At 40.6% G+C, this 288,358-nt stretch overlaps 6 protein-coding genes across 7 annotated transcripts; 4 read left to right on the forward strand and 2 right to left on the reverse strand.

The window, feature by feature from the left end:
• The first annotated feature begins 2,850 nt into the window (after window positions 1-2,850).
• RIOK3 (RIO kinase 3) lies at window positions 2,851-13,107 on the forward strand. The gene is made up of 13 exons (XM_069004616.1): window positions 2,851-3,048; window positions 3,790-3,911; window positions 4,735-4,880; window positions 5,011-5,115; window positions 5,661-5,770; window positions 6,485-6,628; window positions 7,513-7,640; window positions 8,041-8,226; window positions 8,703-8,862; window positions 9,887-9,967; window positions 10,054-10,143; window positions 10,395-10,502; window positions 11,600-13,107. The coding sequence occupies exons 1-13, from the start codon at window positions 2,983-2,985 to the stop codon at window positions 11,699-11,701; spliced, it is 1,548 nt and encodes a 515-aa protein (XP_068860717.1). The 5' UTR covers window positions 2,851-2,982; the 3' UTR covers window positions 11,702-13,107.
• Window positions 13,108-15,863: 2,756 nt separating this feature from the next.
• RMC1 (regulator of MON1-CCZ1) lies at window positions 15,864-33,196 on the forward strand. Its single transcript, XM_069004615.1, has 20 exons — window positions 15,864-16,127; window positions 18,697-18,773; window positions 20,093-20,177; window positions 20,563-20,619; window positions 21,716-21,802; window positions 23,423-23,563; window positions 25,132-25,235; window positions 25,706-25,795; window positions 26,442-26,547; window positions 27,813-27,924; window positions 28,929-28,973; window positions 29,391-29,444; window positions 29,748-29,876; window positions 30,228-30,334; window positions 31,055-31,174; window positions 31,373-31,450; window positions 31,610-31,714; window positions 31,801-31,869; window positions 32,017-32,242; window positions 33,009-33,196. The coding sequence occupies exons 1-20, from the start codon at window positions 15,915-15,917 to the stop codon at window positions 33,086-33,088; spliced, it is 2,085 nt and encodes a 694-aa protein (XP_068860716.1). The 5' UTR covers window positions 15,864-15,914; the 3' UTR covers window positions 33,089-33,196.
• On the reverse strand, window positions 33,102-60,177 carry NPC1 (NPC intracellular cholesterol transporter 1). Its single transcript, XM_069004614.1, has 25 exons — window positions 59,920-60,177; window positions 53,029-53,151; window positions 51,690-51,796; window positions 50,930-51,105; window positions 49,886-50,053; window positions 49,020-49,269; window positions 47,685-47,761; window positions 46,679-47,049; window positions 46,105-46,331; window positions 45,625-45,725; window positions 44,600-44,702; window positions 43,470-43,659; window positions 42,885-43,067; window positions 42,122-42,236; window positions 41,189-41,316; window positions 40,959-41,099; window positions 40,292-40,381; window positions 39,988-40,178; window positions 39,082-39,197; window positions 38,378-38,507; window positions 37,484-37,684; window positions 36,469-36,700; window positions 35,307-35,420; window positions 34,381-34,543; window positions 33,102-33,721 (listed from the first exon to the last, which is right to left on the reverse strand). Exons 1-25 carry the CDS (start codon window positions 59,995-59,997, stop codon window positions 33,639-33,641), a joined length of 3,858 nt encoding a protein of 1,285 aa, XP_068860715.1. The 5' UTR covers window positions 59,998-60,177; the 3' UTR covers window positions 33,102-33,638.
• Window positions 60,178-71,478: 11,301 nt separating this feature from the next.
• On the reverse strand, window positions 71,479-99,140 carry ANKRD29 (ankyrin repeat domain 29). 2 transcript variants are annotated; one of them, XM_069005940.1, is made up of 10 exons: window positions 99,118-99,140; window positions 93,379-93,489; window positions 91,578-91,676; window positions 89,657-89,755; window positions 83,365-83,463; window positions 80,406-80,504; window positions 74,531-74,629; window positions 73,982-74,077; window positions 72,822-72,920; window positions 71,479-71,562 (listed from the first exon to the last, which is right to left on the reverse strand). In XM_069005940.1, exons 1-10 carry the CDS (start codon window positions 99,136-99,138, stop codon window positions 71,479-71,481), a joined length of 906 nt encoding a protein of 301 aa, XP_068862041.1. In that variant the 5' UTR covers window positions 99,139-99,140. The 2 variants fall into 2 exon arrangements, with proteins under 2 accessions (XP_068862041.1, XP_068862042.1); XM_069005941.1 differs by lacking the exon at window positions 72,822-72,920.
• Window positions 99,141-113,496: 14,356 nt separating this feature from the next.
• Window positions 113,497-223,740, forward strand: LAMA3 (laminin subunit alpha 3). Its single transcript, XM_069004624.1, has 75 exons — window positions 113,497-113,777; window positions 120,213-120,365; window positions 133,142-133,259; window positions 133,865-133,983; window positions 135,515-135,685; window positions 136,727-136,824; window positions 138,310-138,425; window positions 141,376-141,494; window positions 145,234-145,324; window positions 146,326-146,457; window positions 147,878-147,940; window positions 149,163-149,300; window positions 150,141-150,275; window positions 153,308-153,354; window positions 154,254-154,353; window positions 155,556-155,608; window positions 155,989-156,094; window positions 157,001-157,100; window positions 157,951-158,107; window positions 160,257-160,389; window positions 161,810-161,952; window positions 163,269-163,369; window positions 163,482-163,635; window positions 164,987-165,147; window positions 167,048-167,156; window positions 169,164-169,261; window positions 171,604-171,769; window positions 172,199-172,325; window positions 173,354-173,493; window positions 173,872-173,987; window positions 174,508-174,719; window positions 175,524-175,728; window positions 176,352-176,496; window positions 177,279-177,419; window positions 178,747-178,911; window positions 181,832-181,933; window positions 182,877-182,960; window positions 183,909-184,139; window positions 187,828-187,941; window positions 191,585-191,694; window positions 193,496-193,576; window positions 194,976-195,082; window positions 197,752-197,802; window positions 198,187-198,338; window positions 198,881-198,991; window positions 199,091-199,202; window positions 199,787-199,954; window positions 201,076-201,272; window positions 202,427-202,543; window positions 203,054-203,205; window positions 204,547-204,688; window positions 205,279-205,378; window positions 205,761-205,877; window positions 205,961-206,140; window positions 207,972-208,114; window positions 209,176-209,349; window positions 210,488-210,639; window positions 210,738-210,900; window positions 211,398-211,531; window positions 212,026-212,173; window positions 213,030-213,149; window positions 214,069-214,193; window positions 214,514-214,634; window positions 215,767-215,907; window positions 216,644-216,774; window positions 217,633-217,767; window positions 219,373-219,517; window positions 219,820-219,971; window positions 220,364-220,553; window positions 220,846-220,986; window positions 221,779-221,938; window positions 222,067-222,194; window positions 222,313-222,406; window positions 222,751-222,870; window positions 223,046-223,740. The coding sequence occupies exons 1-75, from the start codon at window positions 113,514-113,516 to the stop codon at window positions 223,189-223,191; spliced, it is 9,987 nt and encodes a 3,328-aa protein (XP_068860725.1). The 5' UTR covers window positions 113,497-113,513; the 3' UTR covers window positions 223,192-223,740.
• Window positions 223,741-242,590: 18,850 nt separating this feature from the next.
• On the forward strand, window positions 242,591-282,662 carry TTC39C (tetratricopeptide repeat domain 39C). Its single transcript, XM_069004623.1, has 14 exons — window positions 242,591-242,946; window positions 254,017-254,065; window positions 255,582-255,710; window positions 256,670-256,784; window positions 260,193-260,547; window positions 261,967-262,135; window positions 269,203-269,296; window positions 270,111-270,218; window positions 270,703-270,812; window positions 271,484-271,607; window positions 274,550-274,647; window positions 275,552-275,656; window positions 277,998-278,036; window positions 278,670-282,662. Exons 1-14 carry the CDS (start codon window positions 242,813-242,815, stop codon window positions 278,757-278,759), a joined length of 1,719 nt encoding a protein of 572 aa, XP_068860724.1. The 5' UTR covers window positions 242,591-242,812; the 3' UTR covers window positions 278,760-282,662.
• The last annotated feature ends 5,696 nt before the right edge of the window (window positions 282,663-288,358 follow it).

Genomic DNA, 288,358 nt, shown 5'->3' on the forward strand with positions numbered 1-288,358 from the left:
AAAACCAACAGAGTGCAACAGCTGAAGAGTTGACCTGCACTGAGATAAATTCAAGTATTTTAGTACATCAGATGTGATCCTATCTGGTTTGTAAGGTGGTGGCCCAACAGAGACATCGATTTCCAGTGCTGAAAGGTTTGGTCCATCCAGGCTTACAGAGATCACTGATGAGCCACTGTAATGGATATGTCAGAGACAGCAGGGCAGGTGATAGAGCATTTCCACTTTGCAGAGCACCTGTGTATGCAGGGATGTCAAATCTATATCTGGCAAACAAAGGCACACTTTGCATTGTGCCAAAAATTCAGCCTGTAAAGCTTCAAAATACATAAAGTAAAGTTTACGGATATCTACAAAGACTAGTGTAAGCATGCAAGTAAGAGTACTTTTGACTTTTTATTAGAGTTTATAATTTATTACAGTTTATTACTATTTATCATTTTCATGCAAAATATTACAGTGATATCTCTGAGCTTTTTGCAGTATTTCTTAGTACAAGTGGGAGACCTGGGCAAGGATGATGTTATCTTCTTACAGCCAAATACAGAGGCAGGTTTGAATTCTTGTAGGCCACTTATAGTGAGGGATTAAGAATGGAGATGTAAATTTCTACTAATGTTGTTTATCAGGACTGACTTGAATTACATATGAAGTAATCACTATGCAGCTTTGGAATAATTTTGATTAATATGAAGGGAAGTTTCTGCTCTATCTAGATTTTTAACTACTTTTATTGACAAGTATGAACGTGTTGCAAATGATTTTGCTTACACATCATTTTACAGAACATTTCTTCTTAACACAATTCAGTTCAAAGCTTGATCCATTCATACAAGAGGAAATGGGATCAAGGCCTAATCAGGAAATATTTAAGAGACTAAAACAGAAGACTTATTTTTGAAAATTAAAAATTTAGTAACAAGACATAGGAATATTAAGTCACTGTTCATATCTTTCTGAATCAAAACCTACCAAAACCCATTTTCTTAATCAGTGCTTGTACAGCTGTGCAAGAATAATGATTTCTCCCAGGGCAGCAGGACACTGCTTTGATATTCTGCTCATATATAAAATTGTTAAATTTAGACAAAGAAGATTGAAGGGGCATTAATCTTCACACCCCAAAAGGCAGCTGCAAACAGAAAGAAATAATCTCTTTCCACCAGGGCTACGTGCAGAGAGGGTAAGAAACATGCTGGTACTGCATCATCAGACAAAGCCACTCTTGCCAGCACTTAGCAGTGCCACAGTAACCATTGAACCTGATGATCTTAAAGGTCTTTTACAACCTAAATGATTCTATGATCCTATAATGCCTCCGTGGCACAAGCCTGCGTCATGCCTGCAGGTTGTGCGTTACAACTTCGGTCCCTACCCTCTTCCAAATTGTTTCTCTTTTAGCTGGGGACTTTCTGGGGTAATGAGCGCTGGAACAGTGTCTTAGGAGATTGTAAGGTGTTACGTCATTGCAGGTTGCTAAGGACAAATAAGATGAACTTTGGCCAACGAAGCTGATTCTTGCATGGCTGAGAAGTGATGTGAATGGCCTTTGCTGGGTCTGCCTGGCAGCATGGGCTTTGCTAGATGTGTAACAGGGAACTTACTCTGAGCAGGCTGGGGGATGCCACAGGGGCTATACAATCCCTTACCACTTCTGCCCTTGCAGCCACCCAGCTTTCCTAGGCTGGTTTTCAGAATATTAACAGTGAATGTGATGGTACAGCTGGCTATGACTACAGACAGATACCTTCAATAGCTGGTGATGAGCCAGGACAGAGGAGATTTCTAGGCACTGCTTCCTTCCTTTTAGGAAACTTGCCCAAGTAGACCTAACAGTGATTGTGTCAAAGCAAAGCACTATCCTGTTGCTGCTGTCCTGGAAATAGGGCATTTTAGTCACAATACTATTTTCCAGATAAACATTACATATAAAATTGAGATGTAAAAGGCAGCAGGTCACATACAAAGTTCGTAAATTTGTATCTACAGTGACTTACAGGACTGGGTTAATTTTAATTTGTTCGCTTATGGTTTGGTTAATTTGTTGTATTTTTTTCCTGTTTCCTCAGTTAGTTCCTGAGATAAAAACAAATGCCACCTATTTAATTTCACAGAACCACAGAATCAATTAGGTTGGAAAAGACCTCTGAGATCGAGTCCAATCTATAACCAAATACCATGTCAACTAGACCATGGCACTGAGTGCCACGTCCAGTCTTTTCTTAAACACCTCCAGGAATGGTGACTCCATCACCTCCCTGGGCAGTCCATTCCAATCTATTCACCCTTTCTGGGAAGAAATTCTTCTCAATGTCCAATCTAAACTTCCCCCAGCACAGCTTAAGGCAATGCCCTCTTGTCCTGTCACTTGTTGCCTGGGAGAAGAGGCCGACCCCCAGCTGGCTACACCCTCCTTTCAGGGAGTTGTAGAGAGTGATAAGGTCACCCCTGAGCCTCCTTTTCTCCAGGCTAAACACCCCCAGCACCCTCAGCCGCTCCTCACGGGACATGCGCTCCAGAACCTTCACCAGCTTCGTTGCCCTTCTCTAGACTCTATTTCATCCATTTGTTTTGCCGCTGGCTTACTGTTTGGTTTGGGTTTTTTTTTCTCCCACCGATCCCTCGGTTACTTCCCGAGATAAAAACAAACGTCAGCTATTCAGCTTCTCCCATTCCGCATTACCGGCAGCCCAGCGCAGCCCTGCGCCCGGCGCTGTCCCTCAGCCCCCGGGAAGGGGAGGCCGGGCGGGAGCTCCGCTGCCTCGCCTCGCCTCGCCCCGCAGGCGGCCCCGGCAGGCTCCGCACGCCGCCGGCGAGGCCCCTCCGCCCCGGTGATCTCACCGGAAAGGCGGGTCACCCGCGGCCAATGGGCCGCCTGACGGCCGCGGAGAACCGGGGAGGACCCGGAAGGTTTCGCAGTCGGAGCGTCGCTGCCCCGCGGAGAGACCCGGCTCCTGCCGCCCGCCCGTCCCTGCGTGCCCGATGGACTCGGTGGGAGTCGCCGCCGCCGCGCCCGACGCCGGGCCGGGCCCCGCCTGGCAGAGCAAGGTGAGCGCTGTGCCGGCGCCGCGGGGCCGCTGTCCGGGCTCCGGGGAGGAGCAGGAGGACCGAGGCCGTGGAGAGGGCGCTGCGAGGTGGTGCCAGCACCACCAGAGTCACGGTCACTCGGCAGAGCGACCCGAGCGTGGTTTGGTACCGGCAGTTATCTCCGTGGTGGGGAGAGCTGCTGTGGCAGCCTGATAACCGAATTGCTTCCGTCCGAGGGAACTGGGGCTAAGTGAGCTTGGTTATCCCGGCGGTAGGCAGCGAGTCCCAGCTTGCTGGGATTCGTCATTCCCCAGCCCCCGCCTCCCCGAGCGAGGTGTGTGCGTCCCTCTGTTGTTTTGAGGGCAAGTTTTACGCTAGCTGACCTTTCAGGGCTGTAGAAGCGGGGGAGGAAGCTGTGCGTAAGCCCCTGCTGTTGGGTTATTCCAAGAGAAGTTTTATATAGGTTGTGTGTCTGCTTGTGGGCAAACTTCCTGGGAAGGCTTTACCCCTGTCTCCAGAGGGTACTGAGACTGACAAACTGACTTTTTTTCCTTCGTTAGTGAGTGACCATCAACAGTTTTTCAACCCCAGTTCTCCCTATTGAGTTTATGAAACTACTCTTTGAGTAGTTCCCATAGTTCCTCTGTAGAAGAGCCCGTCCATTACATGAGCTTATTTTGGAGCCAGTGATAGCTAGTTATCCTGATTATTGTGTTGCCACTGCACAAGGCTTGCTGAATTGAAAAAAATGTTTATTTCCAGTGTCCGTGGGGAGCCCCTAGCACAACATCAATATCATGTTCTCTTGCTGATGTAATGAGTGAACAGCTGGCAAAAGAACTGCAGCTGGAAGAAGAAAGAACTGCTTTTCCTGAAGTGGTTGCGTAAGTTTAAGTCCTGGATTAGTGATTTCCATAGTTGTGACGCTGTCTTCTCTCTCACACGCAATTTCTTACAATGTGCTCAGTGCATAGCAATATAGTAAATGATTTGCCTGTTGCCTCCTAACTCTGCTTCTTCAAATCTTCTTCAGTGAAGATGGCTTCCCCAGCTAAAAGTCTTCCTTAGATTCTCTTCTCTGTTGCTCTTCCTTCTTTCGTGAGGTTTTCTTTGCATTTTCTGGGGGTGTTAGCAGTCTGTAAGCTATAAATATTTAGAGAATGTCAGAAATGTTTTTTTTCTACCCCTTTAGGGACTCTTCTTAACAGTGTGCAATGTTATTTTGAGAACTATTAGATATATCACCTGTAGCCTTCTATCACTTGAAAGCTCTAAACAAAGGCCAAGAACTTACTAGTTCTAAAATTGTACAAATTTTGACTATCTTTCCTGTGAAGCAGAACAAAGCAAGACTATTTGGGATTTTTTAAACATATAAATAAGTATACACATGCATACACCTGTATGCCTTCTTTCTTTTCTCTGAAGGACATCTTAAAAATAGAGCTTAATGCTTCTTGCAGAATGGTAAACAAGCAAAAGTTTAAGTAAAATTTGCATTGTAAATGAGTGGCAAAGAGAAATGAAGTAATGATCTATTAATATTTAGTGTTGGCTTGGAGTGGAGGCAGGCAGCTGAGATCCATTCCTTTCTGTTCAGCTCTGCATGAAGTCTGTTGTATAGACTGGGGAAGTGGTAGAAAGCAGTGTTTCCACTTAGATTGCTGTGTTTAATTTTTTTAAAATTTCTGTTTTCATCTTATATAGTGCTGCTGAAGGACCATTTATTACAGGAGAAAATATTGACACTTCCAGTGATCTAATGCTAGCTCAGATGCTGCAGATGGAATTTGACAGGGAATATGATGCGCAGCTTCGGCGTGAAGAGAAGAAGATCAATGGAGATAGCAAAGGTACCTTCATCAGAAGGAATATTTTTGCTTTGGAGCTATTCTTGGCCCTTAGCTTAAATTGCCAGAGCTGTGAGGAAGTAGCAAAGCCCTGATAATCACAGAGACATGCTTATTTGTTTTGTTTCTCAAGTCTCCATATCCTTTGAAAATTATCGGAAGGTGCATCCCTATGACAGTGACAGCTCAGAGGATGAGGTTGATTGGCAGGATACCCGTCATGATCCCTACAGAGCAGGTATGTGACAGCTTTAAACAATGCAATTTCTCCAGTCAATAGACCTGAGAATATGACATAGTTAAATTAGGTCTTGTTTTAGTGTAAGGAGACACACCAGCTGCATTTAAAATCAGGTCACCTCAATGGGAGGTGTCAGCAGGAGGTTGGGCAGGTAACTTCTGTCTGCCAGTATATTGGATTCAGTGGCTGAATCTGGCAAAATACAGTGTACATGGGAAGTATTGTCGGATGTGCTTATCTGTCATCTACGTTTGGATGATATGGTTACATATCATCTGCACATGATATTGAATACTCCTGTCTTAGCATGCCAGAAATGTGTCTGACACCCCAGAGAAGACAGAGAAGTAAGTTGTAACATAGCCAAAGAAGCTGCCATGCTTAGGATAAGAGAAGACTGTTTTAAGATTGTACAATTGAAGTAATTTATTCTGTTTTATAAATAAAATTATGTTACTTTTGTGGACATTGTGGGATTTGTGTGAGCATTGGTTATGTTTGTTTAGATGTAAAATTTGGTTTCTTTTTCTCACTGCTGGCAGATAAACCTACTACTACACCAAGAAGGGGTTTCATAGGAAAAGGAAAAGACATTACTACGAAACATGATGAAGTGGTATGTGGAAGAAAAAACACTGCTCGCATGGAAAATGTAAGTGAAAACTTAAGGAAACTTACTTTGTGTATAAAACTGGAATGCTGCAATTCAGCCAAAGAACTAATGCTTGTCCACCAGTGCTACTGGGTAGGGTGCTGCCTTTTATTTTTTCCTGTTGGATGAAAGCAATTCAGTCTTTGGTTTATTGGTTTTTCACTTTGGCAGTTTGAGTTTTGCGTGGTTTCTGTTTAATAATAGTTTGTTATTGAGCAATTCAAGGATTTGCCCAAGAACTGGTTTGGCAAAACAAAACTGTCAGCAAGTTTGGCACACAAGCAAATAAAACACAAAAGCTATTTTTGAAAAGCATAGATATTGTGTAACTTTCCTTCTAATTAATTTTGTCTGATAAGCCAAGTAACTTACTTTCAGTCAATTGTTTGACTTACAGCTTTTCAGTCTGTTTATCTGTAGTACATACCTTTCATTTTCTTTAAGGTAACTGGTGCAACTTCTCTAAATAAGGAAATGCTGCAAGTGCTATTTTTACAGGATGTTAGGTTATCTCATATCAATTTGGGCAGAACTTTGAGTTCTGAGTTTAAAAGAGTGTGTTTTTTAACATAGTGACAACACTGCACAAGTGGGTTTCACATAGGTCCAAATCTGTCCTGGGTTTTTCCAAATTAGGATGAGAAATTTCTGTTTGTGCCAACTTTTGGTGTCTGCTAGTAACAATGCTTAAATTCCTATTATTTCTACTTGTAGTTTGCACCTGAATTCCAAGTTGGGGATGGAATTGGGATGGACTTAAAGCTGTCAAATCAAGTCTTCAACGCCTTAAAACAGCATGCATACTCTGAGGAACGTCGAAGTGCAAGGCTCCATGAGAAGAAGGAGCACTCCACTGCTGTATGTTTTCTCTCTATCTACTTCTTATCTTGTGTAATAGCTAAACACTGCTTTGGTAACTTCTTGCAACATTCCATTTTTAGTAAAGCAGCTAAGCAATATTATGTTAAGGTTGCTGAAGGAAATCATATCAGCCAGCTCCTACAAAAAAAAGCTCGCTATTTGAGCTGCATTACTGTGAGAGCCATGTTGAAGTACAAGCAAGCAGCTACTGGTTTTTTCTCTTTGTCTTTCTAAACTTTTCTCTTAATCAGCTACAATGAATAAACTGCCTGGAAGTTATTTATAGAAATATCCAGAGGACTAATCCTCTGCAGTTGAACCATGTTGCTCCAAATATCTGTCTTCATAACAAGTTTCAGGAAGATGAGGTGACCGACTGACCTAATAATTTAGGAATTTACTTGATAGACTGTATGGGTGAGTTTGGAGTAGGGCCTCTGGAAGTTCCTGATGTGGACCTCTTCAAATGTGTATGTTTTGCTTTGGTTTATTCTTACTTATATCAAAGGAATATAATACTTGGGATATTGTGATTCATGATTCGTAGACTCCTTGAAAACACTGTAGAAATTGCTGTTGAGCCTCAGTCTATAGGTGCAATTAGTAAAATACTCTATGTGCTGCACAGCTGATGGGAAACTAAGAGTATTAAATCATTAAATCAGTCCTGGAGCAGATTAGCTTTGCTTCATATGTTTATTTTGGTCAGGCTTTTTTTTTCCCCCCTCTGTCAGTTGAGAGAATTTTATTAATACATTACTCTTTCCACTTAGTTGAATTCTTATGGTATATAAATATTCTAAACTCCTGGTAAAGCAAAGAATTGCTTTATTGAATTGAGTATTCATATCTTGCCTATTCATTCTGTTCATCCCTTGTAGGAGAAAGCAGTGGATCCTAAAACACGTTTACTTCTGTACAAGATGGTCAATTCTGGGATGCTGGAGACCATCACAGGCTGCATCAGCACAGGAAAAGAATCTGTTGTTTTTCATGCCTATGGAGGAAAGTGAGTATGTTGTTTGTTACTGATGATAGCTTTAAGTACCAGAGATGACTTAAAAAGCAGAAAACACAGAAGTATTTAAACATTTGCACCTTTTTATTCCCAAGATTAAAAGGTTGTATTCATGTATATGCAGATAATAATAAAATCTGAAAAGATGTGCCTTAACAAATTGGGAGAGGTAATCTATTTGATAAACAACTTATAATCAAAATGCCAAAACCCAAACATTCATAAGTTTAATCATCGGATTGTTATAAACTTAAGTTGGCTTCTAAATTTGATAGAAAATTTAATAATAAAAATAAAAATTGCTGTATGTTGCAATGTATAAAAAACCAAACCCATGCATTTGCTTGTAAATAGTTAACTTTTTTATATATTTGTCTTTTTCCATGAGAAGTGCAACTGAAGATAAAGTTATTCCTCCAGAATGTGCCATCAAAGTGTTTAAAACAACTCTTAATGAATTCAAGAACCGTGACAAATACATTAAGGATGACTACAGATTTAAAGACCGCTTCAGTAAATTGAATCCACGAAAGATTATTCGTATGTGGGCTGAGAAAGAAATGCATAACTTAACAAGGTAAAGAAAGAAAAAGGAAGTGTAGTTGCCAAATGCCTGCCAGTTTCCTATTCTCTCTTTAAGGAAGATACTCTGTGTCTGGGTGTTTGACTTTAAGGCCAAAGTAATACACAACCTGGCACAGATTGAATAAGCCTCTGATTTCTTACAGTTTAATAAATTGTCAGCATCTTCAGTGATTTTGCAGCAGAATTTACAGGCCCATGAAGTTAACAGGCTCTAGTTGTAAAAGTGATTAGTATTCCATGAGCATTTTAGACTCACTTATGACTTTAGAATCTGAATTTTCCTGTGTAAAATACTGTGAAATACATATAATTATTCAGTTTTCATTTGTCTCAAAGACTTTTTTTACTCTGGATTAAGTTTCTCACACAGCTCTCAGATTGCAAATGAGCAAAGGGGAACTAGAACTTTGGGGCCTTTTAAGCTTTTTTTCTGTTTTCCCTAATCAGTATCTATTTTCTGATCCACAGAATGCAAAATGCAGGAATTCCTTGTCCTCAAGTGGTTATCCTTAAGAAACACGTCTTGGTTATGTCTTTCATTGGCCAGGATCAAGTCCCAGCTCCTAAACTAAAGGATGTAACTCTTAGTAATGAAGATATGAAAAAGGCCTACTATCAGATTCTTAATGTAAGATGATGCTGATTTCTCCTCCAATTCTGTGTTGTGTTTTCTTTTAGGGGAATAACTGTAAGGACAAATCAGCACTTATTTACTTTACAGGATGCTTACATAATTTTCAAGATACAAAGTCCAAAGTCTTATTTTGCTGCTGTTTAATGTATGACTTAGAATCAATAAGAAATTATGCACCCAGAAAAAGATATAATTAAATTTAACCTTAATCTGAGTGCAAAACATGCTGGAATTTGATGACAAACAGATGTTTAGCAGCAGAGGAATTGTAAGCAAGTAGTCCTCCTTTTATAGAAGCAGTATATGGTTTAGAAAATTCTCTGAAGTCTTTCTGGGTTTACCGAACACTTAATTTGCTTAAGCACCCTCCAGTGGATTGTCTGCCCCCTTTTTAGCAAACCTAGAAACTGGAGAATGAATTAGAATACTGCATGGTGGATACTTTAATTTCCTATTATCTGCTTGGTTCAAACACACACCTGCTAACTGTCCACTCACTATTACATTCTAGATATTAAAAAAAACCCAACCAGGCAACCAACCCCTTGGCTGGCAACAGCTTGGTAACAGGAGTGGTCTAGGTCTCAACTGAATCAGACCAGTGAGCAGCACAACTGTGTTTCAAGTGAATTTGTGTACTGGTTAGGATTCAGTCTCTGCAACCTGTGAAGCTTCCTTCCTATGTGATAGGAGTGAAAATGACATGTATATTTAGAGAACATGTTTATCTGTCTCCTGCACCTGGACTGTTGGGCAGAGCTGACATGAGTTTACCAGAGTAACTCTTCTTATTTTGCCAACGCTAAGCTCAGTGATAAAAATGTAGTTTGCTGGCAGTTTGTCAAAACTGCAATTCCCTGGATGGAAGTGTACTGAAGACTTGGGTAAAAATTATGTACATTATTTGAGTGGGAAGGGAAAGGTGGGGTTGTTTTGTTGTTCTTTCTTTTCAACAGTCATGCTAGCAAAATTTTTTTGGAGTATAGCACACTTCCTTCATTAATTTGGTTCCTTGCAGATGATGCAGCAGTTGTATAGGGAGTGCAACCTGGTCCATGCAGATCTGAGTGAATACAACATGCTTTGGCATGATGGGAAGGTGAGTTTGTTCTTAATTTGGGGGGAAAAGGTTTCATCTACCGTGAAATATTAATACAAAGTGAATTGCTATTTCTGTCACTACAGGTCTGGCTCATTGATGTCAGTCAGTCTGTGGAGCCAACCCATCCTCATGGACTTGAGTTTTTGTTCAGAGACTGTAGGAATGTTTCACAGGTAGGACCTGTGATATCTTAGATACACAGAAGATTACTCTTGCGCATTTTCCATGCTGACAGTGTCCTCTGAAAGTGAAAAAAATGTGGAAAAGTAAAATTATACCACTAGAACTTCTTTCAGTTATGTTTATCTGTGGGTCAACCGAAACAAAAATGTAACTTTGACTAAGTATTGTAACTGGGGAAAGTTGAAGGAATATTTTGTTCTGTGTAGTAAAGTGTTTAATGTGTGCTCTTTATATTGACTAGTTCTTCCAGAAAGGAGGTGTGGCAGAAGCACTTAATGAGCGTGAACTCTTCAATGCTGTCTCAGGTTTAAATATTACAGCTGACAATGAAGTAGACTTCCAAGCAGAGGTATAGCTTTCTTTGTCTAACAATTTTAATTTGGTTAGCTATAGTAGCTATTATAATACCTTAACTTTCCACATTTAGTTTGTGTGATTGGTGTGAGTAAAGTTTCAGCAGTCACTCTGCATCTCTTTTTAAAACCTTGAGTATTTTAACCTGCTACAAATGTTTACAGAAACTCAGATTGACAGACTTCTCCACCCCCTTTCCTGATCCCCCTGCTCCCAAGTAGAAAAGACTTCATGTTGAATATAGTTGCTTCATTTCAGCATTAAGGCAAATATAGTGATCTGTTTTAGTTTAAAATCTGTTGTCTTTGCCTTACATACATTAAAGGTCGTACAGCAAAAGGAAAGTTGGGTTAAAAATAATACTCATTCTACTGCTTATTTTTCATGGTTTGGATGTTAACAGATTTGAATTTAAAGTTTAGGCTAGCATTTTTAATTTTGAAGCTTAAAATCATGCTAATGTAAATATGGACTTAGGAATCTTGGTCACTGTTGACTTTTAATTTTCAACCTTTTGCTGTAACTCCTCAAGGCCTGCATCCTGATACCGGATTTAAAACAAAACAAGTTGTCAAACATTCCATATTTACTAATCAAAGTAAGGGCAATGTGGTGATTCTACTTTCCCAATTTACTAATGAAAATTGCAGGTTCATGCTAGTCCAGCATGGAGTAGGTGGGAGCTGGAAATTAGGTGACTCCTGGAGCAGGAGGTCAAAGTAAGAAAGAGATAAAGGGAACACAGTGTCACAGTTCCACGATCTCTCTATCACTGGAGAAAGGCACACTTCTGTACTCCGAGAAATACAGCTGAAGTCTCAAGAATCATCCAGTCCCCCCTCCAACTGGTGCATTTTAGTTACATAGCTTGGAAGTGTAAAGGAGTGCTGCTCATTTTAGTAACTTGTTGAGCACAGATGTTTCAAGGCATACCTGGCTGTATTTGAGCTATTACATGTGACTGAATCTTTGAAATAGCAACGTTATACATACCTGCTCTGGCCTCTAAAGCTACTTTTAATGCTATTTAGAAACATTCTGCTGCCAGCATGGTTTTGTGATTTCAGCATGGTTTTATTTTTGGCTCTCTAGATTGAAGCTTTGGAGAAGATGAATGAAGATCACGTACAGAATCATGGAAAGAAACTGTCAATGTTTTCAAGTGACGGAGACCCACCTATATATGATGAATAGCACTGAGTTTATAGCTGCTCACAAAACAGAACACAAATTTACTGCTTCTAACTATGTTGGTGCAGTGGTAAATGTCAACTGCCAATGTCGAGAGAGTGGTTGGCTGGGAATACCAAAATGGAAAACACAGCGAGCATACGGTGATGCCTCAGTGGTTTGCTTTTTTTTTAACCTGTCCCACACATCAGGCTGGCACTGTGAGAATGGACTATCACTACCACTTTGAACAGACTGACAGTTTCACCAATTGCCCAGTTACATTAGACTAATGTAGCTCAGGTGGTCATGTTTTGCATGATTCAGAGCTTACATATCTTCTAGTCTAAGAAAAAGAAAATTTCAATCATCTATATTGTCCAAAGTATTTAGTGGGAAAGCACACGAGAAGAGTCCCTCTTTTTTTTCCTAATGCAACTTGAACAACTACTTAAACATTGTGTATGGACACAATGTCTTTCATCTATCTACACCAAGGGCAAAATGAAAAGGCAAACTTGTGCACTGCAATTGCATGAAAATGTTTATTTAGCAAAGTAATATATTTATAAATGCAAAAGTCTGGACCTTGTCATTTGACGTACAGGGAAGGTGGCTCTACTATCTCTGTAAATACTGTTGGGTATTATATGAGAAAGAGATTTGAATTCAACCAGCAGAGGACTTGGTGCCATGCCAGGAAATCCTGAGTCAACAATGTATAATAAAAGAGTCAGCTCAGGTAGCTTCACTCTTAATATACAAAGGGTTCCAAGAACTTGGTGCAAGCCAAAAATAAAACTGTATAATAATCCTGTCTCTACCTAGAATGTCAGTTTGGAGCATCAAATATTCTTGCCCTAAAGATAATCATAGACAAATCTGACTATTCTTTTTTTCACCTGTAAGCAAAAAAGCTTCATTTAGAAATAATGATGACTGATATTGGTTTCCACAGTCTATTTTATGCTTTTATTCTTAATGTCAGTCTTTTTTTTTTCAGCAACTTCTAAAAATCTAGCAATGTTTCTCTCCAAAACAACACATTTAAAGGTGAACTGATGTGGTGGGATAGTTTGGAATTAAGAAATTCTAATCAACTTCTTTTTAACTGATTTTTAGTTTCTGATGCTGCTCTTTATCAAGCAGAATATAGTGATGCTACATGTGACCTTCTCACAGTGTGCTGTGAAAGTGACTTTTTTATCTCTTTTTGTTGGAAAACTGGTGGTAAAGTAAAATATTAAGATCTTGTGGTGGTATTCTCGCATGGTTCTTTGCATCACAGAGGCCTTCACTGATCTTTGGTGCTTCACTAGAGCAATATTAGGGTAGGACTACACTAATTCCTTACAACAATAGAGAAATGACTGTTTGGGTGGGTACTACATGAACAGTAAACAACCTTGGTTTTGCCAGTTTCATCTCAACACTTGGATCCTCTTTCTTTTTCCAAATCGGAAAAGTATCTTGCATTACCCCTTACTTTTGAAATAAAGGAACTCGTATCTTTCAGATACTTAAGTCTGTTCCAAATTTCTCAGTGAAACAGTTTCCCAGAATAATGGTATCAGGGAAAGAACAGACTAGGTACTGTAAGGGAAGTGCTGCAGTTAGCTAACCACTTCAAGAAGACTACAAGCTTCTGTTGTCAAAGATAACTAGATCTCCTTCAGAGAAGGCTTTTTATTAAAAAAATGATAGTCCTATTCTAGGCTTATAACTAGTTTTAGTACTCTTAACATTTCTTAGAGGGGGAAAAAATCTTAGAACAGTTGCTAATACCTTAAAATGTTCTTGTAAAAGGAAGATTATGATTGCTATAGCTATTTGCATCAAGTGAGAGGAAGAGAGAGCAGAAGTAACAGGAAGCAAGGGGAGGGACTTTTTAGGCCTGAATCCTTGTATCCCTGTGCTTGGACTGAAGCTTCAGTTGTTACTGTCATTTTTAATTTCTTGCTAAAATCTGTCTAGCACAGGCTTGAAAAAATGAAACACACCCCAAATAAATTAAGCAATTTTCCTTGAGTCTAATTTAAATCACTTGGGCCCAATTATATTATGTATTATATATATATATATTTTTTCACTTCCAGCAGTAAAATTGGCTCAGGAATTTGCATGGAGATTTTAAGACACCTGGGCATGTTTTCAAGTAGTTGAAAACAAGAGTTTGCTAAAAGAAGCATTTTCCTGGACTCCTTTGAAATAAAAGGTTTCAGGATTATTATTGAGCAAATAGAATCTTAGTTTTGGAATTGGCCATTAAGGTTTATTTCTATCACAAGAGTTTCAAGTTGTGTATATATTTACTTGTTTGCTGATTTCTCCTCAAGGATACCTCAGTTTCTATTGCAATTGCAGGAAGTGCATGCTGTTCTTTAGAGAAGTAGGAGAAGGGTAAATGTCAGTAGAATTTCTTAAATTTTCACCCTGGATTAACTAAACTTCTGACTAACAAGCAATGAATTTTGTTACTTTGTAAAAAATTATAAACTTTAAGGTATTTTAAATGCTTTGGAAATACTTGTCATCTCCAGTTAACAATTGTTTGATGATGCAGGAGGGTTCTGCAGAACAAACAGCTTGTTGTAATTCTTAGTTGTGACTTTAGTATCTCTAGCCTGATGTGAAATTGCAGCTGGACTAACTGGGTCACAAGTCATCCAACAGCTGTCTGCATGATACTGTGTTAATATCTGGTACTTAAATTTCTATTTCTCCCATACTAAGATGTGCTACCGTTTTAATCTGAAATTTTTGAATTGTTATGATCTTAGTCTTTTCTTTTCCCCTCTTTTTAAATTTTCCTTTCTAAACCAGTAAGAAAATGCATAATTGATATTCTCACACCAATATCTAGATCATAATGTGGGGCTTACATCTAGTGAACTAAGGTATTTGCCAGTGCATCAACAAAAAAAATCCCATTGCTGTTTTGTTCTCCAAACTAAAATATATGCTCAGCATCAATGCTGAGGACCAAGCCAGACTTTAACTTCAATAATGCTTTATTAATATTGTTCCTGAAATAAGGGCTATTTTCAGAGTTGAATTACAACAAGCCACTACACAAGCAGTTTCCTGCCAAGGAGCAGGATCAATAGTGACAGTGCAGTAATTATGGACAAATAAAGACAGAACTTGGAAGCAGTTGTTTCCTGTTTTTCTCCACATAGAAGTTTTGAGTTTGTTTCTGGTTGGTTGGTTTTAAAATCACTACAAAAGGTTGGGCCAAAAGCCCCATCCTGCCCCTGCGGCCTCCACACAATGCTGCCTTGGTTTAGAAAGACAGTGTTTTTGCTTGCCTAACTATTTTAAAGTCCACTAGCTTTGCTTTTAAAAGCAGAATAAATCCTCCCAGCTAGAGGGGTGCCCTGATGAGTGACACTTGTTACAGTCAGATCTTACTCTGGGCACCCTGATTTCTTAATTTTCCTTCTCTGATAGGTTCGCTCCTAAATATTTGCATTGCAGTCCCGTAATGTACCTCTATGCTATTCCACGTGTTTCTTATTTACCACCTTGCCAGCATTCACACCTTTCCTGAAGCAGTTTTTGCAGCTTGTCAGGCTTCCGTTTTCATTTAAGCTCACTGATATCTCTCGGCTATTGGCGTTCAGAATCGCTTGACACGTTTCCATTCCCCGTCTCTCCCAGCGTTCGGGATCCCGGCTGCTGTCAGCGCAGGCTCTCTCGCCCACCGCTACATTGTCTTTGAAATGCGATACAGCGAGCACAAGAGGGAGAAGACGCTGGCTTAGAAAAGGAAATTTAAAAGAAAGATAGGGAAAAAAAAACCAAAACAAAACCTGAGATCGGACCAATTTAAACCTTTCAGATTAAAGTGGAGAGGCACAACTTAGTAGAGGAGAAGTAGAAATTTAAGCACCAGGCAGACGCACTTCGCCGTCTCTCCGGCCAAGGTCTGTGTCCTGGCACCCGCCGGCAGCCCCTTCCGGCGGGGATCCGCGTCCCGGCACCCGTCGGCGGCCCTTTCCAGGGGCGATCCGCGTCCCGGCACCCGCCGGCGGCCCTTTCCGGCGGGGATCCGCGTCCCGGCACCCGCCGGCGGCCCTTTCCAGGGGGGATCCGCGTCCCGGCACCCGCCGGCGGCCCTTTCCGGCGGGGATCCGCGTCCCTCCCCCGGGCCGCTGCGCCTTTAAGGCGGAAGCAGCGCGTCACGCGCGAAGGGAGTGTAAACAGGAAGCGGCCGCCCGGGAGCGGGGGGTCGGCAATGGCCGCCGCCGTGAGCCGTGAGGCGCCGGGGCCGGGCGAGGATGAGGCGCCGGGAGCGCCGGCGGCAGTGGCGGCGGGAGGAGCAGCAGCAGGAGAAGGCGAGGGCCGAGCGAGGGGCGGCGGCTGCTACCTGGCGCTGTGCGCGCGGCCCGTGCACTTCGAGAAGGCGAACCCCGTGAACTGCGTGTTCTTCGACGAGGCCAACAAGCAGGTGGGGGCCGCGGATCCGGGCCTGTGGGCTCAGCCCAGCCCGCTGCTGCTCGCCCGCTTGGCTTTCGTTCCCTGCCCGGCTCTGGTTTCCTCCCGTCCCCTCCCTCGACTGCCGGGCACGAGCCCGGTTGTTCCCTTTCCCGCCGGGTGCTGGCTCAGGACCTGTCACCGTGCTAGAGGCGGTAGTTTGCTTTTTTCCCCTTCACCAGTTTATTAGGTTGGATTTCACCTGCCTTACTCTCACTGCCGTAAGGTCTTTCTGGAATTCATTGGAGTCAGCACTTTTCCTTTCTGTTCCAAGTGTCCCCACATGACTGGCAAACTTTGTCACTTTGCTCTTAGCTTAATTACCCTGATTTTTTTCACACCCCTTTCAATTCTTGAAATTCAATATATTCATTAAAAAGTGAATAATTACAGCTTTCCTTGTGGCATAGACCTAGGCGGTCATTTCTTGGCTTTAGTGCTTTTAAGCATATTCTCCTTAATACCTGTGTGGGCTCCTGAGAGTTCAGCTCGGTATAGCTAAAAGATCTACAGCCTGTCATGAGGCTTTACCAATGTGGATACATTTCACTGTCTAATTCCTGTAACCGTTCTTTGACCTCAGCATTCATGGAATTGGAACCTTCAAGCTTTCTTCCCCATATAGCTGTCGTGGATTGCCCTGTGTGTGGACATGATCAGTGGCATGTTTGGAGAGGGAGCAGTATTTCTGGGGTGTGTTTCTTGCTGTTGCACTCTGTTCAGAATGATGACAGAATCATTTGGTTTGGAAAAGGTCTCTGACATCATGGAGTCCATCCTTTGACTGAACACTACCTTGTCAACTAGACCATGCCACTGAGTGCCACAGCTTCCCTTAAACACCACCTCCAGGCATGGTGACTCCACCACCCCCCTGGGCAGTCCATTGCACTGTCTAATCACCTTTTCAGGGAAGAAATTCTTCCTAATGTCCAACATAAACCTCCCCTGGTGCAGCTTAAGGCCATGGTCTCTGGTTCTGTCTCTGGGGAGAAGAGGGGAACCCCCAGCTTGCTACACCCTCCTTTCAGGGAGTTGTAGAGAGTGATAAGGTCACCCCTGAGCCTCCTTTTCTCCAGGCTAAACATCCCCAGCCCCCTCAGCCACTCCTTATAGGACTTGTGCTCCAGACCCTTCCCCAGCTCCACTGCCTTTCCCTGGACATGCTCCAGCACCTCAGTGTCCTTCCTGAATTGAGGAGCCCTGAACTGGACACAGCATTCAAGGTGTGGCCTCACCAGTGCCGAGTACAAGGGGACAATCACTGCCCTGGTCCTGCTGGCCACAATATTTCTGATCCAGGCCAGGGTGCCGTTGGTTTCTTGGCCACCTGGGCACACGCTGGCTCACGTTCAGCTGCTGTCAACCAGCACCTCCAAGTCCACTGGGCCACTTTCCATTTATTTCTTTTTATAATCCATTGTCTTACATTTTGAGGGCCAGTTGAAATACCCTGTTGGGAGATACTGTATCATAGTGTGGGTGTGATATAACTACATAGAAACTGAGAGCTCACTTGAAGGTTTCATATTTTCTGGTGTAGATTTATTTGTCTGTGTTTTCTTGTTAAGCTTAAATAGTTTGATTTCCATTGTGTCTCTGAATCATTTGTAACCAGCGTTTCAATGACAGTTTCCCATGTGAGAGACCTGCCCATGGAATCTTCTCGTCTTGCAGAGATTAAGTGTTGCCTTCATTTTCTATCTACTTAAAACCAAAAATAGTTAAATTAAGTATTTGTCATTCTAATAAGGCTGTGGATTTGCTTGCAATTTATAGTCTTGACTCCTGTATTTCCTGCCTGAGCATAGCAGACTGGCAGCATGGCTGATAGTACAGAACAATGTCCCTGTTACCCTGAGACCTGATCTGTGTGCCTAGTGCTGCTGCACATACAACAAGTACCAATAAGGCATTTTTCTGCCTTTCTTTTTCTAAGCTAGGTAAAGTTTGTAACAGCATGACTTTTTTTTTTTTTTAATATTATCTTATTCCAGCTCAATACATGTCATATCTGTAGCAGGTTTTCTACACATATATTTGAAGTTGTGCTGAAGGAATTCTCAGTTGCTAGGGCATGTTGGCTGAAACTCCTTAGGTACCTGCAAGTCGGCAGGTTACTGTTAAACTATTCCTATTTAATAACGTGTTCTGACACAATTAAGCTTCTGGGTCATTGAGTTACATCTCTTCCCAATCCCCAAGATGAGCTTCTTTTTGCTTTAAACAACGCCCTGATGTCTCAGATACTTTTACTAGTACCTGACTTAGAAAAATATAAATATAAAGGCTTATATCAGATTTTTACTAATTTAACTTGCTCAGTAGTTCAGAATATGCCTACAAGACTCTTGCAGTACCATGCAATCTGACAACTCTAAGTAAACTTGGAATTCCAGATTATCTCTGTGAACTGGCAGATCTGCAGAAGAACAAAAATTGTGTCTTGTAGAAAAAATTAAAGATGTGGCTAATAGAAGAGGCAGCACATGAAGGTTATGACTTTGAAAGAGTTAAAAATATGTTCAAAACTTTTTTTGTAGGTTTTTGCTGTTCGATCTGGTGGAGCTACAGGAGTTGTTGTTAAAGGTTTGGAAGATAGAAATCCTATTTCCTTCAGGTAAGGCACCTTTATCTTGGGATAGAATCATGTAATCTTAGAATTATGTGGTACTTTGTCCTGATCTACTGTAATTCAGGTATAAAACTTAAAAGTAGTTGTTTCTGATCATATTTTGATTTGCTCTTAGATATAATCTTGCAATTATGGGGGTGTGCTTTCCCCTCCCTATAGTCTTCTGAGGGGAAGAAGTAATTAGGCTGTAGCTTCTTTTGTTTTCAACAACAGTCTTTTATTAAAACACGCTATACATATGAGAGAGTGATTCCTACGGCAGCAATGACTTATCCAAGGATACAGTTCAGCAGGTTATGCCTGTGATTCAAGCACAATGTCCAAACCTAGATGTACATTTCTCACCTTCTGTTCCTTGTTTAATCTAAATTGGCTTCTTCTATGTCTTCCATTTCTTGTGGAAACATTTTTTGTAGAATTTGACTACAGTAAACTATTTTACATATGTCTCTGCTAAGAGTGATGGCTCTTTGCACTCTGCTGTGTAAGGAAGTATTCTTTTATTCCACATCAATCCAGATATGGATGAAGCAATTTATAATCAAGATGTGTTTACTGTGATCTCCTGGGTATTGCATAGGGCCTGTCTTGCTGGGTTTATTTTACTTTTTTCTTTGATTACACTTGTCAATCCTGAAGGAGCTGAAAATACTTACTAAACTTCATGATGTTCCACTATTTTCATACTTTGCTGTCTCACTCTCTTTGGCTTGACTTAATAACATATGCTGGAGGAGCTATATACCTTATTTGTGCCAATTGTGCTGATGCTTGTTTGGTAAGAATACATTTTTATTGATTTTAATGGTGTGAAAACAGCCTCACTCTCTCTTTAACATCCAGAGTTCTTCCAGAGGCTGTGTCCTAATGGGAGAGCAAGGAGGCTTGTGTCAGCTAGCAGTAGTTCTGGAAGTAACAGAGCAGGTTGCAGGATGTTGGTGAGTGTCACAGAACTCCAGACTTACTGGGACAGAACTGAAAATGCAGGTTTGGATAGTCTCACAAGTTTTCCAGTTCCACATCACAGGCCAACAGAACTGAGCATTTGCAGTGATTTCAGGTGCTAATTTGTGTGACCTTAGCCATGATTCTGTAATTGATGTGTTCAGGACTTCTGAAGAGTGAGCTACCATATTCTTTCAGTCTGGGTTTTGAATACATTACTGGCAGGCAAGAGTAATAATCTGCATTCAGAAGCATTTGCATTGCACTTTTTTTCCTCTTTCATTGTCTTTTTTGAGGGTGTATTCTTTAAGAAACTATTTTAGATAATATTTCCATAACTTGTGTTTCTTTCTGTACAGGATGGAGGACAAAGGAGAAGTGAAGTGTATCAAATTTTCCTTGGGGAACAAGATCCTGGCTGTGCAGAGAACTTTGAAGAGTGTGGTAAGAAACCTACACCCTGCAGCTAGGGAATTGGAGCTGGAAATCATCTACTTCCAGAGTAGAAGTCTCTGAGACAAATGTTCAAGAAGTCTGTTGGCTAAAAACACTCTAGTGAAAATTTCTCCATCATCCTGAGAGGCTGGACAGGCAGCATTGTTTTCTTGCTAGTGTCATCATTTAAGGAAAAGTGTAAGGGGGAGCCAACTTCTATAAAGAATTCTCTGGCAAGGGTGGAGGGGAATATAAGCCAAGTTTTTCATATATCTGTATCTATATCTATCTCATCCAAAACAATTTGATAAACTAATATCTATTCTTTTGTATCTATGTGAGTATTTTGTCTGTTCTTCATAATTGCTAATACACTTAATGGGTGTTTTTGCAGGATTTTTTGAATTTTATTCCAGATAGTCCTCAGCTAGAATATACACAGGAGTGTAAGGTGAGTTAAATGTCCCAAGCTTATATGCTTAAGTGAAACTCTAAAGTTAGTTAGGCTGGTGACCTCTACTCTACAAGAGAACTAATTGAGGTACCTTTCAAAACACTAATATCAAGGAAATGAGATATGTAGTCACTACTGTCTCCCTAAACTGAGGTGAACATACAAGTATTAACAACACCATGAAAAACTTCCCTGTCTTGTGAATGTAATTGTTTCCTAGAGGAAGCAGAAATGCTGTGAAGGCAACAAATGTCAAGGTTTGGTAAGGAGAAGAGACAAAGTGCTGATGATACAGAAGCAGTGGACAGTGATTATATTAGTGCCAGATATGTTAATGTGGATGTTTTATCCTAATGTCACTAAGCAGTAATAGTAAGCTTTCACTAGTTTTTGTACTATGTTTGGTATTTTTAAACAATCTTTCTAATGTTTTGATTATTATTTTACCAGAAACAAGTACCATTGTCATTGTTTGGTATTTTCCAACTTTTAACTAAAACAAATTACATTTGGGGGTAATAGAATGCTAAAGTAAATTTTTATACGTCTGATTTGCACAGATCCCTTTATCCCTGTAGTCTTTAAAGCTGAAGCACTGTCTGCTTCATTATTTAGGACTATGAGTTTAAGTAAACCATTCTGGCAAAACCTTTATGGTAATGAAACTTCTGAGTGTAATAGTAGTAGATTCTGAGTGAAGTCATGGCAAAGTTTTCCACTTTGTTTTTGGTTTCTCTAAACATCTCTCCCTGCTTTTCATATCAGGAACTGGTTGAATTGGCAGTAGAGTTTGAAGCAGAGGAACTTAGTTTCCTCTAGGGTGAAAACAAAACTTGATCGTGTAATAAACTTGTAAATCTTACATGCTGCCAAAAATCCAGGTTATGCAGTAGTTGTGTTCATATGTAGTTTTGGAATGCTTTATAAAAGCAACTGATGCATGCTGGGTGTCTGGTTGGCCAAAAGTTATTAACTCCAGAGATTGGATACCTAAATTGCCTTTGGTCTCGTGTTCTTCATTTAGTAGTATTAGCTTATCTGAATAGTTAATTTTTCCAAGTAAAAGAGTGTTTGTTTGCTTGTTTGTTAAAAGACAAAGAATGCCAATATTCTAGGATTCTGCTGGACGAGTTCTACAGAAATTGTCTTCATCACAGATCAAGGAATTGAATTCTACCAGGTAATACAAATAACTCCTGTAGGACATGCTTAGAGACTTGAAAATGTAAATTTGTGACAGCATATTTGAATTTTTTTCTTGTCTCAGTAATTGAGAAAGTGTACTGGTTAAAAAAAAACCTCTGCCATTTTGTTTTCAGACTACAATTTTAAATTTTTTTTGAGAAGAATACATTTTTAGGGCAGAGCAAATTTATCATTTACAGGTTTTAAAACCTTGTATAAAGGAGTACTCAACTAGGCCTTGAGAGCTCTTAGATTAAGAGATGCTCTTGGCTTGTATGGAAATGAATATTTAAATCTAATGTGAAATACCACTTCATGCAAAACAAATCAGCATTGGGGAAGATGTGTAAATGCTTAAAAGGTGGCAAAGAACAAATAATTGACTAGCTAGAATAGCTGCAATTTGCAGAAGAGTTTCTTCTGTGTTGATCTCATTGAGTTCCTCTGTGTAATTACCTTTGGATATGTTTTTAAAGATGTCTTACGAATAAATAACCAATTCTGACATTCATGATGAGGGATATTTAAACACTTCCAAAAAAAAAAAGTTGTGCACTTCCCAATAATTTCAATCCTGGAGCTAAGACACAATGTTTCTAAGAATTACACTTACTAATAACTAATACTAAAGAAAGTAACTGAAAAAGCAGCATTATTTCCTGCTGATCAAAGGGGAAGATATATACTTAGCACCTGAAAGGATTATGAATGTCAACCATGCAGGTAAAAGGACCAAATCAAGTGTCTTTTTAAAGGGAGGATATTTATGCCCTTAAAATGAAGAGAATTGGTTTATATACTTAGTTCTTAAACTATAAAAGATTAAGGAAGCTGTGAAGGCAGTAAGAATATTGTAAGAAGAACTTTTTGATAAAACTTCACTAGTTGTTTTGATGCCTAGGTTTTAACTTTTATATTTTCCTGATTCTGTACTGTTTAGAGTGTAGCTCTGAGGTTTCTTGTAGCTTGCTAATTTCTGTTCACTTGTGCTAGGTAGACATAACAAAGCCTCTCCAGGCCTGCTCTCCAAGGTCACCCAGACCATCCTAGGCCCAAAAAGTATAATCCAAAGAGCCTCTAAGGGGGGCCAGCAGAGGGGAAATTACATCATTGAACTGAAGCTTTAATTGGAGAATTAACCCTGATATGCAAATGAACCAAACCTATAAAGGTGTGAAGAACTCGTGACCTGCCGTCCATCTTGGGGTCCATCTTGGCAATAGCCTCTGGCCCCAGGGGGTACCTTTGGAGGCCTTTCAAATAAATACCTATTTTATTCTTTTACTCCTGTCCAGTCTTTGTGTCTAGGAGACCTCTTAAGTCATCAGTTTCAAGCTAGGTGTTTTCTCCATTGTGCACAGAATGTATACCCAGATCTGGATGAGTGGGAAAACACAGCACCTTTGAGCTCATTAGGATTTGATGTGTTTTATTTCCTTAGCTACAGTAAGGTGGGGCCTAAGCCATAATTGCCAGGTTTCTGATGTTTAATTCTAGCATGGTAAATTTCTTTACACTTAACTGTTTCTCACTTAACATTCCTTGCTCCCGTGCATTATCATTTATGCTGTTGGAATACTGGTGGTAACATAATGCTAATATTCTGTGCTTCCAGGTATTGCCAGAGAAACGAAGTTTAAAGCTTCTGAAGAATCAGAGTATTAATGTCAATTGGTACATGTATTGTCCAGAGAGCTCTGTTATCCTCCTTTCAACCACTGTCCTTGGCAATGTCCTGCAGCCATTCTATTTTAAGGTAAAGGGATGTGTTCCAAACTTTTCATTTTAATTTTTTCTTAAACTGCTTCTTCATCCAAATATTCTATTGCTTGAATTTCTTCCAAGAGGTGCATGTGTTCACATCCTTGTATAACAATAAGCAAATCTGTAAGGTATTTCCTAGGTGATGGCTTAAAATTAGGTAATTCACCCTTTCTTACATGCTCTTTGAAAAGCAGTGTGTCCAGACAAGGCTGGACAGTTGACCTTGAGAAAGGAAAGAAAAAATTGGTGACTAAAATATTTTACAACTTCGATGTCTTTAAAGAGAATTTTTTTCACTTAAATAGGTATTTATGATTTACTTTTAATATGAACATTTGCTCTCTGTAGTATGATAAAGAACAAATAGGGGCCTTTCACTTGTGATTATAATTATAACCTTCCAAACATGACTGGATGATAAAGAGATAAAGAAAAAAGATAGCACAACTGTTGTCCCAAGCCAAGAGAGGGCTTTGTCTACAGTAGTTATTTCTTTTGGTCTTCTTCCCTGTGGGCAACACTTACTGGGAAAATATTTTTCATTTTACCTTGGAAAAAGTGTGTTGTGAGAACTAGAATCTGTTTTAAGTTAATGATGCAGTCAGGTGATTTTAAAAATGAAGAAAGGAACTACAGCATTTGTCTTGCTCCTATGAATGGATTAGGAAGATTTCTGTGGCAGTTTAAGGGTAAAGAGATTAAAAGGCAGCTTATTCACATGGGTTTTCTGGTTTGTATTAATCTTGTGTAGGGTCTGTACGGCATCCTGAATTGATGTTCCCTTAGGTGGCTGGGAGGAACCTACTAGCCTCTCCCAGTTTTCTTTTGAACGTCTTAGGTTATGGTTCCCCCTCCTTCACAATTTGTGTCAAGTTGTAGCTTGAAGCTAAATAATTTTTATCTTGTGTTCAGAATGTAATATTTAAAGATCTCCTGAGAAAGGTCCTGTACTGAAATAATATTTGCAAATAGAGATCTAGCAAAGGAAATAGTTCTGTAGTATTCACACTTCACACTCAAGAATGAACCAGTAAGAATGGGAAGTGAATTTCAGTAGAAACTTGGGAAACTCTGAAAACTTGCTTAAATATAAATTCCGTAGAAAAGAGGAAGAGGAGAGAGGAAGCCTTGGGTAGGAGAAGGGGTATGCTGTAAGGAGACTATGAATGGTAGGAGGTAGTGATATTTTCTGCTTCCAGCAGTTTTATTTAAGTAGGAGCATATACTTTTCTGGAAGAGGGAATGTAAGTTAAGAGAACTGCTCTTTTGAGTTCTCCAGACCAGTTGTACATGGGATTTGCATACAAATTTGTCTTGACTTAATTAAAATAGAAATATTTTTGTAGCTGGAGTTATACAATCAAGACGGTAAAGCTCCTGAAGTTACGGAAGTGTGTTAAAAATCGCTTGGGGTTTTTTTGGTGAAGAACGCGCAAACCCTTTCTTTCGGACTATGGCCGCCCTTCGCCTCGTGGGGGCGCTGGTGATACAGCGTTCGGGAAACGCGGCTCGGCCCCGTCTGGTTCCGGTCGTGACAGTTCTTGTTTTGCTGTTTAACAGAGTGGGACCATGTCAAAGCTATCAAAATTTGAAATTGAGTTACCTGCAGCACCCAAGTCATCCAAGCTCAGCCTTTCTGAAAGAGATATTGCTATGGCTACAATGTATGTATCTTACTCATCAGGTCTTTCTTGGGAAGGTGGGACAGTTTGGGAATTCTGGGAGAAGACAAAAACAATACGATGCTTGCACTTGTTTCTTGTTTTAGCAGTACTATTGCACTTCAGTTACTGCCTTGAACAAAGCATCTAAACAACCCTCTTGGGGCAAGGTGGGGAGGGGAAGGAAATGGAGAAGTCTTACATGAAATTGTTCCTGATTACCACAGAAGTTTAGAGAATGTTTCATTTTTTAGTTGATATTTTGATAGAGGAATCGTTCACAGATGCTTAACTTGCATGGGTATAGGTCGTGCATTGTGATTTATCAAGTACTGTTTTAGTCTTTCACTTTTAATTAAATTATCACCTGACTTAGGTAATCTCATCTCTTCTTTTAGGATAAAATGCATGGCTCTAAGAGATTGGTAGAGCTTTTAATTGAAAATAATGCTTTAATCCTGTTGTCTTGTTAGATACGGGCAGCTTTATGTTCTCTATTTGAGGCATCACTCAAGGACTTCCAACAGTACAGGAGCAGAAGTAGTGCTCTATCACCTACCCAGGTAAGAGCAGAATGAAGAACATTAGTGGCAGTTCCCATCTGTGTCAGGGTGTTGTGGTTTAATCCCAGCTGGCAACTAAGTACCACCAGCTGCTCCCCCAAACCCCTGGTGGCAGGGGCACCAAAAGGTAAAACTCATGGGTTGAGATAAGAACAGTTTAATAAGTGAAATAAAGTAAAAACTAGTAGTAGTAATGAAAAGGGGGTGGAGGAGGGAATAAAACCCATAAAAAGCAAGTGGCACAATAACAGTTGCTCACCGCCCAGCCTGTCCCAAGCACTGATCTGTGCCTCCTGGCCCACTTCCCCCAGTTTATTTACTCAGCATGATGTCCTAAGGTATGGAATATCCCTTTGGCCAGTTCAGGTCTGCTGTCCTGGCCCTGCTCCCTCCCAGCTCCTTGCACAGCTGCTTGCTGGCAGAACATGGGAAACAAAGAAGTCCTTGACGTAGAGTAAGCTCTGTTCACAACAGCTAAAACATCAGTGTCTTATCAATATTTTTCTCATACTAAATCCAAAATACAGCACTGTACCAGCTCCTAGGAAGAAAATAAACTGGGTCCCAGCAAAACCAGGACAAAACCACATCTTTTATAGTCTAAACAGGCTTGTTGACCAGTTCTCATTTCTCTTTGTTTCCATAGAGAGGGCTCCTGTAAGAAGACACATATTTTAAAGCTGAACAGAACTGGGAAGTTTGCACTGAATGTAGTGGATAACTTGGTGGTAGTACATCATCAGGATACTGAGGTCTGATTTATTTATATTATATATAAAATATATAATATATATAATATTGTGCCGTAACTTTGAGAAGTTACAGGCAGGTTTTAGTAACACTCTAGAAATTATATTTCTATATTCTTAGCTTTGCCAAAAGCCAGAGTATTTGCAGGAACAAAACCATAACACTGTAAGAGATTCAATCAGGGTTGTTGGTAATGCCTGCTTTCTTTTTACACTGTTCTTGCTTCTTGTCAGTTTCTTCTGATGCTTTGCTGCTGCACTGTGTAGGCTTTTAAGGCATTATACAAAGAGGTAGAATTAAATTGGATACTAAATTATTAATCCTGGGAAACTTCTCATATTTGAATGATAATGTTTCTATGACACAGACTTAGGCTCCTTTAGTTTGAATGCCTGGATCTGTAAAAACTTGTATGAACACAAACCTTCTTGTCTTACCACAGGTAAACCTTCCTTGTCTGTAGCCCCAGTAGCAAGGCTTGGTCAGTGGTTAAGCTAAAGTGATACTTTGCTCTTAACTTGGGTAAAGGCTTGGACTTCTTGTATTGTGTTCTCTTGGACAACTTCAAGAACTGGGGCGTGTTACCTCCTTAGGAGGATTAATTGATGTTTCATTTATATTTCATGTTAATTCTACTCATTAGCATTTAACCCAGAGCACTTTCTCCCCAGCATTTTGGTCAAGGTATAAACATGACTATAGAAACCCAGAAAACATTACTCCCTTTGGCTTTGGGAGACACCAGTAACTGAAGTTTCACTGGCACTGAAAGCAAGTTGCTTTCCATGGTGGTCCATACTGGGTAGAAGTGTTAGTGACGTGAGTTGAACAAGACTGAATGGTAGAAGTATGAGAATATCATAGGAAGATACTAGAAACTGGGAGGAAAATGTTGTATCCATGACTAAGCAGTGTCAAAGTCAGGTGTCTTTTTACCAGGGCCTGTAATGACAGTTCCAGGGGCAGTGGTTTTAGACCAAAGGGGGATAGATTTAGATGGGATGCAGGGAAGCAATTTTTACCCTGTGGGTGGTGAGACCCTTTAACAGGATACCCCATCACCAAAAGTGTTCAAGGCCGGGCTGGGTGGGGCCTTGAGGAGCCTGATCAGTGAAAGATGTCATCACCCAAGTCCATCCCTTCCAACCCCAACTATTCTGTAATTCTAACAGAGAATACAAGATGGAAATGTGAAAAGCAGACTGAATGCATGTAAATGGGTGGTGATTCACATTCGTGAATACTAATTTCCTCTTTTTAATTGCAGACTTCAGTTATATTTGACATCAAGCTAAAAGGAGAATTTGATGGCTCCACAACCATCCATCAGTTTGTACTTCCACCTCGATCAATACAACCCTATCAAATACCTGTAGCAGGTAGAACCACTATATAATGAATAACCTAACACTTAGCAAGAGTACTTAAATGTAACAGCTCCCATACAGGAGTGCTTCAGGTTTTAGGAAGCTGCTTACTAACACTTGAGTTATGTGTATTTGAGAGGGTGAGGAAGGAAGAAGGTAAGAAGCAATTGAGCATAAGTTGGTGTTCCAACTGTGTGCCAACTACAGAAGAGTTGCTGTTTAAGGTGCATGCTTCTTATAATACTTTGCTTTTACTTTGCTTGTAAATTGTTGGGTTTGGGGAGTTTCTTGGCCATGACTCTCAAAACTTGTGGGTGCTCAAAAGCACTTCATGCTTTTCTGGCTTAAGTCAGGATGGCATGACCTAGGAAGTTTGAGGCTGAAAGACAATACAAGCTCAGAATCAACTTTGGGACCTGTTTAGAAGTAATGCTACAATCAGTATTAGGACTTAAATGCTTAGATTCTTCTTGGATTACCTTTCTGTTCTCCAGCCCTAGAAGTGTGACCCTCAAGCTGGGAGTAACTAGAAATCGTCTGAGCAGAGTTTCAGTAGCAGATGATAAAGCGGAAAGGTTCTCTTTGTAGAAGAGAAAGGTGCTTCTATACAAAAAGATTGCATATTAAAACATCTTTAACATCTGATAGCAAGTATGATAAATCTGCAGGTGGAGACCTGTATTAAACAAAGGTTAGGATCAGACTGTGCAAACCACTGCTCCTTTTAAAGAGTATACATTTAAATACAGCAAATGGAGTCTGTGTATTTAGAATTACAGTACTAGAGCTGGAATATTTATGCATGCATTATTTCAACTTGGCTGAAAAACAAGAGAGTCATGTTTTGAAGGATTTGTTTGCCTTCTCAGTGTCAGATTTTCTTTGTAGATCTGGCTACACAAATGGGTCTCTCTTTGTGACTGCATGCTACAGTGTTAAAATCCATAGTTGCCTTTTCAATATAGGAGAGTTGCCAGAGTACTACTGCTCTTCACCAGATGTTATTTTTTCTGCAGGCCCAGCTTCTGTGACAAGTCAGGCTCCTGTTCCATGTAAACTCTGTATCCTTTAAATCCTCTCAAAAAGTAAAAACTTCATTCTAAGTATCAAGCAGGGAAGAAGGGAGCATTTGCTACCTTGGTTCCTTAACAGAGCAGTTTTAGCCAATTATGCACATGTACTTCAAGACAAAATAATATACTTCATAATAGCCTCATAATGCTTTCACAGAGTTGTAAACACTGAAGTCTAGTATAATACCACATTTCCTGATTATTTGAGATAAGTGTATGAAATTATTGAATAAGTACATTGTAAGATTGCAGGTATCATTCCAAGAACATGGTTCAAAACTTCAGAAGCAAAAGTGACAGTAAATGAAAGTATGTTAATGGGATCTGCTTCTCTACAGTAATGTGAGTTCAGGAGAAACAGTTTAGAATCAATGTTAATATGGATGTTAAAACTTTAACATTTAGATTCTTCTTCTTGGATTGTCTTTCAACCTGATATTATCATCAGTGCAAGTGAAGGTAAGTGGTGAGCTCTTGGACTCTACAGTATTCATTATCAGGGGGCCTAGGGTGTGCACTTTCAGTGCACAAAGCAGCTTAAAACTTAAGTGGCTTATTAGGTACAGCTGCTGAGTTGATTACTCTTGGTAGTGATAACTGAGGATGATGCTATCTCTACAACTTTTCAAGGGTAATGCTGCTCTAAAATACAGGCTTAGAAAGGCAAATAATCTAGATTTGTGTTCATTTAAGGGTGGAAAAATTGTATGTCTAGGCTATACTGTACAAGGCAATTCACTTTGTTTACTCCTTCAAATCAAGGTTACCTCTGGAGTCTTCAGGTGAAACTTGAACCTGTAGTTAACCTCTTGCTAGATAAAGGAAAACTAATGGATTTCCTTCTCCAGAGAAAAGAATGCAAAATGGTTATCCTGTCTGTATGCTCTCAAAGTAAGTTTCAAGTGTGTTGTCTGTATCTTGAAAGTACAAAACTGCTTATTCATACTCACCCAAGTTAGCTAAGCTAGTTTTAGGTTTGAGATCACCCCTGAAGCAACCTTGGTCCTGTGGGATGTCATTTGCCCCAACTACCCTCAGTCACTATTCTAAAGGAATTTAGCAGCATGAAAAAATTAACTTTCCCCCCTTGCCCCCCACCAATTCAATTCAAATATACCTGACATGATTGAAAGTGTTTCATAAAAGTTTAAAATTAAGTACAGAATAGAGATCACCTTTTGAAAAAGGCACATTCAAGCCCCTGGTTACTTCTTCTCACAGCTCTTCTTTTTATCTTTTCAGTGCTCAGTGAGCCAGAAAGAGGATCACTATCTGTGATTGCAACTGTTTTTGACAAACTGAATCATGAATACAAGAAGTACTTGGAAGCTGAGCAAAGCTATACTATGGTAAACCATGTTAGCTATAGTGGCTTACAGAGACAGGACAATGCTGTTTGCTTCTCAGGTGGCATGAAGGTGCAGGCATGCTCCTTTCTACTTAGGAGATTTAGGCTCACCTCAAAAGGTCCTGACTGCCTCAGGCTCCCAGTAAAAGTCTACTGTGCAAAATGATCCTCACTTGACACTTGTGTGGCAGGTGCTGCATAGCTCATCTCCAGAGTGATGAGTTAATATACCCCAGTGCTTGAAAGCAGAGAGAAGGGAGAAGCTGAAAAAGCAACTGTGAATCAGTAACTACTACCTTGGTTTCCAAAGCACTGATTTCACTGCACACTGTATCGTGGCATAACACAGGCAGTCCTGATACCTCGCAGTTAGTTCTGTTAAAATACCCAATTCGAGCACTAGCTCAGAGTAGTCACATACTCAAAACTCTTCGAAGCCTGAGGGCCTGGGGCAGTGTAGTTAGTTTGATTCATCTCCTGGCTCTGAGGTATATAAGAGCAGCTGTATTTATATAACTTTAAAGAGCAGTTTTAAATTTAATATGAAAGCCCTACTGAACAAAATGCATCTAATATAATGTGACCACAGATATGAATTTCCTTGTTAACAAAACATTTATAGTTATGTTTGAAACAGAAAACAGTCTGTACAAGTGTGACTGACTTTGAACTGTACTACAACACTACAGTTTTCTTTTTAAAAGACTTTGTTTTCTCCTAGGTGGTAGAAACAGGCCTGAGTAGAAGTAATCCACTCCTGAAACGTCCTGTCCGCACTCAAGCAGTTATTGACCAGTCTGATATGTACACACATGTTTTATCTGTTTTTACAGAAAAGAAGGTAAGTTAAGTTTAAGGGCTAATTAAATAATTTAAAGGGCTAATTTGGTAGCAGTATCAGAGCAGCCAACTTAAGTTGACTGCTTGAAATTGGCTGCAGGAAGCTTTGTTAGGATTAGGGTATTTTAATGCCCATTCTTATGGGGTTATTAACAGAGAAGCTATGCAAGTTCCCACTAACACTTTCTTCCTTGTCCAGGAAGCACCCCATAAGTTCACTATAGCTGTCTTGATGGAATACATTCGCTCTCTCAACCAGTTCCAGATTGCAGTTCAGGTAAATCACGTATGTGCTAAGTACATTGCCCCATTCCATGAATGGGGGAAGTCCAGTCTTGGTCACATGTGTAAGTCCTATACAATACTGACTTTTAGATTATAAAAACATATATATGTTAGAGACATACCTTTCATTGTCTTCTTCCTACATTCACAGCACTACTTGTATGAGCTGGTTATCAAAACCCTTGTTCAACACAACTTGTTCTACATGCTCCATCAGTTTCTGCAGTACCATGTGCTCAGTGACTCAAAGCCTTTGGTATGTAAGACAAGTAGCTCCAACAAGCTAGTGAGGGAGGTGAGAAGTCTTCAGAATTTTAAGGTTATTTCCTACTTTTGCCCTAGGCTTGTCTCTTACTGTCCCTGGAAAGCATTTACCCTCCTGCACATCAGCTCTCACTGGACATGTTAAAAGTAAGCACTTCTCACTCTAGTAACTCCACGTCAGATGGGGGTTAGACTGGTCAAACAGCATCCCTGACCAGGTTTGAGGTGACTAACTAACATCAGTCATTTGCATGCATTGGAAGCATTGTCTTACAGCTGTGATTGACTTCACAGAGGCTTTCCACAGCAAATGATGAAATAGTGGAAGTTCTGTTGTCCAAACACCAAGTTTTGGCTGCCTTGAGATTCATCAGGGGTATTGGAGGACACGACAGCATTTCAGCCCGCAAATTCCTCGATGCAGCGAAACAAGCAGAGGATGAGATGCTTTTCTACACCATATTCCGATTCTTTGAGCAAAGAAACCAGCGGTTACGGGGAAACCCCAGCTTCACACCAGGTAAGCAATAAGCAGGTTGACCAAGATACTCAGTTGTACAAACACAACTAAGACTTGTTTCATTTCCAATCCAGTTGAGCCTGTATTAGAAGATAAAACTCATGGTACTTTTTAGCCTATGTTTTGTACCCACCTTTAAGCACAGTTCCACATTAACTTGTCTTACTCCTTTGTCTGCTGCACCCAGGAGTAAAGAGGCTGAGCTAAATATAAACTCGCAGATGAACCTGTTTGACTTGCAGCTGCTCTCACTGCTTAGCTTAGCAGAACCATTATCTCCAATTAGTGCTTTCTCCTGAAGTCAGCAACCAGGTTGGGAAACCTTTGAGTTCAGTTGTCTATTTCCACTAATTACAAAAAATTCAAGCCCTGTTTTATGCTACAGTTCTTCTTCCTTTAAAAGCCAAGCCAAACTTTTGCACCAGCAACATGTTTGCAATCACCAGACATTCTGTTGGCACAGAATCCCACCCCAAGCTCTTGTATCTTGACAGTAAAGGGCTCTCATGGCTGTGAAGCTGCTGGTTAGATACATGAACTAGATACAGAAACTAGATCAAATATCTGCTTCACTTCAAGAATGACAGTCACAGAACTGGAAATACCTCAGTATTCCAGTGCTTTCTATTTGTTCAACTCCTGTACTCAAACACGTTAAAGATAAGAGTTAGTACCAATAAATTAAGGTAAGTGAAACTACACAATCTTGGCTCTTGGCTTCTGAGTTGTAAAGTGAACATTAACTTTTATTTTGCCCCTGCCTTAGGTGAGCACTGTGAAGAACATGTCACCTTCTTCAAACAAGTTTTTGGAGAACAAGCTCTCATGAAACCCACAACATTCTGAAAGACTCTTCCACTGAAATGTATAAACTTAATTTATTGCATTTAAGTAGATTTTTGGACTACAAAATTGCTATTTTATAATAAAGTATATACAAGACATTTTGGCAAATAGTACTAAAAATATTACAACTTGTGATGGCTTCCCCCTAAAAATAGAGACAAAAATTGCATTGACCTGCATTTAAAATTAGTGTCAGTAGTTTAGCAGTCCATTCTCATACACATCACCTCAATTTCATTGACAAAATGCTATTCAACTCTCACTACAGCTGGTTTAGGTTTCTGGAGGAAAAAGATGCAACCTCTTGAAAACAGAAGTGTTTTAGTAATATTATTAACACATCTAGTAATACTGCTACTTGAGCCACACTTAGCATTTCCTGAGTTTAAAGCTATGTCCAAAGCTGCAGCTGGTATCTTCTAGTTGAATCTGTGCAGGAGTCAAGTCTGTGGTGGTTACAGTGTGATAGTCATAGAACATTGCTGCGCTTCAGTTCTTAAGAGCTGGGCCTAAGCCACAGTTCAAGGAGTCCACTGAACACTGTTAAAAACTAGAAGTAGAGGAGTCTCTCCCGTTCTGTGCCTCTGGTCCTCTCTTGTGCAGCACGAGTTTTAGCTTTATTTACTGATGGGCCTGAGTGAGAGAGAACAGAGTTATCCAAAAGCTCCACATTGCAGCTGATCAGTCATCAGGAAGCATGCATGATCTTCCTGTCTAGGTCCATCTTAACATTCAGAAATGTGCTTCTGCTCAGCTGTTAATAACTCTCAGCAGCAACAAGGGCAGTGGTAGATGAATCCCCACCAGTCTTAAACTGAGCCTTACTTAATGGGGTTAAGTCTACCTTTAAGGACTACACTATACATGTGCATTTCCAAATTCAAGAGGACAGTGCTTGGACCATCCTCCCTGCAAGGCAAGATTGTTTCTGCAAATGCAGGAACAGTGTCCACGGGAGGTTTGTTACTTCCACCCTCCATCCCATCCCCAGGTTGAAACACGCTGATCATGCTGCTCTCTGGGGGCCACAGGGACCCAGCAGCCACTTTCACAAAGCGCAGCAAAGTGCAGCCACATGGGGCAGGCTATCCTTGCTGCAGTTCAGCAAGCCCACCACAGTGAGCTTACAGTGCCACCAGTCAGCCTTTGCTTTCCAAAACACAGGCACCTTGGATGAGAGGGGCACATTTAAGTGCTGCTTTTCATCTCTGCAGTCCTTTCCATGGCATGGAAAGTCCACAGACAGCTATTTTTGTTTGAAGCGTGGTATAGAGCAGACTGTCACATCTTACCTATGTAACTAAGGAGAACTGGAAGAAATATCAGTCCATGTGTTGCTCCCAGCACAACCATAGCTAGATACATCCTGAAGTAGAATATCTTGAAGATTTGAGATTTGGAAAAAGCCAATACTACAATTCCTCCAAATTTGGTCAGTGTGATACCACTGAAAACCTGGCAATAAAAAAAGTGTTTTAAGTGGTAAGTAGAGCTTTAAGTAATCCATTCCCTTCAAGTATGTAGCATTTGGTAAGATTTCTGTGTAATCTAAAGCTCCTATACGTAGTATTCCTCCTGCCCTGCCAGTCTAGAACCAAATCAAGATGTACTCAGGAGAAGAGTTCATCTTTTTGATCCCACAGGACAGACTCAGTATGATTAAAAGCCCACTTTGATCTGTGCAGTCACCTAATTAATTTTTGCTTGAGCCAGATACAGATGAAAACCATTACTTAAATTACCTTGTGTTCCAGTGAAATTCTGTATGTGGCTGCAGTACACACATCACAAGAACTGTCCATTCCAACCCCATATTTAGTCTACGATCAGTACTGCCTAAACACTGAGCCCTGCTTGTTTTCTACAAGCTCCAACTCCATCCCATATTCACAACAACCTTTCCTAGTCACCTCTAACTATCTGGAAGAGAAACACTTGAACTTTAATGGGACAATTTGAGGTTTATCCAAACTACTAGGTCAGCTAAAGCATTTAGCTCTTCTCTACTATTAGGTAGCAATAACATGAGATTAAAAATGAGTCTTCATCACCCCTATTACTAGTAGAAGCCTAGGTTGACCTTAAGAGCTTTAAGCATTCCAAAAACAAAAGGCAAGGCCATCTTTATGTCTTAAGACTATCATCTATAATATTTCTTAAAATAGTAAGGCTGTTACTTGGCTACTCATTTTCCCCTCCCCACCCAGCAGATACTCACTGAGCTGCCCATGTGAGACAGAGCTTCTTCTGCACGCTCTACTCTACTGCCCTTGGTACTAACAGTGAATGCTCTTGTCACATGACTGCAGAATTCCACAGCAATACCACAGCTCTGGAGAGTGAAAGGAAACACGCATGAAAACACCAGTTAAATGAGCACTTTGATGGCAAGGTCTCTCTTCAGAATTCGGGATGGGCTAGAAAGATTCCTATCAGCTCTGATCAGCCCTTAGGGTTAAGTACCATGGGAAGTTACAAGCTTAGTGTTAGTTGCTTCCCAGAGGCTGTTGCAGGCACTGTGTGGTGTTTTACCACCAGTCATTGCTAACAGACAAACAGGAAGCAGAACATGACATTGTTTCAGAGGTCAAAAGTTTCCTGATGTTGAAGCAAGCTGGCTTTGATGCAGTGCATTGCAGTGAACATTGAACAGCAGGATCAATTTACAACTATCAGCTGCAGTAACACTGCTTTAGAATAACACTGAATGTACGTCCTGATTTGATACCATAACAATTTAGCTGATCAGTCATTTACAACACTAACTGAACACTTAGCCTTATCTAGTAGATGCATGCTTGAACATACATCTAACTAACATGGGCCAGCAGTTTACACTAACCCTCACAGCTGCCACAAACCTCTAGAGAACACCGTAAGCCAGAGCAACCAATAGCTGCTTGCTGGAGCTAATACTGGAGTGCTTTACCAAGGCTCTCTCCACCCAAATGATTCCATCCACTTATGCAAGAACAATACTGGTGCTAGCATATCCCAGATGTACTCTGTAGAACATAAATACAGCAGAAGCCTTAACACAGACCTATACATCCTCCCCTTCAGCATGAACCACCTGTGTTGACGTGGAGCAGCACCAAGCCCAGATAGCAGCAGTAAAGCTGTTGCTGCAAAACAGGAGTGACCTCCACCAGATGCAGTATAGCTTCAGTTCAATTGCTGTATTTTATCAGTACCAGGACTAGTTGGCAGAATAAACTTGTTTTTGCTTCTTCTAGATGTGTTAAGGTAGTTCCAATTACTGTTCAAATGCCTGTCGAAGTTTAGTAGCAGAATACTGCTCAGTATCTTGAGTATATGTGTAGGACACAGAACTGTTCAAAACTTGGAAACAGAAGCAAAGGGATGTCTTGTTGACTTACCATGACAAGATTTACTAATGAAACTGCATTCAAGCTGATGCCCCAGAGCCACATCACTCCAAACATGTTGACGATGATCATAGCAATAGTTATTGAAACCACAACAGCAGCCCATACTTCAAAACCAAGAAGCACAGTTGTCACCAAAAATATTGATCCCAAGGAGATGCAGAGGTTGAAGATAGCATCGTGCACAATTGTCAAGTATTGTTCATAGAAGACATAAAACACACTGTGGAAAAAAGAAAGGCTGGCATTAGCCATCTTCCCTTTTGTATGCTAATATTAGATCAGCTTCTGTGCTAAGGATAAAGTAGCTCCCCCCTGACAGAAGTCACCAACAGAACCTGGCTTCTTTGTATCAGTGGAATGTCATGTAACAGCCAGCATTCTGTAGGAGTCAACTCCTCACTAATACCTCAAATAAAGATGTGTCTCAAAGTCAGGGTAATACCCATATTTCAATATAAGCAGCTACAGTAGATACCAGGAGGTAGGTCCTCAGATCCACTGTGATATCTGCAGGAGCTACTGCAGATGGACCATAAGTACAGGTAGGATTCTTTGATGCAAAGAGATGAGTATTTCAGATGTACAGATACCAACTCCAACACAATTTTAGTGTAGTAGTGTTATACTTGACATTGCTGCTGCATTTGCTTTACATTTAAATAACTTATTTGAAGTCAATACATGCACATCACAGCTTGCAACTACCCATGTCAATATATCTGCTTATGTTCCAACTATTAAACCCTACTGTAAAAGCTAGGAAATGCCCAAAAATGGAGCCAGAGCTACCTATGTAGTGAAGGATGTAAGTTAGTTATTGATTACAGTAAAAAGAGGCCAGTGCTATGAATGTAAATTTTATCTTTCTGGTTTTACTAGAAATTCCCAAATCTCTGCATTACCTTCTGCTAGGCAAAACCCACATTTCTAAGATGTTATTAGCCAGCTCCTTTTCTGCATTGCTCAAGTATTTGTCACCAAGGCAAGAAACATCTAATCATACCTGTAAGGAAACACCCGGTAGTTCTTCTCTTTGATGCCCATGGTTTCAGTAATGTTGTCTGCTATAATCTGAGCTTTCCTCATAGCATCAATAAAATCAGATGATGTTTTCAGTACAGTATGGTAAGTCATAAAATAAGTGGCTCCAATGTCAGTTTTGTTATTTATAAAGTTGACAGCAGAATTATAGGCAGCATGTCCTCTATAAAAACAGGGACATATTGGATATCAGTGTCAGCACCATTGAAATTTATTAGCTTTTATAATCTTATGGAATTATAGAATGGTTTGAGTTGCAAGGGAATATAAAGACAGTCTAGTTCCACCCCTGCCATGAGCAGGGACACCTTCCACTAGACTAAGGTTGCTCATATCCCATTGCACCTGGCCTTCAACACTCCCAGGGATAGGGCACAAGTACTCTGGGCAATCTGTTCCAGTACCTCACCACCCTCATAGTAAAGAATTTCTTCCTAACATCTAATCTAAACCTACCCTCTTTCATCTTAAAGCCATTCCTCCTTGTTTATCACTACACCCCCTTGTAAAAAGTCCCTCTTCAGCTCAGTAGGTGCCCTTTAGAGGGCTAACAGCTCGTAGTTGTTTCCAGCAGTTTCCAAAACTATACAAGCTTCAGAGCACAATACATTTCAAGATGGCACAGGATATTCTAGACCAGACTGACCACAGACATTGTCTCTCTGTACAGGGAAAAGCTGCTATTCCATTTAGTTGATGATGCATTTGTTCTTTTCAGAAAACACTCCAGAACTGGTGACATGTCCATGTTTCTGGCTTTTAGGAGGACATTAGATATCTAACCTTACAGACAAAATCCAGAGCAAGTATCTTTGATGCACTGGTCTGAGCAAAGTCTATAGAATAAGGCTCTTACCCTTTGCCACATTTAGGATTAGGGTTGTCCGACAGGAACATTGGCAAAAAGGTCATGAAGTCTTTGCCCTGGGGTCTCTGCTTGCCTTCTTGAGTCAGTGGTCGACAACTAGTGCAGGATGGATCGCTGACTGAAGAAATATAGGATAAAGGTCAGCTACAGGATCAAGTATTCTTTTTCCTAACAGTAGTAACTTCTGACTTGTATTACTACAGGATGCAATTCCATAAAAAGCATTTTTACTGATGAACTAACGGATCCATCCTGAAAGTCCATATAAGATTCATAGTCCTTAATTTTATTTATTGCTACTACTTTATTTATTGTTACTTTTATTTATTGCTGTCAGAGACCTCTTACTTGTGTATTTATCTTCATTAGATCTGATGAGAATTACACCAAATTGAAGGACCTGAATAAAACCAAAGCACCAAGTTTGTGTGCTCTAAGAAAACCAACAGAAGGATCAAAATTTTTACAGCAAGTTACATTGGCTGTCTAGGTAGGCTGTTTCCAACTTGCAGCATTCCAGCAGAATATTTAAGCTCACTCGAACAGCAGTTCAAATAAATTAAGAGAGCAATTCAAGAGGTGCCTCCTTACAATAAGGAAAGGTATTCACTTGGCTCATACCATGAGCAAAATTTTGGCTGTGAAATGTATAAACCAAGCTAATCCACTAGCAACTGGATGGATGCCAATACCTGAAGCATTGCAAAACTGCCCAGTGGTATTGTAGACTCTGCAACAGGACGACTGTGGCTTCACCCAGTCAAAGTAGTCATCAATCCAGGATGATGGGGCATAGCCTATCCTCGTGCTAATAAGAGTAACATGACATATCCATCATCAGTAATTTTATATTTCATTCCAGAACACATCACTTGATCTCTCCAGTGCCAACCTATGCCATGTCAACTCATTCTTGTCAAATCTTCTCAGTTCTCCATATAGTCTCGTGCTCTAGTACCCCATCCAAGAGCCATAATGCTCAGGTAGCTCATAACACTGCAGCTAGCAAACAGCAGGAGCGTTTTCACTGCATCCAGTTCTACTGCCAAGCTCAGCTTTCCATTTCCCTGCCCGCTCTGTTCCCCGCCCTATTCCACACCCTGTTGGCTCAGTTTTCAAGCAAAGCTCCTCCTTCAAGTTAGGCTGAAATGAACTACAGTGGAAGGAATTGGGAAAAGACTTCCTTGAGTTGTTAGCTGCAGAAAAAATTCCTGCTTAGGCTCCCTAGGCTAGCCTCGTTTATTCACCAGGTTTAGAAGCTGAGCATGCAGTCATTTTCCAGAATATCATAACCCTACTGAGAAGTTTTCACAAGTTTCTCTTACTACCATTCCAAGATTCCTTGAAGGATCAAGCCCCTTCTCCAAACCCAAGTACACCAATGTATCCCCCACCAGTCCAGACAGGTTTTATCCTCACTCTAGAAGACTGTCACACAGCTGCTTCCAACCCCTTCCCTCCCAAGCCCACAACATAAAGCAAATACAACAGAATGCCAATTTACAGCCAACAGCTGAGCCTGAGCTAAATCAGGAGGACACACCAGTCAGCTACATCTCTTCCATGCAGCTATGCAGAGACAAGCATAAAAGACTTACTAGCTACCAATTTCCGCAGCATTGAAGACTTGCTGGACAAGTGAATCATTATTACATCCCATTCCACCACACACCATGTTCTGCCCTTCCAAAGAGGTGTAGTTGTGTCCTTCTTCTAGGATGAAGTAGACAGGGGGACCCGCATGCAGATATTTGCTGATGTGGCTGAAGTAATCTATTACATAGGAGTCCTTCAAGGGAAATTTTTCCGTTACTATTACGGAATGTTCAGGTAGCACAACAAGGTATCCAGGTTTCAATTCAGCCACAAACTGCTGAACAGTGACACGATCATAAGACTTACATCTGGCATTGAGAGAGACTGATCCAGTCCAATCTCTACATTGTGCATAACTGCAGCACTGAATGACAGGATACCCACAAACACTGCTATCTGCAAAAAAGCAAATCCATGGACGTGAGAACTGTACAGAAACAACAAGCAACAGGAGTCATTTGCTAAGCTAATAGGAACCATGCAAAGAGGCTCTAGTTTGAATACACTAGCCAGGCTTAGTACAACAGTGCTAGTAAAATGTACTTAACTCCAAGGTCCCTTTGGAACTGTAAGAAAATTTATTCTTAGAAATCCACAGTGAAAGATACAAATACCCTCTGTAAATAAGCACAGTAACCTTAAAACTGAATCGCAGACTTGGCAACAACACTCTGGATTAATGCACTGTAGAAGCCAACACATGCTGATTTTTTTTACATAGGCTAAAGTAATTTGATTGTCAGTAATGCAACCCTTAAATCTGGGCTTTGGACAATCCATGATCAAGCCTCTATTCACTGAAATACTTTTGAAGTTACAAAAGCTTATTTCTATACTAATGCTGAAAATTAAATACTAGAAGCTTCATTTGTTTCACTGTACTGAAGATTTTTCTTCCCTGTTTAGGCCTTCAGGCTCACAGCTCTTTTGCTCAAGTTTAGATGACTGCTTACTTGAAATAGACTATACATACTACTATTGGTCTCATCCAATCCTTAAGCAGATACGGAGAAAATTGATTTTTGAAGAACAGAAATAACATGCTCTCAGAATGCTGGACTCCACCCGTTTCTTCACTGCTTTTGATGCAACACAGAATATCCAGTCTATTCCTCTGAAAAGGGATTAAATGCCAGAGTTAGTGCAGTTCTGCAGATGTCATCATCCCCATTACACTGCAGTTACAGGTGCACTTATACTCACCTCTTGACGCTTAATATCCAAGCCCAGGAGACTCACGAAGCAAGTGACTTGAAGAATAAAGTCTATGAGCACAGCCATTCCAGCAAACAGGGAGAACGTGTGAACCGCTGGCATCGTAGACAGTGTCCCTGGAGGAAGCGACCCAGTTTGTTAGGAGAGCTCCCTTCTCCTAGAAATGCACGAGTATTTTCTAGACAAACACCCAGTTTAAGTGGTAGCCTTACAGCAGGACAAAGGGCCTATATTTTTGGAGCAAAAGAAACAGCCCATACAAGGCTGGCTACAGCTGCTGTCTTTGACCTGTTTATCAGCACTGAGGCTGTGCAAAGGAGTGACTAGTTCTAAGATATTTCTCAATTCCAAAGTTAGGTGCAGACTGTAACAGCAGTTAAGGAGTGCCATCATGCAACATCTTGCTTCCATATTAAGCCATTCCAATGCAAGCTGATCCAACAACAAATTCCACTGCAGGTAAACAAAGCCATTTTGAAAGAAGGCCAAATTATACTTGTAGGGTAACAACATAAGATTTACCTCTAAAACATATTGTAAAGTGAACCTCAAATGCACATCTGTCATAGGGGCATTTTTCCAAGCAGTGGAAGATGACTAAATGCAATGTAGGAGTTCATACACCCTGATATTTGATCTATTCATAAGGTCAAATTTACTTGACAGTTATTGCAAGTCAGTAAAAACCTCTGCCTTTGCTGGAAAGTTTGACAGATTCAGAACTGGATCTTTTTAACTGTGCCAAATTCTTCAAGTACTCCAATGCCTATCCTCAGCAGAAGTCAAGTTTAACTTGATTATAACAACAAACAACTAAGTTAAACTGCCTCTACAAATTCTTTTATATTTTAGTTTTGCATTTATTCTTGCAACATGCAGTTATGATAAGGCCCTTATCTTCAAATATTAAAGGAGTCTTACCAAGAAAGAATGCCACAGTCTCCGAAAGGGATGAGAGAAACATACCAGGTGCCACATCTCCCAAAACTCTGCCAATCTGTTGATCCAGAGTTTCACCCTGAAGGCGTTCATCTCTCTGTTTTAAGGCAAAACTGTGTTATTAAGAATCATGCAATCGATAAAGCTATTTCATATGGCTTTAAAAAATCCAAAACTTTAAAATATCCTAAACTCTCCTGGTGTTTTCACTGCATTAACAAGAGTTAGATAACAAACAGCTGAGACTCTCTAAAACAAGAGCAGCCTGAACATTACTTGTTGTCTTGCTTCAAATTTAAAATATAGTACTATAAGTTTAGTACTTCAGATAAAACCACACACTTGACAGAGGCAGTGCCATTTTCAGTGAGTTACTGAAGCTGTCAAATTAAAAAGCTGATTACCCACTAAGACTTAGTGTCAGAAGTCCCTAGTCTTAAGCATGTAGTTTAGTTAATGACTACTGCTTACAATATGCTAAAATTACAAGTGATAAAAATACCAGTTGAGTTCTACAATTATTTTGATATCAAGCAGCAGTAAGAAAAATGCAGAGACATAAACTGGGTTTTTTTTGTGAAGGTAGAACGTACACAGCTTCTTGGCTCTCTTCCACTAGATATCCAGAGTCCAGAGCTGCTCAGATTGAGCTGAGCACCAGAGTGCAGGAGACTTCCTGCTCCAAGTTTACAGACTTCAAAAATGACAGGCACTTTTAGAAGAGTCTGTATGAAAGAATAAATACCTGAAGTGTCTGAACCATAATGAAGATGTTGTCCACTCCAATAGCCAGCACCAAGAAAGGAATTACTTCTATCACAATCAGTGTCAGGGGGATTCCAAAGTAGCTGAAAATGCCTATAGAACATGCTACTGAGCTCAGTACAATCAGGATGCCTGCAATGCCCAGAGAGATCTTCGAATCCACCTAAAAAAGTTGTACTGAACATCAGCCAAACAAGCATCATCCCACAAAACAGATTATAGCAAAGGCAAAAGCCATATTCTTACATTTAGTCTACGCAGAGGAAAACTTTTCTGGGTTTTTTTGAAGATCCAAATATTAAAAAAAATAATCAACCTTGAAGCTACAAGTCTTAAAGCTGATGTTAACTGAACATCTCAAGTTAAAGAACTTAGTTGAGACTATGAAGCACATATGAATTGTCTAATACAACAAGAACAATGCTCCTCCTAACTCCTGCCCAAGGAGGACTCAGTGCTCTAATACAAAACTGAACACCAGCATTCTGCAAAAATAGTTAAATCACCTAAAGCTATCAGCAAGCTCCAGCTTCAGTCTTTATAGCAATGAAAACTCTACACATACCAGCAGTCTTCTACAGCTCTGGATATGTCCCAAAGCTATGGAGATGTACACAAACATCACAAGATAGCTTATCAACACAACGCTAATATCACTGTTGCTTTCACGGTTGATCTCATCTTCAATACTCCGTTCAGCAGAAAATGATATAGTTAAGTTTGAATTATTATAGCTCTTCAGAAAGTTAATAAATCTAAAAAACAAAATCAAGAGGTCAATCACACTCTAAAGGATAAAGCATCTTCCACTAGAAATACTTGGAAAAATCAGTTGATGGCAAATTTACATCATCTGTGTGGCACTGTGGCCAGTACCACTGTGGTACTTTGAGGGACCACTCTCATTTTTAGAAGAGAGGTGCTGGCTACACATACCTGCTCTATTTTAAGCACTAGAAACACACTACACTGAAATACTTCCCATGTTCTCTCCAGAGTCTGAGGACAAATACGTATCTTGCATGAGTTATTTCAAACTCTAAGTACAATTTTCCTCAAAGATAGACCTAGGAATACACACATGAAAGATGACTACAGCTTGCTTGCAGTACTTGCAGAACAATTTATTAGCCCTTGTTTCAGTTCCCCAGTTTGAGAGGTGTTTGTGACACAGGCAGATACTTGTCATACTTTTATTTTATCACAATTTTCTAGTACAGTAGTTTTTATCTGAACTGATAGCCAGAGCAACTGGCCTGTGCAAGCTAGCTCTTCAAGGGGGAAAGGGGATGAAAGCCTTAGATGCTCACCTGGATGACATTTTAAAAATTAAAGGTGAAGAACTACAGCATCAGGCTTGACCTTTCCACTCATGGTTAATGGTCCAGTCAATTAAGAATCTACCTGTGTAATTAAATCTAGGATATAAAATATATCCTTTCTGAAGTTACTTATTGGCAAGTACTACTGGGCTAGATGATCACTAAGAGGACTAGAACCTATGTCTCAAAGCAAACGAAGTGTGCAGACAAAGTGAAGGTCTTATGACCAGCACAGTCTGTTTTTAACCAGTTTTTCTGCCTCTCAAAAGATCCCTGTAGTTATACTGAAAAAATGTCAATACAGCACAGGTGTTTCTTGTTTATCTACATTTTAAGTCTTGTATGTATTTCAGAACACAGAGAGACTACTCACTCTTTTTCCCATGCCAAGGCTTTCATCAGCTTTTTTGAGTCATTGTAGTAGTTGTTTACAGGAAGAGTAATAACAAGAGCTGTAGCATTATTATAGTTATCATCTACAGAAGAAAAAAAAAGCTTGGCATTAAAAAATGGAACTTACATTCTGTACATCTGTATAGCAGATACAAATAAGTTCAAAATTAGCATTGCCCAAAGCAATCCCATCCCTACAAATCCACTGAACCCCACTGAGTTCTCAAACACACCACTGAAATAAGAACAGAAGCTGATAAGCATTCCAGATTGTATTCAAGAGTAATTATTCATTATTTAACATGCTCATGACACCCCAACATTAAATTGTTGCATGGTTAGACAAAGAGCTACTATATAACCACTACTTATGACTTTCCATCAAATGAGAAATGTGGCTTCCTAAACACTGTACCTCTTGCATACTCAGATTTTACTCAAAGCAAATAAAAATCCTCTACAATTTAATAAAGAAGTGTTTGCTTTTAAACACTATTTTAAATATATCAAACACAAATATACTACCAAGTTATGTTTAATTAGATAAATTGCTTGAACAAAATCTTGGCTTCAGAGTAATTATGAAAGAATTTCCTTTGTGAACATGTTAATCTATTCTTAACTGCTTTGTCAGACCAGTGACAGAACTTTATTCTAACTCAAAGCAAAATACACATATATCCCAACACACCAACCTGAGTTACTTCAGGTCTTTATCTTTCACCAAGCCCAAAGTAGACTGAACATCTGTCCTGATGACAACTATGTTCCAATTACACATTTGCTTGCATTTTGCACTTCCACAGTAGTCTGCCTCCAATCCCAGCACTGGTCTACTGAAAACTTACTTAAAACACCCTTGCTTACTGAAAGTTTAGCAAAACTCCAGTTTCTCTGGAGTGCATTTAAACACCTGTTTAAATGAGAATGCACCTTTAGCACCAAGGACAGCACACAAGTATGTCCTCTCAGACTTAAACTGCAATACTGAGTTTTGCCACTCACCATCATATCCTCCCAACACCAGCCATGGAAATACAGGTCCACCAAACGTTCCTAAGCAGGGATCGTGAAGCAAGCTCGTGTCATTCAGTGATGCTGGAGCCCTAAAGAGATCACCAGCAATAATTATTAGCTTCTGCTTGACAGCTGAGGCACAGCACAAAACAGAAGAAAGCTGTTGTGTTACCACTGAAAATGAAGACAGAAACAAGACAAGACTGCTAGAGGTACGCTGCCCTCGTGCTACATTTGCTTTGATCTTTGAACCATTTTAAAGGTATCTGCCTTATAGCTTTTAAGACAAGGAGTACCTTCTAACCAACTGAACTATAAACTAAAGTGAAAGCTTAGAAACTGATCTGTCCAGAACTCCTCAAAGGCATTGAAAACATGTTTGTTTGTTTGAGGTAAACCAGTCAGCATCCATACCAAACCAAGTTTAACTGGCAACTTGATTAAAAACCATGTAATTGTACTGCTTACCGAACACAGTATAAGAAGTGAGTGTGGTAATCAGCATAGACAAAGAACTCATCCCCAACAGTGTGATCCAGAACAGAATGGCTGTTCTGAAAGTAGTTGAGTACGCTCAGGATAGTGCAGTTGTTGTTGTAGGGAGCAAGAGGAGCCAGGCAAACGTCCTTCAGCATTACAGTCTCATTGTCATAAGTAGCAGTTATGTTGACAATAGCATCCTGCAAATCCAGTACCTTTAGAAAAAACAAACCATAGCTTAAGAGCAGCACAAGAAAGCACTTCCCTTGCAAGACAGAACCTAAGTGCAGCTATATTCCTGCAAGTTTCAAGAGACAGAGGCACGTATCAATAGAAGCACGTTACAAAACGTTATTTCTGTGTTCATACTAAGAACTGGGATTTAGCTTGCAAGTGTCTCACTAACAGGTTTTCAGCAAAAAGCTTCCGTAGTAAGACTAGGATTTTTAATATGAACATCAAGTGACTGTTTTGATGGGTAACATTGCAGATGGAAGCCAGCTCCATGTGGTTATACCTGTTAAGTATGCTTAGGTCTTTGCTCTTGGAAAGTCCCAATTACCTGATGGAGAATATCTTTGGTAAGGGGAGGCCCAAAAGGTACATCTTCTCCTGATGGGTAAGGTGAGTATGTCTCTGGGTGGCTCTTTGGTGCTTGAATAATAACTTGTTCAGTACGGTAGAAAGGCCCAAAGTGCATGTCAAAGTATTCCTTCTCCTTGCGGGCTTGGCTGCTTGGGGCTGACCAGAGATCTACAGGATTTGTAGTTGCTTTAATATATACAAAGCCTGAGCAGCACATTGCAATGAAGACCACGGAAAAGAGGATAACAGGACGTGGATTTCTGACACAGAAAGCCCCCCATGACGTGAATGTCATCCTCAGACCATTCTCAAACCTTTCACCAAGCCTTTCACCACAGGTAATTTTTCCTGCAAGAGCAAGAAGTAAACAGTAAATGTTTGAGAAGTCAGTTAAGCAGCAATTTCTTGGAGCCCACTGAGAAAGATGAAATTTTATTCTAGCTGTTTGTAGGAAGCACCAGAAGCTATGCCTCCAGTGACAGTCAGACCGTGGGACTAATCCCTGACTGAGGCCAAGGGGGCAGAAAACAGCTTGTACCTACACTACCCCTTGTAATGTAAGATTGACAGCAGTGGGTGCAGCAAATAAAGGAGGAAGCAGTTAAAAGATACATAAGCAATAAAACAAGCTACCTCAGCTGGTACACAAGTTAAACTACAGTTCTTTCATAGGATGCTTGGATGAGTTAAAACATGATCAAACTGACTTTATCATGCTGCCCTCCCCAAACCCCTGCAACAAAGCCCTCCAGAATTTCCTTGGAGCTTAGCTAGATCCATGAAGTCTGTACCCAGGGCTTTCAGCATCCAGTACAATAGGGGTAAGTACTACTCTAAAAGAAGAGATGCTGGTCAAAAGGCTGAAGGCTATCTAGGAACAGACTTTTAGCCTAACAAAGGTAGAACTCCAGAGCCCATCCATACAAAAGGGATGCACTTAAGCTGAATTTCTAACAAACTTATTACTCTTATCCAAGCCATACCATTGTCGCCGTGGGAATTCACAGAAAAGGCTACATTGCTGTCAATCGGGGTGTACTCCGAGACAAAGTGCCGCCTCCTGCAAGGCGAAAAGCTGTGTTATCCTGCTTGTCCTGAAAGGCATCTGTACTGTTTGTACAACAATCTCCAGCTTTATGATCCTCTGGAACAACATACAGCCATGTCAGCTGTCTTAATAAACTCTTCCAGCTTACATCAAGCACAGTTTCTTTATGCACATTTAGAATATCGCTAGCATTAACAACAGAGAGAATATCTTCAAAGTGATTATTATTTGAAATTTGCAGGAGATTTTTACTTTAGAAATATGAACCAGGCATCTCAAACACACCTATCATTTCATAGTGCCCAGTAAGGTAAGGCTGCTGAACATGTTTCAAACTGTCACACCCACTATCCTTTTCCCTACAGATTTAATTCTTATTATAGAGCAATTTTAGTTTCCTGGTTATAACTCATCAATCATAGAATCACAGAGTGGTTTGCGTTGGAAACAAACGTTAAAGATCATCTAGTTCCAACTCCTCTGCCATGAGCAGGGCCACCTTTCAATGATCAGTTTACTCAGAGCCCCATTGAGCCTGGCCTTGAACATGTCCAAGAACAGGAAGTCCACAACCTCTCTGGGCAACCTCTTCCACTGCCTCACCACACTTATAGCACAGAATTTGTTTTTAACATCTAATCCACACCTACTCTCCTTCAGTTCAAGACCATTGCCCCTTGTCCTGTCACTACATACCCCTGTAAAAAAATCCTGCTCCATCTGTCTTGTAGGCCCCCTTTGGGTACTGGAAGGTGCCGTGTAAGTAATCCCTAGAGCCTTTTCTTCTCCAGGCTGAACAGCTCCAACTCTCTCAGCCTGTCTTCACAGGAGAGGTGCTCCAGCCACATGATCAAGGGTGATATGCTATAATTACTGGAAGCTCAGCTTTCATTTAGGTTTTTTTTTCAAAATAGGAGACTAGGAAAAAGTATTCACGACTTAATTTGCAATAGGGCAGTAATTGTTTTGTTATGAATGTGTGTTTTCCCAGACTTCTGCATACTTGCTTATGAAAGTTGAAGAACAGTGTATGTGATTCTGTAGCTAGGAATGCTAAGACAGTTCTGCATCAACTAAACCAACTTCTGCAATCACTTTCTACCAGGTGGTTTTCGCTGTTACAACACTCTCTGTCAGCATATGTGGCATCTGCTACAGAACATGACTTTTGGCTGGCTGAATTAGTAAGGACATAAGAATCTGACCAGGGCAAAGAAGTTCTCAGGGATAAAAAAGTGACTTGAAGAGCTCAGCATTTTGAATGCTTTACCTGTAACACCAGACTCCAAAAACCAGTGCAAAAAATATGAGAAGAAAGCCCATGTAGGAGATCCACATGATGACATACACAGCATCCAAGCCAAACAATAGCCAAGGAGGAGGCAATGGAGGGGGCTGAGGTTTCGGACCACAGACAATTGAACAGTCCTGACAGCTGCATGGTCCTGTTGAATCATCCATGGACTCATTACAGCCTTTGGTAGCATTATTCATAGGATTCATTCCATAGACAGGAACATCTGTGACAAATCACAAGTTGCAGAGCCAGTTTACTACCAGGAAAAACTCAGACCTTCACAGTTAAGTGAGTTAACCCTTTATATGAAAGCCCCCAGCCCCTATATAGCATAGCATTTCTTGGTCTTACAGATGAAAACTCCACTGCCTTTTCCACAGCAGGTCCCAACTATTTACAGTTGGCTAATAAATAAACAACTGGTCATGTCTATAACACTTCAGTCTGTAAAAGTAATAAGCACATACTTCTATCATCCCAGCAATGATTTGTCACCCCCCTTATGTGTTCACATTGTGAAATGTGCAACAATAATTTCCTTATAAAGAAATCCTCAAGGATGAGGGTACTGCCCATTTCCCAAGGAATACAAGTAGCCAGTTTCCTAAGCTCAATCCATCATTAATGAGTTTTAGAGATTTATACAGTAAAAAGCCACATAGAAAAAAAAGTATGGTTTCCAAGCAGAAATCAAGAAAACAGGTAAGTTAATCTCACATTGCTTTGAAAGCCTCTGACTGCAGATTTTCATTTGCTGGGCAGCTGTTTAAAAATCAGTGTTCTATCTACACAGCCTTTGACAGGAGCTTCAAAGGCAAGAACTCTTCTAAGTTTCTTACCTGAAAAGATTGGAATTATGCTGAAAGGAGTTTGTCCATTGTCTTTACTGAACATGTACTCAATCCAGTTGGTTGCATTGCAGTCCTTGACATCCTTCCCACACAGCAACCCCAGTGCTTTAACATTGCTTGATGGAGCCTCCACATCTTTGCAGGCATTGTACATTGCTAGGAAGAGTCATTAAACCAATGTTATAATCTGAGTAAGCATTCCAAGTATTTCCAACATTACAGACTCCCCAAGTTCCAGGAACATACTTACAGCTTTCAAACAGAAACATCTTAGGATAGTGAACTAATGCTTTCAGTTGTATTTACAGTATTCAAGGTTGCAATGCTTTGTTACAGCTACCTTGCTCTGAGAAAGCCACTCAAATCTGCATTATGCTAGGACCTACTTTTCTGCTTGACAGGAAACATTACCTAATACTGTTTTCAGGGAAAGCTATGAAAAGCATTTAAGTACCTTCAACTTGTAGGCCATATATGACTTTCAATTGTCTCAATTTTATTGAAGGTTACAGCAAAAAGCATAAAAAGACTGAAAGCTTGCTACAAAATCAAAATACAACCCAAATATTCTGTTCTCTAAAAACATCTGATTTTGACAATGGACTAGAATAATCCATTTCAAGACTGAGTGCCTTCTACAGAACCACTGTAGTACACCATGTACAAACTTTATTATCATACTTGCCAGATTGTTTTAGTATCAGGTAGGCTTTGGACATTCAATGCTTGGCAACAACTTTATTTTTGTGAAGTTAAAGTCATCAGGGTTATCAGCTATTAGCCATTTGTATAGATGTTCAGCCCCAGCTGAACCTTTAAAAACACTGTTAATTTAACAGTGTCAGTGTAATGTCCCCTGCCCAGGCAGAAGTTAAGTATTGCATGGGTTTTAAGGGGGACCTGCTGTTACCTATGTGAAGACTCAAACTTCAAAAAGGCAGTCAGAGGGATGTTTCTACCTCCCAGTTCTTTCTGAAAAAGCACTGGTCTTGTTACCAAAAGCCAAGGTAAATTAACACACTGTTTACTCACCATTTGCAAATCGATCTCCAATAAAGTACTGCAGCTCTGTAATGCTACTTTTGTTCTTTTTTAAAATGGGATCATAATAAGGTATGGTGCTTGTAACATTCAAAAAGTCAGACTGATCTGGACTACAAGTCAGTTCACAGAAGAGGTTTATCAAGTTGTAAAAACACGATGGACATCTGGGTAGAAAAGCCAATGAACAGCAATCAGATTAAGAGGTAAAGGTGCTATGTAGGTCAAGTCAGATGTAGCTTGCAAACAAACATTCTGCTCAGTGTGACAGGACAAAATATTTAAGTTCTGTAAGCTTTTAATCAGCACTACAACAATTGTTGTTGATGCTACAGATGAACAACTTTAAGCACCATAATTCACTAATTAAATTGTCTGCCTCAAAGAGCAGATTTAAGTAATTTTACTAGAATCTGAAGAAAAACTTAACTGTTGGTAGCAGGAAGACTTCTTAACATCTTAGTTAGAACAAGACCAAATGGTACTTTATGTTACCCTCCTCTCAAGGTTTCATTAGATAAAGTAGTTTGAGACAAACTAAGGGAATGTTTATTCTACCAGCTAAGTCAATCCAGAGTGCAAGTAGGTGTTTCATGACAATACAGCCTGCTGCTCTAGATGAGCAAGTCATTCCAACAGCTTGCTCCAATAATCCTTTAAATGAAACCAACACTTTTTCTACAGTCTACTTAAAGACAAGTGCTTTGTTACTCTGTTACAAAACTAGGTGTTTTGCCATTCATTAGCATACCTGGAGAGAAACTGCAGAGGCAGCTGCAAGTTATTTTTCAAAGTCTGAAGCTGATTAACATCACAGCAAGTGCTAACATTGCCAAAGAATAAACCTGGACAGAGTTCCTTAAAAAACCAAAAAAACAAACAACATTAAGATCAAGAGGAAAAGAAGAATAAGCATGTTTAAGACTTCAGAATCCATTACAATAATGGGCTCTGCTTCAGCATATTTCACAACACAGTAGCTGTTGCTGTGGGAGATGCACAGGAGAAAAACAGTCCAGCAAACAAGATTTTTGTTTAGAGACTGGAGAGAAGAATCACTTTTTTCACTTCTTTTATTCAATGCAGCACTTCCTTTCGAAAAGCTCCTTCAGATATCTTTAGTCACCAGGGTCTATATATAGTGATAATGGCATTTGAGAGCCTATTGGTAAGAGGACAACAACACGTATTTATCCAAGTTGAAAGTATTCCTGCAGTTTATCCTCCTCCTGGATAGTACCAGATTTCAAAGTCTCAGAAGGCAAGCTACTAATCACAAAATCACCAATTACCTGGAAGAGCTACTTCATGTTCAGTTTACAGAGACAAATGTATTTAATACAAGTATAACTGATAGTAGCATCCAATAAATGTACATTAAGTCTTCAGAAACAATACACAACAGTAGTCAGCTCAACTAAATATTTAATGAAGTCATTCCTGTCACCAGCCAAACCATTGTTTAACTCTGTAGTTATTTCACTCTTTAAAACTTTGAACTATCAGATACCAGAAGGCAAGCCTGGCAATATCATCCTGTGTTGTGCATGAAATACATAAACTTTATTCTGACTGTGATTTTGTTCACTTTGGTAGCTGGAGCCCAAGTTAGGAAATACAGTCTCACACTAGGCACAGCTACTTTGTCCAAATTTGCTCCATTTGAACAAGTGTCAGTTATCACCTTCCTTTATCAGGAACGATCATCTGAAGGAAAATAGTTTAGCCCTGTCCTTTAGAGATCAGAAGGGCATAACTGTGGAACATATATTTTGGGAGAGCCTTAAAAAAAGCAATCTGATTAAAGAGTAGTCAAACCAGTGAGGAAAATTCGCAGGAAAGTGAACAAGTCCTATATTTAAGGTTTTGTCTGTGATAGCCTCTAATCACATTTTGGAGACTTCAGGTATCTCTGAAAAGGAACTGAGGTAAATCACCTTCACCCAGTTGGACCTGGGAAATCAGAGATAATCTGTCTACTTTCTCATCAGGTTAGGATGAGAAGTCATAGCACAGGTCCAACAGAACTCAAAGCAGAATTCTAAAGTGTTGGAGATTTTTTTAGCAGCAGGCCTCCAAGAGAAGCTCACCTGCATTAAGTCATAGCCATCTTCTGGTAGTGCTTTTGGTGGTCCATCATAAGCACAGTTGTACCTCTTGTCTCCAGAAGCAACTCCACATTCTCCATACCAGACACACATTTGTGGAAGTACCTAATCAACAAGATAAATGATTAACTGTGAGGAATAGTTGCCAAACATCTCAGCTATTGTGGAATTTATGTGCTACTACTCCAAAAGCCTCTTACAGTCTAGATTAAATAATTTCCTGCTAATTAAGTTATCAGTGTGTACTACATAAAATGCCCATTAAGAAAAGCAGGTGTTTTTGACATGGTGCACATCACCACTGATCTTCAGCTCAGCTCCCCACCCTCCCCTGACCATTACAGAAACAAGAAGTGCACTGCCTATAGTTAAGATCAAGCATAAGAGTTACTTAAGAAAAACCTAAATCAGTACCTGAAAAGCACCTTCAAGTACAAGGTGGTTTAGAAAAGAATTTGTTCATGCAAGACAACAAAATAATTGGGGGGTTAAACTGTCACATTAGAGCACATGACTCAGTGCACATGGAGAGAAACTCATTGTTTATGTGCAATTTCACTTCCTCCTGCCACCTTTTGATCCTTCCTGAAAACTCATTACAGTGACAGATTGAGGAAACGGCATAGAGAGGATTCTGAAACAGAACTTCATAGATCTGCACTTGCCATACATATATTGTCACAGTCTCAAAGGATGCCCTCCATCACCACTTTCAAACCTAAGCATGGAACATTTAAATGGGATTACAGCACTGTGAAAAAAGAGCTTAAAGATGTTTTAATTTAAGGGACTATTGATAATTCAGAAATTTGTTCTTTATTATGTACATAAAAGAAATTGAAAAAGGGCAGTGGCACCTTGAAACCCTTTTATCTTTGTTCAGTGATACTGACACTGAGATATCCAAGATACTAGCCAAAATATTTATTCTGAAAATTAAAACAGTTAATGCAATAACAAGTTATTTACAGCAAAAGCTTTAAGACCGCTCCAAGGTTTTCCTTCCACCTGGGCTGCAAGCAGAAAGCAGACTGCACAAACATTTACTACACTTCTGCCAGCTCTGATCAGGGGTTTGCTTACTACAGTTTGAGAGATAACTGACCTATTTTGATCTCCTTAACAACCTTGACCCAGCATTTTTAGAGATACCATATGTGTATGCTGCAAGGACAGACTGCTGTGCTTTGTGCTTGACCATGAATAGTATTGTTTACTGACCAGAGAGGCCCCTGAAAGGCTGTATTCATAATACCCAAGAGCTACCCAGAATCACAGTGCCTCCATAACATCCATTTTTGTGCTGAACAACACTGACAGTTCTTCAAAAAGTACATCAGTAGTTAGTTGTTTATCAGGGACAATAACCATCAACAATTTACTCAACCCAGAACTTGTTTCCTCTTTAACCTAACCAGGGCAACATAGGCTGACTCAAAGTTACTCATTGCAAGCCAGCTCTAAAAGTCAGTTTAAGTACCACTTATCTAGATCACCATTTCATTTGTGTGTTTTAGCAGTTCTTCTATCCAAAGTATTGCTGTATTCTACAATGCAAGTTGGAAAACACTCCTTAAGATTGCACTTTTAAACACTGAATGCTTAACACCAGCATAAGACAAAAAGTCAAACTTCCATAACTTGTAGACAATTTCTCAAAACTACATTGTAAATCCGTGCATGCATCAAGTTAATCTAAGAAGTTAACACTATGATGCAAATGTAGAAGTCATCATCTTCAGCTCTGCTTCCTCACATCTGCCCCAGTTTTAATAGCAAACAATCTGCTAGCAGTGAAAATGGTTTTACTGTTTGTACCAGCATCAGAAGCAAATTGTCTCTTCACAAGGAAGCACAGATTCACTACTATTCTTGCAAAAGGGCAAAGAATTTGGAGCTGCTTCACACTGCCCATGAGAAAAGGATTAGTTATTTCTTCAGTATCAGGCTGGCTTCCACATTTAGTCTAGAACAGTTTGTAATCATCCTTTCTAAAAAACACTTTCTGTCCTTCATTAAGTCTTGTTATCTAACACTTCTTATTTTTTAAAACACACAAATTCATCAACCTACTCTTTAGAGAAAGACTTCGCTTCTTCCAGAGTCAAAAGTATGGGAAAACTGGTAATGCAGTTAAACTTATCAGGGCACCGCTTGCATAGAAAAACTTGAGTAAATTTCAGCTACCACATCAGCCAGACTGATAGTTCAGTTGTTTTAAAAACATTCTCTGTATTTCAAGGCAGCAATTCCTTGGTTATAGCTACATGGATACAAAACAAAATACAATCTGTATTATGTCTATAAATTTACCTACAAGGCTTTCTGTCATCATTTTCAGCACAGAATATAAAACAACTTAATTGCACATGACACTTGGTGATGTACCAAAATGTATTCAGCTAAACAAAAGAGAAATAAAGCAAGACAAGCTTTGGCCTAGTAATAGTTTACATTTGAATTTGGATAAAGAATTTCAAATCATGTTCCTGAAGTCCCACAACAGTAAAACATACAATGGAAAAAACAACATTTGCCACTCAAACTTTCAGCCTGTTTAAGAAAAGCTGAACAGATCAGCTGTTTTAAACTACTAGAAGAGCACTTAGGCCTAGAACTGCAAGTCTGAATACTCTGTTTCAGTATTAACACCAAGAACGCAGTTTCAGAAACATCTTAAGATTTTACATTTATGCCATGACCTAGCAGGATTTCACTAATAAAAGTGTGAGTTTGTTCCCTGAACCAGTGAGCTTTGGGGATGCTTGATTTACAGTGAATTACTTATTGAACCAAGTCAATAAGCCTAAAAACCACCAAATCATTAGACATCAACAGCCTAAAGTCAACACAACAGCTCTCGAGGGCTAACAAGTTAATAGCCTGCTTACCATTGAGTCAGCCACAAAATGCGGGAGAGGGCTCATCTCCCATGGTTGAGGCAGTATTCAGGGACACAAGTAACTACTCCAGTACCACAGAAAAGATACAGCTGATAGTTCTTCCCCTTGAAAACCCTCTAGCAAAAGCTAGATTAAGTTACAGACTAAGACAAGCACTTTGCTCTTTCCATTCTTTCAGAAGAACGCTCCTATGAGGGTAGGGTGAGATAGGGATGAGTAAGTGTGGTTGTAAATAAGCCATAGTTAACAAAGCTGCTGCTTGCAGAGTCAGACTTTTAGGTCACATAATTGCTCACCTGGGCATTAAGTTTCTTAAGTGGGTAAAAGCCTAGCCCCCAAAGTAACAGAGAAATGCTATGTTGAACCCAGCTGCCTTCTAAACAAGGCAAAATACTTATAATACTCCATAAGTAACACAGGACTCAGTTCATGGTTTTGGATTCTTTCTGTGTGTTTTTCTTTTAAGATCACATGACTAAGTACTTCATATATTAAAACGGGACTTTCCTAAGTATTTCATAAAGCAACACAACATAACCTTAGATTAAGGCTGTTCCTTCCTGCCTCTAGCACATCTTAGAAACCATCTGTCAGTGCACTGACACTAACCCTCAGTACACTCTCAGAGTTGAGAAAACTATATTCCTATTTCTGGCAGACTTATTCTTCATAGACTCTAGAAGAGAAATTTCACCTCAGGCCAAGGCTCCAGAAGCCCTTATAAAGAACTTGCACATGAGCAAGTATGGACATTCCACAAAAGTTCTGTTAGAGCTTTCTGGTTCCCAGGCATTATCATTCATTTGTAATAGAACTAGCGTTCCAACAGATCATAAACACCTTTACTTCAGCCCAAGTTTCTTCAACTGCAGGTTGAAACAAACCAATAATTTTCGATGCTTCCAGCAACATTCACTGCCACTACCACCAATGAATACATAGCTGTTAAGCAGACAAAGAACAATGATGATGCTGTACACAGAAACAGCAACTGTTTGTGGTCTTGCAAATACCAGATGACAAGTGAACACTGTTTGGCTCTTCAAACTAAGATTACTAATGTATGGAAAAGGCAAGAGCATCAGATACAGCTGTTTCCCCTTCCTTCATCTAGGATGATGCATCTGGGATCTTGCAGGGCAAAAAGATCAATCCAGGAAAGAGCACACCCTTCCCCCACACTCCCTTTAATATCTGCTATTGCCAGTTGAGAGTTCTAAGGAATCACTCCACCACCCTTAATAAATGGGAAGACTGGTTTATGGAAACAGGTGACCAGTCAAGTTCACAGATGTGCCCCAGAAGTTGCATATTACCTCACAACCCTTCTTGCAGAGAAGGAGGTCCACGGACTAAAGGAAACTTTACAGGTTTAGTTCTTACTCTTTGCCTCTTTCAGTAACTTGTTCAGAGGCAGCCAATTCAGAGCCATGCTTTATCTGCCAAGCTCCTCCTGTTCCTTTCTTCATAGGCAGGAGACTGTTCCCCTTCAGATGGAAAAATCATTACTACTCCTGGTCAGGCAAAGCAAGCCACAGTCCTGGAGTTATCCAAGTACATTTCCAATGTCACAGTAAAGTCAAAGGCAAGTAGGAAGAGAAAGTTGCAATAATAGTAATAGAACAGTATCTGTGGAAACAAGCTGATGTTAGCTGACAAGGATGCATGCATGATCAGAAAGTGCAGGGTCCCTAACTAGCACCTGTCTGCAACTTAGTCCATCTGCATCAAAACAGCTCTGATGTCCTGCAGGTTAATAAAAATAATGCACAACACCTGGATTGTTTTGGTTACTACCCAGCTAAGTACTGTTCAGTTCTACCAGTCCTTCCCTTCAGTCATCTCTCCCCTTCTAAGGCAGCTTCCTCACTTTCCATCCAGAAAGGCTGAACAAGTCATTCCTGATTTTCCAGGAAGTAATTTAGGTGAAGTGGTTACTGTCTTGTTCTGGAGCTACACTGCCATCCCTAACAAGGAAACTGCTCCACACAGGCATTTCAGAACTTTGTGTCCAAGGTCAGGTAACACCACACTGCAGGCCAGTTGGCAAGAGCAGCACTTGTCGTTAACATTTTCCCATGGGATTTCAGAAAATCAAATATATCCTGCAGCTTGGGATCCCAGCTGCTGATAGGAAACCCGTATCCAACCTTGATTAGCCAGTGGTTTAACAGCTTGTGATTTAGTATAATTATATAAAGATCAATTGCAATAGTGGCCATTAAGCACACAAATACCATCCAGTGCATTAGGACAGCCATAAGAAAACAAAATAGTAATGGATAGCTGGCACATATCTTGTACCATGCATTGTTCAGAGTGAAAGATACAGGCTGAACACTTCAGGTTCACTGTGAACACATATGTAATGGAAGGATTGTGAACTGAAGTGCCACTCCAGTCCACCGACTGCTTTGAAGCAGAAAAAACATGACATACGGCACTTTGGATTACAAACATCACAACTGAAAGCACAAAAACATTACACCACCAGTACACTTGAGGGAGAGAACAGGTTCACCTTCACAATGCTTCTCTTCTGCAAGCATCTAACACTATATAGGCTCAGCCTAACTGAAGGACTAGCTTGTCTTTGAAAGATATCAAGGTCCTCTTTGTGAAGTGTCAGGCTGTAAATAAGAGTTAATGGCAAAATTCCCCAACAGAACCAGATTCTGCCTTCTTACAGTACACAACTGAGATCTGCATGGTTAAAGTAATTCTGTAAAGTTTACTTCGAGGGACCACAAAGCCTCTAAAAGGATGCCCCCTAAATATTTGGGGAACTTATTTCAAGTTCCTCTTAGCCAGTATCCTCCTGATAAGAAAAGCATCTTGTAATTTCTTTACCAGCCTAGGACACACCTCATTGCTCCAAGATGGTATCTCCCTCCAAAAAACATTACATAAAGGTGCATTGGTTAGGTGTGAAGTACCATTACTTACTCACCTGAAGATCATGAGTCACTACTAACAATCACCTTCTCCAGTGGTAATAGAAGAATGAACTCCTAGTTTCATGTTCAAGCTCTTTAAAAGTTTTTTTGAGGAGGATATTAGAACAGAAGAACCTCAGCAAACACACAAGATAACAAACTCCTATATTTAAAAAGGGCTAATCATAAGACTTGACCTAGAAAGTATGTTTTCAATGTAGGTAGAGAGGGGAAGAAAGCCAACCACTAAGGCTTACAAGACACTCCTTGTTTCTCCAGAGGAATGTGGAGTATCCCGCTCCTATCTTGCACTACAGCATAACAAAACATAACTGAGAGGAGTGAATGTTTTACCATATTTTTTCCCTTAAGCAGCAAGAAGTCCAGCATACTCTAGTCCTCAATTTTAAGGAAACGCGTAGTGTAACTACTACACACGAATAAACAGCAGCTCTCACTCCGCACAGACCATTACTTGCAAGGAGCTGTCACCTAGCGCAAGTTACACCCCAAGCAAAGCGAACCAGACACCGAGGACATCTGCAAGCCTCTGCCGAGCATGTGACTGCGTGGCCACTCACATGCACTGGGCATTGCATAACCAGGGCACGCCACGGGAACGCGGCATCCCGGGGGCGACCGCAGGGGACGGGGACTGGCCAGAGGCTGAAGTTCGGGGGTGCTCCCCGGCGGGCCCGCTGTGCCACTGGCTGTCAACCCCGTCCCGACGGAGACCAGGGGCACGGGAGAAGGGGGGCCGAGTCCCATCGGGGACGAGGAGGGAACACCCCGGTACCTCGCTTCAGCTTCGCGCCGCCCCGAGCCCAGGGGCCTAACCCGGGACACCGCCGCCCTTATCCAGCCCCACCACCGGGGACATCCCGGCTGCGGGATGCGCGGGGAACACCGCGGGTCCCCCCGCCCCAGGCAATACCCGCGGGATCCCGGTGCCCACCCCCCGCTCCCTCTCCTCCCCACAGTGCCAAGAGGCCCGGCATTCCTCACCCCACGGCGACCTGCCGGGAGGGACCTACCCGCACGGGCAACAGAAGCAGGAGGAGGAAGAGGAAGCCAAGGCCGCCTCGCCCGGGGCTGCCTTGAGGAGTCCCCATGGCGGCGCGGACCGAAGTGCGGAAGACCGGCAGACGCTGTGGGCAGCAGCACCGGGCGGCGGCGAATAGAAGCAGGAGGAGGCGGCGGCAAGGCAGCCGCGCCAGCGCAGTCCGGAATAGCCGCTCTCGCCTGCCGAGGCGGAGGCGCCGGGCCCTTCGAGGAGACGCCGAGGGCCGCCCCAGTGCCGCCGCCAACCGCGACCGCCTGCCCGCCCCCGGCACCGCCTCCCTACTCGCTGCCTGCCCGGAAACACCGCCCCCGGCACCGCCTCCCCAGCACGGCTGCCCAGAAACACCGCCCCCGGCACCGCCTCCCCAGCACGGCCTGTCCCGGCGGTGGGTGGGGCCGCCCGTCACGCCACGGCCGCTGCGAGCCGCGGAGGGCAGGGGCGGGGGCGGGGGGATGCTCTGTGGGGCTTCGGCGGGAGGTTCGTCCCAGTGTGGGAGCGCAGCCGTGCCCCTCCGGGAGGGACCATCCCGCCCAGTCTGCACCGGCAGCTGGGCAGGGGCGTTGTCCGGGCGCTGGAGTGTTAATCGCCTAGTTTGTAAATATCAAAAGTCGCTTTAAAAACCTCTGGATTGGACAAAAGCGCCTTCGTTTGGCTTCAAATTCACTGATTCGTGATTTCCAGGGTCTGGTCTCGCAGCCCTGCGTGCCGTGCCGCTGCAGTGAACGGGGCCGCGGGCTGCCCGGCCAAGAGCCGCTGTTCGGGGCTGTGCCCGCTGTTCGGGGCTGTGCCCGCTGCCTGGGGCTGTGCCCGCTGCCCGGGGCTGTGCCCGCTGCCCGGGGCTGTGCCCGCCGTTCGGGGCTGTGCCCGCCGTTCGGGGCTGTGCCCGCTGCCCGGGGCTGTGCCCGCTGCCTGGGGCTGTGCCCGCTGCCCGGGGCTGTGCCCGCTGTTCGGGGCTGTGCCCGCTGCCCGGGGCTGTGCCCGCTGCCTGGGGCTGTGCCCGCTGTTCGGGGCTGTGCCCGCTGTTCGGGGCTGTGCCCGCTGCCCGGGGCTGTGCCCGCTGCCCGGTCCGCTCCCGACGCGCTGACACCGGGTGGCCTGGCCGCTGTCGCAATCAGCCGCTCTGGGAGTGCTGCGTGCGCTCTGCCGAAGCTATCTGCGTTTGGGCTCTGTCACCCTGAGCTCTGCCTGTTTGGACTCTGGGATCAGTTCGGGACCTGGCTGGGAGGAGGCACAGTAAAAGCAGGGCGTGAGGCATTCCCGTGCGTGCTGTCTCTGATTTTCCCACCTCTTTATTGCCTTCCCCTACACTTTATTGCCTTCCCAGACAGGTAACGCGCACTGCTCGGCTGGAATAAAACATCTAATTTAGCTGATATTGCCATCTGCTGACAGAAACATAGACTAGTCTGGGTGGCAGAGCCGCAAGGGCTGGCGTGCTGGCCGGCGACCTCCTGGGAATCACGTAATCCGACTTTCCGCTGAGAGCAGAGCCCGGTTAGAGCAGGTGGCTCAGGGAATTGTCCGGCTATGAATAGCTTCAGAGATGGAGATTTCACAGCCTCTTCGGACAAACTGTTCCACTGAGTGCCCACTTAGAGTAAAATGGTTTTTGTGTATCTAAAGAGATTTTCCCATATTCCATCTTGAGGCTGTTGCCTCTTATGCTGCCATGGTGCCTGACTGAGAAGAGTGTGACTCCCCCTTCTCCACATCCTCCCGTTTAGTAGCTGCCGTGATTACTAAGATGTCCCTAGAGCCAGCTTTCTGCTTAGGGCTGAGCAAACACAGCTCACAGCTCCAGCAGCCCAGGCTGTCGGGGTGGCAGTAAAATGGATTTTGCTACAGCATGTCAGTATCTTTATTTTGTTTGGGTTTTTTTGTATGTTTGGTTGGTTTTTGTTTGGTTTGGGTTTTATTTGTTGGGGGTTTGGTTTGGTTTATTGTTTTTTTCTTGTTTGTTCTGGGGAGCCTAAACCTGGACACAGCACTCCAGCTGTGGTCTGACATGTCCTAAAGGGAGGAAGAATTCTAACCCTTGACCTACTGGCCACCCTCTTGCTGATGATGCAGCTTGCTGACTCATGTTTCAGCATTTCACCCAACCACCCTGCTCTTTTCTTCCAAACTGTTTTCCAAGCCACTGCCCAGCTTGTATTTTTCTGCGGGATTACTCCACCCTAAATGTAGGACTTGGCATTTGGCAAGTACAAAACAAAGCTAGTGTAGCTAAAGTTATATTGTGGTTTAACTTTCACGTCATAAAAAAAAAAAAAAATATTCAGGACTGTGCAGTGTGATCCTAGAAGCAGGGGAACTAGTTGCCACATTTTCCAGGTACTCCACATAAGCAGAGAAGGCAGTGGGTATAGCTTGCATAGCTACAAGTTAAAAAAATGCAAGAACCTTGTTTCAGTGCTTGTGAAAAAAAGTGATGGATAGCAAAACTGACTGAACAGAAATGGTATTTTCTTTCTGTATAAATTACATAGTGAATAAGTGATTTAAGAATGAGAGTAGAGAGAACCAATGTACAATGTTGTGAAACAAGCAAGAGGGAAGCTACTGCAAGGAAAACATTCACCACAAAATACTTAAGTCCATAACATCACACTTGCCTACCACCTACAGCACAAATAGAGAGCAAGGGTAGTATTTTAATATTTATCTAACTCTCTTAGGGGTATTTCTAGGTGGCTGACTAAATTCACACTATTACTCCAGTGCAATACCTCAGAGTGCTGCCTTTTTGCTCTCACAAGCTGAAGTGGTGTGGGTATGAAGACCAATTAACAAACACTGAAATCTTGCATAATGGCAGATGCTGAAACTCAAACAAGTATCTGTTTTTATGTGGCCTATGAACCCTGGCAGCCAGGTGAGCAGACAGGTAATGCCTTCAGTCCTGCTGCAGCCATCAGTCTGGGTTGTGGCTCTGTGCCAGTTTCAGGGGATGAAGATGGCAGCTCATGGGTGTTTAAGTACAATTGCATGAGTGTTATCAATGACAAAGCTGGCATCGTTTTCTGTTTCACTTTAAGGTTATCTCATTCCTTATGGACAGGGAAAAAGTAACCCTGAATAGTTAACCCAGGTCAAAATGCTGACAACAGCTCATTGCCTTGTCTGTGATACACACGGCCCAAAAGAGAACATTCCCATTCCTGCCTGCTCCTTTAGAAGGACATTTATCAAGTTATGTTTTATAAGGTTCCCTTTTAGACCCAGGATTATGCATAACTGTTAGGGACTTGGAAGGTTTATGGGAAACACTTATTCTGCTTCTCAGGAGCGTATACGAAACTAAATTTTCCTGCCTGGAAGAAGAACCTGCTACTAATTCATTGAACAAGTCCTTTAATTGTCCATTAGGTTCAAATCAGCCCTTTCCCTCAGTGGATACCCTGAATGGTGTAAAGTTGCTTGCCAGAAAGCTCATGCGAAATAACTTTGTTGTGTTCTGTGTGTTTGATGGAAAGCCAGGAGTGTTGCCTGCAGAGGTGTAGGCCTTACTGTGTATCCATCCCTTTATTCAATGCAGAAATGAAACCTGTGTTACCACTTCCAGTAGCAACTGAACACCCAGTGGTACTGACCTTGCAATTTCTAGATGGCAATCTGTCTGAATAGTTACTTGTGCCTACCAAAAGAAACACAGTACGTGACTGTTTTGCAGCAAAATCAATTAAATGTCTATTGCTGTTTATTCTCCATAATTTGTTATGAACATTTATTATTTCTATTGAAATAGCACCCAGTGGCACTTGCAAGGACTGGGAGCTATGGTAAGCAACACCCTGCACAAGCACATGGGAAAGTGGGATGTTCCCCTTGGGGATGTCTTGCAATCTGTGTGCGGACAAGCTGCAACAGGTGAGTGAGAAGTTTCACCCAGTTTCTCATACCTCTGGTTTTTTGTAGACTCAGACAAAACCACTATAGCTTGTTCCAAGACTGTTTTTCCAGCTAAACCAGAATAATGCTAGTACTAAGCAAACCTGGTGTATCCTATTTGGTGTTATAAATGAATCATATTCTTTTGATCAGTTCTCATTTGACTGCCTCCCTCACCTGTGGAGGCCTGCTTGGCATTTAATTATACACAACTCAATGTACCTGTTACTTTGGTAAGATGCTCTTGGCTTCAGATTAACCATATGGAATCAAATCAGAGTGAGGGGGCTGACAGCAATGTGGCTGATGCTGCCAGTACTTCTTAAATATGCAAGTCATACGTCAGGTGATGCTTAGTCAAGTCTGTTTATCATCCTTTCATCTTTTTATCTGCCCTAGTGTATTTTGCTCCACCAACCTGTGCCAGTGTGTCCCTATCTAACCGTAGACAGTTCTATAGTCACTCTTTAAATCACAACCTTTGTGTATCTATCATTGAAATCACTGAAACTTGTTCATTTTTATCACACTCAGGTAAAGTTATTTATTGTCTTCTAGCAAAAGCTTGGGACTTGAATTCAATCGACTCAATGTTTGTTCCAGCTTTGCTACAGACTTGCTGGATGACGTGGATAGGTCCCAACCTAGCCAGTGCAATTTCCTCTTCTATAAAGCAGTGCCAATTGTGTGGCAATATGTGGCCCAAGAGCTCCAAAACCAGGTGTCAACCACTGAGCTGTTGAAGGCAAACACTGTAGAAATGCAGCTGATTATTGCAGCAGAGTCTGCAGACACTCTGTGCTTGTTGCTGTAACCAAATACATGCCGTGTGTCCTCATGCCAGACACTGCATAAGCACTGATATGCTGAAAAATTCGAAGTCTGACCTACTAACAGCTGTGTATGGTTTGCATTACCATGGATTTACTGAGCCCTTGTAGCACCATGCTGCCACGTGGCAAGAATTTGCTGTCCAAGTGGAGAATATGGGCAGAACTGTCACAGAGGAGTCCCTAAGGGCACTACCAAAATCTGATTTTTTAGGAGCAACAGGAGATGGGTTTCTGAACTACAATTCACCTGAGGAACAGACTGATTTTGACTCGAAGACATTTTGTCAGTTTTATAACAGTTTGTCCCAGTGAGTAGGGTCCAATGCAGTAGCATGGCAAAGGCAGGGCCTGCTGTTCTTTGAGTCTTCAGAAAGTGGAATAACTCTTCTGCCTCTTATGCAATATATTTCAGGCAAGCAGATCATGAGGTTGTGATATCACTTTTCCAAGAGGAATATGAGACCTTATATCCATATGCTGGATGTGTGCATACATGTGCATGTATATATCACATGAGAACATATCTGTACAATCCATATAAAATTGCAGACTGTTTCAGGTCTGCACTGTAGGTTAGTGTCATGCTCCATTTGGGGATCCAAGCCATAGCAAAAAGTTGTGTCTCTGTTCCTTCAGGAAGCAGTTCCTTCCTGATTTCCCCAACAGCACATCCCAGATCTCTCTGCTGATCCTTGTTCCCTGGCAAGGTACAGCACTACACAGCTCTTGTGCCAGTTATGAACCAACAGATTTGACATTAAAAGCAAGACATTAAAGCATTAGTCCAGCTAAAGTGCCTTGTCAACATTGTGAGAGCAAAATGGATTATCTAGGGGCAACTTAGGTATGTGTCTCAGATTTCATCTTGCCACAGTTGCTAGGCATAGGGTCGTGTTATTGATCCCATGAGAGTTAGTGTCTCCCTAAGTCACAGAGGAGGTGAAGCAAAAAGTGTATTGATTCATATATTTTAAGATCAAAGGGACTATTATGGTCACATAATGTTAGTTCCTGCATATCATATAATTTAATCCAGTAATTCCTGCATCAAACACAAAATGTTTCAGGTGATACATATCTTTCAGAATGAAAAGAAATTGTTTGTTGTGCTGTTTTCTTTTTTTTTTTTTTTAACTCAAATGATGAAGGAACCATCTCAACAATTTGTTTCTGAAATAATTATCCTCAGTCTTGAAAATCCACAGCTTGAAGTTTGAATTTGTCTAGTTTCAGCCTCTTGATACTGTTTTGATATGCTTTCATGTGCAAAATTAAGGAGCTTTTCACTCCCAGAAATCATTCTTTGTAGTGACTTAGGCCATGAACAGTCATAGCACTTTCCCTTTATATTCTCTGAATAGAGTGAGATGCTTTATTGAGTTATGGCCATAGGAATTTTTGATGATGAGCTACTCAAAATGTAGCTCATCACAATAGAAAACTGTAGGAATAAGGCAAAAAAGGGATGTCAAAACAGTGTCAAAAATATGGGCTTCAGTGTAGACTTTTTCCTTTTTATAATGCACATAATCCACTGCACACCATAATAAGCATATCAATAGGGTGCTGACTTTTTTTTTTTTAGCTGAAATACATCAGATCAGTATAAAGGCCAGTTTTACATCCAGGAATAATAAGAGAACCACCAAGACGTGTTTGACCAACTAATTAAAAGTACAGTCTTATTCTTTTGGTTCCTATGTTGCTTTTTATAATCTTCCGTTTGGAGAGATCTGACCTAATGGATATTAATGTAATGGGGAGTTTGTCAGCCATGTCTGGATCTTTGAAATAAACCTTGTTATGTTATGCTAAATTAAGTTTTCCTGTTCCCAAGCCAGGCCATTCACTTTATTATTTTTTTTTTTTTTTCTGTGAATGCTATCTCATCTGTGAAGAGCTGGAAAATAATAACAGTCTAATCAATCAAGTGGAATAGAACAAAGTGGTCTTCATGTAAATAGGAAACTAATTCTGGTATTGTATAAAGAGTAGAATACAGAAGAAAGCAAAGACATTGAAGTATGCAGAACAAGATAATCTGAGTAGTATATTTTTGTTGAAATGATATGGAAAAATATTTTTTAGGAAAGCAACCTTCCTGTTGCAGAACATTAGTCTCACATGGACTTACATAAATTTATATATGCTTTATCAAATGCATAAAAGGTCAGGTAAAAAAAAATGGTAAAATTCAGAACAGCATGAAACTCTCATTCCCAGGGGCCAAAAAGAGAGCTGCTGTGAGAAGGCACAACTCCATTTAGTCCCAGGTGTGCAGTACAATATTCTGTTGCTGGGAAAAAGAGCCTTGTGTATTACCTTTGATTAGGCTCGTAGCAAACTTTAACATTCTAACACCAATGACTCAAGGTTTCCAGACAAGGGCTGTATTTTATGTCTGTTCAGTGCTCATATCAAATGAAGTACAAATGGGCTGGGGTTTGTGCTACCTGATTTTCTGTACAACAATTCTGAAATTTCTGAGACACCAGATTTGGTTAACTTGTGGATTTTCCAATAGTCACTAAGACTAGCTGAATAAAGAAGTGTGAATTATTCTTGCAATTAACTCTGATTCTGAGGCAGATAATCATCATTTTAAAGTGCATTAAATATGACCTGCAGCTATTTGATCTCATGCTCTAATCCTCTCAGGTCTTCTAAGCTAAACAAAGGTGGGTGAATCAATAGTGAGATGGTTTTGTTCCAGGAGAAGAGTATATGCAAGTCAAGTGGAACAATATTGCCTTTTGTATCGTTACGGAATAGATGTCCCTGCACACTGCACTGCAGTGATAATCTAAATGAAGCACTCCATGTATTTGGGACCTCTGAGGCTACACCACTGCTGTCTGTGCTGGGATGTCACTTCTCTCCATGCCCTGCAGGCTTTTCATTGTGCTCACCCCCATCACACAATGGCTTGATACTAGCAAAATAAAAGAAAAATGCCCTATATTTTTCCTTGACTCACTGGTGTAGCCTTTTGCTTGGTTGCACATCCTTTGTACTCACTTGCAGCTGATGGGAAGTTACCAGGCTAATAGCACCTGCATAAATGTACAAGGGACAGCAGGCTGAGCCTCTGGCTCTGAACGTGCAGAGAAGCAAACCTGAAATCAGTGTGCTAGTGGAGCTTATTCTTTTTGGGTGTAATATGGAGACATACATGACACTTTAAAGGGAAAAGAAACCCCAAACCCCAACTCAGAAAAAGCCTGCTGTGTTATTCTGCCCCAGTTCTATTTCACATCTTTATATTATATCTATCTTCATCCTGTCATCTATGAAATTAATTTAGTGCCCCATAATTCCTAAATCTAAATGTCTGAATTCACTCTTGTCTGTTGACATGAACTGATGAAGAGCTGTTGTGCTTCACTGGCGTGTGAATGGAATAATTTACTTCCTCGCTTCCCTCAGCGATGCATTTTGGAACTTACAAAGGTTATAGTGTCTGCAGAGCACTTAGAAAGCCTCCTACAAAAGGCACCACTACTATGCAAAGAACTACTGTCAATGTTAGTGAATCACTTCAGCCACCAAGGGAAAATGGGCTTCCGTTTTAATACAACAAACAAACCACAACAGTATTTACTGAACACTTTAAAGATAACAACAGCTACATAAATGCTAAGAATTATTAAGGTTTCTTTGTGAAAACATTAATTGCATGGTGATAAACAGTATTGCAATGTTTGAGTCCATATACAGGCAGATAAAGCACCTTTGGGTTACAGGGAGCCCAAAACTGAAACCATCCCTCTTCCAATGGCTCCAAGATGAAACAAATGCTCCCAACAGGAAGGCTTCCATGCCAGAAGTCTCATTTTGGTTGAATTGTGTCTTTGCTGAAGCTAGATTCAACTTCAGCCTGAATGGGGCAGAGAAAGACTTTACTGCCAGTTCTCCACCACGGAGCCCCCCAGACAGCCTGTGTGTTGTATCAGCCAGCACTATCAAAAGCAAGAAGAGAGAAACAAATCTCTTCCTTTAACCTCTGCTAGCCCCACATTTCAAAGGCTGTTTAGAAAAAAGAAAAGCCCATTATAGCATATGATCAATCAAAAAAAAAAAGCCCTGACCTGGTAACTGCATCTTCTCAGAAGGTCAGCAGATGCTCTGTATGGGACACAGGGACCCAGGTGTTCTTCACATGTTTCACAAGATCCCCAGCTGCAGTGACCATTCATAGAGACAGCTGGACAAAGGACTTGAAAGTCCTACTCTAAGTAGTGGGGAGCAGACATCTTCCCATGGACAGGCATAGTTGCAGAAGCTCTTTGCTGAGTAACTGCTCCCTCTGGGATGAGACAACTCCCAAGAAATACACCTGGGAGAAAGGAAGGGCCACCTGTAGATATGGACACCTGCATTTGTTGTCTCAGCTTCTTACTTCAGCTGTTGCAGGATCATTGTTGGATTGCCTTGTCCTCTCTCCTACACTCTGCTATCAGGAAAAAATAGGAGACCCTCACCAACAATGGATGCTTTCGCAATTTTTAGGAGGACTGTGTGATTACTACAGCCTGTCTGATATTAAGAGTACTTATTGCATAGCTGCTGAAGACCTTCTAATGATTATTCACCTCCTTTACAAATATGGAAGGGCTTTTCACCTTGAGAGTGTGGTTGTTGTCAGTTGTTGATCTGTAGAAAATGTAGGGTGAAAGTTCAATGCTGAGGCCAGGCTGCCCAGAGTCCCTCTGCTGTTCTCCAAAATAGTATGTTCATCTTCAGCCCACTGGAGGCTCCAAATAAACCTGTCTTCTCTAGTGTTGTTTGTCAAAGAAGTTAGGGTGCAGTCCCTTGTAATGCTGTGCAATTTAAGATCCCAGTAAGGCTCTTGAGATTTCTGCATGCTCAGTATTTTTTAGTCTTTTGCAGATCTTAACCCTGGACACAGTCATCCTCTAAGTATCTTGCATAATTCTTTGGTTTTGTACCAGTTCATCTGCAAGTTTGTGTTAGGCACAACATTATTTTAATTCAAAAATACAGCAGCATAAATTACCTAAACAAATAATTTTTTCTTGTTACGTGGTTGGAAAATGTAAAGCTTTCCTGTTTAATGTGGAATAGAAATTGAATAGCAATTCCAGCATGCAAGAAAAGGTACACCCGGTTCTGTTCTCTTAACCAGAACACTGACTTCTTACCTAACTTACTCACAAAAAGAATAACTTTATCATTTGATAATACATATGGCTAATTTGCAATACGTAAACTACATTCATTTGTGCTAGCTCACCTAAAGATTTCCTTTTAACTCACCAAAGCAAAAGTGCAGCAGTTCAGCTGAATCCTAGGCAGACATTTCTTAAGCAAGAATTATTTTGTGTCCTTACAATCTTCCTTGTCTTCAACTTTTAAAGCAATTTTTCAGTAATTTGCCAAGGTTTGAAAGCAGGTGAAATGCCTGGATTTATATACTGAACTAACTTTTTATCTCAGTTCACTGTAAATTAATCTCTAATGTTTTTGTGGCTAACAGGACATGGTATATACTGTTTATACTGCAGAAATGACTGGGTTTTAATGGGGTGTCTTAGAGCAACATGGTTAAAACACAGCTCTTCACAAACCACCTGCAATTTGCACTGCCTTCCCCACACAGGCACTAGCAGCATGTCTAAGTGTCTCAACCACAACAGAGGCCAAAACTGCTGTTCAGACTTCATTTTCCATGTCTGCATTAATTAGTGGGCCTGTTCAGGTATGGCTATGTGCAATTCTCTCACCAACTGTTGAAACACCTGTACTCTGTGCACTTCTCCCTTAGCTCCTGCCACAGACCTGGGGAACGAGTGCTTTGCATAGTAGCTGTGGGTACTAAACCGTAGTGTCACATATCTGGGTGCAGAACATACAAATACCACTTGTGTAGCATCTGTGCTGTTTGTTGTGCCTGATAGCTGAATTTCTGATGTACTTGCACCTGTGGAAACCCTGGCTGGTTTGCTCAGCAACCGGTCCTCCTCTACCAACAAAAATGCACATGAGGTCCCAACACATAAGATCTAACTAAGGATCCTCATATGCTGCATGGGCATTGCAAAATCAACTGCTCCACTGTGTTTCTGTTGCTGGACAGATTGGCAGATCAAGATGCTGCAACTGAAAGAAGTCCCCTTGCTTTTTGTTTGGTTGGTAGCTTTTGGCATCATCTGTAATACTCTTGATCATTTTTATGGAGCTTCATGTAGTAGCAAAAATGTTACCTCAGCTCTGGGCTGGCAGGAGAACTTTTGCTGCTGTGATGGCTCAGGAGGGATCTCACCTCTAGTCTCACGTGGCACTTGGAGGTAGAGAGGAATGGTCACTGTCAGCAAAGGGAGGGCAGGGGCATCATGGGGCCATTCCATGACCAACTGAATGCAAACAGCTGCAAGGTCGGGGTATCCTTTTGGCACAAGGGCCCAGTGCTCCTGACCGCACTGTTGCAGGTGTGTGGCCATGACAGCGTGGGGCTGCATGTCTGAAGCAGCAGGAGTGCTTGCCTGTGCCAGGATGTGTGGGGAGCAAACGTCGCTGCTGGGATCGCTGGGATCCTGGGGGACAGGCAGGGCTGCTGTGCAAACACAGCTCCTGGGCCACTCCCTGCTCTCGTCATGGTGCCGTGGTCAGCAATGCCGGGCGAAGGCCCCAGCCTGTGGTGACCCTGTGGCAAGGGCCTGGTGCGTTCAGGGAGCGTGTACTGGACAGGCTAATCAGTTCTGCAAACTGTTCCAACCTAGGATTACTGTCATGCTACTTGTGGTCAGGGCACATCTCTGTCAAACTGCATCTGCTACAGGGCTGCATTAGCTTTTCCTTTGCTTTTCCTTTGCACGGAGGAGTCGGAGGATGCGTTCGTTTTTCGTTAGTTCTGCTGGCAGTTCATTTGCCTGGAACAAAAAACCCTTGAGGTTAGCAGAAATTAACAAGTATTTCCCAATCACAGTTGAAAAGCATTACACTCTACAGAAGATGGCACTGGGCATTATAATGACATGGGTTTTTTCTAGTGTTGTCTCCACCACTGCTGAAGGTATCTTAGGAAACCATTTTTCAGTGTTCAAGTCTCACTTAAGTCTTCAAAACAATCCAAGAGTGGAATTTGAGTGACAGCTTATTTTTGTGCTGACTGTCCAGGCTAAATGCCCTTGGGCTCCCCATGCTTCTGCCACAGAAATAAAACAGAGCATAGCTGCTGATTTTTGGGGGGCAATGACGCAGGTCCTTATGTACTAAAGTTCATAAAAATCCAAAGGAAGATTTAAATTGCTATAAAATAGTGCTATCCTGTAAGGTTGGTAATAGAACATGACTTTGATTTTGTTTTTTTTTTTTTAATTGAATACAATTTTGGTAACATAAAGTATTTTTGATGAAGCTGCTTCTGAAAATCAGTAATTCTGTCCTGCAAATATACTGTGTCATGCCAAATGGCATGTTCTTTACAAAAATTAAAAAAAAAAAAAATCAGTAGGAGAGGTTTCAGCCACACACTTTCTTCTACTGCACACTCTACTGCTGCAGATCACTGTCAGTAGCAGAAAAATCTTGTACATTTTTCAGGTTATAGTATCAAACCAAAACGTCTGTTAACACAAACTAGTGTGAGAGAGGCGTTTACTGTGCTGCCATCAAGTGGAATGATGTAGATATTAACAGCCACAGATTTTATATTAAATGACCAAAATATTTACAAGATATGGGCTGGATTACTTGTTTTACAAACTTTCACTCACCCAGTCATAAAACAGAAGTCAGTGCCAGACCATTCACTGACAGCTTAACAAACCCAGCTAGATATCAAACTCTAGCAGCAAATAGTTCAGAAATATGTCAGAGGAAGACACATTCACAGAAATTATCAAACATTCAATGTTAAAACACTTCACAGGATAAAACCATGGTAAGTTTTCTACAGAAAATTTGCTGTTATCAAAAGAATGCAAAACTAATTCAATAAACTTACAGATCTACAGTAAGATATGGGAAAGATGCATGTAATTTGGGGTTTTGGTTTTTTTTTTGTTATTAGCAATGCCCTGAATTCTCCACAGAAACATGGGCTGCCCCCACCTTGATGGCACACACGGCTCCACCGCTTGGTGCTCCCCGTGCTCCTCGCCTGGGAGGATGGTGGGCCAGGACCTACCTTGTTCCTCAGGCAGGGATCCGCTCCTGCCTCCAGGAGCAGCGCCACTGTCCTCACGTTGCCACTCAGGACGGCTGCATGGAGAGCAGAGGTCCCATTCTAGGAAATGCCAGTGGAGGTGTTTGTACCATGCATGGAAAGAGAAGCAAAAGGCAATGAAACACAAATGTTTGCAGAGAACAGACCTACGAGTGAGAAAGAAGTAACATGGAAGAGATTAGGTCACCAAAGGCATAGGGTCTGATTCAGGGTGCTGGCAACCTAGTGGGATGTGAAGGAGGTGATTTTAAATGCTTTAATAAAAATGAGAGTCAAGTTCACTTTACCACAGCAGTATTTCCTTTTAATAATCACCCTTGTCAATAGATCAGAGGTGACATGAACACAGCACTTGTTTCTGCCTGGCAAAATCAGTCATTAGCAAGTGAAACAGAAGCACAAGCAGTAATGGAAGCCATCTGTGCATTTTATCTTCTCTCTCTGATGATTAATGGCCTCAGTGTCAGACAGTTGACTGGTGGGGTTTTTAATGGTTGGCCTTTTGTTTGTGGTTGCAAACTGACAGTTCAAATATGTGTGGAAGCTATCTCATACTTGAAATTAATAACTAAGTTGATGCCACCAGCATTTTCAAGTACATTAAGTTTGCCAGTCATTTGCATGCACAGAGGCTATCAAAGTATCTCTTTTATGGACACATAAAGTTAGGTCAGCCATTAAAAAGCAGCTTCAAAATATCTGTTATTTTTCAAGTCACTTTATGAATTCAGAGGAAAACAAAACCTAGTAGGAAATCTGCTCACAACAGATCTTTTAGGACACTATTTTTCTGACTAAATGCATTAGAGGGTTGGGTATAATGTTAAAACTGTACAGTCAAGAGCAATCTACTCACAGTAGAAATAAAATCAAGTGACAAAAAGCAGAATTTCTTCTATGACACAATGTGCTTCCTCATTCCAAGAATTAAATTCACGGTTTTGTTTAAAAAGATTTGTGAATGGCATTAAGGCTAAAAAAGATAATTTCATTTTTGTCTTGACTTTTTTGGGCTCAAATTCCTATCATCTTCCACTAGAGTAGTCAGAAATGCCAGGTCTTTCATCAGACCCTTTGCCTTCTTGTGTTCTGCCGAAAAATCTCAGTGTTTCACTACTAACCTTCAGCAGGCCAAGTGTGGGAGAGAATTTCAGCAACTCTTCTATCACATTGTTGTACCCTTTAATGGCAGCCTTCAGTAAAGCCGTTGTACCATCCTTTAAAAAAAGAGGAATGTCATAAATGCCTTGCCTGCATTCCCCTTGCAGGGGAAGCTGGAGGGGAAGAAGAAGCTGGAGGGAAATGCCAGCTCTCCCCACGCCTCTGAGAGAAGGGTCTTCTCTGCTCATCATCTTTGAGAAGGCACCTCCACAGCATGTGCTGCTGGTTTTAGGGTACCTGGAGGATTGTTCCTCTGGCAGGGGAAAACTTCAGGGTAAAATGAACCATATTCCATCTTTGTCTCTCAACTATGTGCACATTTCCATTCCCTTATTCCAGAAGGTACTGCCAGGGAGCTGTCCCAGACACAATGGGAAAAAGGAAACCGTGGTGGGACTTTGCAACCTGACAAACAAGACGGACTTTGGAGGCACCAATCCAGGCAGACTTACAGCCCCCCAAAGGAGGCATTAAGCTGCAGACCCAGTGCAGGAGGAAGTGCTACTCACATCCCGCGCGGCGTCTCGCTCGGCTCCCCGGAGCAGCATCACTCGCACCACTTCACTGTGACCCATCTGCGAGGCAATCCACAAGGGAGCTGTCCCGTCCTGCAAACAAAATAAGACTGCTGATGGCTGCACTTCAGTGTTCTCTGTGCTCTGGTATTTTACTGCCCAAGCCTACTGGAATGGACATACTTCAATTATTTGATCAAATCCTGCATCACAAGGAAACAGATGCAGAGCTCTGTCCAAAAAACATGTGGGAGATTGTTAGTTAGAACTGCTTCAGTTTGTGGAGTAGAGCCACCCTTAGTGCCTTCTCTTGCATAATTTGCCAGAAATGTGCATTGCTCTGTGAAATTAAAGCCCAGTTAGGCACCAGCCGTGACTAAAACACACAGGGAGGTTTGAAAAATAAGGGCTAAAGGTATCCTGTGTACTTTGAACTCTAGGTGGTTAGCTGTGACAGAGGATACAGACAAACCTCAGCATGCACAGGCAGAATCTGCAGCTGGGTGCCTGTACATGGGGAGTGAAAGCTGTTTACAGAAGCTAGGGAGCAATGCAAGGTAATCACCAACTTTCTGTATTAAATTACGTTATCCACCCTCAGGGAATCTGGTAAAAACGTCCTACCTTACAGTGAAGCTGAGTATTTCACAAATTTTATCTTCAAAACTCCACTAGAAAACAAGGCAATTATCAAGGAATCCAGCAAGAAACAATCTGCTTTGGAAAAGTTGTCCTATGCAATCATTATTTGAGCACAAAACCTCAGAAAATAAAATGCACATTTGGAGTAAGCTAAACTTTGTGATGGATTTCCCTCCCAAAGGCAAAGGTGAGTTGAAGCACTAGAAGTATTTCTCATTGCAAGTAGAATTTAGTTTTCTGTTTTTTCCTCTTTTTTATTCTAAATTGCCTGATTCTCCAGACTGAAGGAGGACTCCAGCAGTTATGTGGTGCCAAACTGATTCTCATGACCCTTTAAAAAAGGTTTTGCCTGTAAGGATTTTAACATAGAGGTGAGGCCCCAGAAAGCAGGGTGCCTGATCCTGCCTTTAGGTCTTGCCAGTTCCCCTCACCACCCTCCGCAGCCTGAAGGCTTGGCTCGAAAGAGGAAGACAAACTACACTGAGACTTCAGGAACAGTCTTAATGAGACATTTCAGGAGAAATCAACTTTTTACACTAAATAAGATACTGCCACCTTGATCAAAGAAATAGTCTCACTCCCCAGTGCCAGCTGAAGATTCCTATTACTTGCTTATGCAATCCAGAAAACCATTGCTGAACCAGTTCTCTGCTTTCCATGGACTAGTGAATTAATCCTTTCAAAGAAACAGAAAAATTATTTCTTCCTTTGATATAATAATCTGGGCTACCCTTTTTCTGATTCTGAGAAGGAAAAAAAGCACATCCTGAGATCTTCAGTATTCTCAAATGGTGATCAAACATGATCTTTGCCCACCCTTGTATAATTTCTCTACAAGTTAACTCATTGTAATTAGTGACTGACCTCACTCTGGTATATATCCTGTTAATACAACAAGTGTTCTTTGTGATTCAAAAATAACAAAGGCTGTCATGTATACAGAGTATGTGATGTTAGTGTGATGGCAAAAAACATCCCTCTCCGATTTACAGCGTTTTCCCTCCCAGTAAGCTGATGCTTCATATTTTTCTAATCTCCCCCACCAGAGGGCTCCAGAAAACAGCAATAGGTGCACTGAAAAAGCCTGTAAAACTTGGGAAATGTCTGAGAGCAGCCTACACAATTTAATTTGCATGAAGAACCAATGCTGTGCAAATTCACACTTGTATTTACACAAGCAATGAAAACACAAGCTCAGCATAGGAAACATAGCAACTTTTTTTTACTCACAGTGAAGTTCATAGGAACAACCCCCTGTTTTCAGGAATAAATGAAAAGGAGTAAAAGGAGATACAAATGTCGGGTAACATCACTGCTACCATTAATTGTCATTAATAGTATTGTTGTCAGACATCATCCTCAGCACCTCAGTTACAGGATAGAGGCAAAAGTACATTATGAGGAAGAGTGGCTATCTTGGAGGACTTAGCCTGAAGAGAAGAAAGATAGCAAAGATGATAATGGGCTCACATTGACTATGGTCAGCTTCTTTCTCTTAAGCAAACAGCATCTAGCATTCAGGTTTATGCAAATATTTATATGGAGTAGATGAGCTTTCTGTCCATTTTCATGTTGGTGAATGATGCAAAGCAGATAGTACATTTTACTAAGAGGTCACATGAGAATTCATGTGTAAACAGATTAGGGCTTTGAGATGAGTCAGGAAGAAAGTGAGAATGGGGAAAGATACAGTTCAAAAACTATGCTTCCTCATCCCTCCACCCACCCAGCGGACTGCGGATCACTACATTCCCAGAATAACTTTAAACACCCCGTAAGTTTTTAAGGTGTTCTTTTTTCCACATTTGGCTACATGCTAGTACATATGGACAACACCTTACTATAACCAGCAGCCAGAAGTTCCAAATATACTCTGACTGAAATTATTAATGCTCTTTCTCTTTCCCATTAACTAATGACATCATCTTGCAGCTTTGAATCTCAACTTCTGCTTGTGGCTTGAAGTTTTAGAAAAGGCCAGATTAGGGTGGGAGGTGTAAGACCCCCTCGAATTCCCAGTATGAACTTCTAGGGGCAAAAACCTCCAACTCTCAGGCTGCTCAGTGTCATCTCCTCCTCTGCTCTGCCCATTAGTCCACTTGCACCACTACACCTAATTTGCCAATAGAAAATTGCTTGCTTGTCTGAAGTGCACCCTACGTGGGTTTACTGGTTTACACATATGTGTAATTGCATACCATGTGCTAAGAAAAAAGCCATTAATTTTCAGATTATTTTGAATCTGCTTAGCCAGTCGGAATAAAGCCCGTTGGGACACAGGCTGCCAAAACAGCATTGGCAAAGAATCTTACAGCTTTGTTATGTGAGTTGAGAAGCATAGAAACATCTCCTGTAGCAGGCTTCAGACACTGCTCCCAGCTCTGTCTAGACAAAAAGATGACAAAAGAATTCCTGCCCAGCTCCTCAATACTGGCAACTGCAGAAGGCAATTACAACCCAAGAGAAATGACATTGCCAGGGACGAAATTTTCCAGGAAGCTTCACTATTTGGTCTTGTGAAAGCTGAGCTGAAGGGCTTGCACATGGACAGCCAGGACCTTCCAAAATGCTCTGTGGTGTCAGAAATACCCCCATGGGACAGGAGGTGGGACACCAGACTGAGGGGGAACTGTTACCCACCACAGCAGCAGAAGGAGACATAGAAGGCAGATGCATGGGTGTAGGTCCATGGATTAAGCCAACAAGGTAGAGAGGAAAACCTGGACACCATGAGGAAGGAGAAGCATGAACTCACACCTGGCACTCTGCAGCCTTGTATTCGAGGTAGTGTTGCCTGGAAAAGTGTTCTACCACAGTGAGAGCAATGTAGCTTATAAATGAGAATGAGAGATGTCTGGCATCAAAACTGCCCCTTCTAAAGCTACCTTCCTCATGACCAGCACACCACCTTGTAACAAAGTACAAATCCATTTGTTAGTAAAAAAGAGACTGAAGTCCATCCAACCATTACTTGACTAATTAAACAGTAAAAATGTTCCATTTGTTAAGGAAATGTTTTAGATTACAGTGCGACCAAATACGAATGCCACGCACTTATCCAGGCATAATCTTAGCAGGGATCGGAGGTACCCTCAAGCAAAGAAGGCCTGTCCTGCTGGAGATGAAACAGGGGAGCCAGGAGGAACATTCACACAGAGACAAGTCTTTGCTCAACTAAGATTAAAAAATGCCTCGTGAAACATTGTGTTGTAGAAATTGGATTAGAGAGCTAAAAAAATGGTGTCAGAAAGAATTAGCTGCATTATAATTACAGATAGCAGAATGCAGTTTTAATAGCAACAGGGTTCAGCTAAACCTAAGGCTCCCCAACCCTGTTTTGACTTATTCAAAAGGTATTAATGCATACCTTGGTCTCTCCTTCTACACTGGAATTTTAGACAGCTTTTAACATTTCTTAAGCTTTTTTCTTGGGAGACAATGTGGAGGCAACCTAGGAGCAGCTAATGCATCAGTCCAGGGGGTAGCTGCCAGCACAGCTCTGGTGCTCGGAGGTGGGGCTAGGGGCAGCAGGAAAACTGTTTTAGTTAAGGCTCTTAAAATACTAATCCTCTTTCCTTACACCACAGCTAGGAGTGCACACAGACCTACACACGCAGCAGAAGCATATAGATAAATGTCTGTTGCCAGGCTATGATTTGTCATGCTTTTGGTGCAGATGAAAGGAAATACTGAAAATACCTGGCAGAGCTTGTCTCATGCCACGTTGTCCACTGTTATTAGAGTTTTCGCGCTCATTTGCTCTTGCCTGCTGCGTTTTCACTTGCTGCAGTCAGTGATCACAGCCACCTGGCAGATGTGCATGACTGATTACAAGGACAAGACCTTATCCCATCAATTTCAAATGTGCAGTGAAGACCCAGCACAGCTACCTTGCCTGCAGGGTTTCAGCAGACCACAGGCGAGGCTCTCTCAAAGCAGGCAGAGATTCCTGAGAAGCCCCATCTCTAACCAGACACTTCTACATGCTGGGTGTAAAGCCAGATGTGCAACTCCCACCTCTGGCTGTTCAGGCACTGATTTTAGAGTCATGACACAAACAATTAAGAAACCCTTTTATTTGGAAAGCAAGAGAGCTTTCATACGTGTCTCTGTATACCATGTATGCTTACCTATCCCATAGTTAGTTTAAAACCTAGAAAGCCTCTTGCACCCTTAGCTAACTCCAGCATCCAGTGATGTACAGTGGATCCAGCCCCTAACCCCCTAGCAGGGATCTCTGAACCAGCCACAAATCTAGCTCACACCTCCCATTCAATGATCAAACAGCAGCCCCACAGCTTGCAGAGGAGCTAATTTCATGGCTACCACTGGTTGAATGTGTTTGCAACATCAGGGCCACTAGAGTGACTAGCTGGAAATGGGGAGAAATCTTTCCATATGCATCAAGAACTTGCAGAGATGAAGGCAACACTCATGCTTGAATTTCAGAATGCCCAGGAATGATACAGAGTAAAACAAACAAATAAACAAAAGTAAAACTAAAAATAAAAGCTTTTGTCAAAGATAAATTTCGACACCAAAGCCACGTCCGAAGGTCTGGAGATTTCAAAGAACAGAATTTAGTACTGCCTCCTCCTAGAGCTCCCAGATTTTCAAAAGCTTTTTAAACAATTTTCAAAAGAACTCAGGGATGTTGTAGGCTGTGTAGACCTTCAAAAGTAACGTGGTACAACACAAACAGATCAGTAGTTGCAAGAGGTAGTGCTAGGCCTTTACATCAACATTCCATCCAGCTGGAAGGTTTTATTTTGATTTACTTTGGTGCCTGACCCAAACATGCATGTGGTTCAAACCTATTCAGAGGAGCAGTCAGTGGTTTGATCTGCTCTAGAATCATAGAATCATTTAGGCTGGAAAAGATCTCTGAGTCCAACCGATAACCCAGCACTGCCAAGCCCACCACTAAACCATGTGCCCAATGCCACATCTACGCTGTCTTTTAAAAACCTCCAGGGATGCTGACTCATAGGGTGTAAGGTGTAGATCTAGAGCAGAGCTTTCAGTTTCACTTCTTCCAGAAATGACTGAGGTACTGACTTCAAAATCATGTTACCAGTCTGAACTAAAACACAGAATGTGGGCACAGCCACAAATTGCCTTCCAAGGAAACACCTCCACAGGAACCCAATGCCTGGAGAAATTCCAGTGTTCATTTTCATAACTATAAAATTAGAACTTCAGCTCTGTCCTGAAGTGTTGATCATACCTGTCGTGGCTGGTTAACCTTTGCTCCTGAAGAAAGCAGCAATCGGATGACATCCAGATAGCCTCCTTGTGCTGCCAGGAAAATTGCAGAAGCCCCATCCTAAAAACAAACACATCCATCTTACGCTGTGTTGAAGTGGTGCCATTTTTCCACACAAAAATGAATCAAACAGAATCAAGTTCTCATTCTTTAGTCATTATGCTTTGTAACAGTAGATATACACCCATGCTCAAGAAATAACTATCAAAATGCAAAGTCTAGTTCATAATAAACTATGGCAACATTTTCTTTCAGTATGCACAAATATTGGCTCCCATCATGTATCAAATCCAGCATTAAATCTTGGGTCTGGAATACAAGAGTCTAGTTCCTTAAGGAATTGAGCTACATAACTAGAAATTAGTTCCTGTACAGCAATTATTTAGCTTTTATATGTTCATGCAGATGTGTTCTGCTACATGGATACATGGTGGAAACAGATCAGGTACTTTGCAAGACTGCAAAGCCCAGCACTGAAGTCTGCCCTTGAGGCTGAAGGAGTCAGACATATGCCATACCACTATGCCACCCCAGAAACCAGAGCTACTGCTCTGGCACGTCTTGTAGAAGAGACTTCACTGTGATATAGTAATCTAAAAGTATTTAGTAGCTGTATCAGAAACCAGAATTTTCCCGCAAAAAGCTTGTGAAAGAATAAATTATGAACAAATACAGGGTTTTCTTTTTCTTTGACATGTCTTTCATATGCAGATGTTCTCAGAATTTTACTTCAGAGGAACTTCTTCCACAGGAAAAAAAAATTAGAAGTCATATTTCATTAAGCGTTTTTGATGAAACATTTTCAAACAGCATTATAATCCATCTAACCAACTAGAAGCAGAAATCTATATTGAGGGTGGGACAGGTGTTTATCCATCCTACATCCACAGCACTCAGCTCAGGATGTGCTAGGACAAGTTTTCCCAGGAGGCGAGAATCTTTTAGATTAAATAGAGACATGAATTAACCCCTTCACTGCATCTCAGATGTGCAAGTACACATCTCATGCCTACCCAGGCAGGTACTTATCTCAAAATACAGGGCACTTTAGTGAAAGCCTGTTGTTGACCTTGTTGGCATATCACTATGTTGGGACTAAATGCTGTTGTCTGCAGAGAGAGTGCTTAGCTACTCCTCTAGCTGAAAAACCCAGCACAGATTTGGTGAAGCATGAGCTGAATATATTGCCCCAGGGACTGAATTTAGGATGTTTGACATTGATTTCAAGACAAATGTCCTGGTAAACAAAAGAGGTGTCTGCTGGAACTATAAATGCCCGCCCCTGGGCCCTCTGATGGGCTGTTTTCTCTGGTTGCTGTGTGAGTATATGAAAAAAACCTGTTGGTACCAGAGCCTTTGCAGGCTTCCTCCAGAGACAGAGAACGTGGAAATTTAGAAGGTAAACAAGGTTTTGTAACATTAAAAAGGCTCTTTATTGTAGGATCAATCAAGATGGAGAACCTGGTACCTATTTGATTTGAACTGATGCTGTAATGAGAATGCTGTTTTGAGGCTATAACACATTTCTGCAAGAAATACTATTTACTTAGGGTATTCTTTTGTCTCCTGCTCTCCCGACCCCTCACATGAGTCAATTTAATATTAAAACATTGATCTGGATGGTTTTTTGGAGGAGTATCCAAATGTGTGCTCCAAATCTCTCTCATTTGTCTGCCTGCCAGTGAAACTGCCATCCAGGTACCACTTAACAAATGCAGCTTGGCCCACAAAAAGAGCTAGACAACCCCTATTTTCAAGAGATTGTATTCTTATTTTATTACACAACTGTTTCTGACTGGCTTTGCCCAACGTCTGTGAGCAATAAAAGTACATTTCTTAATCCAATTGCAAATATTGCTCATTTCCAGGAGAGACAAGGAAGTTATTTTACTGCCTTGACCTCTGGGTAAGAGTCTGCAGGTGTGGCAGCATAGCTATTTTTAAACTGAGTGGCAGCCCCTGGGATTACCCTGCAGAGGGATGAATCACTGCCCTCGGATCAGAAAGACAATTCCTACTTGCACAGCAGCAAGGGTGGAACAGCCTGCTTTATAAATGAGGGGTGAGGCAGCATGGTGGGGACCCCGCTATGACCACTTCTGCAGTCACCAGCTTTTGACTCCCATGCCAAGCCAGTAGGAACTGGGAGTGCAACAGCATCCTGCAGATCCAAAGCCAATGGAAACAGCTGAAAAAACTCATATATCTCAGGGAAACAACTTCCTCTTTGTCAGTCTTGAGTGCCCTGGGGTAGGAAAGAGTGGTGGGAAGCAGGGGCAAAATCTGCTACTCATTTTCGTTGAATGCCGAAAAGCTCCACTTATCTGTGTCTCTGTTGGAGTAAATTAAATCCAGAGCTTCATTGGTTCAATCCAACTTTCTGAAAAGTCAACTAAACAACATCAGTTCAGCCATTTTAACTGTACTTTGCCCAAAACACTGGCAAACTGGAGATTCAAAAATATCAAATAACATAATTTTAACTGATACTAAAAAAAACCCCAATTTGAAGTAATTTAAATATTTTAACTTTTACTATTCTTTCTGGCAGAAAACTAATGTACATCAGAGGCTCTAGAGCTGTTCACTCTTCTGCAAATCCTGGTATAACACGACATGCTCTTTCATCCAAGGCTAATGGGTAGCACAAGTCTGTTCCAGATTTGGTACATATCCTTCATACAGATAATGAACCAAAAGGCAGCCAAAGAATCTTTTCTGATTTTGTGCTACTTCTCTCAGCATCGTGAAAAGCAGACAGTTAACAAAATTCATATCTTAGAGGAACAGAGTACTATAAAACTGCAGCATTTGGCAAATTCCTGTCTGTGCTGGAGCCAGGGTGTCTGCTGTTGTCCAAGCAACAGCACATTTGTTCCACCACCACCATTGTCAATATTGTGTGTGTCAAATAACTCACATAGAGCTGGTCGTGGATGTTGGCGCCGTGCTTCAGCAGAGTTTCCACTACTTTTGCGTGCCCGTACTGACAGGCAGCCAGGAGAGCTGTGCCTCCGTCCTGTGAAAAAGCAAAGAATGGCTACAGTCAGGTGAGAGGGCAGGGGCTGGACTGAACATTACCATAAAAAAAGAGCCAAACTTTAAGACTTTTCAGAATCTGGCTCACAGCAGTTCTGTAATGAGTAGCTACTGAATCTTTCATAACTTTAATGCCAAGTGTTGCCACGTAAATCTTTCAACTTGGCTCAGTCACTATATACATTTTTCTCCTGAGGGTTTTTTTAGAGAGGGACAAGAACTAAAAAAATTCTGCTTTTTGTTCCTCATCTTCTGCCTTGCCATTAGAAGCTTTGTTCCTTCCACAATTCCAAGCTCCTCCATGTCTCTTCATTTTACAGACAAATTCCTCATGCCTGCCAAACTCTTCCAGCGATGGAAGGACAGCACACCTTTCCACTGCTCCAGAGCCTATTGGTCTTCTGCTCTTTTTCGGCCACAACCTTGTGCCCTGTTTTGTCCTGCCTCTCATCTGTGGATTGCTGGCCTGAAACTGAGCAGGGAGAAAGTATTTTAAAGTATGCTAGCTAACTGTGGAAGTGTGAGTCCAACCAAAAGCATCAGTGAAAGCACCATTACTTCTGCTTGAGAAGTGATGCCTGCAGGTGGGATCAATCCCAGGCAGTTAGAGTTGCTGCACATCACCACTAAAGGGAGACCTAGGCACATGCATCAATCCCTGCTTGTAGGAACACTCCCATGGGAGCCATCTGAGAAGGGAAACACCTCCGTGTTGCCGGCGATTGAGTCCAAACCAGCTGAAACAATTGAGACAGCAAATGTGGGTCTTGCCATCTTAAGGGTGCCCCACTCAAAAATTCCCAGTATTTCTGACACAGATATAGAGAGGAAGTTCTTATCTTCTGCCTGGGATGGCACCATGCCATCGTGCAAAGATGATGCACACAACAAAATATCCCAACCACAGGTCTTCTCTCTCCTTCCCTCCCTTCTCCTAGTCTCAAGCCTCTCCTCCACAAGATAAGCTATCTGAAGTATTTCAGGTAAATGGTTTCTAGAGCTGCTATTAACATGGACACAAGACTGTGCTTTCCCCTAGACTTGTTCTCTGAAATAACTCCAAAGTTGTCTGAAATTTTCCACACAGACAGATACCCACAAAAGAAGTTACAGCTTGAATGACCAAATGGATCTTTTATAATGGGAAGTGACAATCAAATTTATTGATCAATGGTGCAATTTCATGGCGATAATAGCCTTGTGAAAACTCAAGCTCTGACATGACAGAACTAACCCACAGGCACTGTTTACAGCTACCCCCAAAACCTCATCTGCCTATGACATCGAAAAAAAAAAGAAGGCTTGGGTGTCAGCAAAGCCAGAGATATGAGGCTGCTGTGTGACAGTCTAAGAATTGCCTATTAATTCTGGATTATTTGAGCAAATACAGTGTGTTATCAGGTCAGTGGAGTTAAGTTTCTCTTATGAGAAATTAGAATTTCCTGCCAAATTAAACTACTGTAATTTGATGGGAACTGCTGGAACAAAACACAAAAGCAATCACAATTGTGCCTGGATTAAGAAACACCTTATACACCTTAAAAGACAATGAAAAAGCTAATAGCTTCCTGAAACCTATTTCCTCTTTCCAACCAGCTGAAAGCCACTTTGCTCAAGTGGTGACTCACCAGATCAAAGGGCTACAAACACAAAAAAACAGAGAAATTTTTAAAGACCCTTTCTCCAAAGGAAGTGGAGAGAGAAAGGTTAGTGAATTAAGAAGAGAAATTATGCTATCCAGACTGAAGGTCTTCTGTGGAGAGGCAGGGAAGTAAAAAGTTTTAGGAAGCTTAAAAATATTAAAGTTCCCTGTATGGAGGGTAAATAGACACGCTCAGTTGGTTGCATATGGGATAAGTTTGTTTATTGCTTTACGGTCTGGCTTTTGTTTTCTAAAATTCTTGTGTTTTCCACAAACTCCTGTTAGTTTTAGAAGATTGTTTGGTTATTAACATAATTTCTGTAGGGAACCAAATGACAGGTCTCAAATAAAAGGCAGGCCTGCAAAGCTGATCGCAGTTGGCACAGCAGAATCCCAATGTATGATCCCACCTTGGGAGATGTGACAGCTTGGGGTTTAAGAAGGGCAACAGTCTCCCAAGATATGTCTAATTAACTCAAAAAGGGGACCCTGACCAAGTGTTTGGTTCAACCCAGTGAACAGTTTTAGACAGATTTTTTTTTTTTTGGAAGAATAACACAATTCCAAAATACACCATTTGGATCTTTCAGACTAAAGTGATTGAGTTTTCCTAAATCAGTCTGATCAGAGTCCAGGGGTTAGAAGAAGAGCATTGGATGGTCCCCAATTCTGTCTGTCCACTCTGAATAAAATATTTACTGGGTCAGAGACAACTGGGTAATAACTCCTGGGCTCATAGATCTGGTCCCTGATCAGGAAGACAACTGAGCTCTAAGAACTGCTCTACTGTCTGCCTGATATATGAAGCTGAATACATTCAACAGAAGGGACTGGGATTTCTCTGCATGCTCTGAGTTGGGGGTACCACTGTGAAAAATCAGATATACATCTTTTTGTAAGAAAGGGAAGTTGGGGGCAGGAATCTTTTCCACTGACCATGTGGTAAAACAGGACTTAGTTAAATCAAGGAATTGTCAAACAGTGCAGAAGCCCACTGTTTATTAGTAGGAGAAAACTCAGTCCCGCTCTTGCCTCTATTGAGCTTCTATCTGGTTTTCTCTTACACTTTACTCCAGCAGGCTCTAGCTGAAAACACCAATGTTTTACAGACCATAAGGAAAGCAAAAAAGTTGTGGGGGATAAAAAAAAAAAAGTAAATGACAGAGTTTTAACAACCCTTTCAGCCACGTGATTACCTCTTTCCTTTTGGGCTTCAGCTGAGATAAGTAAAAAGCTGAAGCAGCGTCTTTGGTATTGGCAAGCCTCTTGGAAACTCTGAACAGGGCAGCAAGTGGGAGCTGGACACATGAGCAGGCACTGAGGCACTCCTGGGGCTATCACCCCTTCTGCAGTGGGCAGGAGGCCGTCCATGCAGCCTCTGAGAGAAGGCACCTCGCCTTGGGTTCCCTTCCTGCTCATATCCTGTTTTCCTACCACAATGAAGCACCTATTAATCCTGCTCTGCAAATACTTCCAGCTCAGATAGGAGACCCTTTTCTCAGCTACCTCTGCAATTCTTCCCCTGAAACCATTTTTTCTGCCCTCCCCAGAGTCTGTGCTCCTCACTGCCAGCACATAACAGCAGCTGCCAACCTCCAGTGAAAACACTTGGAATAGCAGCACCACGCTAAGTGGTGTAGACTTCCCTGTCTGTTTGCCGACTCCTTTCCTCTGTTATCATCACCTGAAAGTAGCTTAGAATTATACCTTTTTTTACCATCACTGAAATATGCTGCAGAGGAGGGGAACTGACCTGCAATTGCTGCCTGCTGAAAAATAGCCTCTGACATACTGTTCAACATGCAGTACTGCTCAGAAAACATGCCACCATGCTTTTTAAGAACTCACATGGTTATCACATCTATCAGAATAAAAAGAAAAAAGTTTCAACCTTTGTTAAATATTTCTATGGATGTCAGACTGGGACAATGGAGAATAATATTAATGATTAATATTATATGTATAAATTATAATTATATAATAATTAACCTTCAATAGTACTATTCATTCTCTTTAGAACATCAGCATTTATTGCTAATTACTTTATTACACAATTTTAGAATAGGTTTACTTTGCCTGCCATAGCACATATCAATTCTAATGATACAAGGCTTAAGAAGAATTGCATACCTGTATTAAGATAGTTCTCCAGAATTCTCATATATGAGTGACAAATGCAGTAATCACAATTTACAGATAAGTGCATGGAAAAGATGATGGGCTTTGCATTTCCTTGCTTTAAAGTCTCTGTTTTCTAGGATACATTCAATTTGTGTGCTTATTCCAATTCCATGTCTTAATTTATAATAGAAATATATATTCTTTGCAAATGGATTCATTTTGTACTGCCTTTTAAAAACAGACAGGATCAGCTGTATATTTTCCAGTGCTGCTCCCAACGGAGTGTCTTAGTGAGAAAATGCCTTGTCCCTAACCTAAAAAGGCATATTTTATCAACTATATTGTTGCTGGGGTTTGGGAAGGATGGAGGAGCCTGTCACCTTGGTCACTTGTTAACGAAACGATGGAATTATTCCAAGCTATGAAAACCACATTATTAAATCAGAAGATTGAACTGATACAAAGCCACTCTAGCAGGCCAGTGGAAGATGTGGACTGTCCATGTGCTACACCTCACTGGTGCCTCCTGCTCAGGCACCCACAGGGTGATGCTGCTGGAAGATCATCTCACATGCACAACACACGCCAGTTTCCCATGCTACGTCCATTGGGAGCTAGTGTTATCTTTCAACCAGCTTGTCTGGACATAGCAGAAAGCTGTAGCCTGGGGAGGAAGAGCAACCTGCAGCTTAAAAGATACTTGGGACTGGCATATGGGCCAAGTCAGGTCTGGGTTCAGAAGAGGAAGGCAGGAAAAGAGGGGCTGGAATTAAAGTTTCAGGGTGAGCAACACTAGACCCCAAACTTGCATTTGTCCAAAGAGGGAAGCCATTTGGAGCACCTGAACACAGGAATATTCTTTTATAATTTAGATCTTTGCTCTCTTTTATCTGTCCTAGTGTTTCACATCAATATATTTTGCACGCTTCATAAAAGATTGTATATTTTCATGAAGGGTCAGGCAATTTCAAGCCTACTGTTCACCTCCTGGATCAAATCTTGGCCTCTTCACAAACTCCTAGTTCACAGACTGTGGAAAGATTAAGTGAAGATGTAACTGTTCCTCTAGACAGAATAAGGTACTGAGCCTCTAACTTGCCAACGGAATGCAAGGAAGATGACCCCTCTGAATCTTGCTAACCCCCACCCATACCCTGAAATAAAAGTCAGAGAAGCAACATTTATTTTAACATGCAATGTTACCCAATAAATCTGTCCCACATGAGATAATCCAGCACTTTAGGATCCAGCTGCTGTATTTAACACTGCAACCTCCTGCATTGCCAACTTTCACAGCTGCACTCCATGTTGTGTTAAACAGCCACAATTTCATTCATGCTTTTATTACTGATTGCTGCAGTGGTCAGAGAGTTGCTCACCACAAGTACAGTTCCCTGGGGTATCAGAATCCTACTGTATGGGCATATGTACACTCTGGCCACAAAGTACCAGGATTTTTAACCCCTAGAGCATAAGGAGCTGAGTTTCTGATGTTTCATCAATTCCCTTAGTATTTAGAGCCTGTATTTCCAGGGACTCCAGAAAGCAGGTATGGATTGAGGGAATCATTTGAATCACAGACTAAAATATCTTGACAAATTGATTACTGTGGGGTAAAGAACTATTCTTTCTTCAAAGACATCACTAGGAATCCCAGGGTAAGTGACTGACAAGTGTCCTCCTCCCCAGATTATGGGAATGCTTCAAAATGTAACCAGCATGTCAAGGACAAGTATACTTAATGAAAATATGCTCCTTTTCACCCCATTTGCTGAAAGCAGAGGTGCTAATACTGCCTTGGGCAAAGAAACTGGGTTGATGTACTGCTGTCAGTGATGAGCTGCTGTTGACCCCATGAGGGGTAAGGAACCCAGGCTCCACCACCTGTGCTTTTGGCTATTCTAAGAAGATTTTGGAAAAGGATCTGCCTGAACAAAGAAATAAAAGCTCTGAGGTGCATTTCACTTTCTTGTCCCTGATGGGTAAGTGGAAATTTAGAGAGGACTGAAGCCATTATACTCTTACGTATCCTATGGTGTCATGCAGAGGCATCCCCATGTTGATGAAATGTAAGTTCTATGCAACTGGAGTTCATAAACACCCAAGTCAGGATCCCACCTAGGAGGTACAAAAAGACCTTTTGATCTTGTATTGGAGGATGGCTTATGAGGAAAGACTGATATCACTATCAAAGGACCTTGATGAACTTATGCCACTAAGTCTAGGTAGGAAAAGCCAGTCCCAAGTTAATATTTCACAGTGTGTTGCATTACTCATATTACTCAAAAAATGTTCATGCAAGGAAATTTCATCATCTTAACACTGCCCTGTCATAGTTCATGTGAATACAAAAAACCCAGCCTTGACCTTCAGAATGTATCAGCATGCAAAAATAGACTCATCATCTTACTTTATTCTTAAATTCAGTGGAGGCTCCAAATGAAAAGAGAAACTTCACTACATCATTGTGGCCTTGCTGTGCAGCAAAGAACAGAGAAGTTGCACCTGACTGTAAAGGAAAAATGGATTAAAAGAATAACAAATGCATAACACACTTGACTAAAGTACAGACATTTCAAATTAAAAAGTATTGAGCTCAATCACTTGAATATCAGCTGAAAAGACATGATGAATTTGAAGACTCCAGAGGACACCAGGTATCTTAACTCAGTCTTCTTCCCATTGCACTGAAAAATCTGTCCAGCATCATACATTTGAGTAAAACCCAAGAAGAACTGAAACTCCGTATTTTAAACAAGTTGTAGAAGATATTGTCATTAACATGTGAGCAAATTAGGCCCCAAAAAATTACCATGTAAGATTTTAATGGCTGGACAGAAAAAAGAAGGAGGGGAAGGAAGGAAGAAACAGAAAGAAAAGAAATGCAGGCTGTTCTGACTTTGGGCTCGCTCACCCCATGTAGAAAGTACAGGAAATTGGAGCTACACAAGAAATTAATTCCAATGCCCAAAGCCTTTACAATAGTACATGGCCCCACTTAGACCATTTCAGAGCCCCCTCTCCTGACACAATAATGGGACTCTCACTTCCCCAAGCTTCACAACAACTTCAGAGCACAAGAGCACAGGTTGGAGTATGTGCATTTAGTTGCAGAACCATGCCATTGGGCTGTAGAGCTTAAACTTCATCTGTTTTGCTTCCTTTCTGCAACAGAGAAATTTTGGAGGCTTTCAGAAGTGTTTTTTTTTTTTTTTTTGTTGGCTTGTTGAATCAGTATTTCCTGAGTGATGATCAAGAGCAGCTCCATAAAACTGTTCTTAAATTTTTCTTTTGTTGCTGCTTTCCAAGCAATGTTTACCTAAGGGAAGGGACATGTTTAAGTACATGTTTTGTTAGAACAGGACCCCACTGAAAGACACTGACAATCATAGTTGGAGCAAGTTTAGGCCAGTAAGTGCAGGGACACCTACATCATCAAACACGGCATTCACTGACTCAGTAATTTGCAGATGTCAGCATGAGATTAATACTCTGGTTCCAGGTAACCAGGGAAAGTAAGAAACACTGGCTTGTATTGTTGGAGCAATGAGCACACTGCTGTCCTGCACTACCTGCCACCCTCCCATGTAACTGCATGCCCTCTTTCAGCTGCTCTTCTCTTAAAACCAGTGGTTGTCCCAGAGCAATTCTGCTCTCTGCACCGCCAACACGCAGACCAGAGAAACTGCAATTATTCCTTACAGCCATCTGCATGGAGTATGAGTGAAAGGCAGTTTCCCACAAACATCAGTTGCTGATGTCCCTTCCATGCTGATGTCATGGTGCAAGACATGCCTTGAATGCCAAGCAGAGATGCAGGGAAGGGTATGGGTGATAAAGCTGTGTGATTGTTAGAGATGAGTTAGCTCACACTAAAAGGCAGAAACTCCAAAGCATACAGGGTCAAAAATAATCCCTGTGCTACCAATGGCATCCACTCTGTCTTAATGACCAGGCTGCAAATCAAAAGGTAAAGGTCTTCTCCTGATTATTTATCCCATCCAAAGGGCTGTAAACTGTTGTGCCAATAAGTAAAACTGCAAATACATAAATGGCATAACCCTGGGGGGTTACATCTCAGATTTAACTGACCCTCACCAACCAGAAGTGCTGAAAATGTTTGGTAAGTTATAATAAATATACCTCTGGCATCTGATTTTCTATTGTAAACTCCAGATATCTGATTCCCTGATGTCCTCAGAACAGAGCCTGTTATATAAACACACTGTACAGCAAGTGACAAAGAAACAATTGGCAACAAGCAGCAGACAACACTCTTATTATTTGTAACAAACCAACAGTCACTTAATGAAGCCCTGTTTGAATCCTACCTCTCTCTGCAGATTGATATCTGCTCCTTGCAACACCAATTCCCGTACACAATCTATGTGGCCATAGTAAGATGCTACCATCAGAGCTGTTGTGCCAAGCTGGGAGTAAGGAAAAACAAGTCAGTACCTTCAACAGACACCTACAGCAATGAATCAGGCTGTCTGGAAGAGACAGCATTTCTGCCAAAAAACTGGAGGGAGCTTATGATACCTTATTGTCCCAAAATAAATGCAACAAGTAAAAAAATAATGGGTTTTGTTCCTAAACAGTATTTTTTGGTTTTTTTTTTTTTTTTTTTTTTAAATCAGAGAATCCCAAAGTTCTTTGCATCATTTCCAGAAGAATAACCTCAGACACAGGAGCTGAGTGACTTAGCTGAGTCACTTAATTCTGAGTCATAGTCAGGAGTAGGGGCTGGGTGATTTGAACAATAATTCCCTATCCAAATAAAGAGAGCAAACTCACTCAGTGACTCTTCGCATTATAAGAAAGAACTTTCTGTACAGAAACGTGTTGAGCTCCCTCAGTACACTATAAGGTCACTTCCAGTGAACAAAGTAGGACTTATTTGTATGCAGTGTATGGACAATATGCAGAAACCACATGCATAAGGATGAAGCACATCCTTCAAAAGCATTCACACACAACAGCTCAATTTAAAGAAGGAATGGGTGACATTATAAAAAAGAAACATGCAGTCTTAATTGCACAAAAATTATTTAGTCCAGAAAATGTGTATGTCTGATACAATTATTAATGCAGTGCAGTGTGAAAGTTCTTGTCCAAAGTTAGCCATCTTTTGAGAAAAAAATGAACAGTAGTGACTTGATTTTTTCACACTGATCTCTTTTCATCCTTCCCTCCCTGTCATGACAGTCCTAGCATCAGCTCCAGAAGTACTGTAGGACAAATACTTGCCTGCAGGGCAAAAATGAAATGAAAATTAAAAGATAGGTTAAAGTCAGTGGGATTAGAAAAACTCTTACACTTTAAAGGTATTCAAAGTGACAAAAGCTGCGGCAAGTTCATGTTTCGGGCTGGAAGTGGCATTAATCCTTGCCAATACCAGCATGACTCCTTGTCAGTCAGTCCCAATGCCAAACAAAAGAAACCCAGGACTTCTCAACCTCGTTTTTCCCCTGCTCTTTGACACAGCTTAGAACAATCAAGTATCTCACCGTGCGTTGTAGGCAGACTAGAAAGACCTACTCATTATCTGTGTTATCAGCCCATTTCTAATTTCAAAACTAATTTCAACCCATGTCAATTACAGTAAGGAAATTCACATGAAATCCACCATGTGTCTGGGCTCCTCTTACTTGGCAATCTTGTGCCTTCATGTTGGTGCCCAGTCCAGAGATTGGGTGGAGGAGAAAGAATTTCGGAGGCCAGCAGTTGTTCTAATTATGAAGAGGTCTGCTAGCTGACAGGATCATTGCTACCTGGGCTCAACTGAGCCAACTCTTCACTGTGATCTATTACTACAATGACATTTCTTTCCAAAGAGAAGCCCGAGGTGCTAGGATCTGTGTTTTTAATGTCAGCACCACAAATAACTGTGTAAGACACATTTTTGAGTGCTGGCAAATTCTTAACCCCCTGCCACTGATGTAAATCATCATGCTATTTTTATCTTACATTTCAAGCTTGATTACTGACAAGAGAAGGTTTTAAATCATCCTGAAATGCCATAAGACTTTCCTATGTTTCATATTAGATCCCTACTACAGCCTCTGCATGGTGGGCTATGGAAAGTGATGCAAAATGAGTGCTGTGGTTGTAGGTGCATTGTGTGCATACGCTGTCTTTGCAGTCCACATCTACTCGCCCACTGTTCAGCAGCAGCTGGAGGAGAGCCAGGTTTCCTTTCCTTGCAGCCCAAAATGCAGCGTTGGCGAGTGGTGTTTCTTTCTGACAGAAAAAAGGGGAAAAAAAAAAGCAAGCAGAAATAAATCACTTTGGCAAATACATTGGAGAAGCATACACATTGCATACATTCTGCACTCAAGCCAGGCAAGTTTCAGCTTAGTGTGCTGTTTCTTGAAACCCAGAGCATGGAAAGGAAGCTAATTTAATTTCTTTGTGCAGTTAAAGAAATCAGTCTTCCTGTGCTACCTCATGTTATTTCAAGTCTTCCTTGTGTCCATGGCAGCCTATGTCTCTTAGATTGCTCTGTAATGAGAAATGATGATGCTAGGCCAGATCCACAGGGAAACATCACAGAAAACAACATGCTCAGTGATGCCTGTATTGTCTGCTTCTGTGGTGGGGCTGGCCACAGTTAGGCTGAAGTGTCCTCCTGATGTCCTGCTGCAGGACAACCTCTTAGGTTTCAGATTAGCTCTCTGTCATCTCCTTCTTTCCTGCACATAACGTTCCAATACAGGAATAGTATTGCTCATGCATCTCCCAGACTGCTTGTTCTACCTCCTGCCTGGAATTAACACCCTGTGACTGTGGGCATGTGAAAGATCTCCTGGGTAGGAGTGAATGATGACTGCTGCAGCATAGGAAAAGGACAGGAAAAAAAAGACATGGACTTTGCTCCTGCTCTCTTTATCTAATCGATGCAAACAGCTGCCAACATGCTGCTTTGACAGGTAAACACTGTCACTGGTGAAGTGTTGAGGGGAAACACCGTGATGGCAGCGATATGTATCCCAGAGCAGGCTCATGCTGATGATTTTTTAATAAGGCCCAAAACCACCAACAGAAGAGTAAAGCATCGCTGACAGTCACACCAAAACAGAGTCAAAAATACCCAGGGGCATTGCTTTCCAATGAACCCTTCCTTCAGGATACAAAGAGAGTGCAGATTGGATATAAAGTCAATCATTCAGCTTCAGAAATGAAATAGGTACTTCTCCTTGTCTAAATGTCAATGTGCACATGTAATGTGGTAAGGAATCAGGATTCAATGGTTTTATGGTTTACAATTAAAATGCACATATACAGCACAGTTTAAATTGCTTCCTTCACTGACATGAAGATAATAAACTTTGCAGAAACCAGCAGACACAAGAATCATGAATCTGAATCTATCTCAGGCCCGTCACACTGAGCACTTTCCATGGGTTGCATTTTCAATATTAATAGGTTGGAAAATCGGCAGCCCTTTGAGACGAGAGAAGTTCCAACCATTCAGTAAATTATAAGTCACTTCCTATAAACTGATAGTGATATTTCTTGTACCAGCACACACAAGGGCAGGAATCTGAAAATTTTAGCAATAAGCGAAATTCTGATCTTCTTTTCACAGCTATTGCATTTCCCTGGAGAACCTGTAGATAATGTTGATTACAGTAGAGACAGCAGTTTATACCCTCCTTGCTGGCAACACTGTAGTGTCTTCCTATCTTTACCCTTAGAACCACTAAAATTTTATGTAAAAGCAAACAATTGACCTAAACACACAGAGGTTCATGTTGCCCTTTCTGCTCTGATTTATTAGATAGATATTTATTTACAGAGCTGGCAGTTAGGAATATTGTCTCATTGGCTTTGTTATTATGATATTCACTGGAAAGCTATTGTAAAAGAATTATGTTCAGACCTTACAGAATGGAAAATCAAATTCCTTACCTTTTATTGTCCCAATCTATCCCTTAAAGTTTTAGAAAGTTTAGAGATATGACAATACATCCATAAAGGTAAAGCTTTATTTAATCCACCCCAGTTTTCACTATGAGGGCACAGTAGCAGACTGAATTTTATTATGGCACACCATACACCACCACCTTCACTGGTCAGGTAGGCAGGAACTGGAATCCATATTCAGGAACTCCTTACCTGCTTTCACCAGTTCACATGAGAAGAGAAAAGAACTAAATGTCCAGTGTCACCCTGGACTGGAAGTAGAAGTTCAAAGTCTTTGGTCTTATGAGTCATAAATTCCTACCTCTTTTTTCTCCCCTGTAAGTTCTACAGTAGCTCTCCAGAAAAGGTGTCCTCACACTTTGGATCAGACCCAAGGAATGGAAGAATTCTTCAGTGCATCAAGGACACAGAACGAAGTTTTTCGCAGTGGTGCTTTTGGCCCCATTTGCAATGACTGCTACCAGCACTTGTGCTTCCCCTTGTGCCCCTGCATTGCTTGGGATTCCTTGTATAAAAGTAGAGTGTACAGCATGCTCAGCCCATCAACCATCCAGTGATAAGATTAAAAAATCAGATGCAAATCTGAGCTATTTTACCCACTAAGGTGAATGAAAGTGCAAACTCATTCAGATGGTCTGGGCACCTTGCAAGAGCAGCCACATTGTGTACCATGTGGCAGTCTATATCTCCGGATTTGTATCTCTGTGCTCTTCATTTTCATCAGCAATACTGACATCATTGGTAGGCAAAATGTAAGACAGGACTTCGGGGTTAATAATCCAATTAATTGAATTATTTTTGAGAAATAAATGGGTTTATAACTGCAGGATGTGACTGCTGTCGTTCTAGTATGAACTCAGTCTTGTCTCATCAAATACTGCTTAGGGAGAGGTAATGTTGAATTTCAAGAGATTAATTGGACAAAATTTTCATGTCGTTCTTAGCATAAAGCTAGTCTGCTCCCAAAGCATCCTCAAAGTAAACAAGTGATCCTCAGCACTGACAGTCTGGGAGCAGAATGTAATAAACATTTGAAAATTATTAGCTAATAGCTTTCATGAAAATTGCTTGTTTCATTATGTCACTTGTTCCAGCATCAGCAACTTTCAGGATAAAATTTCCTTCACTTCATCAAGTTCTCCAAAGTTTTATTTTAAAATCTGGCTGTGATATTAATTTTGATTGTATGCTTTTATGAGAGCCCAAAGATGAAACGCTGGCATTATATTCATGCTGTATTGACATTAGAAAAAAACACTTTTTCAAAAATGGCCTAGAGGAAAATATATATTGTAAATCTGACAAAACCATTTCTCTGCAGGGATACACAAAACATGAATTGTGCTAATGTATCTGTGTCATTTTAGGAATATTGAGGGGAAAGTGTAATTTAAATGCTATGACCACCAGCTCCTGCTCCCTGCCCCACCTTTGACTTGCTGTTTGCAGAGAAAGAGCAGGTGACAGTGGGATGACCGCTGACGAGGAAGAGTGCAGTTCTTAAACAGGGACCTTGCAGATGAAAGAAAAGAGGCAACAGACAAAGAAAAGAGAAGAAAGAGAACACTAGCACACTGGCTTGTTCCTTGTACTGTCAAAATACAAGAAATTCCTTTTCTTTCTTAGTTTTCAGACCAGTCCTAATGGGAAGGAGGATAAAAAGTTTTCAGAAGAGGAACTGGAAATCAGGATCAAGCATGATGGAAAAGGCTAGTACAACTTAGGAGCAATATATCCTACATGAAGGATCCTGATAAAAAAGAAAGGTCGTTCAATATATAAATGTTGTTTAGTCAGGCAAAATGTGGTAGAAGAGAGGATATTTGTGTGAGAAAGAAAGATAAATGCTATGCCATGGGTAAGTAGGATAATAAGATGGAAAACATGAATAGCCAGTGGCAAACACAGATAGTAAGGATCCAAGTTAAGTTCATGACCTTCAGAGAGAAAATGCCAAACAAAAAGTCACAGAAAAGGGAGAGAAAAAAGAAAGAGGAAGGTATGGGCTGCAATTCTTCAGAGGGAGGAGAAAGCAGTGAGCTACTTTGAACAGGAATACTTGGGGGAATACAGTGTGAGAAATAGGGCACAGAAAAGGAGCTGATAGGGACAGAACAGAAAGTAAGAACGGAAGAACAAGTTAAATAAACAAGGAGGCCAAAAAAGGATAAGAAAGCAAGAAGAAGCTGGCATCACCAGGAACATGGGGCTGTCAGGGTGGATGCTTGTGAGTAATGAAGGTAGGAAAAATCTCACAGAGACAGAATGGAGGAACAGAAAGACAGGAAAAAAAAGAAATGAGGTGTGAGACCAATGCAGGACCAAAAAGGGGATGACCACAGAGGCTGCAGTCCAGAAAGCCAAGTGTATCATGGGCTACATCAAAAGAATCATGACCAGCAGGTTGAGAAAAGTGATTCTCTCCCTCAATTCTGCTCTGGTAAGACCACACCTGGAGTACTATGTTCAGCTCTGGGGCTCTCAACATAAGGTTGTGGACCTGCTGGAGCAAATCCAGAAGAGGGCCATGAAGATGATCAGAGGGCTGGAGCACCTTCTCCTATGAACACAGGCTGAGAGAGTTGGGGTTGTTCAGCCTGGAGAAGAGAAGGCTCCGAGGAGACCTTAGAGCAGCCTTCTAGCACCAGAAGGGGACCCACAGGAGAGATGGAGAGGGACTTTTTACAAGGGTATGTAGTGATAGAACAAGGACAAATGGCTTCAAACTGAAAAGGGGTAGGTTTAGAGTGGATATTAGGAAGACATTCTTTACTGTGAGGGTGGTGAGGCACTGAAACAGGTTGCCCAGAGAAGTTGTGGATGCCCCATCCCTAGAAGTATCCACAGCCAGGCTGGACGGGGCTTTGAGCAACCTGGTCTAGTAGAAGCTGTCCCTGCTTATGGCATGGGACACCTTCTACTATGATGTTTTTTAATGTCCCTTCCAACCCAAGGCATTCTATGATTTCACCACCAAGTGTAAGGCTGAGCTGCCCTTGGAGCAAAGGTTCTCTGCTGCCTGCCACAGGAGGGCTTCAACTGCAGGTGCAAACCACCTGCTGCTGACCACTGAACCGATGAACGGTGCCACTGAAGCACCAGCACTCCAGGAGGGAGATACCCTGACAGGAGCGAGGCAAGTACAGGGAATAATCCATCAAATCAAGTAATGCAACACAAGCAATATGGCAAAGGACTGGCACTGAGCTACTGATCAATAAGAGAAGGGCAAGCACAGCATCCAGAAAGTGCATAACAGAGAAGATGTACCTCCATCAGAAATATTACTTGTTAACGTCATTAGTAAATTGCTGCTTGCTTCCCTCTTTGCCAAATAATCTTATTAGTCCTGTCCTTAGATTAAAAAACTTCTTTTAGGCAATCTTTTGAAATTACTGCTCTTGTGTGGGTTTGGATGGAAGTACAAAAAGTGACAGAAATTACAGCTGGCAAAGGGAACGAACCAGTCTGGCTTCAGTGGCCACCACAGCCTGAAAGGAAGAGCACGGACAAAGACTGCCTCCTAACTATTACACAACCAGCACCAGCAGAGATGGTCGGAAAAGTGAGGAGGAGGCTCCTGACTGCACCAAAACCCACAGCACTGAACCCGGCCACCCCAGAGCCAGCGTAAAGCTCCACGGAGGCTCGCGGTTTATGTAACACAAGCCACGCATCCTTTTGGGGTTGTCAGCTGGGAAAAGCGCCCGCTCCATCAGCTGCCACCGCAGCACTCCCGGGGGACCCCAAAGCTCGGGAAGGACGCTGCTGTTTTCTTTCCTTCCGCCCTACACCACCCTCGTTTTTCCTAAAAAAAATAAAATAAATCAGTCCCCAAGTCCATGGATACGACAGCGCACTCCACGGGCTGCCAGCATGACAAGCGCAAAGCGGGAACCCAAACGCGCATCCCCCCGCCCCTCTCCCCGGCGCCCGGCTCACCTTGAACGACATCCTGCACATCGCAGCGCTCCGCCTCCGCCCCGCTCCGCGCCCGCCCGCGCAGCTCGGTCCGCACCGCTCCGCGCCCGGGGCTGCGCGGGGCCGGGGCGGGGCGCGGCGCGGGGCCGGCGCCTCCCTCCCGCATCACCTTGTGCTCAGGGGGTTCTGGCTACTATTGCTCTTTACAGGTTCTTTTTGGGGCGGGAAGGGAGTATTTGGGAATATTATTATTATTAATTATTATTATTTAGCCGAATAGAATGAATTATATTCGAACATATACTAATTATATCAGCACACAATTTTATATAATTACAGAAAATTATATTTTATTGTTACTTTTGCTGCCTATAATTATTATTTTTCAATTGTTGTTGTTGTTGTTAGTAGTAGTAATATTAGTATATTTAAAATGGCTCCCTGCTCCAGCAGCATCCGGAGAAGCCAGCCCCCATGGTGGGGGACCCACACCACTCAGCCTCCGTTTCAGACCTACAGATCAGGCCTCTGCAGCCCAGCAATGGCACTGAGATGGTCCAAAGCTCAAGCACCCTCACCCCAGCCCTAGCCCCATCACAGTGTTAATGCCACCTGCATGGTGGCACCTCCTTTGTATTTCCCAGCTTCTTCCCTTCATACCTAGGAAAAACCTGTTAAGAGGTACTGTTGTGAGTACACCCATGATGCTGCCACACAAACCTGTGGTGGGGGTGAGCGTTCCTTCGCTTTGCAAGCATCCAGCTATCACCAACACTATCTCCCATGGCTGATGTGCTCTCATTAGGAAGCCAGCAAGTTCTTAAGGGCTTAATTTTAAGCCTTTAAAAATGAACAACCATAAAGCCAAGTCATGTCCTGTTTTGCCTGGCTGCCAGAGATTTCATTCAAAGTCTGCGTGATATAAAGTAGGCAAAGCAGGGCATGCTCTGGTGAGAGATTCCTGAATTTCTTTGCTATTGTTGGTTTAAACTGAGCCCTTAGGGATTTTCCTCTTTTGATGTGCACACATAAATCCCATTCATGAGAAAATTATGCGCGTGCATTGGGAGAAAATACTTGTGCTGAGATCCAAACAGCTTATTCTACAAATCTGCAAGTGAAGGGGTTTCTGCAGATCTTTCTCCTGAGGCAATGTTCATCTGTGCATCTGTGCATACAGTAAAACAAACGGTAGACAAGCAGATGAAAGCTGCTAATAGCACCAGCTCATCTCAGAATGCATGGCCTGGTGTGAACCTTAATTACTGAGATCATACAATCCTGGATGATCACTCAGATTCCTCCTTTAACTTAAAAATACTGAATAAACTCAGTAGATTGCAGAATTGAGAGTCATTCTTGCTCTGATCCAGTTGCACAGTGATGATTGTCCACTGAAAGAGGAAAATATTACTGATCTGTACACACTCCTTACTTCACCCTTGGAAAATCCCCGTGTTTATTCAGTCTATTGTGAATAACATGCCAAACTTTCCCCATTCATCAGCCCAAATATTAAATTTTATTACCAAGAAGAAACAAAGAATTCTGTGGATGAACAACAAAAAAGGAAACGAAAGCAGTACAGTTTTTCAGGGGTCTGTATTTACTTTGGGTTTCAGGGGAAAAATTTTGAAGTGCCTTTCTTAATTTCCCCACACAATCTGAAATTGCACCTATTTTCGGTTGCACATGGTCTCCTGTGATTTTTCTGTTGTCATATGGAGGTGCAATAATTTGTCAGAACTGTTGAATACAGACATACATACATAAGGTATGTTCTTTCTTGGTGATCCTTTTAAAGTTTATCCCAGAAAGCATGTAGAAACTATGTTTTTTAATGTAGACCTCTTCCTATAGTTACACTTAAAATCTTGTTTATGGGCAAACAGAAAACACACCTCATATACATATAAAACCAAGAATTTATAATTAGTATAACTAAAACTTAATAGTCTAATGTAAGAATCATTACTAGAGCAGATGTATTTATTGCAGAAAAAGAAAAAAGTCCATACAGAGAAAAGATCTGTATTAATAACATTACAGTTAAAACTTACATACAATTCCTAGTTGTTACTTCTTTTCTGGATATTATCCTCACCTTTCCCATGCTATGCTAGGTCCCAGAGTTGGTGGTTTCATTCTGATGGTGGTGGTTTGGGATGTTATGGTGAGCTGTCAGCATCTGGAATTGGTCGTTGCAGGGAATATCAGGTTCATATTAATGGTTTCTTCTTCCCTCTAGGATTGGCATAATTCTGTTTTATACATTTGCTAACGTGCTTTTCTCTCTGACTCTTTCTTCACTGGTCTGCAGCTTCACATTGCAACCAAACTAATTCTCATTTCAATTATGAAAGCTGCTGTTAGAGATAAGCCATGTAAAACAAAATTGAGGGAGGTCAAGAAAAGTTTAAAGAGAGCAAACCTGACAAGCCTCAGTCCCGAGGCCCTGCACACTCAATGCCTGTTACTATTGTGGGAATACTGTATTTTAGGGCTACACTTCTCCCCTGTTCTTCAGTCTTGGCAGAATATTTAAGATTGCAAGATACTCGGACTGGTTGGGATTTGTTAGCTGCTTGGCAGAATTCATCTGCAGGGCAGCAGGCTGCATTCCTCTCACCTAGTATTTCATCGTAGTGATTATTTCAAATATCCTGAGTCATGTTGTTTTGCACAAATCTGAAGGTCTGAAGGCTACCTAAGATGAATTGCAGGAACAGATTAAATTATTGTGTTTAAAAGCTGATCCAACCATTCTGTGTAAGTCACAGAAAAACCTTATCTGAGCCAGAACAGTTCAGGCACATCTATATATGGATGATTAAGAGAAGTAGCACAAATTTTGGGTTAGACAAAACATTCCTTTGGAGATAGTGATCTACACATCTACAATTCTTTATGCAAAGATGACATTAATTTCTATCTGCTTTAAAAACCAGCAATCAATAAACAAATACCCATTTAGAAATGTGACTGAAGAGCAATGTAAGTTTGCCTGCTATAAGTGGAAATGGATAAATACATTTCAGCAGACGAGATGATAAATGTGTCTTGTAACTTTGGTGAACTCTGGCATGGGATTCTGCCCCCATCTCAAGAACCTGTTGTTAAATTTGACTGCCATCTTCCAGACTCCAGAGCTCTTTACTGCAGGGCGGGCCACAGAACTGCATCTGTGTAACTCAGAAGATATGGCATTGACAAATACATTTCTGCAGTAGCTTTTGTCATTTCCCATATGGCTGTATGTCAATAATGTCAATGCTTTTGCTTTCAATATCACCTGTATAAAGATCATTGATGAAGGCTCGTGACAATTATTCTCTGATTGTAACTTACTTTTTTTTCTGAAGCTTTGCAAATGGTGGAGATCTTAGTATAATGTTATTGATTTCAGCTGTGTCTGCATTGTCTTCTTTCCTTGGACATTTGCTTCCAATAACATTCCAATAACATAAAATATTGAAATATTTTTTAAAATGTATATAGGTTTCTATGTTTTTCTAGAAATAAATAACTTTCTCCAAAGTATATTTGAAAAAAAAAGGAAGTTTAAAATGTAAAATGGAGCAATGTTCAGCAGTTTCAGTTACAAATTTTGAAGCCTGATTTTACCCAGACAACAACAGTAATAAGCTTGGCTACCTTGAACAGCAAATTCTATTTCTATTTTACTAAAGGTATGAATCCTCTTTACTACTCTAGTTCTCTCCACATGATTTCAAAATCCTGGATTCATAGCCTCTTAGACAACTGTGTATGTTTCTGCCTGTGACCTCCTGGGTGGGCCTGGGCAAGCCTTTTGTGCCAAAATTTAAAAAAATAACTTCTCACTTTAGCTTCCTTACATTCTTTTGCATTGTAACTCAAAATGCTGACACCAGGAAAAGGACTACTTTTGAAACCATCAGCCTAAGGATTTTGCTCATCAGTTTTTGTCAGAAAGATTCAATACCAGCCCACAGTAAGAGAGCAGCTCTAAAACTTTTTTCTCTTTCCCAATCTTTTGACTCTTTATGCTGCTGAAATCACTCTTGATCTTGGCTAAATCCTGCACTGTGCTGTGGAGTGAACTGAGCTGGCAAGCTCAGACACCAGCAGCTGTTCTGCTGTGCCAGCATGGACATCTGCACAGACCAGCAAATCCAACTGCTTGGCTGGCTAAATCAGTTCATGCTGACTTCTCTGGGACATCTACTTTAGTGCTCTAGTCTGGATGAGGAGTACACAGCTGAAGTGAATCTCCCAGTTGTCTCCCTTTACTGTGCTGTTTTCTTATTGTGGAGGGATCTTGTACTGTGCAAACTGGATCCATTTTAGACTAACCTCAAAGAACTTCTCAGGAGCAGACTCAGTGGACTGCAGCTGCAAACTGGGATTGAAAGAGAGCTAATCTGAATTAAAACAAACACAAATGCAACATGACATGGCTACAATGTAGACTTTTGATCCTCAGCACCGTTTGCTCTACAGATTCACTCCAGTCAGGCTGCACTACTTGCAAATGTAGACAGCCAGTGTTGTGCTACTACTACCTCAGCTAGTTAGGTATCTCTACACTGCAGTGCAGTCTTTGATATAGAAAAAATACTGTATAATTAACATGTCTGGTACAGCCATGTTGGCTCCCCTCTCCTGCCTGAAAAGTAGCCAAAGTCTTGTGCCATGGCTCCTTCCCTTTGCCCTGTGCGTGATCCCAGTGAGAACATGGGGAGTCTCACTATTTGCCCAGGACTTACAGATGTTCTGCAGCACCTACAAATGGGCCACCAACCATCAGGAAATCCTAGGCCTGTCCACTGCAGTTTACTGTAGGCTTCATGTATGTGTGCTTCATCAACCCTCTTCAAGGACGTGGTGAACCTGACCTCTTTCAGGGTGCACAAATCAAATTCATGGTACATAACATACACAATAAATGTGATACTTTCTAAGCATGCTGTGTCTACTGACAACAGCTTGTGTCATCAGCTTGTACATGTCCAACAAGAGTGATACACCCCGGAGTGCCTGGGCTTGCCCATCCCCTGCCTGGGAGTATGAATCATTCCTAACCCAGCATGCTATACCACCTAGGAATATTCTTCAGTCCAAAAGGAATCCTTGTCTGCTTCTTGGTTTGATGCCCTTTGGCTCCTTCACAGCATTTAGGGTTGAATAACTGGGCTTGCTTCTTTTCATGAGAGTAGCACTGCTCATCTCCTGTGGAAACACTTGAACAGCCACAGAGAAAACCAGCTGCATGTTTCAGATTGATTACTGCTTATATACTTAGCTAAAGTTTGCATGCAAAATGCTACGACATCATGAGGTGGATATTAATTTGAGTGCAGTATACTGCTATTCCAACTGTCTTTTGATTAAAAAGTGACAGATCAGAGAGGCATTTCTAAATTAATTCAGCAAACTGGTATTTTACTTCCAGCCTTCCCTTGCATGCACAAGGAGTTTTAAATCAGGAAAGCGCCAGAGCAGATCCATGAATGTGTCAGTATGAAAGTGCACAGAAACACATACAGGCTTGCTGCTGAGGTGGTATCTAATCTCCTAAATTTATCTATTTATGAACAAAAAAGACACTGCTCATTTCGAGCCAAAAATTGTATTCTTGCTAAAATTCCATAGACAAAGATTTCAGTAACATAACTTTGGGGAGATCTGCTTCTTGAGACACTGAAATCAGTAAATCCTACCACACAGGGACAACTCCAAGGATTAATTCATAGCATTGCATCAGGTTAATTCATGCTGTCATGCCTTTCCAGTACATTTTCAGCCTGTGTTATGATCCTGATTTCAGGATTTGGGAAGCACTCTTGTGGGATTCTTTAAGGAATATGGCCCGGTTTTGTTGATTTCTTTGTCGTAGGACCTACTTTAATTTGAAGATGGAATATTGCAAAATTTAGGGAAAACTAAGTTAATAGATTGACTTCAATTTTGCAATTATCAGGAACATTAGTCTTCAGGTTGCATATTGTACTTTTCATGTAAATATCATATTTTTTTGACTGTTAATTTAAATTCTTCATGTTGAAGAAAATGCATTTAAGTCATCAGCAATAACTTTAATAAAGCAGTCTATAAACAAAAAGATTTGCCATCTGGTCTACCATTTCCATTAATCTTTCCCTTGCTAAACTGCAGAATAAATATCTACACAGGCTGTTCCTTATTTCCATAATATTAAAAAAGTACAGGTCTATTTTACAAAAAGTGTATGAAGAAAGCACTTTGAGTAACTCTTTATTTTGGAAGTTATTCCTGGAAATGAATAGGGATAATATTAGAAACAGTAAAAGTTACTTTGAAAATAAATCTTGCAGACTTATCAGGAAAACTATACCAAGTATTTATGTATCCCATAAAACTTTTAAAAATAGAATGGGGAATTTACGAAACTGGACCTGAAAATGGAAAAGTTTATCTATTAATAGAAATAGTTTACCCAACATGTTGGTAATTGTATTCTCATCCTTCTAGGGAGCTCTTACCTTGAATCTCTCTTTTCACTCCATGGCCTTTTTGCTGAGGCCTCTTATGACATCCAACTTCCTATCAGATTTGCTGTTATAAGCTGGTGTAAGGACATGTAGCTGCTGGGGACCACAAGAGTGTTATTAACTTCCTTCATCTGAACCTTTGAACTGATGCCTGAGCTAATGACCAGGGAATCAGAGAGAAGTTAGTGTTGCACTTGAAAAAGCAGTAGAGAGCAAACTCCACAAATTGCCACTTGAGTTTTTCAGTGAGTTTGCTCTTTTCCTTCCTCTTTTCCATTTGTTCACAGCAAATTAATGATTTTTGCCACAGATATGAAGTGACAGGTCAAGGGAATCAATGAAAGGACTACAATTACCACATAAGACCAATTTCTAGTCCAGTATAAGCACCAGCATGCCATCTTCACTTAAGTGCAAATGCCTTCCAACCTTCAAACAGCTCAACTTAAAACATCTCTGTGTTCCATCTGTACAGGCACATGACACTCAAAATTTTTTTATCCTTCTCCTCCCAGTCTTGGAATTTTGCTCTCTTCAAGTTATATTGCTTTAAGACAGCGTGTACAGGTTGTGACTGTATGTTCTCTTCATCTGTCACTTCCTTTTGCTTTCCCTGCTTATCCTCTGTATATGCTGATTTTATGACTCAGTCTGAAGTGAATTGTTTACCTATTTTCCATCTGCTCAGCCAGAGAGAAGCCCATGAGCCTGTGTTCAAGTCTGCAATCTTTCTAACCCTATGCCTGGCACTTAAGTGCTGATGGATAGTGGTGTAGATAAATGAAACTGGCTGTCTGAGTCCATGAACAATCTAAACCTGATTAGATTGCGAAGTTCTCTAAACAGAAAGGCATATTCAAATGAAATAATATCATATCCATTTTCCCCAGCTGTTGTTTGAATATTATTGTATATAACTTTATTGTGAGAAATGTTGTGGATCTGAAAACATATGTGTCACATGAGTGTAAGAACAATGATGATATATCCCATATGCTGCTACAGGTAGGAAAAACAGCAGATAATCCAGGGCTTGCTATTTTTTTTCCCCACAGAATATAACTGACTTCTTGTAAGGGGAAGATTTGTGTACATTTACTAAGATAAAAAACCTCAGTGTAAGAAGTCAGGCCAATTCTAGTTATCCTCCTAAGCCAAAGTAAATAGATTTGTTAAAGGGGGACACACATCATTAGCACTGCACAGGAACCACAAAACTGCTCTGTATTTAGCATGGAAGTGTAAGACTCCTGCCATCTCATTCACATGAGCCATTCTGAGCAGCTGAACAGAGTGTGTTTGGCTATTTCTTCTCTGTCCCAAAGGCTTTGTCCGAGGACAGCAGAAACCATTGTGGAGCGTAACTTTCAAGGGTCCAGATTCTCTGAGATGGCTCCCTGGCACCTTAGAGCTCACCCCACCCAGTAAAACGGACCTGGTAGATTAATTTCATCCTCACTTGGAGAGAGTGGAGGTCCTCAAAGGAAGGGAGTGAGACCTTGGGCTGAGGGTATGTATGACAGGGCACAAGCAAGTTCAACAGGAGTCAACTCTATGCATGTGAGAGAGAAACTACTTGCCTTGCCAGTTACAAAGTTTATTTGAGTTACTGGCTATAGCTTAGTCAGTTCAATTTCTCTGTCTTATGCTCTGCTGGTCAGAAAATCAGTCCACTAATTGAAAAGAAAGGATCTGGCTAAAGAACATAGGTATACAACTGTATGATAAAATACCCAAATGACAAAATAATACCACAGTAGGGCTAACAAGCCATATCACATCTCCTAATGAAGCTCCTGGTTATTAACATCACTGAAAACAATTATTACTAACAAAAAAAAGAAGAAAATAGTGATTTGTAAGAGCTGTGACTCTTATAAATTCTCTTCCATGGAGATTTTTTGTAGTGTATTATGTCTGTGTTACACAAATCTGCAATTGTGCTTAAAAAAACATAGCAAAAGTATTCTCCACTAAATCTTCTGCACTTTCACAAGGGATTTGTTTCAAATTTACTATATTTTCTAAGTTACAAAAATTAAAGTAAATAAATCAATATTCTTAAACTACATCTGTTTGAATTTTCAGTTGCATTTTTTGCCTGATCCTCAGCTGGAATAAACTGATATAGCACCAGAGTCTCCTCAGTATATATTGCTGAAAGTCTGGCTTCCTATCACATTTAAACATAAGGTTCTATTTAAAAATTAAGAACTTGATGAGACTATGGTCAGGCTAGAGCTGAGATTGAAGTAAACCTGTGGTAGTTTGTAACACCAACACTACCTGAAAGTATAAAAGCCTTTCTGGAAACAGATCCTAGAAAAAACACTGCCTTATTAATAGAGATCAGATCAAAGACAATTCTGGCAGAGAAAAAGATGAAATTCAAATGCCAATCTAATTTAACCAATGGCTAAAAAAGCCTGTTAGGAAAAGCAGACTACAAAGAAGTGGCTTCCATGAATAGCTGCTGGCGTACTATGGCAGGGAGTCTGTGGAGAGCTGTTTTGCCATATTATGATGGCCAAAGCAGCAATAATAGCACCAATGTCAGCAAATAGAAAAACAGGATGTGAAAAATACAAGAGCTGACATTTTAGTTTTCCCCAGATGTTTGACTGACAAGTCATTGGGTACTGACCAAAGCAAGCATGTGCTTCTTCACAGAAAATGAGCCATTTTATGACCAAGACTTGTTTTCTTCTCTTTGAACTTTTAAGTCCATGAGCAACTCTATAAAAAAGTACAGGAAGCTGAGAATAAAAAGGAAATCCATTAAGAAGCACAACAATAAAGGGGATAGATTTTAATGCTGTCCATTAGAAAGCTTATTCAAGGAAAAAAAAAGATACATTAGCCTCTGTAGTTAACAAGAGTTATGGTCAAGTGTAGTTTGCTTAGGGAGTCTTAGCCACACCTTTAGCTACCCCAGAGTGTTCCTCTGGACTTACTCTTTGGAACTGGATGGCAGAGAAGTTGTGTCTTACTTACTGGGTTGCCCTAGACTCAGGATACTCAGTGAGCAAACATAAAAAAAACCTGGGAGGGACTGTCATGAGTTCTACACACTGGCAAGGGATGAGAGCTCATGGTTTTGCCTTGAAAGTGTAATTTCCCTTCTCATGAAAATGCAATTTGCCTTCCCATTAATGGGGAAAGTGTTGTAAAGCAGCAAACATTCACCTTCCCTCCTCTTTTGGCTTTGCACTTCTCTGCAGTGAAAGAGCATGAAACCCCAATCTGCCACAAAGCCATTTTAAGGTTTTTTGGTCCACAATCCCATCAAGCCATGAGTGCTTACTAGTAAGTTTTTTGTAGCCAGGACATTGCAAGAAAGACCAAAAGATAGGAAAAAATACAAGAGCTACAATGAGAATGCTCTTCATATGTTGCAACTTAACTACAGAGCCCTTAGAAACTGAGTGTGTTCACAGTGGTTTTCTGTTATAAGACTATGTCAAGTAAACATAGGAAGCAGAATGTAAAGGAAAAATATTAGTACATGAGATTTCTGACTAGGAAAGACAGAGCTCATATTAGGCTCTAGAATGATGCTAAGGAAATGGTAGCTACTAAACTACCATGCAACCATCATAGTTGCATGGTACAGCAACATTATGCAGACATCTAATTATGAAAAAGTTCAAAAAGCATCAGCTGAAATACCTGAATCATGTGAGATGATAGGACAGACCATAAGAGAGGCTCCAATTGGATGGCTAACAAGATCTAGCAGGTATAGTACAAGGACATTCAGAAAAAGATGGTCTCTGAAAAAGGATGGTGTCATCCTAGTGTGTAAATCCAGAAAGAAACTGGTGAAAGAAACAAGAAAAAATGAAATCAAACCAAAGGCAAGACAAAAGTGCAGTTCTGAAGAACTGAGTTTGGGATTACGCTAAGTAATTTAGTCATCCAAACTGCTTCTGCTGACAGAACTGCATTTTAGACCTTGGTCCCAGCTTCTGTATGCCTCTATTCCAGTTACAAAGAGGATAATTTATCTTTTTCAAAGTGACATGGTAGGGTCCTCAAATACTATGGTGCAAGGAGTATGAATCTATTAAACCAGAGTGCCTTCAAGTAACCTTATTTTAGTCCAGGTTTACTGCAATAAGCTGTTATTAAAACTACTGGAAGTTTACATATAGACACAAACTGACTATTAGTCATGCATAAGCATTTATGGCAGGATGTGATAAATGCATTATTTCCGTGATAGAAGTAGGGATCGTTATCTGAGCTTGAAAGCTTCTGGTTGGGTATTTACACTCTAGGCTATGGATGTGCTTACCTGATAAAGATTTAGTCTGTGGAAGAGTCTTCCTGCAAAGCATGGAGTCTCTCCTCAAAATTATTAAGACTGGCTTAAACATAAATGCCAGATAGGAAACTTCAATGGGGGAACAAGATGCACAATTTAATCTTTAATGATCACCGAGTAGAGAATCAGGACTATCTAATCTGAGAGACTTTCTAGTTACCTGGTAGCATATTGATTCGTTATTATCTCAAAAAAAAAGAGCAAATTCCCATAACACCTGGTGTGGCAATGTGGGACTGTAAAATAGGAGCTCAATATTACCACTAATTACTCAGTGAGCAATAAAAAATGTAACTCACTGGGACTATCTATTGATGGTTTGATTTTCACTGAGGTTTATAACATAACATATATGAAACAGCATATGTTTATGTATGAGACAAGACATGCTATAATGCACATATCACTAAGAGAGTGAAACAGAGTTACGTCAGCAAGGCTAATTTTCAACAAGCATTCTTGACTTGAAATTTTAAATGAACGTATTTTAAAATAGAAAGAATGATCTATATTCATAATAGTGTAAATGCAAAATAATGTGATGTAATCTGCTTATGTCATAATAATACAGACCCAGTAACATTTTCAACTGCCTACATTTATTCAATAAACTGCTCAACATCAGTCAACTAACAAAGTTTACTCCTTGCAGACAGGAAGAAATAAGGAAAGCAGACCTTATAGAGGCTGAAGGAAAAAGGAGGAGAGGCTTCACAGGGAGGAAAAAAGGGCACGTAGCTGGAGAAGAGTGTTTTCTGCAGAGTGGCACTGTCTTATAAATGCTGATTGCAGACAGCTGCCAGCTAATAAATTCTTACCTGTGTTTCTGGAACCTGTAACTACAAAAAAAGATGACAGGAGGGGAAGATGAAGTATTATTCCATGAATTATTGATAGTGACCTTTTTACAGGATGAATTTCTATATTAGATAAGGTGAGCCAAAATTCAGTGAAGTTACAGAAAAATTTCAGTTTTCCATCTGATAGTGACAGGCCATGCTGTTATCATCACCTCCATATACACACCCACACTATTGTTCTGTCTGCTTCCTCACACAAATTATTCTCTCTGGCTGTGCATAGCTCCAGGGTCTCTGCATAAAATTTTTAGTCACTTTTTAGAGGAATCAAGTTATTGAGTACCTGTGCTGGGAATGCCACTATAAACATTTTTTCCAACCACTTTGAGTCAAAGGCAAAAATCGTCATTGCACTTTTCGTAATACCTGCCCAGGTATTTAGAGAGACCTCTAGAGATTTTTCAAGAAAATCTAAAAGGTGGCACTTTGATCTCTATTTCTAGAAAACACATTGAATTAAAAAAAAAACCTTGACTGGCATAAGTGATTAACAAAAGGACAGAAAAATTACCTAGATGGCCAAAAACATTTTTATATCTAGGTATACATTAAGAAAAATGCACACAATTTTATGAGGGAAAGAACAGGAAGATTTCTCCCTCTCTTTTTCTATGTGATAGGCTAATTTTGTGAATATTTCAAAAGTTTCATCCCTGTTTTTAACTTTTAGGAAACTAGATCCAAGAACATGTCATTATTTTACTAAACTATTTGGTTCTTGCTCGTGTAAGTTGTGTTTTCTCGTGTGATGCTTACCAATAAATTCACCAACACTCTCTGTTTGAGAATGGACATCTCTTGTGAGCAAGGACTGCCTTTTGTGCTGTGCAACCCACCAAACAGCTCGCAAGAATCTCCTCTTCAAAGTGAGATTGCAAAGGATCTTCTGAAGCTGGGCTCCTTACCTGAACCACCCCAAAAAGTGGGCAGGCCTTTCTAAGAGCTTGCTTTGCTCTGGACTTACATCAGATACTTCCAGATCTCTGTTTGTAAAAACTGATATACTCCAGGGTATACTTGGGATTTAACTGGTTTTCAAGAAATAGTTTGAAATAGTTTGAATAGTGGCTATCCTATCTGATAGCATGACATTTTGGTTAATGGAACATGTTTGTATTCAAACCTCTCACATTTCTTATGAAGTGCAATCTATTGTATGAAGTGAAATGATGTACATATTTAATAAGATAATTTCCTTTCCGCAATCTCACGGTTGGAAAGGGGAATATTTTTAAGGTGCTCTAGAAATTGAAAGCATTTATGAAATCTGATGTATGTGAATCGACAGCATGCTACATTTATGAAAGCCAACTTTTATTATGGAGGACACAAAAATTGTCTCCCACAGATATGTCTCTATGGTGTGCTAAAGCCACAGCCAAACAAACAAGGGTAGTGAGATTTTCTTGTAGGCAAAATCAATAGCTTGCGGCTGGTGCTTCCTGAAACAGTACACCAGGGATCTCTCTTCCCACTGCTGAGTGGCATGTAGCAAAGCTTTCATAAAGTTATGAAATGCTCTGCAACTCACATGAATCACTCTTAAAATATTGTAAGCATGTGTCTCTACCCTTATCTTTTGCCTGAACCCCTCAAATTTTGTCAAGAAAACCAAACACGGGATGTGTGAGCACGTGTAGGATTGAAAATGTGAATAGGTGTATGACATTTAGGATAGCAATGCTATTAATCAGTGCAAATCCTGATACAGATGACATGGTTCTTAGGCCTCCTTCTCCCTCTCCAACCTTCCTTCTCACCCCCTCAGCTTCTGTGTTACCCAAAGCCTGTGCCAAATAGCTTCAAAAAGACAGGAGACTCATTGTCTGCCCTGGATGAGCAGGAACACCCATTCGGTAAGGAGCTGCGAGCACTGGCTGTGCATTGCAGGAGGGTGGTCCAGGCTGCACCGGTTCCAGCAGCCACAGAGCACTGAAAATGGCAAGAAGAGCTGCGATTTTTGCAGCACAGTCACACAGGGTCTTCCTGAGGACCTGCAGAGAGCAGCTGGGTACACCTTGTGTGGGGATGTCCCTGCTCGTGGAGAAAGCTTGGACACCCTAACTTTACTCCCTGTATGTGACATGACAGGTCAGGGGTTATCAGAGAATCATAGAATGGTTTGGGCTGGAAGGAACCTTAATGATCATCTAGTTTTCCAATCCCCATGTCCGTAGCAGGGCCAGCTCCCACTACACCAGGTCGCTCAGAGCCCCATCCAGCCTGGCCTTCAACACTACCAGGAATGGGGTAGCCACAATGCAATGTGTTGTGGACAGATTATGCGCGTGGAATTCTCTGAGACTTCTTCACGGTCTGTCAGAAATACTGACCCGCGCACTTACCGAGGACGAGGGAGCTCAGAGCGCTCCACCTGAGCCGCGGGGTGGCACCTCTCGGCCTGGCCGCAGAGCTGGGCGCTTGGGCACACACCTGCGGCAACCCCGCCAGCCCGGAGACCCTTCCCCCGTCCCGTCCCGTCCCGTCCCGCCCCGTCCAGCGCACCCGCACGCCCCGGGGGACGGGGCTGTGCCTCGTCCCGCCCCAGCCCGCACCGCGCAGCGCAGCTCAGCGTAGGCAGGCTGTGAGAGAGGTGCAGGCAGCCCCCAGCCTGCTCCTTCTCCTTCTTAGCTCCCGTTCCTTCTCCTGCTCCGCTCCCGCCCGCCCACCGCCGGGGCAGTGCCGCCCCGAGGTGGCGAGGGCCGAGCCCGGCGCAGGATGGCCGCGCCGCCGGGCTCCCCGCGGCTCTGGGCGCTGCTGCTGCCGCCGCTCCTCGCCCTCAGCGCCGCGCAGCCGGGGCCCGACGCCTCCCGCGGGACGGGGCTCAGCCTCCACCCGCCCTACTTCAACCTGGCGACGGCCGCCCGCATCTGGGCCACGGCCACCTGCGGGGAGGCGGCGGGCGGCGGCGGCGGGCGGCCGCAGCTCTTCTGCAAGCTGGTGGGGGGCCCGGCCGCCGCCCCGCTGGGACGCGCCATCCAGGTAACCGGGCGGCCGCGACCCCTGCCCCGCGCTGCGCGTCCCCATCGCGCGCCGCATCCCCGGGGTGTGTGTGGGGATGTGTGTGTGGGTGTGCGTGTCTTTTTGGGGGGTCTGACGGGACCCTGCTGCGCGCGGTCTCGTTTCCTCCTGGCTGTGCGTGTGCCACGGGCACAGAAGGGGAGCGTGGACCGGCGGGAGCCCGCGCAGGGAAGCGCCGGGCGGGATGGATGGGAGCGAGCAGCGGCGCCTCTGCCCGCGCACCTGCCCTCAGGTGTGCCGGCACCTCCTGGAGCCACACACCCACACACCGCCCCGGCCGCAGGGAGTGGCAGCCGCCCCTCCGGCCGCGGTGCCACGGGGCTGCGGCTCCTCCCGGGCGTGTGTGAGCTGCTCGTCCCGTCGGGCACCTGGAAGTGCCTTAGGGAGTGCCCAGGGTGGTGTTTTGTGGCCTCAGCGCGTGGCCCGTGGTCTGCGGTGAGCAGCGAGCTTGGGGGGGATGGATGGGACGGGACTGCACTGGTAGCCGCTGGCTGGACAGCGGGGATTTCTCTGCGGGCGGCGGGAAAAGAGTACTGGCTTTAATCAAGTATTTTGTGGTATTTTAGAAGCACTAAATGTGAGGGTTATCGTTTGTGCCTTGCATTGCTTGTGGGAGGAAACCAGAGACTCCCTAGGACTCTGACAGGGAGTATAGGCACAGAGGGCAGCAAGGATTGCGCTGTTCTTTCCTAGCATAGCACAAGATTACTACACACGTTTTGTGCCAGTCAGAAGAAAGATAACAATAAACTGCAAAACTTCTGAGAAAGGATTATTGGAAATATATTTTTCCCTTAGAAGAAACATGTATTTACACATTTGTTGGAGGATAAAGAAGGAGTAACAAATGCACCAAACTGTTGTACTGCGATAGATGCTTGGTATCTGATCAGGGCTTTGTTAAAAGAGGGGACTTTCCTGAAGCCTCAGACCTTCCAAAGTTATTTTAATTGCATTCTCTCTTGGTGGGAGGAGAGCCAGAATGAAATTGCAGTTTGAAAGGGATTTTGAAAGCTTAAAGGTCCACTGTCTGACTTCAGGCAATACAGAAAGCATACAAGTAAATTTTTAGTATCTTGGAAGTAGGGCTAGTGTTTCAAAGTCTTATGAGGTGTTTGTACATTTAGTAGTGAAATAACCCTTAATATATGGTTTCAGAAGGAGTTGCAATGGATAACAGAGTTGTTCTTCTCATTTTTTAATGAGAATAGGTGCTCAAGAGAGGGTAGAGGACTAAGAACATGCAGCATATGTATTCCTTGCCATGTGCCAGAAGGGAGCGTGCACTATCATGCAACCTGACGTCACAGTTCATTGGGCAGCCATAGCCAGCAGTGTGCTTTGCTCTGGACTTCTCTCTGCTGTACCACCCTGCCTCACAATGAAATCTTCTTATATCTCTCTCTCCTTATATTACCGTATATCTCTGTAGCACTTTCAGTCATAAAAAAAGCTCAAAGTGCTTTGGAGATGCTTACAGGCTCAGTAGTATACAGTTCTAGTAAAAGGGAAACTGGGACACAGGTATTACATGCTTAAACTGAGGTTACAAAAAAAGGTTGTGATGATCAGGAAACTGCCTGGTTCTCTGCTTCTGACACACCTCTGAAGTTTAGGCACCCATCCTTCCATACTGAATGTGACACCCATGTTTAAAGTTGCCTGAAACAACACCACCACCAGCTGAACAGCAAACCCAGCAATCTCAGCAACTCGCTATAGTCCACTGCTGCAGATAGCAGCAAATCTCAAACTGACATGCCTTGAAATATCAGAAATCACAGGGTAATAAAAATCAGCCAAAGCAAACATCAAATAAACTTGGCAAGCAAGCGGAACGAAGCTTGCATGTTGCCATTGATGGTTTTTGTAGTTGTTCTCTTTATATGCTAACACTCAACTGGAAATGAGGGTTTGCTGTGTAAAGGAAGAGGGAGGCTAGAAAGGGGGGATTTCTTCTTAAATGTTTGATTTGCAGGTCCTAGGTTAGAGGGCTGTTATGGTTCATGCCCGATTAAAGTTCCCAAAGGACTGCTGATAGCTCAGCCCTGGCACGAGGAAGTGTGTTGTGACTCTCATTGCGTTTGTGTAAGCACAGATACAGCAGCGTCTCTTTCCAGTTATAACAAGGCCCCATTGAGATACATAACATGAATGCTTCTGTGGTTTACCAGTAGTTGTTATGGTTCAAGAAGGGTTGGAAAGTCTTTCAAAAGGCCAGGGAAATCCAGACATGGAAAATGCACAATGTGTGTATTCTCAAGCCACTTCACCTCAAAGACGCTGTAAATAAGAGAATTTCTTCTATCATGGAAAATTGGAGAGAATTGCATTAAACTTTTACAGAACATGAACTTACATAGAAGGATTTAAAATCAGCAGAAGTATTCAAGTGTTGTTTCTTAAGAGTCTGAGGGAAGGTCATGTGGCTTTTACAAAGTGATAGGTGTAATAGCCACTGTGTTGTGCTGGTTCAAGTTCAAGTGATACCACACACTTGAGTCACTCTCTTTTGGACTCTCTACAATGCTGGATTGCAGGAGTTGCTCTATGAATAGGGAAATTGGAGGTGCAGAATGTGATCCTGATTCTGGCAAAGGGAGCAGACAGCTCTGTTGCCAGTGCTATCTGAAAATAAGGCAGAGACGAAGAGCAGCCCCAGCATCATTTCTATTGCTCTGCCATTGGTTGTTCTCGTTCAGCTTGTCATTTAGTGATGTGTCTTTCAATGAAGCCTGTAATATTCAGCAAGTCCAGAAAGAGCATTTGGAGGTTGTTTAAAGGTGATCGGCGGGGTGGCCAGTCCCTTCATGGGCAGCTCAAGCAAGGCTCATAAGGCAGTGCTGGACATACACTGTGGAACGAGGTGGGTTTCCCCTATGTAGCACATTGGCATGTGGGACAATGACTTAATAAGAGCAGTGTTGAGTGAAGAAATGCACAACAGTGTAAAATATTTCAGCAGCTGATAGATAAGTGGCATGCCTGGTTTTGCCTGCCAGTCTGTCCACAGTGGTGTGCGGGCGTGAGTTATAACTGCATACCTGTCCTGCCCTGCCAGTGGGCACAGAGCTGCTAGGTATGAAATAGTGAACAAATCCTTCATTGTTGTCACTTTCTATAACTTACAGGTGAGACATTTTCATCCCTGTGTGTCCCTGGTCCACACTGGTGTATTTCAGCAAACTCTTTCATGCAGTTCCAGGTCTCTCCTTTGCTCAGGAGAAGCAGGGGAAAGGAGGGTAACAAGGTCACCAGCAAATGCACACCTGCCTGTCTGATGAACTGCAGCCAAAATCAAACTTAAGTTTCAAGACCCAGTCTAGTGGAATGGAGACGTGTCCTGTAGCAGACAGGCTGAGCGTGATGTGCCTGAGATACTGCCAGTGAGAAGGAAGGAAGGCTGCTCTGTCCAATAAGTTTTTTTCTTTCATTTTTGTTTTGCTGCCTAGTTGGCAGGGTGGCTGGAATGTAGTTTAAAGAACTGAAACTTCAGCTGTTGCAATGAAATTCTTTGAATTATGTGCCCAAAAAGAAAAAGATGATATCTTGAGTTCAGATCAAGTGCTCTGGTATACTGAAATCACATAACTGCATGTAAATTAAACTCTTCTGTTTAATACTCCCTATTGTTTTCTTCTCATTCAACCTTTCTTTGAGGTTGTTTCCAGATCAGAGCTGAAACTGCTGTAACAGCAACTGCTTCCTGTGTACTTCCAGCCTGATGATTGTGAATGTAATTTAAATCTAAAGACTGTGTCTCAAGCCCATTATAAAGCTATTTAGGGAAGCTTGCCCTGTTGTAACATACATGTCAGAACTCAGGTATGCATTTGTCAGGGAAGATGCTCTGATGTGGTAGTAACTGCAGTTGCCAGTGCATAGATTGATTTCTCAGGGTATGGATTTTTGCAGATAGTGGCATGATGTTCTTTGTCGTCACTGCAGAAGCTGGCAGCATTGCCTGTAGCTAGCACAGGCTGATGTGTATCTGCTGCAGCAAATCATCTGAATCAGACAGTGTCCTGGCATACTGTAGTTTGTATTAAAGTCAGCCAAACCATCTTCTCTAACAGAGCTGGAGGAGAATCGTGTTATGACATGACCCTAGATGTAGTTAACCAACTTGTGTATGTGAGTATTTAGTCTTGTTGAATTGTCAAGAGTTAACGTATTTTTTCTTCTGTTTTTGTATTTCAACTTCTTCTACTCAGAGTTCGAATTAAGACGCAGGAAATTGAGAATTCTTGTTTGGACTTAGTTGTTTATTATATCTTATCAGTACTACAGCTGCACGGTATGTGCTTCTTAGTTGGCTGGCTGGAAAATGGCCGTGAATTTTAATTTTCAAGGTTTTTAAAAGTCTAAACGAACCAATTATGAAATGCTAAGTAATATGTTTTTACTTACAACCCAATCACTAACTTTTCGTGTTCTGCAGTGCGGAACTTTTGACCCAATGACAGAGCATTCAGATTTGTGAAGGAGAAAGAAGACATAAATCCACACCCAAATCCTCCATATTGTAACCTATTATTACCTATATCCCCTAAACCTAATTTTCTACATTTCTACATGTTTCACCCTGTGATACAACTTTTAATTACACAGCAATAACCTCAGTGTTATCACACAATTTAGGAAGCTTTTCCCAGGGTTTTGCATTGAATACAGTGTACTTCTGAGGATCACTGCCTCTCCGCACTGACAGGCTGAAATTCTCAGAACCCAGGGTTCCAGCATTAACCCTCAGTCAGACTGGCACTGGCAGTGCTGAATCAGAACAGCTAATGGTAGCCATGTCTTCTGGAAACTGCATCATATGCTGGGCTTTCTGGAAGAGGAGGATGAGGATGGAACTATTGCTACATGCAGATGCTGAAACTATTGCTATTGCTGCAGAAATATTCAATTCAGTGAACATCTCTGTTTCATACTTGAAAGACACAGGATGGTATATTCGTATCGCATGAGACCTATTGAAGTATTTTCCAATCTCTTTGTAACTATGGTAGATGTGAAATAAATTCTGTTGAACATCTTGGACTCACCAAGCTTGCAAGACTGCACCCAACAAGAATGTGAGAGCCCTTCTGTTATTTCTCTATAAAAAGTGGACAAGTATGATTGCTCCAGTTACTTTACACTGGTTAGTCTTACAGCAGCGACAAACCAAACAATGGCAGTTATATAGCAGTCTGTTAATTCTTAAAAGGTAGGAGTGTCCTTCATGCCAGGTGGAAACAACAAAAGATTTGTCACATGCTTTTGATGGAAATCTGCTAAGTTGATAAGGTAACATTTGCCCCATTCTCTTTATTTTAGTCAGGAGTCCAACATAGTGTTAGCGCCTCACATGCTGATGGATTAAGCAACTGTCCTACTGAAGTAGCCATGGCCATGGTGGGTGTACTGCCATTCAATGAAAATGTTATTTTTCTACAAAGATCTGTGCCTGGCACAGTTTAGCATTTTCACTGATTATCTCCACCTAATGATTGGAATAAGAAGTGAATGGTACACTAAAAAGATCCCTTAATAACTAATTTCAGCAGTTCAGCACTAATCTTAGTAGACTGTAAAATGCATTTTCTTGGAGATAAAAATAGTTTGTGGGGCAAGCCAAGATATGAAATCAAAAGACAATTAAATTTCCTGAAGTGTATTCATCATTATTGTACAAAGAGCTTAAGAGACTCTCAAAGGGCATCTCTGGATTGTGGCTTTAGTTGTGGACTGGAAATTGGGCAGTAGCTTCTGGAAATGAAGATACAATGGGATTCTTTAAAGGGGAGCTTGAAGGGAGTGGTCTGTAGGATCTGTTGCATTTTCCACAAGTACATATTGTTTAGAAAACTCTGATTCAGAATGTATTATAATGGCATGAAACAAAATGAAAACAGTGTTATAAAATTCTAATACCAAGCTGATAGCCAAGTAGCAGAGCTTTTTTAAAAATGGTTTTATTTATACCAGGCTATGTGGATATGTGGCTATTTCATGACGTTTTAGAAGAATTGAGGATAATTTGTTTGTTGTTCCTAATCCAGTTCTAAGAATCGTTGCTTCACTAATTTTCTGCAGATTTCCTGGAGACACCACTGTAGATGTAATATAGGTAATTTCACCAAAGTGACAATAAATTCATAAAGATTTACTGTAGTTCCTTTATTGAGATTTCTGAAGTTTTAGTTTGTTACGTAAAAGTTAGTGTCTAAAAGTGTGTAATTTAATTGCATGAGGAATAATTCATACATTAAAATTGTTCTATGTAAAGGAACAAAATTAACGCCGATTTTTAGTCAACACTAGTTCAGAATCTCAATTAACAACCACATGTGTCATCAGTGCATAAGATTTTGTGTGATACCATGTTTTTAATTTATTGTGTTTCAGGGCCAGTTCTGTGATTACTGCAATGCTGCTGATCCCAGCAAAGCTCACCCAATAACCAATGCCATTGATGGCACGGAGCGCTGGTGGCAAAGTCCCCCTCTTTCCATGGGATTGAAGTACAATGAAGTCAATGTCACCTTAGATCTGGGGCAGGTAAGTGCCTGAGCTGTGGGGTGAGGTGTGGACATTTGCATTTATACATATGCTTTGCATTTGGGAGGGGCTTTTGAGCTGATGATTTTAACTTCTAACATCACTGCTTTTTTGTCTGGTTTATGTCCTGTATTTTTATACCAAGTTGGCTATATTAAAGTGATTACTTTCCTTTAGGAATTTTGATTATGGGGTTCTTGGCATCAGACAGACGTAGTGATGGTGTACTTTCTTGCATAGGTGCTGTAACTTATTAACCTGAGGTTATAAGGGGGGACCCCTTAGTTTAAACTCGGGCTCTAGTTTCCATTTCATGTTCTCTTTTTCCATGAAGGCAGAGAGAGAGGCTTCATGATCGCCGTGCTTGCAGACATTTTGAGAATAATGTTTGGAGTCTGTTTTTGCCTCAGGGGTCCTTCTGGTTTCTCTGTCATCCAGCAAGATCTTCAAGATAGACAGAAAAATACTGATAAAGTGATCTGAAAGGGAAAGAGACAGCAAAACCAGTGTAATGTGAATTAGTAATGAGACAGTAACACAAACACCCGTATTTCCCCTGCAAGTGATAGGCTAGTAGCTAAGAGTTAAGCCTCTGTATCTGTTTCTTAAGTCACAGGGATGGATTCTCAGCTGCCATAATTGGGTGCTGATCCAGTGAAGTTAGTTACACTGTGCAAGTTCACACCTCATGAAAACATGTGTTTATAAAAATATGTGTGGGCCTGCAAAATATATGTATACATGTGCATATATATATTTTGGACCGCAGTAACTGTTTATTGATTGATTATTTTTGAGCAGACCTTCAATTTAGTTGACAGCAAGGTAGGGGATAACTAAGAAAGTATTTCTCTGTGAGACTTAGCTGCCATTTTGTCGGGGATTCTGGTGCAACTTATTTTACATCTTGTCTTACATGGGGTTTTAGTAGTCTTGCTCCTCTCATGGCTGGAGTGGCTCTCATTTTGAGGATATCCTCAGTCAGTGTTTCTGTATCCAGTAGAGCTGCAGTGCAGAAAGGCCATGCTAAACTTCTTTTCTGACTGTGCGCCTGTTAGCTTCTTTGGAGGACCTACTGACAGACCCTTTTTGTGTGCTGAGTAAGCTTCTGAGAAACCTCCTTCCTTGAGAGGAGGCATGTGAACTGAGTGCCCTCTTCTCATGGGACTCCTTGGAGATCAGCTGCTATGTACTAAGATTTCTGTAGTTACTAAAGAATTTCTTAGAGGGAGGTTGCGTGTTTCTCATTACTCTGGTACTACCTGGAAAGGTGACTCTGAATCCCTTTTCTTGGAAATGAAGGAAATCCAAGACAAAGGTGAAAAAGACTCCATATCCTGTGGTCGGGAATGAATCATTTTAGCTGGTGGATGGGTGAGGGTTTGGTGGGATTCATGTGATTTTTTTTTTTCCAACTTCACAGGCATTATTTTGTCTGTGCATTCATCCAGTTAAACCTTAACCTCAGGATTTGTTCGAACTTGAGATTCACTTTTGACATTTTGCTTGGTATTTTTACCCCCAAATTCATACAGTAGCACAGAATACTACTAATGAAGAAGAATATTAAGTACTGTGAGAGAGTAGGTCTACTCAGGTGAACAGGTAAGCACTGAGACCCCAGTTCACCTTTACCTTATTTTAAAGTCCTAAATATTAAGAGCTTGGTGTGTATTAGTCATGCAGACTTTCTTAGTAATTGTCAGAGACAATTTTTCAGAGTGCAATTCCTGTGAAGTCCCATCGGTCAAGTTGAGCTGAGATAAAGGTTTTGGGTTTTAAGGCAAAATAAATCTTAAAGTTAGATTCGTGTCTAAATACTTTACAGAACCACATACCATAATGTTGAAAAAATAACAGGGATGTAGTTTTCCTCACTAATTATTTGTTCTTTTTTGTTGTTTTGGGTTTTTTTTAATACAAGACACTTTTTCTGCCAACAAAATATGGAAAAGCAGAACGTGACAAAGAGTAAGGTACATATGTGTGCAGGGAAGCAATGACCGAGTGTAAGCTGATCATCAGGTATTCACAATTAGAGGAAGCAGGACATAGTGCAAAGTCAAAAGCTTTTAATTTTCTGCATTCCTGCCATTATATCTTTATGATTGAGAGCAGAGTCCCAGTGGAGCCTCTTACCGTGGTCTCGACAGTATTTAATTGAATAGTTGCACCACAATGGAAATTTTAGTGCTCACTACAACAGAGTTGGAACAGAACACCCACCTGGTGCTGCTTCTGTTTCACAAGGGCTAGGGTGATTTTGAAAGTCAAGATGCCTTTAGGCTGTTAAATCTGTTTGCAAGAAGAATGCTCATTTTGCTGTATTTAGTAATATGAGAAAAAGCAAAAACCTTAAAGCAAAAGCCCTGCTTTACTTCCCTTTCTGACTTTCTGTACTACAGTTACATTTCTAATCAATCACAGTCGTTCTGAATAACAATTATAATGTTGATCCCTGAGGCAGTCTCTCCATTCTGTTAACATACCTGCTTACACTGTGGCTGTTCCTGACTTGTTTGAAATATTTGGATCAAGTGAAATCTCGATTATTTCTCTTAATTGGTTATGTTTTTTTCCCAATGTAGTTTTCAACATATTTTAAACTTCTGAATCCAGAATGTCTGACTGAATTTCACTGCCCTTCCCCTGACTCTTTGGATTGCCTAATTTCAGCAGGTGTGTCCTCATCTTTGGCTTGCATTGCTCAGCAGATATTACAGTAATACTCCCCCGGGTATTTTTCTGAACTCTCTCTTCAGAAGAAATGAAAGTTCAGGATAGCATGATAGCGTATGATGAAAAAGAAATGTCCAGCTACAAAAAGTAGTTCAAAGAAGTATAGCCCATATATTTTATTGTGGCCTTCAGTTATGTATAATTTTTTTTTCACTGTGCTTTTTGGCAATAATATAGTGCTGAAAGACTCAGACTCAGTGAAGTCTTGTGCACTAATATGTTGGATAGTTTTATTGTAGCAATATTATTAGTCCCTGTTGTAAATTAAAGTTACACAGTGGAATGCCATGTCCAAATTAGTACTTTTATTATGGAGGGAGGGCAACTCAACCATAAATTTAAGCGTATAAACATTTTATAAATAGCCTCACAGTTCGGCAAATCTTCTGAGTTGCTTTGATGTGGTAGAGGTCTAATTTTTATATTTGGTAGCAATCCTTTGATTTACAAACAATATTTGTTGTTCAGAATATTATTCAGCTTTGGCTAATTGTTGGGAACTAAAAACAATTGTTCTTAACTTACAAAAGACTGACATGGTAACTTCAAATGTTTCTGAAGTTACAGTTAATTTAAGTGTCATTCTGTAAAATATAAAGTGTCCTGTGCTCACTTCTTCTGTAGGGAGAAACTGTCAAGGTGGTGGGAGATTTGTCACAAGCTGCATTGAAATGGACTCCCAAAAATAGTCATTGCACTCATGGTGCTTGGCTTTTGAAGACTTTGTATTATCACTGACCCTGAAATGAGACCCAGCTCTAGCCTGAAGTTGCATAACCTCTATAATAACACTGGGAAGTCCTACAGATTAGGGCATGAGAACCACTGCACAAGGCTTCTGCAGTGCTACAGAGCTGTACCTGCAGTGAGACAAAGCCTTTTCTCTGGAACCCCGGCACAGCTCTGAATCCACAGCAGCACTGAGCCTGTCTCTGCTGTTTTGGTTCACACTGGGGAGAAAAGGGCCTTCTAAGTTTGGGGAAGGTGCAATATTGTCCCTACAGTAAACAAAAATGGGGATGCTAACAGCACAGAAGTGTTCTTATTAGAGAACTCTGGTTCTGAGTATTTCGGTTTGTGCAGGAAGCTGCTTTGGGATCATGCCACAGAGCAGTATGCTTTGAAGTTAGTTGTGAGTTTTGGCTCATACCACAAGAAGGTGCATCTAGTTGTGAACTCTAGAGTTACACAACTTCAGCTGGTGAAGTAGCACCTGTCTGATGTAATCTTCTAAAAGTTGTATCAGGTAATACATGTTCCATTTATTCCTCAGTCACACTACAAGCAACTCATTCAGAGTTGAGCTACCAGTCTTAATAAAGGAAATACCTTAAAATATATTCTTTCTTGCTCATGTTTTCTTTTAAGTTGTAGTCAATGTGTTGTGTTTTCTTAAAGATTTAATTAAAGTCCTTTTCAATGGCTCAGCATTTTTTCCTCGTGTTTGCACTAGTAGATGCATGCCATTGGTTTTAAAATGCATTTTTGATACTAATTTGATATTTTTCTAAAAACATACAGAAACAAAACCTCACATCTTTTCTCCTTTGCTTTCCTGACTCCATTTTCCTCTGGCTCTTCCTCTGCATCCCTTTGGGAAGGTCTTGGTTCCCGCTCATTGATCTCACTTCCCTCCCTCCATGTCTGTACTTCTGCTTTCCCCATTTTCCTTTCCATACTCATTCCTACATGTTACTTTAATTTTGTGATATGTTGTTCTAAATACCTCACTTTCAACCCAATGTGGTAAAAGCAGAACCTCTGATGGTTGCCTCCAATCCTTTGCACTTCCCTGCGGTTCCTTCCAGTGCTGACAGTCTACTGTGATCCTTTTACTTTGGACTGCAGCCCTCATAAGGGGACATTTATCTTCTGGACAACTGAGGACTGAATCATACAAATCCTTTCCCATATGAATACCTTCAGTGTTCTGTGAAGAAATAGCCCATATGTAAGAAATAGTTATGAGCATTGAGTTGGTTTTTGTCCAAATCCTAATGGAAAAGTGGCTGCACAAGAAATTTCAGGAAAATAACTGAGAGTCATTTGCCTGCAGCCTTGGCAAGACCAAGGACTGGTTGAATGTGGAGAATGGACTACCTTTTCATTTCTGGAACTAGTTCTCCCTTCTAGAGTATTTCCTGTGAAATGTATGGAGAGAGCTTCTCCATTCTGGTCCTGCCATCAGCTGGGATAGAGAAAAGATCTCCAGATGTGTCTGTGAAGCCTATTCACAGGCACTGACTTACCTAACTGAATACACTCTTCAGCATCAGTGGCTGGTTAAAGGAAAGTGTGATGTGAATAGAACATGGACAGTGATAACTGAACAATGTTGAAAATCCTGTGCTTATTCCTGGCTGCTGCGCCCCAGACTGGAAGCTGGCACACAAGGAATGACTTCAGCATGCTGTGCAGTGAGAGCCTCTGCAGTCACTGTCACTGTTTATGCAGTGTAGGCCTTGCTGTGTATATGTGTACTCAGTTAAGCTGGATGGAAGACACTCAGGAGGTCTGAGGCCTCTCAGGTACTCCCCACACACGATTTTCTCTTCACCTCCACTACACCTATTTTTCTACAAACCCAGTAGAGTAGCTGGCAACTCCAGAAATGCTGGGTTGGCTCTCTCTGGTTGGCATTTTTTTGTATTACAATTTATGTTACAAAATACATTGCTGGGAATTGATGAATACTGACTGGCAGGATTTTTTTATACAGTACTTGGATCTGCAAGGGTGCCTCAAGTCCTACTGAGATGTTTGAGTAAAAGGACCGCTTTCCTCTTTGCAAAATCAAGAAATCAAAGCCTTTATTTTGACCAGAGTACATGGGATTTTTATTTCATTTGAATAGTGATGTTTTTGTGGCTCTCTGAGAGGAGACAATGTTCAAGATCTTAAGGCTTCATTACACCAAAAAACCAATGGGCATGCACACGCCAATCCTATGCAGTCAGTGGCACTAAGGTGTGTTCTGGAGCCGGTGCTATGCACAGTTCACACTTCCTGGAATCCCTCTCCTGCATCAGTTCCCCCTCTGAGAAGTTTAGTTTGTGTACTGAATCATATCAGATTTCTGTCTCTTCTGAGCAATCTGCAACACCAACCACATTATTCAAGATAATGAAAGAAACCTACAAGAACAACCATACCATGTTGAGGGAAGTTTTGGTGGTGCAGCTGTATCTGTTAGTAACAGTCTGAGGAAATTTCATCCTGCTGAAACAGATTCAGATTACATGAAGAAAGATTGCTGTGGTATCTTTTTGAGCGCATCTGGAGATCTGTAGAATGCCTCAGATAGATGGTCTACCTGGATTTAGCTGGGTTCTTGTTACTGCCACATTCCAGGACTTTTTATTCTTCATGAGCCAAAAAGGAAGAACAATCTTTTCCTACGGAGGCAGCACACAACATAATGATTGTTTGGAACATAGTGTGTTTTTCTTCTGTGCTAGTTTATGTCCAGCACTCATCTAACAAGTCATTTCAGTGTTTTAGTATTCTGGTTTTAGTTTATGGTTTCAGGAACAGAGGAAAATGTGCTATGCCTTTATATATGCATATCTAACTTTCATCCATTTTTTAATGCTTTCTAGGATTCAACCAAATATTGGAAATTTCTCTCTAAAGAGTTGTTTAAACTTTCAGGGAGAAAATAGAGAAAACATTTTAAACTAAAATTACTGCAATTTTTAGTGTTCTTGTGAGAATGGGATGGGTTATGGTGTTTTCTTTCTGTTGGTTTAAAATAAATGTGTGCGTGTTGTTAGAGATCATGAATATTGTATCATTAACAATAATGGTACAGTGTAACTCTCAATCTAAATGACCTCTTTTAACATCATCTTAAGTTCGTCTGAAAGAGCTTTTATAGAAATGTCTCTCTTTATAATGTAATACTGTTAATTTATAACACTGAATTTTAATTGTCATTCTCAGATGAGGAGGGCATTTTTCTCATTCTAGTGAATGATTTTTAAAAACCTTTTCTGGGTGTTTGTGAATCTGTTAGGCCATTGGCTGCAAAAACATTTCAAATCTGAACAAACCTGAGTGAAGAGGAAATAGTCCGATCAATGTGGAACTGGTTAAATTCCAGCTGTTGACAATCCATCAGGTTTGACCTACAGTGCTGGATTACAGCAGAATATTGTTGGCAATTGAATGACAGACATAGACTGGCAGGGAATCTGAATCGTTTATTCAAAGGAGTGAGCTGGTTTTACACACTTTTCTGAGGCACAGCATTTCCTTACATGGTGTGACCTATCCCATGTTGCCACATCAGCAACACACTTTCTAAATGTCCTTCTATGGGTGATCACTTGCTGTTCACCCATCAATCAGCTCCCGGCAGGCTCCTCTCTGTAGGGGTCTGCCCTGTGTCACCTCCTCCCCCCAGGGTCTGGTGGAGACAAACCTCTTTGTGCTGCCATGTGCTCCTTTGTGCTGCCATGTCCTTCTGCAGACAGGTTTTGCAGCTCACAACCCAATTCTCTCCTATAATTCCCTGTAATTCTCCCTTTTCTGTTTTATACAAATAAGAATTATGGCAGTGATTGAACAGATAGAACTTTGAGAAACAATCTAAAGTTGTCTAAAACTTTTACCATCACTCAGAGTCTGCAACTGCTGGAAGGTCCTGTTTCATAGTGAAGACTTAGAAAGTCTTTCCCAGGCAAGACTTCCAAGTTTACTTCGAAAGAGGGTCCAGCTTTTGTAAAATCAAATTAGCAAGTCAAAATGACTTGATTACACTTTTAGGGCAGAAACACTTGGGTTTGATGGTATAATTGCCTAGTCAGCCAGGGCTAGGGCTTGGCCAGAGCCTCAAGCTGTGACTAAGGTTTTCCTAAAATACATATAAAATTGCTTAAAAACTTTATTAATATCTTGTGATCATTTTGAATGCAATTGAAAAATTAAGAACATAAAAACTTCTTTGCAGTCTTACGCCAGGGGCACACCCCATCTGTGCATTCCCTGTTTTCTGTTCTAACAATATGTAACATGAACATTTTTTAACTTACCAGATCTAAGAAAATGTGGAACATAACATGCAGTTTTCTTACCATGAACAGTGAAATAATACATCAAATACTACAAGTGCACACCAAATAAAAATAAGCAAGTTAATATCATTAACTGCTTAAATACTTCATTGTTTCTCAGAATGTATATAAATCTAGGTCTTGGAAAATTACAATTATACTAACATGAACTCTCTAAGAGGTTTTAAAAGGTAACAAACTTAAGTCTTGCTTAAAGAAATAGTTTACAAATTATAATTATTATCTATCACAAAAAGCACTCGGAACAATGCAGGGTATTACAAGGTGGTGTGGTAAAAAAGCAGACTCGGAGATAGAGTCTAGGATTGCGGCAACATTTTGAATAACAAAAACAGAGTTCTAGGGACCAGCTGCAGGAATGACATGCGTAGCCTGCAGCCATTCCTGCACAAGCTGGTGCAAATGCTGCATGCTGCAGCTCCCATAGCCCGAAGAAGGGGCAGGAGGTGGGAGCCCAGCTGTAGCGGCTCGAGTCCAGTGGGTCCCCCCGGCCATGCGTGTCCAGCGGCCACATGGGTCAGGTGGCTGGCAGAGGTCTGCTGGCCTGTCTCTTCACCTCTCACATGCAGAGGGCTGCCCGTGGGCCCCACCATGCGCCGAGCAGAGCCGCGACCCCACCTGCCTCCAGTGCTGCTGATCCTGCCTGTCCGTGGCATGAGGGCGGCCACCGGGCGCGGCCGTGGCATGGCTTTGCCATGGGCTTGCTGCTATGCACTTGCCACCATGGCACAGCTCTGCCATGTGCTTGCTGGCGTGGATGCTCGCCGACGCCACGCCCTCGCGGTGCCACACGCTCTCCCCTCACCATGTCTGCCACTGCCGCTGCACTCCTGCAGAAGGCAAACGGAGAGGCAGCACGCTCCCCTCCAGCTCCAGCCACTCCCCGCAACCCAGCTCCAGCTGATGCCGCATGGCATGGGGCGGCATGTGCTTTTCTATGGTACCATCTGGCTTCCCTCCAGGGTCAAACAGGTCAGGGGACGAGGGGACATCTTCTGGTTCTATTCCCACTGCCCTGACAGACTTACGGTCGCATGCTGGCAGCGCAGAAGGGCTCAGCATGGCTGCCGCTGTGACACAAGCATCTTTCTTTGTCTGGTCTCTGGGTGCCGCCTGCGCTGTGACCGCTTTGCACACAGTACTCCACGAACACAAAAGCTCCGTCAGCGCTGTGTCGCTGCATGTAACTCGGTTCCATAATGCGTCTAAAGCATTCCATGTCTGAGGATCAAAAATATTGGTACTATCTAAAGTTGAATCACAGTCTTTTGCCCAGAAGAAGAGTCTGTTCAAATCTGTAGACTCAACTTTCCTGCCGTGTTTCTTTAAAATCCGTTTTGACGTCTCTGGGACGTTGTGTTCCTGGAATACTCCATCCCCTACATCCCCCATGGCTCACCTACAATTTGTAGGGATTATTCGCTGGCCAGCGTTCCTACTTGTTGCAGCAGCATTTCAAGTCCCACAGGGCTTACCAATGGACGCACAGGTAGGTGTATAATAAATTCCTCACATGGGGCACCATTTGTCGGCAATTGAATGACAGACACAGACCAGCAGGGAATCTGAATCTTTTATTCAAAGGAGTGAGCTGGTTTTACACACTTTTCTGAGGCACAGTATTTCCTTACATGGCGTGACCTATGCCGTGTTGCCACATCAGCAACACACTTTCTAAATGTCCTTCTATGGGATGATCACTTGCTGTTGACCCGTCTGTCAGCTCCCTCCCGGCAGGCTCCTCTCTGTAGGGGTCTGCCCTGTGACACCTCTTCCCCCCAGGGTCTGGTGGAGACAAACCTCTTTGTGCTGCCATGTGCTTCTGCAGGCAGGTTTTATAGCTCACAACCTAATTCTCTCTTATAACTCCCCATAGGATATGATGTTCGACACTTACAGTATTACATCCTCTTTCAAGCATGCATTTCTGGAGTGCATTGTTTCCATTACTGGAAATGAAATGCTCTTTCCACTTTTAAATTCAGTTCTTTATTCATACAAGAAAATGCTCAAGAGTTTTGATTAAGCTGTATTTCTGGGATTTTTTGTGAAATTTTTTTACCATTATATAATTGTACCAAAATGCTTACTTACAGTTTTAACATTCCTTTTGAGAGATGGTTGGATTTTTAATGAAACAAATTTGGCTTAAAAGCAACCAAATAAACATTTTTTCAAAAATTAGGGCACTTCCTTTTTTTTCTCAAAACTGAATGGCTGAAGGAAAACATTGCTTTGAGTTTAGTCTGCCTTTTTTTCAGGGTAAGTTTTAGGTCAGGATCAAGATTTAAAGTAGTGAAATGCCAGCTTAGAATATGTGATTAAAATTGGCTTTAGTGGTTGCTTTTCTAGCTCTTATTTCAGCAAGGTTACTCTTTTATCTTCAGCTAGGATTTATTTGCTAAGCCAAGGATTATTTTTCTTCTGTAGTTGTCTCATCAGATCTGGAGAGTGACCACTCATCAACTTGGTCAGTATTTAATCTTAGTCGAAGTTTAGATGTTCAAGTACCATTTTGCATCCTTGATCCAGGTCAAAATCAAATCATAGGGACTCATGCAAAGTCAGAAGCAGGACAGATGATAGGCTTGGTGATATGCTGTCATTAATTACCACTAATTTAATTTTTATCAGATCTGTCCCTTTTGCCTTTCTGAATGTGCCAGTACAAACCTGAGCAGTATTTCAGACCGTGAGATGTAAGGAGAGCATCACATGAATTTAAGGTTTTCATATGTAACAGTACTGTGAAGTCACCATACTTTTACTTGCCCTTCCATTTTTTTTGATCTGCATGGAAATACGCAAGGAGTGGTGCTGGGTGGCAGTTCTTTAAGCATTAGCAGACTTGCAGAGCTCCTATATATAAATGTGATATAATACACATTTTTTGAAGAGTAGGTCGTTGTAATCATTCCACAATGTGACTACAAGCAGTGGAACCCTGGAAAAGGCAGGACATTGTCTATATGCTTCCTTAATTTCCTTTTGAGCTTTCTAAACCACTTGTCTTGGTTAAATCTGTATCAGTCAACACAGAGTGTTATCTGCACTTGCTAATGTGCATGTCAAGATGGGACTCCCAAAGATCTTAAGACACAGGGGAAGAAAGACTGTTAATGTTGCCTGCCAGTGCAAACCTGGTTTGAACAGGTAAATACCCCTTGAGAGATTCAGCTGACCAAAAGCAAGAAAATGAAGCACTTTTTTTTTTTAGGACTTTCAGAACTGTTACGCTTTCCTAGAGGATACCAATCTTTGCACTGAGTGGCCATACCAGATGATATGTAATGTCTGTATGGCCAATATGTCTACTCTGAAACCTGACTGTGAAGTAGCAGAAGTTACTCAGGCAAAGAGTATCAGAAACTCAGTAAAAGCAGATCTTGCCATTGTCCTCAAAGTATTCACCTATTTCTGACAATGGCTAAAATCACTAATTTGAGGGCATTACTCCACCTACGCAGTCATTGAGCACAGTTTTGGGTTCTGCCATGGTTCTGTCAACAGAATGGCTGCCACTTACTGTGCTCGGTATTGTTGTCAAGTAAGTAATTTTCCTGTGGAGAAAATAGTCTGGTTGTTGAGGTACCTAATTCAGTATCTCAGGAGGTGAAGCTGATGCTTGTCAGGCTGTGTTAAATAGCAGGGTAAATTCCAACACTAACAGAAGAGTTGGGTTATTTTCCTCCTGGTTCTCTCTGCACTGACCTAAGTTAGCAACATTCAGCAAAGCAAAAGTTTCTGAAATAGGTTGCAAGGTACAATACCTGCTGCAGTGATGCCTTGGTGTGTGTAGAACAGGGGCTTGCCCTGGAGAGCAGTTGTACATACTGCATTAAATGAACGCACAACAAAAAAGTTTCATTTTGTTTTCTTCTGAGATGTGAGGTATTATCGTGAAACTTCATGACTTACTCTATGAAGTCCCTGAATTCCTCCCATTTCTCCATGATAAGGTTTTACTTTGTACTGTGAATACAGTATACAGATACTCAGAAGCTGATGTCTGAAATAGATGTGTGAGGATGGAGGCTGCGTGTATCCGTGGGATTGTCATGTGCAGTGCTGATTAGGGATAAATATTTCCAGGTATCTGCTTCACTGCGCTGTTCACCATTTGCATCTGCCTCTTGGTGGTCCCAGCTGGTGTGACAGCTATTGAATTGTTCCTAGCTGACAACTGAATGGGCCAGGCATGCCAAAAGATGCTGTTCCCAGTTCATGCATGAGAGCTTGTAAGCACTTGTAGTTTAGAGTCTTATGAACTTTGCAAAGTATTAGCTTCAGGGTTATGACATTGGTGAGGTATGAGCAAAGATAAACTGTTTAGGTGTATTTGATGTGGGGGCTCTGGCAGCAGTTACTTGACAAAATGCTGACTGCAACTCCTTGTCTCCCCCATCAAAGTGAGAATCTCCTGCCAGCTGATGATTCTCAGTTGAGGCTGTTGAGTGGGAAATTCCAGTGCAGCTTCATTTGAATATTAAGTGTACCTCAATATTGGTTCACTTTTATTGACAGCTTCCATCCATGTCGTGGTTGTTTACATTTTAAATGACCTTTAAAATCAATCCATGTTTAGCTTTCTGTGTAAAGCTAATTTTTATTGGTGTTCTGGTTTTTATGACATGGACTATGCCAAGAGGCTTACAGTAAGACTTCCTGTCTTGTAAGATCCACTTTTTCTCTAGTGTTTGGGAGCTCTCTGTGTGATACACAATGAGCACCTAAAGAAGCCAGATGAAACTCTTAGTGTCTTAATGTTCTTGAACACGTTGCCAGGTAAAGTAGCCAGCTGAGAACGTGGCCTCTTATTTTCGTGGGAAAGAAACTGCTGAGAATAACCTTCTCCTTGTACACTAAAGAAAAAGTGTTTATTTGCATTATTTTTATTATTGCCATGCTTTTATAGAGTTCAAATAAAGCTCCTAACAAGATCTGTGTATATTCTGTTACCAGCTCTTCCATGTTGCCTATATCCTTATCAAGTTTGCAAATTCTCCTCGCCCAGATCTCTGGGTCTTGGAAAGATCAGTGGACTTTGGAACAACTTACACTCCCTGGCAATATTTTGCTTGTAAGTATCAATCCTTGTGTCACTGCTCTTTTGTGGACACGTTTCTTTAATCATTTCTTCAGTAGCAGCAAAATCAAACCGTGGTGTTTGCTGAAGATTTCACCTGCAGAGAAGACAGTGAGCATTAAATACATTTCTCCTTTCTTATTTAGCAACAATAAATTAGTGGTAAGAGTGTATGAGTATGATACCTTGAAAATGTAATTCAGCATGTGCATATTTTTCTCTCTCGGGAATTTTTGAGTTGTTCTGTCTGACTTGTTTTTTGGGTATGTCAGAACTTCAGTGTCCTTCATCCCATAGGACCCTGGAGTTTCTTGCAAAAATCAGTGAAATACAAATGCAAAAGCCTGGAGTACCTATATAGCTTTTCTTTGTGATAATATGAGAAATACTGTGCCATGTCTTGTCAGGAATTGCTTAGGAAGAGAGATTATTGTTTTGAGGTATGTCTGTTTTTCTGTGCTGAGTGACACAATCACTGTTATTACTCTACTATGGGGACAATTTACCTGAAAGCACAGGGGATACTTCTCTGTTAATTTAAATTAGAACAATAGGTCTTATTTTCACACATAAAATGAATTTTATTCTTGCTTGGCTAGACTCAAAAGCAGATTGCTTGGAGCGCTTTGGAAAGGAAGCAAATCTTCCTGTGAGGAGGGACAGCGATGTCCTGTGCACCACAGAGTACTCTCGCATTCTGCCTCTTGAAAATGGAGAGGTAAGTGCTTTTAGGAAAGCAATGTGTGATGTTGGAGGCAAACAAATAGCATTGGTTTCAGAAGTTTGTTGGAAGTAATTTTTTGTCTATGACTGCTTAAGTCTCCATCAGTAAGTCCATAACCTAAACCTAAGTGATATTTTGGGAGGGTGACCTGACTCCTCCTAATTTTCATCATTCCCTATGGGGGTAGGGGCTACTCAGAGCATCCTGTGTTTATAGTTATCATAATTTATGTACCTCACTGTAGCCATGTGCATTCTAAGGTGTTGACTGCATTTTCTGAATACTTCCAATTTGCATGGCAAATCTTGGTGCACCAGAATTGCTCATGTGAGTAAAGGCTGTAGAAACAGATATTTACCATTCAAGAATAAGTAGCTGTTAAAAAATAAATATATAAGAAAGCTACATGTTTATAATATAATACAAGTATTTGGAAAACATTGCTTTGATTTTAGCCATTGTTCCTTTCTAGGCAGAGCTGTGGCTTGTATTACTTGAATGAATGTTAAACTCCTGGTTGTGCTGATGGCTCCTCCTGGCATTCTGCTTTTATGCCTGATGTGGTTAGAATTCAGATCTGAACTCCTCAAGAGTTATTCAGAGTTTTGAGCAGATGGATCTGTGGTTTCATATTAAAATAGAACTTATTTTTGTTAATGTGTCTGTAAAATTTTCCTAATCAGATATTGTAAAGAATAATTTCCACAGAGGAACACTGCTGGTGCCATTCCCTTTTACATGCTTTTTGACTTTTCCTGAAGGAATTGTGCTGCAGTTGGAACAGTCATCATACCCTTGTTAAGTGCTTCAGAGTATAGGAGCCATTTGAAAGTAGAAATCTGTTATCTGGATGGTCATAAATAAATTAAAGTCTTTTACTGAGCCCTGTACATACACACTAGGTTGTTCATTCAGTAGAGATTCATGATTGCTAAGCTGCTGGCAGCTGTTTCTTTAAAAAATAAAAAAGTATTGGATCCCTTGTTTTGGAAGTCAGACAAACCTGCTTTCATGTGAGGGGATTTTCTAAAGCAACACTGTGTACTTTCTTCCAGAAGACCATTAAAATGCTCGCAGGCACTGGACCTGGTAACAATAATATTTTCCAGGAATGTTTATGCCTTGACCCAAAAATAAATGTGCTTTGGGAAAGAGCCAAAATCTGATGTTTTTAATCAGGCTAAACTTCCATTGACACTGTCAACTGTTCAAATAACTACTTGTAATTATTCCTATTGTTTTTTCCTATTAAAATGTAGTTTTTGCATGCTATACCTACTGTTTTCAAAACAGATAGAGGCTTTTTTTTCCAATGTGCTATATGGATAATGAGAATACAGGAGGCTCCAAGACTAAGAATATTTTTCCCAATATCCTGACTTCAGTATGAAATGCCTAGTTGTTACTGCAACTATGTTCAGAAACAATAGTAAGTTTTTGGATTCTTTTATTAATTCTGCTCAATGCTGCTATTGGCACTTGCAGTTGATACATTTTAACAAAAGCGTGCTTACTTCTTTGTTAGATTGTCGTATCTTTGATAAATGGCCGTCCAGGAGCAAGAAACTTCACTTATTCCCCTGGTCTTCAACAATTCACAAAAGCAACAAACATCCGCCTCCGTTTTCTCAGAACTAATACTCTTCTTGGACACTTGATATCCAAAGCTCAGCGGGATCCCACTGTAACTCGTAGAGTAAGTACTCTTGTCACTGAGATGTATGTACTCAACAATCATACCCAGCATGTTAGGCACCAAAAAATGGTCTGAATGTTTTAAGCTTGCAACATCTTGACAATGAAATTTGCAGTGACCCTATTTTTCTCCAGGTTTGTTTGAGACAAGAAGGTAACTGTGCCATTATGGATTTATGGAGAGCCAGTAATGATCAATGATTTTGTAACAGACCATTTTCATTCCCTGCTTTCTAATATGGAAGGAAGTTGACTGCATCATGGGAGCTATAAAGAGCCAAAGCAAAATTATTCTGAACTGTCTTTTGCAGAACTGAGGAACTAAATCTCTTCAGCTTTATTTGGCACTACTTTCTGATATTTATTCACAAAGGTTTTCAGAAAATAGTGCCTGAGTTTCCGAAGGAGCAGAAATCAAAGGCCGTACTTGAAAGTTCTTTCCACAAATCATTTGAGATGCCTAGGTGTTTTAAAGTGCATTTTGGGCTATCCAAGAGCTTGAAGGCCGAAGTTCCACTCCCATTCAGTGGGTAAATATAAGGAAATACAGGGAACACCACACAGAAATTAATATACTTACAGAGATTTCAGACTTCATATTGTATTGCTATTTTTAACCTTTTCATTTAAAATGAAGATTTGATTACAATTGGAGGAAACCGTGGGGTGAGGCACCACACAAATGTGTGTGAGGGTTTCTGCACTGAAAAACATAAAGCTATTCCAGTTATTTGACAGCACTCCCATCAAGTGCCCTTATTGCCTTAAGTAAATTTTAAGATGTTGCTCCCAGGCAGAGGTAAATGCAGTATGCAGTTCACTTGGCAAGCAGCACAGCTTTAGTGTAAGGAACTTCTGGTGTTATCCTGGCCATGGGGTGTAGGTTAGATGAATGAAATCTCAAGTGTTTTATTGAATTGCTAAAGGAGAGTGCAGATTTTTATTGTAGAGACCTTCCAAGTCTAGCAAACCTGATGTTCATATTTCTGATGTAATGCAAGCAAGGAAAGACCTATACATACTTCTTGTGCTTGTTCCACAGTATTACTACAGTATAAAGGACATCAGTATTGGTGGTCGATGTGTTTGCCATGGCCATGCTGAAGTATGTAATCCAAAGAGTGCTGAAAACCAATACCAGTAAGTAAATGGAGCCTGACATTTATCTGAGAAAAACAATGCATGAATGCTTTCAAATGACCTTTTTATATTATCAAAATATGTAGTGGTGCAAGGATGTTTTTCTTTATATTTAAAAAAAAATGGAACCTGCTAATGGTTGGCAAGAAAACTTGTCTAGAGCGATTGTATGTGAAATATAATAATAGAAAGTCTTTACTTAGATTTTTCATTTTAATCAACATAAAAGTTTGGCAGATTGAGTAATTTCTTAGAAACCCATAGTTCTCTTTGGAAAACATGAGTTGATATCACCTTGTTACATTAGGAATTAGAAGTCTGACTCAGGAACGAGGTCAGTGAACTTCATGGAGATATTGAGCACTTTAACTGAGCTCATGCAAGATCCGACAGCTTTAGATCATTACTGTAAAAACATAAAAACAAACTGAATTAACTATTCCCTTTCACTCAAGTTCATGACTGCCACGTTGATTTCACAGGGAGTTAGGTCAGGCTTCTTGGCTCACCTGCTACAGGGAATTGACTATGAATAATCAGGCTGTCTCAAACATATTTTAAAAACCTGCTTCAAATCAGCTGTTGCTCTTATCCATAATGGCATTAAAACAAACTTCTATCAGGGCAATGCAATATTTCCAGTTGTGTTTGAATGAAGAGTAAGTGGGGGAGATAGGTGCCTCCATTCCAGATGTCTATGTTAGAGAAAAGTAAGCAAAGAAGGTGAGAAATATATGAAAATAGGATGGTTATACTCGAAAGTCTTATTGCCCCAGTGTTATTAGACTAAACACATAAAAGAAGAATGTTGTAAAAGGCCTCCTGAGTCTCAAGGTCTTTGTTCCTCCCAGGATTCAGTTACTATGCAGGATGGTAAGACCTAGCCCACAGTTAGAGCCTGCCCTTTAAGTAGGCTATTTAGCTAAATAAATCAAAAGCAGCCCTACATTTCATTGGTGAATAATATGCACTATCTTAAAAATAACAAGATCAAGTTATGATCTTGGTTTATTAAAAACACTGATAAAATTATTGTAAACAAAGCATAATGGAAAAATTATGAAGGCATGCGTTTAAAGGTGATAAATGTTTTAATTACTGTAGGCCAACAAGCTTGAGCCTTGGAATGAAGCTGAAACAAAATACATCCTAAACTATTGTATACCAACTTGATTTAATAATCTAAAATAGTTTCATAATCCAGTCTGTTGAATCCAATTATAAACATTTTCTATAAGTAATGTGTTGTAATAAACCCATAATCACGTGATTAAAGTAATCAATCTTGAATAATTTCAGGAAAATTCCAAAACATTCTAGTATTACTGACTGACTTCTTTACATGTGAGGTTTATCTCCTGTCCTTTTCATACGATGTGTAAGTCTTGTACTGCAGTAAATGAAGAAAAAAACAATTATTTTTTATTTAAAAACTTAAAAAAAAAAATTAAGCCCAGCTTTGTTAAGAGGCTTTCACTTCTGTAGGTTTCAATGTGAATGTCAGCATAACACTTGTGGGGAAACCTGTGATCACTGCTGCCCTGGATATAATCAGAAACAGTGGCAACCTGCAACAGCTGGGAGCACAAACATATGTGAACGTAAGTAGCCAAAAAGATGGTTGGTTAAAGGAGATACTGACAAGAGGGTGGGAATTAGCTGTAGCACACATGTTCATGGAACATAACCAGCATGCTTTAACACCCTTTTTTTCTGTATAGAGAAAATTCTTTCCATACAGAAATAATCAAAAATGCAGTGAATATTATTGATGTTCTTCTTTCTTATTAAACAGTGAAAATACTAATTTGTGTGAGAATATGACATGAGAAAAGTGGAAGACTTTTTGTAGAACATTGAGTCAACATCCCTCCCTAGTCATAGCTGGCTGCTGACAGGCTATGGATTTCCAAGCAGAGCAGAGACTATAGGCACCTTTACAACTCCAGCATATTCCTTTCCATTACCCTGTCTCTTGGTGTTCAGATTGCAGAGATGTTGCTTGAGGCTGCCACTGCTCACAGGTACTTGAGCTGACCCTCCCTTCTCAGGCTGAGAGTTGCCCCTCACTGACCATATGTCAGTGGCACAAAGGTGTTCCTGGTGGGGAATCCTGGTGATTCCACACTTGTACCTCTTCCCATCCTTGTATTTGGGAGTTTGGGGTATGATATCCCTACAGACTGAGTAGTAAAGCTGGAGAACCCATTCATTTGCCTTTCTCCCAGTTCCCCTGTGTTTCATTCTTTTGTTAAAGAAAGTGACAGCATGGACCCTCTTGGTGATGGGTGTGTACTGTCACACATGGGTGTTTTGCATCCCCCAGACAGAAACCGGGTAGGGTGGTTGCCATCTCTGTGCACAGCCATTTCCTTTGCGTCTGGCCCAATTTATTTTTCTTGTCTGCCTTTCCTGAGAGTAGCATAGCCAGTGGGTACAAACTGGTAACAGGAGAACCTTACTTGAAAGCCAAAGAGATGGACCTATATAACTAGTCTGAGGAATAAAGAGATAGCTTGCTTAATTAAAACTGCAGTACTACGACTTGGGACAGGGGAGGGAGGTTGTGTGTGATTAAAATGTTTGATAGGAGGCAGGCATGTTGGAACACAATTTTTGAACAATATTTGAAACCTCATTTAAGTACCCCTCTTTGAAAGGAAAACATTTTCTGCCAGAAAAGAGGCAGACAAAGAGCATAAATAATGTCATGTTTTTTGAAGAATGAGTTTATAGAGGATCATCTATAAGATTCTGAGCCAAAACCACTTCGTTTCTAACTAACTGTGAAAAAATTTCCTTTTTAGTATGGATTGCTCCTAGCAGTTTGAGGTGATTTGTTGAGAGTGTTTGCCAGGTGCAGGCTTCTTTTGCTGGCAGCCAGGAGTGAGGGAATTAAAGCAATCTTGTTCATCTTTCCAGAAGCCTGAGGTTCCTTGAGAGAAACTGACTGAAAGAGGTTGGTGGGAGCTTATAGGGATCAGCCCAACATTTGGCTGTGAGCTTCCCAGCACGTATGGATCAGCAAATGGCCCAAAGTGATGAAAAGGTGTTTGATGAGGTAGAAGGGGGTTCTATTCCCCTATCAGTGAAAATGCTATTACTATAATCAGAGGAATCAATTTTCCATTGCTGTTGGAACACACGGCTGAGCTGTACCTCACAGATGGTTTGGCCCTAGAGGCAAGGGAGGTTTTATTTACATTGTAATTACATATATATATACATATATATATGTTTTATATAATATTATCTTTTTCCCTTTTCTGACTTAATATCTTAAGCCAGCATCTCATTGTGTAATTTTTTATTTTCTTAAAGAATTATATGAGTAAGAAAACCCAAAGATCTTCACAGGCTATTGCAACCTGGCCAGGGAACCCAGTCTTGAACCCTGTCCAGTTCTTGTCAGCAGACCATAAGAGAACCTGATATCAGAGTACCTCCTCAGCTGTGTGGTTGGTAATTTTTGGGAAAAGGTTTCCTTATCCACAGCTCTTCAGAGAAAAAGACAGAGAGAAGATACAGAGAATGATCCAGTTTCTCTTCTCTTGTCTGTATGATTATGTAGCAAGAGCAGAGAATCAGTTGTCCCTGAGTTGTGCTCCCAGTGGTACAAGGAACTGGGAATAGAGTTTGGAAGAATTACCTCCCATTTGCTTCCCTCATCCTGAAGAAGGGCCAGAGCCCTTAGCTTCTGTAACCCATTACCTTTCAGGGTATTGTGTCCCCTAGCCCAGATGAAGGGAGGATTTCCCTAAACATGAAGTAATAGCTTTATCAAGTCATAACTTCAGGAATTTCCTGGGAAGGTTGCCCTGGGGTGCTGAAGCAGCTGTAATTAAAAGATCAACTAGCACCGAGATGCTTGGGGAAGCCTGTTTTTGCTTTCTTCATTCTTTCAAAAAAAATCCCATTTTCCTCTCCAGCAAAGAAGGAAGATCAGATCAGGAAGAAAAGAGGACATGGAATGAATTTATGGCCCTTTGATTTATTCTATTTGTTTGCTATTATGGTTGGTTACTACTCAGGATTATATTATAGCCAAGTTTGCTGGTATATCTGTATCTACAGCTGAATATGAGAGCTCTTTGGTGTAGGTCTTTTTATTTAAATGTATATATCTTTTCTATAATTGTTAATTTTAAATAAAGGTTTAGTGCACATTGAATCAGTCCAGATGTATTTTTGAGGCATGAAAAAGTAAGATAAACATTTGAGCACTTTTTTGATAATTTAAAAAAAACTGCTGTGGCCATTCTTCTGGAGCTTCCTAGTTCTGCATTTATGCATAACTATATAGCTTTGAGATGGTACAACTGTTGCCTTCTCTGATAAGACCAGCTGCATGTTTTACTGTACTATGTTTCTGGTATGAAAATCCAGTTGTTTATGGGTAAATACGTGTATTTGAGTATACTCCAGTATGCCTGAGTGTATGCACACATAAAAAAATCTAATCTTCTTTTCTATCTCTGCTAGAGGTAAATGCTGGAGATTGCTAAATTCCAGCATTATAAAAAAAGCTGACTTGGAATATTCCTTTTTCAGCCTGCAATTGCCATGGACATGCCACTGATTGCTACTATGATGCTGAGGTTGATCAGCGTCGAGAAAGCTTAAACATCCATGGGCATTATGAAGGTGGAGGAGTCTGCATTAACTGCCAGGTAAAAAGGTCATTTTGATCAGTTTAAATAAATGTGCACACCAGTAGTTTTGGGTCTGACCAGTCCAGATAGGCCCATTTCTCTGATGGTGTTACTACTTGTACTCAAAGTGTGGAAAAAGGTGTGTGAAAATAATTTACCTTGTTCAGCATTGCTTGTTAATGTGTAAAAGACACATAAAAATTGTATTGATGCTCACTCCTGTGTGATCAAAATAGAACCACACAATGTAACAATTTAATCAACTGTAAAAATTCCCTTTCCTGTTGTTACAAACTCTGCCATTTCCCTGCTTAACAGAAGGAAGTAAAATTCACCAAATAAAATGCCAGCTCAGGCTCAGCTGGTTCCTTACTGCAGCAAAAGGCAGAGGGCTCTCTGTCATCAGCGGAAATAAAGGAGGATGTAGACTATACCAAGATGGAAAGTTATAGGTATTAGGAAAGCACAGAATCATAGAAGGGATCTCTGAAATTCTTTGGACTAGTGCTCCACTCAAACCAAGGCAAGATGCAAAATTATATCCAGCTGCACTGAGAAACACTCAGTTTTATTCTGAAAATTTCTGAGGATGCACTTTACACACACTCTGGGTAATCTTACACAGCACTTAATCACACTCCTGTTCAGTAGGAATTTCTCCAATTGCAGGTTGTGATAGTTGGCTTTTGGGCTTTTGCTGTGCTTATGTGAGAAGAGTTGGTGCTGTCTTTTGTGTAGAGGAAGGATGTCTTAGGTAGAGGAAAATGACCATTAGGCACCTCCCCCCTCCAAGCCAACCAAAGTCATTCCCTCAGGTTCCCCTGAAAACGGAGGGAATGAGCTCCAGCCCCATAATTATCTTAGAGGCTCCATTGGATTCAATCAGAAGTTTTAAATTTGGAATCAGAGACTTTACACTGTCTGTCATAAAAGGATAGCACGCTCTTGGAAAGAACGAGAATTTCTTTCATTCTGATTTTGTTCTACTCTGGCAATGACTATGAGGAAAGATCAAACAAGACTCTGATAAAGATCTGATCTTGGACTTCTCTCTGCTTTGAGCGGGACTGAACTACTTGACCTCCTGAGTTCCCTTACAACCTAAGTTATTCTTTGGTTCAGTTGTCTCATGGTTAAATAAATCCAGACTTACTTGGAAGTCTGTCTTCCTTTTGTTGTCAAGTCATCTGATGTATAACAAGCAGCTGACCAGAATTCTGCATTACAGCAAAATTGTCATCGGTTCTATGTTCCTGTGAAACCTGTGTGTCATGATTTATGTAATACCATGCTGTGCATTTGAAAATATAGCTGTATTTAAGCAACAAAAAAGGGAAATATCCAGTGAACAGTATGTTTTCCATATTCTTACCATAATATAATCAGATGTTGTCCAAAAGGCAGGCAGAAGAGAGTAGAGTTATTTTTACTAACGTGAGTAGAAGAAATGTTCTTTGTGTTCCAGCTGACATTTCTGCACAGAACTTTGTTCATGCAGTCTGGCAGGATTTCCCATGTTGGTCCTTTCTGTCAGCTCTTTGTTCATGAAAGAACGTTTCTTTTAATACTGCTTCCAAGATAGAAAATAGCAAAATTAGTCTAAATCTACAAGTCCTGGTTATATGACTGATACGAATGGTTTATAATTAATTTTGTGGAAGTTAAGGTGGATTAAATGAGTTTACCATAGATCCAATTATAGCTTTCTTTTTTTTTTTTTTGTTTTCATCGACAAAGCGCATTAATTTTAGTTTAATTTTTCTGTTTGTGTCAGGGGAAAGAAACCTTTTAGGAATGTATGCCTGAACAAAGAAGTGATATAATTGATAGATAGAAGATAGAATCAGTTTCTTTAGAGTATGATGACAAAGGAGCTCTGAAAATCACATAGTCCTACTCAAAGTAGGTGTAATTAGATCAGGTTGCTCAGGAAATCATTCCTCCAAGCTTGGAACACCTCCAAAGACTGGAATGCCACAACCACTCATGGGAACCTGTTTCAGTGTTTGACTGCCTGCATGATAAATTTTGTCCCTAATATCTTAATTGAAATTTTCCATGTTCCAGTCTGTGCCTGTTGCCTCTCATCCTTTTGCTGAGCACCTCTCATAAGAGTCTGGGTCCATCCCCTTTGTATTCTCTGATCAGGCAGTTGCAGGGAGCAGTAAATTCACCCTTCTCTTCTCAACGTTGAAGAAACCCAACCATCTCAGCCTCTTCTCTGATGGCATGTGCTTCAGTCCCTCACCATCTGGGTGGGTCTGTCCAGGGCACCTGTCATCGTATCACACAGCTCCATGAGGTTGATTGGTCATACTTTGCCCTAGGCAAACTATGCTGGATGTGTCCCATCACCTTCCTGGCCTTTGTATGTTCTAAGATAATTTGTTCACTGGATCTTCTTCCCTGGTGAGCAGTGGGCCCCTACCCCCATTAGCTTTTCTTTTGCTGCTGCTCTACTCCTGGAATCTTTCTTTTTGTGCTTCACCTTCCTTCCTTGTTTTATCTCTGCTAAGCTTTGGCTTTCCTAACTCCACTACTGCATGTTTGGGCAATGTCTTTTTCTTGCCACCAAGTAGCCTGTCCCTGCTTCCACCTTCCATGTACTTTCTCTTTGAGTTTGAGATCAGTCAGGAACTCTGTGTTTATCTGTGTTGGCCTTCTGCCATGCTTGCACATTGGAAAGAACTTCCTTGTTCTAAGGAGGCTGTCTATGAGCTCTTGGTCCCTGTTCCCACCCAGGACACTTCACACAGGATCTTGTCAAGCAACTATCTGAGCAAGGACAAATCTGATTTTCAGAAGCCCAGAACTGTAATTCTGCTATTTGTCTTGTTTGCTTGTCTTTCATACATTCAAAATAACTTCTGGATTAATTGCACCTTGCTGCATTGTCTTTCTGGCATCCTCCTGAAGCTCTGTCTGGGCTGGGGCCACTGATGTGCCACTAGAGTGAGCACCAGTAGCCACTGAAGAATGTGCAGAGTCCTGAGTGCCCTGCTTATGAACTGCCCACCAGTCCATCCAGGAAAGGCTGTGTCCCTGCACAGCCCTGAATTGCAACACTCCCTAAGGAGGAACTAAACAGGGAGTGGGAGAAATGCTTTGGTTGCTCCAGGGCAGAGCTTCCTGCTCTAGCTCCCCAGCTCTCATGTCTATGAGCTCATCAGGATGCCTCATGACCATGATTTACTCAACTAGTACTTGCTATCACTGCTGTAATTCAAATTGCTTAGGATCTTTTTGTGTGTGTGTGTGCCTAAACCACTTATTTATAAAGACATACACTTTTCTAATGGAAAATCTGGTTTGAACTGGACTGTTCAGCTTTTGGTTTATTTTGGTCTTGCTGATCTTAGACACAAGGTATTTAAAAATTAATATACAATATAAGGAAAAATTCATTATGCAGTTGCTTGAACAATATATACATCATAGTAAGAAAGTAGCCTAAAAAGAGATATTATATGATATAAAGCAATATTTTTTCAATTTTTTTTTAATGGGAGGAGGGGTTTATAGTGCTTTAAAGATAAAATTCAGCTGCTTTATGTGAGAATACTGCAATTCAGAAGCCTGTAGAGAACAGGTGGTTAAAGAACACCACATAATGATTGATGTCTATCGCAGTCCTATTCCATTCTTTTTTCCCCCTTCTTAGTTGTATCTAGAAACAGTGTAAAGGATGTTATTGTTTCTTAATTCTTCCAAGTTCCTCTCTTTATCTGATATTATCCTTTTGTTTTATTTTGCACAGCATAACACAGCTGGGATTAACTGTGAGAAGTGTGCAAAAGGCTACTATCGTCCTTACGGTGTTCCAGTGAGAGCTCCCGGTGGTTGTATACGTGAGTCCTTCTCTATGGAGTATCTTCTCCTGGTGGCTTGAGGGATTTGGGCTATAATCAAGGCATAGGATGCATCTTTTGGGGAGGCAAAAATGAAAAAGTGGTCAAAAGATGTTGGAGAATAGCTACAAATGAATTTCTGTGTTGCTTTAAAGCTTTTAAATTGTATTCTTCTCAACTTATGTGTCATATGAGCATAAATCTTCAGAACAGCAGAAGGATAATAAGAGGAAGTAGGCCATAAAAGGGTACTGAGGAGATAGGATGATGGAAACCTGGGGTGCTGCAATACACCCCACAGTGAGGAGGATCTCAGGACCTCTGGGAAGCCATTCTCATCTCCTGCTCTCATGATCTTGTTTCTCTTAGCTCTCTGCTGTACATGTGAGGTATCCTGTGACTCTTGCGTTACTTGAAAATTTTATTCTATAGCTCAAAAGGTCACAAGGGTAACTACTCTGATCTTATGCAGTGCTGAGCCCATTGATTAATAAGTGATGCAATGGGGTAGTTACTAATAGAACATCTGAAAAAGAACTGAGTATAGGTAAGAGCTAAGTGTTGGATTATGAGCACGCTGAAGGAGCCATGTGACAGGTAGAAGGAAACTATAGTTGTGTTTGGGGATTGAAAGGAGTGGGAAGTCAGCTGAGCTGTGGTCATAGTGTTGCATGTAGTGTGTAAGTGAAAGGGAATAGTGTGGTGCTTAGCCTAGATCATGGAGACAGAGGAGTGGTTGCCACAGAAAAATTGCTGCAGTCCTGTGGAGGAACAACGTGCAGCTTTTGGAATTAAAAAACCCTGAACACTCTAAGAAAATAACATGGGTTTTCTTTTTAAGGGATGTATTGGTGATATGTAAGTACTTGGGAAACGTTAACTCTTTAAATAATGAGTCATTCACATCTGCAAGTTTATTGTTATAATGCCATTGTGTGCTGCTGCAAAAGGCAAATTAATTATTTTCCAAAGAGTGCCTAATTGCTGGTGCTTTTACTTAGCCTGCAGTTGTAACTTGGAGCATGCAGATGGCTGTGAGGAGGGGTCTGGCCGCTGCTTCTGTAAGCAGAATTTCCAGGGAGACCACTGTGAACGCTGCGCTGACGGATTCTATGGTTATCCATTTTGTGTCTGTAAGTATACAAGCAAAATTGCTCCTTTTTCCGTATTTTTAATGTGCATTAAAGAATTAATGGTTTTCATGCCTCTTGACTTGGTTGAAAAACATCTGGCATCTCAGCTTCACGTGTTTATGTGTTCTGATAAATCAGTTGTTATAATACTGAAGAGAGTTGGGTTTATTTAACAAAATGATAGTGACTTGAAAGACAAAGAGATTGTGCTGCATTCTCACAATTCTGCATTCCTTGGAGACATCAAGTTTACAGCCTATTCTCAGTAAGTTGTGAACTCTAGTCCTAAAGCCCTGAACAAATTGTTTAAACATGGGTCAGGATTTGTGGGGATACAGACCACCTGGACAGGGAAGTAGTTCTATGACTGTAATGAGGGGGAGCAAATGGGTGTGTGCTCTCCTTGACACCTCCTAGGATTTGGAACTTGCCTCTCTGATAAACAATGCTTTTCCCATTAAAAATTATATATAAAATAACTGAGCAGGAAATGTAGCATCAGTATTGTATTTGCTGCATAAAAGCTTCTGACTCCATGAAAAGATTGCAAAAATGCATCAGTGGGATGTTTTGTGCCCTTGAGAAAGAAGTGTATTTCTGACAGCTGATAAAAAACAAGGGTTGATCTGGGACCAGATCTGAGGTCTGACTAGAAGAGAGGTACCACAATAAAGACACAAGACAACAATACAAAACAAAGGAAAAAAACCTTGTGAAAATTGAATGTTGTCTGAATTCAATGTCTGTGATAGAATAAATCCTGTCTGTACAGTACATTCTAGATTATCACATCTCATATATCCTCATGATTGAATTCCAACATTTTTACCTAAGTTCATCTCAGGTAGACATTGATCTAAGTCCCATGGATGTTTGTAGCTCATTGATTTTGGATCCTATCTCAATGCAAGAATGTTTAAGAATGGGAAAGACAATCCAGCAATCTGGAGGACTCTCAAGTAAAATCTCCTAAGATGTACTGTACATGTCATAACTTACGGCAGTTCATGTATCAAGTGGTAATGCCACACAGGAGATGGACCTTCAGCTGGAAGCAGGAAATGTGAAGTAAATATGGAGCTCCTTAGATAACTCTCACAATGCTGTCTAGTGTAAGAAAGCTTTCTGTGTAAAAGGATAAGGAGCAGGAAAGCAACCTTGTGGCATTTCCGAATGGTGTCTGGCCTTTCATGCTGCTTTTTAGAGAAGGGAGGTTTGTACCTGAATTGGAAATCAAAAGTACACTGTCTCTTATCTCTTTCCTAAGAAAACTAAAGAAAACTAAGCTGAAGTTGGTTACTAGAGTCATATGAATATCGTGCTCTCTATATTGACAGGAGATAACTTCATTATTTGTCATGATTTTTAATTAAATTAATGTGTTTGTTTCAAATTCCTCGTTGTTTCTTTTGTTTTAAAGATACTCCTATATATCCTTTTACTTCTTCGATTCCAAGAGATGCTGTGGCTGGTGACATAATAGGCAAGTTCTTGGTGTTTTTTTCCCCATTTCATTGTTTTTCCCCATGTTGCTATTTTTCACTGTTTTAGTGGCACCTGGTCTTTTGTAGAATCATTGAGTTGATGTTTATGTAGTAATTTTGCCTCTGTTGGTATTTATCTTTCAAGAGAACCTCTGTTCTTGCCAGAAGTTCATCATATTGTCATGTTTGTACCAAGCAGTTTAGTGGGCTAGCTCCAGAAAGAGTTATGGATCAAAGTAACTTCGGCCAGCCTCCGGCAAACATCTGCAGGAGGGGCTGACCATCTTGTTTGGTGCACTTGAGAACAGATCCATCAAGACTTTCTGACATGTACAACTCTCTGACACAACAACCATTGCTTTGGAGTGTAAATCTCTTTCTTGAGGATAACTGGCCTCTGCCTCCTCTCTCACCTGGCAAATTGTACGTTGCCCTTGGCACTGAAAGATTCTGATTTCTAAGAAAGCTTCATATTTCTTTTTCAGCTCATTGCAAAGCTGCCTGAAATCCACACAATGATTCCCGTGGTGGGCTTACATTTTTTAGTCTGTATTATTGTACTGCACAACAGAGACATCATCACAGCTAGCACTTAATCATTTGCATACTTATAATGCACTTCACCTTTGTACAGCATCCAAAATAATTGCCCTGGTAGACCTCGCTGTGCTCTGTTGCATATCCCCTTTTCTCACAAATTTTGAAAAGGAAGAAGAAGGAAAACTCCGAAGGAAAGTGAATAAATATAACAGGAGAAAGCATCTTGAGCTATTTACAATGAGCAGCATCTGAATTTGAAGGCGTAAGAACGGCAGCTGCCTCTAAGAGGAAGTTTCTGTAGAAGTAGTAAGTTTGTGCTGTTAGACTAAGCACAATTACAGGTTGTTTTTTAAATGAGATTTGAATGTAAGGCTCATACAAATGGGGTATTTTTGTTTAAGAGTAATATTTACCAACTACTGATCTGTTTTTCTCTGCAAAATGATAAGGAATTCTGTAATTTGATGCACTAACTTTGTTTTTTTCTTCTCCTTTCCTGTTTTAACTAGAAGGAGGCTGCAAACCAGGGTATTTTGGCCCCCAGTGTCTGCGTAAGTGATGTCATTTCTTTGACACTTGGAGCCTGTGCTCCAGCAATAATGCCAGCCTTTGGCTTCCAAGGGAAGTAGGAGCTTTAAGATCATAATACTGCAAATGTTTTCTTTACAAATTGCTCTTCAGCGTGCCAGTGCCATGGTGCAGGAGTGCTGGGCAGTGACTGCGATGGAAGCACCGGGCAGTGCAGATGTCGAACTGGATTTGGGGGTTTTTCCTGTGATACCTGTGCAGCTGGGTATTTTCAGTACCCCTTCTGCCAGGGTAAGCCAAACATTCCCTTTTGGCAAGCATATCCAAAACACCAAGTTTTATCCTGAAGGGTGTAGTTATTTTGCCATGGACATGTATTCATAGCAGGCTGTCCCAAAACTCACACAAGTCAAAGGAGAATAATGTGACAAGGGGAGATTTTGATCTAAAAATGCCCCCCATTCCTTGCTTGCTGTCTGCTGTTTGATCCAGCTGCCAGATTCTAGTTTGTGGTTGGATTTAGTAACATTAATTAAACTTAGAATAACTTTGGAAGCATTTCTGTTACTTATCCTTGGATTTCTTTTTTAAAATTGTGTTTAATATGAGTTAGCAACCTCACTTTGATGCACCAAGCTACCCTATCTGATCAATACTAGAAAACTGACTGGTTTTGAACATTAATAACTGTCTCTATACTGTCTTTCTAGGCAACTTCTTAACCACTCCCACCTGAGATTGTAAATCTAAACCATGAATTGTTTGGGTTCAGTCCCAGAAGTGATGGAACTACTTTCAATAGCTGGCATACCACTTGGGACTGATAAATCAGACTCTCAGTGGGGCCAGGCCAAGTGTAGTGCTTTGACACTGATAATTGAACTTTGAGCCAGCTTCACTGCTCTTTCATTAATGTTTTCCTTGTTCCTGAATTATTACAGATGTGAGCAATCAATAAAAGCTGTTATGAACCCATATAAATTTGATGGGAAAATTGTGGTTCTCTTGAGCATCAGGGAGCAGGGAGTTGCTTTTTCTGCTCTTTTTTCCATATATATTTTTATTTCAAGAAAGAGAAAAGAAGAGAGCCTGTGCAGAGGCTGCCTCTGAAGTATCTTTTCTCATTGGCAGTGTGTGAATGTAACTTGCTGGGTACACAGCCCGAAGTCTGCGATTTTCTTGGGAGGTGTCTTTGTCGCTCAGGGGTCGCTGGACTTCAGTGTGACAGCTGCCAGCCTGGCCACCACTCATTCCCTGCCTGTCAAGGTAAGGCTGCTCATTGCATGTACAGCATCAAACAGGCCCCTGAAAAGGCAGACAGGAGTGCTTTCCAGGACAGCAGCCAAAGCAAGGTTCACAGCAGCAAATGGGCAACTCCCTCTTTTGCTCTACAGTGAAATCCTTATATATTCTAATTCTCCAATTTCAGGCATGTTTCAATAGTAGGGAAGAATTATATAGTCCTTTTCCTCACAGGCTTTTTTTCCCCTCATGGTCAGACTGATGTACCCTCAGTCAGCACAGCTGTCTTACTAATAACCAAAGCATTTGAAAGCTGTTCTCACATGGAGGCCCACAGCAACAGGGCACACTTGACTGCTGAGGAACCAGCAGAGCAGAGCTGTGAAGCACCGGTCTGAATTTGCAGAGGGTCTTTGTTTGCTACCTTGTAAAATGTGTGTTCTGTAAATCTGAAAATCTGAAGCCCTCATTTTGCCCTTCATGGTGGTTTCTCACTCATTTTATGATCACCTGACAGGCATTGACCCGACCTCTCTCCATGTAGGCATGAAACATGAAAGATCTCTATGGGGTTTCCCACCAAGGACTAGCCTGCTTTTTTACAAGACAGGGAAATTAATGGAGTATAACTTTTGAGTATCATAATGGTCTTGTGTGCGTACGAGGACTCCCATCAAGTCCTACTTGGCCCTAGGTTTTGTCTGCCTTTAAAGTGAGCGAGAGAGGGGCCCTTAATCCTTATGATTTTTCCATTGAGAAAGAATATAGAATATTATAGAGTTCTGGTATGTGCTTTCCTGTACTGACTAACAAGATTTATGTATAACATTATGATTTGCTTGCTTCTCTCTTCTTATTTTTGGCTATTGGCTATGTCAGTCTTCTTCCTTTGGGCTTATACAGTTGTTTATCTCCTATAAATGGACAGCAGAATTCTTTATGCCCTCGTGACCTGGTTTCAGCTGGGGTAGAGTTAATTTTATTCCTAATACTGTGTACAGTGCTGTGTTTTACCTTTTTTCCCAATTCTTCTCCCCATCCCATGAGTGGGGTGTGAGTGGCTGTGTGTACCTAGTTGCCAGCTGGGGTTAAACTGTGGCACCTTGCAAAGACAGACTGTGTTGTGTTACCAAACAAAATGGGTGGAATAAAGAAATACCTACCACATGATTGTGGGTTTTATGGTTTGGAGCAGATGAAAATTTTTAATGAAAAACATAAAATCAGGATTCTGCATTGGTACACACTGTTCACTGGTCTTAAAATAACCTTTTTTTTTTTTCCTAGAACAAAATCAAGTAGCAGTCTTAAAGCAAATCAAACCCATATTGAATATGTTTGATCTTTGAACACCAAAAGCTGAAAAGAGAAATAAAAGCTTAAAAGAGCATGCAAAAACAAATTGTAACAGACCGATAAAAATAGTTGAAAATACAGTCAGTGGGATTACTCAGAACTGCTGCAGTTCACAGTTTGTTCAGTTAAAATGAGCTGCCATGGGTTTAAACATAAATTAACACAGCATGCTGCAAGCTGTGGTGGAAAGTGAGCAGCCCAGCCTGCTACTCCTCTAAAGAGCTGTCATCTTCAAAAGGGAGACAGACCTGTATTTTTTGGGCTGCTGTGACTAGAACTGATCTCTCTGGTCTTAGCTTGTTGAACTCAATGGAAGCTTTATTCAAATAAAGTGGTATCAAAACAAAGCCTTTAAACAAAACAGTAATACTAAAATTAGGAGAGAATGCAATATTATAGCCAGCTGATGGGGGACTGTAGTGTAGGTGATGTTCTTGGAAGCTTCAGTATTTGTATTTCTCTTATACTAACTTCCTAGCAAGCCCTGTGTCTTTCCAAGCATCTTTAAAGTAAACACAGCAAAGTCAGATGTTTTTGACTGCAGCAGAAAGAGGAACCAAAAGGGGGAACCAGAAACATGAACATGTTACAGGAAGACAGTGTTTGTTTTATATTTCTGTCAGTCAGCCATTTCTGCCAGTTGTAACTTCCAAGTGGTTAACTACAGCACTCCATCTTGTACTTGGGACAGCTGGGATGCCCAGATGGGGTCCCATTCCTGTACCTGTGGAGTGTGACCCTGCGGAACATTCCAGCATCATCTCAATAAAATAGGAAGTCTTGTCTTCAGCTCTTAGCCCAAAGAGAAGTTTATTGTTATAGTTGCCAACATCCTTTGAGTATATATTTTAAAGATTTTTTAAAGTATTTCTCTCATGTGACATTCTTCCCAAATGTGAGATGGATTTCTGTCCCTTACATGTGTCTTGCAAGGCGTCAAACTGAATCTCTTAGCTGTGCATTACAGAATTGCAAGAACCAAGATTATCAGTGGTTGAGGAGGCAATTGCAGAATAACCATCTGTTTCAGGATATTTATTTTTGGTGGTAAAATCATGGTTTGTCTGGTTTTCTGAATGCAAATGATTGATTTACATTCAAAGGTAAGTTTTTTGGCAAATTCTAGATTTAGACGTGCATCTGTTATTTTTTTTTTCTCTGAGCAGAATGCAGTTGTGACGGCATTGGCTCACTGGGGAATACATGGGGTCCTGGAGGGCGGTGTCTGTGCTGTAGTAACTATGCTGGGCTTTGATGTGAGCAGTGTGCTCCAGGATATTACAGCTATCCCAACTGCTTGCATGAGTAAAAGACTCCCCTAGTTTTGCTGGGGTTTTCCTTCTTATATCTGCAACACGGAAGAAAAGAAATCTTCTCAAATATGTGTCCATTTAAAAGATTTCCATTTTGATGGCACAGGAACTTTGAGAAAATGTCTGTCAGTTCCATAGGTTAGTGTTCTGTTTTTCCAAGTGACTGCTTTGCATACAAACCCAAATACTATAAATCAGGCTAAATACACATTTAAAAAATAATTGTTAAAGGCTTCTGCTGTCTTGGAGTTTAAGGTATTTGAGTCCCTCCGAGGTAACTGTATTAAAAAGCCCTTTCAAGCTCACACCTGCCACATTGTGCTTCTTCACTACTCCATTCCACAGCTCTGTTTTCAAAAGATCTTTCAATGTGTTTGTTTTATAAAGGTATCAACAGCGAGTGTGACCCTGCAGGTAGCGTTGGTTCTCACTCTGTAAGTATTCTGCCATTGCAGCTAACAGTGCATGTTAATCATTTATGTGCCTTTGCTGAACACATCCAACTCCTTTCTCGAGCCCTGAAGCCTGCTCTTAGACTCTAAAAGAATTGCACGAGCTTGTTTGCAGAGTATGGGCAGAAATAAACGTTTTGTTTTGTTCTTTGGTCATACCAGTGCAAACCCTTGTCAAGGGTGGGGTTTTTTATCTTTTATATGCATACTGTTTATGTCTTTTTGGTGTATTCTTAACACGAACATATACATGAAGCTATAAGCCTATGCATGTCTCCAAGACCTGGTTCTGGGTTGCAACAGGCCTTTCAGCATGAAATTATTCTTGAAAAATCATTACGTCTTTGTTGCTGTTCCACTATTACTGTTATTAATATGATTATGGTTATTAGTGGTTGCATATTACCAGAAATCACAGTCATTGTTAAATGTGTAGCAAAGACCACCTAGAGGGTGAGTCTGATGGATAGTAGGGGTACCTATGTAGGCTCCTGTATAGGGTTATGTGTGTCTTCCACCAATAAAGATAAGAGTAAATATGAAAATGAATTATTATTTTTAAGAAAATATGGGGTTTATACTTTGTGCAAACTGGTTAATACTTCAGAGCAGTTCTAATAAAGCTATAAAAGAATTGGAAAGTACATCCTTTGGGACCCTTAGAATAAATTAGATTCATGAAAAATATGCAGGGTGGAATAATCCTGTGCTGATAGTATGAGACAAAAATCTAAGATGTCTGAATCAGCCTGAGATCCATGTATCTGTAAAAGTCAGTAAACTGCATGAGCTCTTAACAATATTAGGTTTTTCTTAGTAGTAAAGAGCAGTAAGTTTTTTATTAAACAGGAGAACCCATATTAGCTCCTTTCTGTTGTTAGGGATATTGTCAATGTCTCCAGAACGTTGAAGGTCCTACCTGCAGTAAATGCAAACCCTTGTACTGGAACCTGGCCAAAGAAAACCCCGAGGGATGTACAGGTATGGCTTCATGACGTGTTTCTGGCTTATGAAATGTAGTCATCTGCCTTCTCTGACACTATCTTTGCTGCTCTTTGTGACTTTCACAACTCTGGTTAACAGCATGTCTCTCATGCTGCTTAATTGTAACACCAAATTACCCATGATACCAGCATTTACTTTCACAAATCAGCCCATAATTTTATGGGTGTTTGCACACTTGAATCAGGGTGTGCTCTGAAGTTACAATGATGTTCACTTCAGATGGCCCTATGGCAGATTTACTGGAGAGAGACAGGATTTTTGCCTGTAACCATGAAATCAGAATTTGGCTCATTGTTTTGAGAAAAAAGGTGCTTTCTCACTTTATATTATTTCCTAACTTGCAGGGTAAAGCCTTCTTGTGGCCTCAGGGTGTGACAAATCTGTTATTGGTTTATATCTGTATAATAATAAATCTGTGATTGTCAATGTTTTCCAACAGGGAGTATATGTTTTTCAGGCAGATAATAATAAGATTAAAAAGGGTAAAGATAAAAAAATCTTTAAAGATTCTCTCCAACTATTTTCTTTGGAACAGATTCCACCACGACAGCCACTTAGATAGGATGAGTAGCTTTAGACCTGATAATGGTGTCATTACATTTTTTACTTTAGATCTCTAAATACTAAACAACTCCTCAAATATTAAGTACTGCACTTTTCACATAATTCATCTTCTCTGCCTTCAGTCAAAGAGTCAGTACTGGGTTTCTCCAAATTTCTAGGTCAGCACAGCTCCTCCCTGCAATATTTTCTCCATTTCTATTCATATGGAGAGTTGATTTGGTCCCAGAGTATCACTGCAGAATGGAAGTTGCTGGTCTGGCTGGAAGACGCTGTTTTGTATCAATTGTCTGAATGTTTCTATGAAAGAAAACAATTGTTCAATATTCAAACTCAATTCTGTTCAATTCAAACTCAATACTGTTTTTTGTCAAATACAAGCTAGATCACTTTAAAACACACCAGGAAATCACACATACTTAGAAGTCCTCATTCTTTCTCCTCTTTTTCTTCTCACCTCATACCATTATCTGTCTGCTGTTCTGAACCTTCCAGAGTAAAATCCACCTTGTGGCACTTTGACTCCAAATTGCAGATCCAGGGTTGTGGGGTTTTTCCCTGCAAAGTATCACAAGAAGATGAAATGCAGGTGTCATTTTTTTCTTTCATCTGTACAGCATGCCAGTGTGATGTGAGTGGAACACTAAGTGGAGTTGGAGAATGTCAGCAGGTAAAGTGAAACTAAAAGAAAGATATTCATTAAATTGATTATTGTAAAGATAAATTATTGTAACATTTTCTAAGGTAGAAATCTTAGTACTGTTTATTGCTTTTGAACATAAAACAGCTAGTTCTATACAGCAAATAGTCAATTTTATACATCCGTAGGATGTATAAAGCTTTAAAAAATTTTTGTCTTCTTGAGTTTATGTATTTTCTAGTCTGTTTATTGAAGATGATAAATGACAGAAATAATGTCCAGATAATGGTTTTTTTTGGTGAGATTAGAAAGTTTTTCCTCTTTAGAATTAGTGGGAATTCAGAGTATTGAAAGATTAAAATTCTGGAAAGGTACTGAAACATTTTTGATTAAATTTATTTTTTTCACAGGAAAATGGGCACTGTTACTGCAAATCTAATGTTTGTGGAGACTCCTGTGACACTTGTGAAGCTGGTTATTATGCTCTTGAAAAAAAGAATTACTTTGGCTGCCAAGGTAAAATGAATAAAGGACATCTCTAGTGGAACATTTGCACTTAGCACAGAAGTCTTTGGAATTTGTTAGGCTGTGCTTTTAGAATGGGGATGTTTGAATTACTCATGTGCACAGCATTGTGCACTGGTTCTGGTAGTTGCTTGTAACCTGTGTGACTCCTCTTTTGCCTTTCAGCAGGCAAAGGAACAAGGCAGATGTTACCACTGTGCTTCCCAGTCATTTTGTGCATGTCTTAGAAAACAGGGTGCTTTTATACTGTGACATCAATACTTTTTTAGGAGCACGCAGCCTTTCAATCCAGCTTGAAATTTTTAGCCTTGACATACTTGTTCCTTAGTACAGCATATTATATACCTCGTTACTAGAGGTGTCCTTTAGTTGGTGCCACAAGTCCTGTCTCCTGTAGAGAGTCATTCAATATTGTTGTCCAGTGTCAGTTGAAAATATGCATTTTATATGAACACATACATTGTAATTTTGTCAGATAGATTAAATATTGGGGTACCAGACTTCGAAAAATTGACATCTTGCAATTTTTCGAAGTTAGGTTTTAGATTTTGTTGTTTGTGGGGTTTTTTAAAATAATTATTATTTGTGATATTGCTGCAGAAATTTTGACTTGCTAGGAAAACATCCGAATAGCTGTTCTGCAAAACTGCAGCCCTGCATTTATCAATGTGGCATGGTCTATTATTTCAGGTTTTTTTTAAAGTGACTTTTGTTATATTCTAAGGAGAAATTAAAAAAAACACAGGCGCAAACATGGGAAACTCAAAATAATTGCAGCTTATGCTTTGGGAGGAGGAAACAAGTCCTTAATGGTGCTTAATTAGTTGAAGCCCTGGAGTGTTTTCTGATAACTTTTGTCACTCTTTTTCTGATTGGCTTTTGCTCTTGGCCTTACAGGCTGCCAGTGTGACGTTGGAGGATCCCTCAGCCCAGCCTGTTCCCAGCCCTTGGGCAGCTGCCAGTGCAGGGCACACATCGTGGGCACGACCTGTCGGGAGTGAGTCCAGCTGGAGCTCCTGGGAGCTCCTGGCAGAGCTTCAGCACAGTTCTTTTGAAACTGTCCATAAGTCCCTTGTTAAACTTTCATGTGACAAATTTCTTGTTGGATTTGTTGATAATTAACTGTTGTAGTGCTGGGTTTGGTTTAGCAAGCTGCAGCTTTCCCTGGGAGCTCAGCGGGGCTGCTCAGGGCAGGGCAGCCATTCCGCCCTCCCGCAGTCCATTTCAGACGGCTCCGCGCTCTTGCTCCGGTGGCTGTCAGCTCTACAGCACAGTGACGGCGAAGGAGGCGAGAAGGGACCCTCCATGAGGGTTCCAGAGGACCTTCACTGTTTCATCATGTCCCGGTGATCCCCAGAGGCAGAGGGACTCGTGGTTGGGGAGCAAGGGGGTTTTATCACAGGGAGAGCCCGAGGGAGTGGCCAGGGCTAGGGGCAGGGGAAAGCGGGGGGAACAATATGGGATAGGAAAAGGAATGGGTGAACAGATCACCACAATTAACTTGTTAAATTGCACTGGTTATTGATATTAATTTTCCCGGGCAGTTTCCTTCCTATATTTTAATAAGTTTTTCTGACTTGTTTCCTTAAATAACCAATACCAGTTTTGCAATAGTATTGCATATCTATCAAGAGTTGTATAGGAAAAAGTATGAAAGCTGTAAAAGCTTCTGGAAAGAAAACTCGTTGCATCCCTCTTTCCATCTGTCTTGAATCTACAAGCTGCTGTCAGAATTCCCCAGTCAGCAGTAGATCACCTCCCTTCCACTGTTTTTTTGCCCTTAGATGTAGATCATAAATGACTGGTAATTCTTTTTTGATTTGTTGTGGGTTTTTTCTCCTTGAAAGGCCTGAAAGAAACTATTTTTTTCCTGATCTGCACCACATGAAGTTTGAGATTGAAGATGGTGCTACTGTCGAAGGAGGGAAAGTTCGGTTTGGCTATGATCATCAGGAATTTCCTAGCTTCAGTTGGAGAGGATATGCCCTGATGTCCTCTGTACAAGTAAGCTGGTATTTCACTCAAGACTTTGGGGTGAAAATGGAAACAAAAGTGCATGGCACATATGTCTTTATAGTGCTGCTGTGTGGTGGAAGGTCATGGAAAAAAGACAGAAAAAAGGACAGGATCTCACTAATCCAAACCCTTTGGCACTGTGCTGCTGTTTGGATTAGTGAGTGTTGGTATTACTGTCAGGTCATTCACACATTGCTTCAGCAAGTGTGTCTTCATCAGAGATGTTCTTTGAGGCTGTTTTTTTGTGAGGTAGGGGTAAAGAAAGGAACGTATAGCTTTAAAGTCTTTAATACTAAGTGCAGAAATTCTTGTCATGCCAAGAACAGCAGAAGATTAATGCTTGGCAGTTCTGTGGCAGTCTGTGTCCATAAGATTTTCAGGTACAATCACAGTGCTGTCACTCAAGTCATCTTGTATTGGGTAAAGAAGAGAAAGGTGCCAGCTTTTATTATGTATTGTTACAGCAAATAGGAAAGTGTGTGGTTCAGTAAAAGAAGTTGTGAGTAGGGTTGTATTGGCAACATTTATTTTAGTTTCATGACAGACAATGAATAAACTAAGCAATAGCTGAGGGAATAAGTAAATCACAGGTAGAAAGTCACCATAATTTCTCTGAGAAGGGAGCTTCTGGCTTTGGACTGAACTGCTGATCAAGTGAAGCAGGATTTTAAAACATTAGGTTTGAGTAATAAATGGGATTTGTTCACTCATCTTGAAAGTACTGCTTTAGTATAATTGTGTCCAGCCTCCATTTGTCCGGGGACTAATGAATCACTATAGCATGAGACATAAGCACATAACCAGTGCACAATGATTTCCTTTATGTTCGTCATTTTTCAGTCTTTCTTCTTTTGTTGTTTTGGTCTTGGGGTCTTTTTAATCCCAGATAATTTTTTAAATTTTCAGTATTATTCCACATTCATAAATTAAGGCAACTCTTTAGTATCTGTGATTTCTTAATGCCTGCTTTCTAATTCAGCTGCTTTTTGCATTTCTTTTCTAGTGGCATTTTGTACAGGCTTTTTGTTCTGTTCTCAGATGTGTGAAACAGAGAAAACTTTTGCATTTGGGGAAGCAGAGTGGACCCCAGTGGTGGGGAGGTTGCTGTGCCACAAGTAGCTTGGAAAGGGACAGCACATGGATTGTGATGGATGAACCGGTGGGAGCTGGGTAGTGAGGGGAGCTTTAGGATTTAGGATGGAAAGAAAGAAACCAAACTCATGAGATTGCACCAGTCCTGTCTTTTGCGAATCCACCGCGGACCCTTAACATGTCTCTTAGTTTTTTGAAAACTAAATAATGGGGCTGTGTGAATGCTGAGAATTTTGTGGCTCTGGAGGTGCCAATTCAGCCCCAGGACAAGGACAGCATTCTTGGTATTGCAGCTCTTAGCAACTGCAGGATCTGGTAGAGGATCAGAACTATGGTGACAATCTGAGGTGTCTGCATGCTGTGGGATCTCAGACTAGGATCGATGATTGTGGCCTGTTCCTTGGAAAGGCAGGAATATTGACAGCCCTTGATACCATATGCCTCCTTTATGGCATGACTGGGGAGAATAACAGTAAAATAATGTCTGTGTATCAAGGTGAGGTATCAACACACATGTTAGTTCAGCCATTCTGTGTCCTTCTGGATCAACTGGTATTCAATGAGAGTTTTATTTCACAGGAGATTTTGTTCTGTGCTCTTTTGTAAGCTGCCCATGCCTTTTGTCTTTGCCAAATGGTTTTTCTTTCTCTGGGTGCTGGTAACAAGTAATGTACTTTCCTTTCCTCCTTTTTCCCTTTCTTTTTATTTTTCCCAGCCAGAGGTGGTTGTGCCTATCACTGTGGCTTCCCCTAAGCTCTTCCACCTAGTCCTCCGCTATGTCAGCCTGGGCTCAAAAAGCTCTAAAGGGAAGATCTCAGTTGCTGAGGGAAAACATTTTGGCACTAATTATACTTGTAAGTGAATTAATTTTCTCACTAGGCTTCCCTGTCTTCCTCTGTCATACACCAGCATTGCCATTCCAGTATATACTTGTCTGCATGAACCTGTTTCTTGTAGGACTTTAGTCTGGTGCTTGCATGGCTTCTAACTGTTCCTCTATTCAGCACTTTATGGCTGTTTTTGTTTATTAACTTCCATTTTTCAGAATGAAGTGAGGATAACTTTGAATGTGGAAAAATCAAACCTCTACTTATTTCGCATTATCCTGAGGTATATTAACCCTGGAGATGAAACATTATCTGGTCGCATATCTGCTTGTCAATCTCAGCCCGGAGCAGGTAGGTGCAATCAGCAGTGCAACAGGTCAGGGGAATGTTAGATCTGAGAAGGCTTTCCAAGGTGCACCTAAGTCAAGTCTTTAATGTTGCTTCAAAGGCATCACTTTTAACAGTGTCAGTGCTTTTGTGCTTCTCCTCGTACATTTTTGCTGTGAAATTGATGTGGCTGTGTTTGCATGAAACCCCTGCTTGCAATAGTAATCAACACTTGTTTTTTTTCAAATGTTTGCCACACTCAGCATTTTCAGTCCTGTACTTGGAAGCTCTGAACTGCGGGTTCTATGAAGCTTTTAAAGAAGAGGCAACAACACTTAGTTAGGCTTACTTGTCTTTAATATTCAAGTTTTAAATGTGGCCTCTGCCTTCATTCCATGATTAACATTTGTTTAATGATGAACCCAGTCTACCAAGTTAGTTCTGATTACAGACCTCGAAAACATGTGATGACTTTCAGGCCCTGATAAAAGATAACTACTCCATATCCTTTGAATGGTAGGGGCATACCAAGCCTATATGCAGAATTATGTCTTACTATTCGTGCCTTACTGATTGGAGTAAAGTTACAGATCCTTTTAGTAATTCAAGTAAGACCAAACTGAAGACTTCACAGACACCATTCAGCAGGGTGGCAGCAGTTTGTAGTCATCACTGGCTCCTAGTGACTGGGAGACAGGGAACCAGATTTTGTCTGTGTCCAGAGTCTTCGAAGAAGAAACCTTTAATATTCATAACAATTGATCCTCATGACTTCTATTCGACAAAGCATACCACAGCTATATTTCTGTAGTACACAGAGTCACAGAATAGTCTGGGTTGGAAGAGACCTTAAAGATCATCCAGTTCCAACCCCTTGCCATGGGCAGGGACACCTTCCACTAGGCCAGGTTGCTCAGAGCCCCATCCAACCTGGTTTTGAATGCTGCCAGGGATGGGGCATCCACAGCTGGCCTATCATCTCTGCCTAGAAGTTACCTGTCTGTAAGTAAACATTTTAGATGCTACTGAGACCCTCCAATACCTGGAGTATTTGACTTAAAGTCACACAAGAACAGGTCTTGTGTCAGCTGAACATACTGAGAGTCAGTGCAGAGAGAGGTTGAATGGAAAATTATGGAAGGGGAAACTGAAAAAGTGACCATTTCAGAGTATGGCAAAACTCATTACAGGGGTCTGGTCATTACAGGGGCAGAGCTCTGCTTTTCTGTACCAATTTGCTCAAGAGTAATAAGAATAAAAACAACAACCACTGCATAGCTCTGTATGTGGTCAAGTGCATTTCTAATGCATATTGTCTGAAAAGCATTGATCAGCTCCTGTCAAACAAAGTTTAATGGATCAAATTATCAGTCCAGCTCACTAAGCAAGTAGAGACATTTTACACAGTCACTTATGTTTTTACTTGATTTTTTTTTTCTGGCAGGGGCTGCTCAGAGCAAAGAGTTTGTCTTCCCACCCAGCAAGGAGCCCTCTTTTATCACAATCCCAGGAAAAAGCTCCACAGAGCCTTTCTCACTGGTTCCAGGCACATGGACTGTCAGTATAATGGCAGAGGAAGTCCTCTTGGTAAGAAAACAATTGAGGAAAACAACTGCTTGAAGGTTGTAATGAAATTACTGCTCTGGAGTTATTTGCTGGGAAGAACCCTGCAAACAAGTAAAATTCAGCACTAGTAAAAAGAGTATAAGCAGCAGAATACAATTATGAAAATCTACACTTCTGCTTTTTTCTTATTTCTTCCCTGACTTTCTCCTGCTCTAATTTTTCTTCTGCTTACAGACTTTAAGTCTATCTGGAATCTGTACCTTCAAATGATGAAGTACTATTAACATACAGCACAAAGCATAAATGCTCACAAAAATTAGTAATTTCTTACATATCAGGTGTTGTGTCTAGAGCTTAGCTCAGCCCAGGCCTTAGTCTCTTGACAAAAAAATCTTCCTAAGCGTGTTATAAGATGGGCTGCATTATGAGCAGGTCAATTTCTGACTGCTTTTGTCGTCCCATCTTTTCTCTCCTTTCATTCACTGAAAAACTGAAAAATTTTCTAGCAGCAATTCTAAGAAATGGCTAGAGAAAGAGAAATGGTTTGAGGTGGTCATTTATGAAAAACCTTAGATATGTATAATCACAAAGACACCATACTGAAATTCTGATATATTTTGTACAGGGATAAAAAGTAAGCAGTGTCTCTAGTCATTAAGCCTGGGGCTGTGTTAAATTTATGGAATACCATGTGAAGTGTTAGTAAAGAGCCTGCAAATATATTTCTTGCTGAAAGTGGCAGTATTTTTGTGCTGGGTTTTTTTACTAATACCTTTGAAAAGGTATTAATTATCTTAGCCCATCATGTTCTCACATTAACAGTTGCTATACATAAGCACTAATGTAATAATTTAAGTAAGCAAGGCAGAAAAAAAATATACCAGCTTTTAAAGCACATCTTAATAGGTTAGATGGATATTTGAATCAAGTCATCTGGGATACATGAATCTCCTGTATGGAGTCACCCAGAGTTGAGTTGTGTGCTTCTGCATTGCACTCCTGGATGAAAACTGCAGGCATCTGGCTGTGTGTTAGTGAGAAGCCAGGGAAGCTCCTTTCTGAGCACATGATGGGAGAGTGGCTTCAGAGTTTCCCTAATCAGAGGGCAGCTGCCTTCATACCATCTTTCTGAAATTATAGAATTAGGGAGACACATTGTGATGTTACTGGCCCAAGTAATAACAGCAAAAAGCCCCACCCACATCTTGCAGATATCCTCTGTACAAATTGTTTATGAGATTGGTTTCATTCATTGTTACATTGTGAAAGCCTGGTGATAGATGTTCTTTTTGTCCTTGTTTGAATGCTTTTGCGTTTGTTGTGTTCTTTGTTTTTAGGATTATCTGGTGCTGTTACCTAGTGATTACTACGAGGCATCCCTGTTGCAGATCCAAGTTACAGAGCCTTGCACACATCCCGGGCCTGCTTCAGCAGAACAGTCAGTAGATGGGCTACAGTGTAAACCAGTGCCTTGGTTTATTTTGTTATCATCCTGCTGCACTTGAAAACAATAATAATCCTGTGTTTTGTTTGTTGTTTTTTTGTGTAAGCTGCTTGCTCTATCAGCATTTGCCTCTGGGCAGATTTTCCTGTGTCCTTGGCTCAGAGGCAGTGCATTTCAGACACGGGGGAGAATCCAGAAGAATACCTGTGCGACAGCCAATTCCCAATCAGCCAGCGATGGCCCACATCAGTGGAAGAGAGGTCAGATTCCTGCCTGCTAATTGCAGTCCCATCTGTGCTGTTGACTATAAACCTACCAGACTAAAATGATTGCAGATTTACAGCTCAGGATTTTCAAATCCTAGCACATCCCTAAAAGAGACTCTACACCAAGGTCTGCATTTTACACGAAACTGTGTAGAAGTATCAGTGTAGGCAGATTTATAACTGTGACTGGAGTGGACATTCCACTCTGGCAAAAGCATTTCATTAAATAAAAATCCTTCTGCTTTAGGCATAAGAAGTGACATAATGATTTATCAGCAGAAAAGGTGTACATACATCATTCTAAATTAATCTTTTCTTTCTTAAATAGCTACACTTAGGTAAAATGTTTGCTTTACTGAAAAACAAGCAGAAGCAATTATGCCACTGCTGTAGGTCCTTTGAAAGCAAAACATGTTATATGAAATGAAAAGATCTGCTAAAAGTGTGTTTGGCAAAAATAAGGTATTTTATCAACTATGTGACAGAGATGTAAAATGATTATGCCCTTTATTACTGTGTTTGGATATTTATTTTAAAAATATCAAGTATAGCAGGAGTACTCACATGCCACAGGCTCTGGTGCTTCATCATTGATGCATGTGCAAAACTTTTCTGGTATGAATAATTGCAGTGAAGTCGAGAGGGCTGTTGACAGAATTATTTACATGTTTAAGTGTTTGTAGCCTAAGGAAATACTGAGAAAAAACCAGTTTAAGTTTGAAAATACTTGTGTAGTCAACTGGACCAAAACCTTTGTAACCACAGCACTTAACTACTTAGAAATATTTTGCGTCAAATATTGTATTAACCACTTTGTGCAAGTAACCTGAAAGAAAACCTTGATGCTTCCAAGTGTTATTGTTTGCTGGAGAAGATGCTTTTGCTCTTTGTAGGGAATCAAAATGCAGCATTGCTATAGTAGGAATTTTGTTCCTGGAAATATTTTTTCAGTGGAGAAGTAAACTCAGTTTTTACATGTTGTTAAGGATAGCTTAGAGATGATGGTGACAATTTTTTAGCATCATTACCTTTCTTCCCTTTCTGCTGGGAAGAAGAGAAATGATAATATATTCATTTCCCAGGGTTATTTAAGATCTTTCCTAGAACTGTTATAATGGCAGCTGTTTCTTGAACTTGCTTGACTCTGATTAGAGGACAAAGTTATATTTATAAGCATTGCTTGCATTCTGCTGGGTGTCTTCTGTTGAGACATTACGGGACTGGCCCTGGACTGTTGCTGACCAGTCAAAAGAGCAGGAAATGGGAGCAGGAAATGGGAGCTTCCTGCAAGAAAAGGGAGTGAAAAATTTAACTACTTTTTTATTTTTTGATTTATTTTGACCAGGTCAATTTGGAGATGACCATAAATGTTCCTCAAGTCGGTCGCTATGTTCTGGTTTTTGAATATGCCAACAAAGATGATCAGATATACACTGCAGAGGTAACAATACATAGCCCTGGACCTGTCACTGAAGGCAGAGTGAGAATATACAGTTGTAAATACAGGTAAGAATTTCTGAAGTAACCACTAAATTATTAAATAAGTATTTGGAATATAATTATACTTTTTATAAATTAGGATCCATTTTACCATGTAGATTGTTCCGATTCTAGGGTGATTTAAAAATGCAGGCTTCTGTGAATTTCATACAGATTTTTAATTCTCTTTGTGCAATCAACTCATTAAATATTGCTACTGCTTCAGTGAATTGTTTTCCTGTACAAAGAGTTACTTTTTTATATATATTCTTAAATCCTTATAAACTATTACTCTCCAAGTCCAGTGGAAGAGCATTGCTGTTGACTACAGATCCCTGCACTGCTTTTCTTTAGTTGAAAGTGTGTGCAAGGGCTTTGACTATAAAAAATGTAGCAGCCAGTTTTACAAGAGCATTCCCAGTGTTTCTAACAAGATTTGCTGAAGCAGAAGTATAAAGGTCTCTGAAATTCTGTGTAGTCATCCTCTGGCTGTTAGGCTGTAGGCAAGGTCTCCAGTCAAATTCTTTATCCTTGGTGACTGATGAGGTTACTGCAGATGTTTCTGCCCAAGAGATTTTGCCTGTCCTGAGTGAGCTTGTCTTTAACACTTGAGCACCTCAGCTTATTTTGAGCCCTTGGGAGAGCCTACCCCATGCCAGGGAGCTACAGACATGCATCCCCCATAAGCCAAGTGTTTGTCAGAATGGAGGCTTAGGGATATTCAGGATGAAATTGCTCAGTGAGAAAAACCATTTTCATCAGCATGTTTGAGATACAGAGCAGAGCCATGTGGAGCAGTGACCTTGTCAGGTTATTGCTGGGGAAAGCTCTTACTTTAGCCTGTTACATAACACTTGGAGCCCCAAACTTCTTGCTATAAATCCTCCATTTCATTGGGTTTTTTGGTGGTTTTTGCCCCCAAATACATTTTATGGGCTGATTTCGAACATACTTGTTTATGTGACCCATTAAAAACATGCTCATGAAAATACAAGGAAAGCCCTTGCTGCTTTAATGTAGCAATGCAGCAAATCCCTCCTGCAGACATTCTGCATGAACTGAATGGTCACATTGTGAGTGAGGTGCTGTGTCATCTTTCCCAAACAGGAAGGTACAAGTCTCCTCTGATAAAAAATAAATCAGGCAATGACATAGTGAGGTACATGTAGATAACAGTACCTTGTAGAATCTGTGAAATATTGTGCCAGACTTTCTTACAGCTCTGTGGGCTTGGTTATTCCAAATAAAACATGGTAAGAGAATAAAACACTACAAGCTTTCAGCAAATCATGAGTAAGGGACCTATATTTCTCTAGTTTTACATGTCCTTAGCCCTGAGATGACCTTTTTCCTGATCTCTGCTTTAAGCAAGAGTGAAACTTCCACGTTTTCTGATTTGCACAGGAGGCAAACCTGTTTTTTCACTTGCATTGAGGAGTATCTCAGTGTACAGAATAGCTTCCTAAACTCAGGCCTTGCCCAGCTGCCACTGTGTGGGCAAGAGCTGCTGATTCACATGGCAGTAGTGGAAAGGAGGAACTGGTGTGTGTTGGCACCTCAAGGAGCACGGCCCAGGCAGAAGAATATTAGTTACATACCATGTTACACAGCGTGGAAACCTCTGCAGATAGCATCTATGTCTGTCCACATCCTACTCAAGCCAGTAGCTCAAATGGGTGTTTGAGCTGAGATCTGGAGGCTTCAGCTGCAACCCACCCATGATAAGCAGTGTTTTGTACATGGTAGATCCTGTGTCTCACTGGCAAGGACAGTGCATGTTCCACAGTGGCCACAGGCAGGTTAGTGATCATCCAGCAGGAGGGCTAGGTGCTGTGGCTACCCAGCAGCCAGGCAGTGAGGCTAGGTGACAGCCTAAACAACGTGGCAATGCCAGCAGGCTCATCCTTAATCCTGCTTTCTGTCTCAGTTTCCTTTGTCGCAGCGTTGTAGTTGATGACAGGAATCGCATTGCAGCCTACGACCTTCTAGCAGACACAAAGTTACATCTTAAGGCATCATCCATTAATTTTTTTCTGGTAAGTTGATGTTTTCTTTTCCCTTTTGTATAGTAGTTATTCCCTAATTGGGTAAACAAAGGTATTTGTCTCCCTATGTTCACATTCCGTAAGGTAATGTGTGAAATTATGTATATTAGATGCTTGAATAGACACGCTTCAAATATACCCAGAGAATGCTGAGGCAAAACTTGTCAGTTTCAAAGACAAACAGAACTTTGCCTTTATTGGTAAGGTTTTTTCCAGCTTTCTTGTGCTTTCTTTTAGTTCCCCTTTCTCTTCTGCAAGTAAACTCTAAATGAAAAATATTCTGGTAGCTTTTATACCTAGTTTTTTATTTTCTTTTTTTATCTTCCATTTTTCTAAATCCTCAAAACCCATGTAGGAGTTTCCTGTGTCTCTTACAAAATTCAGGTAATAAATGCATTTATTTCCGGTAATAAATGCATTCATTAGTCATATAGCTTTTAGATATTTTAAATAAAAAGCCTTCACTGACCTCTTTTGGCCACACCAGGAATATACTTTACTGGAGACTGAATTTTCTTATGTGTTGTTTATGGTTTCTATTTTAGAAACACAGGGTTTGTTAAAATCTAGAGTTCAAACCCAGCCAGTAAGAACTATTGGGACTAACAGCTGATACATACTTTCTTCATTTCATGAGTCAGTGTGAACTAATACCTTTTACATTGTCTGTTAGCTCTCTGCAGCAATTGCTGTGCTAGCAAGAGCCAATCTTCACAATCTTTAATTGTAGAGGCTGCACTTAGCTAAGGATGGGAAAGGGGAAAAGAAGGGCTTCTGGTATATAGATACTAATCATTAAGTCAGTGATAGCAGTTCTGGGGTTAAAGATCTGGGTGTGATCCCTTCGTGCAGACCAAAGAGGCAAATGGGAGCCACCTCCAACGCTGGAGTCTAAATAAAGGAGAAATGGGGTTGTTGAGGCTGTCTGTCAAAAGAGACTCTTACAACTTGATAGTCTTTATCTCATAATGATACAGACAAGCTGCCTAAACCCAGACTGTACTTAGGACTAACTTTTTAGCCACTCAAGAAGTGCTGTTCAAAGCTTCAAGATGTACCCTTGTTCTGCTGCAGTGGCCCGGAGCCCTGTGAGTTGTTACACGCAGGACAGGCCAAGTGTTGGCTGCCCAGGAAAAGGGATTTTTAGCACTCTGCCTTGTAGCTTATAAAGGTTTTGGTTTTTTCCCTGCTTTTAAAACACAGGCTGAACCCCCTTAGGAGCTTCTTCCAAACTAAATCACTTTGCATAATGAATTTTCCTTTAGCAATTTTTACTTACATTACTACTTGGTGCTAGCTGTCTTACTGCTTATTGGACATCATCATCTCCTCTTCAAGTAGTTCATGGATAAGTTCTGTAACTTGTGCATATGTATTTTCCTATATATTTTATTAGTGCATACTCTTGTGTCTACCCACAAGCCTTCCCTTATGTCCTTACCACCATGGGTGCAGCAGAACTACCACAGATTCATTTGATCATGTCTACTTTTAGTTAAAATAAAAGATCCCATATGACGTCTTGCTTCTTTTGAAATGAGTTCTGAATCCTGGGAGAGAAATCCTGGTATCACTGAAACTCACTCCCATGGACTTTGCACGACCAAGTGTTTGTATTTGAGAAAGTATGGGAATTCCCCCAGGGTCCAAAAGTCTGTGACACCACAGATGAGGGCTTTTCCCTCATACCTCTCTACATTCCTTGCCTTGCTTCTCAGCAAGGTCTTCTGCCTTTCACTTTACCACACATATGGTTTAGTTATTTCACTTCTGAACAGCCAATATTCCCTTGACAAGGACAGAAAAATGCTATTTAACCCTCAGGCATTGAGGTACAGGGAGGTAAAGGGATCCAAAATCTTGTGGGAGGTCCATGACAGAACATGGCTTTGGGCTCTTATCTCCCTATGCTAAAATTAGGCTTCATCCTTCCTGTTCAGGCCTGGCCCTGTTATTTATGATATTTTTTTTTAATTGTGCCTTGTGCTTATTTTTCAGCACAAGGTTTGCATTATATCAGCTGAAGAATTTTCTCCAGAATACGTGGATCCTAAAGTACAGTGCATAGCTGCTTACAGGAGTACCAGTGATGGAAGGTAACTTGCTTGGTTTTATCCTTCCTATTATCTGAGAACAACCTTGAAAGGTAGAATAAATGGTGTTTTAATTCTTTTGAGTGAAGCTTTCCTCAGTGACTCACAGGTGGTTTGTAGGCCACTTTTGCAAAGTAGTCTTTGTAAAGAAGCTGAAGTGTTAGTGTTAATCTAGACAATCTTTGCACAGGAATTTTTTAATAACAGCCTCTTCCTGGCCCGTCTGAACTACCCAGTGCTGATGTGTGAGAAAACATGCATCTTTCACACTTCATCCAGTATGACAGGTGTCCAAGCTGGAGAATCATTCCTGCTTTGGTGGCCTGAAATGCTTACTGTGCCATCTGGAGTTTTCTTCTGCATGTTACTGCTTCAGCTGTCCCAAAATGGTGTTAATTTTTCATTAGGTGTGGGAAGTGACTGCCCTTTCGGGCACAAATCCACCAGCTAAACTTGGCAGCATCAAATTACTCAACATATAAACCCCCACCTGACAAACAAGCCATTCCCTTGTCTGTCTCATCTTGGGGCCCTTAGGGTAGATGTGCCCTCATCTTTCACCTCACACAGCAATGCCAGCTGATCCTTCTTCTCCATCATACTTTATAGGACCAGTAATTAGGGGATGCATATACTGCTTGGCTGATCCAGGCTGACAGCTCTTCTCTTGCTGTGAAGATCTGAACCTGAACCTTCACTTCCCAAGTGGTCAGGTTTGGGTTCCGCAGAGCATCTGCTCTGTCCTGTTGAAACTCTTCCCCTCTCCATCTTTTGTTCTTTGGGACAGAGAGGAACTGTCACTGCAGCTCCCAAATTAGGGACCTCCACATTTCAGTGCCTGTTGCACTCCCCAGGATGTGCCTCGTGATGCCTGCTCCTAAGGCTTTGTTCCTACTGATCTAGCAGTGGGAAGGACCTCAAAGTAAAAGTAAATGTCATTTGCAGGACTTAAGAGGCAAAATGAGTTGGTGATTTGGTCTAATAGTTTTCCAGATGGTAGCTTCTAATACAGGGGTTGAATTGAAATAGAAAGCAGAAAAATCTGGATAGTAAATTGGATAAAAACATGTGACTGTGCTTGGCTTCCAAGCATGCATAGCATTGAATCACAGCTTTAATTCTCCTGCTCAGAGTGTTAGCACTGAGAACAGCTTTCTAAGACTGAAGATACTTGTCCTGTCACTGAAGTTATTTTGAAAATCCAGGCATTTATATTCTGAGTAAAACAGGGGAAAGAAGATGGGTGAAAAACATGATTCAAAATAAAACTAATGTAGAAACTTACACATTTTACTTCGGTTTTGTGTTGGGTATGTTTTAAAACTCTTGTTATATTTGCATCATTTTAGCACTCTGCCTTGTAGCTCATAAAGGTTTCGGTTTTTTCCCTGCTTTTAAAACACAGGCTGAACCCCCTTTGGAGCTTAGGTTTATGTTTTGTTTTTGCTGTTATCTGGTATCATTTTTGCTTTCCTGGAAGTGTTTAAGTTCATCAAGTTGAAAGATGCAAAGGCTTGGCTCAGTTTAACAGTACTATAAGTGGATGCTGCACATGATTTCCCATACAGGTCTGGCAAATACATCTCAGTTCTGGCCCTGAAACATAATTCCCATTCCAGTTCTGGGCCTGTCTGGAGCAAAGATTAATCATTGTCTGTTGAGTACTTACAAGAAGTGAACAAATACAACCAGAAAACCCCCAAAAATATTTTATGGTGGAGTCTTGGAAAATTCTTCTCTCAATCCCAGAATTAAATATGCCAAGGAAGAAATAGTTAAACACAGCAGTGAATGAATAAGGATGCTTTCAAGGAGTACTGTTATTTATTTTGGCTCCAATTCTACGAATATTTGAGAATATACTTAACTTCTAAGTACTTAAGTTATCCCATTGACTTCAGTGGGAAAACTTGCATGTTTAAGGGTTACACCTATGTAAATATTTGTAGAAATGAGAATTCAGTATTAGTACAGATTCTGGTGAATGTAACTAACTAGATTGCCTAAAGTATATTTAATTTTTAACACTCCTGATTCCCTTATGTTTCCTCTTCCTTAGCAAATTCTTTCCACTGAAACTTAAAGTTATGGAAATTTTGTGTGAATAAAATCAGGTAATACATTAAAAGTGCACACACTTTCCCCTTTATAAGTTAAATCCGTACCTCTTTTTCTCATTTACTTTATGATCATTTCCCAAGAATCCAAACAGGTACAGGGGTTATTATTGCATTATCAATTGCAATACAGTCTGATACATTGGCTTTTCTAATTCAGCAGCTTTTCCTGTTATGATTAGAACTTTCTCCTGGCCCCAAGGGTAATTACTATGGTTCTGTGTTTAGTGCAGCATGCATTCCCTCCATTTTTGAAACTCCACCAGCAGCTTTGGTTTTGGATGCATTCAAAGATGGGAAGATTTCCGAAGTACAGGAGAATATACTCCATGATCCACTGAGTGCCACTTTACCTGCTGATTCAGTTCATGGAGTCACCTTGACACCATTACAGGTATCTCATATTTTGAAAACTTCGTTTCGCAAGTCACAAAGATGTTCTCAGTAAAGTTAAATAGATGAAACACTGTAAGAGAATCAAAACTGGATGATGTGATACCATGAAAATGTTGCAAACTGAGCAAGCCACAGACACAATATAAAGAAAAGGAAAAAAAAACCCAAACAGCAGCTTCTTTCGGAGCTACACAGCAGTCTCACAGACTGCAGAAGAATGTTAAATGTGCTTGGCAGGCAAACAGAGCATGCAGTTGTAATGCTGTGTTCCTTGAAGAACTGTAACTTGCTGAGAGATGCTAAGCCCCCTCGCTTTCACTGCAGGTAGGGGGTACTTAGCACAGCTGATAAGCCCAAGAATGTTTCACAAAACAAATATAATCTGTGATTCCGTGATTTAATACCAGAGCTGTTCTTGTTTCTCCAGAACCAGATCACCCTGAGTGGCAGAGTGCCCCATTTGGGCAGATATGTATTTGTGGTACATTTTTATCAGCTGGCACACCCAGTGTTCCCTGTGCAAGTCCGTGTGAATGCAGGATATGTGTGGTCAGGTAGGCATCTGCATTTGATCTAACCCCTTTCCCTTCTCAGCATTTTGGGAAATGGAGCTGTGTTGGGTTGGCTCTGGATGGACACCACGTGCCCACCGAAGCCACTCTGTCACTCCCCTCCTCAACTGGACAGGGGAGAGCCAATATAACAAATGGCTTGTGGGAGGAGATAAGGACATGGAGAGATCACTCACCAGTTACCAACGTGGGCAAAACAGACCTGACTTGGGGAAATTAGCTTAATTTGTTACCAGTCAAATCAGAGCAGGGTAATGAGAACTAAAGCCAAATATTCAAACGCTTTCCTTCCACCTTTCCCTTTTTCCTGGGCTCAGCTTTACTCCCAGATTTCTTCAACTTCTCCCATGAGTGGCACATGGGGACAGAGAATATGAGCTGTACTCAGTTCATCACAGGTTGCCTCTGTTCCTTCCTCCTCAGCAGGGGACTGCTCACACTCTTCCCATGGTTTAGTATGGGATCCCTCATATGGGAGACAGTCCTCCACCAACTTCTCCAACATGAGTCATTCTCCTGGGCTGCAGTTCTTCACTAACTGCTCCAGTGTGGGTCTCTTCCTTGAGGTCATGAGGCCTGCCAGGAACCTGCTCCAGTGTGGGCTTCCCAGAGATTCACAGACCCCTTTGGGCATCCACCTGCTCTTGCGTGGGTCTCCTCCACAGGCTGCAGGTGGATCTCTGCTCCAGCACCTGGAGCACCTCATCCCTCTCCTTCTTCACTGATCTTGGTGACTACAGAGTTGTTTCTCTCACGTGTTCTCACTCCTCTCTCTCTGGCTGTAGCTGCTCTTGAGAGGGGTTTTTTTCACCTTTCTTAAATATGTTATTCCAGAGGCACTACCATGGTCAGACCTGGCCTTGGCCAGTGTTGGATCTGTCTTGGAGCCAACTGGCATTGGCTCTGTTGGACATGGGAGAAGCTGTCAGAAGCTTCATAGAACCCACCCCTCCAGTAGCCCCCTGCAACCAAAACCTTTTCACATAAACCCAATATATTTTTTCTTCTAGGTACTTTCAATGCTTCATTCTGCCCTCATACTTCTGGCTGTCGGGTTCAGGTGATTGCAGAAAACCAAATTGAGCTTGACATTTCTGAACCCAGAGTCTCTGTTACAGTGATGATACCGGAAGGAAGAACGCTGGTTCTGGTACGTGTATCACATAAATGTGCTTGAAAATGTTATGCTCTGTTTCACCCTTCATTCAGAGATAGATGCAAAGATGAAAGCCAAAAAGGATAAAATTTTTAATGTTGTGTTTCAGATTTTTAGGATCTTTTGCACTGCTTTTGGTTTTATTTTAAATTTTTAAGATACTCTGCACTGGTTTTATTGTACACTGCTTGTAGCACCACAACTTTGAGCGGCACATGCAAAGTTTATTTTCCTATGTTTTGGTTAAAATCTTACAGGTTTTGAAACAATCCAGAATGTATAATGAAGCAACATTTAAATATGTAAATGCCTTAGCTTATGCCTTTTCATTTTTCTCTGAAATGTACAACTTAGCTTTCTTATTGTTTTAAGGAAAATATCTTAGTTGTTCCAGCAGACATCTACAGTTACAAAATTCTTGACAAAAAGACGGTGGACAAGTCATTTGATTTTATCAGCCAATGTGGAGGAAACAGTTTTTATCTTGAGTAAGCATCACTTTCTGAAAAACTGAACATTGACAATAAACTGGGAATAATCTTACTTTTACTCTGTATTAAAGAGCTGTCTTAAATCCCTATAATTATGCTACAATAAAATGCTTTTCATGGCTTATGCTGGCCCATTAAATTTCCATGAGTCATTTTTCCATGACTTCCTATTGCAAATGCAATGTAAAGGTAGAGCTCTATTGCTCACAGTACAAAAGAGGAAAATCTGTGTCATCTTCCTGTCTTTGGTATTTCCATCTTTGGTATTTGGATTTTGCTTGGCATGTCTGAACTGATAAAACTAATATGCACTTGCTATGAAAACAGTCTCTTACCTGCATGTTCAAAGCCATTCACTCCTAATTTACTTAAAGTCTATCCTTGCATGTGTGCTGATGCCATCCTTATGTCAAACTGTTTGAAAGACAGAACCCTATTTTACTGAACCACTGCAAAGCACTCTCATAACAATTCCTGAGTGCCAGAACTTACATGATTTATATTTCAATTTAAATAGCCCAGAACGATCATCAGCCTTCTGTAAGGACTCTGTAAGGTCACTGGTGGCTTTCTACAACAATGGAGCCCTGCCATGTGATTGCCACAGCGCAGGTGCCACGAGCCCTACGTGCAGCCCCCTGGGAGGGCAGTGTGTGTGCAGACCCAACGTCATCGGTCGCCGGTGCAGCCGATGCCAGACTGGCTACTATGGATTCCCGTTTTGCAAGTGTAAGTACATCCTTGCACTCCTTCAGCTCCTGACCCGACCACCTAGTTAATCATCTGAATTTACTGCAGATGTAACAGCCTGACTTTTCTCTGTAGAGCCTGATCCTGTGAGAGGCTGGTCAAGCCGTTTTAACTTCACCATAGCATAGCTTTCAGTTTAAGGCAGAAGAAATCCCATTCCCCTAAAGCACACCTAGTTCATGGTGTGCCTTTGCATGTGTTGTCTGATCAGGTATAGTAGGCTTTCAGCTAAACTGGTTAAAATCTGTATTGCCACTACTTCAGTGAAATGGATTTTTTCTGCATGACTGCTGAATCATTTCCAAGCTGTTAATGTTTAATCCCATTTTACACCTTCAAGCTTTTCCATAGATAATCAGAGACACAGCATTCCTAATTCGTAATATTCTGATGTTAATAGTACCAACAGATCTGTAGATTTCACCAACAATCTTCAGCTGCCTTCCTAGATACTATAGTTGGTGTTTATAAACACTGCTTTACAAAAGTGATGCCCTTGATGCCAAAACTACTTTTTTAATCCTTGTCAGTTATAGCAAGGGATAAACAATGTCTGTGGTGAAGTTAAGCAACCAATCCATGGAAAAGAGCCAAGCACTAAACCTGCTCTTTGAAACTATTGTTGCAGTCAGATAGTTGGTTTCTATGACCCTGAACTTTAAACTAGTGAGAGAAAATCATGTCTTCTATACATAAAGGTTGTGTGTATTTGTTGCATATTCAATGAGTTGATTGTTGTAAGATGAGATGGGATTGATTTGTAGAACAATTTCTTTGATCTAGTATGCAACTGTGGGCAGCGTCTTTGTGATGACATGACTGGTAAATGCATTTGCCCTCCACAAACTGTGAAGCCAAAATGTGAAGTGTGTGAGAAATATTACTTCGGCTATCATCCCCTTGCTGGCTGCAAGAGCTGTAACTGCTCAGAAAAAGGAGTTGTTGATGTGGCAAGCCCAGAATGTGATAAAACCAGTGGGCAATGCAAGTAAGTTTGGGTTATGTGCGTTATAAACAATGCGCGAAGGGTTTGCTTCAAAGCTCTTTTCAGGTGTTCGGAGAGAGTATGGGAAATTTAGGGCATTCAGTCTTCAGGGTGAGCAAAGTGGATTTTATCCATTGTGAACAGTTGTAAACTAACCCAAGCTTTGTGGACGACTGAGTTCCCTGTAATTATCCATATGCTCGCAATTCCCCATTTTTCTGTTAGCAGGTGCTTGCATTGAGTAATGCACAGGCACATTTTCCAGCTGTAAATTTTCTTCCAGCTCTGCTTACCTGTATTCAACATCCATATTTTACACCTTGGTCTACAGAGAGAGTAGTTCTGCACTGCAAGCACTGAACAGCTGTAGAAGTCTAATTCTATTGTGACCATTTTTATCCTTCAAAGTCAAATCCATTCCTAGTCAGTTCTATGGCCATTTAAAATGTCACACTATGCAAAATGTGACAACAATACTAACTTGCTGCTTTTTCTCTGTGGAAATCATAAAGTTGTGTCATAGCCATGCAATCCCTTCAAATATCCACCTGCCTGTTGTTTTATTTTCCCTTCCTTGCTCCATTCCTACCTCCCTTATCGACTCTCCTCTGTGTTTGTTGATAAAGATGCAAACCGGGAATAAAAGGACGTCGGTGTGATCAGTGTGCGCCTGGAAGTTACGGCTTCCCTAACTGTGTGCCATGTAGCTGTAACAGAGATGGAACAGAACCAGGTGTTTGCGATCCCCAGACAGGAATTTGTCTGTGCAAGGTCAGATAAATCAAATTACTTCTGCATTCACAAGCATTGTTTGCATGTCAGTGACTATTTCATATATAATGGGGTGAATAAAGTGAGTTTATAATTTAAGTTTTCAGTAAAAATTAATGCAGCTGTACAAAGCCATCACACTTTGCAGTATGTGCACGGATTATCATGGTAGCATTACATACCATTTTTAATGGCTTCAATATCTGTCAGTTGTACAGGTGGTCTTAGGTTTTTCAGGATGTTAGAGAGCTGCAGAGTACATGTCCACTGATTCACTGAAGCAGTCTGTATCCTGCACATATCCTCTTTATCCATCTGTATCTTGCCTTTTGGATGTTAACCAAGTCCCATGCTTTTTTTAGCCATATTATGTTGGTTGACATTTTACCACATCATTATAGCTAGGAAATCTTCTTTTGTTCTGATCTGCATAATTAAATGTGATAAATTTGAACTTTCACAAGTGACCTTTTATATTGTGGGTTTGCAAAAGCCAGCAGGAGGGTTTTGGCGAGGAAGTTACAAGCTGTCTCTGACTAATATTTATTACTCAGTGGCTCACATTATAAACTGGAAAGACAGCTCATAAGATAGCCTCCAAGACAGTTTTATTTGCATTTGGAATACAGTCTATCCAGACAATCACACATGTTCATTCATTTGTTTCTATACATTTAAATAAACATTCTTTCATAAGGTTTGTTTCATGTGCAGGAAGTTTTGGGGACCTCAGCAAAGCAAAAAGAAAAGCACTGAATTTTCTTTGAACTCTGCCTTAACAGGAAAATGTTGAAGGTGCAGCATGTGACACTTGCCGACCAGGATCTTTTTATCTGGACATTTCCAACCCCAGGGGATGCACACCTTGCTTTTGTTTTGGGGCAACCAGCAACTGTCGCAGCACGGATCGTCGTAGAACCAAGGTGTACCAAAGATTTTTTTCTTCTCTGTCATGAACTTACACTTGTTCCATTAAGGAAATTCCAGATTTCTTCCAAAGTTGAAAATATATATTATTAGTTTCTAAGGATGAGAAATATTCTCCAAGCAATTCTCTAGGTGAAGATTTAGTGCAGCCTTCTTAAGATTAGGTGTAGTCTGAAAGTGCTATTCAGCAGAAATGGCCCTTTTCACCTGTTTGTTAACAAGTCACTAGTTGGACTAAAGTTGAGTGGGCCTTTATCTTGCTTGCTTTATCTTCAAACTCTGTGTCAGTGATCTCCTTCAAGATACTTTGATAAGCACATATCATTTTACATGTCTACGTTACAGATGCATTCTTAAGAATTGTGACAGATTCTACAGAGATTGTAAAAATTGTCTTTCTTCCCTCCCTATAAGAGACATGACATAAAGTGTGAGGAACAAAGATTTCCAGTAGCATAAATGAACAGTAAAATGGCTGAAGACTGAAAAAAATGTGAGAGAAAGGAAAGGAAAAGAGAAGAGAGCTAGAATGGTGGATGAGGAGTTTAGTTAAGGTTTAGACATGGACTAGATGCAATCCAGATTGTGCCCTTTACTGTTTACTAGCAAAAGGTGAAAATGTGGCCTAAGTGCAATCAGTAGAAAATTTCCTCTAGTCATTATTTGTTCTCACCAAAAACTGTTTATGAGAACATGTCTATCTTTTTGTTTTATTGCTCTGGCCAGTCAAGGGCAACACACCAGAATCCAGAACTGTTCTGATGCATACACGTTATGCTCTCTTTCCTCCAGCATAATGATTAAATTAAAAGAGGCATGGTCTTTCATGAAACAGCAGCCATAAACATAAAATGTGCATTAAAGAGCCAGAATATTAGGCTACATTGCCTGCCACTCCAAAATGTCATGCCATGTCCCCTCCCTAACAGTTAACCTGATCCAAACTCTTTTAGGTTAATGCCCTGGGTTTGATTTTGGAATGGAGTTAAAAAAGCATCTCCAGATTTTATCCTTGGGTTTGTGTGCACAATTCCTAGTCATCCCCAAAAGGCTATGTCTTCATGTGGGTGAAGATAGAATTTAGTTTCCAGGTGACAAACCAAATGCCTGCATCCCAAGTAGCTCTGGCACATCTTTACATTTACACTCTCTTTGAGGTCCATGCAACGTTCATTGTGTGAAGATTTACGCTGGCTGTGAAGGGATTGGATGTCATGGTCAGGGAATTACAGAGGCTAAACAATTTCTTCTCATTGCTTGGTGCTGGTAAAGCTTAATAAAGGATGAAACAAAGCTTTATTTCCTTTATATATTTTTCATTAGTTTGTGGACATGAGGAACTGGCACTTGGAGGCAGTAGATGAAAATATTGAGATTCCAGTCACTTTCAATCCAGTCAGTAATAGTGTGGTGGCTGATGTTCAAGAATTGCCTGCTTCTGTGCAGAATTTGTACTGGAAAGCACCACCATCCTACCTAGGAGAGAAGGTAAATGCTACCTAACTCATCTGTTTTAGTAACATGTAATCATTTTTTTGCCAACATCGATAAAGAGTCTCACTGTTTTTCTTAGATAAGTTTCTCTCTCTTCCTTTGCCTTTCTTACCTGTTGTGCCAGGAACCACAACATTTTGCTTCCGAGTACAGTGTTGCAATTAACCAATAACACAGAATTAATCATATTGCTTGGTGCCAGACAGGTCTTTATGTGAACAGCATGATCAAGAGCTCAATGGCTCAAATGGCTCAAGGAGCTGGTACCTTTAGCTGCTTTTTTGAAGCCCAGAACATGTAGAACTTGCCAATGTGGCTGCTCTGAAACCCAGAACACAGAGGACTTGTCAATCCTTTGGATTCTCTAGAGTATGCCCTGGGCAGATTTCCAAAGGAGTAAAAGGTTATTATGTGCTCAGTGGCACACAAAAAACCCACAACCTTTTGCTTTTGATATATTGCTTGGGAAGAGCATCACCTGGTTTTCTCCCCCTTGTGTTCTTTGGGCTGCTTGCTGCTCTCTCGACTCATGCATAGGAGCAGTCTCCTGCTCATGGTTAATACCATCAGCATCTCAGCCTGAGAATCACACTGACCAGGGGACTTGGACAATGGTGACTTCCAGGCCCAGAGCCCCCCTCTTTGGAACTCTGACAGTGCCAGTACTTACCAGCCAGTTGCAGGACACACAGGCTTTTCAGATGCAATCCTGCTGAGACACAAGAGAAAACAAATGGTGTAGACACCAAGGCATGAAAGATGGTACAATTTTTTAAGTTTCTCCTAGTCCTCATTTTAAAGACTAGAGCAGTATTTTTCCTCCTGCTCTCATATGTATCTCAGGTGAACAGCACATTTAGTTGGGGTGCTTTTTGTCTATGTTATAAAGGTTCTTGTTTCAGAGACTACAAATTATTTTTGGAAGAAATTTCATGTTAAAGCATACGTTATCATGTGCAGTGTTAAAACAAAGGTACTTTTGTTGTTCCATAACAAGATATAAAGCAGGCAATAACCCTTTTTAAACACAGCTATTAAGATCAGTGCTATGAGTTTTATGTTGCATGTCACAGTATCTACCTAGTCCTGCCATGACTTGCTTTCATTTACAGTGACAACACTGCAAATAAAATAGTTCTAATTTGGGTCCTGCTTTTGCTGTACGCTGTGTGTGAGTGTATATTTTGGCACAGGCAATACTGCAGTAATGAATGTCCCACCAAAATGCTATCTAGCTGTGAGTTTACAAGTTCATAAATTTACCGATTATTCACGTTATTGTGTTTTTAAAATGTCAGGGTTTGGTCTGCTTCCAGTGATAGCATCTCTTTTGGAAAATATGAACAAGATCACTTCAGCTATTTTTCATTATGATGAGGGTATAAATACTGTCCTCCATGATCTGAAACCTTTTAACTGGTTCCACTGGAACATTTATATTTAGCAGAGTGTATTTTCTTTCCTCTCTCTGTCTTTTGTTTACAAAGTTGAAAGGGAACCAGATGTAAGATGTATAGCACTACAGAAACTAAGAGTAATTGAGAAATTCAAATCACGTTGTCCCCATTTTTTTTTATATTTTAACATTCTATTTAATAGACCACTCGACGTTAGAAAATAAATACTCTACATACAGAATACAGAGGTTAGTTTGTAACACCAATCTTGTCCTACAAAAAAAAAAAACGTTGAAAAAGAAGTAATTTAACAGTCTCTCAAATGGTGCAGTTCTGAAACATGTTAACAGGAAATCAACTCTAATTTGAATTTTCTTATGTTTTTGTAAAAGAATTTATTTATACAGGGTGGTTTGGTTGTGCTGGCAAACTATAACCAATGTTCCAAATGATGCTTTTGGAAATGCAGTTGGCTAAGGAGAATAGCACTAATTATGGACCTGTGATCCAAAGAACAAATTTAGTATTGAGATGTCAGCATTTTGTTTGTAATTAATCAGAGATATGGAAAGGGGAGATTGAAGGTGGTGCTTACCTGTAGAACAGCAGAACCTGACAAAGCAGTTCTTCCATGGCAAAACCAAGGGTAAGATGTAAGGGCAAATGCCAAGAGGTGCAAACCAAAATAGGATATCCATGGCAAAATGCCTGATTTCACTTAGTACCCACAAACCTTCCCTCAAGTCTCTTCTTGGAACAAAATTTGGGCTGTGCCTGGAGCTTCCTTTGCTCCCAGTGTTTTGTACTGAGTCACTCACACGGCACCCAGGGAAGTGCTATGTTTGTTGGGTGATTCAAACACACTTGCCTGTGTTTGTTCTGGGCAGCAGCCCTCTGGTTGGTTGGGTTTGAGGCTGCCTGTGGTCACCTCTAGTTGAGCCAAAAGAAGTGTGGTTTCAGCTCAGCCTGCAGCCACAGTCTACTTACAGCAGAGCTGATACCAGTAGAAATCCTGTCCTGAAAGTGGAGCAAACATTTCCTGATTGTGTTCATGTTTTTAGTAAGTTTAGAAAATGCTGGCCTATGAAACCCACCTTTAAACATGCTTTGTCTGACTTCTTTTTATCCATGGCTGTTCATTAGGTTTACCACCACTTTCACTGTCAGTCTTATGTCTGCTCTTGATGCAAATCTGTTCTGTACAGTCAGGGGAAGAACAATGTTCATGTGGACATGTGATTTCTCCGTGACACAGGTGGTGTGAACCCAAGTATGAAAAAACCCCATGATGCAGGTGACCTTTCAGAGAACAGTATCTGCTCAAAAAGTTATATCAGATACACACAGTAAACAAAATAGAAAGTAATCTCTTACAAACAACAGTATTTTCATATTTTTTCTAAAGAACAAAGAGCAAGTGTGAGTGCTGGAAGATGAGATAAATTGGAATACAAATTCATATTATTATCAAGCAATAGTTCAGTAAAGTATCTCTGGTCTTGTGCATTTTGTTACAGCTTTCTTCATATGGTGGCTTCCTAAGTTACCAAGTGAAATCTTTTGGCTTACCTAGTGAGGGCATGGTTCTTCTGGATAAGAAACCTGATATACGACTAACAGTAAGCTTTGAAATACTATTTTTTCTTATAAGCAACACGAATACCATGATTTTTTCTGTTACTTAACAACTATGGCTAATTTTGCTCTTATAGTGTACTTAACCATTAAAACAACTTGCTGTGTTTTTATAAAAGTGCTTTTGCTGCATTTTCCTCAAAGCCAGCAACACATCTGTCTCTGTTGCCAAAGTAACATATTGTTAAGCATAACTGATTTGGGCAAGTAAAAAGATAAAACAGGATTTTCTCTGTAGAATATGCCCATGGAAAAAAAACCTAATTAATATATTGCACACTTGTCAACAAGTATGGCCCCATCTCTGCAAAAGATGCCCTGGATTTCATGTGTAATTAATCTCATTTTCTGTGAGAATTTTCTTCGGCATAAAACTAAGCATAATTGTAAGGCTTCAAGGGACTGAAATAAAAAAGCAATTTAGGTTAACAGTTTTTTAATTTAACCACTTTAGGGCCAAAATTGAAATCCTTAACTGTTTGTTGAAATTCTCAAGAGGGAGTTTTGTTTCCTCAGACCATCAGAAGTACTAATTCAATATTCTAGGATTCTTACTGGGAAACATACCTCATAAACTACTAGTAATACCCATAGTTGCTGGTGCACCAGGATGCAAAGGAGAGTGTTTCAAAATGCAAAACCACTTTTATTCTAAAGTAATAACTAATTCCTGTGAAAATTGATCATCATAAGTTTGATTCTCTTGGTGCTTTACTTGAAAACAATGTTGTTAATAGGCAAAAGCAGTGAAAACTTTGCTGGCACTAGACCACTTTCCTGAGAAAAAGAGGTACAGTTTTCCTAGTATTACTTAGTTTTAATCCCCCAAAGAACAGGATTGGTGTGCTTTACCAAATTTTATTGCATCTGAACACTTTTCCGTAACAAGCAGTGAAACATCAATGTTATATCCTCTTTCTCACATAGGGCCATCAAATGGAAGTTGTTTATATGGATCCCAACAACCCACTGCCTGATCGCCAATATTACGGCCGAGTGCAGCTGGTTGAGGTAAGAACTGAAAAGGGAATGGCCTTCTCTTTTCTTCCCAGAGTCACATAAAAATACACACATGCAGAATATGTGCTGAAATATCAAATGCTTGGTAACAGTGATGAGCATAAACTTAAACACTGTAGGCCTTAAATACAAAGAACATTTTTGATCTCTCTGTACTGCCACATTGAACCTGGGTTCTGGTTCATGACACCTAATTTTAGCACCTCTGAGTTAGGCATCTTGTCCAGTGTAGCCCTGAGCACTCCCTCCAGGGCCTGTGAAGTAATACTGAATCAGTCCTCAATAGAAGGTGATTCATTGCAGCTGCAGACTGTACTTAATAGGGATGGAACGAATTGTTACCTGTTTTCCTTGGTGTCTAGGTACCTAGCTTAGAATGGGGTGTCCAACATTCAGATAGGTGAATTTAGCAGGGATTGTTCCTACAGTAAATCTGTGCTCAGAAGGTCAATCTGGGTTATTTATTTCATATGCAGGCAAAAAAGATATTTCTTCAAGCCAAATTCCATTTTCAACAATGCTGTGTTTATTAGCAGCAAGAAAGCATGTGAAGGCAGCCCTGAAAGACTGGGTTTCTAGGACTTCACTTTCTCTTAAAAATAAAAGCATTTTCCTTCACCCTTTTATGGCTCAGTGGGTGATATCTAAAAGAAATTTGGATGACTGAAGAAGAACCTACAGGCTTCTTCACTTTTCAATACCTCAAAGCCATACTTACCCTGCACAGTAAAAGCTACATCCCTTTCTTTATGCTCCTTATTCTTTTTTCCACCCATCCTTTGTCTGTTCTCCTGGAGTGCCTTTCACCCCACACCAACTGGCACTAGACGAGTCTGTTCCATGGGTGCTTTCTCCCTTCTTCTGTCCTCTGGTCTCCTTTGAAGCTACTCTTTTTAAGAAGCTGCAGCACTGTGCTCGTTTTGTACCGTCAACGTGCAGGGCAACTTCAGGCACGCCGGCAGCAGTACCCCGGTATCCCGAGAAGAGCTGCTGATGATCCTGTCCGTGCTGGATGGTTTGCACGTCCGGGCCCTTTACTTCACGGAGACTCAGCGCCTGACGCTTGGGGAGGTCGGGCTGGAGGAAGCCAGCAGCGAGGGCAGCGGCAGCGTGGCGCAGAGTGTGGAGATGTGCTCCTGCCCTCCGCAGTACGCCGGGGACTCATGCCAGGTGGGAAACGTTCGCCTCCAGACTGTGCCATCATCTTTTGCCTACAGCTATACATACTGAGTTAGTTAGAGGAACAGGATGGTTATTAAAGTAATTAAATGTGCTCCTTGTAAGCCTGTGCACTTTCAATGGCTCAAGTGCTTTCACCATCTAAAGAAGCACTGTAGGGTTATTCTACTCAGGATTGCTTTTATGGAGCTGCGAATGTCATTTTGCATGTGTAAGGCACTGTAATGAGGAGTTGTTCTGTGATGCCCTCTGAGAGGCTGAATAATCTCTTAGTTTAATGGGTAGAAGGTCAGAATTGACTTACTCAAAGTCTGTGAGACCACACACAGTAGAGAAGATTCCTGGTGTTTCTTATTTTAGCAGGGTCCAAGGGAAGTAGCCTGAATCCAGATAATTCAGGACACTATTTGTATAGAAAAACATGTGAAATCTGAAATTAACATGCAAAAAATATTTGGAGATATGTTTACGAAAAGTAGTGTAGGCTGTACAAAATAATACTATTAGATGAAAATTGGCAATACAGCAGTATATCCTGTCCCTGATGCAGTTCCTGTAGCTGTAATTCTTTTGGTTGTCACTTTGCTTAGCTTAGAGCTTGGCTGTTGCCATATGTAAGCACCCAATGCAGCAGAATAAAGCACCAGAGAGATAAGCAGTGTACAAAGTGCACAAAATATGAGGAATTACTCTCAGAGAATGGTTGAGCATTACCATAAAGTAGCAATTGCTGTACTAATCTTGCAAAAGCTTTTTGAATTGAGAATGAATGAAAAATATCTAGGCTGGAGCAGCTGCAGAGGGACTGAGCAACAAAAATATGTATGGCTGGCTTACATCTCATGTGTGCTTCCACTGCTCAGGACAGCTAATTCATCATCTGCAGAATAACCATTCTGGAAATATTTTTGATTTTTTCACACTTTTGTTGCTCTGTGCCACACACAAATTGATGAGCATTGACTGAAAATTCTACTGCCATCCCATTGCTTTCAACATACTGCCTTGGTTAAACTAAGTTTAACAGGTTTTTTTATGAAACCTGGTGAAAGTAAAAAGCCAAAGGAAGTGATCAAGACATTCACGGGGTAGTTCGTAAGCCCCGTATGTTTATGCAGCATTACTCAGGCAGTGATTTACTGCTGTAATCACCGAGCTCTGTCTGGCTGCCGTAGGTGGGGAGGAGGTGATGCCTGCCACACCCCAACTTAGGTATATATTGAGCTACAGGAACTGTGGGGTTACTTGTTAACCTCAGGAGCAGTACTGTGTGCTGAGCAACTTGACTCACACATAAAGTTTAAAGGTGGGGCCCATCACGGCACAGAACCTCATTAATCTGAGTCAGAAGCTGGAGAAGAAGGGGGCGTAATAAGAGAAGGAACGGTGAGCACCGAAGGGAGAGCAGCGAATGTTCACAGGGGAGCCCAAGTGAAATGATGGCCCAAGCACAGAGACCAAGAAATGTAGCATGGCTGGTTGTCACTTTAGTGTCCCTGGGGTGTTGTTTAGCACAAGATATGCAGCAGAGGCTCTCCTATCCCCACCTTCAGGAGAGGAGTCAGTGGCAACAAGTTCAAATGGATTTTTATCCAAGACAGGTAATTTGCTCATTTTTTCTTCCTCGCTTGCTTCCTTCTTTCACTTTGTTTTTAAATGAACTAATTTGGTAACAACTCATACATTACTTTATATAGAAGTAATGAGAATATTAATCTAATGTCTCAAAGTACTTTACTAACAAAAGTGTGTACAAGAGATTTCTTTTAAATTGCTCTTTACTTGAAAATAATGATCCTAAAAAGCACTTGAAAATGCCTAGAGCTTTATCTTCATGTGGAATAAATTTATCATTTGTGTGGAATCACAAATGCTGCTTCAAAAACAAAGTGCCCACATACTCCAAATGTATCATTTTAAAGACAGCATAAATAGAAAAACAGAAGGCTGTACAGATTTTTTTTCCAAATGCAATTAGATGTATTTTTAAAATTTGGGATTTATTTTTCTCTCCAAAAGGAGACTTTAAGTAAATAAAATTTATATGCATTAGAGCATATATTTTACTTAGTCATGCTGTTTAATGTATTTCAAGCCCTGGTTTCTTCTGAAGCTGTGTATATTGGCTCCCTGTTATTCAGGGGAAATAGTCACCCTTTAAAAAATGTATCTGAAAAACTTCAGCTAAATTTAGTCCTTGCTCACAGTGAAGTCAGTATGCAAAGCTGTTGATGGTATTAGTATTCTGCATACTTTTTTTTTTTTCCTATTATCCTACCTGTAGAGAAAAGGCAAAGGTGCCAGTAGCGATTGTTGTTTCAACAGCAGTAACTCAGTATTCCATTTGGGATCTGCCTTGTGAAAGATGAATATTTTTTTCCCTCTTATAGTTCTGTCATTGAAAAACTCTGGTTCATCCTGCCTCTGCATAAATACTTATACCTCTGGAATGTGATTTGTGACACCATCCCACAGACCCTTTGTTCTTCAGATTGGTCCCATCAGTCTTGGTGGTGTACTTACTATGAGAAAAGATTTATGGCTTTAGAGTTCAACTGTCTCTTGTTTTCTGCGTGTTGTTGGGGCCAGCCCCTGCCTGTGAGGCAGAGGCAAGGCATAGGTGCAGCTCACAAGAACATTGCCGGAGGCAGGAACCTGGGAGGTGCTGCCTTCGTGGGGAGCACAGCTTTCTTCCTGCTTCTGTACAGCCTCTGATCTTCCTTGCACCACACCAGCTTAGTTCCTAGGGGAAAAGTGCTGCAGAATAGAAAGGATAGACTTATATCCAGTCATTTTTAGTGTGGTTGGTGCACCAGCAGTATGCCAGAAGGTAGGTGTGAATTTTTGATCTGTATGCAGGAGGGCTTCATGCCTAGGAGGAATTCCTTGTGCTTTCCCTGCCCATGCCAAGCAAGAACCTGGTTTTAACGTATTATTTATTACCTCCCTGCTGTAAGCAAACAAACTTGATGTATCTTGCTTCATTCATAATGTCCCTCTGGTTCAGCTCCCTGTTTAAATCCAACTGTGATCTGACAGGCTGTGCTCCTGCTTCTGTACCCTCAATAGTTGGAACATTCTTCTCATGCTTCCTCGGGCTCCAGGGCAAGCCTGTACTTAGAAATGAGACCACTGTATGTTTTGTTACATCACCCAGCTGTGTCTAGGTGTGGCTTTAGCTCTTGGTAGACTAAACTGTGGAAGTCGCGATGAACGTATGTAAAAGGTATCCAGAATTATTTCCGAGGAATACACTGTAGTGAAATTAATATCAAGATATAACCTCTAATTAGTAAGTGAGATTTCCAGATGTTCTTTAGATTCACACTACAGCGTTCTCATACTCAAATATTTTTCTGTGGTTTAGAAATCATATTCTACACCTTTGTAGATAGCCAGAGGAAATGTGTTTTGCTCTGAGGTTAGAGTCAAAATGATTGAATCATTACTACCAAAGTGTCTAAAGCACAGGGTTCAGATGAAATTTGTTCATCTCCATTCACTGCTATTTAATGCATTAAAAAACTTAAACAACATTATGAGCTTAGGAGAGCCTAGAGGGAAATGTACACCTTCACTGCTCCTTGGAAATGGACAACGTTTTCAAAATACACTTCTCGTAACATGTAAAACTTTCCACCAATGCTCACCAATTTTCTTCTTTCTGCTTGCTGTCCAGGAGTGCAGCATTGGATTTTATCGTGAGAATAAGGGATTATTTGCTGGACGCTGTGTGCCCTGCAACTGCAATGGAAATTCAAATAGATGTCAAGATGGTACTGGAAAATGTATTGTAAGTAATTAGTAACATTCAATAAATTAACGGGAGGAAAAGGAGAAAAAACCATTTATCTTACTGCAGTATGGACCATACTGTATTGTTAAATTCCAAGCAACTAAGGATAATCCTTGTATGCCTCATTAATAACAATTTTATCTTGTTAATGAGCATAATATGCATACACTTAAATGTACATTTAATGTAACTGTGGGTGATTGGAATAATTTGTGTCCTTGTCTTCATTTTTTCTTTCCCCTGTAATTTTTGTTAGCTCCTGGTACAAAAAAGTCACCAAACTTGTACATAAGGAAGTGTTTGTAGTTATTTATAATAAATATGGGTCTTATCCTGGCATCTGCAGTCCTGAGCTTTTTACAAATACTTATATGATGCTGACAAACAGCACATTCATGCATAGCATAGTCTTTGCAGAATCTCTTGTTTAAATCAGCTTCAGTGCATCTCCACTAATCATAGTGTACAGCTAGGTGGGTTAAAAAATATTGAATTCAATAAGATGAAATAAAAGTAATAGAAGTTAGATTAATTAGAAAATTTCAACTGTTTCAGATTTTGCTCCCTGGCACTCTGTATTAAACCCAAAGCAGCCCCATGGGAGTGGATCAGCCCTGAGTAATGGAAGTGTGACACTTGGCTGACTGTGCTTCTCCGGTTTATATCCATGATGCCTCTTTGAATAGTTTGTCTTGAAAAATTCCCCCTTAAAAACTTTTGACTAATTTTTCATGTGCTGTGTAAACAAGAACCTTGCCAACATCTTTCATGGTCTGTCTTTTCTGTTACTTCTTCCCTGTTCGCAGTGCATCCATTCTGCCTGCGGTGCATTCCTGTGCATTATGTCATCCTCCCCGACTTTGTTTCAACCAACCATGTTGCTTTAATGGAAACTATAAACCAATTCAGCACATTCTGGGAGATGACTTACAGGCTGCTGCTTTGGAGGGGCAGGACAGGCCGTGACAGGAAAGTGCTGCAGCACAGCAAGAAAGATCAGGAAGTTTCATTTCAGATTAGAATTATGAAAGCAAATTTTACTTTCACCTCATGAAGTATGTGATCTAGGTTTTCTTTATCCCGTCCTTCTCACAGCTGGATTAACTTTCAGATAGGTAGAGCTAAATCAGCCCTTGGTCCTGGGACAAGATTTAGGGCAAGCAAAGTCATCCAGAATAATGTGGTGAAAAATGAAAGCCCTGAGGGCCTTTATTTCCATCATGAACCTCTGCTTAACCAAGAGCAAGTCTCTCTCTAGAGGAGCCATGGGACAAAAACCTGACGTGGTGCAGAGAAGACAAGGAGGCTTCCCACTGCGGAGCCATCGAGTTCCACATCCAAAGTGCAAAGCTTGTTTGCTTGGTTTCCTGCTCCTCACCTGGAGCCCCAGACACAAGTACCTACATTTGTCCGTGTCTCTCCAGCGACAGCCTCCAGAGGAGGCTTTGTGAGGGAGGCTAAGCCAGGCTGGCTCCTTCCCCTGTGGCAGCAGCACAGCCCTCCCTGGCTTAGGCAGTTGCTCTCCCGCTGCTGCGTGCTGGTGGAAGGAGGGGAGCGCACTGCCGTGCTGCTGGAAGCAGGGGACAGTGGAGGGCAGGAGGAGGCTGGACCTGGTTCTCATGTGTAGGCAAAAGGCATCTCTCTGCCATTAATCAGGCTTTGTGTCCTCATGGTCCCTGCCCTTCCTCCCAGAAGGCACATTCCCTCAGCAGCAGCATGGTGCCAAGACTTGCTGATGCCACGGCATGTTGCTTCATGTCACATAGCCCCATGTGTTTGACGTAACCTCATTGGTTCTGCTGTGGTCCCGACACACTGTACTCTGACCTCCTTGTACCATATGGGTGCATGTGGAGTCTGCTGGAAGTTTTCCTTTAGGGTTTGCAATACTTGATGGTTTGGAGATGATGTGACTCCAGGGGTGTCTCTGACCCTGTAAAACTTGAAGGAGGACCCTTGAGGGAGTTGCTGCTCTGGCTTCATTGCACTGTGCCTAGGGAGCTCCATGAAGCTAGAGGAGCAGCATGGCGCATTTAGAGTGGCTTATATGTGAAATAGCTGAAATTTTCTTTGCAATTACAGAATTGCTTCAGCTTCTATAGAGAGAGTGAACAAAACAAAAAGGCGGGATATAAACTTGGGGGGTGGGAGGAGGTTGCTCAAAGATAAACCCAAAACATATATTTTAAATACATCTCTTTTACTCTTTCTGCAGTTGAATTTCTTATTCAGGGTTATAAAAATTGACAGTAGTTTTTCAGAAACAGTCTGAATTTTCCATTAGATTTTTGCAGGAACATATGCACCAGCTTTTATAGAGGCCGCATTTTAAAATGGTTTCTTTTGCAAACATAGTGCCTTTGTGATACTTGGTGTCAAATGGCTCATGTGGCAACTAGAGCTTCTCCTGTTCTCTCCCAGAACCTTTATCAGTGAGCCACAGATTTAATTCTTTAGCCAAAATGGAAACAAATTAGGTGTTACTACATGAGGGAAGAGCTGGTGGTTGAGGGAATCTGGTGTGAAGAAGTGTGAAGGAGAATGGAGTTTTTGAGAAGATGGGAAAGACAGAACTATTTCTCATTTGTAGGGGAGAACGCCCTCTTCTGCCAGTCATGGTATTAGGGTTTTCAGACATAGCCCTGAGCCATCAAGATCCCTGAAATGGAAGCACAGTTTGCTCAGTGACTGCTTCCAGCCAATTTCCTGCTTTCTTTTTTCCATCTTTTGCTTTGTTAGTAATCCTTCAGCTCTGTGGGACATTCAATCAGTCTGTTGCACAGAAGACAAACAGTTGCAGAACTTGGGAGTGTGAATGCCTCTTGAGTGTTGGTCATTTGGAATTTTTATTATGGCTGCTTACGTATTTTTATGATTCTTATGTATTTGAACAACTTCTATTTTAAATTAGCAATGCTTTAGGTAATGCAAAGGCAACTTCCTCATTCTATCTCCATAAAATATAAATGTATGACAATTAGCACTAGAATTAAGGATGTTTCTAAACCAAGATACAATTCTCAACAATTTTATCATGGAAAAAGTGGCTCAGATGCATCAGTTTCAGTTGTATTCTTAGCTTTTGCTTTCCATCATTTATTCCAGTTACTACAGAAAAATACAAGTAACACATACACTGGAGAAACTACATGAAACTCAATTCTGATCTGAATCTACGAAGAGAAACAATTTTTGTATTTATTTAATGAGATTTTTAAAGGAATTTATTTGGACTTGATTGCATGCTTTTAGATTGTATCTGCTTTCTAATTAGTGTTAAGATGCAAAATTTAAAGTTTTATATAGACGTAGTGATTTTTTAATTGTAATACCAGGACAGAGTGCATTAATGGAATGCTCCATTACTAACTATGCATCTGATTTTCTTTAAAAATATGTTGAATTCAACTTGTTTATCTGTTCCTTTTCCACAAGAGGGAGGAAGTTGTGCTTTCTGCAGTTAGAAAATTGACTGAAACTGCTCTATCCTGGTTGTGAAGGCAGTTTGGCAATAAAGGCTGGATTATGTGGAAGGAAAAGAACATATTCTCTGAGTAAATTAGCTGCATTTTTTAAATAACAGTAAAGCCATATTGAGTGATAAAGCACTGCTAACTGTCCTGCTTGTTTCCTTTTCAAGGACTGTCAGTACAATACTGCTGGGGAGAAATGTGAGCACTGTAAAGATGGTTATTTTGGAGATGCCACTCAGGGTTCCTGCCGGGAGTGCCCTTGCCCCTATACAAACAGGTACAGTAAAAGCTTGTAAGGAGAGTCAAGTAGGGGAGGGAAGAAGAAAAGGGGGGGAAAAAAAAGAGAGAGAAAAAAGCCCCCAAAGCTCAAACTCTGCTACCATAGGAATATAATGGTCTTTCTCACTGTTCTCATACTGAGAACTTGGTGGTCTGTCTCGCAGCATTGCCTTTTTTAATAAGCTGAGTATTCCAATCCTCATTCAGATCCTGAACTTCAGAGGCACACTGCTCATAGCCTTGAGGACCCCCAGGCAGTACTAGTGGGCTTATTTTCAAAACCACCAGCACTTCCTTCATAGTGAGAAATAGAGGATGAAGGTCTTTTCCCTTACACTGGGCATATCCAGAATCTTTCTTTTTTACTGGAATGTAAGATGTTTAACACCAGTTCTCTGGCTAGGTGATAAGAGACAACAATGAAACAAGCCTTTTATAGAAATTCAGAAAAATTAGTAAGATACAAAAATGATATAAAAACATTTAAGGTCTTAAGCACATATCTGGAACTCTGAAAGGGTATGGTTGCTTTTCCTGTGAAAGCTCTGTTTGAAGTGCAAACATACTGAGATGAAAAGTGAAAAAGTGAAACTTCCTTGGATCTAATAAGGTTGCCAGGCTTTTAAAATTGGGCAATAAATTGCATTTTAAATGCATGGTATATTTAGCCAGATTGTCATCATTGGTCAATTTTGAAACATGGTAAATAAAATCAAATTAAAAAAAACAGAAAACCAAAAAAAACCAAAACCAAACCCCTAAGCTATAAATTGCTAAAAGCACCACATAATATTTGCCAGGTGCATTAACACACACAAAGTAACCTTAAGTAAGAGATTTACACCATCATACAATAGACAGGTTCATCACTTATCAGAGAACTCTCTGATAGATCTGGTTTTGACAGCCTCTTCTGCAGGTGCTTGCCTGAGGCTGACTGAACATGTTTTTAGTCATTGTTTGCTTTCAGAGTTCTGCAATATCTAGGGAGACCACAAACCTGTGCAGTTTCATAACTCCAGATTGGGGTGGTGAATACCATTCCTGACATAGGAAATGCAACCCACCTGGCATTACTGGAGTTGACAGTTTTCCATCTAGTCAAATTCCAGCAATTCTTAGTGCAGACCTCTGTCTTTGATACACAGACTTGCTTTATCCAACTGTTCATAGATTAAAAATGAAAATAGCAAACATGGCCCTGCTTTACCTCCTGCCTTTTCCGTCACAAACATTGAACTTTGAATCTACACAAGTCTGCTTGAAAGAGCAAAGAAAAATATTCATTGTGTTAACTAGATCCTTGGATCCCAAAAATTGTGCACAACTCTACTTGGCCTTGGTTAAAAAAACCCTGAACATATTAGCTACATAAAAATATCCTCTAATGTTTTCATTCATTAAAAAGGAAAAAAATAAAAGCTGTACAAATATGAGGAAATGTTGTCTAGCACAGGCTATTTATTCTTGCCAACTAAGATAAAATAGCTACCCAGACTTTATTTTATGACATCACTATTAAGGTTTACTTTAGGTATTCCTTTTGGTAGTGAACTATTATACTCAGTCCACAGGGCCAGGAAATGATAATTTTTTTAGTCTAAGGAAATAATTGACACAAAAAAATAGGAAACTTCAAAGAATTAGTCACAGTAAATTATCTAGAGGCAATTAAATTAGCTGAGAAGTAATTTGGTGGTGTAAAAACTTTTTAATCTGAAAGTCATTAAACTGAACCTCTAGAGTGTAAAACCTATTTGATCATATGCTCACAATAATATTTTTGCTTCTTCTTAAAGATTTGCAACTGGTTGCGTGGCAAATGGTGAAGAAATCCAGTGTCTCTGCAAAGAAGGCTATACAGGAGCTCGTTGTGAACGGTGAGCAACCTGCTTCTCAAAACCAGGAGACACAATTAAAGGAGGGATGTCTGTGTTGGGACAGACACATACAGACAGGCACCTATGCATAGTATGTGCATGTACCTAAGGAGTAGCTATTTATATGAGCAACTGCTAAAGAGTGTTGCTGTAGTGCAATTCCAGTCACAAACCCAGTGCTCCCTGGAGAAATGAAAGCAATTCTCCACAGACTACTGGCTGCACCATCTTTACCAAAAAGAGGTGTCTGCCTCTTTGCCTAAGTGCCCTATGTCTTGCCTTATCCTGCACCCTGGTAATAATGACTCCCTCTTATTTCACTCCTTTCCAAGTTAAAAACATTTTCCCACTTCCTCCAGTGTACACAATGGTACCTCGCTGGTCTTATCCAACAGGAGCTACGTAACATTTAGCACCATACCTTTCATCCCATATCATTCTGATATGCTCCACAGTCAGAGCTTACACACACCAGGCTGAAGCCATCGCTGTTGCTGGAACATTGCAGCAGTTTGGCAAGTCAAGAGAGGAACAGCATGGCAGTTTCAGGCAGCCAGAGGAACCAATTTCATTGAGTTGGAAATTCAGAGAGACCTGAAGTGTAATGGAGTGCTGTTGTCTGGTTTGGAAATGTGAGGCCAGTAAGTCATGGTGTCTCATCTGACCATAGAACCTACAGCAGGACATAGTCTTATCCTTCAAGACTGGTGCCTTTGACCCTGGTTAATCTGTGGGTTATAGATATTTTCTCTTCCAGATTTAGCTGTACCTCAGCTGCTCATCATGGCCCTTTGATTCTGCATTACCACCCTAATAGGTCTTACCACAGAGTGGTTTCTAGAAATATTAGCTATCCAGTCTGAACAATGTATTTTACCTTTAAAATATTTAGAGATCAGTCACACAGACTGCTTTGCTGGCAGGAGGCAAGAGGGGGTATCACACAGCAGAAGGGTGATGATGTACTCAGTGCCATTGCTGAAATCTTACCTGTGCATGCAGTGTGATCCTCCTTAATACGTGTTTTCGGTGGGATGACAGACCAGAATGGTATGATGTGCTTGGTTAAGCCTTGTCAATTTTCTATGTATGTATGTATCTGTGTATCTGTGTGCATTGTTTCTTTTTCAGATTAAGTGAATTATTCCTACAAGAGCACTGTGGGAGTTCTTTTATTTTTAGAAAAAAATTCTGCAGCGCTCACAAAGATATTTTTAGCATAGTGCAGAGGGATACTGTAAACCAAAAATATATTTCTTCTGTTTAAGTCAAGACATGAACTCAGAAGTTCTTGAAAGTTTCTTTGGGAGAATAACTGAGTTTTTATCTCAAGAGAAATTATATTTCACAAAGTTAGCTTCAACTATTTAATAAAAATTACTTGTATTTCTTTATCTAGCTGTGCTCCTGGATATTTTGGCAATCCACAAAAACACGGAGGCTACTGTCAGAAATGTAACTGTAATAATAATGGGCAGCTGGCTAGCTGTGACCACCTGACTGGAGGTATGTGAGGGCCTGTGAACAGGGAAGGGAGCATTGTTTTCTCTTTGGGAAGCAAAGAAGGAAGGTACTTGGATAAACTGAACTGAAGGAAAGATCTAGACTTACAAGAAATGTAGATAATTTTTTACGAAATATAAGATTTCCCAAAACATAACACCACAGTGATAGAAGGGTTGTCCTGAGTCATTAGGTTTACCCTTCTAAACTGTTTTATCCTGTATTTCCCTTCATAAATACTGCCAACTTTATTTTGGTTTTCTTTCATAGCAGTGTTTTTAAATATGTCATGGTTTCTCTGCTGACATGGTTAAATCATATCATGCCAGTCTGTTATGGATTTAGGAAACTGAGCATCCTCAATATGCCTTTTTAAAATGTATTTGGCACAGTTTAGTGAAATCTTCAGAGTCTGCATCGGGCACTGTACCTTCTTAGGTATCCAAGCTGACTGCATTTACAGTGGAAGTTAGAACCTGACTCAGGAGGCTCTTCTATAAATCCTGCTACACATTGCTCTGCTAGCTAAGACATGCATGATTTCCCAGAATCAGTCACATGTGTACTTCACTACTTGTAAGCTCTTATGTAATGCCATGGGCATATGTTTGCTTTATCTATTAGAATTCTGAAGTAAAGGGCCTGATGTCACATTCTTCAGAGTGTCTTTACCTTGATTCACCTTGGTCCCTTGGGATACTCTTTTATATTCAGAAACACAGGCCACTGCTCCTGAAATGTCCTTGATTCTCCCATATTTTCATTACCAATAAAAATTCACTTTTCCTTCCCTGTAGACAGATTTTCTTCCTCATATGCTAGTGAAGTTTCCAACTAATAACTCCAAATATTTCCCTACTCTTCATTTCTCTGCACTGCTGTTCATACTGCAGTCTAGTAACTGCAAGGAACCCACTGTCTTTCCTTGGCCACAGAAATTAGAAAAACAGCAAGTGATGTGAACTGCTGTTGGCAGCTGGTGCAATTTTTCAATAGCTTGTTCTCATCTCACGTTTCACCATTGGAGTAATACATTTCTATATTATACCTTGTATGGAACAGATCCAAGCAGTGTTTGATGTTTTATCATTCCTTTATTTTTGAAGCAAGAGTTTGCTAGGACAAACAAATCCGTAGGGCAATATTCAACAAGCCAGTTTGGTTTCCTCCAGCCATCCTGATCAGCCGTCTCTTTCTGTGCAGTAGGAATAAACCCCTCTGTGATTATTGGCACAACATGTTCTAGCAGGTTCCTTTTGCATGATGTTGGGCACTTGGCCAGCACTTCACCATTTCCTGGCTGATATTGTTGGTGCACAAGCTGTAATAATAGTTTTATTTAATTGGTGCTTCACAGTGACAGCTGAAATGTGTCTGGTGTTAGCTGAATTACGCAACAGCAGAACTGCACGGATGTTTGAATTTCGGAGAAATTTCCTTCATTCTCTTAAAAATACATTCTTTGTGACTTGTCTCCTTTTGGCGGCAGGGATCACTACCAATCCCGTTCAACCTCCTGATGACTTAATGTGCAAGTGCTAAAGGAAATGGCACAGCTTGGCAGTTTGTTCCAGGCTGTTTCATGCTGCTGTTAAAGATCAGGTCCAATTTTATCACTGTATCCTCTCACAAGTTGCAAGCTGTTGTTGACTCTTTGACAGCAGCAGCCTATACTGAGTGCATCTTTTTCCTTCAGAGGAAAAGATACAGAATCGTTAAGGTTGGACAAGACTTCCACGATCATCAAGTTCAATCTTTGACCAAGATGCACAGCCCTTTTCATTTTCAAGAGGAGATGAGAGCTTGGCAGTGGGACCAAGTCTGTAGAAGGAACATGGGCGCCAAGATGGGGAGATTCCTGTCCTATATGATGGCATTTTTAGGAGCCAGTTCCTTTCCTATCTCCTAGAAGTTAGGATCCCAGGATGTTACTCCACATGCACCTGGAGACTGTTAAGCTTCTTACAGCAGGGTTTGTAAAAAAACAAAAGAGTGCCTTGGACAGGAAGTCACTTGTGCTGGCTTGTTGGAAAATCTGAGGGCAGTGTTTGTTACATACCACCTGCGTCTGTGGTCCGAGCTGCGAGCCTCATCTTACGTACAGTGCCTCCATCTGTGCACACACTGTGGATTTCTCTTAAGCTTGATTAATACCTTAATCTTGCAAGCTGTGGCAGGCATGAAGGAAGGTCATAAATATTTCTCAGTTTCTTGTGGGTAAGACATTCTTTGGGGAATCAGAACCTGTGGTTTGAACCTGGATACTAAAGTAGATAAAGATGTTTGAACTTATGTCCTGGGTAAAGTGCTTTAACGATATAAGCTTGTCTCCAATCCTGGTGGTGTTATTCTAGGCAAATTCTAGCAATACATTTGGCAGACTTGGTGTGAGAGGGTCTCCTGCTGCTACCCAAGTAGCATATATTGTGGGATTACAATAGGTTTCTTTTGAGGGATGGAAAAGGCGTTGCTTTCAGCAAGGCATAAATGGGAGTTGAATATTTTGGCATGCTTAAGCCTTCTGAGCATTTCAGCTCATTCACAGTGGATATGGATTTATGAAAGGGCACCATCATATTTTAATGGCTGCCAAACATGAAAAGTGAGGGAAAAAATTCAGTAATATTTCTATAAGAAGACTTTGGTTACTAATGATAACCTTGTGATTTCAGAATGTTTCAATAATGAACCAAAAGATGTGGATCCCAATGAAGATTGTGACTGTAAGTAATAAAATAGATCTGCAGTTGGATTACTTTCAGCTGGCTCTGAATACATACTGGTGACTCTTTTAAGGGTGACAGAGTTTAATAAAGGACTGAGGTATCCTGTAATGAATGTTTTGAAAGCAAACATTAAACCAAATACTTGGAAAAATTATTAAAGAGGTGCTCATCTAGTCAGATGTAAATGGAACCTCCTCCTTACTTCTGACTTGGGTCACTTTCCTTTATGCTGCAGGCTTTGTTGTTGCCTTTGTTCTTCAGGCAACACCAGGTGACAAGCTTCAAAGCTTTTCGTTTACATGTCACTTATTAATGTGCTCAGCGAAATGTTCTCTGTGTTAAATATCAAGGATATGTATTGATTTCCATTGCTCTCTCCAGCTTGTGATAGCTGTGTGATTACACTGCTGAAGGATTTGAGCACAATAGGTGATGAGCTTCAGCTCATCAAGTCTCAGCTGCAAAGTGTCCATGCAAGTACCCACACCCTGGAGCAGATGAGAGACCTGGAAACACGCATCAAGGACTTAAAGGTAGGCATACAGAAACAGAAAGGAGATTTCAGATTGAGTGGATAGGCAATGAACTCAGAAACTTCTGCCATAGTTTTGTCAGTTTTGTCAGGAGACGTACATCAACCCTGGATTCCAAATACCAGATGCTGGAAGCACTGGGCTTCACCTGTTAGAAAGCAGCTGTGGTTCCCATGTCATGCTCTGAAACAGAATCAATATCTCTGCTTTTTGTGAGGCCTGCTCACCTTGGAAGTTAAATCTCAGAGGTTTCTCCCTAGCTATGTCTTTTTCAAGCACTTCATGTCTCTGCATTACTGAAACCCCCCAACATTCCAGTTGCCATTACCAAAATTGATTCTAAAAAAATGTTCTTTGGTTGGAATAGTGGTTGCTATACTCACAGATAAAAACCTCAGGTTTTGGGAAGGAATTGGTCATTTTTCTTATCAGTAATTCTGCTTTTATTTACCTTGGATAAAGATTTAATCCAGTGAATTTTTTACTTTTTCTCTGCTGTGCAATGAGTGATGCATTAGATTATTTTTTTCCTTTCTTTTCAGGTCTTATTGAACAACTACCGTTCTGTTGTCCATAATCAAGGTTCAAAGGTAGACGAATTGGAGACAGAATTCATTAAACTAGATCGTGATTTAAATGCTCTCCAGGAAAAGGTGACTTACCAAATCTATTTAAAAATTCACATCTCCTGACTATGTATTAGCATGCTGTATCCAGATACTTTCAATCTAATAATTTTTTTTCCTTGCTAGGCTGAAATGAACTACAAAGCAGCTGAGAGATTATTTAACAATTTTGGCCAAACTCAGCAGAAAGGAAAGGATTTGGTTTCACAAATACAAATAGTGGTCAACAATATACAAGGTAAAAAATAATTTCTAGCTCATGTTTTTATTTAGAGCGTCCTTTCAGTTTATTTACAATATTCTTAATTAAGCATAAGAGGTTTTCCTAGAAAACAACTTCATAAATCAGAATTTAGTTATAGCTGTAGAATTCACTCTTCCTATTAGAAATCTAATATATAATGTTAGTTTGGGACCCCATGTTCCCTATGAAGTGGAAGGGGACAGAGAAGCTTCACTACAGGGACATTTTGAGCAACAAATTTGACTATCCTGACTCAAGTCTAACTTTGTTCTGGGTTGTTACCATAGGCTCTTTAAAGTTAGAAGTTTAAAATTATTGCTGTGAACTTGGTCATTTGGGACAAATTCCAAGGCCAGTGCTGTCTTACTATCCCTGGTTGTGTGACATGGGATACTTTTCGTCCTAATAAAATTAATGCAAAATGGATTTGCTTCATTAAGGAAAAAATAAGACATGCCTATTGCTGAATTTGTTAATGAAGCAGATCCATCTCAGAAAAGTGGTTGGCCCCATCATTTGAGCTTTTTGAATCGGTCTAAGCACATCCTCTTTTTAACTTTGACAGTGTTTTTTTTCAGTGCTCTTGGAACAGATAGCTGGTACAAATGGAGAAGGTAACAACCTGCCCCTGGGAGGTGCCTCTGAAGAACTGGCCGAAGCTCATCGCATGATGGCAGAGATGCGGAACCGCAACTTCAGCCAACTTCAGGCTGAGGCAGAGAAGGAGAGAGCGGAAGCTCAGCAGTGTGAGTGCTTGTTCTCTCAGCTTCTGACTTTCTAGAAAGATCAGTCTTAAATCTGAAGCATTATTGATTGGGTTGGAGTGGAGCGAGGGGCTTTTTGCAGTGTATCTCTGAGATGTGTAGCTGTTGTTAGTCAACAGGAAAGTGGTAGTTCTGGAGGGGATTTAAAGGCATTTTTAGTTGTTATAGATGAAAATGGGTTGAGCTGGGGAAGAAACCCAGTAGATTCTCTTTTTGTAACTAGATCAAGCTCAGTAAAATAAAGATGTAGCCAATCCTTATACACCTATGCAATACTTCTGTGTATTGTAAGAGATGGGCAGTGGTACATAGAGTTATTTTAGAGGAATTGCATGTTTAATTTAACAACAGATTTTTGAGAAGCCGCTAGAGTAGTCCAAGGACCAGATCATACAAGGACAAGGAGGTTCAGGAGCTCTAGTTGCACTAGTTGTACTTCCTGTCATGTTCTCTGCATGTGTTTGGGATTGGGACATTCAGAAACTTGATTCCAGACAGCAGAGACATCAAGAAAAGGCTTATCTCCTAACCAGAGGCATAGTAGAGGAATATGAAGGACCATATGAGTGACAGTCAATTTCCATCAACCTTGAACGTTGATATCTACCTCTGAGTGACTCTTCTGTATCCTATTTTGTCGGCAGTGAAGTGGACATGCTTAAGAGTGTGGTTAATTTGACATCTTTTGTGTTCCTATGTTCTTTGAAATTAAATGTGCCCGTATCTCTCCACTGATTACAGAGGAGGCTTTGATAACCAGCACAGTTGTAGATGTCTACATTGTAGATGAAATTGTTGATGAAATTATGTTATTTCCGTATAAAAAAAACCCTAGTATTTTCTGATCAGCCTCATCGTTACTTAATTTAGAGAACATTTATCTGTGCTCTGTGTCTTCAGCCGCAAACTAGTGAGCAGATTTGATCCAGTGAGATGTTGAATAGTACCTTTGCTATAGCAGCACTGGAATTAGCACTGCAGAAGATGCTCAGTTCACACAAGTACATCTTCAGAATCCTAAATGTCAAGCCCTTTTTAACTAAGTTCGTTCTGGTTCCCTTCTTTTCTGAACAAAACTTTTCTTTCTGGTCCTGATACTGCAGTACTGGCACGTGTTAAGAATGAACTACAAAAGTACCACCAAGAAAATAATGGGCTTATTAAAGCTGTGAGGGATGCACTGAATGAATATGAATCCAAAATCACTGACCTTCGTGAAGCTCTGAATGATGCAATGGGACAAACCAAGGAGGCTGCAGGCTTAAACAGAAACAATACAGTTCTGTTAGAAGACATTAAGGTAATGTTTGGGTTCAGGAGAAAAAAGTTAAACCTCAGAAGATAAGAAGTGGTTTTGGTTGCTGCTTTTGACCTCACAAAGCCAAGCAGCACTAATCCTTTAGACTTTCTTCAGGATCTCTTTCCATCATCTGCTGTGTGTGTGGACAGGTATGAATGTAGTGTATTATAAAAAAAAAAGCCCTAGGGTATATTACCGTGTCCTGCAGCCATAGGGAGGAGGAGAGAAGATCCAGCAGGCAGGAATTGTGCAGCAAGATTGATTTATTTAATTATTTTACAAACTCTTTTATAGACTTTTTTCTTCATAGTCTAATTGGACAAGGATCAGCCACCCTTTGGGGTGATTGGCTAAAATCCTAAAACATCCATTGTCAAAATATTTTTCTGCTATACCATAAACAAGACTTCTCAAGGTTGCAGGTGTTTGGTTGTTTACAGAGCTCTGCTGCCTCTTCTGTGAGAGGGAAAAGTCTCTCATGGACTTAGAAAATAGCAAGAAAATCCTTTCTAACAGCATTTTTGTATCCACAGTAGTGTACTGCTGCTTATGGCCTCTTTGTGTGACCAGAACAGCATGACCAAGACACAGCTCTGATGAGAGCAGGGAAGGAATGATGAGAGCAGAAAAGTGCTCTTCTTACCACTTCTCTTCAGCTGCCACTAGTGTTTTTGTTTCCTTTTCTAGACCAAATTCCTGATGCTGATGTAATTTTCATAGTAAATTCTTTAAAGTATTTAGCTTTAACAACCATGAAAGATAGGAGCAAAAATGTGTGCAATACTGTTAAATTATTTGGGATTAATGTTCTTCAGAACAGATTCTGAGGTCTCATCAGGACAAGGACAAGCTGTTATTACTGAGCAGTGTTTGATTTTTAGAGCTGGTAAAATAGTACAAGGAATAAGTGCTGCAGGACACATTCTTCTAATGGTGGTTTTGCTGGAATGCATCACTGGTTTAGCACACACATGTCCATATTTTAAGAAAAAAATGTGACTGTACCTTTGGTAGATCCTACTGCCAGCTAGATTAGGTTTGGGTTTGTTGTTTTGTTTTTTTTTATTTTTTTTAATTATGGTTTCAAGGTAAGGTTTTTCCTGCCCCTTTTCTTAACTCAATCACATGTTGTTCAACTTTTCATTTTTCCTCAGAAACGTATTGAGGAGATAAAGGTGGAACAGAATGGTGTCTTGAATATTCTGAGCTCTGCCCGATCTTCCCTGACAGAAGCCAAGAGTCTACTTGGATTATTGCAAGAGAGCAAAGAGGTAAAAAGTTAACCACCTTAAGAGAGGGTTAAAAACCCCAATATCTTGTTGGAGATGAGGCTTATCTGAGCCAGTCAAGAAAGAAAGGATCTCATGGCCCATCCTGGATGCAAAAGGAGCCTTCCTGCACAGGTTTCTGTAAGAGAAGCTTGTTGAGGGTTGTGATGTGTCTGAGGAAGACACTGAGCTGCAGATATCAGAATTTGGGATAACATATGTGAGAAGTACCATAAGCAATTGTGCTATTTTTGTATTTCTTTCTGGCTAATTGCTTTTAGCCACTGTCAGAGGCAAGATACTAGGCTAGAAGGGTCTTTGATCTGACTCAGCTTTTATGTAATGGGTCTGGAATGACTGCCAGTTGTTTCCAGTAACCTGCAGAGAAAGTTGGAAGGGAATGTTTTTCCCTTTGGTCTCCTCAAGTGCAAGGTATGCGTAACACTGAAGTAGACATGGACAAAATCAAATATGTACAAATAAAAATAAAATTATATCCTTTTTAAACTGTAGGAATATGAAAGCCTGGCTGCTCAGCTGGATGGTGCAAGGAAGGATATGAATGAAAAAGTGGCAAATCTCTCCTCAGCAAGCAAAGAACCACTGGTGGTGAGGGCCGAGGAACACGCCAAATCTTTGCAAGATTTAGCAAAGCAACTGGAAGAGTATGTTGCCATTTCTGTAAATGAGTCATTTTTGTGCAGAGCATCCGTAGGTGTAATGGTCTGTCTGTAACTTCACTTCCTTTTATAACCATTTGCAAAGCTAGAGAGAAATTAAGTTGGTCTCTTTCTGCTTCTTCACAATGTACTGAAGTTTTCTTTTTCTCCAAAAACCAGATCTTCCCATATTTTTCCTGATTTTTTTTACCCCCAGAAGCGTGAACTCCCGTATTACCATTTCATAGTACGGTACTAACACTTCATTAACATCTTACTAACAAGAGAAAATCCTCATGTACAGAGTGGGAGGATGTTTAGCATATTTTTTTGGTAGTGTTATTTCAGGTACTCGTACTTTTATGCTTTTATGATATCAAAGAATTGAGGCAAATAATTGGAATAAATACTGTCTTGGCAGTCTTCAAGCACACCTGCTTAGCAGTATGGAGGAAAAGACCTCCTTTAGTTTTCTCATCCTTCAAGGAATCTTCGAGAAAGGCAAAAATACGATAAACTTGATAGGAATCAAGTATTTCTCTCTCCATTATTTGTACTTTACATTGGAATTATGAGAGAGGTTTTGGAAGCCTTCTGTGGTACATCAGAACAAAATGAAAAAAAAAAAAGGTGAAATCCTGATTTATTTTTGCCTGTGCATATTGTTTGCTTTTTGTCATTACACCAACTAGAAAGTCTCAAAAAGTTAATTCCAAAATACCTAACTTGGCGGGAAAATTATTGATTAAAACCCCATATTTTCATTACTTTTTTTGTTAGTTTTCAGTGTGATTTTTTTCAATTAAGAAGGCACTGTTCGCACAAATACAAGCCAGCTCATACTAGACAATTGAATAGTTCACAGGGAGCGGATAGAAGAGATTTTGTCTATTTCTGATTCCAGAGCTGCTGTGCTGGTTCTTGGGGAAAACACAAAAGGTCTTGTAGTTGCTCCATCTTGTGCTTTATCAGGGTGCTGGAGCAGCCAGAGATGATGTGAAATCTACAGTTCTCTGAATTCCTCTTAACTGAATTGTATTTGGAGGGTTGTGATTGAGGTGCCTTATTGTTGACCATGTGCTTTGGTGAATTCTTTCCATCTTAATCACTTCAAGGCTGCTTTGGAGTACCACAGCTTTTCCACATGCCTAAACATTCTGTCTTCTGAAGAGTCTTTCCATGTTGGGTCTGGCTCCAAGTTTGATATTTTTGCAGCATGAAGTTACAGATCTAATTGAAAAACATCTTCTGTATTGGTGCTACTTAGAAAATAGTGAGTTCAGATCTGTTTGGAATACATCTCGCAGCCTTGGAAGAAGGCTGCATTTTTCACCCTGTTTCCCACAGGATAAAGAACAGTGCCAGGAAGGATGAGCTGGTAGGCTGTGCTGTGGAAGCTTCTACTGCCTATGACAATATCATTGGTGCCATCAAGGCAGCAGAGGAGGCAGCCAACAAAGCTGGGAAAGCAGCTGACTCAGCTTTATCGGTAAGTGTCAGTAAGTGGCCAGATGATGGTAAAGTTGTTACAACCGGATTTTTATTTTCTTTAACTATCGCAGTGGCCCCAAAATCAAGCACCTGCGTGTCTTGGCATGCTTTATTTTTCTGTGACCTTTATATGAGTTGCTATTCTGCATGTTGATGAATTAGTCTTGGCTTGGCACTAACCACACCAATTACTGCCTTTCTTTTGGGACTGCCCACATGAATATTGACTGTTGCTTTCAGTGCAAAATAAAGAGATTGTACAAGGCAACCCTGGTAATCACTGCAGGTGATTTTACTCTTTTACTCTGCACTACTAACACCCACAAGCTCTTCAGCAGAGTTACAACATCTAACAAGTGTGTGCTAGTAATTTCCTCCTAATGCCCTAAAATCCATCTGAAGTTTGCTAAAGACCAAGGCTGTAGTATGCTTAAATTACCCTTGATAGTTGTTGCTAAAGGTGATGTTCTTCATATGAGATCTCTGCCCGTGTAGAGTTGGGCGTTCTTTAAATTGGATTGGGCTCTCTCTTTTAAAATTTTAATGTAATTATCAAGCAATCTTACAGTACCATGCTTCTATTATCAGACTGTGAAGAGAGAAGACCTATCAGGAAAAGCTGCAAGGTTAAAAACTGAGAGCAGTACACTCATGGATCAAGCACAGGAGACTAAAAGGACATTGCAAGGTACTAAGAAAGAAAGTGGTACTAGAAATGTTGACACAGCATGAGAAGCTTTCATTGAACCATAAATTGTCACATCTCAGCAAAGCCCTGCAGCATTTCTTTAATGAAAAGAAGCTAGTTCCATTACAGTGGGACATTTTGTGATGGTTATTTCCAATGGCAGAAAGGCGAGAAAGTAGATCTCCTGCTTCTGCTATGCTCTATACCTTTGCAGTACTCCTGTCCAGCAAATCCTTTGCCTTGTACTTGTTTTGCAGTGGACTCAATGCTCAGTGGCAGCATGAGCTGTGTAAGAGTGTAGACAAGCACTGCAACGCCACCTGTCCAATAGAAAGTTGATATTTTTGTTTAAAATTCACATGGGGCTTTCACTGTTTTGCAGCTCTTGGTCCAAACCTCGAGGACCTAAAGCAAAGACTTGATGTCACTGATAGAAAGAAGAATACACTGCAAACTGATCTTCTCTCTGCTCAAAACAATCTCAAGGGGATAAACAGAGGTTTGTTCCTTAGTGATCCCTTCTGGCCTGCCCCTTTCATCTGTTACTGTAAGAATCTGCATGTTCATTTCTGTGTGTTTCAGGTGACATCAACAGCATCATCACCAGTGCAAGGAGCATGGCAGAAAATGCCAACTCTGTCACGGATAGTGTGTTGGGTGAACTGGCCCCAATTAAAGCAGAAGTGGAAAAAATTAAGAGTAACTATGAAAGCACACAGAGTTCCAGCTTCAATAAAGCACTGATAGAGGCAAACAATTCAGGTATTGCAGGTGCTTCAAATGACTGTTAGGTGAACATGGCCAGTTTTGCAGCAGAAGCTTTAGTCATTCAAAAGTCAGGCATGTACCATAAAGTAAGTATTGTGAGCTTCCTTTATTGCCCATAGAAAGGGACAGGCACAGCAGAAAGTGACTCAGGCCATCCTGTGGCATGTGTTAAAAGCTGATGCCATGACTGGTCTCTAAAGACTTGGAGGCCAGTGGCAAGCAGGGTACCCTAGGGTTCTGTACAGGGTCCAATCCTGTTTAACATCTACGTTAATGATCTGGATGATGAGGCTGAGCGTGCCCTCAGCATGTTTGCTCCTGACACTGAACTGGGAGGAGTGGCTGATACACCAGAGGGTCGTGCTGCCATCCAGACAAACCTCAACAGGCTCTGGAAATAGACTGCCAGGAACCTCATGAAGTCCAACAAGGAGAAGTCCTGCACCTGAGGAGAAATAAGTCCATGAACCAGTATAGGCTGAGTGGGTGGCCAAGGTGGAAAAAAACTTCGTAGAAAAGGACCTAGGGGTCCTGGTGGGCACCAAGTTGAAGATGTGCCAGCAATGTGCCCTTGGGGTAAAAGGCTGAAACACAGGAGGTTCCCTCTGAACATGACAAAACACTTATTTTACTGTGAGGGTGACTGAGCACTGGCATAGGTTGCCCAGAGAGGTTGTGTAGTCTCCGTCCTTGGGAATATTCAGAAGCTGCCTAGACACAATTCTGGCTCTAGGTGGCCCTGCTTGAACACGGGGATTGGACGTTATCACCTCCAGAGGTTCCTTCCAACTTCAGCTGCTCTGTGATTATGTGATTTTCTACTACATTGGCTAGAGAAGGGCCCTAGACAATTACCTTAGGCTACATGTCTGTTAGCTGAAATGAAGTGAAAAGGATTGCACAGAGTCTGTGCTGAATACAAAATAAGGGACAATCACATTCACAAACAACTTCATTTTACATCTTTTCAGCAGTTTTATCTGATAAAGTCAAGTAAGAGGAAAACATTTTAAATAATATAAGTACAAGAGCTAGTCCTGCATGGTATTGCAGGGCTATAAATCATCCTTGAAGTTATGAGACTGGTTTATAAGTCATATTTAGAAGAACAAAAGGTCTGGATTTCATTTTATTTGCCTTCTGCATCATAGGGATGAAGTCTGCAAATACATTCAGGGTGTGGTGTTTTTGTTTTGGCTTTGGCTTTTTGCAGTCACAGGAGATGAGGAATTGTTTCCTGTTATAATGGAAGTTGAAATTCTCATCATATTTTCTTTTCTCCTGAAATAAACCTGGCCAGATAATGTAAGACTCACTACTAAAATAGTTCTGACTAGCAACCTTGACACAGGAGTATAATTCGTGCCCTACTCAGTCAGGCCAGCAGTCTGCCTATGCCAGTATTTACTCTCTGATGGTGGCAGCAGGAGATGCTACTCAGGCAATGCACATAAGCCTGAATCCTGTCTTCTGTACTTTATCCTCATTCTCCCCTAGCATCCACAGCCACTGAATAATAATGTTAGAGACCACACTGCTGTTCTACTTAATATTTTTTTCTGGGCCTTTATCTAAAACATTTTTGGAAGTACTGATTCTGATTGCTTCTGCAAATACCTTTGGCCACAAATTGCAAGAGTACAATAACATCTGTATAAACTGCTACTTTTAGTGAGAGCTCCCTAATATTGTAGGACCAGTCAAAACTGTTCTGTCATTACCCTGCCCTCTGCTTTCCTGATAATTGTGTAGCGATACCGTATTTTTGCATCTTGCCTTCCTCCTCCTTTATAACATCAATGATTTGTTTTTTCTTTCATTGCAGTAAACAGTTTGACAAACCAACTTCCAGATCTGTTCAGCAAGATCAAAAGTATCAACCAGCAGCTGATGCCAATAAGCAACATCTCTGAGAACATCAATCGCATAAGAGAGCTGATTCAGCAGGCAAGAGATGCGGCAAATAAGGTCTGTCCTGAGCATTGCAATCATGCTTGACCTGTTTGGATACACAACAGTACTTTCGTTCTTCTTTCTCTTTCTAAATCATTTTATTTAATGATGTGTGATGTGTGTGAAAGACCAGACATAAATTTAATTCAACGGCACTGCCCAGCAATTGAAGTAACTGTGATGATGGGAAGCATAATAATTAGTACATAAAAATGACAGGATGCAGTAGCATCCTGCTACATCTTTCTCCCATTAGTTTTTTTTTCCCAGGGCATCTCTGTAATACTTATTTGTTCAGCAGCCTCTTGCCTTCCAAGGTACATTGTGGTGGCTTTGGCAGCAGGGACAGAGTTGGCTCAGCAGCTTAGAGACAGGGCTCTCCACCCATGCGTGGCCAGTTGAAAGCTGATACTGCCAAAAAAGTTGTGTGGCCCTGTGCTCTCATTACTCCAGCTGCTCCAAGATGTTAGAAGCTTATTACTAGCACCTTATTATACTGCCCTTTATCATTTAAGCAACTGCTGTAGTTGCTGGTGATAGTGTGGTGTCAGGTCCCTAAGAAGCATCCCTGAGATCACCACAAATAGCATAGAGTTACAGAGAATAAGAGGAATCAGTGATCATGGTGTATTTAGCTGTAATAGGACATGTCTTTATAATATCAGAGGTGTGTTGTAATTCCCAGCAGACAGTCAAGTCCAGCTAAGTGAGGCATCAGGATGTGTTTGTAGACATCTAAATAATTCACAGACTTGCTCTTTAGAGCTGCAGGGCACATCCTTCCCTGTCCGGGTATTGAAGATAGCAGATACTTGACAGAGGCACAGTAAGGGTTGATTAATAGATGTCTGGAATAAAAAAGTGCTGTGTTAAGTATTGATAATACAGACTTCTGTGTTATCCAGTCTGCTTCCTAATTATTTTGTTTGGTAGGATCAGAGTCCAGATCTGTGGTAACTGATGGCTGAAACATGACTAGGATGTGTAACAGGTTACTTTGCAATTAAACACACCAGTGAAATAGGAGTAGTAGCAATAGTTAATTGTAACATGCTGAACTTTGATTTTCTTAACAGGTTTCTATTCCTATGAGGTTCAATGGCAGCTCTGGTGTAGAGGTTCGACCTCCGAGCAACCTTGAAGATCTGAAAGGCTATACTTCACTTTCCTTGTTTATCCAAAGACCTAAGCAAAGACCAGACATCCAACAGAGGGAAAATAGGTTTGTCCTGTACCTGGGTGATAAAGACGTAGGTATATTTTGATATTTAATCTGATTTTTAGACTAGACACCATGTTTTGAGAAAAGGATGGGAAGTGATCTGTTCTGACTGAAGTTTGTAGCTACTGTTGGCCTATTTGTTTACAATTGCCTTTAAGTGGTGGTAAAAGTGTTTTGTTCATTCCTTCCCTGGCAAAGTAACTAACAAGTGGCTGAGCCTTGTCCTTTGATGCTTTGCTATTTTGCTCCTTTGGAAGTTACTTCTTTGTCATGGATACCATCACACAGTCTTATCAGAACTGTCAGTTTCTGCAGCAGTCAGCACAAACTCAGCCCAACTCCTGCCTTAGAGCTTTGACTCTTTTCACAATATAAGTCACTCTGAGTTTCTCTGTTGGTTAAAAAAAAAATGCAATCATTTCAGTTTTAAAATTCAGCCCCTCAGCTCTTCATTTTTTTGTTTTCTGAATATGCAGAATAATGCAGACCTGCTTGTGCATTCAGGTTTGCTCAATCACCATCAAACAATTTTAAAATTTCCTGCATGCGATTCCTAGTCTTGTTATTTGACAGCAGCTGTACCTGTAGTGAGCCTCATGCCTACACAGAAAGCTGTTAAGAGGTATTTGTTCTACACTGGATTTTATATTTTTACCCCTGAATAACTAGCTGGGACATCCATTGAAAGCATTTTAATCGTTACTTCTGAAATATAGTACCTTGAAGAAACAAAATGTGATTTTTTGGGGAAAATGACTTCTCCAAGTCACCTCAGTAGGAACCATTGTCCATCACTGCGTAGTGTTGTGAACATCTTTTTTATTTCACAGATGTTGAGTCTGATTCTGAGTAAAGGTGTCATGTTTTCGTTGCTTTAGCTGGGAGATGTTACAAGTGACAAAAATATTTTAGATACTATTGTTACAAAAATAAAAAGCCACTCATGACTTTTCAATTAGTTTATAACTATATTAATTGAATCAGTGCAACATATAGGATTACAATTTTTTCTTCCCAGAACTTATAAACTTAATTCTCATCATTAGGTGGGTGGATTTCTTATGACTCATGCACAGCATGTTGATGTCTCTGAGGAAGTAACTGCGGTATTTTACCTTCATTAAAATTAATGATTTATTAATTATTATTTGCTTTGCTACTTTCAGGCCTCCAAGGACTACATTGGTATGGCTGTGAAAGAGGGTTACCTTACTTGTGTCTATAACCTGGGAGGTGGCGATGGAGAAGTAAGAGTGCAGTCATTGCTGACTGAGAGCAAAACTGAGGAAGCTGTTATGGATCAAGTTACGTTTGAAAGGTATAAGATCCACGGTGCACCAGAGTCTTCTCAAAAACCTGCTAATAACATCTTTTATTAGTGTGATGTGATATTCTGCCTGTCTGTTTTGGTTTTAGGATTTACCAGTATGCGAAGCTGAAGTACATCAAAGCCGCAACCTCAGTTTCTCCAGATTATGAAAGCCCTAGGAGTGCAAGCAGTGGAGACAGTGACATGCTCCTAAATCTTGATCCCAGCAGTGTTGTCTTTTATGTTGGAGGATACCCAACAGATTTTAGGGTACAAAGAGCTTCTTAGTGTTTTAAAAAGATTTGGTGTTAATAATCCCATTTTTCTTATGAGTAAAGATTGCAACTAGAAGTCTTTCAAAAACATGTGTAAAAGTTTATCTATGTCAGTAGGAATAGATGGGATGCAAGAAGATGCTACTTCCTACAGAATCTGCCTGGCCTGTAGAATGCTAGAGCTCAAAGAAGGGAGCATGCTGATACTTCACTTGCCGAGGAAAACATGAAACCTGTGCAGCCCTGCTACGTACTGTTCCCAATCCATATGACTCTATTTTAAATTGTGCTGCAGTACACCTAGGGTGGTATCAGACAGTTTGGATATTACATACAAGCATATAATATTTTTTTATATATGTAGAATGTCATATTCTTAATAATAATAATATTAATAATCTTAATATTACTTGCAGTAAGTCTTAGCAGATAACAATGAAAAATTTTGTTAGCTAATTTTGATGAAATGGTTTTAATAACACTGTTTTGCAGCCTCCACGTAATCTCAACTATCCTCATTATGAAGGCTGCATTGAATTACACAGCCTAAATGAGCGTATTGTCAGCCTTTACAACTTCAAGAGGACTTTTAATCTCAACACCACTGAAGTGCAACCCTGCAGAAGGTATGATATGAGCACAGAAGTGTTTCACAGTTCTGTGATTTTATCGTTATGAATTCTTGCCTTTTCACATCCAGAAGAATAACCACTGTAGCTAAACTGGTGATTTTTTTCCAACTCTTGGTCATTATTATATTTCTTAGAGAAAATCCTCAGTAATGACATGATTCACATCTATGGCAATCTCAATCTGTTTAAATTTAAGTGTTATAAAATCCAGACACAATTTGTGGACTAATGTGTTCAGCTACTTTATAAAGTAAATATTACAATAAGTTTAAAAACGTCTGTCATTAATGATTTCCTCTCTAAAGACCATATGTGAGTCTGACAGAAGCCAGTAGAAGGCTTTCTCTCTGCTTGGGTTAGATCAGAATTTGGCCCTATACCAAATGGTTTAACTTTTTAATCTTTTTTAAAATTATAATGGCAGTAAGTACATGTGGTAGAAGTTCTTGCTCTCATATATTCACACCTGTGACATTGAATTATTACAGGTATAAAGAAGAGACTGACCAAAGATATTTCGAGGGCACTGGTTATGCCAGTGTCACAGTGAGACAAGGAAGTGCTGAACAAGAACGGTATGAGCAGACAATTGAGACGACTGCAGATGAAGGCATCGTGTTTTTTGCAGCAAATGGGGTAATGTGTGGAATGCTTCTGTCTGTTTTTTGGTTGGAGAACATCTTAAAAATCTTATTAAAGAACATGTTAGATTTAGTAATAACTGTAAGGAAATGTCTTAGAAGTGTTATTTCCGTCTATGTGGAAAATTAGTAGATTCTGCTGTATGTGTAATGTCATATGGTTTAGTCTTAGGTAGTTGTGCAAGAAACAGGGAGTTGGACTTACAGGTCCCTCCAGCTTGAGATAGTCTATGATTCACAATGGTTGGTGAATAATTACTTTGTCAGGGCTGAGTAAAAATCATTCTAAGATTCTAAGATTCTAAGTTTAGGCCATGCAGAGAATTCAGAACTGGGAGGGGGGGCAGGAAAGGAGAAAGGCAATTGGAATCAAACCAATGCTGGAATATTGAAATCCTCCAAAATTGGAAGTGCACTCTTCCCAAATCTAGATATGTGTGGAAACAGAGTAAGAAAGAATATAGGAAGTGACATGATGACTATTACCCGCAAAGATGCTCAAAACCACAGTGCTGCTACTTATCTAGTAATCTTGTAGGTGTATTTGCAATCACTGGGACATACTCTGGATAATTTTTCATTGCTGTAAAAAGTCAGTAAACATTTGAAATGACACAAAGTCCTTTAGAGATTTAAAGAATACCTGGAGCTGATAGCAGATCTGTTTATATTAGTTTAAAGTAATTATGATGGATTAATAATAAAAGTTTTAGTCTGCCTTGTGTTATCCTTTCCCTGAAAAGCTTTCTTGAAGCAACTAGATGGCTTCATTAAAATTATTCATATGAAAGTGAAATATATATCTGAAATTGTGGCAGTTTAATTGTGGTGGTGTTTTTTTTTTATTGCAGGATCAGTTCATCAGTGTGCTCATTAAAAATGGTCGTACAGTTTTTAGATACAAACTTGACTCTGAAACTCCAAAAGAAGTAGAAGCCAAAAAAACTGTAAATGATGGAACATATCAACAAGTATGTAATTTTAAAGAATCAAGGGATCATTATTTGTAAAAATACACATTAACTGAAACTGTCCTGTTGTAAAGTTTAGTTGTGGAGTTTTTCTTTTGTGTGAGGAAATAAGGCACTGGGGATTAGTTTGGACATGTGAAAATTAATCTTTCTCTTGTCCTGTTTTAATGTGAATAGTTCAGTTTTAACAGTGAAACCACCAAAGGAAAAAACTTTGTCAGAGCAGTGCTTTACATAAAGATAGCTGTGTACATTGCAATTATTTGCATTAGTTTCATGCTTAGATTAGTGTTTTCACCACCTAAGGGTTTATTTTTTCAGGGTGGGCTGATCTTTATAGAGATAACTCTTCGGCAGTCTTTGTTGTTGGCTTGTCTCCTTAGCTTCAGTCCAGCTCTTTTGTAGCAGTACCAGAGTGAAATCATAAATATATTGTTAAAAACCTTTGATTTCCTTGTTGGTTAGTTCTCCCTTTTCCCCTTAATATATTTCCAACTAAATAGTGTAAGCTGCAGGGTCTGCTGCAAGGAATCTTTATGCTCTACTGGGTCAAGTTACCTTCAGCCAGCTGACTGACTTAGTTTTTGTGTCAGGCAGCAGCTTCTGAATCTTCAGCTGCAAATACAAGACAATATCTGAATCTTAGCTGAAGTGTGTCTTTAGGGCAATCTTTCAGATGAAAATAAAACCTCACCTTGTATTTGGTAGTTGAACATCTTCCTTAGGTATTTGGCTTTGACTAAATTCCCAAAGATTGCGAAGTACCTTTGAACTACCGCAGTTATCCTTGATTTAAGTCACTAGTAAACAAGAGGAGGGGGGAAAAAACCACTGTGTCCTGCTCTGGGGGTACTTTTAATCAGCTGAATGACTTTTGTTTCTTCCAAGTGAAATGATTCTCATTGTTTGTGTATTTCAGATTAGTTTGGTGCTTGACCGAAAAAACAAAGTTGTGTATGTCAGTCCTGGTATTAAAGCTAACATACGTGTCTTCAGTTTCACTGAGTACTACCTAGGTGGAGTTCCAGCTTTTCTACGGGAACGGTGAGTAACTATAAAAAGACTGTAATATACAGGGTTTGTAGGGAAACTGAATCTAAACTCTTTCCTTACACAATTTCTTTCATGCTCTGTTTCGACTATCTAATGTGACATAAAAAATCAAGTGTATAATACATGAGCGTAATCTGTGATTTTTGGCTAACGGTGAGATCTTTGTTGGGCTGCATCCTAAAGATTGGGTTTGATCAGCACGAGGTATGTGTACACAAGAAAGATTGCTCTCATTCTCTTGTTACTATAGTGGTGTGTGCTTTGAAATGCCAGGCTACTGAACTCTTTTTCCTTCCCCTCCCTGGAACCAGCTTTAATATATCCACACCTCCATTCCGGGGCTGCATGAAGAACGTGAAAACCCCAATCACTGCATCTGTTTCTTTTGATAAGACTTTTGGTGTCAGCAAGAAATGTTCAGATGACTGGAAGGTAACTAACTAATTTCCTCAAAAGCTTCTACTGGAGTTCACAGACTCTGGTTTGTCTATAACTCCTGGACCATTATGTTTTGTTTAGGTCAAAAATTATATTTGGTTAACATGTGATGGCAATAAAAGAACCTGGATTGGGTATGAAGATACAGAAATAAAAGAGACATCACCCCCACTGTGATAGCTTGTTACAGCACATAGTCCACCCTCTTATTTAACACTGTTTACAATTAAGTATTCATATTTACCATGTAAGCTTGTTGGCTTCCAGTTGCTGTTATTAATTAGGTTGGAATACTTAATACTGCACTGTGTCTTTCCTCTTGCCAAGGTGTTTACACTTCCTAATTAAATGACCTCTCAGCCTTTTTTCTTGAAATATCCTAACAGGCTACTTCCATTGAAGTCTCTCATTCTAAGGCTCCACTCATCTAATTGTTTTGTAGTTATTTTCTGTGCATCCTTGAGTTTTGCCACATTCTTTTTAAAATGGGACAATGTGGCATTTCAGTGCTGGCTTAACCAGTGCTGCATGGAGAGATGAAAACTATCCTCCTTCTGCTTCTACTTACTGCTACTTAATGGTGCATGATCTCATTTGCCCTTTTTACTCATTTGCCCTTTGCACTGAAAGTCTGTGCTTATTTTCTTTCACTTGTGGCATCTAAACTTTTCACAGAGCATTTTCTTCACGGACAATCTTTGCAGAGGATGTAGTCTTCATTCTCTGTATCTGTACAACTTCTCAGGTATTAAAAGGTGTCCTATGACTCCCACAGTTCCAGTTATGTAGCTCATCTGCACAGCTTCCTAGTTACAAACTGTTCCTCCAGCTACTCAGTTTTGTGTCCCCAAATGTGAAAACTTTCAAAGCCAGAGTAGCTAGAGATGAACAGCTCATTATTCTCAGCAAGCCTCCTCTCCCTTTTTAGTTTCTCATATCGTAGTTAATGCTGGTGAAACTCTGGCAGTCTGTTCTGTACTGAAATAATGGTTTTTGAGGTTTGCTTTGTGCTTGGTTTTGACTGGAGCTGATCACAATTATGTTGAGTGGGGCAGCTGTTGTCTCATATTGGCATTTCTTCTGATTAAAAGGAAAATCACTGAAATCATTATTTTTTCTCTTTCAGCTTGTCAGATCTGCAGCTTTCTCCAAGGAGGGAACACTGAGCCTGAGTGCAGCAGATTTCCCATTCCCCAAGGATTTCCAAGTTGGCTTTGGCTTTCAGACCACAGCTTCAACTGGAACACTCTTAAATTACAATCTACGGGTATGAAACACATTCAGCTTTAGCATATGTGATAGGTTTTATCTCTGAATCAGTCATGTCCGTTTGTGTCATAAGTCTCATGTAAATTCCTGTATTTGAAGGCAAGAAATGCCTTTTGAGCGTGGCATCTTGCATGTCATAGGCCAGAGAAATGCATTCTGGCAATTTCTTCACATGACCAACAAGTAGTTTGATGAGTAACTGAGCTTTGAACTAGAGCTTTGTGCAGAGTAGCTCACATACCTGACATCACCATCCCAATAAGAAAACTGTTGCCTAATTGGCTGGAAATTTTCAAAAGAAGAAATGGCTTTCTGCCCACACAGAAATGTTACCATGTCCAAATAGGCAGAGGACAGGGATTGGTTTTGGCTATGATCCCTCAGAAAGCAGGGAAGTTTAAGTAGAATCCCATTCTGGCTGGCTGGAGGAGCTGAGAAGTGAGTGCACACCAGGCATTTGGGAAGTGGAGAACTGACTCCTTTGCTTTTGGGAAAAATAAACAAGTATTTTAAATAAATGTTTGCTCTTCAGAGGTATTTTGAAACGGAAGCTATGCTAACTAATCATGCAGAACTTCATATAACATCTGGTACTAGATGACTGAGAAATGAAGTACTAGTGTAAGAAAATTGGTTGCCTACTGGAGGTCACTGAGACCTGCATTAATGGCAGTAGCAAGAACTAATGGCTCTTGCATTTATTTAGCTGATCATTTGGTGGGGTTCTTTTACAGCCTGATGTTCTTTCCGTCTTTCTGAGTCCTGGCTCTGTAACTGCAAAGATGCGAGATAAGGAAATCAAACTGGAAAAGAAATATGAAGATGGGTCAATGCATTATGTGACAGTAATAAAAACAGACAACAGGTGAGTCCAGTTCTTCATCTGGTTCTTATATGTTGCGGTTGGAGAAAGAAAATTCAAATTTTGTGGGACTCATTCTTTGGATGAATAGTTAGAAATAATCTCTTCTAGCAGAGGATGGCTAAATAACGAAGGGAAAGGACATTTGGTCTATGAATGTGCATGCTGGTACCTGTGATGTTTCAGCTGTACCCTACTATGCATTTCTTTTATAGGTTGTGTGAGTTTTGACTGCTTGTCTAGCTGGAGCTTTGGAGTCTTTGGAGTTCTTCCCCTTCCCATAACCTTCAAGTGTGTCCCTGTGACACAGGTGGTTAAAGGACCAGGGAATAAGCAAATACTGTGTCTGTTTTGTCAATAATGATCTGTTATGCAGATATATTAGAAGAGACAATTTACTGAAAAGCTCCTAAATCGTACTGCTTGCTATGGAATGCATGAAGGGACATAAATGTTAATTGAAGTGGAAAGTTTTGAACAGTTGGCTATAACTTTGGGTGATTATAACTCAATACTGTCTGTACCATTTTGACACAAAGAATTAAATCCTGTCCCATAGCTGGCAATAGCAGCTTTTTCATTAATTTCAGTTGCATCAGGATTTCACTGTAGTACTGAAGTAAGAGCTTCAACTCTTGCTCATTATCTAATATGGAAAAGCAGAGCAATTTCACAGCAGTCAATAAGCAATAAGAAAGTCAATAAGAAAAAGTCCCAGAAGTAAGCTAATGAAGCTCTAGCATAATCACAATGTAACAAGAAAACACATCTGTCAAATGGTTCTTTTATATATATATGTTCCATTTTGTTTCCTAACTATTTCTTTATATACCATGCTTATTTTTATTCACTTTGTTTCAGAGTACATCTGATGGTTGATGATGAGTCAAAAGCAGTTGACTCTCCCAGGACATCAAGCGCACAGGAATCAAACAGACCTATAAAATTTGGTGGAGATAATTTTGAAGGTTGCATCTCAAACATCTTTATTAAAAGGTATTTGGTGTAGAAAGGATTGTTTCATACATTTTGGCCTGTTCTCCTTCTTTAATCATATTAAAATTACTTCTTGCTAAAATGCTTTTTTCCTATGTATGTGAAGCCTCCATGAATGCGTAACTTTGCTGCCCTCGAATACTCTTTCATTCAGGTATATTATACGTGGGATCCAGTTATAATTAAATCTGCTGTTCAGATGTAAAGGAATTTTAGTCTGAATCATACCTGTTTAGTAGTGTGTTAGCCAAAGAATGAAGTCTGCAGAGTGAATTAGATATGTCCCAACAAGGTATCCAAAAAGATTTGCTAGATTGTATTGTTATAGCTCCCCAGGGAACCAGGTAATGAAAGGAGCAAAGCTACTGACAGAACCAAAACAGTTACACAAACAAGTGAGAGCATATGTGTACAAATCATCTGCCTGATTTAGGCTGTCTCCTTATTCACGTGTTTGTCTGATTATTAGAGACACCTTACAGGCAAAATTTAGGAGAAAAAATATGCATAAATATGTTTCTAGAAGGAAAGCATTCCATGAGTTGTAAGTCATGTCCCTTTGTGTTAGCTAATTTTGTTGAGTCTTTACACATGTGTAGAGTTTTCAAAAAATAGTGTCTTTTGATTTGATTGTCATACAACCACAGAATGGGCTGGGCTGGAAGGCACCTTTAAAGATCCTCTAGTTTTACCCCCCTGCAATGGGCAGGGACACCTTCCAGGTGCTCAAATTATCTGTTCATTTAAAGCACTACAAGACAATGAAGTAACCCATATATTAAGCATCACATCAGAAAACAAATTTGGAAAGTTTTTGTGCAAAAAGAGATGAAGAATTAATACTGTAGCTGGTCTGATGGAGTGAATGGAGAATTACCAGCATTAAAGAAGTTCAGGTTCTACTCCCAAGTCTACCACTCTTCTCATAAAAAACCACAAGCAAAGAGCTTTGTTGCTTTTTTGTAGCTGTAAAGTTTTTTGTAATTTACTGATTAGAGATGCTTTGCACAACTTAGAAAATTATAGTTTACTTAGTATTATTCTTTATATACATGGTAAATTGGCTTTGACCGTCTTTCTGATAATTTGGTTGTAATACTAGAGCTACATATGAAGATGAGATGGGCTTTGCCCCTTGATAAAACTCATTAGAACATCTTAGTTAAGGAGAGAGTGAAGCAGAACATGATGGTGCCATATTTTCTTGATTTGAAACTGGTTATGTATAATTAACAATCAAAGTTTTGTAGTCTGATTCAGAAATCTTATACAGTCGAGGCTGCTGTCATTTTTTTTCTCTTTTTTCAAGGGCCATATATGTTTGTGTTTTTTAAATAGCTTTTGTCAAAAATTACTTTGTTTAGAAAAGATGAGAACAAAACATCAGAGTTTTTCTGTAGCCAAAAAGAAATGAGCAGAAGCAGGGAAAATAGGATTTACAGCATTGAATGTACATTTTTCATTGAAAAATAAAAATTGGTACTTCAACATTGTGTCACTGGAAAATATATTTTGTGCAGAACACAGTTTTAGAATGATTGTTGTTGATTACACTAAAGAAGAGGAATGCTGAGTCACAGCACTTAACTGCTTTCATCACTACAGGGCAGGTCAGCTCCCCGAGGTTCAAAATCTTGTTGATAATACTGGCAAGAGTGGTGTATCCCTTGGAGCTTGCTGGGAATACGAAAACCTTGAACCAATGCTGCTGCAGGAATTTAAAAATCCTCTCAGGCTTAAGATGCTCGAGGTATGCTTATTGTTACTGTCATCTTTGCTCCATATTGATGCCCAGGCTGTGTCTGCACAGCCATCCTTTCTGGAACTGAGATTCAGATGTTCTTTCTTTCCTTACATCTCACATCTGAAGCAAGTTCTCACTCTGCTGGAGCTTCATGCTAAACCCACACCTGTCTAGAGTGACAGCAGCTTTTCTGTCATTTAGGGAAGGCTGTGGACTGCCTTGGGTGGGAACTGTTAAATGTGTTGATTAAAATGTTTCTATTTATGTGCACATATAGTAAATGTTTCAATTCCGTCTTCCGTTTACAGAATGAAAAATACCTTGATTATTTGAAAGCTGCTAACGTGCAAAACCACACTCTACCAGCTCAGTTACATGATAACAGTGAAGCATATCTCCTTGGAAGCATCCCCAACAGTTTCATGTCCTACATGTTTTCTCCATTGTTATCTACAGACAGGTAATAAAAACGTTCTCTGTTCTCCTCCTAATACTTGAATTGTCAAAGCTGCTTGACTCTTTGGGTGCTTGTAAGGATTTTCTTCTTGCTTATGTCTTGGGCCAAAACAAAAGGTGGTTTTAAAGGCTCAGGTACTTTTTTTTTTTCCTGTGCAAACATTTACCTAAACTGAGTAGATTAAATGGGATGTGGTGGACAATTATGGTACATATTGATGCCAGTTCCTTATCCTGAATGTGTCAAGTTTCATTCACATTCAGACATCAGTGTACTCCGTGATTTCACCGAAATGCTATTCTGCATTTCACAAATGGAGTTTCACTGGAGAGCAGAAAAGATACAACAACTAACAAAATAGACCTATACTTGAATATGCTTACTTTCCACTACAGGTTACATTTTTCTGTAGATGTACGGACTCGATCATCAAGAGGATTAATAGTTTTCATGGAAGAAAGCTCTGAGGACTCTTACATGGCTCTCCACATTTCAAAAGGACGTTTTGTCTTTTCACTTGGCTCTGGAGAAAAACAAATCAAAGTCAAAACCAGTATTAAATACAATGATGGGCAATGGCACACTGTAAGTAGCATGGAACCACAGTGAAAGCACAACTAGCATTCAGCAGGCACAGCCCACTGCATTTTTAAGAGAGTAGAAACTCAGTTTTGGTCATCAGAAATTAACTCCTATGCCTGAAAGTTCATGTGGTTACAGGTCTCTGAGAGACCTTGTTGAGACTGATGGTCTCAGAATGTTATTTTCAGTTTAAATATTTCAACAATATGGTGTCTAGTTTAAAGACAAAGAAAATCTCCAGCGGCTTTCATTGGCCCTTGGGTTTTTTACTCTGTTATGTTTGCCTCCTGGAAAGGTGGTCTTCAGCACAGATGGGAAGAACGCCCGCCTTGTCGTTGATGGTCTAAGGGCCCAGCACAGAAGATTGACAACAAATTCTGCCATCAGCATTAAGCCACCAATCTACGTGGGAGGGCTGCCATCACTGAAAAAACAGGTAAATAATTGGCACATCCACCCACACACACTCCCCATGCTGCACTAATTTACATGTAAAAGTCTTTAATATGCAGGATTTCCATGCTGAAAAGCTCTGGGGGGGATTTCCAAGCACTGACGGCCTGAGCAGCATCTGTGACTGGTGTTTGCAGTGGTTCATTACAGATCTTCTTCCTCACCTGTTCACACAGCCTTCATCTGGACCCATATTTTCAATATGTTGCTGAGGCACTGATGACAACCACGTACTGTTTTCATTTTTATTCCTTAAAAATAGAGAAGACCAAAGTCACATTTTTAATTCCAGAAATACTATCTTTCTGCAGAACATTTACCTCAGTGGATTAAGCAATAATCAGTGGAGAAGAAAAAGAATAATTCTCATTAAGGAATTATGGATGTAGAACTGAATTTCAATCTGAAATACGTGTAGTTTCTATTTAAAAAATGGGACAATTAATGATGCAGATTTAAATAAACAGACTTAGGAAGGGAAGGGGTACTTGGGATTTCACCATTCTTCTTGCATTGTAATTTTGACACCTCATTGGGAAGCATCTGTTCTACAGGCAGGAGTCATGTTAACTCAGAATCAACTATTACTGTGTTTCAAGCACTTTTGTAGAATTTTGGAATATTTTTTCATTGTATCAAAGATGGTTTTCGGTGCCTTTAGTGCCAGTTGGGTTTCTATAGTCCAAGAGTCCAAAAGAACTGATGTTTAGTATTATTACTAAAAATAAAAGAAGCCATAATGCTTTAGAATTTGTGTTTCGAAATATGCTTTCAGAATATACCAATGAAGAGTTTCAAGGGTTGCCTGAGGAATTTTAAGATGAATGGAAAAGTCATGAATGCACCTCAACAAAAAAATGGCATACTTCCATGTGTGGATGTTCCCATGGACACAGGGATTTACTTCTTTAATGAAGGAGGATATATCACCATTGGTAAGCAGTGTAGAGATTATGGTATATGGAATTACGTCTGAAGTGTGTATGGGTCATTTGTTTTTACCTGGTTTTCCAATTATCTCCTCCTATGATCATTCCTCTCCCCACTGTTTAATCCTCCACAGGTAATTTGCTGATGGGATTGGATTTTAGGATTGTATTTACCATTCGACCAAGGAGTTCAACAGGTGTACTCCTCCATGCCGGAAGCAAGCAAGACAACTACTTGACTATTTACATGAAAGGAGGAAAGGTGGGCACAGTCTGTTTCCATTCCAGCTGAATTGCCCTCATTCAGCAGGGGGAATTCGAACCTTCCTCTGTTGCTCCTGTTCTTTGTCACAGTAGCTTAACAGATAACTCCTTTACAGGTCATTGCTGCTGGAAATAGTGGTGCTGGGGAATTCCAGACATCAGTCACACCTAAAAAACCTCTGTCTGATGGACAGTGGCATACCATTGCAGGTACGTTGCACATACCATTTCTTTTGAAGCTTTGAAGGGATGGTGGGCACAGAGCACTGCAGCTCCAAATTTTTACTGAATCATTTTACTTCTGTTTAGTCTGAGAATACTCTTTACACAAGGTAAGTGTCTTGGGTAAATTAAAGGCTTTACATACAATTTTTTTGGTGGGCTCTGTTAAGCCCCAGATGACCTAGGTTTGTCAGTCTGACTCTGAATTAAAATAAAATCTGTTTTTTCTATGCCTTAAATTTCAAGAAAGATGCTATTTAAAAATAGTGCCATACCTAGCTGATTCTTTAATAGGGTTGAGAAAGAGTTCTCATTTACCTGCTTCTTTGCAGTCTCTCAGAAGAAGAACACTGTGCAGCTAGAGGTGGGCACACAGAGTAACTATACCACTGAACTTCAATCCTCTCCTCCTAGAAGTGTGTATCAGCCACTCTACTTTGGCAAAATTCCAGGTAATATTATTTCTTATTATTTTTTCATGTTTTTTTCCTTTCCAAAACAAAGGTCCCATCCATTCATGTAGTCCTATATCATTCCCCCTTTTTGAAAGCCTTGCAATAATTAATGTTCATTGAAATAATTCTTATTAACTTGGTCTTTCCACTCTTTCCACCTTGTTTTTTGTAGCAAATTTGGACATCTCATGGCTTCCAGTTAAAGACCCATTTTTTGGCTGTCTTCGGAATATTACCATCAATGACAAACATGTCTCCACCAGGAGAATTTCAGAGGTTCATGGTGGTGTGAATTTGCACAGGTGCCCAGAGAAGTAACTCTGCTGTTACAGTAATTGTGCACATGTGGGCTGTGTCTGCTGAAGAACTGTGTGGATTCCCCTTTGCTGGTCAGCATCAGGCTGCTTGTTCTGAACAGCTGGTGAGCAAATGCATCCTCTGGATGTGGACTGTGCCAAAGCAAACGAAAAGTATTTGCTTTGATAAACTCCCTTTTAAATGTTACTGATTTCCAAGGTAATCTGTTGTGCCTTTTGAGATATATGCAGAAAATATAATTGCATATACCCTATGGGGCCAAATTCTGCTTTCACCCACAACAGCAGAGACTTGAGTAACTCCAGTGTCTTAATTTTGGAAATTTGCCTTAATGTTGGTCATCATAAGAGCAAATTTGATCCATTAATATAAAGAATTTTATAAAAATATAAATCTCTTTGGATTATTGTTTATAAAATGTACATTGATGTTAATGTAATAATAATAATATAAATGGAGTTTGAAGCACTTTAAGGAGTGAAACTCTGGGGGTTTGTTACAAAGTTAGGAATTGTGGGACCAAATAAATGCAGTATGTTCCTAAAACCATTCATTTTCTTGTTTGGTTGTTTTAACCTGGTAGGTTTTTAATGAGCTTTTTAGAAGCTGCTAAATCCTGCTTGCTTTGTGCAAATATTTCTGTTGGTTTGAAGATGCTGATTTGCCTGAATAAGCAGATATCCATCATCTCTGCTCATCACAATTCAGTTATCTAAAAATCTGAAAAACAGGGTCATTCTTTTGCAATCTTCAGAGCCAGAGAGTCTCCTCCATAGGCAATTATTTTTCTAATGAAATGAAGAAAAGTTTTATCAAGAATAGCAGCTCATCTGCTACAATTATGGAGCATGAATTACAGGACTAACCCAGTAAAACTGTTTTCTTCAATATTCAAATCTTTATTTTGTACCTGATTGTGACTCACAGTGGAGGGCAGGGAACCCAGTTTGCTTTATTCTTCTGAGTAGAGGACTGGACTGAATAGACTTGACATGGCTTCTCTTTCCACTGTCTTTCAAAATCAGCATTTTGATAATTTTTTTCCCCAACGCCCTGATGCCAGCCCTCTTTTGCAAAATGAAAACATTTTCTAAGGTTGGTCCTCGATATAGGGAGGCATGCAGATAAATTCTCCTTCACTCCTAATGCTCCACTGCTGCCTTCTCAGTGTACAGCAGCGTGTTTGAAATGATGTGCAAGCTGGACTAATAGAAGCAGATGCCAGATCAATAGCCCTTATGGCTTTGGTCATTAATCCCTTGTCAAATTTTTGCAGCTTTACAGGCCCTTTGCAGCTTTGCAGGGTGGCAAAGGTGTCAGAAATCTGTTCACACCAAGTCTTGTGTTGCTTTCTCTTTTATGGCAACTTTTTACAGGCATTTCTGTGTCCGTGCTGAGGTTTCTGAAGTGTAAAGCCAGTTTTGGTGGGAATGGGATGCATGCTGGGTTGAGGCCTCAGAGGGAGCAGAGGATTGACATGTAATGGCAGAGACCTCTCTCTGGAGATGCTCTGCAGAAACATGCTCTCCTGTACAGCAACCTGCCACATGGGACAGAAACACCCATCAGGCTGGAGGTGATGGGTTCAGAAATCATCTTCTGTGATAGCAGCAACTGAATCCTTTCTACTTACAGAAGCTCCCTGCTCAAATACTCAGGTGACCAAAACTGTGGAAATACTCAATTGATTTACTGGCCTGAGTTGACACTAAAAGTTTCCAGAAAGAGAAAGGAAGAACAGTTAAATTTTATCATGCAATTCTCTAGTAACAGTCCCTATCTCATGCTGATCAGATGGCTCTGTGGAGCAGATTTTCCCAAATCACAAAAAAGGCCTTTTTCTCTTACTCCCCTCAGTAAAACAAAAAAAAAGGACATGGCAAAGATTTTTTGCATCACAACCTGGAGCCAGTCCTGGATTTCAATTCCCTTCCATTTGATTTTATTTTATCAGAAGTAGCTTTAATGCTGACAAAAAGAAATTAAAAATGTATAAAGACTTGAGTAAATGTAGGATATATTGATCAGTAAGTATTAATTCCAATACAATACTACTTTTGCATAACAAAAAAATAGGAGTCTCTCAGGTTTTAAGGTTCTTTGTGGTTGTTTTTTTACCCCCCCCCCAATTTTTTTCAATTGTATTGCTTCCACTGAGTCAGGCTATCATACATTGTTGGGACAATGAATAAAAGCCAACAGTTTCAGGTGCTGTAGTTTCACATAAGTATATCAGGCTGAGGAACACTTAGTAAAAAGCTTTTTCACAGAATCAAAACATACTTTGAGTCAGAAGGAACCCTCAAGTATCATCGAGTCCAGCAGATGATCTTTACATGAGGGAAGAAGTTGTCCCATTTCAATCGATGAAGAATTTTTACTACTGAAGAAGTCCACATGAACACTGTGTCGTGCAATTTTTTAATTGTTGTAATTCCAAGGCTTTCCTCATCAGTGTTGCCATTTGACAATAACTTCCATGAATTATTCACCTCTTTTGGCTGTAGCATTTCAGGTGTGCCCCCAAAACTAGCAATTTCCATGTTAGAATAAAATACACAGGAGAGGCTTTCCCTGTAACATTTTACTCTATAGTCATGCTAATCAAATACCATGTTCAGTACCCTGAGAGTGCATGGCTAAAAAACCCACACTCTTTAACAATATCTTGGAGTTCTTCTGAATCCCAAATCAATTATAGAAAAAGAGCAGAAGATTTCCACTCTAGACTAAACCACATTGGTGTTGTTAGTGTGAAATCTCTCTCTTGTCCATGTAAGTATCAAGGGCGAAGGGTTCTCATCCAGTTAATTTGGATTAGATTTAATAGGATCATGTTATATGAGGTGGATGACACCAAGGCCTGTGAGCTTCCATTTATAATAACTACAAACCGCAGCCAGATTATTGGCAGCTGAAAGACAGAAAGCCTAACACTGAGAACTGAGAGCAAATAAAATGAAATAGATCACAGGGCACTCTAGAAGATAATAGATATTCATTGTAGAGGAAAAAAAGCACATGTATCTATAAAAAAGGAAAACATACTGCCTTTTCACTGCCTATAAATGACTGTAACTTAAGTTGTTAGTAAGAAAAGTTTGCAATTAAAACTTTAACAGTCTTTATGTACCTGAGCTTAAGGGCCTGTGCTTTTGTTACTGTGGAGCTTTCATTTAAAACACAGAGCTGTTGACCTTTTACACAGCAACATGAATTGGGCAACCTAACTTTGGTTTTGTAACCACTTCTTTGAGTCACTTGTGAGCCAATTCATTTTAGCTTTCCATCCTCTTTGCCTCTTCCTAAGTCCTCTGTGGGTATTTTATGTATGTATATGTATGTATATGTATATATATATATATAGTTATTATTGTTATTTGGGGTATTTTCTCCCATGTCCTTCCTTTCTGCCTGTGGAGGGCTGTGAGCCCTTGGCACAGAAACCCTCTGCACTCCCTTGGAGGAGAGAGGCCTAAGGCCTAAAAGACTCTCCCCAGAGATGAGCAACCTTCCTCGGTCATGGAGACAAAAAGAGCCACTCCCAGCACGCCTTGTTTCTATATGGTAATAGCCGGGACCCAGTTGGCTAGTTGGTTTCTACCCCACCCCGTCTTCCCGATATGACTTCTCCTCCAACCCCTGACCATAGGGATCTCTCACCCCTGGCCTTCCCTTCACAGAGAGTGCTGGACAATAAAGGCTACCTGTGTGGAGCTGCCAAACGAGGCTCCTGTCTCTCTGTCCCCGAGTTGGCCTTGGGTGATTTCACAAAGAGTGGAATCACAAGAGCTGGACTCACTTGTAGCTGAGAAGTTGCTACACTTGCTGAAAGCGCCTGTTGCTCAGGGAAGTTGCTAAAGCCTCCGGAGAAGCCTTTCCCTGGCAGGATGCTTTCTCTAGGAAAGTCACAACACAGCCGGCTGTCCATCCCCAGAGCCCTGAAAGCAACATCTGCCCTTCATAAAATAGCCTGGAAAATGCAGCCTTAGTGAAAACACTATCAATGCATTATGGTTTTATAATGGACTCTTGCCATGCTTTTTGCTTCTTACCATTCTCTTTGTGGTTTCCTCATTTAAAAAAACCAAAAACCTCCTGCATCTTTCTCTAATGATGTAAGGAAGTTTAAGACAAAACCTTCTGTAAATCTTTCTGCATTTTCTAAAAATACATTAAATGGACATCCCTGGCAAAAGGGATGTTGAAGGGGATGGTGCCATAATACAATATTATAGCTTCACTGGAGGCATTAAGGCTGCAAGGCAGAAACATAAACATCCTTTGTGCAGCTGGCCCAGACAAAGTTGCAAGAGGCTGGTCATTGCCTGAGCTGCAATGAAGTACCCTCTAAAGCATAAAGAATTGCAAGCAAAATAACCAATGAGTTTTTATGTTCTGTCTGTCAGTTTAGGGGATCCTCTGTAACAATGAAACCAAACTATGACCTGTGGTTCATATTGTACTGTGTCTCCTGCTTTGCAGCTGATAGCACAAGATCTTTTTTAAACACACTCCTATCATTACTTTACACCTCAGCCAGTTACTGTGTTTCCTACAGGTTGTTCCAAATGTGAAGCACACGTGAAATGTTCCATGAGGAACAGTTTCTTTGTTAAGATGTCACTCACTCGTTGAGAAAGATGGAGCACTGCTTCATTATCACACAGAACAAAAAGAAAGATGGCATCATGGTCTTTTGTTTCTGTTCAGTTCTTTTTAAATTGAGAGCAACAACAGATTTCTCCATTGTGTGGGAGCCTGTGTCTAAGATTTCTGTCATAGGAGGACTATGCACTGGTAAGAATGAATAATTAATTTATAGGTGTGTCAGTAATTTATAAAATAACATGTATCATGGTTTGGGAATGGTACTTCACAGTTCAGTGCACCCACTGAGACTCTGCCAAACCACACTGACACTTGGCTGCTCTTCCTTTCCCCTGCCCCTTCCCAGTCTAGTGGGGGATATTGAGAATTGGGGCACAAAAGGTAAAGATCATAGGCTGAGAAAAGAACAATTTTCTGGAAACAGCAATGAGATAAGAAAACTAAAAGTAACAGCAACAATATTAATAATGAAAGTGTACAAAGACAGGGTGATTCATATGCAGAGATGCTCACCAGGGAGCCCCAAGCCACTGAACCATGGCAGCCAATGCTGCCATGCTTTTTTCAACCAGAAGCCCTGTCCTTCCCCACAGACCGCACAGAGTCCCTTACCTCTGCTCCTGGCAGTGACATGAGGTGGTATGGAATAACCTCCTGCCTTGCTCCTTCAGCCATGCTCCCTCAGCTACTGCAAAAAAATTAACTCTGTCCTGGCCAAAACTAAGGCAATATGGAAGGCAACTGTTAGAATTTCCATCCAGAAAGAATTGTTCCAATCTGTTTTTTGATGCCTGAAGACATAACGAAGAAAAATGTTTTAAAGGATAGAGAAATAAATGACTGTGTCCAGCCAGCTCTTGCTGACACCGTTTTACTTACCAGGCGTTATTAGCCTAATAAGCCAAAATCTATCAGCATGAGGTATTACTTAATAGGGGAGTTACATGGTTGGGTAACAGCACCTACCATAAATCTTAATTCTAGATTCTGATTACTTCCTGGTCAGAATTACTGTCCTGATACTACAAACCTGGAGAGCCAGTAATATGCCCAGGTACTGACTCCTCTGGCAAAGTCAAGGGCTTCAACTAATAAAATGTACCTGAGAACAAAGTGTCAGATCAGTAATAAAGTTCTAACTTTCCCTTTTCTGTACTCATTTAATTTGAAGGTAATGACATGTCCCCAGAGACAGTAACCTAAGCAGTAAAGAAGCTAAAAACACTCTGAGCAATTCTCCAGGAAACCACATAGGCATGAGCCAAAGTTAAGTGACTTAGTGGAAAGATTGAACCAGTTCACAGGACTTTGGTTCATATGCCTTACTAGAACATGCAGTAAATCTCACATAATGTTTATAAAAAATGTATTCTAAGATATTCTAAGGTTTATAGAGAATTGTTACTGCAGATTAAATCTGTTTGTTATGTAATAAAGGGCAGGACGCAGTCTCCATAAAACCTAAGATAATCCATCTAATGCAAATATACATAAATGGAAACTTTACACAAACACAAAGGGTATTTGCATCAGCAAGAAGAGTGGAAGCAAAGACACCAAGCAGATAAACCGTGCTCCCTGAGGAGTGTCAGTGGTGAGGGCAGTGCCGGGAGGAGGTCTCAGAACACCTGCCATGAGCCATCCAACCTGGATGCCAAAGACCCCCACTGAGGCTCAGCTGTTTCCTATGCTGCTCAGAATCAAGAGTAACTGCAGTCATCCCACCATGCCTTTTCCAGACCAAAAGGAAAGAAAACTCTTCTGGCAATTTCATTATTCCTGAATGCAGAAGAGTAGTACCAAATTTTGGACTGATTGTTGCATTTAGTCAGATTCTTGTAACTTGATATTGGCATGTTAAAAGAAGGTAATGTTCCCAAAGCAGAGCCACTTAAGAGGACACATGATCCCTGAATCTATGTATATTGCATTTATCACAAAAGATAAAACGAATCAACATGACATATATGCTCAGAACAAATTTAATTCAAAACAGACACCACAAAACCACTACTGGTCATTACTGTTATTTAATTAAAATTGAATGAATAGGTTAAATCTTTCAAAGAGACACTGAATGCCATCAAACAGAATAAAGGCCAGGTGCCTGATCGGTATAAGTCAACATTGCTCTGTTGTTCCTGGATTTGGGCAGATAGGAGAAGAGGATCTAGTTGTGTTTGTGTAATTTATTGTTTTAAATGTTGGGGACACAAGGCATAGACCTTATAAAAAAGACTTTGCTGCAAAGAGTTAAAGCTAGGAATGTTACAGTTCACTTTCTGGGAAAAAAAATACTAGGTTTTTTTATCAGTGGGAAAAAATGCTTAAAAACGAGATACAAGCCTAGAGGATGGATAGAAAGAAAAAGACCTTATAGTTGAAGAAGAAAAGCCTTGGTACTGCTCAGAGAGTACTTACCCCTGCCAAGGGAAGCGTCTACAGAAGAGAAGCTGCTAGAAACTGCTGGTAACTTGACTGGACAATTTTAGGTTATATGGTTACAACAGGAGCACAGCCACTGACCCCTTGAACCAGAGCCTCAGTACCACCCTCCCGGGCTGCTCCTGTGTGCCTGTGTGGCATCGTGGGTGTCCCAACCTCTTCTCAGCCCAGGGTGGGGCTGTGGGGCTGCGTGCCTGCCTGCACCCCTTCCCCGGTGCTGAGGGGAATGGCTTTTCTCAGGCTTCCCCTCTTTCCTGACCAGACGCTCAGTCTCTGAGCTTACAAATCTCTGTCTGCGATGGGGAGTCCAGAAAAATGGTCAGTATATGACAGGAAGGAAAAAACATCACGAAGGTGCCCGTCCTGGCCCTTTTTATTTTACTCTCTGACCCTTTTTCTTTTGTTTGTTGTACTCAGTATAATGGAAGGGAACATCTGGACTCTAGTGACAGCAACCAAATTTGCATGCATATAGCAGATAATTAAGCACGTGTCTCTCTGCAGCTGCAAACAGCAATTAGTCATAAGATAGCTTTGCACACCCCTTCCTGCCTATTCTTCTGTTCCCCTCAGAGGGCCCTCTCACGTGCACATCTCTGAGAGGCACGGAGTGCTGGCCTCCTTTTTATTTGTGAAGACAGTTGTGCAGCTGAGCTTAAACCCTTCAACATAACTTTGAATAGGATGAACTTCCTCTGATCTATCAATTTCCAGTAGAAACGGCTTTCTGCATAAGACATGACGCGGTGACCCAAATCAAAACATCCGTGCTTACATCCCAGTGTAGCTGAGACTATAAGCAGATTTCATTCCTAGTTCCTCCTCTTAGATCTGAGGAAACTGAGCTCTAAATAGTTGCTTCTGACTGCTGATGTTTCGTGTGGCCAACCCTTGCCTCTCTGCTGTTGTCCAAGGCAAATACTGCCTTCCCTGCTCCCTGCAGCTAGGAAGAAGTTTACATTTGTCCTACAGCTTCCACCCCAGGGCCATGAAGGGCATTTTATAACATCTTATCCTATAAAGTAGATATATTTATCCTATGCCTTTTCATTTGTAGAGTCCTGTGGCAATGAAGCCATAGATAGCATTCTGTTGCCTAGAACAGGTATCCTCATTTCTCCTGGGATAGAGTCAAATTTTCTAGACAGGTAAAACAAAAGCTGCTCAGCGTTGCAACTAAGAGACACAGTTTAGAGTAATTTACAAAGCAGAACAAATTTCTAGTTTGTTGAAAACCAAAGACTGCATTGCAAATAGCTAATTTTCAGGCTCTGGCATCCTATCTTTTAATTTATCTGTATGCTAAAATGGAGTGTAGTAACAGGGTGGGCTTCAGCTGTGGCAGGCTCAGGTTGGAGAAGAAAGGGCTGGAGTGTGATCAAAGAGACCACTGTGCCTCGAGCAGGGATTAGGTTCAATGGAATGGCTTCACAATCTGGCCAACAGTGACTATCCATGTGGCTCTTTGCATTTGCTCATTGTATGACCCAGCTGCCTGATCAAGGCTTTTGTTGAGGTCAGAGTCTACATAACGATCTCTGCTGGGGAATTCCTGTGCATGTTTGAAATAACATTCTGGGGTATAATTTGTCATGTTTCCATTTACTTCTGTGTGTTAATAAAATGTAGGCATTCCCAGCTATAACAAATTCATACAAATTGCAGAAAGGGTTTGCATCAAGTAGTCATTTGAAAACAAAACTTCAGTTTCAGAAACCTATTAAGGCCTAGAGATCTGCTGGAAAACGAAAGTTTTCTTCTATATAGATAACATGAATCTCCTGTGTTTCAGTGGGCAACACCAATGAGGATTTTTGTGAATGCCCTGCAACAGCAATGAACAAAACAACCCTGGTTGGCACCAACAAGCACTGTAACACTGTCACATGCATCTGCATTTCGTGCATAGCTGTGCTTATAGGAACACATTCCACCACCAAATCCAGACAAAAATATTAAGGCTTTTACTATTAGGATAGGTGAACTCATTTTTCATTTGGTAACCCACAGAAAGTTACAAAATACATGGACCTATTTGATTTTAAGCAAATGGAATGGCTAGACAGACTTGGGTGCATACAAAACTGGCCAGTAGCACTGGTAACACCCACTTGACCTGAGTAAGACCCATAGCATTTGTGGAGCAGTGTGATTACTCATCTCACAACTTCAGATGGACAAAAATTGGTTCTGTACTCTAGGCTATCTTTCTACAATCAGTGGAGGATTGTTAGTTATCCCTAAACAAAAACACACCCAGACACCATCTCAAACATATGCTGTAAGAGGACACGGCAGCAACCAGCCTAGCTTCAGGCTCCAAGCAAGAAACCCACTGAACTTATCCCCTGAAGATGGATGCAGCACTTGATTATACTTAAGTCCTCGGGAATACTCAGCACACCTTGCAACCCAGCTGTAGAAAGCTCATTGTGGGGTATTGTCAGCAGGCCACAGAGAAGAAAAGAACAAGCCACAGGAAATTATCTCCTGCTTCCAATTACAGGGAAAATTTGACATTATAAACGCTTTTGTCAGTCATCCTTTTCAACACTGAGTCACCCAGACATAGCATAGTTAGCTTTCTGGCATCTCCATATGATGAACTACTTTTTTCTGTGCTTTGTATGATTTGAAGCTTGGGAATCTAAGAAGAAAACGTAGGTTGAACCCAAATGAAAGGCACATAAAATAAAGAGATGTGAGATAGAAGGCGTATTTATGTGTGCTTGTATACTTACAACCCCTCTAAAAACAAGTGAGTGCAAGAGCTATCAAAATGAAAGGAACTGAAAGGAAAAGAGAGGAATGCTTGCTGGATGAATTGCAGTAGAAAATAGCATTTGAGAAAAAATGCTAACGAAATGAAAAATGGGAAAGTGCACTGAAAAAATAGAAGATTGTTTCTCCTTGTGCTAACCCTGGAAGATGAGCTCTGAAGAAATGGCCTGCAGTAAAAGCACAGCTTTTCTCACTGTATTATCCTGGTTATTGCCATGCATAACTCATAATGGCTAAAATGATGCAACTCAGTTCAAGGTACTTGCCTTGTATGTACTCTCAGCCTCACAAAATGTGTTTGTAGAACAATTAATTGTGAGTCAGTACAGGATAAGTCACCCAATGTATGGTTTTAAAAGGCACTGTGCTTTCAGAAAGGTAGGAGTGCTTTCAGAATCCAAAAACACTTTTAAAAAGAGGAGGGTTATTAAATTTGTTATTATGCTGTTACTTTAATAAAAATCTTGTTGCAAGTTAAGTCACTCCTGTGGTTACCATTACACGCACTCAGAAACTTGACTTTGATGTCTCCCTTTATCTGCAATGCAGTGTTTTGCTTGCAGAGCTGCCACTTCCTGTAGTGGGAACTAATTCTGGTAGTCACTGCTTTGAGGAACCTGTAATTCTCAAGAGTGGTTCCCAATTCACATACCTTGATTAAAAAGTGCCCAAATAGGAACATATTATAAATTAATTTGTACAGAATATGTATTCCAAATAAATGGCCTGAGTTTCCAGAAGTAAGTGGAAGAATGGAAAACCTAATGGTAAGCAAAAAGAGAAATCACTTCTTACTGTAGAGAATAGGAGCTCAACTGCATGCTGCTTATTTCATTAAGTACCAGGAGATAATACATGTGGTCCTAGGTTTGCTAATTTCATTACACAACTGTCAGCTCAAAATCTGTTGGTCACGCATCAGCTTCCAGTCTCTTAAATTCTCTTTAAATTTTGGCTCATTAATCTCAAATTAAGAAAATAATCTCACCAAATGACAAGAGTATACTTTCTATGTCTTCTTTACAGTTTTAGACATCAAAATGGGGAAAATCTTCCATTCATATCAACTGACATCCCATTCACTTAAACTAATGTTCACGACTATAGAACAACAAATTAAGGCAAAGACTAGAATGCAGATTATTTAAGCATGTGGCTCTATTTAGCTGTCACCTTCAGATAATGCTGTAACCTGAGTGTATCTAAATATACATACTGCCTGAGTACACCCTTAAAAGAGGATGAACCCTTCACTTCGGGTTTATACAAATAGACACAATGACTTTTCTTGCAAATTAAATGTTTCTCTAAATTAAATGGTACAACTAGTTACTTTCTTGAGTGAGCAGCAAAAGTCGTCAGACCAAAGCACGTTTCACAGATGAAAAGCTAGTATCCAGAAATAAAAACTTTGATATCTGAGGTAGCATCTGTCTCTCAGTATGGCTTCTAGGTTTTTTCTGACTTGTGATAATATGCTGTAGATCATACTGCTTCTTTTAAAAGCCAGTTGCCACCTCTATGTGTGCAAGCCTCAGACAAGAGTTTTGTAAAGAACAGAGCACTGTGTTGCAGAAGACATGATTAAACTCCCAAAACATAAGGAAGTGAAATAACTGGAGACAAAGATATCAGTAGCTAAGTAGGTATAAATGCAAGGGAAGGAGCTCACCATCTTTGTAGGGATACTTTGTATGGACACTGCTGACAGAGCTGCTCAAATGAACATGTCCTGTGTGGTCTATGCCAGTGACAGAAAGTCAAAATGCTTTAGTGTGAGGCAGTTGTAGATCACTGAACACCTTGATATAGCATAGCCACCAATGTTGATGCACAAAATTATTGGGTATTACAATCCCAACAGATATGAGAACCAACGCATGGACAATTTAAGTGGTTTGCTGAAAGACACTGGTGAGGCAAGTTCCTTCATGTGAACAGGTGAAAACAGTTTCTTAGACCATGAAGTAGTATTCCCATCTAAAAGTGTACAGGAAATGTGAAAACAGGCCAAAAGGGACATCTGCACAAGAATTCATTGTTTGCAGTTTTTACTAATGCCAGGAGTGGGAGATTCACAACTCTGCCGTGGCTGCTTCATAAGCTCCTGCTGAGTTCCTGTCTGCCTTCATGGGCTGTACCCAACCATCAGCCTACTAGGCCTTTTTTTCTCATGCCTTCCTTTCTGTTTGCAGTTGTGACTATCTTTCAAAGCAAGGAGTGTAAAGCTAGGTCTTAGTCTCCTCTAGGTGATTATTTGGACAATCTGGCTACATAAACTTGTGCTTCATGTCAGAAAAAAAAACCTGTCACCAGTGGGGTTTGCTGACATTTTTGTCACTAGAATTTTAAACAAAAGGTTCCCCACTCTAAGGCTAGGGAAAAAAAAGAGGGGAAGAAATGCAGATTTCAAAACTGAAAAACAAACATGATGCCTAACAGCCAAAATAAAGCCTCTGTAGCTCAGTTCTGCTGAATGGCCTTTCCATGTCTGTAGTGAAGGACTACAGAAAGAAGTAAGTGAAAACTGTTGAAATGCTACCTATAGAACACATATAATGCCAAAAGTCTCAAATGGAAGTAGAAAAGTATAAATGTTGCTGACAAGTGTTCTTTAAATAGTCTCACTTCAAATCACATTGTGCATCAAGCTGCTTGACATCTGTGAGAAAATATTTACTGCTAAAATAGTAAAAGAAAAATAAGCCTCAGTAGTATATTATCTTTATTACGTTCCAAACTCAAAATATGTTTTACAAGGGGTTTTGATTACTGTAAGTGACAAGGATTGGGGGGAGCACTAACACAAAGGGTGTTTATTGAGCCTGATACGTTTGCCACAGGTTATCTATGGCCTTGCTGATTACTTGCTTCTCATCACAAGCTTGAAAGTACAAAGGCATATCCTCACTATCTGGGTAAATGATTTGTTGACAAATGCTGTACATATAGTTAGATACGTGTGCATGTATATAGAGGAATATATAGAAGGAATCCTTCACAAATGCAACTGGTCTGTGAAGTGGCTTCACACACAAATGAACAATACAGGAAAACTGGAGGGCCCCTCCAAAGCAGATCAGCAAAAATGATTAGAGGTTTAAAATTTATTACCTGCTTGTGAAAGATCAAAGTTGCTATTTGTTGTAAGTATTGAAAGCCTACCAGGGCCTCAATCAAGAGCCCATAATGTAGAAACATGGGTATTGAGAGGGACAAATAATGTTTATATGCCCCAGTTTGGGTAAGACATCCTGCCTCACCGTCCATACAGAAAACAATTAAGCTCACCTGTTTTAATTTGCCACTAACCCCCTGCTTCTGTAACAAAGATGCATATAATTGTTTTCCATGTTTACTGGAGCAAGAACATGAGGGAAATTAATCTACAGACCCTCCATACTCAAAGTATTTCAAGGACATTCAGAAAAAGATTTTTCTTTTACCATCTAGATGAATTTGTTCTGATTACCCAGAAAGGACTGGGCTAGAACTGGTGGATTTCTGGTGATCACTTTGGGCTTTGCATTTCCTGCTGTGTGGCAAATTCAGAGCAGGTATTTTTATAACGAAATGTAGATCTGAACTCTGAAGGAAGTTATTCCTCTGAAAGTAAAACATTTTGAATTGGCTCTTAAAAATTCAAGTGGCATGATTATTTTGGGTGGAAGTCTTTCCAATTAATTTTTATAAAACAGGACAGCATGTGGCTGCTGCCTGAGCAGAGCAGCTGTTAGTATTTAATAGTTGTGTATTCCTTTGTTTTCTCCGGAACTGTGTGCATATGTTGGGCCATTAGCACATTCTGGGAAAAAAAAAATTCCAACACTAAAAAGCTCTGTTATTTAGCACTCTTTATATAGCAAAAATTATACACCTTTATATGCTTCCGTAAAAATAACTCTGACTGCACATCAATTTATCCCGTGATATGACTGATTATACATTGGGTCCAGAGCAACAATATGTGGATAAAAATAAACATTATCTAATACAAGCAAATATGAAAAACAATTGCCCTTACTTGCTCTGTCTCATCTTTCACTCTCCTTTTTGAATTTCCAAGAACTTTACCTGCTCTGACCCAGCCATCTCTGTCATTTCTCTGTGCAGAAGTGACACAGCACAGTCTGTGTTACAGACTAAATGAGAGCAGCCACAAATCAGTGCTCAAGAGACCAGGACTAAAAGATCATTCACCTTCCATCTGATAGCTCATCATACACAAAAGCCTTCCTAAAAAAAAAAAAAAAAAAAAGGCAGGGAAAACAGAAAGCTTGTGAGAAGGAGTAGTTGATTCTAGAGTAAGGTCCACTGCAAAGAAATAGTGGTTGTTCTTCCTATTGTTATTACTGTAACTCTCTTTAATTAAAAGAAAGGGTCAAAAGACAAATTTTCAGTACCCTTGGAATACTTTGGATGAAGAGGCTCATTGAGCCTGTCCTGTTTTACCAATATGTCTGCATATTCCTTGTCTATTGACAGAACAGACAAATAGTTTCATGTGTGTGTCCTCAGGCAGGGTTTAGCCCTCAAAAGGACAATGCATATTAATCGGAAAATGTCAAGAGCCAGCTCTGAAGATTAGCTTGGCTTTGTAGTGTTGCTCAGTTGCTGTGTGGTATGGAAAATGCATGATGATAACCGATGTAGAGCTCACCACTCATAAATATTTAAGTGACAAGACACAATGGACAGGCATGGTTATTGTTCAAGATCAGAGGTACAGTGTGAGGCACAAAGCACAAGAATAAGTGACTTTAGCTACTTCAAAAGTACATTTCCTTAGAAATGTACTTGCGAACTTAATATTTTTTTTATTCCCAAATACAATGTATTCAAAAATGGAAGATTCCCCCATTTCTATATTCACTAGCCATTACTGGCAGTCACTGACACAGATAAGCCCCCTCTGATGGTTTGGAAGAGATGGCTGTACCCTGGATTGCAACACCCCTTCATAGCCAAAAATGGGACCATGTCTTATACTGAACTAGAACAGCAATCCTCAAAAAGGAGTTCAAAATTATAGAAGCAGATTCTGCAGGTTTGTGTCTGAGATTGAAAAAGTGTGGGAGATGTCATTATGATTTTAATAATTGTTTCCAACATGTTACATACATACAGAGTCACATTTTCTGCAACACAGCGGAAAAAAATTCCATTCTGAGGGATTTTTCTTCTCTCTGCTGAAATGAGCAGTGATTCTAACTTATATGCTGATTTTCAAGTATTTGAAATCAACTGCTGAAACTTCATGTCCATCTTAAAAACTGTAAATTGTACCAGGCTTATTGAGGTGTTCCAGGACAGAGGTAGACTTTTGGAACAAGATAGGTAAAAAGAAACCCAGCAAAATCAGATTTAGGGCACTCTGAGACAGAAGCAAGGAGTTAGGTTGCTGCATCCAGACACAGTGGAGAAGAGCCCTGAGACAAGTGGGACCTAATTTACAGACTATGAAAATGATATTAAAGAAAATATGAATATAGGCCTGCCCTTGGTTTTAACTCTTTTCTCTCTGATGCTTTAGATAAATTAATATGCTTTCCTGTAATAATTTATTTCCTGCTACTTCAAATTCTGCTATTCTCTGTACTTTATGAGTAGGGCTAAATTCCAGTTAGACTTGTGGAGGAAAAACACCAATATTTTTTACTCAGGGACCAGTATGTGAAGATGATGACTAGCAGGACTTCTCCCTGTCAGAAGCACAAAGACAGGGCAGAAACTTGGGAAGCTTGTCAAAGGGAAGAGCAGTTGAGTATTCAAAGGTACAGGCTATCGTGAACTACGACAGCAGCATCGTGCAAAGGGGCTGTAACACCACCACAGTTCTGTATCCCATAAGGGATGTGAATATTTTAGCCATTTTACCTTTCACTTATCTAACAGCTTCTGGGAAGCCAGAGTAAAGGTCTTGGAAATTTCAGGCCAGTTAATTTATTAAAAGTACAATTCTTGCTCACCAGTAACTTCATTGTCCTTGAGTAATTACAAATCATTTGCCTCAACCTTTTTTCATGAGAGGTAGCAGGCCACAGCAGCACAGGTTATTCCACACTGCCCTGCAGGGAGCTGTGAGGTGAAGGGAAAGCTAGCCACTGACTGACCCCTCTGCTGAAATTGTTGGCTGATGACTGCCTATTTTGCTGATGATAGTATGCTACCAGGAATTAAAAAACCCAAACAGACACAAAAAACCTCAAGAAAGACGCTTAGAGTGTTGTTAGACTGCAAAGTCAATGTAAGCTTTGATTGGCACATACAAGTCATCCATGTAGGCCTGTTCACTGTGGTTTCCTCACTCCCTTGGCCATTTTTAGCAGGATGAATCAGCAGTACCACATCCTCCATGTGAATCAAACTAATTGTAACCCATCACAAGACCTCATCTGCTGTTACAGGGCAGGGAGACCTACAGCTCTGCTGATTTCCAATCCAATTCTGCAGGAAAATGATGTTGCAGTGCAGATCACAACAACATGGGCACTATAAAACTACTGCTGCTCAGCTGATGAAGGCAAACTGCAGGTGTCAACTTCCTTCATTAAGGAAGGTGTGTTCAATGTGTTACTTGTCTACTTGAACAGCTGAAGTGCAGTTTCATTCTGCCATTTTTTTTCCGTACATTTATAGCTGTGTTTCTGTAGAGTTGATTTAGCTATTCACATCTTGAGTTTGAAAATTAATAGCTAGCTAAAGGGTACTTATAAAAGCATTTGTTACAGAAGACAGATTATCAGTGCCAGCCTTCAGCAAGATCTGGAGCAACTGGGTACTAGAAAGAAGATCTCAAAAGAATTCTAGCTTCTTGTGCATGGGACCCAAACCTGCAGGAAGCACACAGCCCTGCTGCACTATTATTCAAACACAGGGGCTAGGAAATAGGAGTGTAGCATTGGAGAAACGGAGTAGGTGTTTCACAATGGACTTGGCTCTTTGCTACTCCTCAGAAATAGTACTTGGAGGTAGGAGTTAGCCTATGACAAGTTTTCAGGGAATCCATAAGAAGATTCATTGCCTCTTGATCGATTACATATGACAAAGGGAAAGGATGTAATAAACTGCTCCACCATGAACCCCTGCCCACAGAATCCTGCCTGGCAGATAACATTATAGGAGTAATTGTTTTCATTTAGAATGCAGTGTCTTGAAACAGAGAGCCTGAAACAGAGAACAAGGGCAACTGCAACCTGCAATTTCCTTATAGTGAGGCTGCTTGCATTTCTGGAGTCCAAATTTCACAAAACCTGTAAACCCACTGGAGAACACGCTGTTCCCTAGTCATGCTGTGCTGACTTCCTAGAAGCCCTTTAGGATTTCTAGGCTGTGTAGATCGTGCTGTTTTGGAGATGTGCATCGTAACAGAAGATGTGTCCTCTTTAAACACCCCCTGAGTGTCCAGCCCTGCTCAGTGAAACAGAGGGGCTGGCAATCAGCCAAAGGACCCGATTAACACCTGACAGATTGCAGAAGCCTCCTGGCATTAGGCAATCCACACCTTTCAAGAACTGTTGTTGCAAGAAGTTATTGGTACAGAGTAATTCCTGAGGGGGTGGTAGCGATTCCCGCAAGGCATGTACGGAAATACGGCAACTTGATTCGCAGGAAGACAGACGTTTTGCTTAACAGGGAAAAGGGGTTGCTACTAACAGCATTCTTTGGTCCCATTCTTTTGTATGCTAGCAAGGGGAGGTGGGGGAAGTCTGAGCCTTAAATTTTTCTCAAGAGCAGCTGTAGCACTGCTCTGGCTGTCAGGAAGCAAGACCAGGTTGTTGGTATTAGCCTTTGTATTCAAATAAATTTAAGCAGAGCAGAGAAAGCTTCTTCTTGCAAAGAAGGATGAAAACAATGTGGGTGTATTTTCAGTGTCCAGGTACTTGGCCATTTTGGGTTGGAATGGATACATTTACACAAGTGTATTTGCTCACCCATCCTGTGCTTGGAAATACCTGCCAGACTAGCTTGTACCTGAACCGAACTGGCTAACGCTGATTTTTGCTGTCAGCATCACAGATAAGTTCACAATGCTAATCATGAAGGTATGTGTCAAGAGATAGGGTGCAAATTCCTAGAAACCCTTGTTTCCCAGATGTGCACTGGGGAGGTCACAAAGTCACCATTGTATAAAAGAGCAATTTTTAGTCTCTGTTCTAGTGACTGCAGTCACTGAATAAAATCACTAACAAAATGAAAAAAAAAAATCAATTCTCTGGAAAGGGAAAGCTGCGTTATCAGAGGAGGACTTTGGACTTCTCTTCTTCACACTCCAGGCACAGCTGCAGCCCCAGCTGCCACATCCCACCCATGAAAAGCCCCAGCGGGTTTTGCAAGAAGCCACAGGATTGTGGAGAACCCACCTAAGTGTGGGAGGGTGGGTCGCAGCCACCTGCACCTGTGCAGTGCCCACCAGCATAGCAAGGTGAGGTGTGAGGGTGGGGACAGAAGGTGGCACATGGAGGCAGAGGCAGCTCCCCACATGGACTCCCCTAAGCTGGGCGTCAGTCCCTGCCTCTCTCCCACTGGTGCTCATTGTGCTGTCCCCAGAGCTGGGGGTATGGCAGCCACAGGCAGCGTTAGCACTGCGCTGGCAGCCAGGAAGGCCAGCCATGTCCTGTGGTGCATCTGGCAGAGCATTGCCAGCCGGGCAAGGGAGGGGATTGTCCCGCTCTGCTCTGCACTGGAGCGGCCTCGCCTCCAGTGCTGTGTGCAGTTTCGGGCACCATAATATATAAAACACATTAACCTTTTAGAGAGTGTCCAGAGGAGGGCAACAAAGGTGGCGAAGGGTTTGAAGGAGAAACCATATGAGGAGCGGCTGAAGTCACTTGGCTTGTTCAGCCTGGAGGAGACTGAGGGGAGACCTCATTGCAGTGTTCAACATCCTCATGAGGGGAAGTGGAGGGGCAGACACCGGTCTCTTCCCTCTCATGATCAGTGGCAGGACTCAAGGAAATGAAGCTGTAACAAGGGAGGTTTAAGTTGGGTATTATAAATAAAAAATTCTTCACTGAAAGAGTGATTGGGCACTGGAATTGTTTGCCCAGGAAGGTGGAGGAGTCATTGTCCCTGGACGTGGCACCCAGTGCCATGGTTTAGTTTATGAGGTGTTAGGTTATAGGTCGAACTTGATGCTCTCAAAGGTGTTTTCCAGCCTAGTTCATTCTGTGTCTGCGGAAAGGCTCTTCACCCAGAGGGTGTTTGAGCACTGGAACAGCCTCTCCAGGGAAGTGGTCACAGCACGAAGCCTGCCAGAGTTCAAGAAGCGTTTGGACAGTGATCGGAAGGCGCATAACGAGATTTCTGGACTGTCTGTGCAGGGACAGGAGGTGAACTCGAAGATCCTTGTGGATCTCTTCTAAAACACGACACTGTGATTCCGCGGAAGGCGCCTGAGGGCTCCGCGGGCAGGGGCGGCAGCGCAGCCTCGCCACCGGAGCAGCCGCCCCGCCGCCACTGCGGCCCCAGCCCCTCGCCCGGCGCCGGCCCCGCGCCTGCGCGCTCTCTCGGCGGCGCCTGCGCACTGGGGCGCGGGGCAGGCGCCGCCGCTTTCGGAGCGTTTGCGGGCGCGGAGCGGCTGCGGCATCACCGAGTTCGCGCCTCCGCGGGCACCGGGCGCTCCCGGCTGCTCCCGCAGGTGCGCCGAGGCAACACCAAGCTGCCCGGGAAGGGGTGGGCGGGTAGGCAGTTGGGTAGGTAGGTAGGTAGGTAGGTACATACATACATACGTAGGTAGGAAGGTAGGGGAGAGTCGGCTGGGTCCCGCTGCCTCCTCATCGTCATGGCCGGCTCGGAGCAGCGGGAGGACGGGGAAGCGCCGCTGCCCATCGAGGATTCGGAATTGGCGCTGGCCGGCATCAACATGCTGCTGAACAACGGCTTCCGCGAGTCCGACCAGCTCTTCAAGAAATACAGGTCAGTCCCGGCCGCCCCTCCGCCGCCCGCTCCCCGGGCCCCTTCCCGCGGCGCGGCCCCTCCGCCCCCGGGGGCGGGAGGTGAGCGGGCGGCGGGGCCCTGGCGCGGGCAGCCTCGCCCTGCCCGGTCCCTCGGAGCGGAGAGGGTCGGTGCTGCCGGTCGCTGCCTCGGTCAGCGCTCTCATGGGGAAGGGATACGCGTGTTTCACAGAATCACAGAATGGATCAGGTTGGAAGGGACCGCAGTGGGTCATCTGGTCCAACCACCCAGCTCAAGCAGGTACATCCTAGAGCACATGGCACAGGGTAGTCCCCCGACCGTTCTTGACTATGTCCGGTGAGGGGGACTCCCCAAGTGCTCTGAGCAATCTCTTCCTGTGCAGGGTCACCCACACAGTAAAGAATTTCTTCCTCACGTTCAGGTGGAACTTCTGTGCATCAGTTGCTGCCCGTTGTCTCTTGTTTTCTTGCTTGGTACTACCGAGAAGAGCCTGGCTCCATCCTCTTGACACCCCCGTTTAGGTATTTATACACACTGATGAGGTCCCCTCTCATCTCTTCTCGAGGCTGAACAGGCCCAACTCCCTCAGCCTTTCCTCATAAGAGATGTTCCAGTCCCTCAGTCATCCTCATTGCTCTCTGTTGGACCCGCTTCAGGAGCTCCATAGCTCCTTTGTACTCAGGAACATAGAACTGGACACAGCACTTCAGATGTGACTTCACCAGGGCTGAGGGGCAGGATCCCACTCCTCAGCCTCTGGCAATGCTCTCCCTGATGCATTCCAGGATTCTGTTGGCCTTCTTGGCCACAAGGGCTCGGGGGTGGTATGTGGTGTGCTGTCGTGGGGGTGTCTGGCGCCCTGTTGGAGGGGCAGAGAAGGGCTGAGCAGGGGTCCCTCGGTAGCACTGGCTGCCTTTGGCTGTCGTGTATGTGTAAACACACACGTGTGGCTGGAGATGTGTCCTGGGGGGTTTTCGCTCCAGTGCTCGTGTGTGGTCTGATGTGGTCTTCAGCCTGCAAAATGGATAGCAACGAAAGGTCTGTGAGTGCTGCTGTGATTATCTGTGGGCTGTAAGATTATGTTCATAATCCCCACATACATCGTGTCTAGGTTTCTGCGTTAAGTAGGCATCTGGTAGGAATGGCATTAGTGCAGCTGTGTAAGTCAGGCTTAAAGAAAAGGTTGCCCCTACCTGTCCTTGCTTCTTTTCTTAGGACTAATGTCTTCCACTCAAGCTTGAGCTGCTCTAATTGCGCATACGTTCTAAATAATTAATCTGCACTATAATGCTGTTTGTCTGTATGATTAAAAAAGACTTTGGTTGACTTAAAATAGAACTTCATAGTGATGGTGTACTTATGCATTTAAATCTTGTTTACAGAAAGGAGGGTTGGAAGTAGAGTGCAGGGAGTAAGACAGATTAAGAACATTCCCCTTCATAATCACAATGGAATAACAACTTTATTGTGTACATGCAACAAGTTAATATTAAATGTGTCATTTTGTCTCTAGTATATACTGCTGTGTAACGCAAAGTACTGTTGTGTAGAACTAACTGGAATATTGCAGGTGTCAAGCAACGTCCAATTCTGCATTCCTCACATGCATAAGCATGAAGTCCAGCTCTTAACCCACCACTGCCAAGACCACCACTTAACCCTGTCTGTAATTGCCATGTCTATGCCATGTGAAGTTGTACCCTATGAGTTACTTCTTGAGTATTTCTTTCTTTTGAAGGCCTCAGTTGTTCTGTGTATCTAAGGAACCTGTTGGTTTTGGTTGCTTGCTTTTGTGTTGTGTAATTTTTTTAAGGTGCCAGTTAAGGAACACTCAGTGAGGTTTCCTCTCCTCCACTTCTGCTTGTGCTCTGCCATTGCTTTCTCTCAGTAGTGTGAATCTGGAAGTAGTCTAGGAATTCTAAATATGTGATGCTTCTTACATTTTAAAGTAGTGCTAGGGAATAAAATTGTTAAGATTCCTGTTCTCAAAATGCAGTTTAATCCTCCCTTGAAAGGGTGAATAATTCCTTCTGCAAACTGTTCTCTTGGTAATCTAGAAGGTTTTATCTTAAATGCAGAAACTTGCCAATCTTTTTTGCCAGGTGCAAAAAAGATTGGCAAGTTTTCTTTGTTTGATTTTATCAAGAAGTGCCTCTGAGTTTAGTGTACTTTTTTGATCCTGGCTTTTAAACACCACCTGCAAGGAGTAAATAGCAGTCCCTTCCTAAGATTAATAGTTTGTGGTTCATAAATTGATAGTTGCTGTCTCGGGCTGGAGATTTTCTCAGTCATTTAAAAACTTTGTCCTTCATCCTGAAATTCGTAGCAGGCTTCCTCTTGCTGTGAACTAATAAACCCTTATTGAATTGCAGATTGTTGAAAATTTGCATTTCATATAGGAGAGAAGATACAGCAATGTATGCTCAACTTCCTATAAACCTGAATTCTGGAGACACGTGCAGTGAGGTCCACTTGTTTTTTCCTAATAGTATTTGGTTCTATGCTTGTCTTGAATGTGTTCTTTTTGCAAGGACTTAAGCATCATATGTTTCTTTGCATGCAGTCTTAATGAGTATGTTTTTGTAGGTGTGTGCTTGGAATTATGAAATAGAACCCATCCTAAATGAGGCTGGTAAGCCGAATGAGGAGGGTTTAGAAGCTCGCCATAATTTAATATAGATGTTTGTGATTTGTGGTATTAGAGGTCAAAGATGTCTGATGGAATGCAGCTTTTTTTAACTTGATGTGAGTGTGTGTTGTCTGTATTTCAAGTGACCTTTCTTGTAGAAAGTGTTAATTCTAAACTGCTGCCTATGCAGGTAGTTCAGCTGTTTCAGAAGCTTAACAGTTATTAATGAATTGTAGAAGTGAAGAATGGAGATACTTAGCAGAACTTCCGTTTCGGTAGCCACATCACTTAACTACTTAAAACCATTTCTTAGAAACTACGGGTTTTGATTCTGCTTTTTGTTACTTCAATTTTTAATTCATTTGCCTCCTGAAAGATCTTGTGAAGAATTCAAATCAATGCTTCTGTCTTTATGGGACAGTAGGCAACCTTGTCTCCAAAACTGGCAGGATGTATTTTTGTTTGCTCTTCTGCATTTTTGCATCTTCCAGAATGGCGACCTGAGCCTAAAATCAGTTATATTTGAAAGCTGGCCATAATGCAGTCCTTGAGGAAACCAGGGCTGGAATTGCAGCTGTGTTTCATTTGTATATCCACACCAGTGAAGTCTTGCCTATGTGCCACAGAACCATTATGTCTGTACATAATGGACGTGGGAGAGTGGTATTTTGTCTTCCAGTGGTTAGAGCTTGTATATATAGAATATATATTCTATAGAGAATCTGATGAAGTCAGATGAATATTCAGTTGTGTGCCAGATACAACATGTAGTTGGAACTGCATTAACTATCACACTAAAGCACTTAAAGACTTGTCAGGTGTTGTTTGGGAGTATTTTTGTTATTATACTTGAGGGAAGATAGTAGGATTTGAAGAACCATCTACATGTAGCATCTAGATCTGCATATGCTTTTTCACGAGTTTATTTTTTTTAGAAGTCCAGATCCTCTACTTACTAGCGGTGACAACATTCTGAACATGAATCAAATACCAATGGATGTGATATTTTCATAGATCTGTACAAGATAGCGCCACTGTCTTTAATGCTTGTAGCCTTGTTAGGTTCCCTCAGTGCTAACTCATATTTGAAACTGTCAGATACCAATCTTTCTATTCAGCTTGAACAATGCTGACTCCATCCTAATTCTCATGAGTTTAAACTTTTGAGTACCTGTGGAAGCTGCAAGAGAGATGGAGGTTAACCAAGGACATAGGCAGTGGAGAGGGAGCCCTCAGGCAGCCGGATGGTATTGCTTTGGAGAACCCCCTGACACTAGCAGGAAAGCTGGAACTGGAGTTTTCTTTTTCCCCTTGTAGCTTTGTGGATTTCTAAGTATATAAGAAGGAAAGAAACTGTCAAAAGAACTCTTTTTTTGCTGATTCTTCACTTCTTAAGAGCATTTGCAATTCAAAAATTATTTAAAAACTTCCTCCAGCTAAGAGGAGGGAAGACTGTGTTAAATAAAACCAGGAGTTTTTCGCTGAGTGTTGACTCAGAACGTAAATTGTTGAATCACAGAAATCCTGAGTTAGAAGGGACCCCTCAGGATCAATGAGTTCAACTCCTGGCCCTGCACAGGACAACTCCAAGAATCACACCATGTGCCTGTGGTCATTGTCCAAACGCTTCTTAAACTCTGGCAGGCTTCGTGCTGTGACCAATTCCCTGGGGAGCCTGTTCCTGTGCTCACACACCCTCTGGGTGAAAAACCTTTTCCCATCCTAAACCTCCCCTGACACAGCTTCATGCCATTCCCTTGAATCCTGTCACTGGATGTGAGAGAGGTCAGTGCCTGCCCCTCCTCTTCCCCTCACAAGGAAGTTGTAGGCTGCAGTGAGGTCTCCTCTCTGTCTCCTCCAGCCTGGACGAGCCAAGTGACCTCAACCACTCTTCATATGGCTTCCTCTCAAGGCCCTTCACCACTTTGTGGCCCTCCATTGGATGCTCTCTGATGGCTTTGCATCTTTCTTATATTTTGGTGCCTAAAACTGCACACAGGGCACGAGGTGAGGCCGCCCCTGTGCTTTGACTGGATGACAACTCTGTGCCTGATACACCCCAGGACACGTGGTTCGCCCTCCTGGCTGCCAGGGCATAAATAATGAGATCAGGGCTATTATCTCACAAGAAATCCAACAGTCTTCTGTCTCCTACTAAAGGAACATTTGACTCTGCATGAATGACTCTAACATCTGAGAAGGCTTGGTAAAGTTTCCAGCTTCGATCTGAATGGAAAGAGAAATGGTACAAGATGACAAGTAAAATGTATAAAATAAGGTCATATCCACAGAAGAAATTGAAGATTATATAGACAAATGTGATTCTAAGACAAAATGTGTAAAGATTTAAACAATGGAGCCAGTGTAGAAAGCCATGCTGTACAACCTGCTGGGGTAAAGCAGAACATGGAGAAAAATTGGAAGCCGGAGCAAATGAGAAAAAAGCTTACTATGGTTGCTTAAAAAACCTAAATTTAAAGTTGATGTGTTACATTATGTGTATTAACAGACACACAAACTTAGTAATGGAGCAGAATTCCATTATGGATAGCCATTTGAACCTCATATTACCAATTTAAAATGCTGTCTGTGGCTCAAAATACTTTTCACCCAAATGCATGTTGAGACAAGGTGACATTAAGCCAGCATTGATCAGTAGGTAGATTATGGCCCATGTGTGGGCTGTCTAATCACTGCTGAAATTCTTGCTTATGTGGCTGAGCAAAGGAACCAGAAGAGCAAAAATTAAGTGATTTAGGAGATGCTGCAGTAGCTTCTCTAAAGATAAGGCCAGCAGAGCGGGAGGTGACGTCATCTGGTTGGGCGAAGGATGATAACATCTGGATTGGCGGTGTGAGAATAAATCCTGAGTGCCCTGCTAGCAACTCGATTGTTGTTTGCTTTTGTTTGTGCAGTGATAGGCAGAGGAGCTGCTGCTAGGTGGATGTATAGAAAGGGGAGTTATTTACAAGGGAAGTGATTTTTAGTAGCAGTATTCTCAATGTGTACCTCAGTGAGGTAAGATTTCATTTCTCAAGGCTGTCAGAGTAATAGGAATAGTGATGCACAAAGAACCAGCATCAGTTTTCCAGCTATGTGGATTGATTAGAAATATTTGAAGCATTCTGCAGTTTAAATCTTCTAAGAGCTGGGTGCACAGAGATGATCACATTGAGTGTGATACTTAGTTTTGTGGCCTTCACGACAGAGACAGGTGGTGTTGCTAGAAGAAGTGGTAGAAAGGATGGAAGGAGGTTGAGAGATCTGTTTGTCATATGGAGCAGTGTCTGGTGGCTAGAAGTCCAAGGGACGATGACAGAAAGCTAAACTGAAATCTGGGTTTATAACTCAGAGGTTAGAAGTCAGATTTGGTGGAGATGGCAGAAGAGGTGTGATAGTAAGCAGATCTTACTTTAACACCAAACAAATGAACTCTGTGAATGATACAAATTCTGTAAAGACTTTTTACTCTTGTTAGTGCACCCACTCTTTGATCAGCTGTTTCTAGTAAAATACTTCAGGCTGTTGTGATAGGATAGAGAAGTTTTTGTTTTAAATTACTTCAGGAGATGTTAACTCTGAGTTGTTAAAGAAGTTATATGATGTCAGTTAAGCTGCCATAGTTTGTTGTGGAAAGTAATTTTGGTCAGGTTGGAGAAAAAGGTTTTGCTAAAGTCCCCAATTCTTACAGATTAAGAGAGTGCAAGTGGAGAGTTAGTACAGATCTGCTGATAGGTTATAACTGGCTTATCTCTCACCTTTGTGACTAGTTTTCAAAGTAAAGATGCAATTGAAAATACTTCTCCTAATCTCCAGTGTTTTGATGCTGTGCATCGTTCACAGTTAGGGCAAAACAATCTCCCATTAATTTGCAGAAGGACAAAACAAATTGGATAAAAACTGGGTAGAACAGGGCCACAGAATTATTTTTATATTCCTGAATTTCTCTTTTAGTTGTGTATTTCTAGTGAAAATAGAAATGTATGCTGAGGGTTCATTTAACAAAACAAATTTGGGCTGATTATGAAATGTAAACTAAACCTAGATCTGATATTTGCAGTTCTCAGTGTGATTTAATACTGTAATGCTTCCATGACACTTCTATTACCATGGGTATTCCATATACCAGTACTGGATGAGGGGTGTACTTATGTGCATCTGTCATGTTTGTAGTCTCACAAACAATTTTTAGAGCACATTTTAGAATAATCTGTGATGGAATAATGGCCAAAGGATTTGTATGTTGTTGCAGGAAATTCCTTACCTTTCTATTTACATATTTTTCTGCCTTGTTTTAAAATACTCAATTGCTCCTTCTATATTTATCTGTGAATTTAGATGATTATGTCATTTTGTTTTATTCTCCCACTTTGTGGACAAAGTTAATTTGTTTTGTTTCAACTGGAGCATCACTCTCAGCATGATGACTGGAATTGTAGTGGACTGTGGTTAAAGTAGAAATGCCTAGAAAAAGAGTGAGGAAATGTTGTCAAGTTAATTACGTTACTCTAAATTTAAACCTGAGCTAGGTCGTAGTAGCTTTAGAAGCCAATGTTAAGAAGTGAAATGCTGCCCTGGAAATAGCTGTAGAAATGAAAGAAAATACAATGAAGTAATTGATATTTTTGTTTTCTGTGTGCTTCAGTTCTGATGTATTTTTTATTGTGAAACTGGGCTGTATTATCTCAGCATTATTAAACCAAGGCTTGAAGCCTCTGAATGTTATCATCGTGTGTGAAAATGGGGCATAGCAAACACCTTTCTTCTGAAAGCAAGTTAATACCTTAAAGATATGCTGTGAAATGAGGCAAATCAATCGGGGTTTATTGGGAGAAGCGATGTCTTGTGTAATGCTGGCTTATATGTCTGGAAGAAAGTTCTAGTTCAGTACTCTTAAGTTTTTGACTTTAGTTACACATGCCAACTTCATTGATACGTGGGAACCTTTTACTGTGGAATCTTGCAGTAATGGTGTTAATAACATAGTTTCTTATAAAAAAGATACTTCCTAAGTCATAGTTTCCTAGGTGAAGTGCAGACTGTGTTTTAAAAATGTCTGGAGACTGGTTTCCTTTTTTTCCTTTCATCTTTGAGCTAATTAAAAGTCTTGCGATTTTTCTTTACTTAATGGAGGTTACTGCTTTCAAAGTTGTGATGACAGCTTGGGCAGTGCAGTGTCCCAGTGTTAACTTGTATTCGGTTCTGTAGCTCCCGTCACCGTTGATGTGGCCCTTGGTTTGCTGTTAGTATCTTCTCATGTCCTGCCTCATTTTTTGGTTTCCTAACAACTTTAGAGTCTGTCAGAAGGATGAAAAGTCATGTCTGAAGCTGAAGGTCACTTACAAGGAGCTTGAGCTTTTTGTGGGGTTGTGTTTTTCCCAGAAACCTAGTGTCATCATTATTCACACCTCAGTTTTTATTGGGACAGTACTGTGCCATTGCAAACTTTCTTCCTAGCTCTCAAGGGAAAGACAGCCTTGAACTGTTGAAAAATTTATCAGTTAACATAATACAATGACTGAGCACATAACATGGTTGTTGTTTAAAATTGTATTTTAAACACTGAAATTACCTTACTAAATGATCTTCCATAAAGCTGCAATTATAGTCTCTACCCTGTGACTATGTAGGAATGTGCTAGAAGTGTTCCTTATTTTCTTTAGTGATGATACAAACTCTGTGTGAGGAACTCCTACAGTAAAGTTTTCATGTTTTGATTGCCAAACTCCATGGTCTCAGCAGAAGCATCTCCCAGACATAGGATAATATTATGCATCGTGTTTTCTTGCTTCAGGGTCCTTTTGTGCTACAGCCCATATGTGCTGTAATGGCAGTGCTTTTTATAGATTGAGTGACTGAAAGTTAGAAAGAACTGATCTGTGACATTTACCTCATGTTATAGCTGCTGATAATTTCAGAATGGAATAATGATGTGGCTCTTGATTTTTTTGTTGTTGTTTCATATTTGATCATGGGGGATGAATTGGGAACAAAAGTAGCAGTGAGTGTCAAGAGTGCAAGTGTGGAAGCAGTTTTGAAACATCAGTTGAAAAAGATAAGTATGTACTTGGGGAAGAACTTAGCTGTACTCAGACAAATATGTTAGACTATTTGGGCAAATTTTCATTGCTTCAGTTTATTTTGTAGTCTTTAAAGACCAGTTGGCTCTCAACTGTAGTTAGCTGCCTCAGTTTTTAACATTATTTTAACATTTTTTAACTCCCCAGAGCTGCTTGCGTTCTGCGTATGTAGGTCTGATGAAACGCAAAAATGAAACATTTGGTTTATTTCTGAGCTTCCTCGAAATATGATGTAAATGCAGCTTCATACTGAAGGACATAAAAATGATCTGAGTGATGTTGTGCTGATCTGTTCTGCTGTTTTAGATCAGTTGGGTGTTGATAATGCAGGCGTGACCTTGAAACGTGTGGTGAAGGTTGTGCTGGGAGTATGGTGGTAGGACTGGCTGCTGAATGGTCCCACAAGCCTCATGAGTTGAAAAAGGGTTTATGAGGGAGCCACGTGCCCTCTGCAGCAGGAGTTGATGCTGGAAGTGCCAGCTGCAGCAAGTGCAATTTGCGTGGCTGATGGCTGCTGCCCTGTGTAACACAGCTGCTGGGAGAGCACAGTCCAGGTACTGAGTAGCAGAGACACTTACTGGCAGCTACTCTTTGCTGCCAGCTAACAAAGGGGGAAGCACCCAACCTATTTTGCCTTTGGGAAAAAATAATGAAAAAATATGACAAGTTGTATTGATCTTACATTTAGGTGAATACCCAGAATTGAGCAATGTATATAAAAAGGGAAGGTTTTTTCCTGTTACAACATGCTTTGTTTGTCTTCCCTGTTTTTCCTTCTCATTGTTCTTGTTCATGGCCTCGCTTTTAGGTATTTATGCTAAATCAAAGGGAGAAAAGGTGTGTGGGGGGGAAACCTTGCTGACTACTTCTTTTTAAATAAAAACGCAAACAGCCAAACTCTACTCTTGTTTTATATGATGCAGGTTCACTACTGGAAATTTGTGTTGTAGCAATATACTTCTTTCTCTATGTTTTTCAAGTACCTATGCTGTTTTAAAACTCTGCTTTAATATAATGCTTGTAGAATAAAGTTGAAAACAAATTAAGTGCTTTACGGTAGCACTGTATGTTTCTGTAGCCTAAATTATACTTCTTAAATCCTGGAGGTCTGGCAGCCCACCACTGAGCAACGTGAATCAATGGTACCACTGAGGTCCTGACATTGTAATGTTTTTTTTTTTTCAAGAGCCTTCTATGTGGCATTACTGTAGCCTCATGGTCTGTGTGACTACAGCACACAGCTTGAAACCTGTCTGATGCATTATCAAAGTTTTGGTTGCTTGAATGTTTTGGTCTAGCTGTGATTTCACCCTTTGGGAATAGCCCTGTGAAGAGAAAAGGTGAAGCATCTTAAAGCTGTTCCTCACAGTGTAGTTAGAGATGGATTCTGAGCTTGAAACAAAACAGATACAAAACCATAAGCCTTGTAAGAACCTTGTATTACAACAACTTCATTATGTAGTAGATGCATTTTTTTAGTGGGTAGCTTAACTTAAATTCATAGAAGCAGATGGAAATGGGAATCTTTTAATAGAGCCAGGGAACATTTCTCTGTGTCATGGGTTAGAAAGCATACCAAACCACTACACTCTGCTAGGACAAAATCATAGTGATGGATCACAAGAGGGGAGTAGAATTGGCAGGTTTTTAATTTTCTGTAGCTTTTTCTTTTGACCTGAACTGAAGGCATTTTGATGGCAGTGATTTCTCTTAAAATATCTGTATCTTAATACCTGAAAAATTATTTTTTTAAGATACATTCAATATAGTAAAAGATATGAAGCTTTTGGTTTTCTGTTTCCATTATGTCTTGCAGATATCTTTGTAACTTGATACAAAAAAACCCACCAAGATTTATTTACAAACATGCAAACTAAACCCAAGAAATTCTATATGGATCTGTATTACAGGAAATATGTGCAAATATAGTGTTGTAGTGCTGGGTTTGGTTTAGCAAGCTGCAGCTTTCCCTGGGAGCTCAGCGGGGCTGCTCAGGGCAGGGCAGCCATTCCGCCCTCCCGCAGTCCATTTCAGACGGCTCCGCGCTCTTGCTCCGGTGGCTGTCAGCTCTACAGCACAGTGACGGCAAAGGAGGCGAGAAGGGACCCTCCATGAGGGTTCCAGAGGACCATCACTGTTTCATCATGTCCCGGTGATCCCCAGAGGCAGAGGGACTCGTGGTTGGGGAGCAAGGGGGTTTTGTCAGATCGTAGGGGCGGTACATGGGCGGAGCTGGGGAGAGCCCGAGGGAGTGGCCAGGACTTGGGGCAAGGGAAAGTGAGGGGTAACAATATGGGATAAGAAAAGCAGTGGGTATATAGACCACCACGATATAGTAACTATTTTTTGTTTTCTTTACAGAAACCATAGCCCATTAATGAGTTTTGGAGCCAGTTTTGTCAGTTTTTTGGTGAGTAAATGGGAGCACAGAGTATACATCTTGTGGGGTTCATGGTTGTACGTGCATGCACATGTTCATAATACTCTAAATTTGTTTCTTTTTCTGAGACTAATTTTTTCCAAATTTTTAGATTAAACATAGCTGGAGAACAAGACATTATGCTGTGTAAAGCTTGTTTACTCATGTGGTTTAAATAGAAAGTAAAGGCTCTGCGATTCAGCTCCTTAAATATATTAAATATTTATGTGTTCCATTAAAAGACCCATAATAAAAAGTTCTCTTAAGTGAGCAGTGGAGTTATTTATTTATTTATTTGATTAAAATAAAACTCATGAATGTCTGTTTTTCTGGTAACTTTTGCTCTTGAAGCTTTCTCCGTCCATACTTCTGAGTGAAAGTTGTTAATTCAATACTTTCACGTTGCTTCCATTTTGGATAGATGAGAACTGAGAGTACTGATTGACTAAAAAGCCACAATGAACACGTTAGGTTTGTTAAAGGCTTTTTTTTGTATATAACGTATTAAAAATGATAATGCCATGTATAAAAACTGAGCAGGTGTATTAGAAAGTGTTTGGATCTTGTTTTTTAGACTGTCCTTATTCTGACTTTGCTGCTTCATCTTAGATCTCACCAGAAATTATCTATGGTAATACTCTTTTGAAAGAATTTATTATAATATGTCAGAAATACGTGATTTATGAATGAAATAAATATGAATTCTCTCTAGTATGCAAGATGGAAAAATACACTGGTTAGGAAAACTCCTGGGGCCTATGCTTCCTTTTAAGTCAGTGGCAGGGAGAAAGGAAAGAGAATCTCTCAGGTTTGCTTATCTGAATTGATGAACCAGTGCAACACCACAGTGCAGCATCAGAGGATCTTGAAAGTATCTTGCTTAGCTGCTGTTCTAAATATAGCAGCAGCACTTGGTGTGCCTGTGTCATTCAGAGCTTTTGTTTAATAAGCTCCAAGAAAAGAAGTTACTTGTCCTGATTTTTTTTTTTTTCGGTTGGTTCAGCAGTAGTTGGAGTCAGATGTGGTTTCTTTTTCTTCTTACCTATGTAGGGACTGTGGCTATTATTTTGAAGAATTTAATAGCTGTTGGTTGTTACTGACTTTGGAGGCCTGTTATTTACATGGATGAATTACATAAAAGCAGATACCTGCACAGATGCAAATCATGCCTTACATAACAAAAATTGGAAATTAATTTATAGGGATTTTTCTTCTGCTTAAAGTAGTGTGACAGTAGATTCAGTTTGACTGTATATGAAGCTGTAAGATGGAGGTTAGCACTTAGTGTGTTCTGAGTTGATTTGTCTTGAAATTTCGGGAAAGTACTCAATTCTCTAGTTTGGTGTTTCTGTGTTAGAAAGATTGGTACTGATGTGTGTGTATTAATACTTCAGTTTAAAAAGGCTTTATTGTCAAGCTTTTATGAAAAATTTTACTATCCCGCAGCTTTTGTAGAAATAAAAGTATTTGTGATTTTTAACATTCAAATGTGTTTGGTTTTTGATAGAATGCCATGATGACATTTGAAGAGGAGAAAATGCAAGTGGCATGTGATGACTTAAAAGCTACAGAAAAACTTTGTGAAAGTGAAGAAGCTGGAGTTATAGAAACAATCAAGAATAAAATTAAAAAGAATGTAAGAACATAATTTATGTATTGAACAAATTTTTCTGGAAAGTTCCCTTCTGTCCTCTTTGTATCTTAAATAGATGGTTCTTGGTATGTGAAGAGCAGTTGAGATAAATTTGGAAATTAAGTCAAATATTTTGGTTGAATTTCCTAATAGTTCTAAAATACTCAGTTGCAGGTGAGTAAAGTGTCTTCTAAAGCATCAGGTTGTGTTGATGTTAGTAATTGTTTTCTGAATATGTAAAATTTGTGTCCTACTAAAATTATTTCAGGAAGCTTGTAGCCTGTCTAATTCAGGCTAACTTTAATTCATCCATGCTCTAGTAATGTTCAAAAGTTGTGACGTTGAGGCTGCAGGCTGCTATGAGCCAGGCATATTCCTAGGGAATTTTCCTTCCTTTTTTAGATTTTTCATTCTAAATAATAAAGGAGGAATAAAGCATGGAGATTCAGAACAAGTTGAAGTAGTTGTATAGAAGCATCCAGTGAGCAGCCTGCCTAGTGTGACACAGCAGAACCGCAGCAGAAAAAGAAGCCATTTCTCTTCAGTTTTTAGTTTGCCTGGTAAAAAGTGTTGAACCTGTTGTTCTTAACTCTCTGCTCTTGAGGCACTGTATTTTCCCTGCCACTTGTCATGTGCCCTTTTCTATGCTCTTCCTGTCTAAAATATTTTAATTACATGTCTTATGCATTTCGTAATAATTAAATGAAATTTAAGTCTGTTCTGACTGGAAAAATAACTGATAGTATATGTGTAAAATTTCTCTGTTAAGTAGGATTTTGATTGTGATGATCTGTCTGAGAAATTTTAGCATAGTTTTGAAATTCAAAATGCTGAGTTAATTTAGTAGCAATACTACCACTTGCAGTTAAAATTGGGTTTTTTACTTTTCCAGATTTAGACAAGTATTGTGTATTATCTTTGTTAATAATTTCCTGTTCTCTGTGTTTCTATATTCCAAACAGGTTGATGGACGAAAATCCACTCTATCCATGATAGATCGTCTACAAAGACAAATTATTGTAGCAGACTGTCAGGTCTACTTGGCTGTGCTCTCGTTTGTAAAACAAGAGTTATCAGGTGTGCTGTGGCTTTTGTTTTTAGATGTACTTTAGCAGGATGTCTTTTTAATAAAGCTTGATCATAAAATTGCCATATGACTATCAGTAAAAATAATTGTTTTGTAAGAAGGAACACAGTTGCATTTGAAACATTCCAAGACTGGTACATGAACAGAGGTACCCCACCTTTGTGTAGGTGGTCGTGAAAAATAAGATGAGATGGATTGCTACAAATTAGAGCTTTTTTGCTTTTTTCATGCCAATAATCATATTCAGTTGACAATTTTGCATGTTTATCATAGAGGTGTTGGGACAAAGGTGGGTAGCATCTGTGTGCTTTGTGGCCAGCAAGATAAGAGGCTGTTAAATCCTGGCCACTGGGAAAATCCTGATGTTCCATATGTATCCCGTTCATGACAATTCAGGGAGGTGACAAACTGCCAATGAAAGCAGTTTTAAATGAGTGTGCTGAACATAGAACTGCTGAATCAGTTCTTACTCTGTGGTCACCAGAGTGCGTCCTTGCATGCCAAAGAGGGTAATCCTGTTGTGTTGAATACAAACTGCTCCTTTCAACTGCAGAGCTCTTTCTGACGTTTTCTTGCATTCCTGCATCTCTTGCACGGTCTTAAAACATGCTTTTATCCATAAGTTTATAGAAAATGTGGTCAAGGTCATACAGAAGGTGTGAGCATATCTCAGGTTCCTACCAAATGGATGAAGACTGAGAGATGGCAGACAGACCAGATTGAAAACTCTGCTGATCAGCTGAAAGGAAATGGGGAAATAACATTCAGATTATTTAAAATAACACTTAAGATTTTCAGTCAAGGATGTAATGCTTTCTGTGATGTGCAGACTTGTTTTATTCCAAGCTATGGCATCAAGAATATATTTGGTTCTTGCTATCAGAAATTCAGGATATATTTCTGTCTACTTTGTGTGTTGTGCTGCAGAAGGGTTTTCTTGCTATTTTTGATGCAGTTCTGGGTTTTTGTTTGTGATGCTTATTTTTTCCCTCCCTCTTGAAGCTTTTTTCCCTTGTTTCAGTATGTATTCTGCAGCTGCATAACTGGGTTGGATGCTGTAACTGAAGGTGGTGTCTGTTCCCTTTCTCTCTTGTCTGCAGCTCAGAGAACTGAAGTGGGTAGCAGAGAATTGCAGAGCATGCAGTATATTTGGGTTATTCTACTGAGTAAAAAATATACCTGAAATCTTTAGTTAAAATTCCAAGCAGCTAAATGCTACCTCAGTGACTACTAGTTACTGACATTACTGAGCTGTTGGATCCATTATTTTGTGTTTTAAAGTATATTACCTTTCTGTTTATGTATATACATTCTTTGTTTTTATTGTATTTCCATACAGAAATAGCAGCCTGATTATTGAAATGGGTGTAATTTCACAAAAAAACCCAGGAGATAAATGTTTCTGATCGGTGGATGGGTGAAAAATTCCTTATGTTTTTCTTCCTGGAACAGTTTGACAAGAAGCATATGATGCCACGCAAGTTGGTTTCTCATATGCTTTACACATTTTACATTTTCTTTTCCACCCTCGTGGATGTATTAGAAATAGTTTCATCATAAAGTTGTTGGCAGAGCAAATGACATTAGCTTCCCATGGCAATACTGAACTACCTTTTCTTGGTATTTACTGCTGCTGTCATGGGTCTGACTACTTTCATGTTGGGGAGTCAACTCAGTGATTTGGCTTGATTTAATTTTTATGTCTAAAAAGTCAGAAATGCCTTGTATTGCTATATCAATATCATATCAGTTGTGGTTATGCTGTGTTAATGGACTGTTAAATGACAGCACACCAACAGAAGTAAAGTGTAAAACTGTACTTTTTTTTCACCATACCACGTCTTCTCCATTTCATGCTTGCATTGAACACAGTGGTTGGCTCTGGGCAGAATCACTATCTGTAGGATAAGTAAAATGTGGGGTTTTCTTATTACCTGTGTGCTGCATTGCTGTGCATAGTTGTATGAGCATTCATCTTGTGGTGAACCACACAACTTTGTGCAGCCAAAAAGTGACCTAATCACTTAAAATTGGAGTAATGTTAGTCCTGTAATGCAGCTGAATCATGGGGGGGGAGTGTCGATTTTTTATTCTAATGCTTTGTATGCATCTCAGGAGAGAGGATTTATTGTTTTTTTAATACTTTCAAGTTCACGTTGACAGAACCCATCTGTCATAACAGTGAATACAAATCTTACAGTCTTCTCAGTACAGTTTTTTAAGACTATCAAACTGACTTCATCTCCTCCTAATATAACAAGAATCCAAAAGAGGTAGTCTAGTCTGTGATGTTACTTTCTCTAGAAATGTTGGGGTTTTTTTGTGATTTGGGAGGGTTTTTGTCAAAGGCATCAAAGGCTTTTATAGAGTTGTTTGGTATTAATAGCATCTTGCTTTTCTTTAACACAACCCACCTGTTATGGTCTAATTCTGGCATTAGTTACAACACTGATCTTTGCAAATCTGGCTATATTTGTTTAGAACACTGCTGCTATAACCATGTTTTTATTTTATTTTTAGTTAATCTTTGTCACTGCAGTTCCTAACTCTCAGGGCTCTGTCACAGCCAAAATGCTGGTGTCTGTTTTTACAGTTAATGTGTACAAAGATATTCTCCATTTGTTTCATGTTTAACACCATTATTCAAGGGTGTGCTTATAACAAAGATGATTGCTGTGTAAATAGGCTCATTGAGCATCTTCATCTTTTAATGGTCAGGCCTTTTTTTACCCTGCTATAAAGATCACAGACCGAGAATGCTGTCATTCTCAACTGAGAATGCGCAAGACCAGATTTTTAGGGAAATTCAGGTACCCGTATTGCATTTGAAATTGAGGAAATTAGGCAACTGAAAATACTTTAAAACCATATAATTTGTGTGTTTTCTTTTTTTCTTTTCCTTAATTGTAATGCACTGTGTTCATGTGAAGGGCAGGGAAGTGATAATGTTGAAAATCTTACTGTGTAACCCAGAGGAAAGGCTTTTCTTGGTATTTTCCCATCAACTGTATTTTAACACAATTTGGTCTTAAGAGAGGAGATGTAATCTCTTCTGAGTTTTGCTTCTCTCGGTTTGCTAGGCAGCCTTTTCATCTGCACTCTGTAGTGGAGCAAAACCAAGCATTAAGTTCGTTGATTGCTCTCTTTCTCTCTGACAGCTGTACTGCTACATCGCTGACTGGAGGTGCCTTTGTGTTGTGTGCTGCTGTAAAGTCTGGTTGTACACACTGAACTTTGTAGTGCCCAGTCTGCAAGACCTCTCTGAGGGAACCGTAGCTATTAGAAATAGGTTACTGCAAATAGAGCATCCTGGGGTTGGAAAATAGCATTTACTACTTAGGATGTTCCACTTCTGAAATATGTCTTTGAAGTATTTCTTTTCTTCCTTGATTTTTTAGCATACATAAAAGGTGGGTGGATACTCCGAAAAGCCTGGAAAATTTACAATAAGTGCTATACGGACATTAATACACTTCAGGAAATATATCAGAAGAAAACAACTCAGGAATCCTTGACTTCTGATGCTGCAAATGATAATCATATTGCTGCAGAAGGTGTAACGGAGGATTCGCTAAACAGACTGAAAGGTGCTGTTAGCTTTGGATATGGACTTTTTCATCTTTGCATATCCATGGTGCCCCCAAACCTGCTCAAAATCATCAACCTGCTGGGTTTTCCTGGAGACCGCCTACAGGGGCTTTCCTCACTGATGTATGCAAGTGAAAGTAAGGACATGAAGGCCCCTTTAGCTACGTGAGTAGCTATATTGAAATGCTTTGGTAGATAACTTAGTACTAAAAGTAAGTAACTGGGAGAAAGTCAAAACCAAAGAGTCATGTTGCTTTAAAGGAAACAACAGCAGGTAAAATAAACTGGTAGTTCGTTGTTTAATGTACCATGGTTTAGTAAATTCATCACTTACTAATGTATGAGATCTCTGCTGTTAATTACTTACACGTGTTTGGGGTTTGGGTCAGTATTTTGCTGTATGCTTAAGTACCTGCAGTTCTAATGTCCTGTGATTTAAATGCCAGCAGACTAAATAAAAGCTCCCCCTGAAGGCTGTGTAAGTTTACCTGAGTTACATTCTCTGCTGTGGGGTGCATACTACTTTGTGTGAGTCATTGCTCTCATTTAGCTGTGTTTTCTTACTACTGACCCAAACGTTTTCAATTGTTTTAAATCTTTTTTTTGTTTGTTTTAGCATCTCAGTAAAATGAGATGTTCCTTCTAGTATTTTTAAGGGAGTATTTTTTTTGTACTCTTTTTTTCAAGATGACATTCTGCACTCAGGTCTTTTCAAGAGCTGAAGGGTTATCCAGACCTAATTTAAACTGCCCTCATAAATGACTTCATTATTGCATTATCTACAAATATCTACAAATTAATGCTTTTATTACTGGACCTACTGCAGGTACCATCAGGTGTCGCAATTGAAACATTGACAGCAGAGCAAAAGTCTCTTCTGTGTCAGGAGAAGAGTTGGATTTCTGTTTGTTTCAAAAAGCTTAGGATGAAATGTTCCTATTGATCTTTCCCCTTTCTAAGGGAGAAAGATCAGTGGAGTAATGATGTATTTGGGGAATGTTTCCTCCTTCAGATAGTTGTGGAAATCTTTGTGCTCTGCCTTTGTTTCCAGGAGTGATGTAGGTCATATAAATATCTGCCCTTCTGAACACAGGATGTATTTCTTTTTCACACTGATTTCAAGAGTGTCTGCTGGTGTGTGCTTAGTGTTTTTTGTTGATTTTTGTCAGGTTTCTTGTTGTTGTTTGGTTTTGGGCTTCTTGTTTGGTTTGGTTTTTTTTTTTGTTTGTTTGAGTTTTTTTGTTTCCCACTCTAGTGAAGAGTTAGTTTTCAAAGTTTTCCTGTGGGTTTTTCTTTTCTAAAATCTACTGAGAGTTCTAAAGGCTCAACTGCTTTGATGCTATGAGCTCAATTGTTACCGTGCCTTTGGGTAACGTGCACTGAATTGTATGTTCAGGTGCAGTTCAGGAGTACCTTGGTGTATGGCAATAGTATTGTGTTTAAAGTATAAAGCCAGATTGTATAATAAAAGATTCATATCTGTCTTTGTCATTCAGAATAATTTAAAAGTTTGTCTGTGTAGAATGTTATCCTTAAATTTCTGTTTACAAGCTGTAATGTGTTTTACTCTTACATTTATTTTAGATTAGCTCTGTTGTGGTACCACACAGTTGTTCGTCCCTTTTTTGCCCTTGATGGCAGTGATAACAAGGCAGGATTGAAGGAGGCAAAAGAAATTCTTGCCAAGAAAGAATCTGCTTATCCAAATTCTTCTCTGTTCATGTTCTTCAAGGGAAGGATACAACGATTAGAGGTATTGCACATTTTCATCCTTTAGACTGATTTTTCCTCCTGATCCTTTCTTATGTTTTTCTGGTGTGAATGAACTGTGCAAGCTTCAGCAGATTCTGACTAAAGATACAGATACATGGAAAGATAAGAATGATAGATTAAGTCCTTCCTAGTTTTGAGTTCACATGCAAAACTTGCTTTTCCACTAGATCTGAGTTAATGACATTTTGAAATTCTTTTCCAGCTACTTGATACTTCTGTGACTCTGCTAAAAGGAAGTGCATTTGGCCACTTGAGTTTCTTGAGCTATTTCAGTTTTGCTTGTCAAGCTAAAATTGAGTATTATCTGCTGAGTGCATAGTATTTATCTTCCTCTTTGTTTTATGCATTGTTCATTTACAGCTAATTCTCTGCAGCAGTTCCCCTTAAATAACTGCTTTGCTTTTCAGAGGTCACATCAGGATGTTTTCTGTTGCTAAGGGTGAGCTCTGACCTGAGCAGAAATGTATTCACTGAAAATGTGTTTGTGAATGCTATTGCAAAGCATTATTCAAACACTGCAGCAGCCTTGTGGATTTTGGCTGTATTATTCTCTAAGAATCTGTTTGAAGTACTACTCAACTCTTAGCTGCTGCTTTTATCAGAGCAGAATATTTTCAGAGCAATTACATGAACCAGAAAACCTGACACAAAAAGCAGAAGCCCAGAATGTTCAAACCCTTCATGTCAACATCATAATTACAAGAGCTAATTGAGTTGTTGATATTGGTGGTCATTCTTTGCTGATTTGCATTTAAGTCTTTCAAATACAGATAAATATTTTCAGAGAGATAGTAACAGAACAGAGGAGCAGGCTTCAGTGGCCTTTCAGATTTTGCAGGCGTATTCTTGTGTGGGATTTAGATGTTGTTTTTCTTTTTTTGCTGTCTTTTTGAAAGCAGTGGTGCATTTTGGGAATTACATTGTCACGGGGAAGTTGTCAGTCTTGGGAAAGTATTGCTATTGCCTGAGTAGGAAAGACCTTAGTGACTTTTATTCATTTATATGCCTATTCCATTCTTATGGTAAAAATCAGATTTGTTGGGAATAACTATACAATGAATGCAGAGTATAACTTGGTATTTTAATGTAATAAGGAATAAAATTCAAATTATTCTTCTGACTTTCAGGGTAAGTTATGGCAAAAGTCTAAATGTAAGTTATTAATAAATGGAGTATATGTGTAAAGAAGGAGGATATATTTGGGGTGTCAGTTTTGTCTAGTCAGTCCCTTTCTGGAGAACTGTAATATTTTGAATGAGAGTTGTTTAAATGTAGTCTTACTGCATTATTTAATGCCCAGATACTGTACGGAGATAGCGAAGTTTTAGCTCCAATTGAATGGAGACAGTGTGGCCATGTTAACTTGGTTAGCTCAGCGGGCAGAATGCTGTGCATTATGCTCTGTAGCCATGCCCTTAGTCAGCAGAAAGCTTTTTGGTTGATAGCAGGAATTAAAATGCCCTTTTGCTATTCATGTGTGTGTTTTCATGAGAGCTTTTCCATTCAGCAGCCTCTTCCCCCTCCCCCCATCATTTCTTTGTTCCAAGTGGTGATCAGTCACAGAGGTTTTGCTGTGTCTAAATGCTCCAGGTTAAGTGTCTCAGGGTCTTCTGTGGATTTTGGTAGGACTTTTCCAGCTTAATTTGCTTAAATGTTGTTGGCATAATAATGAAGGAAGGAATGTGGTGGATGGCAATGGTGTGGGGAGCTGCTCTGGGTTTCTGCACAACGCGCTTGCGGTTACACGTGTCCTGAATTTTGGCATTGGTCTTATAGCATCCGTTGCATATTAGCATGTCCAGCAGGGCTGTGTCCAGTCCTGGGCCCCTCAGTTCAAGAAAGACATAGAAGGGCAGCACAACTGGCGAAGGGTCTGGAGCACAAGTCCTATAAGGAGTGGCTGAGGGGGCTGGGGGTGTTTAGCTTGGAGAAAAGGAGGCTCAGGGGTGACCTTATCACTCTCTACAACTCCCTGAAAGGAGGGTGTAGCAAGCTGGGGGTCGGCCTCTTCTCCCAGGCAATGAGTGATAGGTCGAGAGGATGTGGCCTCAAGCTGAGCCAGGGGAGGTTCAAGTTGGACATCAGGAGCAAAATCTTCACAGAAGGGTTTGTTAAGCATTGGAACAAACTGTGCAGGGAGGTGGTGGAGTTGCTGTCCCTGAAGGTGTTCAAGAAATGACTGGATGTGGGTCTTAGTGCTGTGGTTTAATTGACAAGGTGCTGATTGGTCAGAGGTTGGACTCTGATCTTGGAGGTCCCTTTCAACCTAAACGATGCTGTGATTCTGTGATCCTGAGCCAGAAATGCACAGACACTCTCACATTACAGGCTAATATGCTGAGTTGTAGTTTCCTCCTCATTTCCCAGGTGGGTGAGGAGAGCTCCTGCAAAGCCTAGGAAGTGCATATTTGGCCTTCCTTGAAACTGTTAATGCACAGCTGGGTTTAAATTCTCTCCAGTGGGCATGGAGTATTATTCCAGGTAGCTTAACAAAACTGTGTTTTAACCTGTGTACATTTAAAAGTATACCTTGAACTGAAGCTTATGTATTTGAGTCTTTCTTTAACATCTACCATCCTTTAAGAGTTCTGTGATAAAATTTAATAGTGCAGATAGATAAAAGGCAGCTTAGATGTTACTCAGAAGACCTTGTATGTTCCATATGTGGTTATAGGGTTTGCATTAGGGCCTGCTGGCACTCAGTCCATTGAATTTTTTTCCTTTGATCCTGCATACATTTTTGTAACCTTCAGTTGATGGTATGTTCAGCTTCCATTAGGAAGCCTTCATGCTGTTTGTATGTCTCTTTTCTTTTCTATGGAGGAAAAAACAGTAAGGAGCGTAGTTCAGCCATGGACACCTGGAGAGAGGGAAACTGTTCAAAAGGCAGGAGCAGTAATTCAGGACTGGACAGTGAGACACAAATCTGGCAAAGGAGGAAATTGTCTAGGAAGGCAGTCAAGGAAAAAGCACTGCCTATGTGAAGTGTTCCAGTCTATAAAAGACAAGTGAACTGTGTGGGACTATATAATGCTTTGTGCCCCAAAAAGCATGAATGGATATTAGTCAGTAAAATCCTTAGCAGACTTCAGTTTTTGAAGAAGTAGCCTTACAGGTACAATAAATGTGGAGCAGTTTATCTGTCAGCTTTTTGTTCCCAGATTCATGTTTTCGAGAAAAAAGTCTGAAAGTGCTTGGAGACTACTGAATTGAGCAAGTTAAGGGAAAGGAAGGGAGGATGGTCTGGGAAGACTGTAATGAAAGGGCACCAGAAAGTTAAAGCTTGTACTGCTAGGCAGATTAAATGTCTTTTTTTTCTTTCCAGTGAGTAAGTTAAGAGACTGTGTATTAAAAGTAGTATTTTTACTGAGTTTTACATAATTCACTAAGGCCACTTTTATGGACATATCTGTGCTTGATTTGTGATTGTGTGGTACATATTCCAGACTCACAGGTTCTTCGTTGTGAAGGTCTGACAATTTCTGTCTTTGAAATAACTTTCCACTAAAGCTGATAGTGATATTTTATGTAAGCTTAAACTCCTGCAGACAAGTGAGAATAATGTTTTATACTTAGGCCTGAAGGGTATATAAAAATATAATTGGTATAATAGTGGCTGAAACATCCTGTTCTAAAATATGGGGTTTCTGGTTGTGTTTTTGGATGTTTCTTGTTACTGTGAAAGTAAAAATATTGCCATCCACATTCTAAATGTGTGTTGTCTGATACTACAGTTGTGTTAATAATTACCAATTTAATTTTGAAACAGTGACCTAGACTATTCAGGTGAGGGTTTGTAACCAGTAGTGGAAGATGGGCATGGTGGTAGCATGGGAGAGGGCAGAGTGAGAGGTGGTGTTCTGGAGCTTAACCATTTCTGCTTTTTAGCCTCCAGTTTTGCTTTCTCTTCCTTTTTTTTTTTTTTTTTTTTTTCCCCTAATCAGCAACATTGTTTAAAATCTTTTACAATCACAGTCGTGCCACTCAGCAGTAATTAAATTGATTGATAGCTTCATGTGGAGAGCAGTAAGGGTATAAAGCAAAAATGAAGTGTTTGGTGAAGTTGTGAACTGGACAAGGTTGCTTTGCTTTAATTAGGAACAGACTCCTGGTGGGGGTGTGTGTGTATATATACAAGAAATATACAAGAAATTCCTGTGGCTTGGACAAACTGCAGGTTCTGGGGCTCAATCCATATTTTCTATTTTTGTAGGTACATGTAAATAGTCTGAAGGAAAAAGTACCAAATACTCCAGCTGACAGGCAAAGCACCAGTGGTATGTTCAGGTGTGCTAAAGTGTGGTTGATGAGCAGGCTGCTGAAAGTGTGCAGTGGTAACGTGTGCTTAAATGTAATGCTGACGAGTACTCTTGCTTTTTAGTCAACTTGTAGATGTTACAGTATCAGCAGCATCATTCTTAATTAGGGGTAAGAGGGTATGGTATAGAAAAGTAGACTGAGGACAAGAGTATTAACAAGCATTGAGAAGTCTTAAATGAACTTTCTGGAAGAAAATTACAGTGATGTGTAAAGTAAAGTAATTTGCAGAGCATGCTTAATGTCAAGGCTTATTTTCAGGAATTGTGCTGGGTTTTCTGGTCACTTGTTCTTGTAAAATTAATTCTAGTTTGATTTTGTGACTTGTCTAAGGAAAAATGGGTTTTAGTATGTTAAGGAATAGAAAGTACAGGCTTTGAAATGTCCATAAAATGTCCTCTGGTGTAAATTTATACCTTTTAGGTGTTGCTTTTTGGTTTCCCCTTATTCTGAACAGGTCTTCTTAGAAACTTTACAAATTCAGAGTGGTGATTGAGAATAGAGATGTTCTGCGAGAGGGAGTGTCCCGAAATTTCAGAACAACTCTGAGGAAATGTGTGCTGGCATGGGAAGCTGCCTTGTCTTGTTAAGCTCTGTAGATGCTTAGTTTTTGGTTTGGGGTGCTTTTTAGTTTTAATCTGAAGTCCAGAAATATGAGACTAGGATTCTCACATAATAATTCTCTTTATGGTTAATAATTCTCTTTATGGTTATTTAGTTCTGTATATTACATTTTGTATGGATTAGTCTTTTTTATGTCTTTGTATTATGTCCAAGAGAGAGAGGAGTGATGCATATTGAAGGAATTACAAGTGTGTATATATATATTTATATTTATATTTATAAATCTCAAGAACATCAGTTTCAGGTGCAGCCAGGATGGACTTTATAATTCTTGTTGTTTGCTCTTTTAAACAGTAAACAGATAGTAGATAATTTAAGAATTAACACCAAGAGTAGTAATTCATATTCCAGGATGTTGCTGCAATCCCTGGAGATGATTGAAACTTTAATTATTAATGAATGTCTCTGAAACTTACTTACATGAGCTTGATGCTGAAGGAAAATGTAGGCAGATGTCAAAACACTTGAGAGATCTAGAGAGTTAGAGAGGTGGGTTATAGAAGGTTGAATATTCAACAAACTGGACTTGTATATTGCCAGGTGGTCGGTATTTCATGTGCTGCCCCAGGCAGGTGTTGGGCATTGCAGACAGTGAGTTGATTGCCAGCAGTCACTGTATGGAATAAGTGATTTCTGTTTTAGAATGCTTAGGGGTTTAGAAGGCAGTGTATCTTTGAAGAGAACTAAATATTTACATTTTCTTTTTGGCTTTCTTTGTCATTTTCCTCATAAGCGTTGAAAACATAGATTTACAGAGCTTTTGAATTCCTAGCACAGAAATAAAGTTCTAAACTGATTTTATTTTATATTATTTTATTTTTTCTGTAAGACTGGGCTCATGGCAGTTGTTTTCTGGGAAGCTGTGTTGGGGTGATGCAGCATCAGTGGAGTAACGTGGAGTGGAGAGAATGTGCTGTTACAGAAGGGAACAAGGTGTACCTGGCTCAGGCTCCCTGTCGCTTTCCAGGGCAGATATAACTCACCTGTCTTTCTGTGTTGTATATTCTTCTGCCTTGCCAACAAGCATCTTATTTCAATCACTGTTGTACTTTTTAAGTGTACAGTGTTTTTACTGGTACAGCGGCAGCTCCCTGTGCTGGCAGTTGTGCTGTCTTGATGCAATGTGTATTATTTACAGTTAAATTATTCCTTAGCAACTAAACCAGTTTTCTCTGATGAGACAAAGGAGAAAACCTAATATAATCACTTCAGAGCTCTCTGTGTGCCTGGACTTAAGCTATAATGCTGCAGATTTTTGTAGGAATTTTTGAATTCAGTTATTCCTGCAGCAGCGGTGAGATGCATTTTCAAGTGTTTCTTTTGCTCATGTGCTTAGTCAGCAGAGAGTGGCTTTAAAATTCTTCTATTGTATAAATTATAATAATTGTATGTGAGAATAAATATTGGAACAGTATTAGAGCTGGTATGGGCCATATTGGCATATATAGTATGTTTAAAATGAATTAAATATTGATTTTCATTCCCCCCCCCATAATCTCCCCTGAAGTCTCATCCCAGACTGGGGAAAACCAGGTACTCAAAAGAGCTGTAATTCTAGTTCTTAGAAAAATGTCAGCCTCTTTTTGCTAAGCTGTTGCTAGCTAATGGTTTTATTAAAATGATGTTTCTCTCATATGCTGTTTTAGCTTTTTACATGTCATGCAGCATTTATGAATTCTCTATTAACTGTTGCTTAAAGGGGTTTCTGATGGATATAGGAGGAGGTGAAAAGTTCAAAATAAATGAAATCAAACACTAAAGGTATCCTATTGTGCAGAAAGCTAAACTTCATTGGCAGATGCTAAAAATGTGACTTTTAAAGGTGAAATGACTGGTAAAAGTAGAAGTGAGATTACTTAAAAGCTTACTGCACAAACCCAGTTAATTTTGGACTTAATAGCACATAGGAGGAATACAGTCACTGATTATTAAGGTTGAGACACGATCTGACCTGGCTGCTATTACACTATAACACTCCTCTGCTGTAGCTTTTTTTAACTACCTATTAAAAGAAATACGAATTTTTCCTTTATCGAAGTTAAATTATCCAACAAGTTTTAAATTTCAGATGCCTAAATTTGTTTCTTTTTCTTTCATTTTTGTTAGTGTCAAATTAATAGTGCCTTGACCTCATTTCATACTGCTTTGGAACTTGCAACAGACCAAAGGGAGATTCAACATGTGTGCTTATATGAAATAGGTATGTTGGATGTGTTTACACCATAAATAGCTCACTTTCAAGTTTTGACTGGCAGCTTCAATAAACAAACTGGATACTTCTTACTAGGATTTTTGGAAAGGTTTTAGACCACTGGCCATTATTGTCGGTGGGTTATGGTAATAATCTTCTTGTTTAGACAAGTAGAATTCAGTACTTTTTCATAATAAAATTATCTGCAAGTACAAGGTGATGCACAATCAGAGAGTGGACTGGAATCAAGGGCAAACTGGTCACCTACTGAATATTATTTAAAATTAGAAATAATGAATTTATAGACAAGTCAGATGAATTTATTTCTATGCCAAAAACCTAATCAGGTTAGTGAAGCTTCACAGTTTGGAGGATCTATATTTAATGTTCATTTCCTTCTATCAATAGCAGTATATGATGTGTGGTCTGAATTTGCATGCAAGTCTTTAGAGTGGAGAAGATAGGTTGCTTCAAGCTTTAAATGGGTTCTTGTCCCTGTGGAAAATACTAAGGGAAAAAGTTGTAGCTTTTTAAGTTTCAGCATTCTACAAAATGTAGTATCTAAATTTTAAAAATGAGAGCTTTTGGTGTATAATTTTGTTCCTGCTCTGAAATGTGGATTCATTATTTCCTGTGGAACCTTCTAATTCAAGTTTCCCAGTAAATAGAAACCAGTTTTTAATTTTCCAGTTACTATTATAGTTGTTAAACTAGCTTCAGCTCTCGTAACAAAAACAAACACAACAGAACTGTGTTTCAATAATGTTGATACTGAGTTGGAATTACTGTACTTTCCCTGAAATTAAATGAGTGTTGCTTTTAGGTTGGTGCAGCATGATAGAGATGAACTTCAAAGATGCATTTGAATCCTTTGAAAGGCTTAAAAATGAATCCAGGTGGTCCCAGTGCTACTATGCTTATTTAACAGCAGGTGAGTATATCCAGTGTGTTGGGTAAATCATAAGTCAGTGATGTGGTAAGGTTTTGGCACTGTTTTGTTCTGGGAATCTTGCTGGTGCATGTAGTACCTTCCACACTCCCTGCTGCACATGCAGCTTTGTGCCAGGCTTGACTTGGGCAATTGTGTTTGTTTCCAGAATGAACACTTGCATGCTCACACATGTACATGCCTGTCTGTACACCCCTCTCCATGTAGATAGCGTTATTACCATTTTACAAGCTTGGTGGTATTACTTCCTTTAATGGGTATAAAAAAGTAGTACTGACTTTTTAGTGATCACAGAGGGTACCTGGGGGAGTTGGGATTACCATGTTGGTCGCATCCTCAGCCTGGATAACTTTCTGGAGGTGAGTGTGTGGAGGTTTTGTTCTGTTACCGTATCATATCTAATCTTAGTTTTTCCTGTTTCATGTCTCAGTAGTGTTAACATATTTTTGTTTCTGTATTCTTGCAGTGTGTCAAGGAGCCACTGGTGATGTCAGTGGTGCTCAGAATGTGTTCAAGGAAGTTCAGAAGCTTTTCAAGAGAAAAAACAATCAGATTGAACAATTTTCTGTGAAAAAGGTTAGTTCTTGCATAGGCTGACTTGTTTTGGTACAGTGATGACAATTCAATTCTTAGTTCAGTATTTTCTTTAGAAGGATGTATCTCTTTTCTGTGGTGCTGCTTCTGTAGAATTTGTGGGAAGGAATAGGGTGGAAAAAGAATAGTGTCAGTTGAAGGACCTAACAAAGGAAATGTTAGTTAGCTATTCACTCTACAACTAAAGTAATTATTAAAGTCAAAATACATGAACTGTAGTTGCTTTGGTAATTTTCCTTCTAGCTTTGCCTTTCTTACTCCTTTTTATCTTGTCTTGTTTGTGAAAGCCTTAGTTGTTTTTGGGAGCTAGGAGTTATCTAGGAAATAGCTCTCAACTGATGATCGTGCAGATGTTACTGTGTCAGCATCCAGTCAGTGTGTACTGGGACTGTGCAGTACAGTAAAACCCAGTCAAGCTGCATACAAGGAAGTTTTGATTTTGATCAATATGTAAGCTCTTAAATTAGTTGAAGCATCTTGCTTTTTAGTCGCAAAATCTTTCGGCTAAGTTACCACTGACTTTATTTTCATATAATTGTTGGATGACTTTATAAAACAGTTGAAATTAGTGTTTGTGATTCACTGTTTGTGAATACCATGTTCCCTCTAAAAGGACAAATGATGGATCTCCCTTCTTTCTCCCCACCTTGCAGGCAGATAGATTTAGAAAACAAATGCCAACCAAAGAGCTCTGTGTCCTGGCATCCATTGAAGTATTATACTTATGGAAAGCCCTTCCAAACTGTTCCCTCTCGAACTTACAGCATATGAGTCAAGGTATAATATGGCTTCTTGATTGATTGATTTATTTTTTAAAAGGAGGTGTATGATTTTATGCTGTTGTGTGGAGTAGCTGATTGCAGTAGCATGAAAATTTAAACTTGCGTGCATGTGGCATAGAAAAATACAGGGAGTAACAAAAGAATAATGACCCATTATAATTGATCCTAATGCTTCATTTTACGGGTTTTTGGGAGAAGTTGTAACTGCCTGCTGCATGTAGCTGTTTGTTAATCATTATTTAAAATGAAACAATAGCATGATAGTTACTGTTCCAAGTCACTAAGCAAAATGTAACTCATTTAAACCTAGCTACAAAATAAAACTACCTATTCACTCCTGCATGTCAGTTTTCTTTTAAGAGGAAGTAGGTAGCTTGTGAGGTCATCTATGACATGATAGGCGTTCTGTTTATCCTGGGACCTTCTTAGTGGTGAATGGTTGCCTCTTCCTTAGACTCCAGCTGACCTTGGGTGTCTGTCACGTGAAGCTTGTGGTAGCAGTGTGTACCACAAAGTGTTCAGTGCTTCTCACTCCATCCAGCAATCACTCTTGCTTGCATTCTGCAAGCAGTTTCAAGCTGGTTGAAGAGAAGCTCAACATGACCTGGCTACGTGCATAAGTAGCCCAGAAGTCTGACTTCATCCTGGGCTGCATCAAAAGGAGTGTGGCCAGCAGGTCCAAGAAAGTGATTCTGCACCTCTACTCTGCTCTGGTGAGATCCCACCTGGAGTGCTGCATCCAGGTCTGGGGTGCTCAGCACAGCAAAGACATGGACTTGTTGGAGCAGGTGCAGAGCAGGGACACACTGATGATCAGAGGGGTGGAGCACCTCTCGTATGAGGACAGGCTGAGAGAGTTCAGGATGTTCAGCCTGGAGAAGAGGAGGCTCCAGGAAGTCCTTCCAGCACCTTTCAGTACTTTAAGGGGACCTGCAAGAGAGCTGGGGAGGGACTTTTTACATCGGCAGACAATGACAGGACAAGGGGGAATGGCTTTAAAGAGAAAGAGGGCAGATTTAGATTAGATATTAGGAAGAAATTACTGTGACAGTGGTGAGGCACTGGAGCAGGTGGCCCAGGGAAGTTGTGGATGTCCCATCCCCGTGAGTGTTCAAGCCAGGCTGGATGAGGCTCTGAGCAACCTGATCTATAGAAAGGTGTGCCAGGTGTGGCAGGGGGTTGGAACTAGCTTTAAGGTTCCTTCCAACCCAAACCATTCTAAAATCCTCTGATTATTACTTGCTCATTTAGAAAATAAAGCTTGTCTGCTGTGAGGTGATTTTTTTTTTTTTTTTTGTAGTTGTGAAATTTTGGGGATTGTGCACAATTCTCATGTTAAGCTAGAAAACCAGTCTTGAAGTCAAGAGTCAGGACTAGTGGTGGTGTTTGTTCCAGTTCTGAGATAATTTGTCCATTTAAATTGCATGATGGCAGTGGGTTAGTTACATTCAGATCCCTAGTTTTCTAGTCACAAGGTAGGCTTTAAAATCAGATTTACTTACATAAAAATAAATTTGAGGATTTGTTTTGGCTGTTATTTGCCTTCAGAGCAGTTAGCTTTAGAGGGTGTAAGGAGTATGTATTCTCTCTCACGCACTCAGAGGCAGTGTAGGTCTCCCTTGTATAAGCTTCCAGTCAGTGGTTCACGTTTTAATGTGAAATAGTGTAGGCTCAAATTCAGAGAAGTTTCTTGTAAGTTTGATACTGACAAACATGTCTGCATCAGCCATCCCTGGCTGAAAATTTTTTGTGCAATTGAGTGTTATTTCTGCACCTTATGTGTATTTCAAAAACATGAATAATGCGGGATTTTTTTTTTCCACATTTGTTTCCTCTTGTCATGGACAATTGGATTGTAATTTGTTGGGCTGGATTTCCAGGCTTTTCCTCAGGGCTAGAACTTGACTTAAAGGAATTAATTTGTATTCACTTGCATCCTGTAAGTAAAATGCCAAGTAACTTGAGACTTGCAATCCAAGCGAGAGCTGACATTGCAAATACTTCATGCAGCCAACTTGTAGTTATCCATAGGTGGCTTCGTGGGGTTTTGGATTATCTGTGTTGTGAATGCAGAGCTGGTTAAGATCTGGCAGGGTTTATGCTGTGAGGCAAAATGTTTAAGGAGCTGCACTGCTCCAGACACAGCAGTTATGGGATGAAAAGCCTTGTACTCTCACCTTCCTGGAGGTGCTGGTGTGGGCAAGTGCACATGGCTCCTCATGGAAGTCGCCTTGATTTAGCAGAGCTGGCACTAATAAGCTTGATCAAAATGGGGCCTGATTCGTTTGGAAAGGGTTCCATGCATTGTGATTCAGTTTTTCCTGGAAACAGAGCACTGCTCAGCTGATGCACAGTCTGTCCTTGGATTGTGGACCAGCTAAGGTCTGGCAAATTAACCTTATCCTCCTGTCATCACTGAGAATTGTGATGCCAAAACACCCTAGTCTGGATTCTTAAGTCCAGTACAGATTTTTGTGCATCTGTCACTTGGCTTCAGTTCAGAAAAAATCAGGTTTGTCTGAACTGCTTGCCCTGTGCTCCTTCTAACTTGGACTGTGTATTTTTCTTTCAGTATGTGGGACAAACCAGTGTCCCATAACACCAGAAGATGATTGTTTCTTAACTTCACCTTTTAGTAGATATTTCAATGACCAGTAGAGACCAGTCCTCTTCTTGTAAGAACACCCCAACTGCCTTTGACTTCAACCCATTCAATGCTGTTAGGAATTGCTCTCATGAGTGACAGATTTCTTGATGAGGTTCATACAAAATGGGTTGTATTTAAAAGAAAACAAAATACTTGGCTTTCTCTTAATGTTACTAGCATCTCCTTTTTCTGGTAAAATTTAAATACCAGACTAAAAGACAATGTAAATCACAATTCTTGTCTAAGAAGGTATTTCAATCCATCTTGTTTACTGCAATCTTTTCATCAAGCTTGTCATGATGTGGATGATTCATCAGCTGCTGGTTTGAGGAATTTGCTTCTTGGTGCCATACACAAATGTTTAGGAAATACTGAAGATGCTGTTCAGGTAAGTAGTTAAATGGTAATTTACACTATTACTCCTATTTTATGTGCAGTTCTTTTAAAAAAAGTGAATATTTTTGAGTAAGAGTGTTAAGCAAGTCTTAAGTTTTACAGTGCTACTGATCATTCCGGTTTGTGAAATGTGATAGAGGTTCTTTTAAAATCTTCTGGTTTAACATGTCTTCATTATATTCTGTGCTGTGAAAGTAATTGGCTGTGTTGAATGAACATGGCAATTAAAGTGGTTTGTAGTAACAAGAGTTAAGGGGAAGATGGGAAGAATAAGAGAAAAGTTCTTGCTCTGCTAGATGTACTTTGTCCAAGAAAGAAAATTAATTGTTTTAAAAAGTATCTTGGAGATTGACCTTTAAAAAGCACAGGTTTGCTCCTTCTCCTCTGGACATGTTAGAGAGAGAAGTTTGATTATTAGCACATACCAAGGAAAAATTTTGCTACCACTCCACGTTTTGATCTCTAGGTACGACTCTCCTTTTTCCTCCCCAAAACGGAATGCAATTCCTGTAAATAGCAAGATGCTGGCTTTAAACCCTCTTTCCCCCTGCTCCATTTCTCTCAAACATATCTTAAATAATCTGGGTACTTCATCTTTGATGTCACAGTTTCTTGTTAGAGCAAATATTTTTTCAATATGAAGTTGGAAAACTCTTGAATCAGTCACTATAATACTTGATAAAAATCCAAACAAATAATTTTGCCTTGGTATAGTAGCATTGGTAAAAACATCTAGGGATCTATACCATTGTAAATTTTTTATGTATTCTCATTTTAGCTTTGGATAATTTCTACAGCTGAAGGTTGAATGGAGCTTCTGTGTTGTTTGGAAGTAACAACCTGTCAATTTTAATGTACTTCTGCAGTCTTTTCTTTTTTCCCTTTCATTTTTACAGTACTTTCAGCGAGCTGCTAAAGATGAACTCTGCCGTCAAAGCAACTTGTACGTCCAGCCATATGCTTGCTATGAACTTGGCTGTATTCTGTTAGACAATCCAGAGGTAATAGCATGACCTATTTTTAAACTCTTAAAAGTAGTGGAAGGAATCAACATACCACTATGCAAAGGATGAAACAAAGTTTGTAGGTGACTGTGTATGTTTAATTTTAAAAATTTGTTTTATACCTACCAGTAAGAAACTTACTACTTTTGTTTCTTGTTTTTTTTTTTTTTTTCAGTCTAAGAAATGGAATGTATTTTAGGTCACAATGTCGTAGATTTTCAATATCAAGAGTGTTCCTGCTGCTGGTGGCAACAAAGGCCTGGCCAGAATGCCCTGGGTAGGCAGGGATTTCTAGTCTGCAGGTGGTATTTAGTGTGGTAGATGCCTAGGGTGCTTTTCTTACCTGTTTAATATCCTGTTGGATGCCATTCAAAGTTTACCTGCACTTATCCTCTCCAAATAGAATTTGATACCTTCCTAAAACAGCAAGTGGGTTTTTTTGGTCATTTAAATTCCATTAAAGCTGGTTGTGTTGGCATTTTGACTTCCACCCTGAGAAGTGAGGGTTTTGTTCAGGATGAGGAACAATGCACCTGGCTTTCAGACTGTCCAAATGGCTTGGCTGACAGTACATTTAATTATTTAGATCTTTGTACATACCCTGCCTCAGAAAATCTTAAACCAGAGCAATCTGGGCAGCACTCTTGGTGCTGTTTCCCTCCTCAAACGTGTAACCCCAGTCCTTGGAGTTTGTGCACCTTGTGTAGCACGTCCTTGATCAGATGGCAGGTTAGGGGGAAGTGACTTGAACTTCACTGTATGTAGTGTATGAAGTAGTTGGGCTGATAGTATCTCATATTTTTAAGATTCTGTTTTCAGTTGGTTTTGGTTGTCAGGTTTAATTAGCTGAGCTGAGCCTCTCCCTTAAAAGGGGAAGGAGAGGAAAATCTTTCAATAAAGCAATTATCATGACAATGGGCAGAATACAAACTTTTTCTTTTGAAAACCCTGCTGCCGTAAGACTAGAAGCTGGGCCTTGAAGCCTGGAACGAGGGTCTGAGTCCATAATGTTCCTGCTGCCTTTGTTTCCATGTTCATATTTAAATTTGATCATGTCAAGCGTCTCTAAAAAAAAACAAACCAAAAAGGTGGTTGGTAATGAAGGTATGTTAAGTTTGAAGAATGTGAGAGCAGTCCTTCCTTCCTCCTGCTCCACGTGCAGTGTGTGCACACAGTAACTGAATGTGCCTCACGTCGGGTGTTCGAGGGCTGAACAAGCCTCGGCTGGAGGAGCTCTGGTAGCGTTTAGTGTAGGAAGGATGTGCAGGAAGCTCCCTCTCGTGGCACTCAGAACATGAGGAGGTAAATGATGCTTGACTTCAATAAAGTGGGATGGGGTAGGGGAAAGCAAGAGCTAGAACTAGAGGTTAGTGAATGCTGTTTATACAAAATTCCATTTAGTAGCTGGGGTGCTAGAACTCCATAATGGTTAAGAAAGAGAAGGGAATAAGATTTTATGAGTCACATTTACCTGAGAGGCTGAGCATGTTACAGACCTGAGCAACAGATAGATACCAGTATGCATTTTAGTATAAAAAGCATACTGTCAGTAAATTTACTTTGCTTTAAAATTATTTTTAGGCATAATTGCATGTTTGATTTACCAGGTCATCTGAATCATCTTCCTTGTTTTACCCTGAGTTCTGATCAGTAGTTCTTGATGTAACCATACTAATACCTTGACATTTACAGGTGGTTTTGTAGTTCTCTTAGACCCTGAGTTTAATCTAACCAATATAAATAAATAGTCATATTTAGGTACATTTGAATAAGAGAACCTAATTTTTCTGTCTCTTATCAGGAAGTGGATTATTTATTTGCACGGCTTAAAATAAAAATGTACTATATGATAAGAAATAAAACAGGAGCTTTTCAGCTCTACCTTAATAGTAAATATTAATATGCAAATATATTTTTTCCTTAAGAGTTTGGAATTGAGATTTCTGAAACAACATTTAATGTGTAATATCCCCTATCTTGTTTTGTAAATAAATGGCTTCAACTTTGGTTAAGAAACAAAAATTACTCTATTACTCTATCAATTAATCATTTATCTATAGCCTTGTTTGTTCCCCTCTGCATTGTTGTAGCTCACCATCATCAACAGCAACTTGAATTTAAAGCTGTAATTTTCTCCTTTTCTGTAGAAGACTAGAATAATAGTTCTTGTCCTGGGTGCCTCATTAGTGTTTCTGGTTTTCTAATTTGAGAGGGTTTTGTCTGCTCAGTACCTTTTTTGAAGGTAGAGGCGCTACTCCAGTCTCACCAGCTCATTTACTTAATATATTTCCTGTAACATTTGTGATGTCTTTCCAATGCAATGTTTGTCTTTTTGTAGACTGTGCCAAGAGGCAAAACCTTACTGCTCCAAGCCAAGGTAAAAACGAAGGCATTTCCTAAAGTAACTGTCTGAGATTAAAGGGCATTTGGGAGGTTGTGTTTTGGGGGGTTTGGGGCAGGGGGCTGGGTGTTAAGTGGTGGTGTCCCTTACCTGTAATCTACAACTCCTATCACATGGATGTGCATTAGTGTGTGTGATACACATTGACGTGTGCTCCATAGATACGTGCTGCTAGGTCAGCCTTCACACAGAGCCCACATCACTGACACCTCCTGCAGTGTTAGAACCTTGATAAGTTTTTCAGCCAAGATTTGGCTACAAAAATTTTGAAAATGACAACTCTCTGCTCCTTGTCTGTCCCAGCTGGTTTCTGCCTTGGGCACGTTGGGATTTTTTAGAGCTTTTGGATTAGTAGAACCTTTCGGGTTCTCTTCCAGCTACATGGGCTCCAATCTCCTCTCTTCACCAACTTGGAATTTCTGTAATAATTCTTTGCTGTGGGTAATGTGGGGATATTCCAGCATGCCATCTCCAGTTCACCTCTTTTCTTTGGACTCTTTTGTAACGTGATTTCTTAAGCATTACTAGCAAAATTATCTTCATATCCTGAAGTGAAGGAGGCTAATGGGTATATATTTGGGGTTTTTCCTTGTTTTCTTTTCCCCCCAGGAGGAATTCAGTGGCTATGACTTTGAGAACAGATTGCACGTCCGCATACACGCAGCCTTAGCCTCTCTAAGGGAAGTGGTTCCGCAGTGACCGACAGGAAGGCTTGCTATCCTTTCCCACAGTTCCTGCACTTTAAGATGAAGCAGAAGAAAGAGCTGTTGGGAAGACCAGCTTTTCTTCTGAAAACCACTTGTGCCAGAGACACTTTCCTAGTATGGTCAGAGTTGGTATGGCTGAGTAAAAACATTACAATTTTAACTAAAGGTAAATCAACCAGGAAGAAGGTTAAGTGACCTTGTGTTTTTAACTCTTCATTTTTTATTTTGTTCAAACCAAGCTGATCACAATTACTTGTAACTCTGTGGGTGAGCCTAAATAAGCACACAATTTGCTTCAACAACATTGGCAAGGTTGATTTTTACCTTTTAAAACAGATCTGTATCTAAAATTTGCCAGGAGGAGCACTTCTGGTTTGATTAGAACAATACAGCATAAGTAATTGGTTTAAATATTGAAGTTGGAAATGGTCAGAATACTCCTTTTTCTCCAAGCATTAGCCAGTACACGGGAGGAGGAGGAAAACTGTTCAGCTGCAAAAAGCAGATCTTACTAAATTTTAGTTACCTCATGATGACTAATGGTGAATTTTAAACCTCTCACCCTCTTTTATTCTTTATCCCTTTCTTCCCAACCCAGCTCATATTTCTGATATCAAAGTTGTCAATATTTAGCTTCTTTGCTTCTGGTACATCCCAAACAAATACTTTGATATGCAGCTACTGCTTGGGCAGTTCTTATTTCAGCTCTTATATTCTGAATATTATGTTAAGATTTTAAATGTTTTTTATTCAAGCTGCTGGATCATTATAGTAGTGACCTTTAAAGGTATTTAAAAAACCCCCAACCAAACAAAATTCCAACCCACAAGTCTACTTTGGTAGTTACACCAATATTATGGTATCTTCAGTCTCTGTATAGTATTTCAAGCCTGTGGTGTTAAGTTATTGAAATACCTCAGAGAGCCTAAAACTTTTGTCATGACCATATGATTTTTAATACTTGGCCATCAGTGTGCTTATCTGTAGCTTTTTTTTACTTTTGTCTGTAATGCTTAGTATTTATGCTTTATATTCAGCTAATACTATATTCTAGGAAGGTAAATATTTTTTAAAGAAGCTTATGAATGGAAATCTGACCAGAAAGTTAGTTGAATTATGTTACTTTGCAAAGCTAAGAAAACTGGATATCCTTGGAAATAGTTATCCAAAAGCCTTATCTTTACTTTGGTCAGGTTGCCTTAAACAGTTCCTTAGCTTAAGCTTTTTTTTTTTCATTTCTTCTTACCATTTTGTAGAGCATGTTGCCAAAGTTCTAGACTTTGCCCACACCTAACCTTCATTGATTTGCTTTGAGGTGACATCTAAAGCAAGACTGATATGGAGGAGAGAAGTACTGTCCTGTTTGGTAGGCCAAAGGAAATGGTTGAGACACTTTTATTTCTCTCTAGAAAGACACAGTTCTGCTATGAAAGGCATTCCTAGAGCAGTTTAACACTTCTGTTGCAGTTCCTGAAGGAGAAGAGGGACTCTTAAAAAAAGCAGTTTTATTTTTCTATAATCTTAGGTGTGTTACAGATAGTACACTGGGGTTTTTTTATTCCACTTTGACAGTAATAATCTTGAGTCATAAATGAGTGTTCAACCTTATTTGGTCAATCCAAATAAGTATTGACTAGAAAATTACGTGTTGTGTATATATATAGTGACTGCTTAGAGTTCAAATAATTATTTTAAAAATGGGCTTTAATGTACTTGAAATCTTATTTTGTCCTATCTGACTTTTAATGTTTTGCAATCAGACAGTCTGTTCTGGGTACATAGCTGGAAATGGTGCAGCTACTGGCAAAATTCTTTTTAAATACACTCCTTAAATATGATGTGAGACTTGGCTGTTCAGGACACAAAGCACCTGCATGCGATTTGTGTTGGGATATTTAGAGTCTGCATACTTGGAGGTAGCTAGCAAATTGTAGTAAATTTACTAAAAGGCCTGTTCTCACCAGGCCAGGAGTGGGTATAGAAAGACACTATATGTTCATGTAACAGTTCAATAACTCTGTGCAAAGTGCAGCTTTTCTGTGGGTTTAGCAAATCATCACAACTGTATGTTTCTGTATTAATTATTCCCCCCCCCCCAGGAGATCCTCCTACACTGTATATGGCAGAATGGTTTTTTATGTTAGATTGTGCCTGTGATGAGAAAAAAATTCAATGGTCTTTTGTGTAAACTAGTAAGTTTTTATACTCTGGAACTCGGAGGCATGGTCTAATAGCAATAATGGAATATGCATCTTGCTAGTTAATATATTAAGGCCATCTTTACTGGGACAGGTATTTTTTGTTGATGTTGATGCAGTTTTTATCTCAGTATGACTCATTTCAAATAAATAACTAGAATTTTTAGATGTCACAAGGTGGCATATTTATTGTGATGTACTGTAAATGTTGTTAATTTACAGAACTTGCACTTTTATATTTCTGAGTAAAATTAAAAGAAATGTGGACATGAATTTTGTTCCTTTGCTTCCTGAGTTTGACTTTTAATTGGTTTTACTTTTAATTGGCCTCCTGAACAAGATGATACCAAGTATTGGGAAAACTTCTGGGATGTCAGGTGACTCTAGAAGAAATTTTTCTACTCAGCAATTACCTCCAGCCTTTGTTTTTCCAGTATAATTACAGTCTCCTGGATTAGCAAGTGAGTTACGTGTCATGTAGAGCTCAACCATAGAGTGAACAAGGTTTAAGGTACATTTTTAAGACATCAGATTCACTTGTTCTTCATTGAAGAAAAAGAACCACGTACAATTGTATTTGTTGTATTCCTACACCTTTGAAAAGTGTTTCTATTTTACTTTAAAGCAAGCACTTTAATTTCTTCTCTGACTTTGAATGCTTATTTCATATTCTAGTTACGCTTTATTCCTAAATAAAATTCCTCAAATGCTGTACTGAATTGCTTTTCAGCTTGCAACAATGTGATTGTTTCTTTCCAGCCACTGATTGTACTTGTGTTTAAGAACTGCTCTGGACCTGCTGCAAGTCTGAACAGGGGCAGCTGTTAGGTTGGTGTAGGGCTGATCAAACCTTGCCAGTGGGGTGAAAGCCAAGTAGCCTGTACAGCACTCAACTTCCCTTTCCAGCAATTATTATGAAACACTGACACTGAATGAAGCACTTTCATTACAAGTTATGCAATCCTAAACAAGTATTGTTAAAGCTAATCTTAAGAAGTAAATTTATGCTTATCTGTCTTATAAGGCAATTGGGCAGTCAGTGGCATCTGCCAGAAGCTTTGCAGGCAGCCTAGAGCACAAAGGAAAAGTGAAATTTAGGAGTAACAGACTTGTTCAATTAAAGTTATAAAAGTGTGCCTTTATTAGGAGATGGTGAAAAGTGTTGTTCCTGATCACCAGGCCTCTTCTTGACCTGTTTCCTACCACACAGTCAAAAATTCAACTTAAAGCAGCCTTTCCAGAATTAAATGCTGAATTATTTCTATTTCTGGTCACTTTTTGGATGCGTGTTTGGAACCCACAGCTGGACCCAGCACAGGTTACCAGGGTAGGTGCATATTAGGGTTGCATATTCCTTCCCTGCTTCTGCTCAGAACCCCATTGCACAATTGCCCAAGATCTTCACAGCCTGCTTAACCCCTGTGTTTTAACCACCAGTGTGAGTCAGCTATGGGGAGTTCATGTGCAGTTGTCTTACAGTTAGCCCTAATGTTTCCATTGCTGGTTTATCTTTTGATGTAACCTATTCCAAGATGGTGTTCCAGTCAAATAATCTGTTAAGCTCAGCGGGACTGGCTGTTGGTCAGTGTTCCTCAGGCATTTCTGGCAAGCTGTGCTTACCCTAGAGGAGATGTCCAGGTGGGCAGAGGGAAAGAAGTTAAGAGAAAAAAAATTACTTGTTTGAGTTGAGGATTTGAGAAAGACATCAGAATTTGCTAAGCAAAATAATTTTTGTAATAAAGACCTCCCAGTCTTCCACTAAAAGCCATATGCTTACTGTATTGAAAAGAGGTACTTGTACCACTGGGACTTCCTCCCAGTTAATGAATGACCCGATCCCTTTTCTGGTAGAAAAATAAGGCTTATCTGGGCCCTTGATTTGCTGAACTTCTGTCTAGTCTGTATGATTTCAACATTGTCTGGAAACTGCTACCTCTGCAAAGGGGGCAAAAGGTGGCAGGACAAGGTAATGACCTCAGCTGGGCAGGCTGCTCATGGGCTGACAGGCCCTTGCCTGTGGGGCCAGGGGGTGATGGGTGATGTATGTTAGTAAAGTACCTGGTACACTGCTCTCGATGGCTTCCAAAACCAGCCTTCAAGTCCCAGCACGGTGAATTAGTTTCCAGACTTATTTTTTCTTATAGCTGCTCTTTAGTTTCAGACAGACACAATTTCATGTTAGGTCCTGCAGCCTTTTTAAATATTTATGGCAGTTTATGCTTCTGTTCTGTCACCGCTGGTAATACATTTTGTGGTTATATCTGTGGTTTATGACATCTGTACTTAAGCATCTTTGTGCAGAGAAGCAAATGTGCAAGTTCTCCTCTGCTCTGTAGTCATTGAGGACGGTTTTGAAGTACCCATGGCCACCTTTGCACTCAGGTATGTGTAATGCCTTTATGAAGGCCTGTTGCTTCCATGTGCTCTCAGTGCAGAAATCTAGACTTTGGATTGTTATCCCTGCTCCAAAAAATGATGCATTTTCTACTTCTCAGATATATATTCTTGAAATATTCTTTCTATGGGAAAGCTCTTTTTCTAGCTTCACAAGTCATAACATATGAATGTTTAATGTTTTAAATATTATCATCTGTGTTGTCACTCTCCAGGACTGAAGAGATAATGTGAGAAGTTTTCTTGAGAAATTACTAAGGATTCAAGAAGCATTTTGTGGTGAGTTTACTATTAGCATACGTTCTCATGAATGAACGTGAAAGTCATTCAAAATTAGCAGAGAGTTCTGCTACAAGTATGTTACTTTTAAAATCTAAAAGAAGCTAATGTAGATTTTCTAAATGCTTTAGTACCAACGAGTTTTAAATCTTCACTGCTGCTGGAATTCCCCTCAGGTTTATATAGAGGTGCAGATACCCAAGAATGCAAGACCAGGTAGGTAGATGATGGTTTTCCAACTATAAAGAAGACTGATCTGCAGCAAGGTTGGTGGTTAAAAGTTTTTATTCCACAGCAGACTCCTGATCCTGCCTTGCCCCTGTGATCTTTCTGTCTTCATCATCCTCTGAAATACAGTGGTAACCTTGAAAATAGAGTACTACACGGTGACCTTTTTTGTGCTTGTTGTACTGGAACAGAAAATGATCTTGAGTGTACCTACTATTAATGTGTGCTGGGAAGCAAATGTCACCTGCTCCTATCACCTGGGGCAGGTGAGGTTTGTTTCAGGGTTTGCCCTTGCATTCATAATGTTCTGCAGTACAAATGAAGTCATTATGAAGGAATAACTTCATGCCTTTGGGGGTGTGGCTGAAGAGGTTACAGTCCCCAGCAGTGTCCTCTGAGCCCCTGCTAAAGGCTGCCAAGGAACATTGCTTCCCAGGTGCTGTATTTTGCAGTTTGTTGGTTCAAATCCCTTGGGGTTTGTATGTCACCTGTCTTAAAAGGCCAGGTTGTAAGCAGGGGATGGTCTGTGCACCCACCTCTCCACCACAGCTGGCACAGGGGTGGGATGTGGCCACAGCCTTTCTGCTTTTTGCAGGTTGCAGCATTAGATTGTGTGACGGCATCATAACCTGAGGCTGAGGGGAAAATTACCCTGATCCTGTGCTGAGAAGAAATGTCTGGTTTGGCTGCTAGTGAGGAAGACAGGTTTTGGCAAAGGCCCTTGCTTAGAAGGGTTCTGCCTGTGCTGTGCATTAGGCAAGTCAGCAGCAGAAGGCAGGAGCAGGGTTCATGGTAGTGTGGGAAGGGAGAAAAGGCAGCGGCTCATGGGAATGTGTGAATGCTGTGGGCAGATGCAGGACCTTGCACTTGGCCTTGGCTGAACTTCATGAAGCTTGTGTGGGCCCAATCCTCGAGCTGGTCCAGTCCCTTTGGATGGCATGTCTTCCCTTTGGTAAATCAGCTGCACCACACTCAGCCTGGTGTCATCTGCAAGCTCACCAAGGGTGCACTTGATCCCACTGTCATTAAAGAGATTAAATAATTTTAGTCCTAGTACAGATCCTTGAGGGGCCACTTACTGCTGGTTTGTTTCCACCTATCTAGCTGCTTCCTTATCCATCATACCCATATAGCTCCAATTTAGTAGCCAGAATGTTGGGAGTGGCTGTTTAAGATCTTCCAGAAGTCCAGGTAGATGACATCCACAGCTCATCCCTTGTCCACTAATGCAGTGACTCCATCATCCAAGGCTACTAGGTCAGTCAGGCACGATTTGCCCGTGGAGAAGCTCCAGCTTGTGTTGCCTGTCTTTAACCAGCTCTCTGTCTTCGGTGTGTTTTGATGCATCTGCCAGAAGGATTTGTACCATGATCTTACCAGGCACAGAGGTAAGGCTGACTGGTTGGTAGCTCCCACAGTTCTCCTTATCACCTTTTTTTAAACACAGCTGTGATACTCCATCTTCTCCAGTCACTGGGGACTTTGCCTGACTGCCGTGACTTGAAATATGATGAGACCGCAGCTGCATAATTGAGAACTTATCATCTGAATGCCTGTGTTAAGGAAATGTCCCTGTCTGACCATACAAGGGGCACCCGGGCAGTGACACTCACGGCACCTGGGCTAGGAGCAAGGTTTCCTCTGGAGTCTTCCCCCACAGTGCCAGCATGGGATTTGGGACTCAGTGTGCATCAACAGGGTGCTAACTGGATTGCAGAGCTGCAAGGCAGCCTTGCCTTTCTGTGGCATTGCCCAATGCTGACAGGTTATAAATGGGTCTGACTTGGCTTGGCCAGGCAGGCAGAGTAATTTTTTTTCAGAAGGGATTTAGCTCTGTAATGCATTGAATCATGTCTCATAATTTCTGATGCCATTCAGAAAGCAGCTCAGTGCTGAGCTGTGATGATGTATTAAAGACTTGCCTTCTCTTCTGCTACTGTGCTGGTTTTACATAGAATCATGGAATGTTAAAGGGTTGGAATGGGCCTCAAAGATATCTAGTCCCAAGCCCTCTGCCATGGGCAGGGACATTTCCCACTAGACCAGGCTGCCCAGGGCTTTATCCAGCCTGGTTTTGATGACTGCCAGGATTGGGGCATCCACAGCCTCCCTGGGCAACCTGTTCCAGTGCCTAGCCCACCTCACAGTAAAGAATTTCTTCCTAATGTCTAAACTAAATTTCCCCTCTTTCAATTTGTACCCATGGCCAACACTTGCTAATCATGCTGGAAACCAGACTGCTTGGTTGGTTTGATTTTTTTCAGTGCTGAGGGTTTTATTAACCATGTGATGGGGTGCAGTTTTCATCCCACAGTCTCTTGTGTTCTTCCCTTGAAGCCATTTTTTGCTCTGTATCAAAAACTTGTTCATGTTCTTCACTTGGATACCTGTCAATTCAACTAATCAAGATTCTTGAGGAAGCTAAAATGTCACCATCTCTGCATTTAAAATAACTTGTATGAATCCAGAGTTCTGAGCTGTTGGAGAGAGGAGACGTGGTCTTCTAAGTGGCCTATCTGATCTGCCTAATATAAAAAGTATAATCATAGAATCAACACTGGAAAAGACCTCTGAGGTCACCAATTCCAAATGTCAGTCCTCTGTTGCTGGAGAACCAGAGCCCCCAGATGGCCAGGCTGATGTTTCAACAAGTGATGTAACTGAAGCTTCCTCAATCTTGTGGGAAGAACCACCACCTTTCACCTCCACCATCACCTGCTCCTAAAGATTCATTACAGGTTGTGCCTTTCTGCAGTGAAGCCAAGGTTACCTCAACCAGTGAGGTTGTATCATTGTGTTGGGACGATGAGCTGATCATGGATGCAGAGGTTCCATCTTTTATAGAGCAGTTTCCAAAGTATTTCCCTTTGTAGACTGAACAGATTATCTGTTAAAGATGAAGCAGCCATTAAATGCAGGCCAGGCCTCGAGTACTACAGCCTTAGATCCATCTGCTGATGATTTAGTTGCCATCCTGAGAGAATGGAATCTACAGCACAAGTAGAATCAACTGAGAAAGTTTGTCATGTCAGGTAAGAAAGTGGGCATTCCTTATCATCTTCCTGTTCCAGCTTCCAACTCTACAGCTTCATCAGTGGTAAATAAATGGAAGATGACCTTTGTCAGTGCAATGCAGGGTTAGAGGTGACTTCTGAGAAACTGCTGAACCATCACTGTCTGCCTGGCCCCAGTGTACATGTTAAATTTCACTGCCCTCTAGTCCAAGAAATGTGGCTCTGGCCAGGACTCTCTACTGCTGAGGGCAAAGAGGCAGGTAAGAGTGATGGGAAGGTGCCTATTGATGGTAAATGATCTTGCTGAAAACCTGTATTTTCTGAAGCAGGTGTTAGGGACCTAAGCTGTAATCCACGTGTCCTGTGGCTAATGAGAGGCGGCGAGTTGGAGCCCTAGTTTTGATTCTCCTTTCCTGAAAGATCATTTATTCCAGCAGTGACCTAAGTTTTCCCACTTAGAAAAAAAATGGTGGTGGTTGCCTCTGGTAGCTGGACTTGGTGAGTTTCTGCAGCTGGGCGGAGTAGGTCAGCACTGGTCATCCTTCCACAAAGAGCAAGAGAGCTGGTGCTCATCTTTCTAGGTAAGGCCTTCACCAGCATCTCTTCCCTGTGGTGGCATGTGCCTAGCTCAGCCCTTGCCCAGCTGGAGAAATCCTCCAGGGTGGAGCTGTCCTGCCCCTACTCTCCCTGCAACAGTAGGGCCTTTTGTAGAGGGGAGTTGAGCTTAGGTAGATCTATAGATTAACAGTGGCTTTTTGTAAAAAAATCCAAACTTTTAGGCAAGTTTGTCCAAGTTCAGTTTCAGAAATACCAGACAGAAGAACCTCTGCTCTGATGATGAACATTTTATTTTTTCTAGGTTGCAGGTGTTTGTCACCCACATACCAAACGGTGTTTGCTGTCCCAGATCCCTTCTGTATCATGCTTGCTTTCCCTAGGTGTGTTGCAGTGGGGATTTCTGGAACATGTATAGACAGTGAGGCCTGCAGAAAAGAAATAGGGACGGATTCTTGGTAGATGTTTCAGAGATGTTTATTTCTCCAGCCACATGGCCGGGGACTGCTGAAGAACTGAGGCAATCATGGGACCCGAGGGTCCTTCCTGGGCAGGGAAACACAAAACAACCAATGGGGAATGAGGCTGACCAGGGAGTAGGGAAACCCCATAGGCTGTGCCTCTACCCCAGGGTCCCCTCTCCCCAGACCCCAACAAAAGTGTAGGTGTGTTTGTTTAAGACATAAGGATTTACAGTATGACTGGAACTCACTGCTCCTGATTCCAACAATTATTTCTGTCTTTTTAGTGACAGCCGCAGCTGCCCAGGACAGCCACCACCACATTCTAATGTGTGGACCTTCTGTTGTGTAACTTTGTTGAGACAAGGTCAAAAACCACCACAAAGCCTTCCTCTTCCTGGAGGTGGGGTTCCTTATTCCTGGGCAATGCTCAGCTTTTCCAGGGGAAAAGATCAACAAAAG

The sequence above is a fragment of the Aphelocoma coerulescens genome, chromosome 2 (genome assembly GCF_041296385.1).
Source record: "Aphelocoma coerulescens isolate FSJ_1873_10779 chromosome 2, UR_Acoe_1.0, whole genome shotgun sequence".
Classification (NCBI taxonomy): Eukaryota; Metazoa; Chordata; class Aves; order Passeriformes; family Corvidae; genus Aphelocoma; species Aphelocoma coerulescens.

Bases quoted from the DNA above. Each gene is read 5' to 3' on its own strand.
- RIOK3 (XM_069004616.1), top strand. From the start codon at position 2,983: ATGGACTCGGTGGGAGTCGCCGCCGCCGCGCCCGACGCCGGGCCGGGC. The intron at 3,049-3,789 runs GTGAGCGCTGTG...GTTTATTTCCAG, and splicing joins GCCCCGCCTGGCAGAGCAAG to TGTCCGTGGGGAGCCCCTAG. The intron at 6,629-7,512 runs GTATGTTTTCTC...CATCCCTTGTAG, and splicing joins AGAAGGAGCACTCCACTGCT to GAGAAAGCAGTGGATCCTAA.
- RMC1 (XM_069004615.1), top strand. From the start codon at position 15,915: ATGGCCGCCGCCGTGAGCCGTGAGGCGCCGGGGCCGGGCGAGGATGAG. The intron at 20,178-20,562 runs GTAAGAAACCTA...GTGTTTTTGCAG, and splicing joins AGAGAACTTTGAAGAGTGTG to GATTTTTTGAATTTTATTCC. The intron at 20,620-21,715 runs GTGAGTTAAATG...GTTTGTTAAAAG, and splicing joins AATATACACAGGAGTGTAAG to ACAAAGAATGCCAATATTCT.
- NPC1 (XM_069004614.1), bottom strand. From the start codon at position 59,997: ATGGGGACTCCTCAAGGCAGCCCCGGGCGAGGCGGCCTTGGCTTCCTC. The intron at 53,152-59,919 runs GTAGGTCCCTCC...CTTGTTGATTAG, and splicing joins TGCTTCTGTTGCCCGTGCGG to GTACTTCCACAAATGTGTGT. The intron at 35,421-36,468 runs GTAAGTCAACAA...TTCACTCTCCAG, and splicing joins CATTAGTAAATCTTGTCATG to AGCTGTGGTATTGCTGTGGA.
- ANKRD29 (XM_069005940.1), bottom strand. From the start codon at position 99,138: ATGTGCAGGATGTCGTTCAAG. The intron at 89,756-91,577 runs GTAGGATTCAAA...TTTCCTTTACAG, and splicing joins ATATCAATCTGCAGAGAGAG to TCAGGTGCAACTTCTCTGTT. The intron at 71,563-72,821 runs GTAGGTCCTGGC...TTTTTGTTCCAG, and splicing joins ATCCCTGCCTGAGGAACAAG to GCAAATGAACTGCCAGCAGA.
- LAMA3 (XM_069004624.1), top strand. From the start codon at position 113,514: ATGGCCGCGCCGCCGGGCTCCCCGCGGCTCTGGGCGCTGCTGCTGCCG. The intron at 157,101-157,950 runs GTGAGTCCAGCT...TCTCCTTGAAAG, and splicing joins GTGGGCACGACCTGTCGGGA to GCCTGAAAGAAACTATTTTT. The intron at 176,497-177,278 runs GTCAGATAAATC...CTGCCTTAACAG, and splicing joins CAGGAATTTGTCTGTGCAAG to GAAAATGTTGAAGGTGCAGC.
- TTC39C (XM_069004623.1), top strand. From the start codon at position 242,813: ATGGCCGGCTCGGAGCAGCGGGAGGACGGGGAAGCGCCGCTGCCCATC. The intron at 262,136-269,202 runs GTATTGCACATT...CATTTTTGTTAG, and splicing joins GAAGGATACAACGATTAGAG to TGTCAAATTAATAGTGCCTT. The intron at 270,813-271,483 runs GTTAGTTCTTGC...CCCACCTTGCAG, and splicing joins AACAATTTTCTGTGAAAAAG to GCAGATAGATTTAGAAAACA.